Source organism: Culicoides brevitarsis, chromosome 3, assembly GCF_036172545.1.
Source record: "Culicoides brevitarsis isolate CSIRO-B50_1 chromosome 3, AGI_CSIRO_Cbre_v1, whole genome shotgun sequence".
Classification (NCBI taxonomy): Eukaryota; Metazoa; Arthropoda; class Insecta; order Diptera; family Ceratopogonidae; genus Culicoides; species Culicoides brevitarsis.
The window spans coordinates 26,387,282-26,648,357 of NC_087087.1; the positions used below are offsets into that span (position 1 = coordinate 26,387,282).

The window sequence follows — 261,076 nt, forward strand, 5'->3', positions numbered from 1 at the left end:
AAATTTCCATACAAATTTTGTAACGCAATAACTCAAATTTTGCTTTACGGATCTCTTTGAGGCTTTTTGCAATGTATCCATGATAGCTCCGAGAAGGTTTTTAAGCAAGAAAAAAGGCAAAAATATTGAAATCTTCGTGAAAAATTAAGAAAGTTTTGTGTAAGGTTCATTGCATACCCAAAGGAGGCAAAAAATAATTTTTTATTGAAAGTTGTATTTTTTTAATTAAAAATTTATTCAAGACAATCCAAAATTAACCTTTTTATGTCAAAGTCCACAATTTTATTATAAATATATTAATTTTAGTCTCAATAATTTTGCAAAAATATTCAAAAATCATGAAAATTGTTAAAATTAGTAGTTTCGGAGTCATAAAAAGTTAAACAAAATCGATCAAAATCTATTTAATTTTTTTTAAATTTTATTTTAATAAAAGAAATCTTTAATTAAATTAAACTTAATTTCTAATTAATTTTTTTTAATTAAAAAAATAACAATTATTAAAAAATAAAAAAAAACATAAAATTATTAAATAAATTTAAAATTAAATTAAAATAAAAATTTTATAAAAATAATAAATTTTTTTTTTTAATTAAAATTTTAATATTTGATCTCATAAAATTTATTGTTAAGCTTAAATATTAAAAAAATACTTAAAAATTCAAATTTAAAAATCTTATATTGTTGAAATAAAAAAATCTCTCCTATTGGAATTGAAGAAATCAGGTCTCCCTAATAAACAAATGAAGAATAAAGCCAAAAAGTAACAAAAAATAATAAACACATTAAGACATTTTCATTTCCTCCGTTGTTCAAATTTATTCAAATAATTTCAAATGCGGAAGATTTGTCAATAAAAGAATTAATTCGGCAAGAAACACAAAATTGTGATGAATATTGATTGATTATATTTCAATGCAGTAAATTGCTACTTTCCCTTAATTTCAAATTCCTCATTTCCTTTCTTTATTTTCCCATTAACGCCTAAAAATGTTTATTCAAACTAAGTAAGTTATTCATTTCATCATCAACACACGAAATTTGTCTTGCGGGACTTTTGTTCGAAGGACGAGGAATATTGCCATTTAATGACGTTCAAGTTCAGGAAATTCCCAAAAGAAGCGAAATTCAATATTAACTTACCACTGCAACGATGATGTGTTGAATTTAATCAGTCTGACGAAATAAAAGGATTTTCTTTTGATAAATAATTGAAATAGTTTTTAAGAACACTTTTTTTTGATACAAAAGAATTGACTTTGGACTTGTTGAAGTTTTGATGCGAAACAATGACTTTTGACTACAAAAGCTGGTTTCCTTTTTCAAAAGAACAATCTGCACTTTTTTTGTTTTTGTTTTTAGTCCAAAATATAAAAATAAACAGACGCAGTCACACAACAAAATTAATTCTATGAACTTTTTTCTCCTTTTTATCTGCACAAAAAGTATTTTTTTAGCTTAATGAGAATACTGCTTGCACCTTTATTTGTTCTAATTTTATTGTTTGTTTGTCTTTGTTTCACCTTTCAGTCATTTATTTCTCAATTTTCTTGAGTTTTTTGCCTTTTTTGCTCCGTTAGCTGTCTGTTCTCGCTGCTTTCCAACTCGACACTAGTAGTAAACTGTCAAAGAGCCGTTGTTTTATTTGTAGTTTTTCCGTATTTTACAATGTTGTATACATTTCCACAACAAATCCAACATCACACACTGTGTAAGAAAATTTGCTTTAATGAAAATTTTTGGTGATGTTATTTCGCTCTCGATATACGAAACTCGTTCACAAATACACAGAAATAGTATTTTGGGGGGTGAATTTCCCTGTTTACCGTTTTTCACACATACAGGAAGACGGGAAAATGAGCGCATGTGCGGTAACTCATGGTAACTCACGGCACTCATGGGAACTCAATGAGTGATGTCCCAGTGTGCGAAAAATATTTTCGGCCAATCCCAGGTTGTAAAAAATGATTTCGGCCTCCTGTGAAATCATACTGCGGTTCATGGTGAATTTTATGCAGAATTTTCATAAGGAATTTTATTCAAAAATTAAAAATTTAAAAAATTAATAGAAATTGTAAAATTTAAATAAATTTAGAGAAAACATTTTTTTTTTAATTAAAATTTATTAAAAATTAAAATTAATCAAAATTAAAAAAAAAAATTTAATTCAAATTTATTTAAAAAATTAATTCAAATAAAATTAAAAAATTATATTAAATTTTGAAAAAAAAAAAATAATCATTTATTTTATGAAAAATATGTAAAAATATTTTTATTAAATTTTAATCGCTTTATAGATATTCATTAATTTTTTTTTATTTTATTTTTACTTTTTTTAATTTCATTTCTTTTTAATTATTACATAATTTTAAAAAAGGCATAAAAAATTAATTTAAATAATTTTATTGAAAATACGAAAAATATGACAAAAAAGTGTGAAATTAATCTTATTAATTTTTTTTTCGTTTAATTTTTTTGAATTATTTTTTTTTTATTTTTAATTAATTTTTTTTTAAATTTTTTACGTACTATTATAAAAGAAAAAATTCTAAAAATTGATAAAATTTTAATTAAATGCCTTTCTTTGATTTATTTTTATTTTTTTTTATACTTTCTTCTAAAAATGTGTTAAAAATATTTTTAATTCTTTGAGACAACATCAATCTACATTCAATATTTTTTTGGGATTTTAACAAGATTACAAATTATTTTTACTCTCAAAAACAAGTTAAAGCATTATTTTAAAAGAATCAAACTATCATAAAAAAGCAAAAAAAAAAAAAAAAATAATAAAAATTGATAATTTTTCTGAAAAAAAGCAAACCACTGAAAAGTATGAATTCAACTTTGCCGAAAAATCATTTTTTTTGTGATAATTAATGTGGCGGACACAATTAATTTTTTCTATATTATATGTATATAATATGCATATAATTTTTATATAAATTTTTTTTATACTAAAAATTCAAAATTTTACCATTAATCGATGAAAAAATAACTTAATAAGAGTGTTTTTGTTCAATTTATGCAATTTCAACTTCAATTTAAGATCAAATTTTTGATATTTCGAATAAAAAAATTTTTATATATAAATTATATGTAAATTATATACATATGATATGCATATAATATACGAATAATATACAAATTATATACGAATTATATGCATATAATATACATATAATATAGAAAAAATTAATTGTGTCCGCAGCTTAAACAAAATATTTTTATAAAAATTTTATAAAATTAACTTAAATCCCAAAATTTGTCAAAAAAAAAAAAAAATATAAAATCATCAGAACAAAAATTAATAAATTCATTAAAAAAATTAAAAAATTTAAAAAAATTTTCAAAAAATATTTAAAAAATTAAAAATTATTAGAAAAGCTTTAAATAGCATAAAAAAGAGAAATAAACCCCTTTGGATTTGAAAAGTCAATGAAATTGCAAAGGATGTTAACCGTGCATTAACATTATGAGAAATTTTGCAGAAAAATCAGCTGTCGACTTTTTCTGCAATTTAATTACGGTTTAAAATCGTAAAATGAGTACGTGCAACAAAATAAATTGCTGCTCAGGACTTTTTTCTGTGGAAAAATGCAAAAATTATGCTCATAAAACCTTGAAAATATTCGAGCTCAAAAATTCTATAAAAGGAAGGATTCAACAAACTCGTGCCACATTCTTGTTTCAGTCGGTTTAAAGTGACGAAAAAAAATTAAAAAAAAAAAAAATCATGAAAAATCTCTCAACAAAGGAAAAAATTTCTTTTGACGCCATTTGGAAGCGCCTCAAGTTCATGGATGCCGCCGTTGGACTTTTTTTGTTCCGAGATCCGTCGGAAAAGGTCTCTCCTTGGTTGAAATTTCTTACGCGAGTTCAACTGCGACATGCAATTTTGGTGCCTTTGGTATTAATTTCGACAGTTGTCATCACAAAATTCGCTCTGATCAACATAATTTTCTGCTTTTCTCTCGTAACGTTGCTGCTGCCGCTGCATTGCACTCTGATCTCGTGCGAATCGAAGCAAAAGAATCTCCGGAGACTCTTCAAGTGGTGCGCGTCACTATATGACGTGAAAAGAAGTTTTCGCGAACAAATTCGGGAAATTGCTGCAACGCATTTAGCGTCGTTGGAGAAAAGGGCGTCGTTCGCATTGAAGTGGCTCACGATAATTTTGTACATCGACAACGCCGGATACTCGTTGGGCTTTGCAATCATCGGAATTTGCTTGCCGGATGACATTTATCCGAAATTTAAGTTGCCTGTTCCGTTTTATTTTCCCTTCAGCGTGTGGGAAAATTGGCCAGCATTTCTTCTGACAATTTTTGGTCAATTTATTATTGCTTTCGATGGAGCTTCGATCACAATTTACGCGTTTGGCCTCTATTTTTGCACCTGCTTTCACGTTTTGTGCTATTTGGACATCATTTTAGCCTCAGTTCGGCAGCTGCGGAAGGAAATGCTCGCCAATTTGGAAGGTTTCGTCATCAAGGAGGACCTAAAATTCGAAAAATGGATTAAAATTTTGACAGATATGATCGTTGATGTTCACGTCAATGCGAATATTTGCAACGATTTGTTCAAAATTACCGCTTTTTTGTTGGAAATTGCGAGTCTCGGATCGTTTTTCATTTTTGGCTTGATAATGATGGTCCTGAAAGAGCAATATTTGTTTGGGTTTGGCATTATTTTTGTCATGTTCTTGTTTTACGTCGTTTGTTTCGTGAACGAAAAAATTCGCGATAGATTTTGCGAAATCAACAAGGCTTTGTATAACCTTCCGTGGTACGGATTGTCAGTGCCGCAGAAAAAGCAACTTTTGATGATCCTGAATTGCGATAAAATTCAACAAGGAGTCAGTTCGGCAGGCATTCACTACTTAACGGTGCAACGATTCGCCTCTGTCGTTAAAGCTGGCTACACTAATTTGCTCATTTTGAAAGATTTGATCCAAAAATAAGCTTGAAATTTTTTAAAAAAATATCAAAAAATCACGAAATTGCACTTTAATTAATTTTAAAAAATAAAAAAAATCACGAAGCACGGCTAAAATTTTGTTTGAGAATTTTTGTAACTTTTCCTGAATTTTTTGTTGGTCCTTAAAAGGACCGTTTTTGTTCTTCAAGCAACGAGTTTTTGTCGAAATTTAACCTCCGAAGCCGTACAATGTGCGTCCTTGGCGTTTCAAGGCATAGACGACATCCATGGCGGTGACAGTCTTGCGCTTGGCGTGCTCCGTGTACGTGACGGCATCCCGGATGACATTTTCCAAGAAGACTTTCAAGACGCCGCGCGTTTCTTCGTAGATCAAGCCGGAAATACGCTTGACGCCTCCACGCCGAGCGAGACGACGGATGGCGGGCTTCGTGATGCCTTGGATGTTGTCACGCAGCACTTTGCGATGACGTTTGGCGCCTCCTTTGCCGAGACCTTTTCCTCCTTTGCCGCGTCCTGTCATGTTTCTTCGAGTGTTTTGATGGTGTGTCCTTGTCGAAATTCAGACGAAAACTGATGTCGACTCGTTCTGCGACACCCGTATTTATACCGAAAGTCGTTTTTGCGCCTTAACGAAAGTAGGGGAAACGAAAAAAAGCAGAAAATCTTGAATTTCTTCGTTAAAACTTTAGAAAAATTTGAGATTTTTGAATTAATTTGAAGATAATTTCAAGATTTTTCATAATTTCAAAGAAAATTCAACTTTTTCCCGGGTTTTCAAGAGATTTTTGCAAAAAATCGAAATTAGAAGAAAACATCCGTTAGATTTCCCCTCCATGAAATGGCGCGCATTATCTCTCGTATAAATAGAAGTGCATCGTCGTCGTCGTCTCCATTCTTAATTTGTGTTTCACCAAGTCGAGACTGATTAAAAAACTCTGAAAAATGGCACGTACCAAGCAAACTGCCCGCAAATCAACCGGAGGAAAGGCTCCTCGCAAGCAATTGGCGACGAAAGCTGCTCGCAAAAGCGCCCCAGCCACCGGCGGAGTCAAGAAGCCGCATCGCTATCGTCCCGGAACTGTCGCTCTTCGTGAGATCCGTCGCTACCAAAAGTCGACAGAGCTCCTGATCCGCAAATTGCCTTTCCAACGATTGGTCCGTGAAATCGCGCAAGATTTCAAGACTGACTTGCGTTTCCAAAGCTCCGCCGTTTTGGCCTTGCAAGAAGCCAGCGAAGCTTATCTCGTCGGTTTGTTCGAAGACACCAACTTGTGCGCCATCCACGCCAAACGCGTCACCATCATGCCCAAAGACATCCAATTGGCTCGTCGTATCCGCGGAGAACGTGCTTAAATTGTCTCACGACTCAAATTCAAACAAAATCGGTCCTTTTCAGGACCAACAAATTAATTGAAAAAAAGTTACGTAAAATCATTCTTCTGAATTTTGAAAATTTGATGAAATTTTGAATATTTTCTGTAAAATTTAATGAAAAATACTTCGACAAAAGCAAAATTTGATACTAAAATTGGCTTTTGTATACAAAAGTTTAATGTTTCAGATTGAATTTTAAGAAAAATTAACTTTTTTATCCTCAAAAATCGACAAATCTCATCAAAAAACAATAATTGAGTTATGACCTTGAACAAAATGTAAGAATTTTTGCTCTGTAAATAACGCTTAACCAAAATTCGAGAGACAATGGAAGAAAATTAAAATGTTTGTGTATGATTTTTTGTATCTCAACACGAAAAATGTTTAAAATTCAGATAAAAATGCATTACTTCGTCTCGTTTTGTTAACTTCAGGTACCAAATTCGACAAAGAACGCACAAAGAAAGGTCAAAGGTCAAAAATATTTCAAAATAGAAGCCAAATTTTGGAGGGAAAAGTTGCTATTGGTTAATTTTTGTTTGATTTTTTGCCGTTTAAACTTTTTTCCCCTTAAATTTTTTAAAATTTTTGCACAAAAATCTGCAAAATGTATGGAATTCGATAAAATTCAGGTAAAAAGAATTTTTAGCTACACGATACAGAATTGTTTAAAAAAAGAACCGTTTTCGTACAAATCGAGTGACGCTACTTTTTTGGAGGGAAATTTTGTTGATTTTTTTTTAACTTTTTCTTGATAATTTTGTTGGTCCTGAAAAGGACCGTTTGTTTTTGCTTATTAACGTTTAGAAGAGACGAAAAATTTACTTGGAGCTCGTGTATTTGGTGACAGCCTTGGTGCCTTCAGAGACAGCGTGCTTGGCCAATTCTCCGGGCAACAACAATCTGACGGCAGTTTGGATCTCCCGAGAGGTGATCGTCGAGCGTTTGTTGTAGTGAGCCAAGCGACTGGCTTCGGCGGCGATACGTTCGAAGATGTCGTTGACGAAGCTGTTCATGATGCTCATGGCCTTGGAGGAGACTCCGGTGTCGGGATGCACTTGCTTCAAGACTTTGTAGATGTAGATGGCGTACGACTCCTTGCGGCGTTTGCGGTGCTTCTTGTCGCCCTTCGCGATGTTCTTTTGGGCCTTTCCTGCCTTCTTGGCGGCTTTTCCACTGGTTTTTGGTGCCATTTTTTTAGTTGTTTCCTTCTCGTAAGTCAAAAACGAAATGATACCGTTTGACGTTTTTGCTCTCCCTTTTATACGGTTCTTCGTCGAACGCAAATGTTCCGTTCGAAAATGGAGGGGGAAAAGAATTTTATCGAAAAAACTCAATTTTCTCTTTGAATTTTTCAATTTTACGAAATATTTTATAAAATTCATGAAAAATTCGTCAAAATCTTTCTTTTGAACTAATTTTTTCCATTTTTCTCCAAAGATTTATCGAAATATTTCAATTTTTCGTCATTTTTATTCGAATTTCTTCCCCTCTTTGTTCGAAATTTTTGTATATAAAGGCCCGCAATCGAGAATGTATCATCAGTTATTCGTAACATCTCGTAGTATTCACATCTAACGTAAAAAAAATCTAAAATCACAAAATGTCTGGTCGTGGAAAAGGAGGAAAAGTCAAGGGAAAGTCCAAGACTCGCTCGAACCGTGCTGGATTACAATTCCCCGTCGGTCGTATTCATCGTCTCTTGCGCAAAGGCAACTATGCTGAACGTGTTGGTGCCGGAGCTCCCGTTTACATGGCTGCCGTCATGGAATATTTGGCTGCTGAAGTCTTGGAGTTGGCAGGAAACGCTGCACGTGACAACAAGAAGACCCGTATCATTCCCCGTCACTTGCAACTCGCCATCCGCAACGACGAAGAATTGAACAAATTGCTCTCGGGCGTCACAATTGCTCAAGGCGGTGTCTTGCCCAACATCCAAGCTGTCTTGTTGCCCAAGAAAACCGAAAAATCATCATCTTAAATCGCTCATCTATCGATCTCACAAAACATAACGCAAAAACGGTCCTTTTCAGGACCAACAAAGAAATCAAGAAAAAGTTAAAAAAAAAATCAACAAAATTTCCCTCCAAAAAGTAGCGTCACTCGATTTGTACGAAAGGTTCTGCGTTTTTTAAGCAATTCTGTGTCTTGTAGCCAAAAATTTCTTTCTGCCTGAATTTTATCGAATTCCATACATTTTGCAGATTTTTGTGCAAAAATTTTAAAAAATTTAAGGGGAAAAAAGTTTATACGAAAAAAATCAAACAAAAATTAACCAATAGCAACTTTTCCCTCCAAAATTTGGCTTCTATTTTGAAATATTTTTGACCTTTGACCTTTCTTTGTGCTTTTTTTGTCGAATTTGGTACCTAAAATTTGCAAAACGAGACGAAGTAATGCATTTTTTATCTGATTTTGAAACATTTTCCGTGTTGAGATACAACAATTCATACACATTTTAATTTTCTTCCATTGTCTTTCGAATTTTGGTTAAGCGTTATTTACAGAGCAAAAATTCTTACATTTTGTTCAAGGTCAATTATGCTTTTTTTTATGAGGTTTGTCCATTTTTAAGGACAAAAAAGTTAATTTTTCTTAAAATTCAATCTGAAACATTAAACTTTTGTATACAAAAGCCAATTTTAGTATCAAATTTTGCTTTTGTCGAAGTATTTTTCATTAAATTTTACAGAAAATATTCAAAATTTCATCAAATTTTCAATATTCAGAAGAATGATTTTACGTAACTTTTTTTCAATTAATTTGTTGGTCCTGAAAAGGACCGATTTTGTATGAATTTGAGTCGTGAGACAATTTAAGCACGTTCTCCGCGGATACGACGAGCCAATTGGATGTCTTTGGGCATGATGGTGACGCGTTTGGCGTGGATGGCGCACAAGTTGGTGTCTTCGAACAAACCGACGAGATAAGCTTCGCTGGCTTCTTGCAAGGCCAAAACGGCGGAGCTTTGGAAACGCAAGTCAGTCTTGAAATCTTGCGCGATTTCACGGACCAATCGTTGGAAAGGCAATTTGCGGATCAGGAGCTCTGTCGACTTTTGGTAGCGACGAATCTCACGAAGAGCGACAGTTCCGGGACGATAGCGATGAGGCTTCTTGACTCCGCCGGTGGCTGGGGCGCTTTTGCGAGCAGCTTTCGTCGCCAATTGCTTGCGAGGAGCCTTTCCTCCGGTTGATTTGCGGGCAGTTTGCTTGGTACGTGCCATTTTTCAGAGTTTTTTAATCAGTCTCGACTTGGTGAAACACAAATTAAGAATGGAGACGACGACGACGATGCACTTCTATTTATACGAGAGATAATGCGCGCCATTTAGTGGAGGGGAAATCTAACGGATGTTTTCTTAAATTCCGATTCTTTGGCAAAAATCTCTTGAAAACCCGGGAAAAAGTTGAATTTTCTTTGAAATTATGAAAAATCTTGAAATTATCTTCAAATTAATTCAAAAATTTCAAATTTTTCTAAAGTTTTAACGAAGAAATTCAAGATTTTCTGCTTTTTTTCGTTTCCCCTACTTTCGTTAAGGCGCAAAAACGACTTTCGGTATAAATACGGGTGTCGCAGAACGAGTCGACATCAGTTTTCGTCTGAATTTCGACAAGGACACACCATCAAAACACTCGAAGAAACATGACAGGACGCGGCAAAGGAGGAAAAGGTCTCGGCAAAGGAGGCGCCAAACGTCATCGCAAAGTGCTGCGTGACAACATCCAAGGCATCACGAAGCCCGCCATCCGTCGTCTCGCTCGTCGTGGCGGCGTCAAGCGTATTTCCGGCTTGATCTACGAAGAAACGCGCGGCGTCTTGAAAGTCTTCTTGGAAAATGTCATCCGGGATGCCGTCACGTACACGGAGCACGCCAAGCGCAAGACTGTCACCGCCATGGATGTCGTCTATGCCTTGAAACGCCAAGGACGCACATTGTACGGCTTCGGAGGTTAAATTTCGACAAAAACTCGTTGCTTGAAGAACAAAAACGGTCCTTTTAAGGACCAACAAAAAATTCAGGAAAAGTTAAAAATTTATCAAATATTTTTTTTTTTCGTAAAATTAATTTTAGTAGGCTCAGAAATTTTTCAGTTTTGACAGTAGTTAATCGAATTTATTGAAAAAAGGTATTTTTCGAGTGTTCTCTCCGCCATTCTGAACTAAACTGAAATAAAAAAAAAGTTTTTCGTCGGATACGGCTAAAAAAAAGAAGTTGAACCAGTCATGCGTGTAATTTCTTTTCGTTATTTTAGTTTCGCTCCGTACCGACAATAACTTTCGTGCTTGCACAGCGATCGTAGTTTTGTATTATTTAAATAAAAGGATACTATTTGCATCAATCGTATTTGCTTTTGGCTTCAGTCGAGCTTGAAGCGTTATTTGAAACGGTTCTCCAACCAAAAACTTTCAACTTTTAGTGAAAAATCCACAAAACGATTCTGAAAAAGAGAAAATTCAACCAAAATGTGTCAATAGAAAAATTTAAAAATTAAAAAAAAAAGAAATTTTTGAAAAATGGACTCCAATCGGTTATCTTTGAAGCGAAAAACTGACTTTGGAGACGAGGAAAATATGTTCTTAGATAACAATAGTGGTCTTTTGACAAACGGTGGCAACAGCCATAAACTCATAAAACGCAATCTCTACGACTCTCTCGAACCCTCGTCGTCTCCGACGAGCAACACTCATACCGTGATCGAGTTGATGCCCGTCCAAGATCCCAACAAAATTCATTCCACGGATCTTCTTCCGCATTTTAACACGACGCAAAATGTTCAGCAGCAATTTATCGAATTGGCAAATGTGGCTTTTGATCACGGGACAAGCAGTGCGAATTTCATAAATGTGGAAAATATTTTGCATCAAAGTCATTCGACGATTGATCCGCACGGCGGCGGCGGCGGCAACACGTACGCCCAAACGATTTGGAACGGCAACGATTTAATCGTCTTGCAAAACTGTCAAAGCTCCTTGGATCACGGAAAAACGTTCGCTACGGAGCAACATTATCAGATCCACGATTCGGTGACACATAATATGATAATGACGAACAATATTTTGGGAACTGTGACGGAACAGGAAGTTACAAAAGGTAGAAAATTTGTTTTTCTTTTGTTTAATTAAACGCAAATTTAACGGTTTTTAATATAATTGAGGAAAAATTTCTCATATGAACTTGGAAAAATTAAGAAAACTTGGGAAAATTCGGAAAAATCATGGAAATATCGGTAAATTTTTATGAAAAAATCGTAAAAAAGCAGAAAAATCAAAATTATTCGTGAAATTTCAGTAAATTTTATTTAAAAAAATATTCATTATCATTCTTGTGAAAAAAAGTAAAGGAAAATTCGGGGAAATTCTGAAACATCATGGAAATTTTGTAAAAAAAAATATTGAAAAACAGTAAAGAAAACTTAAAAATTCAGAAAATTCGTTAAAAAAGTTTTAAAATATAAATCTCGTGAAAAAATAAAAGAAAGTTCTAAAAAATAATGAAAAATTTTGAAAAAAAATTGAAATTTCGGAAAATGTTTATGTAAAAATATGCAAATATTTAATGATTATTTGAGTATCTTTAATAATTAAAAGATTAAAAAAATAATTAAAAAAATTTCAGAATATGAAAAAATAGGAAAAGACCTGGAAAATTTGTGAAAAATATAAATTTTTAATTAAAAATATTATTTTAAGTGACGTTAAATGCAAATCTGAGTAAAATACAAAAATATAAAAAAAAATTTGAAAAATTTAAAAAATATTACAAAAACTTAAGAAAAATAGAAAATTTATTATAAATTATTTTAATAAATTTAATTTCAAATTTTTTTTAAAATTGAAAAAAATTATAAAAATTTAAAAACTCAAAAAAATCTTTAAAAATTAAAAAAAATAAATTAATAATTAATAAATAAATTTTTTTCATGAAATAATTTTTAATTTAAAAATACTAATTTAATCAAACTTTTTTATTTAAAAATAATTTAAAGTATTAAATTTAAAATAAAAATTAAAATAATATTTTTTTTATTTTTTAAAGTTAAAACTTTTCGTGAAAGATCGAAAAAACTCTTCAAAAAATAATAAAATATCCTAAAAATTATAAAAAATTAAAATTTTACGACATATCTTACCTGATTAAATTTTTTTTCCTTCACCAGACTCATCTTTGGAACAAGAACCCGAACACGGAACATCCCAAGAAGACGCCGACGACAAAAACTTATCTTGGCTCCTGAACTTTAAACTTGACGAGTTGCCGCATTTATCTCCAGAAGCCAAGCGAAAAGCAATGACGAGCACAAACCCCGACGGAAATGGCCAAGAAAAGCCCTGCTTTGAGGAAGACGACACAAATGTCGCGGAAAACATCGTCATTGAACATAATTCAGCAAAAGCGTAAGTTGAAAAAATTTTTTTTTTGTTTTTCGCGAAAATTAATTTCAAATTTTAGTCCGAAAAAACCGCCGTTCACGTACACCGAACTAATTGAGTATGCTCTCGAGGATCAAGGAGAACTGACAGTGTCTGGCATTTATCAATGGATCTCGTAAGTGAAGAATTTTTTATTTATTTTGTTTTTCAGTCATGTGAATTTGTTGTGTAACGAATGGAGCAGCTGACTCACATATACCTCTTTAGGAAAAAGTATGCATATTATGTTGCTATAATTAGAAGGCCCTGTTTTTGCCTTGGTGAGGTCGTTTCGGCTTCAAACAATCAACAACAATTGTTGCTTGTCTGCTGCTGATTCAAGGGGTGCTAAGATACAGAAACACAAAAAAAAAGTTATTTTTCGCAAAAACTGTACAGTTAAAATTGGATGGAAACAAAAAAAAATTCTGCTCACTATAGAAACCGTTTCAATTTATTATTATTTTTTTCCGAGACTGATATGTGTTATTTTTCTACACAAGTAAACCTCTTTTATTCATGTTTATTTTTTTGTTGCTATTTTGACTCAAAATTCCAACAAATATTGCGTTGTTTGCCGGGTTTGTTTATTTATTTTATTGTTGATATTTACAGAAATTCCTTCATTTATCTTTTGGCATTCGCAAAAGACGCAACTTGAATTTTTGCAAAATGTAGAAATAAAAAAAAAAATTTTTTTCCTCTAAAAAAACTTTAAAAAAAATTTTGTATTTTATTTTTTACTAGATTTCATCTCTTTTATTTTTTTTATAGAATTTAAACAAAAAAATTCGAGACAAAAAAATTTTTTTTTCCTTTAAAAAAAAGTCTTCTTAAAAAAAATATTGAAAAAATTTATAAATTTTTTTTTACTAATTTTCATCTTATTCAAAGAATTTTTTATTTTTTTAAGGAACAAAAAAAAAATCACGAGACAAAAAAAAATTTTTTTCATGAAACATCAAAAAAAAATGAAACATGTCGGTTCGGACAAAGCTGAATGATGAACAAAGAAAGAAAAAACGCAGAAAAAAAAGAAAATGGTGGAAAATCCATCTAACTAATGTACATTCGTCGTCTCTCCGTACACGTCAAAATGAAATATGAGAAATGAAAATAATACATTTTCTTTTTGCCATTCGAACTTTTGTACGTCGTGCGCACGTAGCACGAGAAAATATCAATAAATGGTGCCAGGCACGAAATACCGCCTTTTCTGCCTTTTATTGTATCGTGCTTCGTGCTCTTCGGACTTATATTGTGATTTTTTTTTTGTTTTTTGAACAATTGGATTTTTTTTCTCTTGCGCAATTTCTGATGATGCAAATTTTTTTTTTGACAGACACGAAAAATGTCGTTGATTGAAGAGATAGAAAAAGAATGTCACATTTCCTGTCGTCGCACGTTGAAATGCTGAAAAAAAAATTTTAATTGTTTCAATTAAAACTTTAATTTATTTTTTACCTCCCCTTTCTCGAGCTCGCACACATGAGTTAAGCACCTTTTGTGTCTCGTGTGCGTGAAATGAAACTCATTCATCCTTCAACACTTGAATGTGAAATTAAGTAAACGGGGTACCGATCTGAGGTTGATCATGTGTGACGTGTCGTAATTCAAATTTTTAAATGGTCACCTGATCAGAAAAAAAATTAAATAAAAAAAAAAACATAATTTTGTGGCTTATTGGAGGAGTTTTGAATTATTTTTGGTATCAGGGATGGAATTTTTATATTTAAAATTTTCAAGTTTTATGATAAATTAAAAAAAAAATAATAATTCAAAATTAAAAGTAATTTTTTTTAAAAGTAGATTTAAAGTAAAAAATTGTTGTTGATCAAAAAAAAAAATTCTTCACTTTTGTACTTTAAAAATTTTTTTTTTAAATTTTAATTAAAAGAAAAAAAAAATTTAAATAAATTAAATATAAAAATAAATTATTTTTTTTAAACAAAAAAAAAATTAATAAAATTTTTTGAAGGAATTAAAAAAAAATTTAAAAAAATAAAATTTTGATTCTAATTTAATTAAAAATAAAAATAAAATTAAATTAATAAACTTTTAAAGTTTAACTTTTATTTTAATTTTTAATCAAATAAAATTTTATTACTAAATTATTTAAAAGAATAAAAAAAATTTATTAAAATTTAATTCAATTTAATTTAATTATAATAATTCATTTAATTAATAATTTAAACAAAAAAATAAATTTAACTAATTAAAAAAAGAAAATAATATATGAATTATTTAAATAAAAAAGTTTATTATTAGAATTATTTAAATAAAAAACTTAAAGTTTAAAAAAAAATTATTTTAAATTATTAAATAATTTTCTAACTTCTTTATATATAAATTTTTTTACATATTTTTTTAATTTTTTTTTTTTAATAATAATTTAATTTTTTCATATTTTTAATTTTTTTTTTAATTTTTAAAAAATATCTCGATAATTTGTCAACTCAAAATAAGTAAAACCCAAAAAAAGCTCATTCCGCCCCTGATTTTCGGTGAATTATGTTCCATGATGACACGATTGATTGCGATAATGATATGCAGGACCTATTTGACTAGCTAAATGCACCTTTTTCATGGATCACTGAATGCCCTTTTGAAACGGAATATTTTTTTTCCATATTATTGATTCATGAGCTCGATTCGGAATTAACATAAACATTTCAGGATATGCCATAAACTAAAATATATTTATTGAACACGTGCTTCTTGATTGCTTTGAATTACCATAAACTTCGATGCGTCGCGGAGCGAGGGGTGATTTTTCGGAGCAAGTGTTTTTCCGCGACATTTTTTTTTTGGGAACCTAAAAAAGTTCAGAGACTTTATTTTCCTTGAAAAAACTTTTAAAAAGTCATAAATACGCGAATTCCAAGTTTTTCGTAGCTTTTTAAGGAAAAAAATGTTTTTACGTGTAACACTTCATGAGTAAGTAAGGTACCTCGAGAAAGACTGTAGTCCATTAATTTTCATTGAACATGCCACGATATGCAAACTGTAGGTATTAAATTGAAATATATCTAAAAAGTTGTAGGAAGGGTCGCTTTCTGTGCCTTCAGAGCTGTCTGTCGTGTAAAAGCATGTCGGAAGAAATCCTCCCTAACGAAAAATTTAGTTGAAAACTATAAGCAGGAAATATATAATGTTAAATGACAGCAATAAAAATATAAAAAAAACCTGCTGTAAAGTACGTCAGGCAATAGTTCTCACATTTTTCATAGCCATTTCGTGTTTTTTATTCATTCAGTTGAATTTTTTACAAAAAAAAAAATTGTTCAAAATCATGTCCCGTTAAATGATTATTATTATTCCGTATTAGCTAAAGTGGGTGCAAGTACAAGGAAAAAATTTTTTTTTGATTGAAATTCAACTCGCCAATCAATATTTTTGTGTGTAATAAATAAAAATCAACTTGTCAATGAATGAACCTTGAATTAAACCATTTCTTAATTTTTTTTGCAGCGATCGATTCAAATATTACAAATCAAACGATGATCGATGGAAGAATTCCGTTCGGCATAATCTCTCAATAAATCCACATTTTCGGAAAGGTAGCAAGGCGTCGCAAGGTGCAGGACATCTGTGGACCATTTCGAGTCGAGATTCGGAAGTTAATATTCTCGCGTGGGAACATGTAAGTAGTTGATTCTCGTATTTTTCTAAAAATAATAAAAAAATAAATTTTAATGAGAAATATAATTTTTAATAGATTTTTTAAAAATTTATTTATTTTAATATTCTTTAATTAAAATTAAATTTTACTTTATTTTAAGGCTCGAAAAAAAACGAGAATGAATTGCATTCGTGTATACAGATTTCAATTTTATGAAAAAAAACGAGAATGAATTTTTTTTTAATTTTTCGCATAGTTTGATCGAAAAATTTTATTTTAATTTAATTAAAATTAAAAGCTTAATAAAAGCTTTTTAAAATTTTTGATTTTTGAAAAATAAATAAATTTTCTTTATTTGATTTTCAATTAAAAATATTTAAAAAAATAAAATTCGAATTTAAAAATTATTTATTTCTTTAATTAATTTTTAACTTAAATTTTTAAATTAAATTAATTCAAAAAAAAAATTAATTAATTTTGATTCCAAATTAAAATAAATATTTTTTTTTAATTTTTAAAAAGCAAAAAATAATAATATAAAATTAATTTTAAAAAATAATCATATTTATAATTCTAATTTAAAAATAATTCAAAATATAAAAATTTAAAATTACTCAAAATTTTTCATTTTTTCTTGATATTTTCAATAAAATTTTCAAATTAAATTGAAATTCAATAAATTAAATAATTTTTTTTTCATTAAATTCTTTTGTAGAAAAAGCAACGTCTGGAATTATTCTTCAAAATGGAAGAATCGGCAGCGAAACGAGAAGTTGATACAGCCTCAACGTACTCGAATGACGAAGCAATGATCGCTGCAGCCAATATTATGCCAAGAAATGACACAAATGAGGGACCACAACAATCACAGGGAGTTGTTTATCACACGGTAAAATTTTATTTTCTTATTTGCTTTACAAATTTTTAATTAATTATTTTTTAATATTTTTCAACAAAATTTTAAAATTTAATTTTTATTTTCAAAATATTATTTTAATTTTTTATTAATTTATTTTTTAAATTATTTTTTTTTTGATTTTTTTTAATTTTTATTTTTTAATTAATAAATTTTCTAAATTAAAAAAAAAATTATTTAATTTAATTTTTTATTTACAGAACGACTTGCAAACTTACCAAACACAGACGAATTCACAAAACATGGAATTTGAACATGGCCAAACTGATCTCCGTCGTTCGGCGGGCGAGATTCTGAACGGTGTCAAGCGAAATGTGGAAGTGCAAATTATGCATCCCTCCGACTCACAAAATACGTATCAATCTTACACAATTCTTGATTCCGGTGAGAATTATTATTAAACTAATCGCACCAAGTTTGTACAAAAAAATTGCACTTTTTCCTGAAAATTTTGATTTTTTTTTCTAAAAAAAAAATTTCTTTTAAAAATATAATTTTAGATTACTTGAATCCCATACCGAAAGACGAAGTTGTGCAAGAATGCGGCCTCCGAACGACACGACGCACCACAGATATCGGCAACGAGTATTACGTGACGACGATAGATCCCATCGAGCTGGGCATCAATATGCACTCGAACGCGAACGAGGAAATCCTGTTCGAAGACGACTTTAATTTTAATTACTTTGGCAGCAACATCATGGCATGACAGAGGACAATTTGATGTCATTCCGCGCAAAATCCACAACCATCATCATCATCATCGTCATCGCATGTCACACCGATAATTCGTACCATTTTAGAGACCAATAACCTGTCTAGCGCTAATTTTTCCGAAAATTTTCATAGTAATAATTATTGAAGTCGATTTTTTACGGGAATTTATTGATAAATTTTGTGAAATTGTGTGCCGTTTTTTTACTTTGTAAGGTCGCGGGAACGTGTGAAGACGATTTCTAGTCAAAATAAATGAAAAATTACATATTCAATGGAAGTAATCTAGTCAAATAAATCAGAAAATTTTATAAAAATATTACCAGAGCTTTTTTTTGCTCCGCCTTTTTAATGGAGGCAATTTTGTGCGTTCCGGGTGGCATCTATTGTTGAACCAAAAATACTGAAAATTCAAAAATTTCGTTATTTGTTCGAAAAATTTTAGTTTTTCACTGATTTTTTAATTTTTCTTTCAAAAATTTCACAAATAAAAATTTAAAAAATTGTTTCTCAAGTTGTTTTTAGTAAAAAATTTGATTAAAAACACGATGAATTTTATCTCAGTCAGACACTTTTTGTACACAAACCTCATTTCAATCTCCTCTTAATCTACTTTTTTATCTTTTTTTGTTATTGAAAAGTAAAACAAGATCACTTTTTATCTCATTCCAGTTAATTTTAGAGCATTTTTTCGTTCGTGTACCAGTTTCAACTGACATTCAACAGCAATAACAGCGAACAAAAACAGTTTCGTCAGCGTCACAGTGCACGTGCCATGCCGTATGATAAAACCCGGATTAAAATAATTTCTTCCTCACTTTCAGTTTGGCCAGAACAAACACGGTAAACGACAAAATTGTTCGTTTTGAACGATAACAATAGACAATATTTTGATGCGAGCGTAAAAAAGGTGACAGAAGCGCTGAAAATTTATGATGACTTCTCATATGATAAAGAGCCAAACGTGACAGATGATATACAATGCTCCAACGTCAAGTTCTCTCTTGCTAACCTTGGATGTCTTGCTTTGAATTGCTTAATTTTCAATGTTTTGGGAACAAAAACTTTAAATTTGTCATAAAAGCCGAATAAAAGCTTTCTTAAATTTTTTAAAAAAATTATTTGAAAATTTTTTTTCTTTAATGAATTTTTAAAATTTGACTCAAATAATGTATTTTTATTTTCTTTTTTATGTTTTTTTTTTATTATTTATTTAGTATTAAATTTTAAAATTATAAATTTTAATTTTAACAAATTAAATTAAAATTTAATTAAATTTAATTAATTAAAATTTACTTATTTTATTTATTTTATTTTTTTATTTATTTTATTTTTTTATTTAATTTTTTTTTTAATTTATTTTTTTAATTATTTAATTACCTGCAAACTTTATTTTTTTTAATTTTTAAATTTTAACTTTCAAATTGAAAAATGAATTATAAAAGTTCAAAAATTTAATTTATTAATTGTTGAAAATCATTTTTAATATTAAATCGTAACAGATGTAATTGGATTTTTTTTTTTGTTAAATAATATTTTTTTTTAATTCTGATTTCATTATTAAATTAAAATTTTATGAAAAAATAAGAAAAAAAAATTAATTAATTAAATAAAATTTTTAATTAATAAAAATAAATAATTATTATAAAAAAATGTTTTTAAAAAATAATAGTTTAATTTAAAATGATTGAAAATTTACTTTTTTGCATAAATTTTAATTTAAAAAAAAAACGATAAAAATAGCTTTTTCAGACTCATAAAGACAAAATTCTTAAGAACTTTTCTATTAATATCATCAAAACTCACTTTAAGTGACACTTTTGAAGTAAATTTTTGTACAATATAATTCCTTATTGTTTAAAATTATTTAAATTCTACTATCTGTAGAGAATTCGTCATACATGTTGTTTACAAACACAAGTACACCTGATAATACAAACACCAAGGTTTAAAGTTTTTTTCATTCATTTATTTTGCAAGTAGATGATGAGCAATGAAATTTAGAGTTTTCCAACATTTAAGTCAGTTGAGATCGGAACGTTGGAGTGATTGGTTGGAAAAAAATTAAAAAATATTAATTTTACACCGAAACCTCATTAATAAAGAAAATAAAAGAAATTCACTTGAAAATTTTCGTTAAAAAATAATTTTTAGAAAAATTATTTAAATTTATTTTAACGAATCTCAACGAAATGTGAACAGAAATGTATCGAAGTTGATTGAAAGAGACAAAAAAAAAATTAACCACAAAAAAACATTAAATTGGATCTAATTTAACAATTGAATTAGAGTTCAACCTTCTATTGATTCAGTGACCGAGAATCAGAGAAAAATCATCCAAAATAGGTGCAAAATCGAGTTTTAGGTAAGAATTCAAATTTATTTAATTTTGTTGCAAAGTTGAAAAATCGCTCAAGTGCCCCGAGTAACGTAAAATCGCAATTTGTGTGATGGGAAAATTATCTCGAGTAGTAGCATGTTTACATTGTTCTGGTTGTTAGCTCTCGCGCGCGCGATACAGAATGAAAATCATATCATACTCTGTGACATTACAACAAAAATAATTAAGTTAGAGAGTTACAGGTATAAAATCTGTATAATTAGCATTTCCGGCAATATGCACAACGCAATGCTTTTATGCATAATTTACGAGAAGTTGATGAGAAATAATTTCGACGAGACACGTGAATATTGTTAAAATGACACAATGGAGAGTTGATGATGGCAAATGCAGTCCAATAAGAATTTATACAGATTTTAGCAGGACAAAAAGTGTAAATGTCATGAAAATTAGTGAGATTTTATCAAATAACGATATTGAGGCAGGTGCAATAATGAAAAGTGTTTCATGTTATTTTGAAATTAATTTTTATTTTTAATTATTTTTTAATAATTTTGGAATTTTAAAAAAATTTTACAAGCTTTTTTTTATGATTTTTTAAAATTTTTTAAAATTTCTTGAATTAATAACGAAATAATTTCAATGATTTTTTTAAATTTAATTTTGTAAATTAATTTTAAAGCAAATTTTATTAGAATTAATAATTTAAAAAAAATCCAATAAAATATAAAATATTCAAAATAAAAAAAATTAGAATGCTTTTTTTTAAAGTGTATTTTGTTAAAATTTTGTTAAAGTGTATTAAAAATTTTACATACAAAAGAAAAAAATCAAAAAATAGTAAAACTTTTAATTAATTTTGAATTTTATAAAAAGTAAATATTTTTTGAATTATTTTTAAAAACTTTAGAAATTTAATTTCTGAAAAGCCCTCATACCTATATTAAATTTAAAATCAATTATTAGTTAGATTTTATTTAAAAGTATTTCTTCTGAAATTCTTTTAGAAAAAAGAAGAAAAAATCTAATTTTGTCCTTTTCGATTTTTTAAATAATTTATTTCAAGTAAAATATTAAAAATTTAATGAAAAAATTATATTAATTTTCATAATTTTTGAATAAAATTAGCAAAAAAATAATTTGACTTAATATGATTAATATTTATTCGTTTTATTTTTATTAAATTGCAAGTCAAAAAACGTAAAATTCGCAAAAAAAATTTTTTTTTAAATATTTCTTAAAAATAATATAAATAAAATAAAAATTTAAATAAAATAAAATAATTAATTATATTAATTAATTTATTAATAATATTTAAATATATTTTATTTATTTTTAAAATTATTTTTCAAGCAGATAAAAAAAATAAAAAAAAAATTAAATAAAAAATGAATAAATTTTCCGTTGTTATTCATTAAATTTGCACAAACAGAAGCCTTAATTATGACAATTTATTTTATTTGTTAATTTTTTTCATATTTATTCGCTAACTGACTGTTGATGCATCAGAGTCTTATTCGGCGGGCAAATATTTACAGATAATTTATTTTTACAATCATTTAATAACCCACAAAAAAAAATTAGCTCCCATTAATCTTTCTGTTTACCACAAACTAGATAAATCTAGTTTTTTTCCCTTAAAAAAAGATAATTGTCATATCCGTGTGTGTATTCTGTCTCGTCGAAATCAACAACCAAACCTGTATTTTTCTCCTGCATTTAAACCAAAGGAATTTCCTTTTGCGTATGGAGTGACGATAATTTAAACAAAAAAAGTTTAACGAGTTTTTTCGAAATATTTTTAACTTTTTGACTAAGTTACTAAAAGTAGAAATTCTTATCAGATAGATAAAAAAAAATCTTGCGAAATCCGGATGAAACTGACTTTTTGTTTTAGGCAGTTCATTATTTCACTTTTGTATCTTTTTCGAGTTGTTTACTTTACCTGTGTCGCTGCCTCACTTAAAATTATAAGTGTTTGGTGACAGAGGCAATGAAAACAGATCATGTGAATTTTTTTTGTGTTTTGTTACTCATCAATCCGGTTTGCATCGAAAATAATTCAAATTGTCACATTTGATAATTTTTTTTTCTAATGAAAAGAGTTCCGCATTTAAGCATCCAACGATTCATGAAAAAGTAAATTAGGTATCTCGTGCTATTTATTAGCCACGTTTTTATTTCGTTTTATGAATGAAATGAAAAATTCAGACGTGTTTTGTTCGCGGTAATTGTTTTGAAAAAAAAAATTTTTTTTTCGTAATTATCGGAACTTCTCTCAAGATCAAGGTTGTCACAAAAATTATTACAAAGTAACACGTGAGATAATTTTCGCGTACGGAATAAAACAATAAATAATGACTTTTCATGCATGCCTTTCAGATAACATCCGTTAATTTTGAGATTTATTGAAGAAGTACAACGACGATGACAATGCACGGCGGCGGTGTAGAAAACAAGGCGTACGAAGGTGACGGGCATCTCAAGAACCATCGACCATCGACGACGGCTTCCATTCAGAGAGAAAAAGTCAAGCTACGACGCAGCGAGAAATGGCGCATCTTGAAAAATATTGCGGTAGTTTCGTTTGCTTTCATGGTGCAGTTTACGGCGTTTCAGGGCACCGCGAATCTACAGTCGTCAATTAATGCCAAAGATGGACTCGGAACAATCAGTTTGAGTGTAATTTATGCGGCGCTTGTGGTGTCGTGCATTTTTGTGCCAACATACGTTATTCGACGATTGACCGTTAAATGGACCTTGTGTCTCAGTATGTTGTGTTATGCGCCGTATATTGCAGCCCAGTTTTATCCAAAGTGAGTATTTTTGATAAATTTATCTGAAAAAATTAAAAGAAAATTTTTTTTTAATGAAAAATTGGAAAATTTGAAAAAAACTTTATTAAAAACTTAAAAATATTTTTAAAAAATTCAATTTTTTTAAGTTTCGTGAGTAAAATTAAATTATAAATAAAATTTAAAAAAATTTAATAATTTATTTTAAAATTAAAATATTTATTTTTTAAATTTTTTATTTTTAATTTTTTAAAAAATTAATTTAATAATTTTAATTTTTTTATAAAAAAATAAATTTAATTTAATTGAAAAATGAATTTAAAAAAATTTGGGAAAGTCTTTTAGGTAAAATAAAATTAAAAAAATTATAAATAATTTAATTAATAAAATAATTTTAATTTTTAATTTAAAAAAAAAATAATAAAATATTAATTAATGAAATTAAATTATAAAAAAACCCGGGAAAGTGTAGTTCTTTGAGTAAAATTTTTATTTGTTTCTTAAATTTCAAGTAAAAAAAAAATTTAAAAAATTAAAAAGTAAAAAAAAACAAATTTTTAAAAATATAAAAAGACCTTCACATTTTTATTTATTTTCGTTGACAAAAATTAAAATAAAAAAATATTTAAAAAAATAATTAATGAAATAAATTTAATCTAGGATTTTTCAGAAAATTTATGAAATATTTAAAAAAATAAAAATTTAGGAAAATGTTTAAAAAAATTGAAAAAAAAAATTATTTAAAATTTCTTAAAGTCTCGTAATAATTTTAAAGAAAATTTAAAAAAAAAAAAAAAAAAAAATTAAAAAATTAAAAAAAATAAAAAAAAAATTGAAAAATAAAAAAAAATTGGAAAATTTGCGGTAAAAAATAAAAAAAATTATATAAATTAAAAAAAATAAAATAGAAAAATTTGAAAATATAAAAAAAAATTGGAAAATTTGAAAAATAAAAAAAAAAATGAAAAATTTAGAAAAATTGGAAAAATTTTAAATTTTCTTCTAACGAATATTTTTTTTCCTTCACAGATTCTACACCCTCGTCCCTGCTGGCATCTTAGTAGGTCTCGGTGCAGCTCCCATGTGGGCATCAAAAGCCACTTATCTCACACAATTGGGACAAGTTTACGCCAAATTGACAGACCAAGCTATCGAGGCAATTATCGTACGTTTCTTCGGATTCTTCTTCCTTGCCTGGCAAACTGCCGAATTATGGGGAAATCTCATCTCGAGTCTTGTGCTATCGAGTGGCGCACACGGCGGCGGACATTCGGGCGGCGATTCAGAAAATGGAACGTCATTGGAGCAATCTTTGGAGCGATGCGGAGCACATTTTTGCGTTATTGCCGGACCCGAGGGCGAAACGGAACGTCCTCCAGACTGGGAAATCTATGAAATTAGTTCGATTTATTTGTCGTGTATCGTTGCTGCGGTCATCATAATTGCACTTTTCTTGGATCCGCTGCGGAGATATGGTGAACGTCGACGTGGATCAATTACTGCGATTGAAATTGGTAAGAAATTCTGTGAAAAAAAATTAAAAAAATAAAAAATTAAATAAAATAATTAAAATAATTTTAAAATAATTAAAAATAATTTTAAATAATTTTTTTTAATAATTTAAAAAAAAAATTTAATTATTTTTTTTTAATTTAAATTTAAATTATTTTTTTTTAAATTTTAGGCGGAAGTCAATTACTGGCAGCTACATTCCGTCAACTGAAAAAGCCAAATCAGCAACTTTTGATCGCCATCACGGTATTTATTGGCATGGAACAAGCCTTTATCGGAGCCGATTTCACACAAGCTTATGTGGCTTGCGCTTTAGGAGTTCATATGATCGGATATGTGATGATTTGTTTTGGTGTCGTAAATGCAATTTGTTCCATTATTTTCGGTTCCATCATGAAATATATCGGAAGAAATTTGATTATTGCACTTGGGGCACTCGCTCATGGCGGATTAATTATTTTCTGTTTGATGTGGCGACCATCGCCGGACCATCCGTTAATCTTCTTTTTGGTTTCTGGCGTTTGGGGAGTCGGAGATGCTGTTTGGCAAACACAAATTAACGGTAAAAAATTCAAAAAAATATTTAAAAAATTATTTTTTTATAAAAAAACTTAATTTTTTAGGACTTTATGGAACACTTTTCCGAAGAAACAAGGAAGCAGCTTTCTCAAATTATCGTTTATGGGAGTCTTTAGGCTTTGTCGTGGCTTATGCTTATTCAACGACGTTATGTGCCGAGATGAAATGTTACGTTTTGTTAGCTGTTCTCGCTGTTGGCGTCATTGGTTACATCATTGTCGAAATTAGACACACGAAACAGGTAAATTTTTGTTATTTTTTTATAAAAATTTGAAAAATTATTAATTTTTTTTAATCAATTTTTAGGAACGAAGAATCACTAAAATGGAACAAGCCGCTTCCAAGGAGGAGCAAGAACAAGCGCAACGAGAAAAGGAACAAAATGACGCTCATGACGAGCTCGACGAGGATATTGTCGTTACGCATATGTAATTTTGTTAGCGGAGAAAAGATGTTATTTTATAAAAATTTTCCTTTTTGATTTAAAAAAAAATTATTTTAAATTGTCAATCAAATTGATTTGTAGTATTATTGTTAGGTTAGAAAACAGTTAAAATAATAAATGTGCACTTTAAGCTAAAAAAACGAAAAAAAAAAATTTTAACGGTCAAAAGAGGAATTTGAAATTCAAATAAATTTCAATCTCGATCTTTAGTTGAATTAGCGGGCCCGTGTTTTTTTTATCATTTTCATTCGTCTCACAGTTTTGCGGGCAAAGGCGGATTCAGAAGGAGGCTGAGATCTTGAGATCTATAGGGTTCAGATTTTCAATATCGAGAATTCGAATGGCAGAGGCAAAAAATAGACAAAACAAAGGCTTTATTAAAAAAAATTAAGGCAAGTACAATTTTTGATAATTTTTGACTTTTGTAGTCAGAAGTGTACCAAAATAGATTAAAAAATAAAGGGTATTTCTAAAATTAATTTTTTTATTCCAAATTTAGTAATTTTCTTTAGTTTTTAATTAACTTCAAGTCAAATAATTTTTTTTTTAAATTGAAAATTTTTAATTAAATTCAAAATTAAAAAGTTTAATAAAATTAAAAAGTTTAAAAAAGACTTTAGAATTGTATTAAAATTATTTTGTTAAAAAGTGATTTTAAATTAATTAATTTATTTAATTAATTCAAAAAATTAAAAAAAAAAATGAGTTTAATACCGCATTTTTTTTCTTCAAAATGCGGTAAAAATTAAAAATAGGTACGTTTAAATTTTTTTAAAAAATTATTGAAAATTTTTAATTTTTTTAAATCTTTTGGAAACAAAAATAAATTATTTACCATTAAGTTGATTTGTGTCAAAATTTTAAAAAAATTTGCATTTTTAGGCAAAATTTTCTTTATTTTTATTCTTAAAAATACTTTTTATTCTTAAATACCACAATATTTTTGAAAAAAATTGGTAAAAAAATTAATGAAAAAATGTGACATTTATAAAAATATAATTTTTTAACTCAAAACAAAGCCTTGGATCTAATTGCCCAAATTATTTTTGCTCGTCTCTGCCTCATAAAATATTTAATTTTCAACAAAGTATCAGAGATGGCGTTGAAAATTCGAAAAAAATAGGATATTGCTTAAAAACTTTCATTCAAATGAATTTTCTGTCACTCAATCTCCCAACAAAATCTCATAATCTCCAATAAAATCTGATAAAAAAAAAACTTATGAACTTCAAAAAATTGCAAGATGCACAAAAACAACGCGTGGGATGCACTCCTTGAATGAATGACGTCACACTGAAAACACACGTAGGTCGTCTATGCACAACTGACGTAATCCAAAGTTGAAGGTTATGTACAATTTAGTAGACAACTGCAAATAAAAAGGTACATATATGAGACACGTGTATGTTGAAGAACTGCATCGTTTGTGGGTTTTATTATAAATATATGGGAATTCAAACCACTCGAAAAAAAAATCACCTTTGATGTACTTGAGCGTTACATGATCTTGTTTTGTTTGTTTTCGGTCTGCCAAGAATCTTCTCAAACAAAGCAGCATTGGCAAACAAGTTCATAGCCAGATCAAAAGTCGCTATAAATGGTGCTATTTTTTCATTGTTATTGCCTGTTCAAACAATAGACGAGAGGCGAGAGAAAGGGAGAGAGTTGCCAAAAACACAAAATAGTCAAGGTAATGCAGAATTTCGACAGATTTGCATACCAGCCATCTCCATACTTTCCGTTGTTTAATTCACCTGCGATTCGTTTTAATGAAGTCACTTAATCAAGATCGAATTTTCATTCATATTTTACACGAAATAAAAAAAAAACGTTTAACGGAATAGTATTTACCACTATACGTGCTTCATGCAGCGCGAACCATACGGTTTCCATACAAAGCGCCTCGTACAAAGAGCCTCATAACGTTGCTTTGGCTGTGTACATATTTACACGCTGCTCGATGCCACGCGAGCGTACGGTGCGGTACGTTGGCTTGCTCGTGTGACTTTGAATAAATCGAGTCAGAAATAAAAGTTTCATTTGCAGTTTGAACAACGGTTGAAGAGTTCGGTGCTTAAAAACAACGAAAATAATAAAACTAAAAAAAAAGAAATTTTGTGTAATTTTCTCTCGTAACAACTATTCGAAAAAAATTAACGAAAAAAAAGTGAAATAATTGAAACGTGTCTCGAAACTGCAACAACCGCTGTCAACTGAGTTAATTGATATTAATTGACAAAACGGAATTAAAACGACAAGTGTTTATTAAAACAAAACCTAAAGAAGGTCGTGACATTTACCGTGACATTTTTGGGTGAAGAACATTGTCCATCATTACCAAAAAAAAAAAGCCAAACCACAGTTATTCGTACAGTTAGTTTCGTACAAACAAAAAAAAATCACTGCTAGAGACGAATTACAAAAAAAAAAAATAGTCATCATATTCATGTTCGTTCTTCATACGAAAACTTTAACAAACTGTGGCGATCAAGTTTAATATTTTTTTCTACTCGAACATAATACAGCTATTTAGCTGTTTTTTCTCGTTCAATTAAATCGCTGGCTGCTGAATTAAATGAGGCTATTTCATCAAAGTTGCTGGCACATTTAAACCGACGACGACGACAACGCATCATCATCTCTCTTTGCCATGTAAGCAAATTTATTTCTTGCATTCTTTTTTCATTTCACTACTAACATATTTTTTACGAAAAAAAAAACAGAACGCAGTAGATATAATTTATTAATATACATTTTAAATATAAAATTTACATAAACTTATTTATCTGTAAATAATATACCTGTTTTCTTGTAACATAACGCATATAACGATTATTATTATAATTATAATAAAAAAATTTTAAATTTATAAATAAATAATAATAAAAAGTTGTACATTTCACCGTAACATAACGCATATAACGATTATTATTATAATTATAATAAAAAAATTTTAAATTTATAAATAAATAATAATAAAAAGTTGTACATTTCACCGTTTTGTACATATATCCACAAAACATATGAATAGTATTGAAAGTTTGGAGAATCAATGGTGGTGAATGACACGTATAACTATAAAAGCTGAACGAACGAAAAAAAATCTGCTTATCAGTGTAATTAGACTGCGTTAATAAGTAATTAATTACATTTAACACACACTTTGCACACTTCTTTCGCGGAGAATGGAATTAAGGCAAATATTATTAATATTGTACATAGTTAGAAAGCGAAAAAGACCTGAAATGTGTTGAATCGTTCGAATTCCGGTAACAATCATCAAATGCTTGTATTATCAGCAGTTTTTTATGATCTAAAGTTTTATTGTTATTATTATTAGGCAAGTGCAAGTTAGAAGAGTGTTTCAAGTTATTTTTGAAAAAAATTTAGTTTTTGTTTCATTTTAAAGAAGTTGTCATTATTTACAGATAAATTTGTGTATTTGGAAGAAATTTCAAGCGTATTTGAAAAAAAAAAAAATTTTTTTTCTAAAGTTGATTGGTAATGATGGAGTTGAATATTTCGTTATAGTAATCTAAGCAAACTTTAAAAACTCTATTTAACTAAACGAAATTCAAAACTTTTAATATGATGTTAATTTAATGATGTTAAAGCTTAAGTTGAAAGATCATATTCAATGTAATTTCATAAGAGGTCGACTCTTTAAAGCTCTAATATAAGCCGATCGCTTTCGTCAACGTGTAGCTTGGTTCATTCGAAAAGACTTCAGACTTCAAAAAATCAGAACAAAACCAGCGTCTTAAAAGATCAGTTGGTTCCAATGACTTAGACTTTACTATATTTTGTGTATGACGTACATGATTTGAGGATCCTCTTTTCTTAAGTAATGATAGTGTCGCATAAAGACCATTCACATTGATCCCAATATTGACTTGGCTGTTTCAGTTTATCAAGGAAGACATTATTATAAAGTTAATATCCGTATTAACACTTTTTACCCTTCCATAGAATTTGCTTTTTGATTAATTTTTGCTTACTTTTTCAGATCAAGTTCAATAAAGTTGCTTAATTTTGACTTCCTAAAGAATTTAGATGTTAGTAGTCTTGGGTACCTCAACATAGCAAGAATTAGCAATTTTCTTTCGTCTGTTGCTCTTAGCTTGCCAAATACATCAAAAATCCTAAAACATAAAAAAATCGGAAGTAACATGAAACATTTTCAATTTTTGTACTTACCTTTTATATATTCAAAAATGTGACTCAATCAGTTGTTTAATCTTCTATGGACTTGACATGTCTGGCATACTCGTTGATAAGCAATTTCTTTCATCATCGTCACAAAGCAAGATTAAAATTATTATTAACTGATAATGAAATGTATGACCCTTCAAAGTAGTCCAAAGAACTTGCAAATTTAGCACTGTCCAACAAAAAAGTCTATTTTTTTTTTACTTAATTGCACGCACAACGTGACAAGAAATTGTAATGCATGACTTGTGTACAAATTGACGACCTTGAGACTCATTCCCGTGATTGATGCTTAGAATGACTTTCTTAGTAGTAGTAGAAGGTAATATCTGGACAGAATGACAATTAGAAACGTTTGAAAGAAAATCCATTTTATTTTTAAACTAATGATTTTCGACACCTTCTCGTTAATGTTCCACAAATAATAATTTGTGGTTTGAAAATAAAATTTTTTCGAGCAGCATTTTTTTTTTGTCGGTCGCCGTGATATTTATGCATGAGAAATCTTTTAATAATAATGAGTAAAATTGTCATATGTCATGCAAAGATGATTAGTGACGTGCATCACAACAAACGCGCTCGCGTACAAATATTAAATTAAATGAAATATGGGGAAGTAAGGTAAACATGTAAAATTAGTATGAAAAAGTAAACTAGTATAATAACCGACATTGACACAGATTTATTTAATAATTTGTGATTTTTCTTCTTCTGTCACTTGAAGAACGATCGTGTCCCAAAAAAAATTCTTGAGATACGGATAATTTTTTCAAGTAGGTGTTTCTTTGTGCGTTTCACGTAGGAGATGTTGAAAATCATGTCCGCGTTAAAAAAGTTATCCGTGTAAAACCGCACAAAATGAAACGTGCTCGTTTTACATCGTTGTAACAACTTTGTGATAATTCACGTGATATGAAAGCCATGAAATTGTTAGTGTTTGCTATTTAATATTTTTTTTCTCCATTCAAGTACATATACTAACTAACATTCATCCGTGTATGGAATGTCAAACAAAAAACTTATCTTAAGCGTCTTTTCAAGTATTTTCATATCCAAAATGTGCATTGGGACAAAAATTTTGAATATGAATTGGGTTTAAAATTAAAAAATTTGTTCATTGGAATAACATTTTGCTAAAACTTTGAGATAAGTTCTGAAGTTGTTTTAGACAATTTTAGACCCAATGTAAATTTTTGTATTTTAAACCCAAAGCACATTCTAAATTTTTGTCCCAATGCACATTTTAGAAAAAAAATCAATGACGGACGTTCTTAAAGTGTTCCAATATTTAATTTACTATGAAACGAAAGATAAATATTGTGAAGAAAAAGTTAAACAACCACACATGTATAAAATGTGACTTTGAACAAAAACGACAAAAACAACTAAAAAAAACTAGTTGTTAGTGGTTGTTAATACAAATATTTATCTCAATGTAATAAACATTGTAATGCTAATATAATAGTAAACAGCGCTATTAACTGTTAATCAAAAATTTATCATGTAGCAACAAACTCTTCGTTTCATTTTTGAAAAAAAAAATCTGATTAAAAACTTCTTTCAACATAACGAAATTTTCCAACGAATTTAAAAAAAAAGACTAGCACAAGCAATCGATTTCTATCATGACTCGTGCCAGGCGAAAACCGTTTCATTTTGACCTGGTTAGTTATATTTAACTTATGTACTTATTGTTGTATTTATTTATTTATTTTTTTTTCATTTCTTTCTACATGAGCCAACCAAAACTCACAATGATAATCGATAATTTGACAAAAAAAAATGTACTTTCAATTCACTTCTCCTTTTATTTCGTTTCATTTCATTTCAAATCAAAGTTAATAGATGCTCCAAAGCCTCTCGTACTATTTAGAAAGTTATAAACGTAATTTTTTTTTACACTTCATCTATTGAAAAATATTTCTTTTCTAATTTTTTTTATTCCATGAATACATTTATTCAATTGTTTTGTTATTTTTTTTTCGTACATTTCTTCTTCAAGATATTCAAGAAAGAAAGAAACGAAAAAAAAGAGAAATTAACGCAATCAAAAAAAAAGAAAGAAAGAAGGTGAAAAAAGTAACGCAACATCAAAAACATGCTAACGTTCAATGTAAGAAATTGATGTTTTGAAAGATTTAAAATCAGCGAGACAATTAAAAGGTAATTTTCGAATGACGTAAATTTAATAAAATTAAAAGTTTTTCTACGTTAATTTCTTGTTTTGAATTTGACTTACACGACAAATAAACAAAGTCAAGATAAATTGCCCAAAAAACAACTAACATGCTACTTAGTCGATTGTTTATTCTATGGAGCAACTTGCCATTTAAAAAAAAATCAGAAGAGCTGAAGAAGAATCGATAACCTCAAAACAGGATATTGCTGACGAGGGCAAATAAGAAAAAATGTACTACAAGCACTGAATATATCTCGGAAATAAATTGAAATAAATAATAATAACTGACTTAACATGAATGGAACCCTTGGTTGAAGCAACATTCATCCGATCCTGATGATATGGAAAACAAACAGAAGGCAGAAAATAGATGAGTAAAGTCATACAATATTGTGCAAGCTTTTGACAACATTTCGAGATAAAAATTATTTTGAAGTAATGAGAAATCTACGAATTACCCAAAAATTTAGAATATTTTAGTTTTCTGTTCTCAGTATTCGTTTTAAAAGTTAATCTCTTAAAAATTACTTTCGTGTATTAAGCCAGTATTAGGTTTTTTTAAGAAACTTAAGAATATCCTCGTAAAATTATTCATCAAATTTATTTCGGTTTTATTTTGTTGAAGAAATTTTTTCATAATTTTTGAAACATTTTACAATACAATTTTTTAAGAAGTAACCTTATTTGCTTATTTTTTTTTATATTTTTAATCAAAAGCCATACAAAAAGCTAAAAACAAGTAAAAAATATATAAAGCTTGTATCGCATTTTTTTAATCTAGCGAAACAGCAACTTTTCACAGTATTGTCTACACATACAATATTAACATATACAATTTTTTTGTTGTTTTTATTTAAATCTTCTAAGCAACATTTCACCTTTTTAAAAAGTACGGCTTATTTTTGTTGAATGTTTTTGTAACGCAGTGTGTTATGCGTGGTTTTGAGGTCGCTCCGGTCACATGTGTGTGATGTATAAACTTTTACTTTTATTATAATTTGGCACTTTTGCCTGATGTTTGTCTCGCAAAACGGATTGAATCGTATGATGTGATGTGATGTCAAGTGAATGTTTGCCACAAAACTTAATTTCTCGCATAAAGAAATCTGAGCATCTGCGATAAATATTCAGACCGTAAGTCATGCGAAAAATGCATTCTAGCCATGAACAGAAAATCAGCATTCCGTCTCTGTTGACCTACAAAGATGTGACTAGTTTTGTTTTTTTTTATTTCTTCTTCAGTGTACGTTTAAAGCTTTGTTCGAATTCCTACATGCCTCGTTGTTGTTATCGCATAAAATCAATTGAATTGTGGAATATTTATTAGTTACGTTCGGTACGACGCCAATATGCATGTCTAAATCTGTGTGTAAAACTAATTTCTAGCATGCTTTGTAGATAGCTGGATCTCTAGAGGCAGCGAAAAAAGAATGTGCAAGGTGTATGCATTCAAGTTTGCATATAAATATTATATTAAATATAGGTACGTATCGGTATCTAATATAATAATATTAGTGTAGCGCAAAAAAAAAACACAAACAAAATACAAAATAAAATTATAGTAAAATGTGGGTGAAAAAGTATGGCAAATAACAGAATGAATGATTCGTGAATGGGAAACGCATATTTTTTTTTGTATTTATTTATAATTTATATTTGTGCGCGCTAGGATGAACAAACGACCACGCTTTCTCTCACATCGTCGCGCGCGAGTTTGCCAATGTTCACTCTAATGCGCGTGGATGTACGATCGCGTATATATCGTGAAGTTGTGTGTGTTTGTGTGTGTGTAATGAATTTGTGAAGTGAGGTGAAGGAGAGGGAAATACTATTTTATGCATCGCCCGCAACATTTACACAGCTATGAAAAACTAAACTACTTAGTTCTGTTGTAAAAGTCTCTTCGTTAAGATATTTTTTTTTTCATTGTATCCAAAGTTGCCTTATCTTGTGCTTTTATAATTTAATACTGTGATCGTGGCAATGTTGCAATAATAAATAATATTTTAATTTAATTTAAGATCAAATTGTGTGCCAACGAGAAAAAAATATTGTGGTGAAGGACAAATATTGAGCATGACACATTATATTGACAAACTTAAAAAAAAAATCAATGCAATGATACTCATCACCTTTAAAAGTAGAAAAATTTTTTCATGTGACGACGATGCACTCGCGCTCTAATAAATAAAGATAAAATTAGAAATTTCTATTCGGTAACTAGTTGACTTCAGTAGACAGTTTTTTTTTAACTATTTATACTTTGTGTCTCTCAGACTCTTTTTTTTTCTATCAATCTCCTTTTCCTCAATTAATTTTTTTTCTCATTGATTACCACATCATCAAATATTTTCCTCGACAGTTATTTCTTTGTTATTGGCATGTCCTTCGTCAGTGGTGGATTTTGAGCTAAAGGGTTAAGTTAAATTAAATTGCTTGGTTTGGAATAATTCTTAAGCTTTAAAAAGCCTTTTTTTTTGAATAATTTAGAAAATGTTCGGGATCTAAAATTTTAAGTTGTAGATAAATCCGCCACTGCTCATCTCACACAAACACACAAAATGCACAATTTTCGGTTACAGTTGCAATTATATCTACGATGAAGTGTATATAATAATTGTAGCCAAAAAAATATATTTTTAAAGACGATAAAAGACTGTTTGGCTCTCTGTGCATGTACAACAATTTATTATATAGGAAGATAAAGACACACGTTGCACACATTCTCGGACTGCACATCGAGAGCAGCAAGCGGTGTTGTAAAAAAAAAAGAAAATTGCATACACATTCAATGAAAATCAAAAAATAGTGTCAGTGCATCTTGCAATCTCTTCTGAAAATGATTAAAAAAAATTATCTGAAAAAAAAATGAAAAATAAATATCAGTGTAACAAAAAAAAATGAAGTGATAACAAGTGTTAATTAAAAAAAAAAATAATTTAATTAAATAAAAAAAATAGTGAGAACGAAATAGAGACGAAGATTTTCAATCCATTTTTGAATTGACATACATCTTAATATCGCATCATATTCTCATGGATTTAAAATCGACGCTCTAATTGCAACTGGAATATAATACGAGCGAGTAGTAGTAATGCGAGAAAGAAACCACATCATCGCAGCATTTTATCAACATCATCACCTACCTTCACACGTTTTTTTTTTCGTTCGTTTGTTTCATCGAAAAAAGACGTTATATCATCACCATATCACATCATCATCATCGAAACTCTCGAACAATAGTTCTGTAGTATTGCACCTTCTACTTCCTTCTTTTCTGAAAAAAAAATAATTTTAATTTTTGTTTCGTGTCTCACCTAACAACATCCCAATTTTCTGTTGAAAATTTGTCGTCGGAATTTTTATTAAAGCGACACATATTTGGTTGTGAATGTCGTTTTAAAAAAAAAAGTGCATTCGTTCTCTCTCTCACTTATTTGATTAATTAAGCTCTCTCGGAACGCATACAAAAAAAAATTATGTAATCGATTATTTTCACCCACTTTGTGATCTTGAATCGGAGGAGACTCCCTCGAGCGCGATGCGAGAAAACGACCATGAAATCTCGGCAAACATACAATTAATTTTAATAGTTTTTCAATGCATTTGCACATTACGCCTTCTTCTCTCAATTTATTATTACCGTAAAAGATCTTTTTTTGCGAAACAGGTTCTCATTTAGCGAGAAATAAACAACTATTTTTTCCTTTCAACACACAAGTGCACAATTAAAGTAGATACGTTGCATCGAACGATTCACTACTGCCCTACTAAATGTGCGCGCGAGGCATTTGTGTGAGTGCACCGAGTGCAGTGTGCATCGATAAACAAAAGTACGATATAGAATTATATCATTATTTATAGAATGAACACTTATTGCCTTAGGTTATGCAATAATATATCTCCTAGTAGTATTGGAATCAATTATATGACGATGATGATGTCGAACGACCGAAGTCGCACAGTGGGACCATTTTGCGGAATTCCTCAAATCAAATTGTGAAATTTGATCCGATTAGTTTTTATAAGACATCACGAAAGAAAGCTGATTAGATGTAGATTAAAAGAAAAGTATGGAAAAGAGATTTGGTTTGAGCTTTAAGAAGTTTTGGACTCCCAAAAGTATGCAATGTGTACATAACTAAATATTTGTTGGGAAATGGAGTTCTTGAAAAGCAATCAAGCTGAAATTTGGTCCACATTTGCTACTAACTAAAATACATCTTTGACCAAATTTTTAGCTTTCTATCTGATTTTTCAAAAAATCAAAAACTGATGAAAATCTTTTTAAAAAAATCATCAGTTTATGATTTTCTGAAAGAGCTGAGATAAAAAGCTAAAAATTTGGTCAAAGATGTATTTTGATAAGAAAATAATTTGGACCAAATTTGAGCTTAATTGCGTTACAAGAACTCCTTTTTCCAACATTTTTTACTTTCGATGAACATTGCATAATTTTGGGAGTCTATAGCTTCTTAATAAGAAGAAAAGTTAGAAGCTGTTTTCCATAATTTTTCGTTTAATCTACATCGAATTAGCTTTCTTTTCCAGTGGGACGAAATTACCTTTTTTAAGGCCCTGGGGTCTTGAAAATAAGGCCCTCAAACTTTTACAAGGAGAAATTCCGAAATTTTTATTTTTTTGAAAAAATAAAAAAAAAGAAAAAATTTTTTTTCAAAAAAATTTAAAAAAAATCGGAATTTCTCCTTGTAAAATTTGAGGGCCTTATTTTCAAGACCACATGGCTTTTAAAAAATGTCATTTTGTCCCACTGGGATTCGAATAATCTATATTCGAATCCAATTTATGAAAAATTTTTCAAAAATAATTCTCCGATGATCCCACTGTGCATCGTCGCATCATATTCTAAATATGTTTTTAATTTTTTCATTAATTATTAGTTTACGTTGAAAATGATAATGATCATCATTCCTGACACGCATTTTATTTCTCAGCACTTTTCTCGAGAGATCTTCTCGTTTTTTTTCAACGAGTTAACGAGATATGTAATTTAATTAACTTGTTAAAGCATCAACTCCCAACATCGTCTAATATATTTTCTTTAACGGAAATGGCTTAAAAAACGGGATTAAATGTTGCTTATTTTTGTGAGAATTGTGGCGTCTCTTGCTGTTATTATTATTATGTATCGATTGAATATGCATCCCGACATCAATTATTTATACAGTTACTGCCAGTTATTTGTGTGACCCGATAATAGTCAATAACTCGTTGAAAGACGTATGGAAAGGAAACGATGTTACTTGAATGAAAATTACCTTTTATTTTTGTCGTGTCTTCGAATCCAACCAAATAACTTTTTTTTCCTTGACCCGCTTGGCTGCAATATTACAGAACTCGTTGTTGTACCAATGACAAGCTGAACTCGCATCATCGCATTATCGTCATCGAAAACAAAAGAAGGAGGAGGAGGAAAATACATTTTGGGCTGCGTGTCAGGAGTGCATTTACATTGAAATTGCAATTTTGTAAATGCACTATCTGGTACGACAATCCAAAGTGAACAGTCTTCACAAAAAAAAAAAAAATTGGAGAAAATTGTCAGTGGTTTAATAACAATATTTTACTTTTCAGGGCGCAATTACGTGATGGGTAAGAAAAAGGTGGTTTGGTATAGTTTATTGCTGCAAATAATGACCGGATGGAGATATTTTAATGTTTCCGACATTTGTTTGATGGATGGATTGAAGAAATTATTCGAAATTTTCCCAAAGTGACATGAGACAATATTTTACACGATGATAACACTTGCATCGCTGTAACGTCATGTACATATGAAAAAAATAACTAGATCATCCGTTGTTACTGTTCTTTTGTACTACACACATTGAAAGTGTTTCGATTTCTCTTTTTAAACATTTTCTGTTGTACTTTTTGCTTTAATGCACAAAAAAAAACAGTTTTACTCTCTCACAATTGTATCGCATCTATAATAACAAATTGTTCAAACAACAAAAACAACATTAAAGTGAAAAAAAAAAGAAATTTGAATAAGTTGCTCAGTGATGGTCGAAAATTTCTACCATGTTGCAAAAAAAAAATATTTTTGTAGTACTCGTTAAAGCGATCGATCGACTTTAAAATCTCATTTAACTCGTCCCTGAAACGACAAAACACACACTAAAAATGTGCCAATCAATTTTGCGCTGTGCAAAAATAAAAACACACTGAAAAAAAAAACAAATAACGAAGAATTTAGATTGATATAATTGTATTAAAGTGTGTTAACAGACACAAAGACTGACTCTGACACGATGACGGTATCACAATCGCATTCATCACACTGAAAATTAAAACAATTGCTTGCACAAATAGACAAAATAGTTTATTTTTTGTGTGTGTTTAAATGCACTCACTGTTCAAAATGAATATTTAGCAAAAGTATAGAGCGACATCAGTGGCGTAGTTTAGAAAAAGTGGCTATCAATTTGGAAAAGCTTTTGAACAAAAAAGGAATATTTTCCGATTTTTTCTGAAAAATTTTATGGATTTTACTTAAAACACAAAAATTTCAACTTGGAATATCATTCTAACAAAAATGGCAAAAGAAGTTATTGAACGACCTTAGAATTGTTTTAAAGGCATTTCTGAGGAATTCGAAAATTTACTCGTTTTCATATCCACAGCCAGAGAATTTTTTACATTTCAGGTTCAATTCATAGCTGCATTTTGGAGACATCAGAAAATTTTATTAAGAATTTCCTAGGTTTTTTAGCTGAAAACATGAATTCGCAATTTCAATTGGAATATCATTTTTAAAAAAATGCAAAAGAATTATCTGAACAACCTAAAGGGTTATAAAAATTTTTGAGGAAATCGTCTTAAATAATCCTACAGCCCAAACAAAATTATGGACAGAAAAGTCATGGCATTTTGGAGATATCAGATCATTTCACATCAGAAAATTTTATTTAGATCTTGTCTGAAGGTTTATTTGAAAAAAATTTCAATTTTTATATAAAAATTGCCATTTTTGACAATTTTTTACAAAACACTTTTACAATATCTCTGAAACTTGAAAAATAAAAATTTTCTTAATAGCGAAAAATGTTGTCCTACGGAAGCCTAACAAAAACGTATAAGCGAAAAAATTTTCCGGAAGCAACTAGGAGCCCAATTTTGAGCGTTTTGTATGAAAAAAAGCCTAAAGGCAGTTTGCAAAAAAACTATGATCGCCACTGTATTTTTGACTGAAGAACCTGCTCCAGTTTAGGGTAGGGTAGGGTTTACTAGACCTAGTCTTGTATGGCTCGTACTGCGGTCTCTAAAGAGTCCTATTGTACTTCATACTGTGAAATCGTAAGCTTTATCAGTAAACGCGTTGAGAATTTAGATTCTAGATCTAGACTGCTGACCTGCTTGTAAAATTACTTACCATCCTCCATGTCAATTTTTTTTCTCAGAAGACTTAATACAGAAATGGCTTTTACAGTTGTACACATTTTCTTTCATATTCAGAAATCCATTTATGAATTTCGATTCTTGGAAAGGAAAAATCAATGGACTTAAATTAAATTGGATTTTACATTTTGAAGTATTTGTTTCTTTAGGTAAGAAACTTAGACCCATATACCCAAAATCTTCAACGGCCCCTTGATGAAATGAAATCGGGACCAAGTGTGAATAGGAAAAATCAATGAAATAAGAAATCAAATTGGAGCCTTACAGAACTCTGACTCCTTTCAGAAAAACACAAAACTTTTTACTATTTTGACTTATTTCGCCTTTTAAAGTTAAACAAAAATATTTAATTTATTATCTTTAATTTATTTATATTCGGATCCAAGAATCAAAATTTGAACTTCTAAAACTTAAAAAATGCTTTAAAAAATAAGAAAGGCGCCCCTTTTTTCTACTTTTAGCTACGCCACTGATAGAGACTGATAAACATTTTAGATGTAGAAGGCTTTCAAATTAGAATTGATTTTATTTCTCTGTTGTGATGTGATATATTTGAACAACAATAAATAAAATTTTTCAAACAGATAAAAATAGTTTCTAATCAAATATTCGTTTGACTGAAGACACCACTGAAGAGGTATCAGCAAGAGAGAGGTATTTAAGCAAAAATTTAGGTTGATAGGTTTCGCATGAAAGAGTTGAAATACTTTTTCGTTCATGTAGATTAGTTTTATGGCTTCCTTGGTTTCAATTCAACTGCAATTGTTACATTTTACCTTGAACTTTTGTCCTACATTACAAGATAAAGTTAAAACGTCCTCTTGTACTTTTTCTCGGAACATCCTTAGGTTGTCTGCTTCATAACATCATTACCCAGTAATGACATTACAAATTGAATAAAACACTTATTTTGTAATTGGCTTTTCTAAGGATACCCGTCTGATGCAATTTACTTGACTTATTACTTGTTCAAGCGTCAAGTGCCAAGTAAATGAGAAAAAAAAAAATAAAATTATCATCGTCGTGAATTATTTATCAAAAATATGTTAATTTGCGAGATTGATCGTCGTCGTCATGTAACTTCGAAGCCGCCATAAATCAATACTGCAGATAATAAATTTTTTGTGTCTATTTAACAAATATTTCAATGTCAGATCGTCTAATCTACGGTAGTGAGCATTTCACACGTACTTGTTATTTTATTTTAATTGTTTGTCGACGCAAATCCTTTTCGTTTGAGCAAATTCCTTGACATTTCAAAATGATACTCAAATCCCCGATTGCCAGTTTTTTTTTATTTACATAACTTACCGAAAAAATAACAAACTTTTCTCTGCATGGCACGTCACAAAAAAAAATTACGAAGAAGAAGGAGCAAGAGAAGAAATGAGTAGCAAGGCCAACCGATTACATCAAGAGAAAAGTTTTGTGGCTATTGCCATCGTACGCACGAACAGTTATGACGTCATCCGTATCCTCCGTTTGCCATCAGATGTTTTTCAGAGCGCGGCAGAATGGGGATGAAGTTTTATTTTTTGGTACATAAAACAAAAGCAAGACGATGTTACGAATGGTACGAAATACATTTTTTTGTGTGTGAGAAATTTACCCCACTTTTAGTGCGCATGTCAATCCTTCTCACACAGCATAACATATGTTTTGCCTGAACGATGCACGAAATGGTAGTTGTTGTTGTTGCTGCCAAAAAAATCAGCCGAAATATATAAAGGCGAAGCTAAAAATAGAACACAATGTACGTACGGCTGAAAAATTGATTCAAGTTTCGAGTAAAAAATGGAATTAAATGAGTTTAGTGGATTTTGGGGAGTAAACAAAATTGAATTAAGGTGTGATACGATTTTATTATCGGTTAACGATGATGATGGACATAATTATATTGAAGCTCATTGAAGTTGAAACTCATTGAATTACGATGAGAAGAAAAAAAGGTAGTCAACTGCGAGAAGATAATAGAAAATTAAAGGGACAGACGTCTCCATTATTTGGTTAGAAACAGGGTTGAGAAAGTTTTTTTTGCTTTTACTTTTTTTTAAAAGTTTTTTATTATCGTTTCTTATTTTTTTAGAATGAAGCATTAAATTTGATGATTAAAATTAAATTGAACAAAATAAATTTTAAAATAAGTTAAAATTCAAAAAAATAAAAAATTAAAAAAATTAATGTAATTTAAAAAATTAAAAAATAATTTAAAATAAAATTAAAATCTCTAATAAAATGAAGCTACAATATGTATAAATTTGGTAAAAAAATAAAAAAATTCATAAACAAAAAATTATATTTTTCCTTTTGAATGAAATTAAAAAGTACTTAGTACTTAGTAACTTTTAAATGAAGACCAATATGGTTATTTTTTTTTATTTTTTTATATGGAATTTTCTATGAAATTTTCTTTAACCAAAATTATTTTATTCGAAAATTAAATTATTAATTTCTTTCAAAGAAAAACATTTTAAAAAAATTTTTTAAATTTTTCAATTTTTTTCTTCAATTTTATAAAATTTATATTAATTTTGCCCTACAAAAATTGAAACTAAGCACTTGTGGTAAAAACTATGCGTTTCCGAGCATATGTTTCATGGAGAAAAGTGATTCTTATGACTCAAGAAAGGTTAAGCGCGAAAAAAAAATTTATTTTTTTTTTTTTTTTAATTTTTTTAAAATATTTTTTTAATATTTTTTTTTAAATTTTTTTTTTCAGTTTTTTTTTAGAATTTTTTATAATTTTTTTTTATATTTTTTTTTATTTTTATTTTTTTATAATTAAAATTTAATTTATTTTTTTTTTAAATTAATAAATAAATTAAATTTCAATTTTTTCCTTTAAAAACTTTCTGAAAAAATATAAATAAAAAAAAATTTAAGCAAAAGTAAAATTTTTTTCCAACCCTGCTTTAACCGCAACAACCAAGTAGACAACCAGGCGTCTCCATTTCATGCCTTAATGAAAATTCTTATTAGAAACCCACTTTTCTACATTTTTTTTTCTGTCGTGATTTATGAACAATCTAAGCAGTATTATTTCGCGTGACTTGTTCAAATACAAATAAACATATTAATCAACGCGTGATACCTCAAAGGGAATGCAAAATCATCGAAATCGATATCATGAGGTTTAATTCGTAAATCTTCCTCATTGTACCCCATCAATTATTATGTTGCTTGGTATTTAAAACCACACGAAAACTCATTTCCGCTTCTAACGAGGATATTTATTTTCATTCCCTTGACCTTTTTACCTCGACGATAGCGACGACTCGATTCGACGAATGAACACGAATTCAGAGGGGACTCAGTGAATGGAATTTTTTTTTTACATGGCAGTAAATAAGCGCTTATTTCTGTTAAAATTGATTTAACACGAACTTGATAATAAAAAAAAAATTATTTATTTTGTCTGTTGAATGACGTTTTTTTTTTGACGTATTTATCGAGTTGGATATCAGTCAGTTTCGAATAACTCACCGGAGAAGGTGTTCAAAGTTTTCCAGTCTCATCTTTTTTTTTTATCTGTAAACGTCGTGTCGTGTCAAGTTATGTAAAAACTTGTACGAGCACTCTGAGAGTAAACTACATTTCATATATCACAAAAAAAAAAATATAATAATAGACGACGACAACGATTCTCGTGTTTTCTCTCTCTGTATGTACGAGCGTTGTACGCGCACAAGCAAATGTACACGTGAAAAACAGTTGAAAAATATCTCAGAAGTATGTGTGTCAGTTATGTAACAAACTTTGTTGTGAAAATACGTGGATCGAAATAATACTCAGAGTGTTATTTATATTTTTTTTTCATTGGTGTGTGCAACATTTTCCGTACGTCTCGAGCAGGAAGAGACACACATTCGATCGAAAAATATAAAAACAAAAAAATTTTTTAGAACCATTCTTCGACGACGAGTTGTTTGTACATTCAGCGCGCATTACAGTACCCATAAAATAATAATAATAATAGAACATTAGCAATTAAAAATAAATAAATAAATAAAATCAGTGATATTCGAACGTTTTTCGTACAGAGTGACTGACAAAAAAAAATAAAAATAGCTTCTTGCATTTTTTTTAATTTATCGATTAATTTATCACGCATCACGAACATCTTGTCAGAAAACAACAAAAACAAAATTATCACAGGTATGTACGAAAAAAATTTGAAACATTAAAAATTAAAAAAAAAAAATATGACAGGAAATTGCGCGCGCGATGAGCTTCAAGACAGCTCTTCTTTTCGATGGATTGCAATAAAATTTCATTTTCATGCGCAAAAATTATTTCCCAATTATATTTCGCGTTAATTGCTATTTTTATCTCTTAAAAAAATTGTACTAAAATTTTTCTCTGATGGATGCGACTGGTTATTTTTGTCTCTTCTAACATTTTGTGGTTTTTTTTTCGTGCTTGCTTAACAACAATCGATCGTTCTTTTTTTTTTGTTTGTCAAAAAAGAACATTTTTAACCTTGAAAATGTCTAACCATTCGTTTTTTGCAATACTTTTACGTATAAACAAATTTATTTAGCAGAACTAACGAAAAAGCAACCTTGACGATTTTTTTTTCTATTTCTTGTTATAAAAAAAAAATATTTTTCCCTTGATGGCAGGTGTAAGTGAGTAATAAATGAAATCCCAATAGGTCCATATTGAAAATTTGGAGAAAAAAATCTGAATTATATTCAATTCCCAGAATTCAGTGAAAAATTAAATGTTATTTTGCCCACGTGAAATGAGCATTAAATCATACCAAATAAATTTTGCTTTAATGAAAGGAATTTTTATTTATTTTTTTTTAGTTTTTCCGATTTTTCGTGAATTTTTAAAATTTTTCGATTTTTTTTTTAATTTTTTCTGAAACTTGATTTTAAAATTAATTAATATTTGAAAGTTATTTAATTTTCTAAATTTAACGGTTTTTTTCATGGACTTGAATTTTCCGAAGTTTTTCTGGATTTTCCCTCAATTTTCCGAATTTTCCAAAGCTTTCCATTTTCTCAAAGTTTTTCAAGTAACGAAGTTCTAAAATTAATTAAAATTTTAAATTATTTGATTTAATTACAAATTTAATTTTTAATTTAATTTTTCCGAAGTTTTCCACGATTTTCCGAGTTTGCAAAGTTTTTCAATTTTTTTTTTAAATTTTCCCGAAATTTTCCAATATTTTTTTAGAATTAAGACTTTAATCAATTAAAATTTAAAAATTTTTTGAATTTTTTTAAATTTTACGATTTAATAACGAATTTGAGTTTTCCGAAGTTTTCCACAATTTTCCGAGTTTTCCCAAGTTTTTCCGAGTTTTCCACATTTTTTTTTATTTTTTCGATTTTAACAAGTTTTTACAATTCAAACCATTCATGAAACTCGCATAAACTCAAAATTCGATTAAAAATTTTCCTAAATTTCCACAGTTTTCCCGGAATTTCCCAAATATTTTTTTCAATTGTAATTTAAAGGAAACTGTGCGAGTGTTAATAACAGGATTACAACCCACGTAAAAATAAAATAAAATCATCCCACACAATTTGTAGGATTTTGTGCCTGGATGACCGGGAACCGTTCATCATTCCATTTATAGATTTCACAAGCAAATTCTTATGAAAATGTCATGGGAACGGATAAAAATTTTCCCATTGAAAAAACGACTTTTGACATTTATTTCACGAGAAGAACACTCAAAAAAATTTCTGCAGTGCTGCAATTTTAAGCATCACACAATAATAAAGATCTCATTATCAACCTACGGTACTTTTTTTTGTGTACAACGATTGTGATATAAACGTGTCTACTAAAAGAGCTTCCTCTTTAGTATTTTTTGAAAAAAAAACGGAAGCGCATACGAGTGTACAGACGTAATCTACATGATATGATGACAATGCAGGCATTGTATATAAATAAACGCAGATTAATTGAAAAATGTGACCTTGGCCTCCTCCTATTTATAAGAGCGCATACAGAACAAAATTGTACACGAATTTTTTTTCTCGTTCGCTCTCGTGAACGACGATGATTTGCACTGGAGCGTGCATAAAAATTATTGTGAGGTAAAATGATAAAATGTGCATTGTTTGTAGTGCGGATTTTTGCTTTAACAAAACAATGAAAATTTACGAGTGACATGTGATGATGATGTCTTATAAGAAGATTTAAAAAAAAATAACTTGCGAACAGGTGTCATGTCGCCAAAATAACAAAAAAGTACTCTGTTTGTTTAATTATGATGATATTTTTATCGCAAAAATGAGACATAAAATAACCTTACATGTCAACGCCTGTTTTTTTTTTGACAAACATTAACTCGGCTCTGCGTGTTGTTTGTGTATCGTCAAAAAATATTTTTTTTTTTAGAAAAAGATCAGATTAGAAAAGTGTTTTTTTTTCAATAATGGCGAACTTATATAGTTCAAAAATTAAAAAAAAAAAATTTTTTTGACTTGTTTTAACTAAAAATTTTCAGATGCTCCAAGTTTTCCGATTTTTCCTGAGTTTTCCGATTTTTCTTAAGTTTTCCACAATTTTCCTATTTTTTAAAAAAGCTTTTTGCCATTCCAAATACTCCTAAGGTTCAAAAACTCATTAAGATTTCAAATTTTCCAAGTTTTTCCTGAATTTCCACGAATTTTCCGGATTTCCCAAAGCTTTTTTGAAAAATTTTTTCATATTTTAAAAAAATTATTTTTTTATCTTTTGTAGTTCTTTGTAAATATACAAAAACTTTAACTCTTTATATTTTTTTGGATTTTCCACAATTTTTCAAAAATTTTAAAAATTATGAAAAATTAAAAAAAAATCTTTTAATTAATTTCAGACAGACAAAATTCACTAAAAAATAGATAATTTTTTTTAAAAATAAATTTAAAATGCGTCAAAAATATTTAGTTTTCTGATGACGGAAATGCTCGTTATTAAAAAAAAACAGTTGCCAGTCAGTAACAAAATTTGTGTGTAAATTTAGTCCACAATACATTTACGCACATTCGCTCAATACGTTCAATTTGTCAAAATAAATTTATGTTAAAAAATTTCGTTTCTCGTTAATTAAAATTAATAAAAAGTAAGCTAATTATGCTATTAAAAAAAATAAAATTAAAACTCGAAAAATTAATTCGCATCTTTGAGCACGCGAATTTTATGTGCTCCAAATAAGTCGTGGAATTCATGTGCAAACATTATAATCAGTTGCAGTCATGCAAGTAAATGACACGCTTTCTAAGGCAAATTCAGTTAAAGTTGTAAAAATATCGTGAAAACAGCTTGTGCTCGAAGAACGTAATTAAGTATTCAAGAAAAGTTTTGTTTGTTCATTTGTTATCTTTTTTTTGAAACAGAGACAAGGCATCTCCATTCTCTTCTGGAATCTTGTGTAATATCCATATCACGGATCTATGGATTAATCAGTTGTTACAAAATCCACTGAGGTACTTCAAAATATTTAGTTAACAGGGTCGAAAATACTTTTACTTAATGACTTAAGAGACTTCAACATGAACTTAAGAAAAGAATGTGAAATTTTTTCAACTTAAGGCTTTTGACTTAAGCTTAAGTTCAAGAATATGTCAAATTAAAGTAAATTAAAATTTTAAAAAAATATTTAGGATTAAACACGTAACATTTTTATATGAACGTAAGCATCTTAAGTTAGCTTAAGTTATACTAAGTCAGTGAAACATTAGATTTTGTGCTGAAATTTGTTCAAAAAATACAAAAGTAGAGTAATAGAGCTCTAAATTTCGGTAATTAATGAACAAATTTCATTACAAAATCTGATGATTCATTCACTTAAGTTAACTTAAACTAACTTAAGATTCTTAAGTTCATACAAAAAATTACGTGTTTGCTCAGTAAGTTTTTGTAGTTGATTTAAACGACTTTGACTTTAAAAAAAAGTCAATGAAAATTAATTCTTTTGACTTATTCTTAAAAAGTAAAGTAAAGTAAAAGTAACTTAAGACGACTTAAGATATAAAATTTGGCAAAAATTTTACTTAGTTTTAAACTTAAGTTTAAGTAAAAAGTTTATTGTTCAAAATTTCTGGATTTTATTATCCGAAGTTAAAGATTAAGTTTTGCTAAAAATGTTTACTTATTTTTCAAAATGAGCTTAAGTCAAAAATTTTCTGAATTTTTGAATTTTTTCATTAAATTCGAGAATCGTTCTTACAAAAAAGCTTAAGTCGACTTAAGAAATGAATGTACTTAAAATTTTTGACTGATTTTTAAACTTAAGTCAAAAGCTTAAGTCAAAAATTTTTGAAATTTTTAATTTTTTCATTAAATTCGAGAATCGTTCTTACAAAAAAGCTTAAGTCGACTTAAGAAATGAATGTACTTAAAATTTTTGACTGATTTTTAAACTTAAGCTTAAGTCAAAAGCTCTTCAGTTCAAAATTTTTGAATTTTTTTGATTCTATTTCAAGGTTAAGTCTTACGAAGCAGCTTAAGTTGACTTAAGCTTATAACTTAAGTTGACTTAAGAAATAAAATTTACCAAAAATTGTGACTTAATTTTAAACTTAAGCTTAAGTCAATTTTTTTTTCAACCCTGCTATTGACACTGGGCCTTATAGAGAAAAAAAAATTATAAAAACGACTGATAAGAATTTTATCTACGTCGCAACTTTTTACTACAAAGTAAATTTCTGAACAACCGTAGCTACTGAATGACGGAATTAGCATAAAAATTGTCTCATCATCTTTGTTATTATTATTTGTTTACTTGTCTGATGAACGCAAGGCTTCCGCAGTGAAAGGATTTTTTGTTTTTGCTTGAAAGCAACACGTGCATCAAACACTTGACTTTATTTTCAACAAAAATAATTTTACTTCCGTTCTTTCAACGCGCTTCGCCATGCCTCACAAACTCCTTGATCTAATTAATTTACACATTAGCATGTTTCATACACGTATTTAATCTCGTCGTCGTCGTCATTATTCACAGCTTGCAGCGAGCACAAGGCACGTGTCTACGATAAAATGTGACGAAATTTTGCAATTTACTGTAATTTTTGAAGTGTTCGTCGTTGTCGTGTACGTTCAACGAGAATTAGATGAGTTGCCTTCAGTAACATTTAGACTTTTGTTGGGAATGGGTTATATTGTGGTGATAATTTGATTTTGAAAACGCGCATGTTTCAAATTCACTCGGTAGATGTGGATGCGGTGACCTAAAAAAAAAGTTGTGCGAAGTAAAGATTAACTAACGTACTTTTCGGGAACATGATCTGCCTTTAATAATAAATAATAATGATGGAACATTGATCCTAAATACACAAAAGAAAGAACAACAACGAGGTATGTTGCCTGTCGTTAATTACTCTTTTTTTGTGTGTGGTTTATTTTATCATCATTAGCGATAAGTAATCGCAAACTTTATTAATTGGCACGAAAAAAGAGTCTCTTGAGATCAATTTTCTCACAAAAACAAAAATATCTGAAAAAACAAGAAGAATTTTATTAAAAAGATACGAAAAGTTAACAATCGTCCCTTTTTTATTTTTTTTTGTCACTAAACAAAGAAAAAAAAACAAAAAAAAATGTATAACGCCCTTTTCAGAGACTTTTGTTTGAAATCTAATCTTTCTGCATAAATTTCGATAAAACGTCCCTCCAAGCAACAATAATTGGGTCAGTTGTAAATGTTTATTTTGGAACAAAAAGTAGCCAAAAAAAAAAAAAGGAAAAAATGGAAATGAATAATGAATTATGTTGCTCACACAGATGGTTGCACGCAGTTCGATCGATAATATAATCATCGTCAATTTTTCCCTTATTCAATTTTTTGGGAAGACAATTTTTGCAATCTTATGTAATGTATTTACACAAAAAAAATGTTTCAATTTTCGCAAAAAGAAGAAAAAAAAAGATTACGTGAGTTGCAAGTTGCTATATAATTTTATTAGGCGACAATTGTCATTCTTATTCGTCGAGCGTAACATAAATGTTGACAAAAAAAAAAGTTTGGTGCACAATTTTGTGGTGTGTGTTTTTGTTATATGTAACAGTAGTGATATAAGACAAAAACTGTTCAAAGTTTGTATAAGAGTAAAATAAAAAAAAAAAACAATAAAATAAATAACAAAGAATTGATAAAAAAATTGATTTAAAAAAAAAATTATTAATTATTTTTTTTAAATCTTAAATTTTTAATTAATTTTTTTAAGTTTTTAAATTCTATGAATAATATAAAAAATATTTATCTAATTAATAAACTATTTTTTTTTATTTATAAATTTAAGAGTAAAAAAAAAATATTTAATTTAATTTATTTTAATCATTTATTTATTTTTTTAAATATTATTTTCGAAAATAAGTTTTCTGAAAAAAAAAATACTGAATTTTTTCACAAAAATTCTCAAGATAAGGAGAAATATTAAAGAAATATTGAAAAAAAAATTAATTAATTAATTAAATTATATAAAATAAATAATTCATAAATAATATTTTAAATAAAATATTTTTTTCTATATTTTTTATTAAAATTATTAAATATTTTTTTTTAAATTTTATTATTATTTAATAATTTAAAATATTTTTTGATTAAATTTTATTGTGATTTTTTTTTTGAAGAAATTTTTTTTTTTTTATTTAGGCCGCTTCAATTTTTTTTTGAACTTTTTGTCCCGTGCCCCATTTTAAAAGTTAAAAATCCAATGGGGCAAAATAAAAAAAAAGTTGAAAATATCATCAAAATTGCCCGTTTTTTGGTCTTTTTTCATAGTTTTTCAAGAATTTTTCAAAAAATTTTTTAATATTTAAGAATTTTTCTGAAAAACGAAATAAAACATAAATTTTCTTCTCTAAAATTTTTCAAAATTTTTGACAGTTTTTTTATAAAATATATTTTTTTTTTGTTGAAATTTTTAACCTGTTTGAATTTTGTCATTTTGTATGAAAAAGTATTTTAATATTTTTTTTTTATTTTTTGCCCCCCTCCCCCACTTTGAAAAAAAGTTTTTGGGACATAAAGTTCGAAAAATATTTGGAGCGGCCTTATCTTGAGAAAAATGAAAAAAAAAATAATAAAAACATTGCAAAACCCTAAATACAATAAAATGCAAAAACAGCTGAGAAAAAAACTCTTTCTTCAAAAAAAGAAAAAATAAATTGACAATCCTTAAATTTGAACCAAAAAAAAAAAAATTCTGTAGAAAAAAAAAATTACACATAATAATCAATCTCAATTTAGTACTATAAGAAAGTAAAAAATTGCTCCTTTTTCGAACAGCAACTGTTATTATAATGAAGTAAAAAAAAAGTATAAAATTACAATCATTAAACAATTTTAGCATTATTTATCGATCTGGCTCGCGCGTGCTGAGCAATTTTCTTAAAAACGATTTTTTTCAAAGATGGAAAATTTATTGAAGCGTAATTTATTTGATTCTTTGAAGATAAATAAAATGTGTGGAAACGCCTTTTGTTCTCGTGATATCAACATTTTTGAGGAAAATAGGTCATTTTTGTTTGATATATTAACATCTCGCAGTGTCACCCAGAGAAAATTTATGACTGCCCGAGAAAATGACAGAAAAAAATAAAGTTATATAAGTGTTGGAAGAAAAGATGCAATGTAAAGTCTTACAGTAATAGGCCATCGAGTCAACGATAAAAATAATGATAAATCTGTAGAAGTCTAACAAACACATAAAACGGGTGTGAACGAATTGCATTTACTGGAAGCATAACGAGAGAAGAAGAAAAGGTCACGGCAACCTACTTTTTCCTTTTTCGTATCGTGTGCTCGTTTTATGAGGAGATTGCCTCCTCATCTGTATGCGAAATGCCCCCACTTTACACTGCTCAACCCACGTGCAATCTGAAATATATTAGGGCAAATTAGGCCAAACGACGGAAAATATCGCCATCCTTGTTGTTCTCCCTTGACGTATGGCTTCGCAAAATGGCAATACGTAACATTTATTTATAGGTCCATTCCATGAATGCTAATTTTAGGAGAGAGTCGTCCTTTTTCATCCTTCGTGCTTCATGTGAATTTGTACTTGCGCAATTGACGGTGTACGAGAGTTCAGAGTTGAGAGTGCATGCACAGCTGATTACCATTTTTTTTTTTATTTAAAAATAATTTTTAAATTTTTTTTTAAAATTAATTTCGAATTTTAAATTAAAAAAAAATTTTTTTTTTTCATTCAAAATTCGAAATTAATTAAAAAAAAAAATAATTTAATAAAAAATCCTGAAGAAATAAATTTTACCAGCTGTCACATATACACTATAGCCTCAACTAAATATAGGTCGTCGTCGTCATTTTCGTTCGTTCACAGACACGTTGTCGGGTTGTGCACCATATAAGCACTTTTCTTTCGGCATCGACATCGTCGTCCTTCATCAGTTGTATGCCACCATCATATGCGAGAGAGAAAAAGAGAGTTTAATGCCAAATACTGCCACGTGCGCGCACATACAGTGAACTTTCCAAGCATATTTTCCAAAATAAAATAACAAACAGTAAAATTCTGATCACTTGTTTCCATACTTTCAAAGTGTTAAGAAGTCGGTCAACGCAAAAATTTTTTCAGTTATGTAGTGAGAGAAAAATGTTGCTTTAAAAGGCGTTCACATAACAATAAAAAGCACAACAAACATTATGTAAAGAAGAAAAAAAAACTAAAACAAAAAAGAGAAAAAAATTAAAGGACGAAAAAATTTTGTGAAACACCCAAAAAAACAAAAAGTACTTCGTGACTTAGGTACGAAAAAAAAATAAAAAATAAACAAAAATTTAATCAATCAAACAATTGACACGACAAAATTCAATCAAAAATATATTAACTGTCACATTAAATAACTCCTCACCCACTTTTTACTTGTACGCACACTAAAATCCTGGAAAATCAATAATATCTAGGGCATAGTGTCTGTGTGATGTATATGTGACGGGAATTGTAATCATAATTTCTGTTTTTTTTTTTATTCAAATTGTTTATTGCTGTTCCAGAAAGTGCGACATAATTTATTCCGCAGAAACATCTGTGACTTGCTTTAATGAGTTCATCCTAAAATTTTATTTTTTTATTTTTATTTTTAACAAAAGTTTAAATTTTTGTTAAAAAAATATTTTTAAAAAAAAAAAAAGTAAATAAAATTAATTAAATAAAAAATAATTTATAATAATTTAAAAAAAATATATAAATTTAAAAAAATAATCCTTTTTTATAGAAATCCATACATGTATAAATAGATACATATGTTTGCAAAATTCAAGGTCACAAAGAAAATTTTATGTATACAATATGTATGTTATGTATATATATATTGTATATTATTATGTGCTAATTGTTTCATTCCAGTCTGTTAAAAATTATTTAAAATTAATTTAATTAAATATTTTAAATTATTTTTTTATTAAATTATTTTAATTTTTAAATTTAATTATTTATTTTAATTATTTAATTTTTTTTATTAAGTTATTTTTAATTTATTAATTAATTTTAATAAATATTTAAATAAATAAAAATAAATTTTTAAATATTTAATTAATTTATTAAATATTTTTAAATATTAATTAAATATTTAAAAAAAAATTATTAAATATTTAAAATTATTAAAAAAAATAATTTAATATAAAAAAAGTTAAAAAAGGCTTGTCTGAATAAATTAATTAAATTTTCTTTTATTTTTTATTTATTTTCAGATAAAAAAAAATTACTTGTGATAATACCGTTAAAATAATAAAAATAAAAAAAAATCAGAAAAAATTCCACAAAATAAAAATTAATTAAATAAATAAAAAAAAATTAATCAAAAAATAAAAATTGATACGAAAACCAAAGAAAAATGCATATTGAAATACAAGTCGCTTTAAACTTTGTGATTTCATATTTATATAACAAATTACCACGGAGACGTGTCAACTTATTCGGCGAAGAATTGGAAAAAGCATTAAAGTTGAAATTTGTTGGTCACTGGTATCCAGAGAAGCCATTCAAGGTAAGGAAAATTCAAAAATGTCAAACTTTTTTTAAGAGGATTTATTACTTTTCTGCGATGATTTTAATTAAATTTTTCTTTTTTTTTATTAACGCGAAAAACGTGAAAAGTAATGATGAAAAATTATTTAGAGACGGCGTGAAATTCGAGCTTACGTCAATAAATTGTCCATAAGAAATAAATGAGGATCGTTATCTTTTTTTTGTCTGTATAAATTTATAAAAAAAAGGTTAGGGGAAGAAGAAAAACCGCCAACATGTAAAATATACTTAAAAGTTCATCGGGCGACAACTTTTAATAATTTTTTTTTTTTTCGCAAAATGTTCTTGTCAAACATAAAAATACAATTTCCATGTGCTCCATGGCCGTTTTGTACAATAAAATTAAATTAAATGTTATTGCGCTATTTCGTTGTGAATGGTACGAAAAAAAAAATTAAAACTTTGAGTATATAAAGGGGATTATTGTGCGAACTTTTTTTTTTATAAACATTTTTTTTTTATTATTGAAGAGAAAATTTAGTTGTTTACGAGTTTAATTTTTTTCAATTAATTCGTAGGGCTCTGCATTTAGATGTCTCAAAACCGGTGATCCAATTGATGCAGTATTAGATCGTGCCGCACGCGAAAGTGGCGTCCCAATTTCCGACATTTTAGAAAATCTTCCAGCTGAGTTGTCGGTGTGGATTGATCCGAAGGAGGTTTCTTATCGCATTGGCGAAAAGGGGCCAGTTAAGGTAAATTTTTGATGATTTTTGACGTATTTTGAAGAAAAAACTTTCAAAATATGCACTGGGATAAAATTTTTGAATGTGCATTGGGGTAAATTTCATCCCAGTTTCTTTAAAAAAATCATCCCAGCTGATATTTTGAAAATTTCTTACTCAAAATTTTCAAAATGTGCATTGGGACAATAGTTTTTTTCAATCATGCAATTTTCCAAATGTAAACTGGGTACAGAATCAACAAAAAATGGTAACTGGGATGAAAATTTACAAAAAAATGTGCATAGGGGTGAATATAAAATAAGAATTTAGGATCTGTTTGACCCAATAAACATTCTTAAATTCTTGTCCCAATGCAAATTTTTGTAAATTTCAACCCCAGAACACATTTTTAAGAAATTGTACCCCAGTTTACATTTTGAAATTAAAATTTTAACAAAATAAAAACTGCCAAATTTTTATATATCACACAGATTTTGTACTCGGAGCAAAACGACTTGCACGAAGAATACAATGCCGATCGCGAAGTTACGAAAACCTTCAATCCCGAGGCGCAATGCTTTCGCCCAATCGAAATCGTTAGTAACGGCATGAATAATCTCTCGTTGAACTCAAATGCGCAACACGATGCCACGTCAAATGGCTCCAGCCCGATGTACGGCAAAAATGGCGCTGTCGAAACGAGTCCCGCGCCCGCAACAAGCTTCCTTCATCGATCTCAAGAGCAAGTTGTCTTTACCACAGCGACATTCGCACAAACGAAATTCGGAAGCACAAAGTTGAAAAACAACTCGAAACGTACAAATCGGTAAGAAAATTAAAATTAAATTAAAATTAAATTAAAATTAAATTAAAATTAAATTAAAATTAAATTAAAATTAAATTAAAATTAAATTAAAATTAAATTAAAATTAAATTAAAATTAAATTAAAATTAAATTAAAATTAAATTAAAATTAAATTAAAATTAAATTAAAATTAAATTAAAATTAAATTAAAATTAAATTAAAATTAAATTAAAATTAAATTAAAATTAAATTAAAATTAAATTAAAATTAAATTAAAATTAAATTAAAATTAAATTAAAATTAAATTAAAATTAAATTAAAATTAAATTAAAATTAAATTAAAATTAAATTAAAATTGAATTTAAATTAAAATTAAATTAAAATTTTAATGATTTTTTTAAAATTTTTTTAGTATGTCACCGACGGAGTTCAGTAACTACTTGAAACAGCGAAGTATGCAACAACAGCCAATCGGCCAAAATCCAATGAGCCAACAACAACAACAACCACCGAATCACTTTGGCCCCATTGGATCAATTTCGCCATCGCGTTCCATCTCGCCGAGCACCTTTGCATCGCAACTGCAAAACGACCCGAAATTCTTCTTGTCCAATCTCAACAGCATGAACATGTATCCGTTCGGCGGAAGTCCCCGCAATAACGCGTTCGACAACAGTGCCGCACCAAACAACTTTCAAGATCCCTTCTTCATGCCATTGGGCGGCGGCGGCGGCGGCGGAAACAAGATGCAGCAACAGCAACATCCACAAGCAAATAATTTAAATGCATCCGCATTATCTCCCATCGGACAGGGATCTGTGCAGCAGCAAAATCAACAGCAACAGCATGCACGGGATGCGAATACGAGCAATAATGCCGGCGGCGGTAATAACAACGGCATGTCCAATGATAAGTTAATTGATGGACTTAATGCGTACTATTCGAGCAATCCGGGCTCGTATCATCATCTACTCGTCGCCAATTAGATGGCGTGACTGAAATTCGATGGAGACGTCTTGTTTTTCGTTCTTCAAAGGCGACACGTCTCGAAAATCTGAAAAATTGTGAGCTGCTAACGAACCATTAACGCAAAAAAGGGGTTATGCAATTTATTTTATTACATAATTATAGTGCGAAAGACGTAGTAACATGCAAAAAAAAAACTACAAATGTTACACCTGATCAAGAAAAAAAAACATACACACAACACACATTTAGTAACAACATGAAGAACAAAACAAAACAACCAAAAAATACTAGCGCAAGCGTACAAAAAAGCAAATTGGCTGATATTCTAAAAATATATATCTTTAAAAAAAATTGTTTTGTGTAAGAAAATATGATTAATTTGTACCTGCACTATCCAACATCGTTCTTACACAAAATGTGAAAAAAAAATCGAATAAACGTTTGTGATCCTTTTTTATTTTTTTATTATTATTTTTTGTAACAACTTTTTTAATAATAAATAAATAATTAGACCTTTTTTACGATAATTGATCTTATAAGTAGTAATAAATGATAAAAAAAATGTCTTTTTCATGTGTTAACGCTTACGATAGACAATTGCATTATAAGAAAAAAAACTTTTTATACTTTTTCTATGAATCATTATTCTATAAAGAAATATTTATTACCATCTTAAATTATTATTTTTACAAATTTAGAAAAAAATAATATTTAATAAAACTTATTTTTTAATTAAAAATTAAAATTATTTTTAAAAAATTAAACTTTAATTATTTCAAAGAATTTTTAATATTTAAATTAATTTATTTTTAATTGTAAATTAATTTAATTAAATATTAAAAATTCTTTAAAATTTTTTTTAAGTATCCAAAAAAATTTTAATATTTGAATAAATTTATTTTTAATTATAAATTAATTAATTTAAATATTTAAAATGATTTAAAATAATTAAATTTAATTTTAAATAAATTTATTTTTAATTGTAAATTAATTTAATTAAATATTAAAAATTCTTTAAAATTGAATTAAAAATTAAATTTAATTATCCAAAATATTTTTAATATTTAAATAAATTAATTTTTAATTTTATTGAATATGATTTTAAATAATAAAAACTATTTTTTAAAATAAAATAATTTTAATTAAAAATTAATTTTATTAAATATTTCACATTTTTTTTCAAATTTGTAAAAATAATATTAAATTATAAAAAATGAGTTTAGACAAAAAAAAATAATTTAATGTATAGAAAAACTTAAAAAATAGAAAAAAAGTATTCTAGTTGATAACAATAATTATAATAATTATTAAATATAGTCTAATAATATTTAATATTTTTTTACCTAAAAAAACATACAACATTAAATTAAAGTAGAAATACGAAAAAAAGGCTTTATGTTGTATAGTGTTCTGATTAAATAAAATTAATAAAAAAAAATCGTTAAATTATAGAAAAAAAAAAATAAACTAGTAAAAAAATTTTTGTGTCATTTGACTGTGATTACTTTTAAAACAGATGTTTGTATTTTTTGTTTCAATTTTTCCGTTTGAATGTTTAATTTTGTCGATTTTTCTATTATCAATGTACGTCATTGTATGCGCGCCTAGATATATAATGAAAAACAACATACACAGTAGCCATTTCAGTATCTAATTAAATATTACACAAAAGAATAAATGTTAATAAAAAATAAACAAAGTCAGCCATCGTCTCACGAAAAAAATATAATGCATAGAATCACCCCACCGTCATCCAAAAATAAATAAAAAAAATAGCCAGCAGCTATAATAATACAACATCAAAAAATATTAACATGAAAGACGTTAATTTTTACCTTTTTTTATAATAATAAATAATTAATAATAAAATATATGTTTACGTTTTTTTATTAAAAAAAAATCTTTAGATAAAAATGCAATGAACTTTGATATCATTCAAAAAAAAAATTAAATCCAACTCCAATAATGAGAAAAAAAACATTGATATAGAAATACAAGCATTAGTGATTAGTTCTAAATAAATATAATAAAAAAATAATAATAAAACATTAAAAAGTATAAAAGCTGTATAAGTAAGATTCATTTTTGTATTTTTTTATAACTCGTGAGAAAAAAAATAATAATCTATATATTTGATATAAAACTATTTTATAATAAAAATGATATAAACTTCTAAAAAAAAATTAATAATATCTTAAATTCACATTTGATGAACTAAAGAAAGACAAAGAATATACAAAAAAAAAAATAAAAAGTCTAAAAAATGACCAAATACTATTTGGCACAAAAAACATATACGAAAAAAATATTTTATATACTTACATATATAATATTAACATTAATAATGAACTACATCTAATCTCTAAAAAAATAAAATTAATAAAAAAAATAATTCTAGGTAATGTTTTATAAATTTTAAAATAAAAAAAGACGAAAGTAAGGACTTTAGAGAAGAAAAGAATAATTAGGAGAAAAATTTTACACACGTGAGAAAACTTACGCTTGATAGGAAATGGAATAAATAAGAAATTTTTAGAAAAATGGTGTGCAAGGAAATGTTAACTATTTTTTTTTGAGTTATTCAAGCTAGTCAATTTTGTTTCCTACAAAAAAAAATATTATTTCAAGTAGACACACTTTTAAACTCTACAACAATTGCAAGTTACCTGTCTAGATGATAATCTTCAATTTACAATAAAAAAAAACAAAACAAAAATTAATCAACCAGTAATAATAATAAACGTTCATAAAAAATGGCATAGAGAAGAAAAAAAATCATATATATTTTATAACCGAAAAAAAAAATATTATACTAAAATAGCTTCCAATCAACTATGAACTACAAAATAATAAAACATACAAAAAATAGTAAAAAAAAATCTTTTTAATTTCCCTTATTTGATTTTTATTGATTAATAAATGCGCTTTTAATTTTAATTATAAATATACAGGATGCAGTATTCTTAAGGCATATCATTATATACTTATATAGCGACACATACACAAGAGAAAAAAAAATTAAATATACAATAAATTTTAAAAAAATTAATAAAATAAAATAATTAAAAAATAGACAGACACGAGAGAATAAATTTTGTGACCGTTTGAATTAAAAAATTTAAATGTTTATCTAATAAACAGTTAATATTACAATAAATATTAGGTCCTGAACCTTTTATCTATAAATTCTAAACACAAAACACACACACTATAAAATGAAGAAAAATTTGAATTACCAGAAATGATAAAATTTAGATTGATCGAAATTTAAATCAATCAGAATTGTACTTAACTGAAGAAGCAAACAAAAAAAATATTTATTCTACTATCCTATATTAAAATATTAAACATTTCAATAATATTCAAAAAGAGACAAAAAAAGAACAAAAAAAATGTTAAATATACGTAAAAAGTATTCAAAAAAATGGTAGAAATTTCGAGAATCAGAACCACATTTTCTCACAACTCATTTAGAAAGCTATAATACAAATTTTTATCTCTCGATATGTAGTTGAATTATGCGCCAATAATGAGTGAACTTATAACAAGATGTTAAAATAGCGGTTCAAAAAAAAAAGTTAAATAAAAAATTCAAATTATCTTGAATAATACTGCTCTAAAAAAAATTTCTATTAAAATTACTTCTCTGTTCATTGAGAAACAAAAAAGATGAAAAGAAACAACTAGTCTGTATTAGAAAAAAAATGAAAGGAGAATAAAACAAGGAGAATGTTTAATAAAATAAACTAAGATTAAGTCTTACAATTAGTCGGTATTGTATTTGTATATTTTTTTAATGAGATGTTACTGTAACAAAAATAATAAATTAAATAAAACGAATAAATAAAAATAATTTATTGGTCGATAAATTTAATGAGTTTTATTTTTATTAATTTTTTTAAAAATAATTAATTTAAATCAAATTAAATTTTAATTTAAATATAATTTTTTAAACTAAACTTTATTCAGTTATATCAATTTTTTATTTAAATTTTTAAATTAATTTTTTAAAAATTATTTTAAATTTTTAAATTGTTTTAAAAAAGCTCAAATAATTTTAAAAATTAATAAATTAAAATTAAATTAAATTTTAATTAAAATTTTAAAAAATAAAAAAAAAATTTAAAAGAGCTTAAAATATTTTTAAAAATAAATTAATTTAATTTAAATTAAATTAAGTTAATTAAATTAAATATTAATTCAAATATTTAAATCAAATTTAATTAACTTTTAAATTAATTAAAATTTTAAAAAACAGAAAATATGATGGATACGTCTGGTATTTGATTTAAAAAAATGAAACTTACGAAAATTACCACAGCTAGAAAAATGGCGCTGCAAACATTGAGACGAATCAAAATGATGAAACGATACTTGAATTAACTAAATGGCAATTTTTCTTGACATTCTTAAAGATTTCCGTTAATTTTGAGAAATTTTTATTAATTTTAATCATTTTAATTATTTTTTACTTTTCTTTATTTAATAAATAATTTTAAATAAAATAAATAATTATTTTAATTTTAATTAATTTTAAAATAATTATAATTTTATCTATTAAATACCCAAGTAATTTTTCGTTGATTTTTCCAACTAAATTCAATAAAAAAATCGAAGCTTGAATTAAAACACTTATTTTTTTTCATTTTATTATTTTTTTTATTTATTTATTCATGAATCATTTTTCATGTTTTTGCATTGCTTCACTAAAGCTAAAGTTACATTTATATAAAAGTTACTTTTAAAATTAAATCCAAATAAAAATTCACAATTTTTCCAAATAAAATATAATTTTTTTTGCATTATATTCCTTTAGGGCCTAAACACATAATTTCACAAAACAAAATATTTTTAAAAATGATTGCATAAAGTTGGTTTATTTTTCATTACATTAATATGTTTCCATTTTTTTCTTTCAATTTTTCTCTTTTAAAATTGAAAAAAATGAACAAATAAGCGTACTAAAGTTGTCTCTGTTCATTAATTAACTTTTACCAGTCTATTAATTGGATAAATGATTAAAAAAAAGTTGTGTATAAAAATTAAAAGTAAATTTTAAAGTAATAAAAATTAATTCAGTTGATACTTCTTTCCTTCTTTTCCTTTATCTTTTTTTTCTATAAATTGAATTTTTTTTTCAAGAAAAATTTCTCGTAGTAGATTTTTTTTTATTTATACAAAAAGTTATTGCACAGCACGGAGAAAAGTTCAAAAAGTTGAAGTATGTAATAATAATTAATTATAATAAAAGTTTAAAGTTTTTTTTTTGCTTTCCTATTTTCTTATGATTTGTCATTATTTTGCAGAATGCGAGTGTCAGTTCTTCTAGTTTTCTTTTCTTCTTTTTCCTAAAAAACTAACTTATAAAATAATTTTTTTTCTTATGTGCTACGATAAAAATAGAACAATATAACAATAATTAATCATTAAAACCTATAACATGACTCGACTCGTACAAAATTTTTTTTTAAGGCACACGTTCTTGGAAGACTTTAATTACTACTAAAAAATGTACAAAAAATATTCTTATTCTAATTTTTAAAATTATATTTACATGCTATTATGATTATTTTTATGTTTATTATAGGAACTAGCATCAATATTCATATTACTGTTTTTTTTTTAATTTATTTTAAAAAAAATTTTTTTTTCGTTCACTTCTGACTGATTTTTCACTTCATTCACTCATTTTTTTAAATGCATTGTGTTAATTAAAAATTAGGATTTTCATGCAATTTCTTTTTTAATTAATTTTTTTCACAAACAAATCAAAGCGTATAAAATTGCCTTCCCCCAAAATCCAAAACGAAAAAAAAAATTATTTAATTTTTTTGGAATTTAATTTAATTTAAAATTATTTAGTTTAAAAAAAAATTAATTTTAATCCAGATTTTTATTTTTTTTTTATTTTATTGCATGATTATTAATTAATTATTTTATTAATTAAGAGGGTTTAGGAATTTTTGTGTTAGGGAGTTGCCTGGTCTTTTACTAAAGACATTTTTTAATATTTTTTTTTTTTAATTATTTTTATAGGAAACAATTTTTTCAGTCATTTTGACTCATATTAATAATACAAATATCCTTACGAATAAAATTTTTACAGACAACGTTAAAATTCAACGTCTTGCACATCCGTTGGCGTAACAGAATTCCGACTTTTTTCCGATGACACCGTGTAATGCATCTTTTGACTTGACGTGTTATTGTTTTCAATTGAATCGGGTGAGGATGCCGCTGCGGCAGTTGCTGATGATTCGCAATAATACAATCGCATCTGACTCTTTTGTTCGTCGAAGACATTCTCCATTTTGATCATGCATTCGTGGATGTATTCCTGCAAAAAATAAAATAAAAGAGAAGAAAAAAAAAAGTGAGAAAATTGATTGAAGAAGATTAATATCTACGGCGCGGCGTTTGTTACAATGTAACACATAACAATGGATGATCATGATTTTGCCATTAAAATCGATATCAAAAAATTTTTTGAGGTGTGAGGAAAAAAAAATTTTTTTTTTTGCCAAATAGCGTTACAACAAACACGTAAAAAGCGTCAAAAATTACGAACAAAAGAAACCCCCCAAAAGATATATAATTAATGTGTGTTCAAGTCTCTTATCCGCTGGTTTAATCATTACCAAAAAGCAATCACTTCAAAAAATTCATTAATAACAATAATTTATATCTACGCATGATTTTGAAATCGAACATGCGTATCCGCGTCTAGCTTTGTGCCAAAGTTTATGCGTAAAGACAATCGTGTTTTTTTGTTGTGTTGTCTTGTCAAGGTTTTCAAACACATTAAATTTTGCACGTCTTAATAATAAAATCAAGCAGTTCGTCTCTTCGCGGGCATGATTTTTAATTATCAAATAAATTAATCATCATTACACGTCGAAGTAACGCGGCCATGTAACGCGCAAAAAAGCACGTGTATTTACGCGTAACTAGATTACGATCGATCGGCGCAAAAACATTTTTTCGCAAATTTGGGCGGATCGAATCCCACGGTGCGTGCGTAATTGTGTGTATTGTCTACGCAGCCTGTCAATCATCATGATCATCATGAAACTCGCAATTTTTTTTTTGTTCGTTACTGTTTTTGTTGCGAAACAGCCAAATGTCAAATGTAATGAGATGTGAGACTAATTGGAAGTCGGAAATAAAATGCTTACCTGTTCGACTCCAGTCAAGTCTGTTAGCATGTCGAGGAGATGCTGGATGCTGGTGTTGGTTCGTGTGTGCCAAAAGAGACCCACGAGCGAGGCGGCGATACTTGCAGCGGCAATTGTGCTTGCGGAGTAGATGGAAAAGTAGTGTTCTGGAATGAGAAAAATATTTTTTGGGTGAGTTTTATGTTTTTTTTTTATTTATTTTTAATTTAAAAATAATAAATTTAATTTTAATTAATTTTAATTCAAAAACCTGTATTTTTTAATAATTTTAAATATATTTTTTATTTTATTAATTTTTAATATAATTTAATTTTTTTTAAATTTTAATTTTTTTTAACTTTTATTTTTTTTATTTTAATTTTTTTAAAGTTTTTATTTTTTATTTATTTTTAATTTAAAAATAATAATTTTGATTTTAATTAATTTAAATTCAATTTTTTATAAATTTCAATTTTTTTATTTTTAATTTTAATTTAAAATTAATTCTGAAAATTTTAATTTAAAATTAATTCTGAAAATTTTAATTTTTAAATTTTAATATTAATTAGGTAGTTTTTTTTTAATTTATTAATTTTTTCTGCTTATTTTAGCTTTCTGTATTTTAATTCTTTAAATTACATATATTTTGACACAAAATGGCAAAAAAAAATATTTTAAGACATCTTTCAGCTTAAAATCTACTTCAAACTAATTCAAACTAAGCATTACAAGAACTTAAAAATTTTTGAATTGCACTTGAACTTATGAAATTTAAGCTTTTTTTTAATATTTTGACTTAAAAAATCTAAATATCATTGAAAAGTGGATTAGATTTTAACTCACTATTTTTGTTAAAAGAAGAATTAATAAATAAATAAATAAAAACAAAATTAATAAAGGTCAAGTAAAATTAAAATCTTTATTTACAAAAAATAAAAAAAAAATAATTAAATAATAAAAATAAATTAATTTTTTTACGATTTAAAAAATTAAATTTTCGAAACTGAAATTTATTTTTATTATTCATTCATTTTATTTTGAATATTTTTTTTTTGTAAATTAAATTTTTTTATTTTACTTAATCTGACTTTTTCTTATGAGTTTAATTAAGAATTAATTATTTTAAGACTTTTGAGTTAATTATTCAAAGCTTTTTAATTTATAAAATATTAATTTAAAAATTTCAACTTTATTTCCGAATAATTCTTGAAACATAAAATTTAATGAAAGCCTTGAACTTTTTTATAAATTGAATTGTTAAAAGTCCTTCAAAAACCTCAAATTTAATTTTTAACATGCCAGACAAAATTTCGCATCACGGAAATATCTCAGACATAAAACTCACAAAACATCAATTAACCAATAATTACTTCAAAAAGTACCGATTTCACAAAATTTACTCAAAATATGGTAATTATTGTCTCCTCACTTCATTACAAATTCCGCACTCATATCTCACATTTCCTCCCAAAAAAAAACATTTTTTTTTAAAAGAATGCTTGCATAACAAAGTCGCGGCATCTCCCATAAGTATCCATTACATAATAATATCAACACATGACACGAAACATCAGTTGTCTACTAGTTTATGCGCCGCCGCTACCTTAGTGTTCGATCATCATCTAAATTGGCCTGAAAACTGGAAATAAAAATCCATCACACGAAATAATAATCAAAGCATAATGTTGAATGATTAATAAAACACGCACCACCTTAGAATAAATTATTATTTATTATTTCGGAATCGTCACTCGCGGAGCTAAGCTAGATAAATAACACTCGAGAATTTGTCTTCTCTCTCATTCAAGCGAAAGACGAGAACAAGAAACACGGCGAAAGTTAATGTAAAAGAGATGAAGGGATTAATAAATTCTTAATAAAAAAAATGTATGGAGTGACGTACGAATGTAAGAAAAAAAAACACGCACATAAACACGAAGAATAATTTAAAACGAAAGTCAATTGAAAATGAAAGTCTTTTAGTCTGCTGACATACTAACATAATTTTTTTTATGTTCTATGATTTTTTCTGGATTTTAAGGAATTATCGGGACTTTGTTTGGTTTAATTGAATTATTTTTTTAAAAATTAATTTAAATAAATAATTAATATTGTTTATTTTGATTTAATGTTCAATGGCGTTCGTTGCAACAGGATACCGTCTGTCTGAACGCTGTCTACCGCGCTGCAATGCAATGCAATCAGTCAGAGTACTATTTGCAAAAGCTATTTCTCTTGTGGACCTTGCAGAAAATAAAAGAAACATCATATGTGTGGTACGTGTATCGACGACGAACACAACACAAAAAAATAAAAGAACAGTCGCACAAAATGAAAATGTGGATGATCAAAAGAGAAAAAACAAAAACTCGAACCGTGAGAAATTTTAAAGGAATTTCTGTTGGCACAAATATCTCGAGTTGTGTTCTGTACGGCCTGATCCTGAATGTCTGTTCGACAACAGAAACAACAACAACAACAACAACAGTGAATACGACGACATTATAATCATATGTAAGCGCAATAAAATAAAAGTATAACAGACAGAATATGTTCCCGAAGATATCGCGAGTTATTATTACTCGTTCGTCGTCGTCGCTCGTAGAACACGGCGCATATAACACACAGATTTATTGGCTGGAGTTGCTTTCGGCAAATATCATCATAATGTATTTATATCATTGATGGATGGAATGAAATATACGCGCAGGCCAGACCTCCACACACTACTCACATTTTTTAACGATTATGAATAAAAAAAAAAAAATAATAATAAAAAAATAAAATATTAAATTTCGCATTCATATTTCTCTCTTCATTCAGTTTTGTTGCATTGTTCCAATAATAATAATAATAATCATCATTGCATCGCACATACCTAGATTCGGTCCGTAATAAAAACATCGTAAAAGTATTTCCTTTTATTGTGCGTGAGATGCGAGGAATTTGTGTAGATATGCGCGTGCTGGCATTTTACATATTATTATTATTATTATCAGTCTACATGCGATGCTAATGGATTATAAGAGGATTTTTCGCAATTATTGTCTTCGAGAGAAGCAACTGTTTCGGCTTCTAGATGCTTACTTGTAATTTCATTTTAGTCTATCTTCTTGAAGGATGTTTATATCTTTCGCTCGATTTCAACATTTCATTTTAAAAAAATTGTGGCATGAGATTTTTTAATGGTTTTGTGTTAGTTTAAGGTCTAAAGTAGTCGAAAAAGATCTAAATTCAAAATCTTGAAATAAGCTTTACGATTTTAGACATTTTTAGTGGGTTTGGGGTTCTTCAAGTGTCTCTTTGACATACCCATTCAAGCTAAAAATGACTACAAATACTGAAGCTTATTTCAAGATCTCAAATTTAGGCCTCTTTTTGTCCTAACTAACATAAAATCATCAAAAAATCTCATGCCTAATATTTTTTTGGTGAAATGTTGAAATCGAGCGATGTGAGAAGGATATAAAGATCTCATTAAATCACAAACATAATTTAAGAAGATAGACTAAAATTAAATTACAAGATGTGATCTCTAGTTCGGGGTTTTCAGAATTCATTGAATCATTTTAAGATCTTCTAAAAGAGCTAGAAGGTCTTAAAGAGATTCAATGAATTCTAATATGTCCATGTAGTCACAGATTTGATAAAATGGATTAGAGCGAACTTCAAAATCGATCTTAGAAGCTTTAAGATATTCTCACATACTTGAAATCAATTTTCAATGATTACCTTTAAAATCATTGAGAATTGTCGAGTATGTCACATCACCCGATATCAGCATTTCATCGAAAAAAATGGCATGGAATTTTTTGATGGTTTTGTATTAATTAGGCCTAAACTAGTCCAAAAAACCTAAATTCAAAATTCTGGAACGAAACGGATTTTAGATATTTTTTAGTGCATTTGGGTATATTCAAGTACCTCTTTGACATACCCGATCTCACTAAAAATGCATAGAAACACTTTGGTTCGTTCTAGAATTTTAAATTTAGGTTTTTTGGACTATTTTAGGCCTAACTAATACAAAACCATCAAAAAATCTCATGCCATTTTTTTTTCGATGAAATGCTGATATCGGGTGATGTGATGTGAGTATTGTTGAATCTTCTAAAATCGATTCTGAAATTCGCTAAAATCCATTTTGAATATACGAAGCCACTCAACGATCTCTGAATTTGCACTTTTTGTAATTCATTTAAATCAGTTTCATTGTTCAAAATCAATATCGAGCTGCAGTAGTCAATATAGGACCCATCCATGGATTTGTAAAGTATCAGTCTTGTATCTCTATCAATCTTCCTTCTATCTCGTTCAAGGATCATAAGCTTCTTGGTAGTTTTCTTAATCATTGCCTGTCTTCCAAAAGTATGCTTCTATATGCTTTATTACACATCACTTGCATCCTCTTCAAATTGGATGCTCAATTACTTACCTGACTCCTGAGATTGCCCTTCGATTTTTCTCGCAACATCGATCCAAATTACGGCACAAAGAATGATTAAAAATGTTAATAAATAACATTCAAATGAACACAATAATAATCGCATACTGCGCGAAAAATTTTTTTTTAGCCATATCATTGTATTAAATATGAATCGAACTCGGTAACAATGTAACAACAAGACATAATTAACATTGCATCGCGCCGAACGGTTGCGCGAATCAGAGATCTTAACAAAGACTCTTTTTATCTCTTTTTGTGCTGCATTTTGCGAGCGCGCGAGATAGAGAGCTACCTTCAAGGCCGTACTAATTACTGTCTGCTTTACTCTGCCCCCTTTTGCAGTTCGTTAATATTTTTTCGCATTCATTCACTCGCTCTCGAAAATTTATTACATATGCACATTTTTTTATGGAGATCCTAAATAAATGATCTTTCGTGCATATATTGCTGCTGCAAAGTCATCATCATCATCATCATCATGACAGACCAAACGTTACAAATTAATACATTTATTTCAATAAAGAGCTCCAAGAATTCTACATGTGTTATTTGACTCATCAAGCCGCACTGCAATTCTAGGACTCCGCAAGAATTCTTGATTAAAATAATGGCAGAAGTTGAATGAAAATGAACATAATAAGCACATCGGCAATAATTTGAAATTTATGATATAGATGTTTAGCAACAATGTTTAAAAATTATTTTGCATATCATTTTAATTTTTTGCTTTTCTCAGTCAAAACACGTTATTGTAAACAGCCGATTTTTTATAATTTTTCGGTGAGCTGTTTGTCAATCGATTGACCAACATCAGTGCCAAGAGAGACGGAACAGCTTGATTATTATTTCAATTATAATTAAGAACGAGACGGGGAACGATGCAATTGGAATGTCGACGATCGATCGATCGATGTTTGTTCGTATCTCGGTGCGAATTTGATTTGTTTCGTTACTTTGTTGCTTGTCTTTCTCTCGCACTCGTGTTCCCTCGGGCATTGGTTTATTAAGAAATTTCTGGCATAAAAAAACTTGTAAGAGCTAATTTATCAAGGACATGGTTTTTTTGCCGAAACTCTGTTTTTAAAAATTATATTTTAATTTTTCAACTTAAATAATTTTTTTAAAAAAATTAAATAAATTTCAAAAAAAAATTTCCCATGAAATATATGAAAAAAAAAATAAATAAAAAAAATTAATTTAATTAAATAAAAAATTATTTAGAAAATGTATTAAAATTAATTTTCAAATAAAAATAAATTTACTTGTTTAATTAAAATTAATTTAATTTTTTAAATGATTTTTTTTCATTTTAAATAAATTTAATAATTAATTTTAAATAAAAAAAAATCATTTAAAAAATTAAATTAATTTAAATTTTTAATAAAAATTTATTTTTATTCGATTATTAATTTTAATAAATTTTCTATAATTAAAAAAAAAAATTTAATTATTTAGGAAATATATTAAAATTAATCATCATAAATAAAATTAAATTTATTTATTCATTTAATTAAAATTAACTTTAATTTTTAAATGTTTTTTTTTTTTCATTTTTAATAAATTTAATAATTAATTTTAAATAAAAAAAAATCATTTAAAAAATTAATTTAAATTTTAATAAAAATTTATTTTTATTCGATTCTTAATTTTAATAAATTTTCTAAATATTTTTTTAATTGATTAAATTAAATATTTTTATTTAATTTAATTTTTTGGAAATATTTCATGGGAACCTTGTTAAAGTTAAAGTCGAAAAATCGTTTTTAATCATTAAAGATGGACAAGAGCCACATAATGCTGATTATTCCACATTACTCATTTATTTAACATTGAGCACATTTTTTCGCCGTGCGAGAGAAAACGAGTGAAGACGACGCAAAATCTTTTTGTTATGTGTATTTTTTTTGTGTTTAACCGCTTCTTATTGCTTTAACTTATTACCATCCATATAAATAATAAATGTGCGTCTCCACTATAACAAAAGAAGCGATCATCAAGTGTAATCTGATGCATTGTTTAATAAAATAAAATGAAAAATGCATGGGTGAGGCAAGGCAACAACGACGCGAAACGCAAAAGCAAGGGAGCAATAATAATGGCAATATTTACCCAAAGTAATGTTTAAAGAAAAAATTAGAATAAAATGCAATAACGTACTTGTTACTTTGGACCATCGACGAAAAAAAAAAAAAGAAACAAAAATCCGTGCAAGAAGAAGAATAAAATGGGATTGAGAGGCGCACCATTGAGTATTATTATTATTAGTATTATTATGGTGCGCGAAGAATTTTGTTAGAAAAAGAAAATAAAAGCGCAGACAGACGTGCACACATATTTCATATATTGTTATTGTTTGTTGCTTAAATTGGTTTCACCATATCACCAGCTCGCTCGCCGTTTTGTGTGTTGCCCGAGAATGTGCATATATTTGGACATTTCGGTGTGTGTTCGTAGGTATGTGAATGGAAAAAAAGGAGAGAAGAGAATTCTGGGAATTAAGGCAACTGAATAGCGGTGGAATTTCTTTCAAAATGTTATTTTTATAATTTTTTTTATGTACTTTAAGTTTCCTTTTTCTTTATAACAATATTTATGTCTGCGTGTGCATGTGTATTTGTACATGCTTTGATTTTTCTGAACTGCGCGAAGGAACTATGGCGACAAGAAGCTGATTATTATTTAAAGTGTGTGGTTTCGTACACGTCTTGCACTCGCTCTCTCTCTCGCGCGAATAATGGTACGTGCACCTCAAATTTCATTCCATTTAATTTGGTGAATTTAACATGTAACCACACATAAGTAAGTATAAGTACATAGTGCGAAGGAAAAAATCGCATTCAATTTTCCTTTTGCTTTGTTATGGAATTTCATCAGAATTTCGTCGTCGTCGACGAATTCGCGTTTTCGGCTTGTTCTATGAAATATTTCATTTTTGGAGAGTCACGAATGTGCTTTTGTCGAACAGGACAGTTAAAACTGGTTCGGAATTTTTTTTAAAGTTCATTGGTCCATGAAGATGTTTTTGAGACAATTTTCTAATACTTTTACGTCTTGTTTCTCGACCAAAAATTCAAAAATTATGGATTTGAAAGAGATTTTTTTGATAAAAATGTAAGTTAGATTCTTTTAGAAAGTCAACTTCAAATTGACTTCTTAACAGATATGATGAACTCTTTAAGGAGAGTTAACCCCTATACTCACGAGGAGTTACCCTTTGGGCGAAAAACGGGACAGATTTATCCCTCAGGAGTCAAATAAGGGATCCCTTATGGGAATTTTTTGATCTCTTAAGGGATCAATTTGTTTCGTTAAGAGTTCAGTCTGATTTCTTAAGAGATCAACATAATCCCTTTTCAAATTGGTCATCCGCAGACCCAAAAAATCTAAATCTTCTAAAGATCCTCCTGATCCATTCAAAAATATGATTCAAAATGACCTCCTTAAGGGATCAAAATAGCCTATAGAATGGATCAAGAGGATCTCTTGAAGGTTTAAATTTTTTTAGTCTAAAGATGACCAACTCAAAAGGGATCAGATTGATTCCTTAAGAGATCAGGTTGATCCCTTAGGAGTCAAATAAGAGATCAATTTGTTCCGTTAAGGGTTCAATCTGATCCTTTAGGAGATCAACCTAGTCCCCTTACGAGTTGGTCATCTTCAGACTCAAAAAATTGAAATCTTCAAGAGATCAATATGAATCAAAATGATCTCTTGAAGGAATCAAGTTGACCTTTTGAAGGAATCAAAAGGATCTCTTGAAGGTTTCAATTTATTGAGTCTGAAGATGACCAACTCGAAAAGGAATCAGGTTGATCTCTTAAGGGATCAGATTGAACCCTTAACGGAACAAATTGATCTCTTATTTGACTCCTAAGGGATCAACCTGATCTCTTAAGGGATCAATCTGATCCGTTTTTTGCCCGTTTTTTTGTCTCGTATGACCTTGAATAACAAAACCAACAATATCAAAGAAGATGAAGGACAACTAAATCAAATCTTCGTTTAGTTGTCCTTCATCCTCTCTGATATTGATGGATTCTGCTTTGGATGATTTTCATGTCAATAGAAGGATGTTCGTTACAATTTGGGTACAAAAAAGATGACGACGATCTTCGTAAATTCAGACTAAACCAAGTCTCAGTTTGGTCTGAATTTACGAAGAAGCCACCCATCCGGCGTCGTCATCTATCTCGTGCCCATATCGCACACGAACATCCTCTTTACGCAACAAACAAAACTCAATAAGGCAGAAAATTCAGTCACTTCTTCTCCTTCTTTGCATCTTCACTATAATCCATTCCGACATAAATAATACCACCGAAAAAAATATAAAAGCGCAGAAAAAAAAAACGAAGAATAAATTCATTCAATTAATTACACAAATAATAATTTGTGATGTGTGTTCGGACTTTGTTTGTTATTTGATATGTTTTGTCGTCGTTGTCTTGATTAAGAAGACTCTCTTCTCTCTTGACTTTTTTTTTGTTCTTTAAAAAATTTTTTTGTTTTTGTGCAAAAGATGAAAATCGTTTTGACATTTTTCATAACTAAATGAACATTATCGCGTTTATTATTCCTCATAAAATATTCAGAAATAACATTGTCGTCGACAACATCGCACGCAGATCTCTTTTTTTTTGTGTTCATCATATTTCTGCTGATGATGGTAATAATTAAAATTTAAGCAAAAATATAATTTTTTGTTTAAACAAACATCATGATTCAGATGTGAGCCAATTTATTTCAATTTTTCGAAACGTATACACATCCAGCATTTCCGATTTAATGATTTATTTGGAGAGGGAGACTTTAAGACTTTTTTTTTTCGAAACATAAAACAACAAATAATAATAAATAAATAAATGTTGTCATTTGCTTATGGTATAGAGAAGATTCATATACGCCCCGTTTCGACTATGGCATGTTTTGCGCGCGCTCAGAATAGAACGATGAAGCAGAAAAAAAAACACGAAAGAATTCTTTCTCAGAATCAAATGTGGCATCATGTGTCTGATTCCTGATACGATATCGGGTTAGTGGGAAATTATCAGTTCCCTAGATATTTACAACTAGAGCTACTAGACGACGTCGACGAAAGACCTTAGCTAAGGATTTCTTCAAAACATTCCAACACGTTTTCGCTTGTCTAGATTTCCGTGTATGAATTTCAAGAGGCTGGTGCGTGTTTTATGACGAGTGTGTCTTGCTTTGGCATAAAATAAACAATGACCATATTATTAGTGTCTTATAATAATATGTCAAATCATTGTTATATGCGCGAGTGCGTGAACAAATAAGAACGTGGTGCGTTTTCGAAAATCGTTACGGAAGCAGAAATTAATTGCGAATGGTTTCGATGTCTGTCTGAAATTATAAACTTGAGTTTCAGACAGACATTGAAACCATTCGCAATTAGTTTTGGTCTCCGTATGGTATGCAATGAACCTTTCATATCATTTTTTAATTTTCTATGAAATTCTTCAAATTAAAGTAAAGTTCTTTCTTCACAGAAACCTTCTCAGAGCTAAAAGTGACACATTTCAAAAAACCCTAAAGAGATTCGTGAAGCAAATCTTGAGTTATAGCATGTCAAAGTTTGAATGGATTTTCACCTTGAATTGACCTTGAAAATCCATACGAACTTTGTAACGCTATAACTCAAGTTTTATTTGTCGAATCTCTTTGAGGTTTTTTGAAATGTGTCCTATTTAGCTCTGAGAAGGTTTCTGTGTAGTAAAAAATTAGAAAATAAAGAAGAAATTCATAGAAATTTAAAAATTGAAATGTAAGGTTCATTGCATATCCACGAGTTCTTTAATGGCGTATTCAATTAGTTATTTTTTCTTAATGTATCGCAAGGGGCATTCAACAAATTTTATTATTTCAGAGAAAATTCTATTTTCAGCGTTTAAAATGATTCAGTTCGTATCAAGGGCGGATTTAGAGGGCTTTCAGCGGACCACGAAGGGGGTGCAAATTTATATAAAATCACCTTTTTTGTTAAATTTTGTGTCATTTTTGTGATTTTTAGTGCTTTTTAAGTTTCAAAGGGGGGTGCAATTGCCCCCCACTCCTCTTGATCTGCCCTTGGCTCGTATCCAACGAAATCATCAAATTGGATTCGAATAAATCGAACAAAACGCGCTTTCGTGTCACATTTTGACACGTCTCAAAATGTTTATTTCATTATTATTAATGTATAGAAATGCGAATTAATTTATGTTTCAAGGTTATGTTCCAATAAATGCCTTGTAAATACATCTGGTTATTAATACAAGATATTCCTCATGTGGTACTGTATTTTAATTATGGACTGCTTTTTTTGTTGCTGCTGCTGCTGCCTCTTTAGTTTTTTTTTCTCTCATATTGCATTACATTATATGAAAAGTCCACATTGTAGGGAACTTTTTTTTTTAAATGGTTATCGATACCGATTGGTTAAAACTGCATTTTTACAACAATATAAACATAAATACCAATCAAAGTAAGGAATTCCAATACCATCAAGTACATGCCTAGCAATTTATGGCTTTGTTACTTATTCCTTTTGCAATTATAATTATTTTGATGTGATTGTTGTAAAATTGTCACGAATATTTATGATATTTGTTGTTAACTTTTTTTTCCCTTTTCTTAAGGCATGAAGCCTTTTCTATAAAAAAGGGAAAAAAATGTTAATTAACATAAAGCAAGAGAGAGAGAAACAACGCTCCATATAAATCGCAGCTACTCTATTTAATATTCTGTAGCAATGACATCTAACCTTGCACTTATTGATGAACAACCGAGCGCGAAACAACAACTTCAGACACGTACAACTTGATTCCTGGCAACGTATAAATCATTCCTTGAAAGCATTCGCTTAAAAAAAAATTTAACAAAAAAAAAAAAAAAACAGACGAAAAATTATGTTAACGCCTCCCTTTTAATGAAATAATACATTCGACTGCTATTTGCCAGTTTTTTGCCAGTTATCAGTATAAAAATACACTTTCACACACAGAAAGCCTCTGCGACTTTACATGCATCGCATATAATATAGTAGCGGAAGCCTTTTGTTCTTATCTTCTGTATATCTTATACTTCGATTATTTTAACTTTTTTTTTGCATGTCTCTCGTTTTACTTTTTGCCTGCCTGCTCAGCAAGCCAATTATTATTATTATTATTGCATATCGTTCCGCTGAGCGCTGAGATTCTCCGCGATCGCTCTCAATATGTATAAATGAATAATTTGCATGCGAAAAAAAGTACAGAAAAAAAACTTTAACACTTACCTCTTGCTGCTAATGAAATGAATGCCTGAGCATGTTTACGCAACTTTTCGATTTCTATGTCTGGACACTTTGCACTCTTAATTGGTAATTTGGATAAAAGTAAATGTAGAAAATCCAGGGGTGTTACTGTCGATAAATCCCATTTAAGTAAACTTAACACTAAGAGTTCCATTTGCTGAAAAAAAAAAAAAAAAAAAAATCGGTGAGAATTTTTTTTTTAGTTTATCAAAATAATCGGATGAAACTTGATACATTTTTAACCTTTTTTTTATTAATTTATTTTTCGTGTGTTAGAAAAAAATTAAGAAGAATTGAGACGCAAAATTCTAAATTGCCACCCAGTGGGACGAAAAAACTTTTTTTAAGGCCCTGAGGTTTTAAAAATAAAGCCCTCCAACTATTACATAGAAATTTTATAAAATTTTTATTTTTTTGAAAAAAAAATTTTTTTTTAATTTTTTTCAATAAAAATAAAAATTTCTAAATTTCTCTATGTAAAATTTAGAGGGCCTTATTTTCAAGACTCCAGGGTCTTATATAAGGTAATTTTTTCCCACTGGGCAACTTTTTAAGCTTCTTTTGTTTAATTTTCTTAAAAAAGGCTGAAACTTCCGCTTAATAAATTTCAAGTCCCTTTCCCAAGGTAAACTCTTATCTTCACGCTAAATAAAGTGATTCTAATCTCCCTTACTTAGTATTATTTTGTGATAATACAATCAAGGTTATTATTAATAATAATTATTCATCATATTCAATTTATAGACACATCAACGAGGCACACTTTCTTCAAACAAAAAATTAAAGCGCCATTCATTCCAGTTATCTTTATTATGATTGTCTATCATAATGCACATGAGGAAATGTCTCTACTGGCTGAAGTAGGTCTTGAAAACCAATATTTGATCAACAACAATGTAGAGAATGCACTTATTGTTGTATTTATATGGAAAAGTTATGGAACGATAAGATTATCGCTTATTTTTTAACGCGCCTTGGCAATTCTTACCTGTGCGTTAAATAACTGTTTTTAAAGGTAATAGGAAGGTTCAAATTGAGTGCACACACTTGATTAATAATATTTCTAAAAAAAAATATAGAAATGGAGCAATTCTTATCGCAAACAAACTTACGTCATACACCTACGTTTTGTCGCCTTTCATAAGAAAAACAGTCTGCTGATAATGTTTCATTTCGCAAAATCACTTTTTTTTTTAAATTTTTAATGAATGAATGAATTGACATTTCAAATCAGCTGGTTTTTTCGAGTCGCGGTCATATGTTACAAAGGAAGTTTATTCATACATTTTATATACATTGTTAATCTTTTTTTCATATATATAACATATATTATAATTTTATTGTATATATTATTCAAATATTATCTCCTTTGCTACCCATACAGCTATTTATTAATGAATTTGTTTATTATGTTAATGATTATTTCATTTTTTGTTTTATGTTCTATTCCTATAACTGACTTTCGGTGTGCAAACCAAGAACAAATGAAGAACATTATGAGAAGAATTTCTTGACCATTTAACGGGTTTTTCTTTGGGTGCTAAAGATATAAGTTATGATACGTGAAATGTGATTAACATAAATTAAAGAAGATACTTTGGTTTATTGATAATAAAACATGTTTGATAAAAAGAAATGTTAGAACAAAACCGTGATAAAGAAGAAAATTATGGAAAATATATAAAAATTTACAGTTATTAATGATTTTAGATTTTTTTAAAGTAAATAAATGCAAAATTTATATGATGTTATGTTATATAATTTTTTAAAAAATTTTATACATTTAATTTTTTTTTAAAATATATAATAAATAATATTTTTTAAATAAATAAAAAAAAAATAATTAATAAATTTATTAAATAAATATTATTTTATCATTAAAATAACTTAAAATTTTATAAAATAAATTTTTATACATTTTATTTTTTTAAAATATATAATAAATAATATTTATAAAAAAAATTAAAAAATATAATAATAAATTTATAAAATAATTATTATTTTATCATTAATAATAACTATAAAATAAAATAATATATTATAATTTTATATAAATATATATATTTATAATATAATATTTAATTTTATTTATAACATATTAAATTATATAAAGCACTTTTTAATTAAAAAATAAAAATTTAGGTTATTTATAATATAACATTAAATTATAAAATTTTGCATTTTTTACTTAAAAAATAATTAAATAATATCATGGGTTATTATAATTATTATAATTATATAATAATTATATAATTTATTTATAACATTATTATTAATTTTTATTATAATATAATAAAATATATAAAATAAACATTTATATTATAATATATAATTAATAAAATAATAATTATATAATAAATAATAATATCAATAACATTTTTAATATTATGTATTAATATAAAAACTTGAATGTTTTAGATTTTATTTTAAATAAATAAAATTAACTTATATAATTTTTATATTTTTTATTAAAAAAACATAAATAATTAATATAAGTTAATAATGTTATTATAATATAATATTATTACAACTGGTTAAATAAAATATAATAATATTAATTAAATTTTTATTAAAGTTAATAATTATTATAATATAATATTATACAACCACATATAATATATATTATTAATATTATCATTATATATGATATAATATATATAATATATTTAATTTAAATTTATTAAATTAAATACACGTTTTAATACATATATAAATTATCATTTTTAGCCAAAATCAAAGGATAAGCCTCAAGTAAAAAAAAAAAACAAGAAAAAAGCCACCTCGTTGCAATATTGGTCGTTTCGGACCGAATGGTCAGTCAAGGAACAGGCATGGAGAACACACAAATTGCTAAAAAAAAAATCAAGGTATACATATAAATCTCCATATACAACTCGCTTCGCATAACCGACTCGTTTAAAACTATATATATGTATAATAATGCCTTTGCACATAAATATCGAAAAAAGGTTTTTAAATTTTTATGAATGAATGAATGAAGAGTTAAAAAAAAATTAAAGGTTTACATAGAACGTCAGACAGACACGTAGCTACGTACGAATGTACAAAGAAAAGGAACACACATTGAGAAACTTGTTTATACAACATGTGTACATATATTCGTTATGTATATATGTGGATTTTTTGTGTCCGTGTCTTTTAAATTCTTTCTTTATGTTTTCGCATCTACGTTCCCGTGTAGCGTACGTACAAGGATATTTAAAAAAGTGCGCAATCCAAAAAGATATATATTATTTTGTGCTGTTGTTGTACTTTACCATGTTTGCACATTCTTTCGTTAGTGTCTGCTTCGGTATTTATTTTAATTTTTCTTTGCACATACACAGCAATCCTCGCAACATACATGGATGGAATTCTTACACAAAACAAAAAATCTAGATTAAATCAAACTTTTTGCAGGTAGGTTCTCTCCGTGTATGTTTCTTTTTTTTTTGGATATTGATTTCAAATTGTTTTAATTTATTTCTTACTTTGTGAAATTCCTTGGAAATTGCAATGATCGAGAAAGAGACGAAAATTGCATCCAGACAAACGGTTCTATGCTTAATTAAATCCGTTTCCTCTGTTTCCTGTCTCGCACTTCTCTCAAATTTTTCGCGTTTATTGCCATTTATTATTATGATCTACATCCGAAATTTTTATATTTTTTTTTCTGTATGCGCCACGCGGTTAAATTATGACTTTCAAATGTTGTTCGGAGATCATCAAGTGTGTGAGTGCAAAAAAAATGCATACAATAATAAACAAACTAACAACAATGGATACACGGAGAGCCGTCAAAATGTGTATTTAAGATAAAAATGAACATAGAAATGTACAAGGACCACAGTCGTCGACGACGACAACTGACGTGCACGTTTTTTTTTTGCATCAAGTCGTCGCTTGTTTATATATACTACTTCCTGTCGAGCTTAATATTTTTTTGTTTGCGAGAATTTTGCTCTAATTTAATTGCTTGAAGATGATGCGCATTCATTCATGCAACGGAATGCTTTCGAGTGAAAGTTTCGTGGTGTGAGTGAGTCTATTATATTTTATTTGCTTTTCTTGTTAGCGCCGCTTCTAATGAAACATGATAACTTTTCGAGATTTACCTAACAAACTGTGGGAGAATGTGAGGATAGATAATAAAAAAGAAAAAAAAATAATTTTTGGCATGAAAAAAAAATGTGGACCGCAATTCTAAGAATCTGTTCAAAAATTTTTATTGTACATATATGCACGTATAGATAGATACGTATGTTTAGAGGTACACTTTTTTTTATCTTTCTTTTGTTGTTATTTCTCCGATATTCTTTCTTTCTTTGCACTGCCTTTCATGAATATCTCTCTTCTCACATAAATGCACGTTTTTTAACGGACAAACATTGCTGTGTTGTTTGACTTTTAAATGCATTTTGATTCCATTTAACAAAAAAAGGGACTTTAAAAACACACACCGACACTCGAATGAATGGGCAATGTGCGTCGACCTCGTTAGTGTCCCTTTTTCCACGTAAGTCATTAGTGACGCTCATCTTTAAATTTGTATCGCTCTACGTGATTTTTATTAATTAATTAAGTTTTTTTCTTTAATTAACCAGGCGTCTCCATTTTAATTCGCGAATCAATTTGAAGACTTAATTTCTTCTGATTCTTCTTTAATTGTAATTTGAGGTAAAAAGCTTTGAAAAATTTTCAAAATGTGCATTGGGTCAAAATTCACATGAAATGAAATTATAGAATGTTCATTGGGTCAATTTAATCACTTATCGAAATTGACCCAATAAACATTTTTAATATATTGAAAGCTTCAAATTTCGACCCAATACATATTTTATTTTTTTTTTACTTAATTCACATTAATTCATCCATTTGTAAATTTTGACCCAATGCACATTGAAGTTGTTAAAAATGACCCATGCACATTTTGAAAATACAAAAATTTGAAAATTTTTAAAATGTGCATTGGGTCAAAAATTTTAAATGTGCATTGGGTCAAAATTTACATGAAATGAAATTATAAAATGTTCATTGGGTCAATTTAATCACTTAACGAAATTGACCCAATGAACATTTTTAATATATTGAAAGCTTCAAATTTCGACCCAATACACATTTTGAATTTTTTTACCTCATAAACATTTAAAATTTTTGCCCAATGCACATTTTGAATTGTTAAATATGCAAAAAAATTTTCAAAATGTGCATTGGGTCAAAAATTTTTGAATGAAAACCTTCAAGTCGTTCATCTAAACCTAAAAAGTTTCGATACCTTCGAACGAAATGAAGTTCAGTTGGAAGGTATCGGAAGCTTTTTTAGGTTTAGATAAACGATTTGAAAAACTGTTGTTTAAAAATTTCAAGTGACATCTCAGTTGTTTGTTACTATGTAATAATTATTCAAAATAGTTTGGCAATTAAAATTGTTTTTTAGTAAATTTAAATAAAATTCATCTAATCTACTTTTTCCAATCTTAAACGTCAGTCAATTAAGTTTTTGTTCTGTTTAAAAAATTTAAAAAAATACTTACAATTAAATCTTTTTTCGTAATACTATTGTCTGTGTAGAAGACGAGAAGTTTCACTGGCAATGCCCGACAACTCGGCTCTCTCAGTTTGGAAGCGAGTAACAGGCATGTCGCTGCGAGCAGCTGCAGATGCGTTTTTCTGATCGAGCGGATACTTAAAAAGCGATCCATGTAATTCAGTGTCAATATTGACACTTCCTCCTGACATTTTTGTTCATCGCAGATCTGTAAAGAAAATAAAAAAAAAAGCACAAAGTTAAAAAAAAATAAATATTTGCGAATGCGCAGATAAGAGAGGAGCATGAACGGACGTACGCATTATCAATTTGCACCAAATATGAAAAAGAAAAAATATAACAGAGTTTATATTAAAATGACACACAAAAGTATATTTTTAGTCCGGATATAAAAGGTCGAGTACCCCTTTACTCGCGACGACGACGACGACGACAACGAACGATTCTCTTTTTTTTTTTTTTTTTGACAATGTTTTTTATTGTCTCTTTTTTATGCGAAGTGGAAGTTTTCTTTATTATTTATGACGATGATCCGGATGATGATCATGATGTTAGAATTAGTCGCAAAATCATGCGAAAAAATTTTGCTCTTTTTTTGTCGGCAGAAAGGTGTTAAACAAATATTTTTGCAAATATTGAAAGAATTTTAAGACGATAAAAATTTCATCTCTTAAAAAAATTTTCAAAGCAAAAAAAAAAACTAACCTTTGAAAATCTGCTTCAAAATAACTTATCTTATCACTCTATCTAATTTTTTTTTTGGAGCATTGTCAAATTATATATTTCTCTATATCAACAAAAAAAAATTTGAGGGTATTTAAAAATTGTTTAAAGTTCCCATCATTAACTGATAAGGAAGTCAAAAAATTTTAAACTATTCAAATGTTAATGAACTTTTTTCGTAAATAATAAGAAGAGCTTTACAAAATTAGCGAAAACTTCTTTAATCGCTTTTCGAGGCGAAAATTTTTAAAATGTGCTTTGGGTCAAAAATTTTAAATGTGCATTGGGCTCAAATTTTATATGAGATGAAAATATGAAATGTTCATTGGGTCAATTAAATCACGTGACTTAATTGACCCAATGCATATTTTCATCAAATTTAAGCTTTGAACTTTAACCCAATGCACATTTTGAATTTTTGACCCAATGCACATTTCAAGTAAAATTCGTAATTTTAATAATTTTTTTTAGAAATTCTGAATAAATTATCAGTTAAATGAACTTTTTTCCATAAAAAACGTGATAAAATTTGCATAAAATTTCCTTCAAAAATTCGCGAGAAATTATCAAACGTGATAAGACTCGCGAAAAAAAAAACTTTTTATTTAAAATTCCCCCGAGCTAATCACTGTAATCACAACAAACATGTAAGTATCAACAAAAGTGCGTAACATGCGTAACGTTTAAATAGCCAAACACACAAAAAGAGAGATAACAATAGAAATTTCGAGTTGATAGCTAGAATAAACGAGAGTTTAACGACCTCATGTCGCGCAATTGTATCAATTTAAATTGGCGAGTTATTTAAATTTCTTTCGCTATATTTTTGATGATTCTATTAATAAATTAACATGTTAACAGTCTCTGTTATTGTTTTGAATATACATGGCACCAGAATTTTTTTTCAAGGGAAGTGCGTGAGTTTTGTGTTCCAAATAGTAATAAAAAAATTTGCACACGCACAAAATGTGTGTACGCAAATTTTTTTATTAAATAACTCAATCAACGAAAAAAAAATTCCCTTCAGGGTTTCGAGTAATTTAAAAATATGCGATTGGTATGGCACGCATTTTTCTTATTATTAAACTCTATTGAATATTACAGCGATTACTATGCGGGAAAGGATTGTCCAACAACGTCGCAAAACGTGATTTATATAACTTTGTGCAAAAATTGTGCGTAATTTATGATCAATTTTATGGCACAAACACACATGGGTACAATGGAATGGTTAACGAGTTCAATGTCTCTGCCGAATTTTTTTTTTATTTGTTTCGTGCGAGATGATCAAACTCTAACGCCGTAGATGGATTCGCGAATTCGCAATAATCTAAATCTATCAACAACACCCCAAAAAATGTTAATGACAAGAATTTGTGTTTATGGACAATTTGTAAAAAAAAAATAATATTTTGAGATTTAAAGATACAAATCCTCCCACATTATCGATCCATCGAGTATTGTGACAAAGTTTTTCAAGAGCACTAAAGTACATTGACTGAATAATAGCATAAACTTAATTAATAAGCATTTTGTTCATTTTTTGTTGTTTTAAAGTTCTCGACGACGACGGTCAATGGACAAAAAATTAAATTAACAAGTTTTTCGCTTCGGTAGGTTTACTCCATACAGTGATGGATCTACCACAAAAAATTCTGTAGAACAAAATTTTTTAAAATTTGCCCTAAAATACCTCTTCAAGCTTTAAATCTTATCCAATTAATTCAAACCAAGCAATTTTTATAAAAAAATATTTTTTTAAGTTAAAAAAAATTTAAATCCATCCAGTAGCGATAAAATTATTACTTTATTATAATTGTTCATGTGAAACTAGCCATTTAAATTTTAAAAAACCCAAAATAATAATATTTTTTTTTTAAACAAAGCACTTGACATCATTCATATGCGGATGATGAAATTTCATTGCTTGCCAATTTTTTACAGATCATTTTTTTTTTTGAACAAAACGCTTACTAGACAAACAAACAACACTCTCTGGGAGAGGTGCTAATTCTTAGTTGTCTAAACAGCTAAATAACTAAACATGTTTGTCGTTTCGGATCGAGTCGGGTATAAAAGGTTCGGTAAGGCCAATACAGGTTTGCGATAGTTTAACTGTCTCAATGTCGTTCGTCGTCGTTTTTCGATTGCGTACGCCGCCTCTTTTATGTAATTTTTTTTTCGGCGATTCGTGCGACGAAACATGTCAAAATATTATTGATTAATGTTAACTATGGATGATTTTTTTTTTTTTTTGGTTCAAATCGCAAATTGGTACCGAAAGGATCGCGAAACCTTTAATTAGCAGCGATCGGACAAGATTAGGCATTTTAATTAACAACCGGATTAGGTTTCCGCAACTGTTATCTAATGACTTTTTTTTTTTTTGGTTTGATGACTTTGGACCTCCCGCAACAATCTGAAGTTTATCAATTTTTGGTTTTATTAAAGTGTTTTTGAGGTCAAGAACTTTGCAACGACGATAAGACATAGGAAAAAATTCGCATGTTTATTGTTTTTGTCTCTGCTTTTTTTTCAAGGTGTTTATTGAAATTTATGAAAATTTATGTCAACTGCCTCGATAGTTCAGTGGCAGAACGTTAGTCTCATAATCTAAAGGTCCTCAGTTCGATCCTGAGTCGGGGCAGATTTTTTTTCATGAGAATTTTTCAAGTAACTCAGAAAAAGTGTTTTACAGGGTTGCCAAAAATCTAAAAAAAATATTTTTTATGATGTTTTTGATCGATTTTTTGAATGTTTTTGATGCAAAATGAAAATTTTGAGGAATAATTTTCGTTTTGCATCAAAAACAATCAAAAAATCGATCAAATAATGAAATTTGTGAATTTTGGCAACCCTGATTTTTAATATTTTTGATCGATTTTTTGATTGTTTTTGATGCAAAATGAAAATTTTCGAATAATTTTCGTTTTGCATCAAAAACAATCAAAAAATCGATCAAATAATGAAATTTGTGAATTTTGGCAACCCTGTATTAAATTTTTTTCCTCACTTGTAAGAGAAAAAATTAAACTAAAAGTGAATTTTGTCAAATTTTATTTTGAGATTCTAAGTAGAATGAAATTCAAAACTTTTGCTTTCCTACGTAGAACAAAAAGAAAAACAAAATGCGCAGACAATGACCGTCTTTCATAACATTATAATAATTGAATGTATTTTAAAAAAAAAAGGCATTTAAAACAAAAACAAAAATATCGTAAACTAATCTAATTATTCGACAAAAAAAAATAACACAAAACGTATAGAAAAAAGCAATCAAGACAAAAAAGGGCATTGATCGACCATGAAAACGTTTTTGTAGTCATGTACCTATCTAAGCTTCGGCGACGACGACAAAAAAATCAAATGGTAGCTAGAAGTTGTTCATATATAAATGTTAAATATTATTATTTTTATTTATTTATTTAAATGTACGAAAAATTTAAAGTGTTCAGAAGGTGAATGAATTTCGAACGCAAGCATGACGCTCAAATTATCACTCTTTTTAAAGCATTTAAACTCTTTTTTCCTCACAATTTTTGTAATTATGTCATCATGCGAGAACTTTAATAATAAACACGCAAGACCTATTTCCAATCATCATCATCATCGACAGCAGCTAGCGAGACATTATGTTGATACAGCTGCTCTTCAGGGTATTTAAACGACTCGACGCGCGGCGACTTGATGGCATGTCACGGCAATTGATCACGTATCAAAGAGAAAACTTGTAAGTATTTATGTTTCACAAGGAGCTTTTTCCTTATCATTTTTCGACGCATTTTATATAAAAAAAAATAAATTATTATTACAAATACGATTATCAATAAATTATAAGTGTGAGACTCATTTGTACAATAATTGTACATACAATGTGATTATCATCGCATACAATGTCCAACACACGTACGTAGAAAAATTTTAATATTAACTTCATATTATTATTATTATTATATATTTATATGATGTTTCCGGTATGATTCTTTCGACACTTTTTTTGACATTTTTCTATATAGTCAAAAAATGATTGGTTTTTCGGTAAATAGTCAAATACCGAAATACCTCGGCAATTATTATTTTATTACATTTTAAGGTGAATTTTTAATTTTCAAAAATTTAACAAAGATATTGATTGTCTCCGACGTGACGGATTATTTGACAACTTTACGTGCTATTGAGTTTCACACGTGTTAATATTTGAACAGGAGATCTCTCTTTTTTCTGCGTAAAACATTTTTTTTTATTTTTTTTCCCGTAAAAAAATTATTACAAATGATTTCTAAAAATATTTATATAATTTTATAATTTTTTTTTTTTATCAATTATTTTTGAAAATAATTTTAATTAAAAATTTTAAAATAATTTAAATTAAAAATTTTTATATAATTTTGATTAAAAATTTTAACATAAATATTTTTTTTATAAATTAAAATAATTTTAAACATGTAAATTAAAATAAAATTTAATTTAAAATTAAAAAAAAAAATAATTTGATAAATAAAAGTAATTATAAAAATGTAAATTAAAATTAAATTTAATTTAAAATTTGAAAAAAAAATCAATTAAAATTTAATTTAAATTACAAATTTGGAATTCAATTAAAATAATTATAAATTAACTATAATTAAATAATTATAAATTAAATTATTTATTTAAATTATTTTAAAAAATTAATTTATTTAATTATAAGAAATTAAATTTAAAATTAAAAAATTTAATAAAAAAAAAATTTTAAATTCATGTAATTTTTTTCTTTTAAATAGACCAAATTACATAAATTTAACTTAAAAATTAATTTAATTAAAAAAAAAGAATAATTCAAAATAAAAAGAAGTAAAACTTACCTCAATTACCCATTCAGCAACCATTTTTCTCATTTTGGGTGTAATTTCTTTTTGGACTGTATTAAAATAGGAACATCCTGAGGTATGTTTATCCTCGCGATTAAGTAAATTCTGTAAGCATCTGTCATCCAGCAAGGCTGAATCTTCAATCGCTTTATGTACATAATTATTTCCGTTACCGGTAGTTGTTGTACTAAAATCACTACTATCACTTAAATTTACAACTTCATTGCAAATAAGATCCATGTTCATTTTTAAATATTTTTTCAAAAATATTAATAATTAATTAATATTAATTATTTTTTTTTCTAGTTCAGTTTTTTCTTTAGTTTTTTTATTTATTTATTTTTAGGAATCATTTAAAAAATTTTCTTAAATTTTACAACCGGCTTTTTTCTCACTTATATTATATTATTGTGTAATACTGAACCCGAAGTTTTTTAAAAAATATATGTTTTATATATTTTTTTTGAATTCACAATTATTTATTATATTCACATGCGGCTAAAAATATTTTTTTTTATTTATAGATATAATTTTTGTGTTATCTATTTTCAATGTTTTAGTTTTTTTTTTAAATTAAAAAAAATGATGATGTTGATAATAATTTTTTGTTGTGACAGTGAACCATTGCTACTCACCGCTTCTTATAGAATGAAAAAAACTTAGACTTTAAAAAATATTGTAACTGCTAAAAAATTGTGTTAAATGCTCAGACTACAATCAATGGTGGTCACACGTACAAATGTGTCTGAAGTAAATGAAATTTTGCAACTAACCAACTTGACACTGGTTGATCAACCAAGTAAGTAACGAATTCGTCGTTATATTATTGTACACTGTATATTTTTGTGTATATTGTGATTCTCTGTGTATATGAGGTCCTTTATTATTTGTGGCAACCACTCACTCGCCGAACGATGTTGTGTTCTATGTCGGGTATTTCACACACATGCCACACATATGTTCAACACTCAGTTTTCTTTTTCTCCGTGTTGTTGTTGTTGCTTTTCGTGTGAAACTTATGAGCTTTTGAGTGCTTTCAATGCACAGAGGAGAAAAAAGTATCTACCTGTATCTATCTCCTCTTCGTCTTCCTCGCGAAGTAAATTAAAGAAAAAAATACCTGCCACTTTGAGTCACTCACTTGCTTTATCTTTTTTGCGTTTTGCCACTCAATTGAATAACGATTTAATCCGCAAAGAGGGGAAACCCTTTACGACAGGCTCGTTTCGGACAAACGGACAAACGGATCAGAGCCAGATTAGCCGATCTTTATCAAAATTTGCCTAATTCTCGATTTGGGCACTCCAGAAGCTCTTGAAGTAGCGAAAGAAATAATGAAAAAGCGACGACGACGACTACGTTACGAATAAGTAAAAAAGAGTAAATATATGCGTAAGTAACACATGTGATAGATAGACACAAAATAGTAATCAGCTGGTCGTCTCTTTACTAATACTACTCTTTAAATCTTATAGATAATGTACTTACGACGACACGACGACGTGGACTACACACTACCAAGATGCTAGAATCAGCAGTTTTTTTTAGCCCCATATGATATTGTTGTATATATAATAAAAAAAAATTTTTTTGTCACACAGGTTTACACGATGAAGAGACATTTTTCATCTACTTTTTTTTCGCCAAACTGGATTCCCGACTGATCTAGGAAGTATTTGTAACAACTTCTTCTTCTTCATGCGACGAGATCACAAACACTTAAGTATCGGCGAAAAAAAAAGAAAGATAATTTTATTTATATTTACAGAATATTTTACCTTAAAAACCTTCACTTATGTAAATCCCGGTAGGTACGCATCATATAAGAGTGGCGACGATGACAAAATTTATATTTATTTTTTTTTCGCCAAGTTCTTTTTTTGAGAATTCAAATGTGGTAACAACTACATACCTAGACACGTTTCGATTTTTGTCTCGCGGAAACTTTGAATTTAAAAGTATCTGCAATACGAAACAACAACAAAAAAGTGAGACAATTTTCGTTTAAAAACCATGTGCTTTGTACATTTAAATTTTAAATGTATATAATTTGTCCACACACCTCACGTTCATATCTACCAATATATCTCGGTAGTACGACATTCGTTGACGACACGTATGACGATATTCTAAGACTTTTAAAAACAACAACAATTAATCGAATTTGGTAGAGTGTTTAAAATAAAAGGTGTAGAAAGTTGTCGTTAGAAGGAAAAAATAGATAGATTTTGAGTTTAAATTTGAAATTTTGTTTGAATTCTTTATTTTAATGCATTTTATAAGTTGAAAATGTGCATTGGGGCGAAATTTTTGAATGTGCATTGGGTGAAAAGTTCAAAATGTGCATTGGGTCCTTTTTAATTCACATTTTGAAGTTAGCCCAATGCACATTTAGATATAGATATCCCAAGGCACAATTTCGAAAGAAAATCCCAAGGCACAATTTCAAAAGAAAATCCCAAGGCAAAATTTCAAAAGGGAATCCCAAGGCACAATTTCGAAAGAGAATCCCAAGGCACAGTTTCAAAAAAAATCCCAAAGCAAAACTTTAAAAAAATCCCAAGGCACAATTTCGAAAGAAAATCCCAAGGCACAATTTCAAAAAAAAATCCCAAGGCACAATTTCGAAAGAGAATCCCAAGGCACAATTTCAAAAGAAATCCCAAAGCACAATTTCAAAAGAAAATCCCAAGGCACAATTTCGAAAGAGAATCCCAAGGCACAATTTCAAAAGAAAATCCCAAAGCACAATTTCGAAAGAGAATCCCAAGGCACAATTTCAAAAAAAAAATCCAAAAGCAAAATTTCAAAATAAGTTTTTAAAGAAAATCCCAAGGCACAATTTTAGAAGAAAATTTCAAAAGAGAATCCCAAGGCACAATTTCAAAAAAAAATCCCAAAGCAAAATTTCAAAAGAAAATCCCAAAGCACAATTTCATAAGAGAATCCCAAGGCAAAATTTAAAAAATTTTAAAATTATTTTTTAAAACTTTTAACCCAATGCACATTTTTAAATAAAAATTTTAACCAACAGACAGACATCGATTCTTACATAATTCTGCATTTCTTTTCGTCGCAATTCGCATATCAAATATTTAATTATGATTATGTAAAATTTTTATGGCTCTTCATTATATTGTATAAGGGAATGTCGGAATATTAAAACTCGCCATGTAAGGGTGTTAATGGAGGAAAGCAAAGGTGTAAGTAAATTTGTCTCGCTCAAAATGTGCGGAACGTGGACTTTTGATTAGTTTTTAATTTTGCGATTAATTCATGCGACAGGAATGTGCAAAAGAAGTCACTTTGCTGATAAGGTTCGTCGCTATTGATAACCTCAGGGGAGCCAGTGAATTCAAATCAAAAGTAAGCAATCATTTTTTTTTCATTAAATATTTATTTATTTACTCAAACGCTCATCGCATTGATGACTTAAAACCTTTTAATTACTCACAAGCTCGTTAATATTTTCCTTAACAAGCAAACATCCGAAAAAAAAGGTAAAGAAAAAAAAATGAGATATCTCTCAAAAGTGCGAGAGCAAAATAATCGCATTCCACAGCCACGAGTTAAAACACCAAATACCAATCAAATAACAACAACAACAATACAAAACGTATTACACTGATATTTACCTTCCCCACACTCATAATCATCTCATACACTTTTTTTTACTTCTCTTCAAACATATTTATACATGCGCCAAACACAATATTAAATCTGCCAATAAATACATATTTCAATATTTCTTGTTAATTTAGTAACTTGTTATCTCTCCTCACACAGGTAAATTATATAGCGGTAATTTCCGTTTCAAGTTGGTGTTCTTCTTAGCCGTTTTTTTTTTGTTGTTGTCTGTTGCTCCTCTCTCATGGATGGAGCTGTAACGAGACGCACACGGGAAAAAAAACTAAGAAGAAATAAACGAAGATTGTGTAAATATTAAAAAGCGGAAAATAATTTAGCAAGTCAGATCATCAATGAAGACGAGTAAATGGATATGTGCACAAAGTAAAGTGAAAATTTTTCAGAATTAGTAGTTGTTAAAACAATTTAATGGAATTGTTCTCGGGTAAGTTCTAACGATGTCTTTTCAACAACTGATGGTTTGAATTTAATTTGATTTTATGTTTCTGTCAGTTTTTTTTTTTTTTTTTTTTTGCAGAATGTGACATCGACTTGTAAACAACGTGAAACACGTTGTCGAAACAACCCCTTCAACATTCCATGTGATCAAATGTTTTAGAGATTAAAATGATAATTAAGATGTGGATTAACAATCTTTGATGAACCGATCAATTTTTGGAGTTTAAATCAGTTTAATTTAAATTTTTTTTTTGTTTCAGGTTACAAAATTCACAATGAAAGTCCTAAAGTAATAATTTTAGTCAAATTCGTAAAAAAATTCTACAAACAAAATTCTAACAAAGGTAAAAATTTCCAACTGGGCTTGAGAGAGTACTATGAGATTGTTAAAGTCAACTGAACCAAATGGAGGATAACCAAAAGACAAAATTAATTTTAAATTAAAGATCAAAGATGATATTTTTGGAACTTCAAGCTTTTTAAGGTAAGATTTAACGATAAAAATGAACCCATAATGGATCAATTGAAGATATTCATAATGCAACATTTTATTCAAGAACAAGTTCAACTAGGGAAGGCAATTAATTCATCAAGTTGATATAGAGCACAAAAATCTAATTAAATCTATTACTTAAAAAATTCAAACTAAGAACATAAATTAATAGAAGCACATCAACAAAGGACAACCATCGAATTTTGAAAAGCAAAAAAAAATAACCTTAAAAGATCCATTTGGCGTCGAAATGCAAGAGATAAAGCAATATAAAATTGTAAATGGCCTGCTTAAAATCACATTCACTATTAACAGAAATAAGGACATTTACACACGATCAACTAGACAACAACATAAATATCACATTGACAACCCATTTGGTTTACTTTGCGATCTCCTGACCAAGTACAATGATTTGACAAAAGAGATCGTAAACTTTCCTATTGAAAAATTTAAGAAATTGGTCAAATTAAGATGCATCTAAGAAAGTTTTCGTGTATTTTCGCCCTATATGTATTTGAATTAATTTTTTTTTTATAACTTTTATTGACGAATTGTTTTGTGATAGGATTAGTGATTACTTAAAGCTTCACGCTGAATAACAAGAAGCAGTAATAAATGACTTATAAAAACTGCAGCGGAGGCACATCCAACCCATGAAAGGAAAAAAATTGATCAAAATTTATTCCTGATCAATTTTTCTTTATTTCAATCTATTGAATCCAATTAATTGATTTTCTTTGACTCTAAAACTTTAAAGAACAACATTTTTCATGTCATGTCTCTGCAAAAACCACGAAGAAAAGATCCTTATCTCCTTCCACGCATCATTAAACATTATAAAGTAATTTCAAAAGGGCCTTGAGTTGTTACGCATTTCATTAAATGAAATATGTCGTGCGACGTAGACACAATAGAAAAAAAGTAATTAATATGAAAAAATGATGAAAAAATTCTCCCATCCAAATATAACTTTTTTTTTCGTGTCTCGGTATTATAAAATATTAAAATATTCGCAAAACACATTGACACGTGTTTTTTTTTTGTATCTGGGTCTGGGAAAAAAATTTTCATGCGAGAGAAATTCGAAAGATGTGATGTGGTGAAATATTTTCCCTTTTTTAAATTTAGTATTTTTCTCAAATACAGAACGTTGTAATGCAAATTATAATTATGTTACAACAAAAATGTTTGCAGTTAACAAATTCCAGTATAACTTTCCCATGACCAGAATAAGAATATATGTCGTACATGAAGTTCAGCCGTATTTAAACCACTTCTTTGCAAAACTTTTCTTAATTTAATTCACACATATGTTCGAGAGGACGACATTTCATTATTATTATATATTATATGCGAGAGAGACCACATTGTTTGCATTTCTTTTCATCATTAACATTTATTTTATCGCGTAGGTTTTTGATGTAAAGTGCTCTGAAGACGACGACGAAGAAGAAGAGACGACGACGGTTTTGTTATACATATTTTTTTTTGTGTGTGCCTTAAATATGTACGTTGATGCACTTTTCATTCAAACTTGTCATAAAAATGCATGAAAAAAAAAAGTTTTTTTTTTGTATTTGTGTAAATAAACGCGGTTTGAATGAGCAATATTGTCTTCGTCGGCGAACCGCGATGCATGGGAAAGTGTCTCATTGTTTATAAAATCATTATGCACGTCAACTGGCACTTCATCCGTTCCGTGTATCCTTGAAATTGGATCATTTGTGAACAACGCATAGCGACGCATGATAAAGATAATTAAAAGATCATCATCATAAAACAATAAATTGTGTGGTCAAGTCTCAATGTTGCTGGTTGTTTGATTAATAGTGCCTATTTTGTTATCTCACTTATTCTTTGTGTATGTCTTGTTTTGTGCTATTTGCACCACACAAACATGCCACAAGCATGCGAGGAGATCATAAAACGATGGAAAAAAAAAGAAATGAATGAATTGAATAACAAGACGAAAAAAAATACCTTTCGCTTATTTATTTTACATTCATTCAAAAATGGCATACAAATATTAAAAGGAAAACGAAAAATAAACATTTACATGAATGAAATTTTCAAGGTCTGTTCAACAACAATCGACCGACATGTAACAACAACTAGCCGGCCAACCATCGCCGTTCTCTGCGCTGTTTGGCTTGTTCATGCTCATTGTTATTTTTGCTGCTGCTGCGCGTTATTCCGGCGAATATATGTTGTAAGTATGTGTGGAATAAATCTTTGCAATAACACCATTAAAATTCTTCGAAAGATTCGTTGATGTTGTACCAAACGTTAAGGTAAGTCGGCTTTCATTCATATTTTATCACAAAAATTATACTTTGATATTCGGCATAAAAAATGACTCTAATTTATATAGGAATTAAGATACCACAATGGATTTTTAGGGATTTTAACATTTTACTTGTCAGAATTAATTTGCGTCACAATTGTGAGAAATTTTATGGAAACGAGGAAGAAGAAATTCGCGGATAATGAGCTTCAATTCGTTTTTTTGTGTAAGAAGAAGAAGTTTTTTTTATGAATGATTAACGAAAAGTTCAAGTCATCTGTCTAATTAAGAGTTCCAAAAATGGGTGACATGAAGAGACCTCAATCTATGTTTTAGCTCTAATTATACCTTTTTAGGATTTATTTAATAATTTTTCAGGTAAGTAGCTCTTTTATAATTATGTTTTTGTTTGTATCTTAAATAGGTCCAGACATAAATATATAATTTATTAAATTAAGGTTAAGTAGCGTGCGATTTCATAATTTGATGGAAACGTCTGGTTTTTAGTTTTTTTTTGCTTCTGTTTTTTTTCAGGTTCGAAATGATTCTAAATTCGTTGAAAATCGAGTAAGGATTCAAACGTGTAATATTTTTTGTATGAACGTAAGGATCTTAAGTCAGTAACTTTTCATAAATCATCAAATTTTGTACTGAAATTCGTTCGAAAATAATAAATATGAGATGTTTGCATCTCGAATCAGAAGTCTATGAACGAATTTTAGTACAAAATTTGATGATTCATAAAATTTACTTGACTTAAGATTCTTACGTTTATACAAAAAATTACACGTTTGCTATAAAAGTCCTTTTCCTGAGATATCTGAAAACAATAATCTACTACTACAAGCATTCGAAATGGACTCGTATCAGAAAGGTTTTCAAGTTAAATTACTTTAGATTATGGCGTCATCCATTAATGGCGTCGGCAGTTTAGGGGGGGTGGGGTTCATCAAATTTACGACGGATTCCGACGAGGGGGGGAGGGGGGTAAACAGAAATGTACGGCGTCGTAAAAATATGCCATATTCACGATTTAAAAATTTTTCGTTTTGAATTATTTAAAATACTTCAAGTATTTTAGACTTTGTAATCTTGTTTTTTCAAATTTTCATTGAGTTTTTTTTCAAATTTTTCACGAGCTTTCATTGAAATTTGAACTGGTACTAAAAATTTCCTTTTCAGTGAGGGGGGGGGGGGGTCATGTTAAAAAACACGTCGTAAATTAGGGGGGGTTGTTAAATTTCGACGGTTTACGATTATAGGGGGGGTGGGGGTCAAAAAATGCCCTATTTTTGCCGACGCCTTTAATGGATGACGCCTTATGAAGTATACTTGTGAAAATTGAAGAGTCTTAAACAGAGTGCATTCAAGAACGCTTATCTCTTTCAACATGATTTTTGCTGTGATTTTTTCCACCGAATACGTTCAAGTTAAAACTTGAAGAACTATATCCCGGGCGAAAAGGATAAATCGCACAACTAACATTTTTAACAAACTGAGAAAAATCGATTTAAAGTTTTTTACGGTTTTTGAGCTGTAAAAATTTTTTAAAAAACTATTTCTTTATTTTCAAGCTTACAAAAGTAAATGATTGGCCCATAAAAACAATTTTTGTACAGAAAATTTTTTATTGAGAAAAAGGATAAATCGCACAATTGCACAAAATTTCATATAAAAATGAGATTTTTTAAGTCTTCCAATTTTAAGATTTTTCCAAATTTTTAAGTTCAAATTTACTTTTTATACATTAATAAGGCATAAACAACACAAAAACATAAACAAAAAATGATTACGAGAAATTTTGAAATTTGACTCAATAATAAAATTCATAGCCTAGAGAATAAAACTCATATTTTTTCAAAATTTTTGAAAATCTCTCAATGTATCTTAAAATACTCGTCTATAAGCATATTTTATCATTCTTAACTCAATTTTGTCAAAAAGTGCAGTTGTGCGATTTATCCTTTTCGCCCGGGATATGATACTTCGAAAATCATCATAAAATGCTAAAATATGCATCAAAAAGCAAAACTCAAAGAAATTAAATCAATCAACATCTACAACTTATATAAGAAGCAATTAGAACCGACATTCCAACAAAAAGACCACAAGAAGCTTCAACTGCTTTTAAGATTCATATCTATCCATTTAGAAGCGATTTCCGTTCTTCTTCCGCAATTTTTGCAAAAAAAAAAACGAACTTAAGTTCAAATTTCTTGACAAATAGAGCCCAAAACTCGCTGGCCCAATCGCTGTTGAATTTTTGTTCTTTTTGTATCTTTTTATGTTTTATGTCATGTCAACTGTAACACAAATCGCATCACCAAACTGGACCAAAAAAGCAGAACAATCAGGATGTCGAGAATTTATTGTATTTTATTTAATTACAACAAAATGAAACGAGTAGTAACACTATCGATCCACTCATAAAAGTTTTAAAATTATCTCAAACTATGTTAAAAATAATTATTCGTCACATTGAAAGTTATCTGATAAAATGAAAGAAAAGATCCATCGATTTAGTAAAAATTACCTTTTAATATTTCATTTAATTACTTTCAATTTTTTTCGGTAACAATTGAAGCCTTCATCTACTACCGATTTTTTTTAAACGCTTCTTCGCGGAATAATAATTAAAACTCCGATATACTTTATGACACATTTATGATGTTCAAACAAAAAATTTACATTTTTTTATGTTTAAATGACTTCTACCGGCTAGACAGACAAGACATGCCGAAAAAAAAATTCATATGGCCCCTTGCCAATGAAAAATTTCAATGTTATTAACCTTTTTTTCTACAACGTTGTATTTAAAAATTAAATCATATGTTAAATGTCTCTCAAAAAAAAATTTTTTCGCCACATCACATGCGAAACAATTAAATACCTTCTTATCGAGTGTACAACGTGTCCTACATATACCAAGTGAACAATAGGTACGTTTGATAAGAAAGTTTGTTAGTAAAGTATTTACTATTTATTTTATTAGAAACAACAATAAAATCAACAATTAATTTTTTTTTATTTTTGCACAATTGTCTACTATTTCTACTCTACATAAACATTCGCATTGTCTGTTGAAGTTATGTCAGTGAACTTATAATATTTTTCGTACTTTTTTAGGTATATATGAAAAAAAAAATGTATTTTTAAACCACCACCACACTTGATGTGCTAATAAGTAACACACAAGTCGTGCTCTCTTATCCAGACAACGACGAAAAAAAAAACATTTAAAAATGAAATAAAACGCAATTCATCATGTAACTATATGTTGCCTCTGCCTGTTCGACCCGCTTTTGTACACATATGACATTATGTTTATTAAATTTTTTTTTGCGTCGACATGTTTTCAGGAAACTGAACTGAAACTGAAGCACGGCTCTCGATTTAATGATCTATCTAGATCACTTTAATAACCCATGGAGTCAGCGCAAAAAAAAGTGCTCATAGCTCAAGGGACATTTAAATTCTGTAATCTAAAATACTTTTGCCAAAAAAAGTTGAATGCGTGTAGGTTTCGTAAGCAAGTAGTAATAAATTTTTGCGATGAACACATTTCGCTTTTTTTTTCGCTATGGTCTGGCAAAGTGCGAAATTTGTGTTCAAGGTTAAATTTTATATTTTAAATTTTTTTGGTTGAATTGAAATGAGTGTGTACGAATGACCGACAACATCATCATCATCAATAAATAAATACACATTCGAATATATCTAGTATTTAGAATAGAAAGATGTTTTAATGTTAATTTCATTCCATAGAACGCCAAAAAAAAAAAAGGTGAAAAAAGACGAGATTATTTATTCAATTTGTATGAAAAATTTAAGCAGAAAGTTCGTTTGCCTCTCTCTTTCTTGTGTCATCATCGTCATTTTTATTTTTATTTAGTAGAAACGTGTTAAACTAATAAAGTCAAATGAGCAAGAATTCCATGTGGGTGCGATGATCTCTTATTCTACTGCGACTTTTTTTTTATAATGTAATAATTAAAATGCTTATATGAATAATAATTAAAAAATTATTCATTTTTTTTTTGATAAATTTGCATTTCCTGCTACTAATAATTTATTTTTTTATTGCCATTGAAATTCTTGAAATCTGAAACTTTATTTAAAGGTCTCTCGCTAAATCAGCACATTTTTTCCATTTAAATTTTTTTTTCAATTTATTGGCGACAAATGAGCGAATGACGTAAATATTTAAAAAAAAATAATTATTTTAATGTTATCACTTTTTGATAAGATATACAAAAAAAAAACATTTTTTTTATTTAATTCACCAAATCACATTTTTTTTAATATAAATATTTTATTTTTATTCGTTGCAATTTTTTGTAAGGATAAAAAGTGGGGCGTTGCGACGACGAAGTGAAACGATCGTTAACGACGAAAATTAGAAAAAAAGGGGAATCACGAAAAAAAAAAATACTAACGCACAATTTTTTTTTTTTAAATATAAAACTTTTTTATTTTCAATTTTTTTTTTTTCAAAATTAGGTTACTATTAAAATAAATTCAAATTAAATTATATAATTTTTTTTTAAAAATAAAATAATATATTTCACAATGAATGAAAATATTTGCTTTTGAAGTGAAAAAAAGTGACTCAAACAGTCCTATCTCGTCGTCACTCGATACGAAACTAATACAGCCGATGGGTTTGTATAGTGCGAGAATGTGTAGTGCAAAAATATTCAGCACTATGATCATGTGTGAGACCCGAAGTTTAAGTATGCCGAACACACATTGAAATCGCGATCGGATCCGTTAATTTTGTATTTTGCCGAATTTGCATTCAAGTTTCTTGAATGGGATTTTTCATTCAAGTTTTTATCGTGTTGTCTCGTTCTTGCTTTGGATTCGTTAATGAGTTACCGTAAAGGGGAATCGCGAAAGAAATGTGAATGGATAGAGGGAGAAATATTATTTGAAGTCGTCTCCACGCTGATCGTACCGCTAACTTTGAATGAAATTTTATCGATAATTTTGCGCAACGTTCTGAAATGTTGAAAAATTAAAAAAAAATAATTATAAAACATTAAATTAAATAAATCATAAAAAAACAATTAGTTTAGTTGACAAATTTAAAAATTATTTTTAAAAATAATATGAAAATTTAATTATAAAAAATTACATTGAAAATTTAATAAATTATTTTTAAAATAAATAAAATAAAATTTGATCAAAAAAATATTTAAAAAAAGATATTAAAAATAATTTAATTAAATAATTAATTTAAAAATAAATAAATTAAAAATTTATCAAAAAAAGTTTTAAAAAATTAAATACTTTATAATTTAAACAAAAATTTATTATTGAATTAATTATTTAATAATAATTTAAAAAAAGTGGGAATTAAAAAAATAATTAAAAAAAATTCTAAATAAATAATAAAAAAAATGAAAAATAATTTAATTACGTAAATTATTAATTTTTATTAAAAAATAATTAAATAATTTGAAAAAATATTCAAAATTTATTTTGAAAAATAATATAAAAATATAATTATAAAAAATTAAATTAAATATAAAAATTTAAATTTAATTAATTTATTTTAAAAAAAATAAATAAAATAAAATCAAAAAAATCAAAAATTATTTTTAAAAAATTAAAAAAATAATTTATAAGAATTTAAAAAATATTTTTTTATTATTTAACTAATTGATAAATTATTGATATTAAAAGTGTGAAAATAAAATAAAAATAAAATAATTATTTCAAAAAATTCCTCACTAAAAAAGTAATTTAAATATAAAATTGAAAAAAATTATATTAAAATTGTAAATTTTTAATCTTTTTAAATAAAGAAAGAAAATAATTTTTAAAAAATAATTAAAATAATTGAAAAATTAAAAATAAAAAAAAAAACATTTAAATTTTATTTTAAATAATAATTTGAAAATAAATTTATATTAAATAAAATAAAATATAAAAAAAATAAATAAAAATATTTTTTTTTTTTGAATAATTAAATACTTACCTATTTATTTTTTAATTATTTCAGGAAAATTTTATTAAAAAAAAATCAAATCCATAAAGAAAATTTTTCAGCAGGGAAAAAATTGTGAAATAAATCAACACGAATAATTAATTTTTAGATTGAGGGCCATTTTCAAATTTTATTCAAATGTAGCATAATAATCGCTATTTATAAATCTACAAAGATATCATATAGGTATGACTCAATATTCATTATTTTAATAATTTTTTTTTGGCTTTAAATCTATTTATTATCGAATTCCGTCGAAATTATTATAAACTCGTGTGTGACAACACATTTAAATTAAAACAAAAATTTCATGTTTAATTCTAATTATTTGACTTGACTTCATTTTTCAGTTGTTTTTGTTTGTTTTTTTTTAGAAATAACGACAATACAACGAAACAGCATCCCTTATTGCATAGTGTTTATGTCTTCTTTAGCATCTTACTTGCCAGCAGCAATTTCCTTCATGCGATTCAAGGCGCTTCCGGCACGGAACCAGGTGATTTGCAAGTCGTTGAAGGAGTGATTCAACTTGATTTTGTCGACTTTGCCGTCGGCATGCTTGATTTCACAGTCTAATTGTTTGCCAGGAGCGAATTTGTCCAAGCCCAAGATGGAAATTTTATCGGTAGGTTGAACCTATGAAAAAAAAAATTAAATTTTTCTTGAGATTTTTATAAAATAATCCAAACCAAGCAAAAATTTACCTTATCATAATCAGCTGGATTAGCGAAGGTAAGAGGAAGCAAACCTTGTTTCTTCAAATTTGTCTCGTGAATGCGAGCGAAAGACTTTACAATGATGGCACGACCTCCCAAGTGACGGGGTTCAAGAGCTGCATGTTCGCGAGACGATCCCTCGCCGTAATTTTCGTCGCCGACAGCGACCCATCGGATGCCCTTTGCCTTGTAGTGACGAGCAACATCGGGAACAGCACCCCATGCGCCGGTATCTTGGTTCTTGATGTTGTTCATTTCGCCATTTTCGCTATTTGTGGCTCCAATGAACATGTTGTTGGAGATGTTATCTAAATGACCGCGGAATTTCAACCATGGGCCAGCAGCGGAGATGTGATCAGTGGTGCACTTTCCCTTGACTTTGATCAAAACAGTCATATCGGTCAAATCTTTGCCATCCCACTTGTCGAAGGGCGACAATAATTGCAAACGGTTCGATTTTGGATCGACATCAACTTTCACGGAGCTGCCATCCGATGGGGGAGCTTGGTAGGTATCCATGCCAGGATCGAATCCCTTAGTTGGCAATTCATCGCCATAGGGCGACTCCAATTTGAAGGGTTTGCCATCAGCTCCGGTCAAGGTATCCGTGATGGGATTGAAATCCAAACGCCCGGCAATCGACAAAGCTGTCACCATTTCGGGACTCGTGACGAAACAATGCGTTGCTGGATTGGCATCATTACGTCCGGTGAAGTTTCGGTTGTACGACGTGACAATTGTGTTCTTGTCGCCCTTTTTGACATCACGACGATCCCATTGACCGATGCAGGGACCGCAAGCATTTGCCAAAACAGTGCCTCCGAACTCTTCCAACGTCTTCGAGATGCCGTCACGCGCGATCGTGGCACGAACTTGTTCCGATCCGGGTGTCACGTTGAAGGGAATCTTCGATTTGATGCCGTGCTTCATGGCATTCTTGGCAATCGAGGCACAACGACCCATATCTTCGTACGAGGAGTTGGTGCACGAGCCAATTAAACCGACTTTGATGTCCATTGGGTAGCCGTTCTTCTTGGCATTTTCGCCAAGTTTGCTAATGGGATGCGCCAAGTCGGGCGTGAAGGGTCCGTTTACGTGAGGCTCCAAGGTATCCAAGTTGATTTCGATGACGCGATCGTATTGAGCACCCTTGTCGGCAGTCAAAAGTTTTTCCTTGTATTTTTGAGCTTCGGCGCCGATGGCATCGCGTTTCGTTGATTTGAGGTAAGCGATTTGACGATCGTTGAGGGGGAAAACTGACGTCGTTGCACCGATTTCGGCACCCATGTTGCAAATTGTTGCCATGCCTGTGCATGACATTGAGTTGACACCTTCGCCAAAGTATTCGACAATGGCTCCCGTGCCGCCCTTGACTGTCAAGATATCGGCGACCTGTGAAAAAGGAAATTAAATTTTAATAATTTTTTGAAATTTTAATTATTTCATATTTTTTGTTCTTATCTTTATGAAAAAGTCAGAAATCAAATATGGAAAAATTTAGAAAAAAGTTAAAAACTTCATTGAGATTTTTTCGTTTTTATAAAGATTTTTAAAAAAATCATTTGACTTAAAAAATTACTTTAAATTTTCTTTTCTAAAAATTTTTTCACCATATTTTTGAAAATTTATTGACTAATTATTTTAAATAATTTTTCTTATCAAATTTATACCCAACTTTTATTGAAAAAATTCAATTTGAACAAAAAAAAATTTTTTTTAAATTAATTGAAAAATGAATAAAGTTATTTATTATATTTAATTAATTTTATTTTATTTTTGATTTTTCAAATAATTTTTAAAACTATTTTTTTTTTTCAATTGAAAAATTTAAAAAAAAAAATTGAAGAGTCAAGAAATCTTATTTAAGTAAACACAAAAAAATGAATTCATTTTAAAATTTTTTCAATTTTTAGTTTTTAAATTTTATATAAATAAAACTCATAGTTAAAAAAGTTTAATATTAATTAAAAATAATAAGACTTTTAATTAATTTTTTTGCATTTTAAAAAAAAAATTATTTTGATTTTTTTTTCAATTTAAATTTTAATCAATTTCAAATCAATTTAAATTTTATAAAATTTAAAAAAAAATAAAATAAAAAAAATTGTAAGAAATTTTTTTTTTTTTTAATTTTTCATATTGAATTTTTGACTTTGCGAGTATTTTTTTACAGTTTTTATAAAAAAAATATACAAAAAAATTTTTTAAATTAAAAAAAAAATAAATTTTCAAGCAAAATTTTGTAAAAAATTACTCTTTCAATTTTTTTTTATTGAATTTTTGACTTTTCAAATGATTTAAGGAACAAAAGTTTAAAATCAATTTAAAAATTTGATTAAAAAAAATAAAACTCACCTTAAGAATGACATCCTTAGGACTTGTCCATCCACCAATCTTGCCAGTCAAATGCACACCAATGACATTGGGGCACTTCAATTCCCATGGAATATCAGCCATAACGTCAACAGCATCAGCACCGCCAACGCCAATGCACAAGCCACCAAGACCTCCGCCATTCGGAGTATGGGAATCCGTGCCAATCATCAACAATCCGGGAAAACCGTAATTCTCCAAGATAATTTGATGGATGATACCGGATCCGGGTTTCCAGAATCCAACGCCGTATTTCGCTCCGGCAGTTTGCAAGAAACGATAAACTTCCTCGTTGATGTCCTTGGCACGTGCCAAATCCTTGTCGCCGCCAACTTGGGCTTCGATCAAGTGATCACAGTGAATAGTCGAGGGCACCGCAACTCTTGGCAAGCCCGACGAGATGAATTGGAGCATCGCCATTTGAGCAGTGGCATCTTGCATGGCAACGCGATCAGGTCTCAAACGCAAATAAGATGTTCCACGTTCGATATCTTGTCCCTTGGGGTCGTCCAAATGCGAGTAAAGGACCTTTTCGGACATCGTAAGTGGACGATTCAAGCGTTTCTTGACAACTTCCAAGTTGGCGCACAACTTTTCGTACGGCAAATAGACATTTTGGTCGAATTTCGACAAAGCGACTTTCGATGCGGCGGCACATGAGGCATGGAACCAACGTTGATTGTGTTCCACGGTGTATAAAGCCGCACGTTTAGCCTTTCGAGAAAAAAATTAAAATACAAAACAACAGATTAGCAAATAACGAAATATCTTAAGTATTATTTAGTACAGACGTGTACTTTTGCCTACACTACGCGACCGAGGACAGAACGTAGAATGTCGACACAATATTTTATGTTATCTAATCACGAGCTAGTTTGTAGCACCTTTGACTAATTTGATCTTGACCGAGTATCGGGCACGAGAAATCCATTTTTATCAACGGAACTTCCCGAAATCTCTTATCTCTGACATTCAAAACGCGTTCGCGCGACTCCCGCGATTTGCCTTTAACTGGAATTAGGGCAGAGCAAAAATTTTCGGTGTCTGTTTTACGGTAATTTTTGCGTGTTTTATCGCAAAATCTCGACCAATTTCACTTACTTGCGACTGCAGGAGCTTCAAATATTTGACCATTGTGGCGTTTCCCTATTTATTGTCGGTGAAAAGTGAAGAAAAACTAATTTTTTTCCTCTCAGACTTCTTGCCTGGAAAGGTTGTATTTTTTGTTGCATAACAAGGCGAGTAACGTGGAAATCGTTCTTTGTGAGGAAAGTGACGGGATTTCTACACGAAAATTTAGGGCTCCCAAACCGAGTACTCCATAACCGGATTTTACTAACCGATTCGGTTTTTTTTTCAAATTTAAATAAATTTTTGAATTGTTCTTTGATAAAATCTGTATTCTGAGAAGGAAATGCAAATCTATAAAATTTCATTTTTGAAAACTTAAATTTTCAAGAAAAAAAAGAAACTCCTTTTTAAAGATTGTTCAAAATTGCATAACTTTCAACTGATATTCTCTGGAAAAAAAATTGGAAGCTTTTCAAAAGTTTTGGATTTTGAAAATCTAAAACAAAATAAATAAAGTAGAGCAACTCATCTTTTTATAAGCTTTTTACTCAAAATCGAACTCAACCTTCGATGGTATGTTGCCAGAGTTTTTGGACCAGCATTGGACTACGAAAACGAAAGCGATCACGTGAAGTTGTTCGATAGAAGGACCTTATGTTTCTATGACGAGAGAACTTACCAGAGAGATTTGCGACTCAACAGACACAGAGATAATCACAAATGGGTTGTAAGGAACCAGCCAACGATGGAAGACTTCAACTCGTTAAATCCGACACGAAAATACAAATGTCGTCAGCCGCTGGTTACGGAATTCGGCAATTACTGTGTTTCATCGCAGTTCGCTGCGAATTAGAAAAACGGAATAAACCAATGGCATCACATTGTCGACGCAATCTACAGAGAACGACATGGTCGGCATGTTCAGCCGCTCTTCAATAACCATCATAGCAACGACGAGTCCGCTAGCTACTTGTAATTTTTGTTGCAAAACAGCCATTTTGCAAACACCACTCCTCAATATGTTACAGAGGCAATGGGGATCGTCGACTTGGCAAATATTATGAATCAAGTTTATGATGGAAATTGATACTTACTATAATAATTTATCTTTAAATGTTCCAAAGCAAAGTACCTAATCCTTTTTTTCAGAGAAGATTAATATAAGACTAAAATAGAAAATATCTGAATTCTAATTCTTTATATCAAAATTGCTAATATACATGCAAAATTGCTATGCAAATATGCTAAATATTTTTTTAAAAAACTATGAAAAATATCAATAAAAATTTTTTTGTACAAGAATTAAAAATACCAATTTGTCATATTTGGTTGTGAGAACTGGTAAACATTTTCCGAACCGGAAAACCGGATACGGATATCATTTTTTTAAAAATTAACTAACCGATAACCAGATAGTAAAATTCGCCGGTTAATTGGGATCCTTACACGAAATTCATTGTGATTTCCATTCTTAAGAGGAAATGCATTTTTATAATGATTTTTTAATAAAATTTCAAGAAAATTTGGAAAAAAATTTAACTTTCATTGTGTTTTTATCAAAAAAATAAATAACTTTTTTTTAAATTTTTTAAATTAATTAAAAATTTTTTTACATTTTTCGAATTTAAAATATTAAATCAATTTAAACAAATTATTTGGATGCATTTTATTTTACCTGCAAAAAATTCTTATAAAATTCAGAAAAATAAATAATTTAAAAATAAAACTCACATATTTTTTTTTATCTAGGAATTGATTTATTCTTTTATTTCAATTAAAGATTATACATATATATTTATATGCCTAGAGGATAATAATTATTATTTATCTTTATTTTGTTGTTTAATTAATTAATTGAATTTTTCTTGCTGCTTTTATTTTTATGTTACACACTAAGATCCTTCATTCTCTTCTTCTTTTTTTTTGTTTAAAAGCAAAAATCATAACTTTCCATTTTTTTCTTACTTTCAATTAACTTTTTTCAACTGGTTATAAAAAGGACAAAAAATTTCCAAAAACTTCTGTTGTACGACAGACAGACAATTATATTATGAACAGAGAGGACGTTTAAAATATTTGTTTTTTTTTCTTCATTAAATATTATTTGATTGCAACTAATGTTATTTATTATTTTTTTTTTATTTATTATATTGGACTATACTACAGTTGTCTTCGTATGCATTCCTATTATTATTTTTTTTCGGTTTTCAACTTTCTTACTTTTTATAAATTTATATTGTTTGAATTTTTATTAACTTTCCTATTTTACAACCATACTTTTTTCTCTTTAAACCTTGCAAATCGAACGTCTCCATGATTTTTTTTCATATATTTTTTTAATTAATTAATTAATAATAATACACACTTAATTTAAACTTAGGACAAAATATTCGATAACTTAAGTCTAATAATCACGATATCATACAGGTAAACTGTTTGTAAAGTTTTTTTTTATTTTTTTTATCATTCTTGATATGAAAAGTAATTAATTTATATATTTTTTTTTATATAAAATTATATATGAAGAAATATTTTTTAAAAATATCTAAAATTATTTTTGATTTAAAATATAAAAACTTAATTCGACACACTTTGATTACACGTAAAAATAAAATTAAAATATAATTCGATACATAATTGGCAGTCAGTTTACTACGTGGTCGACTGTCATCAACTGAAAGGCTACAAAATCATAAATAAATGCAAAAAATAAGAATGGCACAAAATAGAGAGACATGAAATTAAATAAATATACGAAAAATCAAACACAATAAAATTAATATCTCCGACTTGTTGGAACCTCTTCACTTGTTGTTGTTGTAATTTAGACAAAATATGGTTTCCTTAATTTCTAACATTTTTTTGGTGTAATTTCGCTGTTGTTTATTTGTTTTATAGTTTGTGTTTAAGTATTTTTTTGTGATCGCAATGTACATATATTTTTTTATTATATATTTTATAAGAATAAAAGCAAATACAAAAAACCTTAAGTTTTAAACTTTAATTCAAAATCATTTTTTTTATATTATATATAAAATATTGTTTCTATGTTGTGGGTTATTATATTTTTTTTTATGATTTAAGGGGTTTTTTGTCATTGCGATCAAAATTTATTTATTTTTTAATTTGTATTGATTATATTTTTTTTTTTCTATTGAACAAAATTCTACAATTTTTTACCTATTTTCCTTGAAACTTTTTTTTTATTATTTACTGTACAAACCGTATGAAAACCCATATTTTTTTTTAACAAATTGCAAAAAATGAAAGTGGCCCCTGGCTTCTGTTAAAAACTTTTCAATCTTTTCTCAAGTGATTTTTTTTTCAAGTTTGTATGAAAAATTGTACAAAATATTCGTAAAAAAATTATTTTAAAATACTGAGAGATTTCTAGAGTTCGATTAGTTGCCAAGTCTTTTTCATTTGTAATTATTATTAATTATATATAGTATGAAATATATTAGAATAGAATATTAATTTTTACATAAAATGTTATGTTTATAATATTAATAATTAAAAAAGTTATTTTTTTTTTATAAATACAAATTTTTTTTTATACACAAGTTGGTGTTCGTGTGGAAAAAATATAAAAAATCTCAATAAATTTAATGAGATAAATAATTGGAGAGAGATGTTTGTATTATACACATTGTGTTTGTTTTTGTATATAAATATATATTTATACATATATATTTTTTTATATGTTTTTTTTTTTGATTCATCAATTTTGTAGAGCCTGTAGCGACGACAATGACCAGTAATTTTATTTTTTTTTAATATTATATGGTGTTTTCATATCCATTCTCGTTTTTCTTCTTCATCATCCTATTCCTATTTTTATATTTATTTAATTATTTATTACTTGTTTTTTTTTCTTCTTAACTATTTTCTATATAAACTTACTGGAATATTCATTTATTCAATATATATTTATTATTTAAAAAGAATTTTTCTCCTTTTTTTTTTATCATCCATCTTACATCTAAAATATTGTGTTTTTATATGATTACACGTTTTTTTCTTTCGAATCCAGCTGTTCTATGATCCTGCCATATATCATACGATTAAAATTCCGAGTATATAATTGGGGGGTATTTATGTATTTTTTTTAAATATGTTTTTTTAGTACAAATTTTATCAATCATTTTTGAGAAACTTCCTCTTTGGCTTGGGTTTGACTACATCTTTTGATCATTATTATTCGTAAAACATAAAATGTCATCTATTTATTAGTAGTTATTTTATTACAATATATTATTTACTCGTGTATATTTTTGTTTTGTTAAGAGATAGATAGAGAGAGTTTTTAGAGAGAAATATTTTTTTTTATTCGGGTCAGTTCAATATTTTTTTTTTTTTTTTTTGGTTAAAAGAAAATTTCTCCACAATTCTAATCTACTTCAGTCGGATGTAGTCATTGCATTTTTATACAAAAAATAAATAATAATAATAAGAATTTACTTTGTAAAATATTAAAAAATTCAATATTTATGTAAATTTTAAAAAAATATTTAATTTTAAAAAATTAAATTAAATTTATTGAACATTTTTAATTAAATTTTATCAAAAATTATACTTACATTTTAAATTAAATTTAAAAAAAATAAATTTTAAAAATAAATATTAATAAATAAAATATGATTAATATTCATATACGTTCATTTAAAATATTTAAAGATAATAATTAATGAACGTATTAATAATTATAAAAATATTTCATTAATTAATATTAATTTTAAAAATTTATTTTTTTCTTAAATTTAATTTAAAATGTAAGTATAATTTTTAATAAAAATTAATTAAAAATGTTCAAAGAATTTAATTTAATTTTTAAAAATTATTATATATTTAATTAAATTTTAATTAATTCAATTTTTTCTAAATTAAATTAATTAGAATAAAATTTATTTTTTTATAAAAACTTGAATTAATTAATTTTAAAAAAAATATTTAATTTTTTTTGAAAATGTATTTTTTTTAAATTGAATTTAAATTAATTAATGTTATACTTTTTTTTAAATTTTAATTTAAAATTCATTGAATTTAATTTAAATAAAAAAATTAAATAAAATTTTAATTAAATACATATTAAAATTATTATTATTATTTTTTTTTTTTTGTATAAAAATGCATTTTTTTACATGTTCGCACCTGATAATCTGCACCTGAATTCAAATTTAGCACAGAAATGTTATCTTAAGTTTTTCGTTACTAACGATAAGTTGTAGTCTTTATTAGATGAAACGTTAAATAAATAAATTGCTAAACCTTGTAACACCCTTGTCTTATTAATTCTGTGATGTGTTTGAATTTTCCTCTTATTTTTAGTAATAATTTAATAATAATAATATTTTTTTATATAAAATTGATTATTATATATCGTGTCTGTTGTGTGTGTGTGTGTGTGATGTCTGTTTGTGTGCTTAAAATCGTAAAATCTCAACATTACTTTCTTTTTGCTGTTTTTGTTGCTTCTCGGCATGTTTCATCTTGAGTTATAACTCTGTGACAGCGTAAAATTCACTTCCCTCTGTCGTATTGTTACCATTACTACCTTGTTGCTGACTTTGAGCTTGCATTTGAGCCATTTGTTGCTTGAGTTCGGAGGCCGTTGGAGGCGGCGGCAGCGACTGATCGCGTTGTTTGCTGCTCGCGTACGCCGATTCAATGTTGGCATTGCCATTGGCGGTCGCGCTATTGCTTTGTGTTGTCACGGGAGGCGGCGGCGAGGCAAATGTACTCAGATTCGTTGATGGCGTCTTGTCGAACGACCCAATTTTGGGCAACGGCACTGCTTTGCCCGTGGGGATTTTGCGATTTTGCGGCAAAACGCGACTAAAATTGAGAAAAATAGAAAAGAAGAACGAAGATAAAGGTTAATAACATCGTTAAGCAGTTACATAAGACACGCAATTCTTAGAAAAACTCGTTCTGCATTCATCCATCCGCCCACGCAAACCAAGAACATTTAAATACGCATCGATTTCCCAGAACTCGGCATAGTTATCGCGCATCATCGAAGCCACAATGTTTCGATTTTTACTCATTTTTTGCATTTCTATCGTTTTTGCCGCCGAAAATTCGCAAGTGCCGAAAGTAAAAGTGTCGATCGAGACAAATTTCGGAGATACGCTCAAAAATGCACTCGACGAAGACGGAGAAAATTGCGGAAGAATCATGGATGACTCGGTTCCGATAGGAAAATTCCCGTGGTTTGCCGAAATTTACGTTTCAAAGGTAAGTTTTTATAATTTTCAGTTAAAAATTGATCAAAAACCTTCATGAAAAGACTTTTAAACAGTTTTCTGGAATGTCCTACAAATGCGGAGGAAGCTTAATAACCGACGATTTGGTTCTGACATCAGCTGCTTGTCTCAAGGCACGCGGAAATATCAATCATCCCGAGAATTTTGTCGTATTTTTAGGGAAATCTTACTTTTTAAACTTTAAAGGACCTGTTCAAATGCGAACTGTAAGTTTTTCTTTAAAATTTTAAGCATTAAAAAATTAAAATTAATTTTTTTTTCAGATCCGTCGCTTAATTATTCATCCAAAGTTCAATTACGAAACACATTTCGCGGATTTAGCGCTTTTGCGACTCTCGGAGCCCATTGATCGGAATCGTTATGTGACCCCAGTTTGCGTTAGTAACACCGTCAAAAAGCTCCAAGGATCTGTTCCGGGTTTTGAGTTCAAGGACAATCAAAGCTACATGGGTCGCGAACTTACAAGTACCGTAATGACGATAGTTGAAAGCAAAAATTGCACATTGAAGCATCGCAGAGTGCCATCAGTGGATCCCCAGAAATCGTCTTTGTTCTGTACGAGTTACGAGTCGAAGCAGACATGCCAAGGTGATGATGGGACGGGATATTATTTCAATTCTGGCGGAAAATGGCACGTTGGAGGCGTCAATTCGATTGGGATTGCATGGCAGGATGATGCGGTTTGCGATCAATTTCACTTTTTGGGCTTCACGAATATCAGTCCGTTTTTGGAGTGGATTCAGAGTTACATGTAAAAGTTTTTTCAAATAAAAATATAAGACTTTTCGAATGTTATTTTGTCTTAAAAAGAATAAATTAACCCTGTAAGTATGCAATCAACGTAATTTTGAAGAAATTTAAATGTTTGCTCCTTTGGGTATGCAATCAAGCTTACATTTCATTTTCTTAATTTTCTACGAATTTTCTCACAATTTTTTCATTTTTTTAACACATAAACCTTCCTAAAGCTTATACCAACACATTACAAAAAAAAAAAAAAAATGTTAAAATTTTTAAAGCAGAACTCGAGTTATAGCATTTCAAAATTTGTATGGTTTTTCAATTTTCAGTTCAATTTTTTTAATACAGAGTGTTTCGAAAAAAAAGTTCAATTTTTTATATACTTTTAAATTAAATTAAATTAATTTTTTTTGAAAATTTTTCGACTCACACAAAAGTTTGAAAAATATTTTAGTAAATTTTCAACATAAATTTTTAAATTAATTTAAATTTTTTTCGAAATTGAACATTTTTCGAATTTTTATAACAAATTTAAAATTTTAATTTCTGAATTAATTTTTTTTAATATTAAAAATTTTGTAATAAATTTTAATATGCAAAAAAAAATAAATGCTATATTTTTTGATTATTTTAATGAATATATTTACTCAATTTCTTAAAAAAAAATAGCAAAAAATTTCAATATTTTTTCAAATATTTTTTTTTTAAATTTCAAAGTTATTTTAATTTTTTTTTGATAATTTTTATAATACTAATAAAAATTATAATAAATGTAAAAATTAATTTTTTTTTAAATTTGATTTTTTTTAATTTTTGCTATTTTTTAAGATTTTGAGTAAATCAAAATTTTTTTATTTTTTTTTATTTTATTTTTTATTTTTTTTTTTATTTTTTTTATTTTTTTTTTATTTATTCATTTTCTTTTTTGAAAAAAAAACTTTAAATTTAAAATTGTAAGAAATTTTTTATATGAATATTTTTCAAAACACTCTGTACATCAATAAAAACAAAAAAAATTCTCACCTTGAGCTATAAATTCCGTCATTTTTCGTCTCCTTCTTAACTTGCACGGGCTGCACTTGTGCCGTTGACTGCGACGGAGGCGGCGGATTTGCCCCAGCTGCTGTTTGCCCCGGAATTGCGGGCAACGGATAATTCTGAATCGACGGTTTGTCAAATTTGCCGCCATGCCGAAGCGTTGAGCATTTGTAGACGTTGGCGTGTTTATCGCGCTCGTAGATATTTGCGGCGGCATCCGGAGTACTCGCATCGAGGGTATCTTTAGCAAAAGTGACAGTATTTGATTGTCTTGCTAGCGTTTGCGTTTGCGACTTGTTCACGAGGATGCCAGTTGTCTCGGAATGGCGATGCTGATGGTAATGCGGCGGAGGTGGGTAAATTTGCTGCTGCGTTTGTTGTTGAAGTGCGGCAATTGGCGTCGGTTGGGGCTGCTGCTGCTGCTGATTTTGGGACATTTGGCTTTGGTAGATGGAATAGTTTTGCACTTGTTGCTGATGCTGGAGTTGCTGTTGTTGTTGCTGCTGATAATTTTGCGGGGGTTTTTGCTGGTAGATTGGCTGAGAATTCATCATTTGTTGTTGTTGTTGCTGCGGATGCTGATGATTGATCGTCATTGGTTGATGGTTTGGTGGTAATTGTTGTTCTTGAACACGTGGCGGATGATTTTGGTCGCTACAGGCAGGCGATTTTCAGTAGAAGTCATTGTCTTGAAGTGTCTTGCATTGCTTGCTAAGAGTGGCATATTTGCCGTTATTCGGTCCAACAAAGTGTCGATTGCCGTTTTTCATGTTTTTGGGCAATGTAGCTTGACCTAAGCCGCCTCCGCCGCCGCCCATCATGCCAACATTACCGCCGTGCATGTGTTGCGGGCTGTGATTATGCGACGGAAGGCGTCCCAAAGTGTGCGTACCCATGCCGATAGGACGTCCCATGGTATTATGATGATGCGGATGCACATGCGGTTGCATCATAATTTGCTTTTGTTGCCGATTCGGATGTTGTAACGTATGCGAGCCGCTAATCATCACGGGAGGTCCATTATTTTCGGGTCGTGGAAGCGTTCGCTGCATATTTTGATGATTTTGCTGCCCTTGATGCGAAATGTACGACTGTTCATCGACTTGCGCGTAATCGTTCCGCTTGCGAATGTAGATCCAAGTATGCGAATCGACCCAAACCATGATCGTCAACAGGATCGCAGCAATAAAACTCGCAATTAGCATCAAAACCAAACCAAGCAAACCGCCTTCACACAATCCCCGCGTTGCATTCAAATAATTATAATGGATCGCCTTGCAGTCAACCAATGCCGTCAATTGCGTCAAAAGTCTCTCGCTCGTATTCAAATCAGCTGTTACGGCACCAAGTTTCGGTTGTAATCCGGAATTTTTGAAAATTTGCAGGGAAATTCGCGAAACGGCGTTCATGGCGACACGCGCATTATTGATCGATTGTTGCGATTCGCGCAAACGCTGCGTGAAAGGATTCGAACGAGCACTTTCGCATTGCGTGTAGTACAGCAAAATGTCGGCAGGCAGTTCGGAGGGTGCCTGCGAGACCAGATAGTCTGCCGGATCGATGCACAAATCGCCAACAGCAACACTTGTTGAGAGATAAATGCCGGACATTAACCAGGAACCGGTGACGGCAAGTAATCCGCAAACGCTGAACAGAATTAGGGCGCAACGTGAATGACGAGCGACGCCAACGAGCAAGACGGCGCATAACACTAACAGCAATGCGAGAATTGCAACTGTTCCGGGCCATCTGATGAGCTCGTATTGATCACCGCGCTAAAAAAATTAAAAAAATAAAATTAGAAAAAGAGTTAAAAATTTTATGGGGTCGATACTGAAATTAAAAATGTTTTTGATTTAATTGAAATTAATTTTTTAAAAAATTTTAGAATGGATTTTTTTTACAATTTTTTTTAGAAAATTTTAAAATTTCAAAATTTAAAAAAAAAATATTTTTAAATTTCAAAATTGTTCTAAAATCAAATTGAAAGCCAATTTTCGTTTTTTTAATAATTTTAATTTTTCTTTTTTTTAATGCTTTTCAATGAAAATTTTTACAAATAAAAAGAGAAAATTTATTAAAAAAAAATAAAAAATTAATTAATTAAATAAAATAAAATTTATAGTTTTTCACTGAAAATTTGAAAAACTATAAGAAATATTAATTCAAATAAAATTAATGGAAATTCTGATCTTTAAGAGAACCATTTTTATCAAAAATCAACCAAAATTTAAGATTATTCAATAAAAATTAATTTTTAAAAGTAACTTTCAATTAATTTTAATCGCAGGCTCCAGCCTGTTTGATTTTTTTTTTTTTTTGTTAAAAACGTTTCAATAAAATATTTTTTTTTTACAAAAAACTGATGATAAAATTCTTATCGATTTTTTAAGCAAATATTGTCTTTAAAAAATTTAAAAAAAAATTACAAAAAAAAAAAATTAAATTAAATATTAAAAAATTTTAAATTTTTGTAACAAAAATGTTGATATTTTTATGTAATTTTTAAAAAAACCGTTCAAAAATTTGCATAAAATTATTTTTTCATATTTTCGATATTCGACATTTAAAACCTTTTCTAATACTTCTTCAATTAATCTAAAACATTTTCAACTATTACATCATCAGCTTTAAAAAAAATTAAAACTTACATTCAAAAAGCCATTCATCGAGATACCCATCAAAGGACGACGGATATCACTCGCGGCATTTGTTGCCAACGTAACATTCCCTTGCACGGTATTAAGCGAGATAAATAAGAGAGACAATGCCGTTTGATTTGACGCTGGATGATCAAAAATGTCTGCAAGTTCCACCAGTTGCGGGCGAATCTTTTGCGTCAAAGTGAATTCGAGTGTGTTGGTCTACGAGAAAAAAATGGTAAAAAATGCAATTGTAACGTTATTGATCGTGAAAGATAAAATAAAATTACCTGATTCCGTACAGCTGAAACCAGATTATCAACTTTCCGACCAGCGGTTAACACTTCCAACAGACCATTATGCAAATCGTCGTTTCCGTACAAACCTATGCGATTGAGAGGAAGAAAGAAAAATAAAATATGAAATAATTAGGAAGTGTATTTTTGAAGCGTATGTTAGCTTAGCTTAGATGGTAGTTCGTTCAATTATTGTCGTATTTGATTGGAATTTCAAATTAATATTGATGTAAAAAAAATGATAATTAACATCAAAGAGAAGTATTTGAAGTGCGCGACTCGAATGAATTCAATGAGGATGTGATTAAAATCGAATCAACTTTAATTTGCATGACTTTTATTCGTTTCTTTTACAGAGAGACGAAATAATTTATAAAATTATAAATCATGAGTCGATTGATTTTTTATTTATTTTCTTCAGATTTGTTGCTTTAAATACCAAAAATTGATAAAAAAAAATGCAAAAATTATAAAAAAATTTAAAAAAAATAATTTTTAAAGAGAAATTTTTAAACAAAAAAATACTTTTAAAATTTTTGTTAAAAATTATTTTTTTAAAATTCAAATTTTTTTTAAAAAAAATTTTGCATTTTTTGAAATATTTTTGGTAGCTGATTTTTTTTTATTTATTTTCATCAGATTTGTTGATTAAACTTAAAATAATAAAAACTTTGAAGAAATTAAAAAAAAAATTTAAAGAAAAATTTTCAATTATTTTTAATGAAAAATTTTTCTTTAAAGAATATTTTTTTTTATTTTTCATAATTTTTATCATTTTAAGTTAAAAAATTTCAGATTCTTTCTTAAGCTACCAAATATATTCAAAAAATGCAAAAAAATTTTTTAAAAAATTTATATTTTTAAAAAAATATTTTTTTAACAAAAATTTTAAAATTATATTTTGTTTAAAAATTTCTCTTGAAAAAATTTTTTTTTTAATTTTTTATAATTTTTGCACTTTTTTTATCAATTTTAGGTATTTAAAGCAACAAATCTGAAGAAAATAAATAAAAAAAATTCAGATTCTTTCTTAAGGTACCAAAAATATTCAAAAAATGCAAAATTTTGTTAAAAAATTTAAATTTATAAAAAATATTTTTTGAAAAGAATTTTTTTATTAAAAAATTGTTAAAAATTTCTCTTTAAAAAATAATTTTTAAAAATTTCTTCATTTTTTTCAAATTTTTTTTATCTATTTTTAGTAGTCTAAGCAAAAAAATCATAATTTATAATTTCATGAATTTTTTCGTCTCTCTCTAAAAGAAGCAAAAAAAAACGAATATTCAACGAAATTTGCTCAAAAAAAAATATTTTATAAATTTGACTCCAACACGCTTCAATATTTTGTTTATTTAACCAAAGACAAAATAACTTTTTAAACAAATTATTCAAAAATGAGCGACAAACGTTATAATATAAACATTAATAAACAATAATAATAACTATGCTGGATCGATTTTCACTCGAAATCGAAGGCAGTTCACTAATTCTGGATTAAAAAAAAAACTTGAAACTCGTTTGTTTACGTTTCGTTTTTGTTTTTTATTGTTTGAATGTTTTTTAAACATTTATTTAAAAAAAGGCAAAAACAGAAGATTTACCACAGAAGAAGTTTTTTTTGATCATCAGAGAAGTTTGGGATGCAATTTTTTAACGAAATTTCGGTTAAAGGCTTAAATCGACCAAAATTCATGTGTAGGTTTTTTTTAACGCCCACACAAAAAAAAAATTTGCCTTTTGTTCTCTCGATCAAGTTTAATATTTTTAGCAATAATTTACATAAATAGGTCAAAATAATTGAAAGTTTGACCTGTGAATAGTAAAATATTCATAAACAGAAAAAAATAACAACACTTTAAACTTTTTTCTATGAAAAATAGCAAACATGATGTCAGAATCTGTAACTTTTTCGTGGGTGGTTTGCTAAAAAAAAAATTATTTTGGAAAAAACCAAACCAGAGATGATCTATCTCTTCACTCCATTCTTCTCTTCTTCGATATCTTATAAAATTTTGTATTTAAAACGATTAATGTTGCTATTTATTTATAAATCTCGTAAATAACGGCTTAAAGTGCTTGAAATGCATTCAAATTGATAATTGAGTCTTTACAGATTAATGTTTTGTTTCTGTTTCCTCTTACGTATGCACGTTTTTAAAGCAAGTTTCAATAGAAATCTAAAATAAAATGAAATCGTGCAAAACTTTTCCTATTTAATCTCTTTACAACATCAAGACGACGGAATAACGGACGACGATGTGTTTCGAGTTCCGTCGTCGTAAACATAATTAACATTATAAGATTACATTGTCAATTACGTTACAGGGAAAAAAACGCAGTAATAGGTCATGGAAAGGAAATTTTTTTATAGGAGAGGCGCTCAAAAGGAGTGTTGCCTATACTGAGCAGCATTAAAAAAAAGAGTGTGAAGTGACGTTTTTTTTCTACAAAAGGTGTTGTTGTTGACTAATATCTTCTTCGTGTAATTGATATCGTCTTATCGTGTTATTCGACTATTTGCACGTAATAACAACTCATGTTAATGTTTTCTTTTTCGCTATGAAGTCAAGTCAAGGCAGGTAAAAGACGGGGAACGAAAGGGTTTCATCATTTGTAACGTTTATTTTGATACTTTAAGAAGCTTAGAAGTGATGACAAAGTCAAGTGGCGCGCTAAAAGTTGACTTTTCCAATGCTTTTTAAATAAACAATTAAATTGAGTAAACAAAGCAATGTTTCTGTCAATTTCTAAAAGCGAAGGAGTTGTTATCATGGATGTTTTTAATGGAAATTTATGTTCTGTAGTACATTAAAGGGAATTGTTTTTCTTTTTGGTTGACGTTTGATTGTGTCAAAAATACTTTTGGTCCTAGAAAAAGTGCGGAAACCTGGGAGTTTCGCTAAAATTAGGTACTTAAAAAATGTATAAAGTTGACTTAATTTAGGATTTTTTCATTAGCTTGAGGTAAATATAATTTTGGGAAATGAGATTGGTTCCCGGGAAAAAATAAACTTTTTCCATGTCTGAATACTTTTGGATGACGGTGATTCTGTTCTCTTAACATTTTTTGTTTCAAATAAGAATTTTTGAAAATTTTTAATTGAAAATTCCGAAAATTTTATGAATTTTGAACTTTTTACATTAAAATTATCACTTTAGTATCAAAACCATTTAAATGTCCACTGAATATTGTTTAAAAAATGTAAAAAATTAAATTAAGATTAAGAGAAATTTTTCTCTTTACTTCGAAAATAGCTTTCTGTTTGGTAAAAAATAATAAAATTGAGACATTTCCATTTTATACAATTTTTTAGTCCAATTCAGTTCAATTTTTAACAGAAAAAAACTGACTTTTAAAATTGATATTTTATTTGATTATTTTTTGTTTTAAAAAATTGAAAATCTAAGAAATTTTTGACTTTTCAACATATTAAAAAAAAAAAATAATAATTTGTAAAAAATTGTTGACAAAATTAAAAAATGTCTTCAATATAGGATATGTTTCCTCAGAATTCAACCAATATTTAAGATTAAGGAAATCGAAATCATTAAAAATTGTTTTGTCTAAGCTCTTGTTTTGTAAATAAGCAAATCGACATAACAAATTACGGGGGAAGATAAACACAATAAAGATGCTTTTTGGTAAAAAAGAAAATAAATTTAAGTTCTTCGCTGAAATCACTTAGTTTTACAGATAAAATATCTCGCACAAGTGAATCAAATTTCTTTCATGTGACTTCGCCTAAAATTAATTTTGAGATTTTAGACATTTTTTAGAGGCTTTCAAGTACAGTAGCGATCATAAAAGTTTTTTTTGCAAAAGGCTTTTTCATACAAAACCCTCAAAATTGGGCTCCTATGAAAAATATTAGTTACATCCGGAATTTTTTTCGTTTATACGTTTTTCTTAGGCTACCGTAGGACAACATTTTTCGCTCTTAAGATAATTTTTATCTTCACGGGTTTCATTGATATAAAGGTTTATTTGGAACAAATTTCAATTTTCATATAGAAATCGCAATTTTTGCAAATTTTTTTAGAAAAATGTTGTCCTACTGCAGCCTAACTATGATAAAAAATTTACTGAAAGCAACTAATATTTTTCAAAGTAGCCTAATTTTGAGGGTTTTGTATGAAAAAAAGCCTTTTGCAAAAAACTTATGATCGCTAATGTACCTCTTTGGCATGCCGAACCAAAGTAAAAGTGCTTAAAAACACTAAAGCTCATTCCGGAACTTTGAATTTAGGTTTTTTGGACTACTTTAGGCTTAACTAACACAAAACCATCAAAAAATCTCATGCCATATTTTTTTCGATGAAATGATGAAATCTTGTAATGTGCTATCTTAGCGGGTATTTTCTTCAATATGTTATCACAGATATTGGTCTTAATCCATTATTGCTTCTTGTTTGGTATTGAAAAAGTTGCTTCAAACAACTTTTCATAAAATTTATCATTTTATAGTTGAAGTTGAGGTTAGCCTTAAAAAGCCAATTAGTTAACATCTTCATGAATTGCTTGAAAATGAACTCAATCTTCGCCTTGTATTGCTTTTCTATTGTTTTCATCGCTCTTGATGCTTTGAAGAAATTGTCAAGTTGTTTTTTTAACAGTTCTTCAATTATTTTCTGAAAGATTCATTATTTCATTGTATCATTTTGTAATTTTTCTCCATTGGCCATCTTTGCTTGAAAATAAATCTTCCTGAAGGTTGAAGAAAAGTAATTTGACATAAAAAGCTTTTTCAAGTAAATCTCCTTAGAGAAACATTTCAAAAAAAGTAAAAAAAAATAAGTTTATTTTTTTTTGCCCATTTTTAACATCTTTAAGCACAAACCGAACGTCTGTTTTTCTCTAACTTCACACAAATAAATGTGTATCTCAATTTAGTCTAAACATTTTATTTTTTTTACGTTTTTTTTTTTTAAATGTTCATCTTGTTTCTACAGCAACAATCGTGCACGAGACAAGAACAGACATTTGATAATTACTCTACGGTCTCTTTTCGGGTTTTGAAAACTAATTTAAATACTCATTTACTTCCTTCGAACTATTTCTCTATGTAAATTACGGTAACTGATGGATTTATAAGTGTTGTCGGCAAGTTTCATGACAAAGATACAAAAAATCAAGAAAAAAACACAGTATGGGAGATAAGAGACTCGGACAAGATATATTGTCGTCCTTAATTGCCATAACATGATTTTTTCATGTATTTTTGTCATTTCCATTGTCATTCTCACTTTTTTTTTGCTACCAGAGTGTTTTAATAGAATTAGATGAACGTAAAATGTACTAGAAGCGAAAATCATGACAATTAACTGAATAATAGAGGACACCGAATTGATAAGTATTTACGCTTATTGACTGTTTCCTCTGTGTTTTTGCGTCTCTTTCACTCTCGTTGAACGTCATAAATGTACAAAAAAAAAATAATAATTCTTACCTAATCCTATAGCTGCACAACAAAGCACAGTTACCACAGACAAGACAACTTTGAGACTCGTAATCGAGTGTTGAGGTCTCGGTTTGCGATCACAGCATCGTGTCATCAAGTACAGCAGCAAGCCGAAGAGGGAAATGATGAGCAGCCCAACGGGAATCGAGCAAAAAATTCCCAAACTCTGAAAAAAATAAAATTCAAATTTCAGCTTCAATTGTTGAAAAAAAAACTACATGAGATGCGATGACACACATTCCTCTCCCTTTTGTTGTACCGACGACGACGTAGTAAAGTGCAAAGTGCACAAAGCAAAAAAATGTTGAATAGTGACGACATCAAAAAGTTTTCGTTCCAGTTCTTATTCAAAAAAAAAAAAAAAAAAAGTGAAATATTGTCATAAAAACATCGATTTTCGAGGTCTAACAACATTCTATTCGTTTTTTGTAGCACTATTATCTGCCGGAGAGAGATACGGTTCCTACGCAAATCGATAAATCTTGTTCATCTCGTATGACGGAAAAAAGTTACTACTTAAAAAAATCTGGTTTTGGAACATTTTTGGGCACTTACCTCGAGATAAATGAGATTCGTTGGCCTAAAAGTGCTGTTGGTTCGATGAAATGTGATGTTGTAATGCGGTAAAGCATGTAAAAGCTTTGCGATAAAAGGCGGCTGAAATTGAAAAAGAGACATTTTTTTTTTGTTTTAATTTTTTTTTCTATTTTTTCACGTATTTCACTTGAATTTTAGGTGATTTTAATATTTTCGCACCTTATATTGATCATCTACGATCACTCCTTCCATGAAGCCCGTCATTTTTGCCGACTTTTATTGTGTTTTTCCCCCGATTTTTCGAATTTTTTGTCTCTTGCACTTTTTTTCACGCACTTTTTTCTGAATTAAAATGTCGAATTTTCACGCTTGAGCATCGTTTAATGCTTTCGGGGGTCGTTTCTTTGCACACTGTGTGTCCTCATTTCACTTAAAATGCATCTTTTCATCCGAAAAAAACAAAAAAACTTTTCTCTCACATCTGGACAACACCCTGCTTTTCGCTTTTTTTGTATGCCGTATGTGTTCGTGTGTGTGTGTGTGTGAATAAATGGGGTCCAAATTTTTTTCTTCTTCTCTTCTTTCGCTGGGATTTAACTTTATTTAATTTCGTATTTCGGGAAACTAAATGTGGAAAAGCTCTCGTGATATCCGAGGAGCACTCGCGTATATTTGCACGACACGATGCAAATATTTGTCGTGATGCGGGTAGACAGCGGAGTGTGAAAAATAATAAAAAAAATCCGAATCTATTTTGCCTGCTCCATTAAAGCTGAAAACGAAGACTGAACTGACGAGTAACTGGATTTCAATGTTGTTCGGGAGACTTGAAGGTTGAGCACGGGGCTTGAACAAGTAACTTGAAGGTATGAAATTGGCTTGGATGGAGGACTTGAAGGTAATTTTTGAAGAAAATCGCCATTGTTAATTCAAATTTAAGCCCATGTCACAGATTTTTTATTGAAATGTGATATGGGATGAGGATGAATTAGCAAAAGGTAATTTTTGTATCATTTTTATTCGTCTCAGTGATATTAGAAAGTACCGTTATCAATGTCCTCCCCCACATTTAGCTCTTAATCCTCTAAAAATTAAAAAAAAAAAGATAGGAGACTTGACATAAAAGAAGATTTTTTATTGATTTGCCCCCCGTCTTTGTCTTATCTTAAGATTTTTATTTTTTTTGATAGGCGGCAAAACTTAATTTTTTGACTTTTTGTTCAATTTTAATGAAAAAGTTCAAGGGGGAAAAAGTAAAGAGGAAAAGAAATTTTATAAAATTTTGAAAAATTTTAGAAAAGATTTTTTTTTTAAATAATTTAAATTAAAACTCATATATTTAAAAACATTAACTTAACTAGGTACTCAAATCAAGTTTTGAAGAAAAATTAAAAAAAAAAACGAAAATCAAAATTAATTAATAATTAATTATATTAAATTTAATTAAATTAAATTAAATTTAATTAAAATTAAATTAAATTAAATAAATAATTAATAAAATTATTTTTCTACAGGTCGCGTGAATTTTTAATAAAAAAAATGTCAAAAAATTTTATTTTTTTTTATTTTTCTTCCTGATTTCATCTTTCTTTAAAATTCATAATTATTCAATTTTAACTTTAAAATCCATCAAAAATGGGTTAAAACTTGACGTGAGAAAAAAACAACGGTTTTTGCTCCTCATATTAAAAAATCGTTTTTTTTTTATTTAAAAAAAAAACAACGGTTTTTGCTCCTCACATGAAAAAATCGTTTTTTTTTTATTTTTTTCAAAAATCCACCAAATATGCATGGAAATTATCTTTAGAATGCATAATTATTCAATTTTAGCTTAAAACCATCAAAAATGGGTTAAAACTTGACGTGAGAAAAAAACAACGGTTTTTGCTCCTCATATTAAAAAATCGTTTTTTTTATTTGAAAAAAAACAACGGTTTTTGCTCCTCACATGAAAAAATCGTTTTTTTTTTATTTTATCAAAAATCGAACAGATATCCATGGAAATCATCTTTAAAATGCATAATTGTTCAATTTTAGCTTTAAAATCCATCAAAAATGGGTTGAAACTTGAAAAGAGAAAAAAACAACGATTTTTGCTCCTCACATGAAAAAATCGTTTTTTTTTTATTTTATCAAAAATCGAACAGATATCCATGGAAATCATCTTTAAAATGCATAATTGTTCAATTTTAGCTTTGAAATCCATCAAAAATGGGTTGAAAAATAATTAAATAATTAAAAATTATAATAATTAAAATTTATAATTAATTTAATTAAATTTTTAAAAAATATTTAAAAAAAATAAATAATTTTTTAAAATAATATAAAAAAAAGTAAAATTAAAAAATGTTTTTTTTTAGTTTTTAAATTATAAATAAAATTAGAAATATAAATAGTTAAAAAAAAAATAATAAAAAAAATTAAAAGTACCGAAAATATCTCTACAAATATATAGCTCATAGTTCCTATACTTACCAAAAAATCAGCTGTGTCATTATTTTTTATTTACTTTGAAGTGATTAGGTATAACTTAAATCAATGTCTGAACATTATCTAATCACCTTTTTTTATTTTTAGTTTTTTTTGGATAACACACAAAATTTCGTCAACATTGCGTCAGTTTATTTTTGATTCTCAACTCAAGATGATCTTTCAAGTGAACCTGTTGCTGTTTCTGACCTTCAGCGTGTCATTTATCGATGCCTCCCGCATTCTCTGTTACTTCCCGAATCCCAGCAAATCTCACGTTCTTTTGGCAATTCCAATTTGTGAAGAACTCGCAGCTCGAGGACATTCCGTTGTTGCCGTGACAAACGAGAAATTCAGCAGTTCTGAGAAAAATTACAAAAATATCGTCATTCCGTCGGCAGGATATGGAGCTGAGGTCGAGGAAATGATGAAATCCGGAAACGATACTTCGTTAAATTTTTTAATGAAAACCAGTGAAGCGTTCCGACGAATTAACATCGAAACCATTAAATCGGCGGAATTTCAACGAATTATGCGAGAAGAAAAATTCGATCTCGTTTTTGTGATTAATGCGTTTTTTAATAACGTTCAATTGGGAATTGCGGATCATTTTAAGGCGCCATGGGTGGGACTTTCGCCAATGGGAAATTTTTTGCCGTATCGTCAGTATTTGGGATCGCATTCGTTTGTCGCAACAGTTCCTTTTGCCATGGCGCCATTTGGCGGTTCGATGACCTTGAAAGAACGAATAATTAATTTTTTAATGAATTTCGTCGAACATTTGGCGAATTTTTACATGGATTTCGTTCAAAAGCAAGAATACGAGTCAATTTTTCCTCCATCCCAATATCGTTCGTACGAGGAAATGAAACGAAATAATTCTCTACTTTTGTTAAATACTCACTTTTCCGATTCGCAAATCATTCGTCCTCTTTTGCCGAACGAAGTTGAAATCGCCGGAAGTCAAATAAAGACAAAAGTTAAGCCGTTAACCGGTGAATTGAAGAAATTCCTTGACGAAGCCACAAATGGAGCTATTTTATGGACTTTTGGCTCAAACGTTGACATTTCCTCAACTCAACCGGAAAAAGTCGACATCATCCTAAAAGAACTCGCGAAGCTCCAGGAACGTGTTGTCATCAAATGGGAAATTGACGACAAATCCCGATTACCGAAAAACGTTTTCGCTTCAAAATGGCTTCCGCAGGACTCGATTTTGGCACATCCCAATACGAAACTATTCATCGGGCATGGGGGACTTGGCGGCGTTGGCGAGGCAAAATATTATCAAGTTCCCATCTTGGGAATGCCCTTTTTTGGCGATCAAGATGGAAATATGGCGAAAATTGTGGAAGAAGGATGGGGCAGAAGTATTAAACTTTTTGACGTGACACAAGAAAATTTCGCAGAAATATTGCGCGACATGCTCGTTAATCAAAAGTAAGGATTGTTTGGCAGTGACTTTCATTTTTTTAAATGTTTTTGTTGCAGATATCGCGATAATGTCAAAGCTCATTCCGATAAATTTAAAGATAGGATCGCATCAGCACTCGACACGGGCGTATTTTGGGTAGAATATGTCTTGAAACACCATGGAGCGCCTCATTTGCGGTATCCAGGAAAGGATTTGAACTTTTTCCAAAGACATTCGTTGGATGTATTGGCAATAATTGCAGGAGTTTTGTTCGTTGTTTGGAAATTTTTGAAGAATATTGTCAATTTTTGCTTTAGTTTGAAAGTGAAACATACAAAAGAGAAAAGAAATTAAATTATTTTATTACAAATAAACGAAAATTTTAATTTTTAATAAATTATTTTGATTTTTAGCAAGTTTTTTATTTAGCGATCTTTGGATAAAAATTTCAAAATTTATTTTTTTAAAAATTACGAACAAAAATGTACAAATTTTTGTAGAATTTTTTAAGATTTTTCATAAAAAAATATAAATATATAAAAAAAAAATAAAAAAAAAATATTTAAAATTAAAAAAAAAAATATATTTTAAAAAAAATTTTGAAAAAATATGAAAAAAGTAGAAAAAATAAAAAAAAAAGATAAATATTTAATTTTAAATTTGAAAAATTATTTTTAATTTATATTTTTTAATTTTTTTATATATTTAATAAATTTATATATTTTTTTTTTGATATATTAAATAATATTTAAACGAAAATAAAAAAAAATTGAAAAAAACTTTAATTTTTTTTTAAACTTTAAACTTTTGAAATTTTAAAACAAACAAGAGAAGAACATTTCTCTTAAAAAATAGATTATTTTTCAATTAAAATAATAAAAAATATTTAATTTTTAACTAGTTTTAATTTTAAAATAAATTAATAAGCATCAAAAAATTTGTTAAAAAATAAAAAAAATTAGACACTCCCTTAAAGAATTTTTCGAAAATACAAAAAAAAAATTAAATTAATAAAATATTATATTTTTAAAAAATTTTGTGATGATTAAATAAATTAATTTTGATAAAAAAAAAAATTTCAACCCAAAACTTAATTCTACAAAGAAAAACAAAACAAAATTTAAACATTTTCAAGATTTATTTATTTTTTTCTCATATTTTTTTTATCACTAACTAGCTAATAATAGTATATTGATGAATTGAATACATTGATATACAAGCATTATAATACAATTTTTAACACCTATCTCTTATTTTTTTTATTAATTGATCTGGATACATTGACATTGATTTTTTTAATAGTTGTAAATTACTAAAGAATTCCTTTTCAATAAATTCCTTTTTTTATTTTTTTTTTCAAGTTGTCAAGTAACACTGGGATCAAAGACTTGTAAAGATGATTTGAAGGACACTTTTTGTCTTTTATATTTTTTTTTTTTTTTTTTTTTGATAAATTTCACTTTGGGAATTTCTAAATGGAATTTTTTTCGTTAATTTTAACATTGGAATAATTTGATATTTTATTTAAATTTTTTTTATCTAAAAAATATTTTTTTAATTTGATTTTTTTTTCTTAAAGAAAAGTCTCCAGAACAGTCTATTTTTTTGTTGATATTCTCTGTTAACATTAAGTTTTACATAAATTTTTAAGTCTGCTACATTTAAGTAATTTTTTTTAACATTCACTTGCTTGTCTGTGTTGCTTATGGCGTTTCTTTGTATCTACTTTTTCATAATATTTTAAGTACAATTGCTTTTATTTTCCGTTTGTTTCTTCATTTTTTTTCTCGTCGTGTTACGTATTTCTTACATTTCCTACGTGCATTACTTAATTTTCTACCCTATAGTTATAAATTTAAGTTATGATATCAGTCCATAATATTTTTTTTTGCTTCCTCTGTTTGTTCACATGATCACACAACAGCGACGCGAACGTGTGCTGTCTTCCACAACGTCGCCCGGCGTTCCGGTAAATTTGGGAATGCGTTGCGAAATGTCGCCGCCGGGCATTCCGGATGATCGTAAGCCACCCAATTCCATGACGTCGCCATTTAGGGTTGCGGGCGTCGGCGTCGTTAAAATACTGTTCAAGTTGTTGGCGGATGCCGCCGTTACGAGCGAACCGTTTTCCGGACTTGCACTTGAGCGGGATTGCGAACGATGCTTCTTCAAGTCAGCCAGCGTGCCTGCATTTAATTCATCAAAGCCGATTTGGTTATTTTTCTTGTCTAAAGTTTTTGTAAGGTTTGTTTTGTTTTGAAGAAGAGGAAGAAGAAGTAGAAGAAGTGCAAGCAATAGTTTTTCAATTACAATTTTTTGTGTAGCGTGTGTGTTAGTTAATAGAAAGTAGAGAAAAATGTTAGTTAGATCCAAGCACCAAATTATTTTTAATATTAATTGTTGGCTTTTTCAATGATTGAAAATAATTGAAAGTGTTCAAAAATGACGAAAAACTTTAATTTTCGGTCTTAAGAAATTTTTAAAAAAATAAATAAAATTTTTTTAAAGGTCTCTTAAGAAGAAGTAACCTTGAAATGTCCTTGAATTCGATTTTATTTTAATATTTTAATTTTTTTTTAAATTATTTTTACATGAAAAAAAACTTTTTTTTTACTTAACGTTCATATTTTCATTTTAAACCCGTTTCGAGATAACTTTTAAATTAATGACCTTTTATGAAAAAAAATATTTTAATCTTTAATTTTTTTTAAATCGTAAAATCGAAATTTTTTTTTCTTTGACATATGTTTTTAAAAAAAATTTTTTTTTGAACCATATAAAATATTTTTGATCTTTAAATTTTTAAAATAAATTCTATAAAAAATTTTTTTAAATTTTTATTTATTTTAAAAATAAATTTTATTATTTTTAAAATAAAATTTTATAAAAAATATTTTTAAAATAAATTTCTTGAAAAATAATTAAAAATAAATTTTATAAAAAATATTTTTAAAATAAATTTTATAAAAAATATTTTTAAAATAAATTTCTTGAAAAATATTTAAAAATAAATTTAAGAAAAAATATTTTTAAAATAAATTTTTAAAAAATATTTTTTAAATAAATTTCTTAAAAAATATAAAAAAAAATTATAAAAATGCTTTTAAAATAAATTTTTAAAAAATATTTTTGAAATAAATTTTTATAAAGAATATTTTTAAAATAATTTCTTTTAAAAAATATTAAATAAGAGATACCTAATTATAAAAAAAAATAAAATTGATCATTTTTCTTTTTTTAAAATTTTAAAATTGCAATGAATAATTTAAAAATTTACGATTTTTTAATTTTTTTTTTATATAATTTTTTATAAATTTTGAACACTTTCAATAACTTTCAATCATTGAAAAATTAAAACCATTTTAACTCAAAATTCAATTTAAAAAAAAAAAATCAAAAAACTCACCAAACAAAACCGTAACTTGAACATTAATCTTCCCATTCTCATTGCTACTTGTGGAAAAAACTTCCGCCGGCGGAATTACCGCGCCATCCTCATTCACACCCATCTTGTTATTGTTATTTCTCGCCTCATCTTTCACCAAATCCGCGTCTTTCCCCTCGGGCGCCAACCGATTTAAGCTATTCGTGCCATCGCCGTTGTAGTAATTTCGCGACGAACCGTTATACGGATCCTGATTGTTGTTCAACAAATTATTCGTGCGCCCGTTACTCAGCACGGGTCCGTTGTTGTTGTTAGTTGTCGTCGTCGTCGGTTGAATTTGTGAACTTGTCGTGCCTGACGTTGTTGTTGTACTTTGCAGGTTGCTATTTGGAATGGACATGGGACGGAGTGTGGTTGACGAGACTGTGGCATCAGATTCCGCTTGATTCGTGGATGGAGCAGCGACTGTTGTGCCATTTGGAGCATCGGGAGTGTCATAAACCTAAAAAAAAAATGAAAAATTTATTAAAAAAATTTTTAAAAAATATTTTTTGAACAATTTAGGGGAAGAAAATCATGCTCGAGCATTATTTACAGAAAAAATCTGTGGAGAAAAGAGGGTTTCTGACCTTGGAAATCAATCTATAACGACCTAAATCTGCTTTATATCCGATTTCACCGCGATATTTGTTGCCCTTTTTATTGCCGTTGACGTTAAAAATTCGCTTTTCGGGCGCGATGCAATTTTTCAGTAAAAATCCCATAACTTTTAAAGGTCAGTAGGGAATAAGGAGCACTTGCACAAACATTAACTCACAAAAAAAATATTTTTTTTTTTATGAAACGACGACAACGCGAACACGGACAAGACTAAAACAATTTTTTAAATAATTTTTTAAAAAAATAACAATTACAAGGAATTTCATTAACGAAAAACGCAATGAGGGATGAGCTACCTAGTACTTGCTTGACTCTGTTGAATGCACAAAAACTGTGTGTCTGTCTGTTTTTTTGTATGAAACGAATTGAAAAGTGTATTTTAAGCGTTATATGCTTCAATTAATCATTTTTTTTTTCATTTAATTATTTATTATAATGCAACGCATCAATGATTTTGCTGTAGTTACAAGTGATATCGCACACAAAATCGCTAAATTAGTATTTTTTGTACTATGATATGTTTCGGTTTTGCAGTGGCAAAGCTGTTTGGAGCTCTACAAAATACTGCAATATTTAGAAAGTTTGTGTCGGAACGTACATTGGTTACCCTGGAAAAAGAAAAGAAGAAAAAAATCGCAAAACGAAAGAAATGTTAGAGCACTTTCGATTCTTATGAACAAAAAAACGCTCGTAATTAGCAAAAAAAAAAATCACCAACTTCAGCAATTATCGTGATGTTGAAAGGGAAATCGACCAATTTTTATTCAATGAGCGAGCATTTGTGCGAAAAGTGAATTAAATTGATTGAAAAATTGAGCGGAAATTGTTAAAAAATGTAATTTTTTTTTGGCGAAATTTAGTAACAAACACAAAACTTACCTCCTGAGCTTGAAAGCGAAATCGTGCCTCCTCGACGGCATCTTTCTTCGAAGTTAGCGTCTTGTCACGCAACGAAGTGCGACGTACCGATTGCGTTCGTGTGTTGTTGCTCTGCGAGCGTCTAACGCGTTTTCGTTGTGCCTCCGCTAAGCGTTTCGTTTCCTGTTCGCTGCGTAACTGCTCGATGCGTTCGCGGATTTCGGGGTCTTCGCAAATGTCTGCGGGACTTTCGTCGTTCTTGTTTTTGGCATTTAAATCGGCACCGGCTTGACAGAGAATTTCCAGGATTTCCAAGTGGCCCCAACATGCTGCAAAGGGAAAAAAATTGTGAGAATTTTATTTAAGAGGTTTTTAATTTTACTTTTTTAAAAAAATAATTAAAAAAAAAAATTCATTTAAAAAAATAAATTTTTTTTTTTCTAATTTTTTTTACGATTTTCTGCATAATTTTTAAATTATTTAAAAGTTTTTTCATGATTTTAAAGACTTTTTTTAATTTTTGATTTTTTTTTAATTTTCTTAATTTGACTTTTAATGTTAATGTTAATGTTTTTACGAGTTTTTCTAATTTTTATTTTTTTTTTTCTAAATTCTACAAATTTTTCAAAAATTTTTATTTTTCAATCATTTTTAGTTTTTTTGGTAATTTTAATGAATTTCTACGAGTTTTTATTTTTTTTTTATTTTCAAATTTAATTTTTATGAATTTTAGGTAATAATTTCATAATTAATTATTTTAAAATTAAAAAAATTAATTAAAAAAATTAATTTTTTTTTTATTTTTTTTTGAAGTTTCTCAAATCAATTTTTAACAATTTTTTAACAATTTTTTTTTTTATTAATTTTTTTTTACAAAATTTATGAATTTTTAAATTTTACAAAATTTATAAATATTTAAATTTTTTATGATTTTTTTAATTTTCTATAATTTTTTATAAATTTAAAATTTTTTGAAAATTAAATTAATAATTTTTTTTATATTATTTTTCTATATTTTTTATTTATTATTATTTTATTTTATTTTTACAAAATTTATGAATTTATTAAATATTTATTTTTTTTAATTTTTAGTAAATTAATAACTTTCATGAGTTTTTTTTTTGGATTTTTTATAAATTTTTAAATATTTTAAAAATTTAATTAAATAATAAACTTTTAGCAATTTTTCAAATATTTTCGAATTTTTACGATTTTTTCCTTGAATTTTTAATTTTTTTTAAAATATGTATTTTTTTTTCAATATTTTTTTAGACTTTTTAAGAAATTTTTTCGAAATTTACCTGCTGCATGTGCCGGAGTCCACAGATCATCATCAACGACATCTGTCGAAACTTGTCTTTCAAGCAAAAATTCCACGACACGAACATACCCGTTCGCCGCTGCAATATGTAATGGCGTCGCTCCATGCCGATCTGGCATCTCCAAGTCACTCCCGAGCTTCGCTTGTTCCTGCAAATCGTTCAGCATGCGCGTTTCCGTTGCCGCACGCGTCTCATCGATCAAGTTTTGCGTCACGCCACGTCGCGACATCTCACTTTCGATGTAGTCCAAGGTCTCCTCGTCATCACAAATGTCATAAGGCATGTTTCCGTCGGCATTTACCGCAAGCAAATTCGCACCGCGACTAATGAGAATCTTCACGAGATTCAGATGACCGCATGTGGCAGCGGCATGCAGCGGGGTCCAACGCTCGCTATCTTGCGCATTTACGTTCGCGCCATAATCCAAGAGTAATTTTAGCATTTCCGAGTTGTCGTCGATGCAACATTGATGCAGCGCCGTTAAGCCATCCATGTTCGTGGCGTCGGGCGTGACGCCTTTTTGCAAGAGGCGGGCAACTTCGTTGATGTCGTTGCGTGCGGCAGCTTCCAAAAGTACGACACTCTCGTCGAAGGAGACATTTCGCTTGTGTTGTTGCTGCTGCTGCGTTATGTTATTGGAATTCTTGTCGCGACGATTTTGCTGCTTTTGCCACTCCTTTTCTTTCTGCTTCGCTATCTTCAGTTGTTGAGCACGTCGCCTGTTTAACGAGGAAAGACAAATAATGAATTCGCATTTGTTTACATTATTTTTGCAAAAGCAAACAATTTTCACTTACATTCGTGCCAGATGTAATCTATCCTGAGTGGATAGATGCTCGACTTGAGCCATTTCCGAAACCAAATCCGCATGATCCATTGTTCGACTTGTTGAATGTCCTCTTTTCCTTTCCTAATTCTGCAAATCTGAAAAAAAAAAAAAAAAAAAAAATTAAAATCTATTTCAAAAATGTGATAAAAAATCAGGGCCTTAAAACTTAAGCTGACTTAAGCACTCAGATGTGACTTAAGTCAACTTAAGAATATTATTTAAAGAAAAAATTCAAAAAACTAAATGATTTTTCACAAAAAATTAGTAGAAAAGCCAAAAACTAATTGACTTAATCTCAAACTTAAGCTTAAGTCAAACGATTATTTTAATCTAGTTCAAGCTTAAGTCTGTTAAGTCATAAGTTTTTGGCTTTTCTACCTCTTTTTTTATGAAAAATATTTTTTACGTCAGGTCAAAGTGATTTTTAATTAAGCTTAAGTCAAGAAATTTGTTCCTTTTTTACTTAAGTCGTAAACTTAAGTCATTAAGTTAGTGTTTAAGTCATAAGTTTTTTACTTTTTGACTAACTTTTGGAAAAAACTATTTTTTTATGAAATTTTGCACAAATATTAAGTCCAAAAATTATTTTACTTTTATTCTTGTTTAAGCTTAAGTTTCTTAAGTTTGTGCTTAAGTCAAAAATTTTCGACTTATCGTTTTTTTTTTAAATTATTATTTTTTTTTTAACTTCTTTTAAGTAAAAAATTATTTTAATTTTAATTAAGTTAATGCTTAAGTTTTCTTTAAGTCACAAATTTTCCCTTCCCCGTATAAAAAATGAAAAGTACATATTCATTGATTTTTAATTAAAAAAAATCGTCTGTTACAAAAAATTTGTATCCGTCTGTGACTCAACTCGGTTATTTACACAACAACAATAAATGAATAAAAAACACGACATGTCTACAGAGTGAAAAGGATTAGGGTTACATATATCGAAAAGCTGTTGAATTAATCCTCTTTTACCGCAAATACTTTTGCCAAAAAAGTAGCACACAATTGTCGTGAATGGAAAAAGTTTTGTTTGTCGACCTTAATTTTTGTTTAATTAAAAACTTTTTTTTTTGCCGAGAAAATTGTGTGAGTTGGTAATTAAATCAAATGAAAAGTACTTCTGGGCAGTATAGTTCTTGTCAAGTCATCACGTACGGAAGTTGAGAAGGAAAATCATTAAAATTTCATACGAACGGAAATTCGCTTCGTCGTGAATGACCTGTTCACCGACAAAAAGATTCATATTTCACTTTGTTATGGGAAGTTTTAAAATTATTTTAATTTGATCCTTTTTGGATGGAAATCTCATTGCAAAAGTTGAAAATTTGTTTAAATACAAAAAGTTTAAATTATTTTACGAATTGAAAAAAAAATAATAATAAATAAATTTAATTTAATTTTCTTTAAATTTTTTAAAAAATAAAATAAATAAATTTTAGGTAATAAATTTAACTAAAAAAGAAACTAAATTTTTTTAAAAATTATTTTTATGAATTTTTAATTAATTTTTTTATTTAATTTTGATTTAATTTAATTTAATTACATTAATTAAAATAAAATAAAAAATTAAGAATTAAAAAATAATTAATTTTATTTTTTTAAATTATTTTTGTTTTTTTATATTAATTAATTAATTATTTTAAGAATTAATTTTTAAAAATATAAAAATTAAGAATTAAATATTAATTCGAAAATTAAAATAAAATTATAATAAATAATTAAAATTAATTTAAAAAATTAAATTTTTAAATTGACATGAAAGTATCAAAATTTTTTTTAAAAAATCCGTAAAAATTTAACAAAATTATTAATTAAATTAATTTTTTATTTGAAAAATAATTAAAAAAAAATTCAAACAATCTTAATGAGTAAAACGAGCTTAAAATATGTCATTTAATTAAATTTTATAAACATATTTTCCTGCCTCGACTAACATTCAATTATCATTTTTTTTCCTTTTTTTCTAATTATCTCTCACTTTTAAATTAATTCCCTTTCGAGGGATTCTTGTTGCTTTTCTTGTCTTAGGCGTTCATTTAATTATAACGACCTTTGGGAAATACAGAAAAAATGATGTCTTCATCCAATCTCGACTTGACTGTCGATTCACTTCACTTCACTTTCAGAAACTTTTTTTCTCCAGCACAACTTTATTTTTTCTTCATTAAGGCATCGTACGGGAGAAAAAAGGAGAAGAGATATAACACCGATAATTGGCTAAACTAATTTTTACAACAAAACACTTCGATGTTACTTAATTCACGAATGCACAGTACAAGTTTAATAAAATTCTTGTGCAATTCAATATTGACGCCACCGCAAGCGACAATTCCATCATTTTGGCTTGACGATTGCTTGCATGGGAGTATGTCACAGCTGCGCGAAGTTCATTGAAAAAGATTGCGTTGCTCACAGCTATTATTTCTTCCTACATCAGCTTATCTTGTGTATTTAATGAAATTTGTTTTTTTTTCTCTTTTGTAATTCATTTTAATTCCAAGTCTTGTAAAGTCTTCCCGCACTTTAGTAAAACAACGTCTTTGTGCAGGCAATAAAGAAAATGGGCCATAAATGTATCCTTTTTCGTTCTAAAGAAAGGCTATATAACAAAAGAAACATTTTATGTTGTGCTATTAACAAATAAATGATACTTGTGGATATCCTTTGAAAATTTCCCCTTTGGAGACGAGAGAAATCCGATAACTTTTCTGTGTTTTAATTAAACGTATTTCCGTTCGTAAGGATGTTTTGATCCATAAATTCAATGGAAAAGTTTTTTGTGATAGACCAGACGTCTCCACAATAAATCTATCGACAACTCCTACCTTTTTTATATTGCTCATAGAGAACATTGTTTTTTGTCGTAATTTATTAAATTCAGGAAAAAGCAAATTTCTTTGAATTTATTTAAGATTTTCTCATCATTATTATTTTTTTTAAATAAATAAAATTAAATATTTAAAAAAAATATTTTAAAATTAAAATAAAAAAAAAAATTCAATACCAAATAATAAAATTAAAAAAATATAAAAAAATTTAAAAAAATAAATTAAAATCAATAAATTATTTTTTTAAATTAATTTTATTTAATTTTTTATTGATTTTATAAAAAAAATTAAAATATAATTAAAATAAAATTATTTTAAATATTTTAATTTTCTATCAAGGAATTAAATACAATTTCAATTAAATTGCATTTTGGAAATAAAAAAATTTAATTTATTTTTTTTTTAAATAAAAATTTTAAAATTCTAAATAAAAAAAAATAAAAAAAATTAATTTTTAAAATAAATTGTATTTAATTCCTTGATAGAAAATTAAAACAAAATTTTTTTAATTTATTTTTTTTAATTTCTTTATAAAATCAATAAAAAATTAAATAAAATTCATATAATTTATTTTTTTTAATTTTTTTATATTTTTTTTTATTTTATTATTTGGTATTGAATTAATTTTAATTTAATTTTTTTATTTTTCTGTAAATTTCATATTTATATAATTTTTTTAAATTTTTCTAAATTTTAATTTTTTAAATATTGTTTTTTTCTTATTAAATTTTAGTTAAAATAATTAAATTTTTTTTTTATTTTATTAATATTTTTTTATTTAATATTTAATTTTTTTAAAAAATTATTTTATTAATTATTATAAATTATTTTTATTTTATATTTTTTATTTATTTAAAAAAAAATAAATAAAAATCCATTCAATAAAATATACTACAATCGACATCGCTCGCTAATTCAAGCTACAAATTGAATTAATCTCTCATGAATGATAATTGGAAAACACCAACGCAATTTTATCACAAATTTAAATCAATAAAAATCACCTGTAACAAAATAATTCACACTTAAATAAACTTAATTCGATTTGACATTAAACATTTTCGTGCAAATTTCTCTCTTAAGGTCCCAATTTGTAATTACGCTTTAAAATTATTATGAAATTTGCACAACTTTTAATCAAAGACGCGACTCTGAATGTTTATGCTGATTGATTTTTTAATAATTTATAAGTGTATTGAACAACAAAAACTGAAAAAAAATATATCGTCGATGATAACAACGCGATTCGATAAGATTGAGCGCGAGACGTGTGTCGTTGATTAGAAAACGCGCTGCGATGCGATGTTTATATTTATTATTATTATTCTAACAATAAATTGACAATCACATGCTTTAACAATTACGATCGCGTGTTTCTGTTCTGCCGAGCGAAAAACAAAAAAAAAAACAAGGAATTTTTTCGCAAACAAAAGGATTAGCAGCTGTTCGTTGCAAACAAGTGTGAGATAATGAAAATAGATTTTTTTTCTGTGTCGATCAACAATTACGACCTTTAAATCACTTTTCAATCACAATCGTCGTGTATTTTTAAAATAATAGTGTGCCAATCATGATTTGTTTTTTCGTTTGATACGACGTCGTTACGACAATCGTAAATTATTTAAGATATGAAGCTACTGTTGTCAGCGTTATCGGAGCCAACATGTAAAGATATGAGAAAAGCGATGTCTGTGGCTTTTGAACAGAAGTTTATCTTGAAAAAATTCTTTAGAGACGATTTTTTTCGTTTCTTAAATTGAACTGAATGACAAATTCATTCACGAAGAATTAATAAAAAAATTCCAAAATTGGGCAGTTAATTAATTAGTCGCTCAGAATAAATTTTTAAAGACGTGAAAAGCATTTTTGATTATTTTTTAAGTCGTTCATAGCAGTTTTTTAGGTGAAAAAAATTTAATAAATATTTTTTTTATTTAAATTTAATTAAAAATAAGAAGAAATAATTTTAATAAAAATTTTTATCTAATTTTTTTTTTCTTCAGTAAATTTGCTTAGCAAATTTCTTAAGTTCTAATAATAAAAAAAATTTAATTAACAAATAAAAAATTATTTAAATTAAAATTAGTTTTAAAATAACTTAGTAAAAATTGATATTTTAGACAAATAAAATAATAAAATTGATCAAAAATATTTTCGATTTTATAATGTCAAAATTTTTTGCTTTTTATTATTTTTTATTATTTTTTCAAAACTTTTTATCAATATAATTTTTAAAAAATATTTTTTTATTTATTTTTAAATTTAATTTATTTTTTTATTTTTATGATGTAATTTTTTCAAATTTAACATCTTTTACTGAAAATAATATTTTAGATTAAATTTTAATACATATTTTTTTTTTAATTTTAAAATTATTTATTTAAATTTTTCATCACCATATACCTAATTTTTTTTTTATTTTATATTTTTATATTAATTGAGAATAAAAATTTAAAATAAACAATTAAATAATATGAAATAAGGTATCAATAAAAAACATAAAAAAATTATTTTAATTTATTTTAATATAATTTAATATAAATATTTATTTTATTTATTTTAATAAAAAAATTATTTTAATTTTTTTTAATAAAAATTTTGATTTCACAAAAAAAATAAATAAGAAAGTAAATTAAATTAAATTTTAAAAAATAAAAAAAAATCAATGGAAACATATTAAAATTTCATCTTAAATATTATTTTCAGTAAAAAAATATTCAATTAAAAAAAAATAATAAAAATAAATTTGAAAAATAAATAAAAATTTTAAAATGAAAAATTAATTAAATTAAAATATTCAATTAAAAAAAATATTTAAAAATTAAATTTAAATTGAATAAAAAATTAACGTAAAAATTAAAAAAAATATTTAAATTTTATCTAAAATATTATTTTTATTAACAAATTAAGTTTATTAAATTAAATTAATTAATTTAAAAAAATTATGAAAATAAATTAATTTTAATTTCAAATATTTAAATAAAAATTTTATAAAGAAAATGAAAAAAAAAAATTTGATAAAAATTTAAGTTAATTTATTTTTTTTTGTGCCACGTAATTTTCGCAAAAAAAAAATAAAAATATATTTAAATCAAATTTTTTTGTGAACTATTGTGCATTTAAAGAAAAAAATTCGATTGTCTTACAATAAAACAATAAAAACTTTCATTCATCATTAGTTTAATCGCAAAAAAAAAATCGGAACAGCACGGAAAAAAATCAACATTTAAATGTTCATTATTTGCCATTAATTCATCGGTATTATCAGACTGTGTGAAAATTTCTCTTTAATTACACCTGCTGCTCTTACAATTGCATGCACTCTACTCCGTTTCAGGTAAGTTAGTAAGACTGCTGCCTCTCAAAATGTTTTGATTGAATTTCCATTTGTTTGCCTTTGTTCTTTCCTCTGCAGGCAGCGCAAAATTGATGACAGCATGCCAGTGGCAGAAGAGATATGTTTATAATAATAGAAAAAAGGGTCGAAAACTCTATTTTTGGGCTCACGTTGGCATCTCTATGACGATGAAGGCAAATGAAACAAAACGTTTTTCGGAGAAATAAAAGTTAAATGGAAAAAAAATATTAATTGGGAGTGGGTTACACGGTTGTTGGTTGGATGAAGCACGATAAAAGCGTTGTATACCGGTCTTGATTTTTATTCAACGTAACTTCCATATCACAAGCATGCATTGTGGGGAAAAAAAGTAGTCTGTGTAAAAATTTTTCACCATATTCGGTCTAACGTCTATGAATGAACTTAAAATAGGTCAGTACACACGTACAGCTATCACGTTTGTTCTTTTGTAAAATCAACTCAGTTTGATTTAATGAATGAGCGAATGCCCAACAAAGAATGTGGTGACCCGTAAAATTAAACATGAACGTTTTCGGAAGTTGCAGGAAGTGCCGATTTGCACCAAAAAATGCCGCGATGTCTAAAAAAGGTAAAAATTATTACCGAAGAACTTGCCAAGAACAGAACAAATAAAAAAAATTCAAGTTGTCGTGAAAGATCAGACACTAGAACAGGTTTTGGATGCTGATTGCAGCTGTGTAGTGTACACGAGGTTCGTTCTCCTCGCTCGCATATGTTCTCGTCGTTTAGCATAAGCTACAGAACAACACAAAGAAACCGTAACGCTCACAGAATACTTGCGATGCGGCAGTCAATATACCCATAAATGGCCGTCAAATTCTCTATTTTTTTTTTTTTTTTTTTTTGATTTATTTATATAAACATTTAAAAAGTTGATAATAAGCTCGTTAGACAAAAGTTTCTCGTACACAGGTGAGATATCTGCCAACTTTCAATGTCAAAACCTGTGATAACGTCATGCCGAAATCAATCAAGGTTTTGTTGAAAGAAGCTGAACGGAATTGTTCGGAAAATTAAATTGTGAAAAAAAAATTTTTTTTCAAAATTTTATTTTTTTTTGTTAGGCTAAGAAAAATTAAAATTTTTCAGAATTTTTGTTTCATTTAATTATTTATTTTATTTTATATTATATTTATTTTATTTATTTATTTATTTTATTTTTTTTTTAATAAAACTTGTCAAAATACGAAAAATATTCAATTTTATGGATATTTTTAATGAAATAATTTTTTAAATTAAAAAATTTATCTTTCAAAAAAAAATTGCTCAAAAATTTTTTTTTAATATAACTAAATAATAAGTCAGATAATGTCAGATAATTTTTATGCAAAATAAGAACTTTTATCACGAAATCAAAGATTTTTGTTTTCATATGAAAAAAATTTTTCCTAATTAATTTTTTTGTTGTTATAAATAAATTTTATTAAAAAACATTTGAGCTTCATGAGCTTTCAAATGACAAAAAATTAAAAATTTAAATAAAAATTAATAAATTTCTGCTTAAAATATTAATTTTAAATAATTACATTTTAAAATTGAGTCAAAAAAAATATTTTCTTTTTAATTTTTTTGTTCAAAAAATGGTTAAATTATTTTTTTTTTTTTATAAATTATTTATTTTTAATTTTTTCTTGGTTTTTTAAATTATAAAAAAAATAACATTTTTACTAAAAATTTTCAAAAAAAATTAAATTAAAACAAAATAATTTTTAAAAATGTTTAATTTTTTTGATATTTATTTTAAATTTTATTTTATTTTATTTTTATTTTTTTTTTATTTCTTGTTAAGAATTATAAGAAATATTTTTTTATATTTTTAAAATTATTAATTTTTTTTTTAATTATTTAAGAATTTCAAATATTTTGCAAAACACAAATTTTTCACAATTCAAAAATTTCATAATTTCTGATAAAACTCGTGCGCTTTGTTTATCGACTACGCTGAAAGATTGACGCAAGATTGACCGGTTGACTGAAACTTTACATTTGGCAGAACTTAAAGCAAGTTCGTTTAATTTTCTGCACTATTTTTTCAATATTTTTACTCATTGAATGTCGCTATTTCCAAGAAAAATTCAAGTGTCTGCAATCGACTATTATTATTATTTGCACAAAATATTCTGCTAAACTCAGCAAATATTGAGCGACGACTTGTCGACGACGAATCGCAATGTCAATGTTATAATTTTATTTTTTTTTTATGAAAAAAATAACAGATGATACTCACTTGCAATAAAATTTTTCATGAATCAGATTTTTGTCATCAATGAAAGTTTTTTTGTTCAATTTTCTCGGAATTTTCCAACTTTCATCAATTGAATTGTAATTTTTTGCTACAAATGATAGCAACAGGAACAATAAATTTCAATCCTCAAACGCATTTCAACTTTTCCAAGCAAAATTTATTGTTATTAAATATAAAATTGCTTTGCATTTGTTCTTGTTGTTGTTGTTGCGTTGCTGTTTGAAAGCATGAGATAAAGTTTGCTTGTCTGTATGCAAGTTGGAATGCTTGGTTTTAAATAATAGTATTAGCCAGGTAGCACAGGTACGCGCCTCTATCGATGCAACGTGTGTGTCTGTGTGCGAAGAAGTGAATGAATTTACATGGAAGGAACGTACAGTTAACGACAAAACGGGATTAGGTCACAGTGTATTCTTGTTAATGTTGTTTTCATGTCATTTTTCACGTAGATTAGCACAATTTCACACAAATTTTCTGGGTTTTCCGCACTTTTTCACTGAAATTCACCGAAACGGGGCAATTCCTTGTCGTTTCTTTCTGATAAATCAAAGTAAAAGTACGAGAGTCTGATAAAGTTACGTGTTTCTCGTGCGACGATTTGCTATGTACTGCTAACAATCACATAGCTTTACAGAGGTGTTTATACCGCCAGCTGTCAATTTTGAACAAGTTGGGTTGCCAGACATGTTTTTTTTCCTAAAAGAATAAAAAAATCATTAATATTTTAAAATGGATTTAAATTAAATTTTATTTAAAAAAAATTGAATTAAATTTTATTAAAAAAAAAATAAAATTAATTTAATTTCTCAAAATCTAAAATAATAAATTAAAGGATTTTTTTAAAAATATTTATTAACTTAATTTAAATTTAAAAAAAATATAAAATTAAATAAAAAAATTAAATTGAATTAAATTAAAAAAAATAAGTTCAAAAAATATATTAAATTATTTTAAATATACCTAATTAAATTAAATAAAAAATAAATAAATAAAATTAAATTTTTTAAATAAAAAATATTAAATTGAAATAAATTTCTTAAAATAAAAAATATTCTTTTCAGGTTCCTAATGCAAACTTAAAGCCATCCACACTTTGTCTTTGCGAGAACACACCCGATGTACTACTTTTATAATCCAACAGACACAAGAAACAAAGTGTACGAAAATTTTCTCAGCCAATACCAAGACCTCCATCGAGAAACAGCATTTACCTAAGATGGTTGGTACTTACTTAGAGAAATGATGAGGAAATTGTGTTTGGAAGACTCGATAACTAATATCACAACTGATAAGCTGTTCCACAAAAACCAGCATGAGACAGTACAAAAAGAACATGGTTTTTTTGCTAAATGAAGAAATATGTATTAAAAATTTAAAACATTTAATTTTATTTAAAAAAAAATAGATTTTAGAAAATTTTCGAAAATTCAATTGAAATCTCATGAAAGTTTAGGAATTATTATTTCATAAAATTTTTAAGTTTTTATTTTCAAAAATTCTTTATAAGTTCGAAAAAATTTTAATTTTTAAAAAAGATAAAAAGTATTTGAGCAAATTTTTTTTTTTTCATTTTTAAAGTTCTTCTGATAAAAAAAATTTAAATACTGAAACTGCAATAATAATAATTTTAAAATTGATTAAAATATTTAAAAGTTTGTAAATTTAATTTAAATTTGACAAAAAATTTTCATAATTTCTTATGAAAAAAATTTAAAAATGTCAAATTTTATAAAATTACTAAATATTTTAATTTTTGAAATGAAAAAATGAATTGAAGATTTTCAAAAAAAAGTAAATTTGATAAAATATTTTGCATTAAATTTCATAAAAAATTATAATTAAAATTAAATTAAATTTAAAAAAATTAACTTTCAAAATAATTTTTTTGATATGTTTTTATCAAATCTTATTTATTTTTTTGAAAAATTAAAATTTTAACTTAACTTAATTAATTTTCAAATTTTTTATTTTAAAATTTTGTTTGTAAAATAATTTTTAATTATTTTTTATATTTTTGTGATATTTTTTTTTTATTTGAAATCTTTGAAGTTTTAAATTTATGATTCTTTATTTTTTATTAAAAAAAAAATTTTTTTCAATTTACAATAAATGGGCAACTTTAAACGAATGTAAGTAAATACGTACCGAAATACAAATAAAAAGGTTCCGTACCGTAAATTTCTTCAGTTTGTTATTGTTTTGAAGCTGATCATCACCTGAAACTCTTGCGTAAAATGGAAGAAAGAAAGTTCACAGTGTTATATGGCAGCGAGACAGGCACCGCCCAGGACTTGTCAGAGCACATCTGGAGAGAGTCCAAAAAATACGGCTTCAAAGGTCGGTCAACTTTCTTATCTTTTTATTTGCCAAACAAGATTTAATCTCTTTAAATTACTTTCAGGCAAAGTTCTTCCAATGGACGATTACAATCCACTCGATCTGATTACCGAACAATGCGTTCTTTTTGTCTGTGCCACTGCTGGGCAAGGCGAAGAGCCCGAAAACATGAAAAAGTTTTGGAAATTTCTCCTCAGAAGAAGTTTGGCTGCCGATTCGTTGTCGCACGTTCATGTTGCGGTTCTTTGTTTGGGCGACTCGAGTTTCCCCAAGTTCAATTGGGTCGGCAAACGACTCAGCAAGAGACTTTTGCAACTTGGCGCTCGTGAAATTATCCCAATTGGACTTTGTGATGACCAACATGACATGGGAATTGCTGCTGTTTACGTTCCCTTCGTGCGAGACATGTTCCAAAAGATGCTTTTGCTGTACCCGATGCCTGCGGGACAAACTGCGGAAACAAAACCGAGACAATTCAAGTGGAATGTGCGAGTGATGGAGAACGTTTCTGCTGAAACGGACAAAATTTGGGAACATTTACCGATGATACGGAGTTGTAAAGTCTTGGAAAACACGAGAACGACGCATGAAAGTCATTTTCAGGACGTGCGATTTATTCGATTGGAGAAACAAGACTTGAATTGGTTGCCGGGAGATGTGGCTTGTATTCGTCCTCAGAACTCAAAAGAAAGTTTAAAGAAGCTTTTTGATTTGTTTGATGAGAATAACTTGGGATTGCGGCGTGATACGGTGATTTCTGTTACAGAAGTCGATTCAGGTAAATTTATTTTTTTTTTTTTTTTTTTTTAGTTTATGTCTTGTCTCGTGTCTGAAGATTCGAAATTGTCCTCATTTTGAGCAAAAATGATACCCGAATTTTGATTTGTTAATTTTTTAAGCCTTTCAAATCTAAAAAGTTTTTCAGATTTTTTCGAATTTCTTAGATTTTCTTCTATTTATGATTTTTTTAAAACAATCCTCAGTATGGAATATCTAAAAATTAAAAAATAATTTAATTTTTCTTACAATTTTACAAAAAATAATTTAAAAATGTAAAAAAGTTAATTTAAATCTGTCTAAAATTCAATAATTTTTATTAAATTTTAAGTTTTTGTGAAAAATATTTAATTAATAAAGAAAAAAAAATTAACTTTTAAAATTTAATTGCAAAAAATTCAAAATTTTAAAAAAATCTTTGAAAAGTTATGTCGATATTAAATATTTTTTTTTATTCCCTTAAATATTTTTCAAAAAAATAAAAAATAAAATAGAATTAAATTTTTTTCTGTTCTTTAATTTTTAAATAAATTTTTTTTTAAAAAATTTTCTAAAATATTTGAAAAATATTAAATTGATTTAAAAAATTTTTGTCAAAAATGTTCTCAAAATTATTTTTTTAATATTTTTTGACATTAAATTTTTTACATTTTTCCTCAATATTTTTAAAAATCTATCACAAATTCTAAGAAATTATTAAAATATTCACAAAAAGCGATAATAATTTTATTAAAAAAAAAATTTGAAAATTCAGAGACTTTTTTAAAAGCTTAAATTTCAATTTTATGACATTTGACTAAAATCAACTTTTCATCTTGAAAAATTTTCCTGTGTAAAATTTATGAAAATTTCGAAATTTTTCACTTGAATCGAAAATTTAAGAGAAATTTGTGTAATTTTTACTTCAGATTTAGTCTTCTTGTAATTTTTGGTTGAAATTTTTACAAATTTTCTTCAAAAAATCCATTTTTAACGTTTTAATATTTTTTTGTATTTATTGTAAAAAAAATCGTTTTACATCACATCATCTTCTTGCGCCCATCCATCGTCATCCGACAAAAACCGTCGTTTCTTGCTCGTTGTCATGTAAGGTCGATAAACCCATTCCGTGTCAGCTGCCTCAATCTGATCCAACGTCCCAAGTTTAATTTCGTACAATTTCAGCGTAAACCGTGGCCCAACTTCATTCATTTCGATGTCATTTTCGACCTTTTTAAACGTGTGATGCCTAAAACAAATGTAATCATCGTGATTCGCGAATGTCATAACTCGCTTTGAATCCTCCTTCGGCACTGGGAACAAATATTTCAGTATCGACATCGTTCTTTCGCCCAAGGGCGTCTTGAAATTATGGAAAATCAAGTGCGGTTTCTGCTCACTCATCGGACCCACATCCGGAATATCGTGTCGCATGATGACTCCGGACAAATTAAAGTACGCCGTTGGTCCGTACGGCAAATGACAAATCACCAAATTATCCGGAACGCCTCGATGCTCGTGCACAATGATAAAATCCGTGACTTCGTTAGCGCGACACGCGTGAATTAATTGCTTTAATTCGTAGTTACCGCGATTCATTCGTTGGGCATTCGGAAAAATTAGGCGCAGCTCCTTTACGAACATCTTGAGACGTGCCGAGGGTTCACGAGAAGTCGTTATCATGATTTTCGGGTCTTCGCATCCGGCATAACGATATTCGTCGTCTTGCGAATTGGCGGTAACTGCACCGCCTGAGAAGCCTCCGATCGTTGCTGCCTTTTCGGGACCTTCGTCAGTCCATTTTAGCTTGTCTCGGAGCTTTAGGGCATCTGCTTTCAAGTCTCCATGAAGCGGTGTGTGTTCCTCGAGACTTTTTTTGAGCTTTTCCTTGCGTTCCTGTTGTGCCTTGTGTCTACTTTCGACTTGTTTGCGGTACAAATACTCCCGACGAAGACGTCCTTGACGACGAAGCATCTTAATTTTCGGTAATTTCAGTGATTTTTAAAGAAAATTTGTCGAAATTACGAGTTTTGTTTACTTTTTTGAGTCTCACGTGTGAAATTTCTGACATTTATCACTTTAATTCGTCTCAAAAAAGATTCCAATTTACGGTTTTTTTCAATTCTCGATATTTTCAGAGCTTCCCGTGCCGAGCTACTTGGCCAAATCGATGACTTTGGAGACAATTGCCACAAAATATTGGGATCTGAACACAATTCCTCGTCCGAGATTCTTCGAGTTGCTCGCACTGAACTGCGAAAATGAGCTTGAACTGGAAAAATTGAAGGAATTCGCGTCGCCCGAAGGTCTTGATGATCTTTATTCGTATGCGAATCGACCAAAAAGGACCGTTTTGGAGACTCTAGTGGATTTTCCGCATGCATGTTCCAAATTGAACATCGAGGTGCTGTTTGAGATGTTTCAACCCATCAAGGCAAGGTCATTTTCGATATCTTCGTGCGTTGAAAGCGGATCGTTGGCACTTTTGGTAGCTGTCGTTGAGTATCGCACAATGTTAAAGGCACCGCGGAAGGGTTTCTGCTCAAATTGGCTGAAGGATGTCGAGGTAAATGATGAAGTGCCTGTCTGGATTAAACGGGGAACGTTTCGATTGCCGGAAAATCGGGTGAGAATTGGATTTTTTTTTAATTTTTCGGGCTAAAAAAATTTTTTTTTAATTAAATTTTTATTTTTTCAGAATTTTTTTAGAAGAATTTAAAATTTTTTAATAGTTTTTTTTTTAATTTTAATTTTTGAAGAAAATTTTAATTTTTTTAAAACAAATCTTTTAGAATTTTTGAAAAAAAAATTATTTAAAAAATTTTTTTTAAAAATAATTTTTTTTTAATTTTTGAAAAAATTTTTTTAATATTTTTAAAACTGATTTTTTTTAGTTTCCAACTTTAAGAAAATTTAAAAAAAATAGAAAATTTTAAAAAATTTGGAAAATTAAAAAAAAAATAAATTAATGGTTTTTTTAAAAAATTATTTTATTTTTTTTTTAATTTTTGGAAAAATTACTTTCAAATATTTTAACTATTTTTTTTATTTTCCAAATTTTTGAAAAGTTAAAAAAAAAATTAAAATAAAAAATTAATTAATTAAAATTAAATTAATTAAAATTAAATTAATTAAAATTAATTAATTAAAAAACATTTTGGAAATCAAAGATAAAAAAAATTGAAATTTTCGAAAAAATATAGAAAAAAAAAATTAAAAAAATATTTATTTTTTAATGAATTTTAAATTTTAGTCAAAAATTTAATATTTTCCATAAAAATTATTTTTTTAAATTTTTTTTCCAACTGATTTTTATATATTTCAAAATAAAAAAAAAAGAAAATTTATTTTTTTTTAAAAAATCATAACAATTAATATTTTTATGAAATTTCGTTTCAGAACACACCATTAGTGATGGTTGGTCCAGGTACGGGACTCGCCCCCTTCTTAAGCATATTATGTGATCGTAAAATAAACGGAGATTCAGGTCCATTACTTCTCTTCTTCGGTTGTAGAAATGAGTCCATGGACTTTCATTGTCGCGATCGCCTTCAAGAGTTACAAAAAAGTGGAATGTTGCAACTAATTTGTGCCTTTTCTCGTGATCAAGAGGATAAAATGTAAGAAATTCATCAAAAATTAAAAAAATTCTTTAAAAAAAATCAAAAAAATTTCAGGTACGTTCAAAATCGCATCCGTGAAAATGGAGATTTGCTCCGAAAGTTTCTGCAAAAAGACCAGGGATACTTTTTTGTCTCTGGCAGCATGAAACAAATGCCGCAATGTGTAAAAGAAGCACTTGAAGAAGTCCTCACGCCGGATTATGTCAAAGCAATGATCGATTCGGGACGTTACCAAGAAGAATGTTGGTAGATTTTAACAAAGAAATTTTATTTTGTACCAAAAATCGTGAAAAATAGAAGAATTTTATGACGAATCAGTCCATCCCCATACTTTTAAGTTGCCCGCATCGCGTCTTCTGTCACTCCCGTCTTTATCGTCGCACGCAAACGCGAGTAAATACTGCTTCGGATGCCATGCCACGGTAAAAGTTGCTGCATCAACTGGAATATCGGCGATTTTTTCGCCCGTTTCTGTGTGTCCAATGTCAATAATCAAGTCTTCACTTGCAGAAGCGAGTAATTTTCCGTCGTGCGAGAAGCTGATTGTTCTCACGGGCCAATCAAGTCGCGAAAAAACTCGCAAACAAGCAAGTTCCTCGGCATCCCAGAGCGAAACCAAAGCATCAGCACTCCCGGTTGCGAAATATTTTCCCGTCGGATCGAATTCGATGCAGATACACGTGCCAGGATGAGCCCTCAAAACGTGCTGAAGTTCGAGATTCGGATAACTCAAGATATGAATGGCACCTTGTCCGTTTGTGAGGAAGAATAAATCGCTCGTATTGTTCCAAGCGATTTCGTTGACTTCGAAATTAAATTGCTCCTCGGCACGAATTTTGCAGGTTCGCGTATCAATAAACGTCACTAAATCCTCTTTGTTGCCCACAGCGATGCAATTTCCATCGGGGGACCAAGTAATGTTGATATTTTCGCCCTTTGTGGGGATTGTGTGAGAACATTTTTCCGCTCGAATGTCCCAAATGCGAACAGTTCGGTCGCCAGAAGCAGTTGAAAGTAAATCTGGTTGAGTCGCATGCCAACAAAGTTGATCGACGGAGCCGGCATGACCGCGATAAGTGCTTTCTTTGTTCTGAAAATGATGAAATTAATGAAAAATTATGAGATTTTAAGGTAATTTAAAGGAAAAAATGTCTTCGATTTCATAAATTTTCAAAAAATTCAAAATTTTCATAAAATTTTAAAGATTTTTTAAATTTTTTGTACATTAAGTGAGATTTTTCATTCGAAATTTTGAAAAAGTACGATAATTTAGGATTCTTAACTAAATTTTACATAATTTTTTAATTTATTTGAAGAAAGTTTGATCTAAAAATTATTTTAAAAAAATGTTTTTTTGTGAGAATTTTGATTTATAGAAAACTTCTTTTGCAAAATTATTAAAAATTTTGAAATTTTTTATAGAATTTTAAAAATTTTTGATATATTTTGTACGACAATATTCCTTTTTAGTTGAGCTATTTTTTTTTTGACGAATATAAGATTTTTGAAAAACTTTTATGAAAATTGTTTTTTAAAATATTTTTTAATAAATATGTTTTTTTAATATATTTTTTTCAAATATATTTTTTTAATATATTTTTTTTTTAATTTTTTTTTTTTAAATAAAGTATGGTCGAATTTTTAATAATTTCCACAAAAAAATTGAAAAATATTAGCTATTTTTAAATAATTTTCGATTTTTAGAAAATTTCTAAGGTCCAATTGTCGAAAAATTTTGATTTTTTTTAACAAATAATAATTTAATATTTAAAAAATATTATTTTTGCTCCAAAAAATTTAAAAATTAAGTAAATATTGACTTTAGAACTAATTTTAATGGAAACTTTGACCTCCTTAAAGCTCCTTTAACGTAATTTGTCAAAAAAATGATCAATTTTCATAAAAACTTCAAAGAAAATTAAAAAAATATAAAATTTTTGACCAAATAATGACCTTTTTGAGAACCAATTTGGCCAAAAATGCACCAAAAAAGCATAATTTTATAAAATTTTCTAAAAATCTCATGAAGGATGAAATTGAAAGCATTTTTGATTGTTGTTTCATTCAAATTAATTACCAATCGATCCTTTTCCAGATTGAAAATCGTCACTGTCTTATCAAAGGATCCCGAAGCAAGGCGTCTTCCATCGCAATTCCATCCAACGGAGTGGACCTACAAGGAAAAACCATAAAAAAACTCCAAAATTTAGCAAGCAAACCATCGCCGGCGAATCTTACCTTTGACGAATGTGCCTTCTGCTCCCGAATTTTGTTGTGAGTCTTGAAATATTCCTGCAACTCTACCACTGACTTCTTCGCCATCACCATTTTTCCTGCTTTTTATGCGATTTTTCACTGAATTTACCTCGATTTTTCGTTTCAGCGACGTGAACGCGACTGGATCCAAGAGTAAACAATCGGAATGCCAATCGGAATGGTACAATATCAATTTCATTCGTCTCATCCACAACAGCTGATCGGCACCAGCATGCAAAAAAAAATTCCTGCCCATGTGCTCTGGGGCGGGCAGGAATTTTTTTTTGCATGCTGGTGCAGATCAGCTGTTGTGGATGAGACGAATGAAATTGATATTAATTGAATTAGTATCAAATTAATTGAATTAGCGAAACCGATTTTTATCATTTTCATTCGTCTCACACATAATATTGAGACGAATGAAAGTGATAAACCCGTACGCGTCGTACAGACTGTGAAAACAAAAAGACTTCGCTTCGGCCTTCTAAATTTAAATCAGTTTTTCGTCAGATCTCGTGCACTTCGGAACGGTAATGTGCGGCAATTGTGCATTCTGAGAGGGAAACACGTTTTCACACGCAAGAAATTTTCCGGAAAAAGCAAGTTTTCTCTGACAAAATCCGTAAAAAAGACGCTCCCTTGTATCGGCATTCAATGCAACGACAACAGATGGACCGTGAAACAAATCAAAATTCGGTTTCTTATCAATTTTAGAGGCCCGAAAAATTCAGTGATTATAGCACGATAACCAACAAAATTGTGCAAAGGTTAATTTTTGGTCTCTTAATTCAGTCGCAGGCAACAACGACACATTATCGATTATCTTCATCGTGTCGTTCCTCCACACAACAAGAACGCCAGAATTTATAGAACTACAACAAAAAAAAAGTACAAAAGAATATTAAAAGCGTAGAATTTAGAGGTGCAGCTGTTTTATTAATTTCAAAAAAAATAAAAAAATTAAAATGCCGCGACAACAGGAAGAGTCGCTGCTACTCAACAATCGCAATGGAGGAGTTTCTATCGTTTCTAGTAAGTTTTTTATCATTTTCATAGTTAATCGACTCCTTTCATCGACAGAGACGATTTTTTTTATCGAACGCAACAAATCCAAATGTGAAAGAAACCACATGCAAAGATAAATAATGGGTCTTTTTATGTTATGTTTCGACGGAAAACGAGACATGTGATCGTGACGCATGAGAATTTACATGCAAATGACACATTAGCATCGGTATCATATTGCACTTTTATGCAAGATTTGATAGATTTGCAGTTTTTATGGAATTTTAAGCCTGAAAAAAAAATTTTTTTTTTGCTTGGTTTGGATAAAAAATAATTTTTTTAGGGCGAAATTTTAAAAAATTTTGTTCTTTTTTTAATTTTAGAATTTTTTTTAAATTTTTAAAAATTAATTTTTTTTAATTTTCAAATTTTAAAGAATTTTGTTCTTTTTAAAATTTTAAAAATAAAAAAAAAATATATTTTGCTTAACATTTTTTTTTAATTTTCGAATTTTAAAGAATTTTGTTCTTTTTAAAATTTTAAAAATAAAAAAAAAATATTTTGCTTCATTTTTTTTTTAATTTTCGAATTTTAAAGAATTTTGTTCTTTTTAAAATTTTAAAAATAAATAAAAAATTATTTTGCTTAAAAAATATCATTTTTAAGCTTTTTTGGCCTTTATTTGATAGAAATTTTGTTTTAAAGAAGAAAAATTTAACGTAATAGTTCAAAAAACGACAAATTTTTGCAAACTAGATTTTTTATGTTCTTGAAAAATTCCACAAAAAGTCATTAAAAGACTCGTTTTCTATAAATTCGTTTCGTTTAGATTCTAAAAATTTATTTTTCTGTGATAATCGATAATAATTTACGACTATACCGTCCTTCCTACACACGAGCTATCATTAAAAATATCATTTTAATCAATTTTATTGCTTGTTCTGCCGAGCTCCTATCTCATCTCATTCGTCGAGATTAACGTCATTCATCCCTTTTTTTGTATTCCATATGTTTGCTCCCATTGTTTATTTTTCATATCAATCAACTGACAGCATTTGAAGAACGCTCAAAGTCGTAAAAGGAAGTCAATTCATGGCAACTGTTCTTCGCATGAACCGTTAAAAAAATTCTCTAATGCAGGTTCTAAACGCCATTCGTTGAAAATAAAAATGAAATAAAAACTTGCATTGTTAAACATGAATATGAATGAATCAATTACCATTCCATTCATATTATTTTTTATGTTCATTCAAATAACTTGTTATACATACCAAAGACCAACAAAAAACTTGTTTTTCTCTCTAACGATGAAAAAAAGTCGTCTCCGTTAATGTTTGTCGAGACACGTTTTAAGTGAGAACAATTGGCTGAGAAATTTTTCGGGACACCAATTAAGGCCGGCAAATAACAAAGAAATAATGCAATAAATGAAATAAATCATTTTTGGTTATCAGTGAAAGAATAAACAAAAAATTACGTAAAGGACGTTTATGAGTGGATTTTTTATTTATATTTTTCTTATCAGTTTAGCATAAATGCGTATTTTGTTCTTTTCAATTTTTATTTTATTTTTTTTAGAAATCACCCCATTTTTCAATATTTAAAATTTAATTTAATTTTAAAATATTAAAAAAAAAAATTATTAATTTGATTTTAAAAAATTTAAAAAAAATAATTAATTTAATTTAATTAAATGAAAAATTTAAAAAATTAATTATTATAATTTAATTTTAAAAACTTTGCGAAATTTAAAAAACATAAATTCTCATGCCAAAAAAAATTATAAGAAAAATTTAAAAAAATAATTCACTGTAATTAATAAATTTATTTTTAATTTTTTTTTTATTTTTTATTATCCGATTTAATTTTTTTATTGTTAAATAATTTTTTGTCGTAACAATTTAAGCATCAAATAATTATTTTGCAATTTTATTATAGAAAAAAATTAAATCGAATTAATTAAAAAAATTAAAAATAAATTATTATTAAAATTTTAAAATGAATTATTATTTTTTTTAATTTTTTATTATTATTTTTTTTTGGCACGAGAATGTATGTTTTTTTTTAATTTTGCGAAATTTTTAAAATTTAATTAAATTAATTAATTTTTAAAATTTTTATTTCAATTAAATTAAATCAATTATCATTTTTTAAATTAAATTAATTTTTTAATATTAAGGAGATTTTTTAAAAAATATTAAATAATTTAAAAAGAACAAGAACAAACTAATAAGAAAAGTGTAAATAAAAATTCCACTCGTCTTTTTTTAAATAATTTTGGGCGCAAGATAAAAAATTATTAAAAAAATTAACACGACCCTATAAATAAAAACAAATAAGAAAAAAAAATGTAAACATGACCCATCGAAAAAAAAAATATTTAGGTAGAGATTGCCATTTATTATGATAATGAAATAAAATTGTCAAATTAATGTTTTTGTTATTAATTATAAAAACATCGTACGATGAACTTACAAGTATTAGTAATCATCAAATTAAAATAAAATAAATTTAAAAAAAAATGATAATGACCAAAATATTTTACTTTAAATTGACTGTTTACACAATAACTGTCATCATCATCATCACTGACAAAATATTGACGAGAATCACGAATTAAATGTAACACGCGAGATTTGTAAAAAAAAAAGTTAATTTTAAATGAGAATTTCTGGCAAATCATAATTTACGAAAAAAAGATAAAATATAGTGAAGAAAATCTCCAAGGGAAAAAATTATCAAAAAAGTAATAAATTCATACCCGAAAGCCCTTAATTTGTGAAAAAAATGTAACGTCTGGTCTTTATCAAAAAAAATTGCCAAAAGTGTTAAATTATGAGGTCAGAACGTTCTGTTTCTTCTTACAAATTTTACACAAAAAAAAGAGGCGGCAATTAATGTAACTTCTAATGATGGACATTATTATCAAAAAATTAAATTTTAATCAAGTTAACTCAATTTATGAGGGCACTCGATGGTGCTTTGATGTAAGACAGACCAAAAGTTGAAAAGTGTAAGCGCGTTACAAATGCGATAAATTAATCATTCCAAATTACTTCTAATTGCCTTAGATAATGGAATAAATCAAATATTGGAGAAAAGATCCAGAAATTTAATTTTTTAAAAAATTTAACGAAAAAAAAAAAAATTCAATTGAAATAAACGGTCCAATTAAAATAACAAAATGATCAATCAGCGAAAATTTTATTGTTTAATTAAAAATGCAACGAGTTGCTCAATTGTTCACCAAATTCACTTTTTGTCATGTCACTGACTTTCTTCAAGTGTTTTTACTTTTTTTTCAAAAGCTGACAATTTTTTTTTTTTGGCGAACGACAATGCGACGTTATAAAACTCTTTTGGACACTTGCCAATTTGCTTATCAATTGCTCGCTGTTTCTCACGTTTTCTCAGTGAATTAAATTTGCCGGCAAGTTGTTGTCTCGCATATTGCATTTTTGTTAACTCTAATTTTATCTCGCTTTAGAACACGGGAACATTGTTCAAACATAGTTTTGCTCTGAATAATGATAAAACATGCACATAAAAATTTTTGCAGAAATTTTCTCAAAATTTCTTAAATCTAGGTCAAATAATCTCAGACACACGCTTTACTGTTGATATACTTGATACTGAACTTCAAAATGATATCTTATCGCGCAATCATTTTGATAAGAAAAAAATTACTCAATTAAGGAAATAACAATTTTTTGAATGGCGCTTTACGAAGTTCATTGGATTTCACACATTCTTAAGTTGTTTAAAAACTTCTTATGTCCATTAGGAAGCCCATTCAAAGCCGCTTTAAATGTTTATTTTTATGATTATGACTACAGCTAACATTACCATTTGAATGTTAATTGAAAGTTGGTTGATTTTTGTAAATCGATATTTTGTTTGTTTATTTTTTTTCTTGTCATATAAGAAAACTAATCGTCGAATTTCGTTCCACCGTGTTCGGCTTATTAATAAAACAAACAAACAATTTATTTTTATATATTTTATTTGAATTTCAAATCTTAATGATGAGATGATATGCCTACAAATGCTAAGACACACCGCTTTGTATGATAAATATAACGAATATAAAATTTTTATTCATTCTTTCTTTCGGTTGTTCGCTACTGACTATAAGTTAGGCAAGTGCGATAAAGAAAAATGTTTCACTTTACATTTTATCAAATTATTTTTTTAAATGCAATTTAGGACTAATCTAATGAAAGTTATGAAAATCTGGAAATGGCGCGAATACGACTTAATTATTATGTTAAAAAGCACAAAATTTCGATCAGAGAACTCTTGTTCAATTCCATAGTTATGTCGATAACTTTTTTCCTGATATTTTCACGTTTCTACGTGTTCTGAGGAATTTAAGCTGAATAAGTTATTTTCACTGATCTGTATAGATTGAGATTTTTCTGCCTCTCTGTACTTGTACCAATTTAGTACAAAATAATCTTTTTAAGAAAATTTGAAACTAGTATAGTGGTGAATCAGTTCAGTGCCTTTTCCGCCGAATAGATGAATTTTGTCTTAGAAATGTTCATAGAAAGTCAGTTCTTCGCGTAGTAGGTCGAAAGCAATTTGAGGTCATGTTTCATGTCGCTGGTATTATCTAAGAAGGTTTTGGATGCGTAACCGATTGCTGTATCATCAGCGTACATGAATAGTTTTCTTTTCAAACCTTCTAAGCGGAGAATACGCTTCCTTGCGGTAAACCATAAAAAATTGGCAATAAATGACTTGAAACTCCGTTCAGTTCAACAAATTGAATGCGATTTGTAAAGTAGCTCTTGAATAATTCCAAACAAATACGCCTTATTCCAGCATCCTGAAGATTCTGCAGTAAAATGTCATGGTCTATTACATCAAATGCCTTACGTAGGTCATGAAAAAGTACAGTATATCAAAATATAGGTTGTATGACCATCGTTGAAGTATGAAAATCTTCAAACCGATCAAAGTTCTCATAAAACCAACTTGACCATTCCCCATTTCAAGAGCAACACAACTACGACACAAGAAGAAGATCTGGAGTCTCAATCCCGCAATTTCGAACAAACTACTCCCGGCATAGTATTTTCCATGAGGAGTTGGACTTCTTTAACGAAATTCTTGTGAACATCCAACGAACTGAGAATGTTGTCCATTTCAAAGCTAAACTGAAGGAAATCTTGACAAACGACTACTGATTTGTGGATTATCTTTATCTTTTAAGTATTAATTCAAGTCAACACTTCAAATTCTACTTCAAAAAATCTGAAGTGGTACTTTTCGCAATGAAAAAACAAACAATGATATTGCAAAGCGATAATTGCACTCTAATACATTGCTTTTATCTGAATTTGTTAAGCTACTTGACAGACGATTTCCGTAAATATTGATAACACGTTTTATCACTCTGACATAGACCTTCACCGCTAAGTTGATTGATTATATGCACGATATCTGATTTGAGATGTGATTCCCAAATTTAAAATTTATCTCTTCCAGTTTGAAACAAATGTCCAATAGATAAATACTAAAAAAAAGTTATTAGTATTTTCTTCAAAAATTAAAATTTTTTTCTTACCTTTGACTCTAAGGGTCCAAATAAAAGTGAGCCATTTTTCTTAATTGTACTTACCTCTAAATTAAGGAAATTTAATAAACTCGACAGACACTACTCTATTTCGCTGAAATTTATATAGACATCAAAGATGCAAAAATTTTACACAAAGTGCAAATGATTTATGGGACTTGCAGTATATAAATTTTATACACTTAACGATGATTTTTCAAATGATAAATAAACAAAAAATGTATTTTTAGTATCTCTCGAATAATAATAAACAAATCACATATGGGCTGTTTTAATTAAATGTTCGTTCTTATCAGTTAAATCCTATTTTAATATGACCTAAAATGCATTGTTTTGAAAATTCTAAGCTAGTTTGTGATAATAAATGAACATTGTTGTAAACTCGTTTCGCTAACTAGTAGAAGATACATTTTTTGCATATTTTGTTAAAAATTCTTTTTAAAGGAATCCATTTAACAAACTGAATGCACCTGGTTTGCTTTTGGAATAATTTAACACGAGACAATCGCATTATTCAAAATGCACAAAACTTGAAATATCACGTTCTTTTTGCATTCTATGCTCCTTTTTCCTGTTTACCCTTGTTTCGAATTCCATTCTGTGGAACAATTTGAAATATGATGCGGCTCAACATTCCACTGCTTTGTTTTCACGCGCGTATTCTTTTGGAACAAGAAGCAGTCAGACTAATGCTATATTTCACGCATGTCTTAATAATTTTTGATTACAACTCCGACAATGGACATTTATTTTTTGCAACGAAAAATATAAATAATCGCGCGAGATGAACTCTGCGTGAGTGCAAAGAGAACCAACGTTATTTATAACGTCTGACGAGATTCTTTTGTGTTACGTTTTTGCATTCTTTATTGAGTTTTCTCTTGCCCATGTACTGCACAACCTGATAATTATTCGCTTTCTTGAGTTTCCAGTTCGGTAAAAAAATATCAAATGCACTGCTATCAGTATTTGTCGAATGCTCTGATTGAACGGACGTTATTTTTTTTTTCAAATCAATTGAACTCTCAATTCAGGTCGAACGTAATTAATGTAATTATCAAAAATCGTTTCTCAGTAACTTGCATCATCCGTACATGTCGACAGCACAAATTCTTATATAATGACGTTTTATTAGCACTGTGTTATACTAATGTTTAAGCTTATGCTACTTTTCTTGCAGACGGGCACACGAGTCAAACGGGAGGCAGCGAAACGACAGAAAAGGCTCCGTTTTTGGTTGAACCGGTAAGATTGACTCCAGCGTGGGAAGAAAGTAACTTACCGAATGATGAACTAAACTTCAAAGGTATGTAATGTTTTTCTTTAAGGTCTCAGCTCTTGTTTAAACTTCTCAGCTTCTGAGCCTCTTAGATTTTGATTTAAACTTCTCAGCTTTTGTTTAAGCTTCTTAGTTCTTCATCTGAGCCTCTTAGATTTTAATTTAAATTTCTCAGCTCTTGTTTAAGCTTCTTAGTTCTTCATCTGAGCCTCTTAGATTTTGATTTAAACTTCTCAGCTCTTGTTTAAGCTTCTCAGCTCTTCATCTGAGCCTCTTAGATTTTGATTTAAACTTCTCAGCTCTTGTTTAAGCTTCTCAGCTCTTCATCTGAGCCTCTTAGATTTTGATTTAAACTTCTCAGCTCTTGTTTAAGCTTCTTAGCTCTTCATCTGAGCCTCTTAGATTTTGATTTAAACTTCTCAGCTCTTGTTTAAGCTTCTCAGCTCTTCATCTGAGCCTCTTAGATTTTGATTTAAACTTCTCAGCTCTAGTTTAAGCTTTTCAGCTCTTCATCTGAGCCTCTTAGATTTTGATTTAAACTTCTCAGCTCTAGTTTAAGCTTCTCAGCTCTTCATCTGAGCCTCTTAGATTTTGATTTAAACCTCTCAGCTCTTCATCTGAGCCTCTTAGATTTTGATTTAAACTTCTTAGCTTTTATATAAAGTTCTTAGCTCTTCATCTAAGCCTCTTAGATTTTGATTTAAACTTCTCAGCTCTTGTTTAAAGTTCTTAGCTCTTCATCTGAGCCTCTTAGATTTTGATTTAAACTTCTTAGCTTTTATTTTAAGTTCTTAGCTCTTCATCTGAGCCTCTTAGATTTTGATTTAAACTTCTTAGCTCTTCATTTAAACTTCTCAGATTTTCATCTGAGCCTCTTAGATTTTGACTTAAACCTCTCAGCTCTTCGTCTGAGTCTCTTAGATTTTAATTTAAACTTCTTAGCTCTTCATTTAAACTTCTCAGATTTTAAGTCAATTTTTACAAATTTATCATACTAATTAACAAAAAAATATCTTATCAACTAAATGTCAACATATTTTATTGATACTAACATGAATAAATCATTCATTTTCTCGACAGGCATGACAATGGAAAGAGCCAAGATGGAAATTGATCCGCCAAAGGATCGTCTAAATATTGTCTTTTTGACGTTAGTACTTCACGGAATCGGAACTTTAACGCCGTGGAACATGTTCATAACCGCCAAAGCTGTAAGTAAAATCTATAAAAAATCAAGATTTTCAATAAAAAAAATTTTTTCACAGTATTTTGTAGATTATAAGCTGTCCGAATCGTACACTGGAGAAAAATCTGATTATAATGCCAACTTTTTAGCTTATTTGGGATTTGCCTCACAAATTCCCAATCTCTTGTTCAACTGGTTGAACATTTTCGTTCAAATGGGGTGAGTTTTTTCAACAATTTTAAGTGAAAATTTAAAAAATTATTCGAAAATTTAATTTTTTAGAGGAAATTTAACAACTCGCATAGTATGGAGTTTACTATTTGAGGTCTTACTTTTCGTTGTAACTGTTGGCTTAGCAATGAGTGACACCTCAAGCATGCCAGGAGTCTTTTTCTGGGTTACAATGATGACCGTTGTCTTGTTGAATAGTAAGTTTTTTGCAATATTTTAATAAATTTCCTTTACTTACGACGATTTTTTCACAGTGGCTGGAGGAATTTACCAAAATTCCGTTTACGGCATGGCAGCAAAATTGCCAATTAAGTATACGGGAGCTGTTGTCTTGGGATCGAACATCAGTGGAACATTTGCTGCCATCATGTCCTTGATAAGTAACACGTTTGCGGAATCCGTTCGAACTGCGGCGATTTATTATTTCATAACGGCGATGTTTGTTTTGTTGATTTGCTTCGACACGTATTTCGCATTGCCTTTGAACGTAAGAATTTTTAATTTTTTTTGAAAAAAAAAAATAATTTTTTTGATTTTTTAGAAATTTTACAAATATCACGAGATGTTGGCGGAAAAGGAACAACAAAGAATCAAACGTGCCGGTTTCAATACTGATCGTCCGCCATATTGGAAAATTTTCAAGGATGCATTTCCCCAACTTTTCAACGTATTTTTGATCTTTTTCGTTACGTTGACCGTTTTTCCAGCTGTTCATTCGGATATCAAGCGAACCGACGAGAATTTTATCATCCCAGGAGATATGTTTACGACTGTTACTTGCTTCTTGACTTTCAATTTCTGCGCCATGTTGGGAAGTTTGTTGACATCATGGGTTAAATTTGTAAGATCTTACCTAAAAAAATCGATTTTTTTCAATTTTTATACGAATTTTTTCAATTTTTAGCCAAGTCCACGATTTTTGGTATGGCCCGTTGTTGCCCGTCTCGCCTTCATCCCTCTCTTCCTCGTCTGCAACTATTTACCGAAAGACGTGGATCGCGTTCTGCCGATTTACATAACCAATGACTACGTTTATTGGGCGATTGCGATCGTCATGAGTGTCAGTTCGGGCTATTTGAGTTCCTTGGGCATGATGTACACGCCGTCGTACGTCGAATCGCGATATGCACCGATTGCGGGTATGTATGCAGCTGCAAGTCTTATTACGGGCATCTTCACGGGTATTTTGTGCTCGATGGGACTCCCATGGCTCGTCGGGCATTTGGGTTGGTGAGACCAACTTACGGAAGAATACAACAAAATAAGAGCGATTTATCGACTTTTATTCTACAAATAAAAATTTTTTGGTAAGATTTGGTTCCTGTAAATATAAAAAATATATAATTATATTTAAAACAACAACAACAACAAAAAATTAAAAAAAAAAATAATAGCAAAGTCGTACTAAGAGCAAGAAATAATTTTTAATGTTCGAAAAATGACTGATTTTTATCAAATTTAATTAGATTAAAACTTTCACACTTTTTTTCTGTCAAATCTTTGAAAATACATGAGTTATACGAGAAAAAAGAAATCATCTGATCTTCATTGAATACCAAAAAAAAAAAAAAATTATTAAGAATTTAGGTCCAAATTTTCTTCCTACTATATTGTTAGTATTTAAGTTTTATGTTAGTGGTTTGAATTTTTTACTAAAAATTGTAATTTTATGTTCAATAGAAATATTAAGCAATATTTTAATGTTTAACTTTGTTAAAAATTTTATACAAAAATTACTTTTTTTGCTACAAAACCGAGATAAACACGTAAAAAGATAAAATTAAAATAACCTGAATTGCCTTTTTATGAAAAAAATTGTTGTTTTTAATATGAATGTAATAAAAATATTAATATTTAATAAAAAAAAAAATTATTGAAAAAATAAAAAAATCCTTGACCATGAGTAATAATACTAAATAAGTTAATAATACATACATACTATTTATATAAAAAAGTAGAAATTAAGAAAAATAAAATTAAAAATATTTGAAAAAAAATATAAGAAAGATATTTGTTCAGCATGAAACTACTAACATGAATGACTGTACTTAACATTAACAATAATAAATAATAATAATTAAAAAAGCAAAAAAATAATAAAAATTTAGAAATTGAGGAACAGAATGACTGAAATAATTAAAAACAAAGGTTTTTTGATGCACAAGTAGCTCAACTCAAACTTTTTCCTACATTTTTTTTGCAAGTCGTTCCATAAAGAGCCAAATTTCAAACACCAAAATATATACAAATTCTAAATCATATCACATCATATACATTTTTGATATTTAAAAATAAAATAAAATACCTACAAAAATATTAAAAACTAGCATGGACCTATAAAAATGCCTCTTTTTCACTTTTCTAATCACCAAACTTAAAATAAAATAACTTATAAATATAAAAAAAATATAATAACAAGCTTTAAAACTCGCTTTTTGCAATTTCACTTTTCCACTTTTTTACATAAAATAATTTAAAAAATAAATAAATGAACAATATGAGAAGTAAACAGAACCTTATGCATCAAAAATGGACAATAATCTTGAAATAAAAAAAGTGAATGAATAGTTGAACCATATAAAATATATTAAAAAAAACAAAAAAAATGTTACAAATTATTCTCGAAATTATTATTAATATAATAATTAATTGAAAAAGTTTTCGACATCATAAATAATTTTAACTAAATAATTTTTTTTCTTGAGAATTTTTTGAAAAAACTTTCAATATCCTTTCATTTTTGTAAATTTTTTAAAATATTTTAAAAAATATTAAAAAAAATAATTTATCAAAATTTCGTTAAAAATAAATATTTTTAAGCTTTGAAAATTTTTATATTAATTTTTAACGAATATCATTTATTTTTTAAATTATTTTATTTTTTTTAATTCAAATTTTAATTAAAAATTTGTATAATTTTATTTTTTTTTTCTTTCAGCAATAATTAAAAAAAAATTCAGTAATTTTTCTAAATTATTTTTCATTTTAATTTTTTTAAATTTTAATTCAAATCAATTATATTAATTTAATTTTTTCAATTAAAAAAAATTTATTTTTTTATTTTTTTATAAAAATCAGTTCGAAAAAATTTTTTAAAATATTTTTAAATATTTTTAAAAATCGTTTAAAATTATTATTTTTTCTTTAAAAATATTTTTTACAAAAAATTTAAATTATTTTTCAAAAATTATTCAAAAAATGTCTCAAAATCGAAAACATTTTCAACATCGTCCTTATTTATTTTTTTTTCTCGAAAATATGTAAAACTGTGCTCGAAACCCACAATTTCAGTTATTTAAAAAATAAAATTAACATCTTCCTTATTTATTTTTTTTTTCTCGAAAATATGAAAAAATGTGCTCGAAACCCACAATTTCAGTTGTTTAAAAAATAAAATTAACATCGTCTTATTTTATTTTTTTTTCTCGAAAATATGAAAAATGTGCTCGAAACCCATAAAATTTCAGTTATTTACAAAATAAAATTTATTATTTAAAATATTTATAGACTTAAGATTAAAATTGATTAATATTAAAAAAATAATAATTAATAAAAAAAACTTGTTTAATGTTAAAGCTTAAATTACTTTTTTCATCTTAAAAATTGATCGCAAATGTCCTTTGAACGATTTTCGTTTTTTATACGACTTGACCAACGCTTGCAAGGCTTCATTCGACAAATATTTAAAAATTGTCAATTTCGACGAAATATCCAAAGAAACCTTGTTTTCCTTGTTTTTTCCGGCACTCAAATTAAGTTGCTCCAATTGTTGCAGCAATTCCTGTCGTTGAAGAGCCTTCGCCACAGCTTCTTTGATGGCATCTTGATAAATCGGGAAAATGCGATTTCTGTTCGTTTGTTTGGGATTATCAGCAATGCACGACAACAAAAGTTGCAATTCCGTATTTGATTGGTTGATGCATGGAAAATTGTCGGTACATCGCAAAAGATCGAGTAACGAGCATTTTTTGCCAATTTTGATGGTTTTCATGCGTTGCAACTCGATCTCACATTTGACGAAATATTGCTTGAGATAATCGTAGTTCTTGAAGATGTACGGGTAATTGTAGTTTTCCAAGCCAATCATGTCGGTGTAGTCCTCCTCGAAGTATTTCAACATGACGAATTTGATGACAGTTTTTGCTCCTTCGAAGTTGTTGATGCAATAATTCATGGGCGTTTCGGAAATGCTGCCGTCATCGCGACAACATGCCCCATTTTCGATCAAAAGTTTGATTTTTTCGTGATTTCCGACGACTACGGCTCGTTCGAGTGGCGATATGTACAAATTGTTGCGGGCGCCAACGAAAGCTCCGCGCTGGATGAGTTCTTGAACGGCATCCAAGCTCCACGAATTTAAAATCGCATGTCCCAAAATGCCTTCGCCTGAGACGTCGCGTGCATTTATATCAGCTCCGAGGTCCAAAACTTTGCGAATTGTGGAGACATCTTTCGCTGCGAAGAGTAGAGGCTCTCCGTATTTGTTCGTGCAATAATTGATGTCAGCTCCCTTGGAAATTAGCTCTTTTGCCTTTTTCCACTTTTTACAATGAACAGCTTTGGCAAGTTTTTGTTGCAAAATCATGATATTTTCCTCCGATTTTGACGTTGATGACTTTTTGAGACATTTGAGTGCCAATTTGAAAATATTTTCGAGAGGCAAACAGAAGAAATTCATTTTAATTTTGATTTTTTCTTAAAAAAGTTCTTTTCTCAGGTAATAATCGAGTACGAATGATGCCAAAATTACTCAATAACACTCCTTATAACGCAATAAATTCCTACTTAAAATGGGTTTTTTGACATTTTTGGTCCTTTTCGTGACTCATCATGCTGCACTTGCTCCAGAATGGCTGAAAAAATATCAAAACTGGTTTTGGAAAAATTTGAAAAAATCACGTAAGCAAAAAATTATTTTTTTTAAAGATTTTTAATTTATTTTGATCAATAAAATATGTTCTTACTAATCTAATTTTGTTCCAAAAGAGACAAAAAAAAATTTTACAGCAAGATTTCACTCTTTTGAAATTTCTTAAAGACTAAAAATTATTTTTATAATTTTTAAAAAAATGACTTTGGATTAAATTTGATATAAAAAGCTACATAATTGAACAAATCACACTAAAAAAAAGCAGTATTCATATAGCTTGAGGTTTGAAGGCGGAAATTCAATTCAAAGTAAATTTAGAAAATAAAAAAGAGAAAAAATTCATGGCATCCATTGAGAATGATATTATTGCAGAAATTGCTTTTCTGACATATTTTGTACTCTTTACGCGGTACGATAACTACATGATAAAGACCTTTTCGATTTTCGGATGACAGAAGGTCTGATTGGTCCGGGGACACACAACGATTCCATTTTCTTTGGTCATGCTCGGAAGTGCCAATTGTCCATATACCTGACCATTGGGAAGCATCATCGGAAGGTTGTGTTCGTTCAATGGCTTTCCAGTGACTCTGTGAAAAAAAATATTAAAAAATTTTAATTTAATTTTGATAATTTAAATAATTTTTAATGATTTTAGTAAAAAAATATTAAAATATTAAGAAAATAAATTATTAAAATTTAAAAAAAATTAAATTATTTAAATTTAATTTAAAAATTATTATTTAAAAAAATCCTATTAAAATTCAATTTAAATAAAATAATTTTAAATTATTTTTTAAAAAACGAAAATTTTCTTTGAAAGTTTCTTAGATGACTTTTAAGCTTGTTGAAATTGAACAAAAGTTATGAAAAATGCCTTTAAATATCTTTTCAATGGTTGTCAAGCTTGAAAATTGAAAAATATAAAAAAACGTACAAAATAAAAAAAAATAATTAAAAAAACAATTAGGTCAGTAATTTTTTTTTCTTGGAATATTATTTTTTTTTGGGGAATTTTATAAAAATTTTAAAAAATTTTATTTTTTTTTATTAATATTCAACTTTTTTAAAATTTCGAAAAAAAATATTAAAATTTTTAATTTTTAAACTAAAAAATAAATAAAAATAAATAAATAATAATTAAATTACTAAAATATAATTGAAAAAAAATAAAATGAATGAAATTACTATTTTAACTTATTAAAAAAAAAATAAATAAATTTAACTAAAGTTTAATTTAAAATAATTTTAGTAATTTTTAAATTATTTTTTTTAATGCGGGAAAAAAACTGAAAATTTCTTTGGAAGGCTTTTTGATGATTCTTAAGGTTGAAATTCATCAAAAAATTTTTTAAAGTCTTTTTCTTGGCTCTAAAGCTTGAAAATTAAAAAATAAAAAAATCGTAATAAATATTAAAATTTATTAATTTTTTTTCATGGAAATTTTTAAGATTTATAAAAATTATCAAAAAAAATAAAAGAATTTATGAAAATTTTCGAAGGTAATTTTAAAAGGAATTTTATCAATTTTTTTTTTAATAAAATAATTAATTCAATTTTTTTGAAACTTTCGAAATAAAATATAAAAAATTTCTCTAATTAAAATTTAAAAAAAAAATAAATAAAAACAATTACCTGCAAATAAGTCTACTTTGAGCGCAATGTGAAAAGGGAAGCGGCTCCGCAACATCATTGATATTCGGTTGACACACGGGACAATTCGAGTTTTTCGACGACTGGGAGTAGCATTGGGGCGTTTTGAGGGCCGACAATCCCGCCTGAACCGTAACTCCCAACACCGATTGCGTTGGCAACTGGAAAATCCGGTAATTCTCGAGACGAAACTTGAGCACGAGCTCATCCCATCGCGCCGGATTAAATAATTTTTGATATTTTGAGATTTCCGTCGTTACGGGAAACGCCAACAATGCCATGCATTCGCGAATTTCCTTCAATTGGTCCTGCTCGAAGGCGGGGAAATATTTCTGAGCATGTCGCACCGCCTCCAAACGTCGATCTTCCCGAATGAGTTCAACGAATTCCTGCACACGCACCTGAAACTCGATCGTCGAATTGATTTTTTTCAATTTTGACTTGTTATCGTTGCACCATGCGATGCATTTGGCCGTATTGTGTGCTGCCAAGTCTTTTTCTACCTCTCTCGATGTCGCGAAAATGTCGATATTTGTCAGGTCACGAATTCCGCTGCGATTTGCGAGCATTTCTGCCGTTTCATAGTAGCCCAAGCAGAGAAAGTGCTCGACCAACATCCGATCGATGCGGATTTTCTTGAATTGATTTGTGGCAGCGAGTCGAATACTCGGATCTGCGTCGTTTTCGGCATCTGTCTCCATTTCCATCGGTTGAACGCTTTGTTTGAGGTGCTCCAAGCGACGTTTGCACACAAAACCAGCAGCAAGTTCATCCGAAATACATTCCTCGGCTTTGCGTTTCATCACTTGAAGTCGTTCGACGACATTTCCGAGGAGTTTTGTGATCGTTCCTGCGGTCGGAGGCGTCCCTTGGTTCAGTTCATTCTCCAATTCAGCAGCTGTATTCTGAAACTGACTGTATTCCCGATCCAAGGTCTTCTGGGCAATCCGAAATTTTTTGTTTAGTATCTCGTATGGAACCTAAAATGTGTGACGTAGTTACAAAAAATTATCAAATTTTAAGGGAAAATTGAGAAATTTCAGATTGTTTCACGGAAAAAAGGAAAATTTAAAAGGAAAATCAATGAAAATTGCATTGTTTATGTTTTCCAAGGCCTTTTTTCGTGCAAGTCAGCTCTTTGTCTACTTTGCCAACACTGAACTTTTCCTACCTTCAACGTCGAATGTTCCAATGCCTTCAATTCCGACATCATTTTCAGTCTTTTCTGTGACTCTGTGACACTCCAGGGCTTCTGGCAAGCTCTCAGGGCTCAATTTATTGCAATTTACGGTCCAAAAGTCCTTGAACAAAATTCAAAATAGTCCAAAATCATGCGTCGGAAATCACGATGAAATCCAGATGACCACTGTTTTCCACAAAACCACGAAAGCGGGAGTTTTGATCAAAGGAAGACAGTACCCATATGATTTTGAGACGAATGAAAATGATAACCATTTAATGATTTCAGCGCCATCTGCGACACGAAGTCGGGAGGCTCGTGACTGAATTGCGCGCTGAAATCCTCGTGACGGAGTGAGTCGGCTGAAAGTGAACTGTTATACTTATAACTGCCCTATGGGCGAAAACGGGTCAGATTGATCCCTTAAGGGAATTTTTTGATCCCTTAAGAGATCAATTCAATCTAATCTCTTAAGGGATCAATATGAACCCTTAAGAGGTCAATTTGATCCCATCAAATGATTACCGTAATGTAGATAGTTCTAATGGAAAAAAATCCGTTACAAATTCAAAAATAGAGTAAGTAGTCGTCTAAAGAACGACATACTATACCGCATTTCGATGATATATATCTACGCTTTTTTGTACTCCTCATTTTACAATTTCGTACTCCTCAAGTCACATTTTCGTACTCCTCATGACCCTTTTGCAATTTCATACACTTTCAAAACAAAACCATGTCACAGGAAACAATTTTTTTCAGTTTCAATTTTTTGGCAGTTTTGAGATATAAAATGATTAAAAATGATAAATTAGAGCCCACTGACAAATTTTTATTTATTTGGAGCAAGATTTGAAAAAAAATGGCTTTGACACAGTTTTTGACACAGTTTTTGATTTAGTTTTGCTCTTGATTTAGTTTTCAAAACAAAACTACGTCACAGGAAAAAAATTTTTTCAGTTTTGAAAAAATGATTTGATATTTTTAAGAGACAAATCAAATCATGATTTGATTATCAAAATTTATTCATATTCAAAAATCTTTTTTTTTTGATTTGATTTGAGGCATCAAAAAATATCAAATCAAGATTTAAATCATACAAGCCTGAATGCTAATAATTAATGGAACATCAATTTTGAAGTTAATAGAACAATATTTTTCCATTAATTTTGAATTTTTTTAAGAAATTTTTTAGACAAATTTTGTTATTTTTCATAAAATCAATAAATTAATTAATAAAAATCCATTAAAATAATTCATTCTCAGAAATTTTGTTCAAAATATTCAAAAATTTTGAAATGTCTTAATTTTAAAAATTTTACGTAAAAATGTTAATAGAACGAATTTTAAAACCTGTTTTCGTTACTAGAACGGATTATGTTTTTCCATTAAAATTATCTAAATTACGGTAATTTAACCCCTCTAGGAGATCAGTTTGATCTCTTAAGGGATCATATTGACCTCTTAAGGGATTAAAATAACCTCTGTAATGATTAAATTTTTTGGGTCTGCGGTTGACCAACTCGAAAGGGGGTCGGGTTGATCTCTTAAGGGATCAGATTGAACCCTTAACGGTACAAATTTATCCCTTAAAGAATCAAAAAATTCCCTTAAGGGATCAAATCGACTCCTGAGGGGTCAACCTGGTCCCTTAAGGGATCAATCTGACCCTTTTTTCGCCCATAGGGTGTTATAACTGTTATACATATAACACAGTATCACTTTCGATCGTCTCACTCAGTCACGAGGATTTCCTCATGAAATCCAGTCACGAAGAGATTGCATTTTTTTGCCATGGGTGCCAACACTACACTGAGGTACGGCGTTCTATACATCCCAGAGACGAAAAATTCGTGTCATCACACAAAATGTGTGCCCTTCACTACGCACATGCATACAGAAACGCAGCCCAGGAACAATTCGACGATGTAGTGAATTTCCTAGCGTCACTTTGGAACGTTTTTTCATTTAGCCGAAATAAATTGTGAATTGTTGCTGGAAAAGGCGTCAAAAAATTAGCGAAAATAGGAAAAAAGTGAAAACTTGTCGAGGTACTGTCGTGTGGAAGTCGAAAACTTGCCGTTTGCAACATAAAACGCGAGAAATCCGTGGAAATAATTCGCAGCAGATTTTTTTTTTTGAAGCAGCGAGTGTGTGTTCAAATACATATAATACAAAATATACACATAAAAGTAATAAATTCACTGCTACAGCTCTCCTATATTACATGTATAATATATAAAATATATTAAAATATAGAAAAAAAAAGTCGAGAAAAGGAAAAAATTCAAAAAATTCATCAACCAGGACATTTTACGCACTTTTTTTTGGATTAGTCGCAGACAGTTTCACCTCAATTTGGTAAGTACCGAAAACCTTTCTTGGACATCCATCGGCAAAATGATGCTTTGGCGACAAAATTGTGCCTCGAATACATCTGTTTAATAAATTATGTGTGCGAAGACGTTGTCCGCGTCGTCGTCGTCGACAAACAAGCAAAAAAAAAAAAAGAGAAAAAAAGTGAAACACTAAAATAAAACAAAATTCAAGGTTATGTGATTGGATTGACCGTCAAATCGATTAATTCTTGTCTTGTCTGCGTTTTTTTTTTCTTTTTCGTCCGTGTCGTGCCGCGTACAGATATTGCAGATGTGTCATGTGCTTTTAACGTGCACCCAAGCAAAATAGTACATTCTCCATAAAGTCAGAGATTATCATATTTTTTTTCGCAAAAAAGCACCGAATAATGCATCTATTGTTTTTTCTCGTGTGTGACACAATCATCATATTTTATTTTTTTTTGTCGTATTTAAATATGTAGTAACAAAATGGTTCCCCCCGTACGTCGTACAACCATTCGTTGAGGTGGGAGTAAAATATATTCATGATAACTTTTTTTTATTACTTGTTTAAATGTTTTATAATATATATTTTGTATTAAAATAATACGAATGCAAAACGCATCATTTTTCTCGTTCGCCGTACCTACGTTTCGTGCGTTCACAAAAATCAACGGACAAATGCAGTGTTGTGCATATGTATATGTGGAAAAAAACCGGTTTTAATGCACATTCTCACGCTCTCATCATCATCGTCGTCCTCCTCCTGCAATGCAAAGGCCAAACATTGTTTGTGTGTGCATCGCATAGAAACAAATAAATTGATGATGATGATGAAAAATGATGAATTTTATTGAAGAATTTCTATTTTTATTTGAATTTACCTGAATTTTGTCCTTAATATTTCACAATTTTAGGAAATTCTTAATGTTTATTTTATTTTAATGATTTTTAATAATTATATTTGTTTTTATTTCTTTTTAAATAAATTGAAAAATTATGTTTTTAAATTTTAATCAATTTTTCAAAATAAATTCATATTAAAAAATATTTTTTGTGGGTTTTTGTCTCATTTGTAAATTTTTAGAATATCTTAAGACATTTAATTTATTATTTTTTTATTTACGACAAATAAATTGAAAAATTATTTTTTAAATTTTTAATTAATTTTTTAAAATAAATTTACATAAAAATATTTTTTGTTGAGTTTTTGTCTCATTTTCAGAATATTTTTTTTTATAAAAAATCATTTTAAGGCATTTAATTTATTTTTAATTCATCAAAAAAATAATTTTATAAATCAAAAAATAAGAACATTTAAAATAATAAAAAAATTTAAATTTGTGTCAAAAAATAAGAATTCAAAATTAAAGATAAAATTTAATTTAAAATTAAAAAAACTCAAGAAAATTTAAATTAATTTAATTTAATTATTTTTTTTATTAAAATAAAATTTATTTAATATAAATAATATAATTTAAAACAATTTATAAAATTTGTTTTTTTTTTATTTAAAAAATTTAAACTAATTTTTTTAATAATCATTTTTTTTATAAATAATCTAAATTAATTAAAAATTTAAATGTAAAAAAAATTGTAAAAAAAAATTATTAAAAATTTATTTTTTTTTTGCAAAAAACATAATTTAATAAAAAATATATAAAAATTATTTATTTAGAAACTAGTATTGATTACGACCAGGAATAGTTGCGAAGATTATCCGATGATGTTCACTGACTCGAACTGAACTTTGAATATTTTATTTAAAAAAAAAAAAATATGGACGAATAAAAATGGACTGTTTAAAAAAAACCTTAGTTAGGAATGTTCTGAAAAAACGATTAAATTAAATTTAATATTAAATAAAAAATTAAGAGATATTTAAAAAATATCAGTTGGCTTTCAATTAAAAGAGAAAAAACTTTTATATCAATATTTGTACAAAAATTTTGTTTGAACATATTTATTGAGTGACTGGCCAGTTGACGCTGACTGAAAAAAATGAGAAGAAGAAGTGTGAAAATTATTATTATTAAATTAATGTATACGAGAGATAAAGGCCTTGAGGTGCTATGGTTGCGTGTATCCGATTTTTTTTTCTGCTTCAAAAACACTTAAACTTAAGTAGGTACAGTGCCAATAAAATGTTGTTTCCTTATCATCATCAAGTTTGTCGTTTTCTCGTCATCGCAATATAATTTTATACAAAAAAACGAATGTTCCAGATTTTAATGGATTACGTGTTAAACTTTTTTTTCCTTACAATTTTTATTGTAAAAAAATTACGCAATTTACAGTGATATGTTGCGATATGTTATGGCTCGAACATTATTAATGAGTATCGTTGTCGGTCTATCGGTTGTACCTCGTTATTTATTAATACTTGTCGGTAATAATAATCATAAATAGTTGCCACAAATAATAATAATAATCAAATCGGAAAAACGATTCGATCATGTTTTGAGCACGATTCGTGACTTATATTTATTATTTATGTACCGGAGTACTTTTAATGGTTGTTGCTATTATTATTTTTATTATTGTGAAGTAGTAGTATTTATTTCGAGAATATTGAGTCGTTTTAATCCAGACACAATTTTTTACTTTTGCATCCGCACCTTTTTTAAAACGAAAATCAAACAAATCACTTGTCAAGTCTATTAAAGTCAATTTTGTTAGAAAGTTGTCGTAAATCCAATGATTTAAGAGCATTTTAAGTTTTGACCCAGTGCATATTTGAAAATGTCTACCTCCTACATATTTAGAAATTTTTGCCCAATATGCATTCTAAATTATGAGTATTGATCAATTTTATCTTTAACCCATTGTACATTTTGAAATATAAATATAGTTAAATTTAACCCTTTGCTATATTTTAAAATTTTGATCCCAGAGCACTTTAAATATTTATCCCAATGCAAATTTTAAAATTTCACCCCAATCCACATTAAAAATTATCGCCCCAATGCACATTTTAAAAGATTTTTTTGACCAAAAGACGCCAATCCTTTCAAAATAACTTAATTTTTTCTTGAAATGCGGTAAAAATTTCTTATCAGCTAACCACAAAACAACAAATATTATATATTTATTATTGTTGATAGTAAATTTTTGCGCGATAGAGTCCATTATCACATCACATCACACAAACCTTTCGCACATCGTACAATGCAAAACATTAAAATTAATACAAAAAATGCTTTGTTAGTTAGTTAGTTTTATTTTAGTTCGTGTACGTTCGTTATCTGAGTCAGCAGGTTACGACGAAACGATCGAACGTACGGAAAAAGTAAAATAAAACAGACATAAAATTGAACTGGCCAAAGCTGCCATTTCATGGATGGCGTATAATGATCTTTTATTTTGTAATCACATTCGTCAGCTTTTTTTTTTCTTCATTCGGCAGTTGTTGTTATTGTTATTTTTTTCGTGTGTGCTAAATGACGACGACGACGACAACAACGTCGATTGTCTTTGCAAGCCATCAGCAGAAAAAAAACCACACCACGTAATTTAATCATACATGTTCTTTTAGTGTTACTGTTGCGGTATGTTTTTTTTTACTAGCAACCTTGTACGATGGCCACACAATATTTTATACGCTGTGATTGAATTCGAGGTGAACTGCTTGCAATTTTTGTGCAGAATAAGCATTAATTTTATTTTACTTTTGCACATCATCATCATCGTTGTCGTTGTTGTGCATGTCGACACTCTTCCACACACACACACACGCATTTAATCTTTGGTCAGTATATATTTTGCTGTCGCTTGCATATTTCTTTCTTTTTTTTGCGCTCGAAGAAGAAACCAGTTTTATGTCGGACAATTTGATGAATGTGCTTTGTGTACAATAATTGGGTGGATACTGTTTTATTTTAATGTCCATTTAGTCTGTGTGTGTTTTTTTTTGTTTTTTTTGGCTTGTTCAAACAGACAACGACGCACGCAACGCACACCGGCGATAGGAAGAACCAAACTTGAATGAAAACAAATTAAAAAGGCAACAGAATATGTTGTATGTAGGCGTTTTCTTGTTAACTAATGTGAGTCATGATTGTCATGTACGATTTTTTTCTTGTTCCTGCAGCGTCTTTAGAACTTTTAAAAGTTATAATTACAATTTTTAATGACTTCTGTAATGAAGGTAAAACGACAAGGGATGAATTAAAATTTAATTTTTCATCAGCATTTCATATTTGAACTCAAAGGAGGATTTTTTTGAAAAATTTCATTCAATTTTAAGTCTTGAAATTTTTTTAAAATAAATTTAAAAATTAATTAATTAATATTAAAATTAATTTTAAAATTTAAAATAAAAATTTTAAAACATTTAAAAAAAAATTAAAGCAATTTAATTTTTTGATGAATCAAAAAAAAAAAAAAAATAAAAATAAAATTATTAAAATTATTTATAAATAATTTACAAATTATTTTTAATTTTATTCATCAAAAAAAAAAATTTTTAAATAAAAAAAAAAATAAATAAATAAAATTATTAAAATTTGTGTACTTCAATCTCTTTAATGTTCTCTTGTATTGATATTATTGTTTTTTAATCATATGTAAACACATGTAATTGGGCACTGCCTGTTTGTGTTACTATTTGCTGGCTCTGCCAGCCATAAAATAAAAATATAATAAAAAATATTTATAACTACTGTAAAATTAAGTAATTAATTAACAAAAATTGGTATATAAATATTTAAATGTTAAATTTATCATATGAAATATAAATTAATTTTATAAATTGTCGAATTAAAATAATTAAATTTTATTTAACATTTGAACTAAAAATTCGTGGTATCAATTGTTAAAATTATTTAAAAAAAATTAAAATATTTATATGAATTTATATAAATGAATTATATTTTTAATTTTATTTTATTTAAAAATTTTATTGAAAATTTACTTTTTAAAATTTATTTAATTTAATTTAACGTTTTTTTTTATTATTAATATTTTTAACAGAAAAAAAAATAAATAAAAAAAGCTGTTAAAAGTAATTTATTTTAAATTTGTTAAATTAATTTAATTAAATTTTTTTTTTTGGGTTGATATTTTTTTTAAATTTAATTAAATAAAAATAAATTAAATTTAATTAAAAATTAATTAATTAATTAAATCAATTTAATTTTATTGGAAAATAACTCAAATAATTTCCAATAAAAAAAATATAAAAATTTATATTAATTACTTGAATTCTTTTGAATCGACAAAAAATCAAACGAATTTAAGAAATTAGGGTAAATTTTTATATTTTTTTATTGGAAATTATTTGAGTTATTTTCCAATAAAAAAATTGATTTGATAAATTAATTTTTTATTAATCCACAATAGGACTCTTTTGAGACCAAACGAAATCAAAACGAAAAAAATAAATTTAATTCGCCCTAAAAATCATAAAACATTTAATCCAAAAAGATGTCAATCGCAATTTTGTGCGCCACCAGTAATTCTATCTATTATTATTTTAATTCAATATTTTCTCGGGCATCGCATCATGTTCATCATTCATCGAGAGAGAGAGAGATAAACGCGATAGGTACGATAATTGTTTGAGTCATATGTGTTGTATACTTTTATTTGATGACACAGTAGACATGTTATAAAATTCCATCTGTACATGCAAAAACGAGATAGAGTACGCGCGACATATACCTATCGAAGTGTAGCCATATAATTATAATATTATCGCCATATTTGTCGACTGACTTTGAAATTTTTTTTCATTGTACGATTTATTTATTTTTTGTTCGCGGTGTCTGACACACACCACGATATCTCTCTAGTAAACCTTTTTTTGCGGATTTCAGGGGCAAAGGTCAATACACTTTGCCTTTGAGACTAAAAAATAGTTAACGGGAAAGAAATATAAGTCACTAATTGGTTCACATTCACATAATTTCACACAAGTTTTTTTGAAATAAATGCCGCAATGTATCAATGTTGTGTGCAAAAAAAAAGCACACGCGCACAATTTGCCCTCAAATACATATGATGATGATACAATCGAATTGAACGCTCAAACCAAAAATGAAATAAATGAATGTACAACGACGACGACGACACAACAACAACAACAGTCATTTCATTTAATGTATATGTTGGAGACGCACAGTAATAGACACATTCATTACAGCGATGATGACGAGGCGACGGCGGCGGGCGTGCGGGAACTTTTATCATATACATGCGATTTTTTTTTGTTTGTTCTATTCCTCACACAGACATTTTTATTTAACTTTTTTTTTTGCGAACACACGTTTTATCCCCGAAAAAAAATCGTTTGCATTGTATTCCGCTTATTCATTCACATCATAAAAATGGATCGAGTCACCCATAAAACAACTGGTTAGATTACGTACGTTCCAGCTAGTAATCGAAAGTTTATGAAATTCTCTTCTCCATCAAATAAATTATGAATATTTCTTCGCGTGTGTGTTGTGTTTCTGCTTCGATTTGCCCGACTGGTTTCGTTATTATTTATGAGTGTAGTGTCTGTGGAGATATTTGCCTTGTTTATCTGCTGCTGCTGCCTGCTTGACTACTTTACGTACATTCAATTTCATCTCGTTTCGTAGCGTTCTACGGTGTGTCGTCATATATTTGGAGCGCTGGCATGTGATGAAAAATAGTACATTGGAATGTTTTTGACGCTAAATGTTGTAAATTTTGGGCCAAAAATAGTAGGATGACAATTGTGCTTGGTTTGGATTAATTTATAACGATTTTTTATATGCTTGGTTTGGATTAAATGGTATTTTAAGGATCAAACGAAAAAATGTTTAATTTTCTTCATTTGATTTTTTTTAGAAACCTGAAATAGAAAAAAAAAATTATTTAAAATTTATATATTTTTATGCAATTTAATTTAATTTTTTAAATGGTTTAATAATTAAAAAAATTAAACAAATAAAATTAAATTAAATAAAAAGCAATTTTGAATAAAATAATTTTTAAATAGGAAAAAAAAATTAAAATTATTTTTTTTTAGTTTGAAAATTTTTTAAAGTTTTTAAAAATTTATTTTTTAAAATTATTTTTTTTTTAATTTTAGAATTTCTTTAAATTAAATTATTTTTTTTTTAATTAAAAATTTTTTTAAATTTTACATTTTTTTTAAATTAGGTAAATAATTAGGTAAAATTATTTTTTTTTTAATTTTTTTTAAATAAATAATTTTTTAAATTTTACATTTTTTTTTTTAAATAAAATTATTTTTAAATTTTTGAAATTTTTAAAAATTTACCGTACTTCCCTTCAATTTTTCGTCACACAAACGTAAAATGTTTCCAACAAAAATTGATAAATCAGCAAAAATTTATGACAAAGTCTGTTTATGTCATCATAAATTTGTTTGTTAACATCTCTCGACCAAAGTTAACTTTTTTGATGAATTGACAGTTACATACTAGTTGTTCGTCACCTCAATGCCTCGTGTTGTTCTAGAAATTCTCAGTTTCAATAATAATTATTAATATAACGACAACGACGCTTCACATGTTCAAGTTCATTTACCTAAAAGTCGCGTTAGTGCATTTTTTCTTCTCCTTCCTTCATTCTTCTGTGTTTCGTGTGCGTTGTTTATACATTTTATTCTAAAAGATGCAAAAAAAAAACCACACAACTTTTGTTTCTTTCACATTTTTTTTTTGTATTTTAATATTTTTTTTCATGCAATGTTCAATTGATGATGTTTCGCTGTACGCGCGACGTACTAATGCAATATAATCTCTTGACATAAAAAGTTCAAGCGCGCAAAAAAAACCTGCATAAAATAAACATTGAAAGAAAAATGCGAAATGCGCGCGAGAGAGACGGAGAGAGAAGAAATAGCAAAAAAAAAAGAAGCAAAAACCGCACTTATATCCATAAATCGTGCTACAATTGTAATAATAATGGCTGGCATGTACATTTTTTCGATCGAATATCAATTCTATGAGAGAGGGGCCTCCTCATGTTATTATTTCACATGTTTATCATTGTCTTCTTCGTATTATTTTGTGTAAAAGTGGGTAAAAAGAGAGAAACGGACATTAAAAGAATAAAAGACGAAGAAGAAAAAAAAACAAGAAATTCATTCTTCTGCGTCTGTCTGATATATTCTTCTACTCTACACGAAGATTGGCATGGACAACAAGAGTAAAGAAAAAAAAATTACATTGGCTAGTAGAACGACGACGACGACGGACAACGAGTAGGTGGGTGTTTTGAAGTGAATCAAATATGGTAGTTTTATGATTGTTGTATGATTTCTTTTAACACACAAAAATATTTTTTTTATGTACATTTTATCGTGTCTTTAATTTTTTCTGCTCTCGGCAGACAACTTGCCAGATATAAACGTATATCAGAGGGCAATCATACAACATTAGTTTTATTAGTAACGTAATAAAAATCTGTGTCTGCTCTTTGGCATTTTTTTATTTTATTTTTTTGTAATGTACATCATAAAAGAGAGCGATGTCAGGTTCTTTCAGGGGTGAAATTTTGCTTTATCTAAATACGCACAGTGGAATTTTTCGCTTTTTTGTCCAGATTTTTTGTATGAAACTAGTTTACATACGTCTATTTACTGTACAACAGGCAAAAACTTTTGTTAAGTCTTATAATAAAAAGACATAAATTAAAATTTTGGGATTAAAAAAGTCATCGATATAAAATTCGGGAAAAAACCCATAGATGGGAAGATCTTTAGAAAAAAGGCCCTTCCTTTTGGCCCAGATTGGTGATGTTTTACATTTCAGAAGTCACAAGAGAAAACATTTGAAAAGTCATAGGAAAAGAACAAAAATTCACCAGCGGTTGGGCTAGCCAAATTAATTTGTTTTCCCTTGGCTCAAAAGAAGTCCGTCATCAATCCAATCATATGACTTCGTCAATTCCAAGGCAATTTGTTGATTGTGAAAGCAAATTCTGATCCGTGAAACTTTAAAAGAAAAATATCCAGGCATTTCATTTAAAACTGTCAGGGGAAAATGGTTAAGTAGTTCATTCAGGAGCCGACACATCCACGTCATAGGTTCATATTGTCCAAAGGGGAGGACAAAAATTTCCGAGCTTCATCTTCTTCTGTGTTTATTCTCCGCTGAAACAAATCATGATGAATCCCGAAACTAATTGTCCAATTAATAGTTTTTAATAGAGGTTAAATTCAGATTTTTATTTTGATGGACTATGACTTTATTCTTAGGCAAGTTTTTTAGCAGTTGAAGCAGTTTGCTGGATACTGCGTATTAATTGCCTTTCCTAAATAAACGGCGTTCAAATAGTCTATTAAAGGCATATTATTAAAGATTTGGCACGAAGCGAAGAAATTTTGTGGAGCCCAGTCACTTATTAAAATTAAAAATTTAATTTTATTTTTAAAACTTTTATTAAAATTGCCTTCAGAGCTTGCATCATATGTTATCTACCTCAGTTGTCATCATTGACGAAATCATTTCGACGGGAGGAAAAATGACGTTATTTATGTGAGTGACAATATTGCAGTTAAGAATTCTGCTGTTGTTGTGGAATCTCGTTTTTTAGTTCAAAAATTGGTTTAAACTAGTTAATCATTTTTAATAATTAAAAAAGTGAATTTTTAAACGAGAATTTTTAATTTCAAATTTCTTAAAAATTTTTTCTATTAAATTTAATATTAAAAAAAATTTTTTTGGTCGCAAAAATGCAATTTTGTCCCACTGTGCCTTGAAAAACATTTTTTTTATTTCTGTTTTTGACATTACAAAACACAAACGACTGAAGGGGTTGTCCACCTCTATAAATAAAACATAAATTTTATGATATTTTTTTTTCACTTCCTTACCCATATTTTAGGCGTCCCTCGTTCTGTTCTTCTTCAAGTGTTTATTTCCTGCATGGAATCATATCTCTTTTGATGGCAACTGATGAAATATTTTTGTGTTGTTAATATGTTAAGAAGGGGGAAAATTAATAACTTAATTTCTCGGGACATCTGCCTATTTTGTGCAGTGACACCTTTCGTGTCCTTGAAACTCTCTAAAAAGTTTTTCGTTCGAAAAATAAGAGCAAATCAACTGTTGCTCGATTGATTTTTTTTTGTTTGCTTCTCGTAAAGACACTTTATCTTCTTTCGACGCACAATTTCTTGATGTTATTAAGTCCCTAAAGGACCGTATATTCCTATGAAATACCTAAAAAACATCCGATCATTGTTATTTTCTGTGCTGCCTGTTAATGCGTCTCTTCTGTACCTATACGAATACACTCGAATGTTAAATGAAAAAAAAGGTATACAACAACATCAAAAAAGGAAACGAAGAGCAGAAAAAAATGTAATAAGATTAAAAATAAAATGACAAGCGATGAATACAAAAAACATTTCACAACAACAACAACTACGAGTCGTCGTCGCATGCTTATAGAATTGACAGAAGTAGCTCTAGCTAGCAACGCTTTTAACATTTTGATGCTAATCGATCGATTATAAAATGGATGATTTGCCATTCATTCTCATGTCTATGCTTCTGGAATGTGAGTGTGTGTGTGTTTGTGTGATATTTATTTGTTTTTCAATGATGATGTGATGCACGGAGAGCAATATTAAATATTTGAACATTGGAGGAAGTGTGGTTGTTTGGGAAAGAGTGCAGGTCATAACATGTAACGTACGAAATTAATGAGCTACGATACGAAATCACATATCGGTGAATATTTAATGGCACGCGATTTTCAAGCAATTAATTATTGTAGAAAAAAATGCAGTAATGATTAATTATTTGGAAGAGAATGATTGACACGACATAAATGTTTAATTTCAACGAAAGACATTTGATAACTGACATAAACGATTTTTATATAAAAATTCACGTTAAATTACTAAAATATGGCTTTAAATCAGTTCAGTTTAATTGCATTTCAAAGAAAATGTAAAGTATATTAAACCACGTGGTTGACTAAATTGTTCCTAATACAAATTTGAGAATTCTAATCTTTTTAAATTTTTGACCCAAAGCACATTTTGAGTTTCTAACATTTAAAAATTTTGACCCAAAGTACATTTTATGAGTTTCTAACTTAAAAAAATAAACCACGTGGTTACATCATTTGTTCCCAATGCACATTTTGTCTCTCTAATATAGTTTACATTTTAAATTTTTGACCCGAATCACATTTTGAGTCTCTGACCCAGTACAAATTGTAAAATCTTTATCCAGGACACATTTTGAATTATAGTCCCAATGCAAATTTCTAACTTTTTTACTAACTTGGACGATCTTTATTTCAAGAGTTAAAAATTTGCATTGGGATTAAAATTTGAAATGTGTCTTGGGTGCTAACAATAAATTATGTACTGGGCCAGAAACTCAAAATGTGTTTTGGGTCAAAAATTTAAAATATAAAGAGGGTTAGAATTTTAAAATTTGTATTGGATCTAACCACGTGGTTTAACTTTTCCCGCCAAATTTTAAAAATCTCATGATTTACGAATTTTTTTTTTTAAAATTCTCCATAAATGCAACAAATTTTTTCATACTCACTTGAGCACTTCAGTAACACTGTATAAAAAACACTGAAAAGAAATTAAAGAAATTACGTCATAAAAATTTGCTTTAAAGTAAAATGACTTAAAAAAAAAGAATGAAACGCAACCATTCAAAAAATGTTAAAACCATAATTGCATTTCTTTCTCTGCATTTTATGCTTATCCATACCTTATCTCGTTATCGCATACGAGGAGTGTTCACTTTTCACTTATATGTTCAAGAAAAAAAAACATGTTTCTACGTAAATCACTCTTTAACTCTGCTCAAAACGAGGAGTGACTTTAATAAAAGACGTGCAAGTCTCCTTCATAATTGTAATCATGCTCGTATAATCTCTTATTCTTCTGTTTTTGCGCATACACGTCGTCGTTGGTCGTCCATCGTTGTTGTCTCGTAACATGTACGAAGAGCAAAAAAAAACCGGGTATACACACCGGGTCGGCGTCCATATTCATAATGCTTAATAAGACGAGTGTATTTATAGAAACGCTCGAACGAAATATGTGTGCCATGATGTTGTTACTTTTTGCTTTATAATTCCTTCTGTAGCGCAAAAAAAAATGTTTTTATGCTATATCTGTACACGAGGAACGTTTTATTTTATTTTTAGAGTGTATTCGCAATTTTTTTTTATTTTTGCGCTTAACATAATCCGTCGATGATGAACGATTGGGATAGATGGTGGATCAAATTTGATACATGATGTCAATTATAATTTGTTTTTTTTTTTCGGACATTCCGAAATCGATTCGAATTAATTTTGTTTATCTTATCATAAGAATAGCCTCGAGATATTTTTTTTTCGAGATGATGATGAAATGATGAAGAAACAAACAAAAATTCTCTCACCCCAACGAATAAATTGCTCATCGCGCTCTATTGTTTTGTCATTAGGTCCGCATTTCTTCATACCTTTTTTTTGCTTTTTGTTTTGTGCATATAAAAGGAAACTCGTTTACTCGAAGAAGAACAAAACATCATCATCACGATCATAATAAAAATATAAATAAATACAATACAAGACAACAGAAATAACGTTAAAAAGATGGCTTTCACAGACTCAATACTGCATACGGCGAAAAATGCCCCCGGTTTTTGTACACCCGGTTCGTCCACTGCTTTTGTCAATTCCAACGAAGAGACGAAGAAACAGAAGAAGGTAACTTTAATACAAAAAAGAAAAAATCCCCAGCCAAACACAAAAACTCTCTTTCTCTTCAATATCAGATCAGTCTATCTTTAATAATAATGTGTTTGTCTTTTCATTTTTTTTTTGTACGTCATACATAAATATCTAGACTTGACTCTGCACATTTTTATGTGTAAAATAAAAGGTAAAAAAAAAAAAAAATTAAACGTATACTTACAATGTATTGTACAGCTGCCCCCCTGAAGGTGACCATGCGCGCTTGCGTTTTCAATGAGACTCATTCCTTTTTTTATTTTTTTTTCATTATTTCTATAAAGATATGTATTCATTTGTTGTTGCTTCATCACCTTTAAAGAGACTTTGAAAAGAAACGACAGGAAATTTAGACGAACATACATGATGAAATGGCTTGCAAATGACAATTGAATGCGGTTATTATTATAAATATGAATGTGAAAGATCATTCCGAAATAATTAACAAACCTTTAATTTTCATAAAAGCATGCAACTACGAAATTATTGTTGGAAACAAACAAAAAACGGAATAATGCATATTACAGAAATTACCTTCTTATTCGTATTTTTTGATGCATTTTAATTTTTTAAAACGTTTTTTTTTCGTTACGAAATGAAAAATGAGCATTTGTTTTGCCTTTTAATTGTGAAAAGTTTCGTACTCCTCAAAAAAAGTTATTTTTACTAAGTTGATTTTTTTTAACTTTTTTGTACTCCTCAAAATTTGAGAATTTTTTCATGTTTAATTTTTTTTATTAGTTTTAAATAAATCTTATTGACTAAATAAAATTTTAAAATAACGAACTCATTTATTTCATGAGTTTTACTTTAAAATATTAAAATTAGATTTTTTTTCTCACAATTTCGTACTCCTCGAAAATTAATGTATGTGTTATTGAGCAAAATTGAAGTTTTAAATTAAATTTTTTGTCAAAATATTTTAGAAAATGCACATTTTTGTACTCCTCATCATATAATTTTTTCTTTTTCTTACTTTAATAATTATATTTTTGTGAACCGTATCATAAAATTTCATACTCCTCATGACGATTTTAAAAATTTTAACACCAAAAATTAAAATTTTACTTTTTTATACTCCTCAAATTGCAATTATGTACTCCTCAACAATCAAATAATGTTCTAAACTAAATTTTTTCTAAATTTTTCCATTAACACATTTTAAAATTTTACATTTTTGTACTCCTTATTTTACAAGATCGAGTTATAGAGGTGTAAGAATTTTCAATGAAATGTCAAAGCAATATAAAACAGACTGTGATAGTGTTGAAGAATTTAAAAGAATCGATCATCACCTAATTCATCGAAATTTGGACCAAATATCAACAACAACTACAATATTATACTCCTCATGACTTGAAGACATTTTTATTGCAGAATTTGTCAATAATTTGGATTTTTTGAATTTTTAATTAAATTAATTTTTATTTTAATTTAATTATCTTACCAAATTTAATTGAAGTTTTACCAAAATATCAAAATTCATTAAAATTTCACATTTCAGTACTCCTCATTGACCTTTCACATCTAATTATTATTTTTTTTTCAAATTAAGAAAATATAAAAAAAAAGTACGCAAAATACGCTCAAGATTTCCATTTCACTTCAACTTTTCAACAAATTACCCACGTTGTTGTTTTTGCCATTTTATGACGAAATGACATTTTTTACATTCAACTCCAAAGTTGTTATGTATATTTTTTTTTCACAAACAAAAAAAAATTGAAACATGTAAAATAATGATATACATTAACAATGCACGTGAGTTTTATAAATTCACCGTAATCATAAGTGCACTTTACCATATTTCGTAGCGTGGAATAACGAAGCATATAATATTAGTGCTTTTGTGACTTTTTTACTCTGAGTGTGCAAGGATTTTTGTTTCACTACACAACAAATAGGAGAAAAAAAAATGCGACATAAGTTGATGCATTTTTTAATTTTTTTTTTCAGACAAAAAAAGTTTTTAGAGTGTTAAAATTGTAGGTACATAATAATTATTTGACGGGTTTTTTTTTGTTGCTTGAGTTTATTTTCTCCCAAAGAGCATACAATATAATAATGTTACTACATTAAAATAGCTCAACAAACACAATGCACACTTGTTACGAAACAAAGTTGCATCACACACACACAACTTTAATAGTTCAGACAAACTTTTTTTTTATTTTGCTCTATAATGTGATGGTTAACAAAATCCAGAGTATACATCAACTTTTTGTTATTGTATGGCAGCAGCACCACGGTACGAAAATTGAAAGAAAAAGTTTTTTGTTGTTGTTTCGAACGACGACGACGACTATGCAATGTGTGTGGGGGAGAAAAGTCGGCAACTTTTACGTTGAAAATAAAACTTTTACTTTAAACTGGAATGCCATCCACTTTTCATTCATTCACGGACAGCACACAGTGCAAAACTAAATCAAAAAGAAAACTTTTTTCTGTGTGTGTGATGAGTTATGGATGTTCCTGCTGCCACTTGCACTGTCGTCTCTATGTTCTCATTATTATCATCATCGTCATCACACCGGACTAAATCTCTCATCTAAATTTATAGTTTCCAAAATCGGTGATAATTTTTCGTCGTTTCAGATTTAGAAGTTTTACAAACGATGGGAGAGGCGAACAGTGCCGGATTTGTTTTTAGAGACTTTGGAGTTTCATAAAAAAATTGCTTGGTTTGGATTAATTGAAATTAGTGTTACCCGTAGGCTTCGTTCTACCTGTCGATATTCGACAAAAATCTCGAAACTATGCAATCAATTTTACTTTAATAAACAGTTCACATCACCTGATTTCTTCGAAAAATAAATGGCATGAGATTTTTCGATGGTTTTGTGTTAGTTAAGCCTAAAGTAGTCCAAAAAACCTAAATTTAGAATTCTAAAACGAGCTTCAGTGGTTTTACCCAATTTTGGTTTGGTTCAAAGAGGTATTGAAAACCCTCAAATCCACTTAAAAATGTCTAAAATCTCAAAAAATCGTTCCAGAATTTTAAATTTAGGTTTTTTCGATTAGTTTAGGCCTAAATAAGACAAAACTATCGAAAAATTTCATGCTATTTATTTTTCGATGAAATTCTGATATCGGGTGATGTGAACTCAGAGTCACTCATAAGTCACTCACTGGTCACTCAGTGGAGTTTTTCTTAATTTTCCACAAATTTTTCCATTATTTTGTCAATTTTTTTTTTGCTCTAAAACCTGTTTTGAGCCTATCCTGATGCACTTAAAAAAAATCCGGAAAGATTCTTAAATCAGAATTTTAGTTTTAATTTTAAATAATTTTAAAATTATTTTTTTTAAAGAATTTTTTTTTCTTTCGAATTTTGTGAGTCATGAAATATAAACTAATCCACCACTGGTGACGATACAAAAACTCAAATAGATAAGACAAGTAATTTTTTGGCCTTTATAACATTTTAAAGTTTTATGTATCTATTCGAGCAAACTTTCGTATACGTTGCGATCTACGTCAAAAGATTGTTTAACGTTGAAAAAGTTTTATTATATTTAAAAGTTTGATTACTGAAGTTTCTGGGACTTCTTCTCTCTCTTTCTAAATAATTTGAATTTTTTATTTTTATTATTTTTTTTTTTATTTAAAAACAAAGTTTGTGAGATGATTTTTCTCTCGTTCTCATCTCCTCGACAACTCCTTGTACATTTCAACCTTAATTAAATGTTTTAATTTTTCGTAATCAAGTCGATACTTTCCTGCTGTTGAAACTTTTTAATGAAATCGTATTTAATTCGAGTCCAACTTCTACGAAAAAAAAATTCTCTTGAGCGCCTTTCACGAAAGTTCAGACGTGGGCGAGCCCAAGCAATCGCAATGAAATTTAATCTCTCTATTAAAATTCAATCAATAAAATATCACTTTTTTCATCATTCATACAATACATGTTATTATTACAAGCTCGTGTTTAACTGTAACGCGTTTTATTATTTATTACGCTTTTCTTTCTCCGTTTCGAGACACACACACACATATGTGTTCAAGTCGAAATTATTGTCTTGTCATGCTTTAAATTAATGTAACTCCAAGTTGAAAATTATGTTTTTAACAACGTAACACTTTGGATTTTAGCATATCTGTCAGAGGTGGACTAACAGGTTGATTTTGTGGCTTAAATGGAGCTAATTTTGTCGTATTTTGAAGAAAATACGGTTTTATATTCAAAATGTGCATTGGGGTGAAAATTTTAAATGTGAGCTGGGGTAAATTTTTTAAATGTAAACTGGGATAAAATTTCTAATCGGGGTTTGCATTGAAATAAAATGCAAACTGGGCCTAAAAGAAAATTTAATTTTATAAAGCAAAAAATAGAATGTGCTTTGGGGCTGAAATTGGTACAAAAATGAATGTAAACTGGGATAACAAATTTCAAATTTTTAAAAGCTTATAAAAATTATCTTTATTCAAGTCGAAAAACAAAAAAAAATTAAAACGTGCATTAGGAACAATATTGAACAAGATAAATACAAAATGTGGACTGGGTCAAAAATTAAATTGTCACCTGGGGCAAAAATTTAAAATGTCAACTGGGTCAAAAATTACAAAGTTAACCTACAAATATTTACTAAAAATTCAAAATATTCGAAATGAACAAAAATATAATTCACAGTGGGTCAAAAATTCAAAATGTGCATTGGGTCAAGTCATGTTTTTGAATTTTTAGTCCAAAATTAATAAAAAATTTATAAAATAAATCAATTTTGGGCCCACTTTCTCTTTCGCAATCCATCTCTGTGCGTACTTCATGTAACATAAAAAAAATATGAAATAAAAGTAAAGTGAGCATTATTGTAAAGTAAAGCGAAAGAGAGAAAAGTAACCGTTCATTTCTGGTTATTTACAAAAGAAAAGTTTCAAGTGACAAAATACTTTTTAGAGCATAAAAATTCAACTGTGTAACATTTTGTGGCCAATTATTGTCAAAAAAAAAAAAAATACTCAAAAGGGAGTACTCGTCCACTTTCCATAAATAAATAATATTTGCACATATACGCACGAGAAATAATACATTTCACGAATGGTTTAAAATAAATATCATATTATGATAAATGTTTTGCCACACACATGATGCATTTTAAATGTTTTTTCTGTCCGTGTCGCGTATACTTGAGTACGGTACTTACCTACACCCACCAATTACAATTTCATTAGTTGAAATCCGTGTATGTGTGCCAAAATTTTCGTTTCGTTTTGTCGACATCATCGTTCGTTGTCGTTGTCGTCGTCGTCGGAAATTCATTGCTCGTATCATTAATCGCTTGCGCATTGCAATATAATTTCCCGTGTTTTGTACGTTACATTCCGAAAAATATTTTTTTTGTGTATTTTAATTGTTACACAGTGGACTCCAATGAAGAGAAATTAACTTTTGTCAAAAAAAAAAAAAAAAAAAAATTAAATCATCATAATTTAATTTTTATCGTTTGAAAAAAAAAGTAATTGTGTCAAAATAATTTTTTATTTTATTTTTTTTTTGTTTAAAAAAATACCGGCAACTTTCACGACAAAAAAAAATTAATCGAAATTCCAACTAACCAATAATTACAACTTTGTCTATTAATCTCGTTTCAATAATTGAACAAAAACATTCACGCCTAATCGTGTAGCGTGCGTCGTATAGCCGCATACCGAGAGACGCAGGCAAGCCGTCCACAGACGTAATAATAATGAAACTTGTTCTGCAACAGTCAGTCGTTTATTTGATTTCATACCGTAACAACATACAATAATATTGCTGCGTCGCATCGTCGTATCGTCGTCGTCGTTGTACGAGGTGTTTTTTTCGGTCGCTGTGAAAAAACCTGTGTGCTCTTTGAAATACGATTCACGAAACGCCAAAAAAAAAATAAATACAAAAAAAAAATAAAATAAAAAGGTTTTGTCTCTTTTTCTGCACTAGAGACGCGAAAACAACAAATATTTCCAAAGTTACATGTGCTCCGCGTATTGCTACACAAGCGACATACACAAAATCGCGCGCTAAAATAAAAACAAGTCAAGAGCAAGAATATATACGGTGAAAAAAAAAACAACATTGTATGCGGCATAGACATACAAAAAAAAAATTATCGATATACATATTATATTGTTTTATTTTTGAAACAACAAAACAAGACGACGACGAAGAAAAGTTTACTTTACAAGAGAAAAAAAAATATTCTATGGAATTGTAATGAAATGTGTTAATTTTTTGGGACGTTCTATTCGACGTCGTCAAAAGGTGTCAAAAATCTCATCACCATCATTTCAATAAAATTTATATTTTTTGAGATTTCCGGTTTTTACACGTTTGACCTCACCCTCAAAAAATAATAAAATAAAAAGATTCCGAGAAATCGATCACTATTACTCGTCGTCGAATGGAACGTCCCAAACACCGCATAAAAATAGTGTAAATAAATGAAAATATAATATTTATTTGTCTATCCACCGTGTAGCGCTATTTATTCGTATTTGATTCGCCGTTCATGTTCAGTTCACGGTGATATACTAATAAATTTTTATTTCATTTTTTTTTGCTGTTTCAATTTTTTTTTTATTTTTTTTTTGTTCAAATAATTTTTTTTAAATTAAATTTAAAGTTAATTTAAATGAATTTTAATTAAAATTTAATAATGAAAAACAATTTTTTTTTTATTTAAAAAATTATTTAATATTAAATTAAATAATTTATTTAAAAATTATTAAAATTATTATTAAATTATTTAAAAAATTATTAATATTTTTTTTTTTTTAATTTAAAAAATTTTTAAAATAAAGTATTTAAAATTTTTTTAATTTTAATATTATTTTAAAAAATATTTAATTAATTATTTAATAAAAATTAATAAATAAAATAAAAATATTAAAATATAAAATTAATTAATTTTAATTTAAAAAATTATTTAATTTAATTATTCAAGTTAATTATTAAATTTTTATCAAATTTGAAGTAAAAAAATAAAATTAATTAATTTTTTTTATTAAATTATTTATTTTTAATAAAAAAAATAATTTAAATTGAATTTTTAATTATTTTCTTTTTTAATAAAATTTAAAATTAATTATTTTTATTTTTTAAATAATAATAATTTAAAATTCAATTAAAAACAAATTTTATGTACATAAAAATTAATTTAAAATAAATTATTTTTAAAATAATTTCTTTTAAATTTAAATTTATGAAAAAAACTCAAATACGTATGACAAAAAAAAAAATTATAAAAAAATTGAAGCAGCTTTAATATTTATTATTTGATTGTTCAAGTGTGACAACAACTGTTTTTCAGCTCACCACAAAATATCAATAACAAAAAAAACAACAATGTTAATCGAAAAAGATTAACAAATTGAATTTCTTCGAAACGCTGAAATAAAATTTTAATAGAACAAAAGATTAACATAAATAAATTTAAATCTCGCAAAAAAAAAGATGAGTTAAATAACTAAAATAAAGCAGACGTGTGTGTGTCGACTGTCAGTCGGTCGTTACTCAAACTTGTAAAGTGAATAATAATAAAAAAAATATATAAAAATAAAAATATGATGAATTTCAAATCATATAAATAAATAAATTTATATTTAGCAAATTGATGTTTTTTAATACACGTACAAGCTGTACATCGTTGAATTGCAGCAGTGAAAAAATATTTATAAATATTCATTAGTACGATTACCATTACTTACCGCTGATACTTGAAAAATATTTTTTTTTCTGTTTAAATGCAACAACAACAACGTAAGTTTATATTTATTTTGTGTACATTTCTATAACGTATGTAAAAATAGTTAGTAACGTGTTTATGAATTTATAAAAAAAAAAATTGCGAGGAGATGCCTTCCTTTGATACTATTTTGCCTGACTTTTTACTATAGTAATATATACAAAAGTTAATGGATGTAATTCTGTGCGTTCCTCGATTGACTCACGATGAAATAAAAAAAAAATAAATTGACGCGCATCACATTGGATTAATAACGAAACATCACAATTTTGCAGTTGCTGCATTTATTCATACAAAAGTGCACCGTTCATGTGAAATAATGATGATGATGTTAATTGATCAACTATGAAATAATCGCGTTATTTATACGAACAGTTTTTTTTTTCATTTCTGTAGACACAAAAATAATTGTCGCATCGAATGAGTAATACGAGTCGTGTTTGTATAAAACTGTAGCGGCTAAAAGTTGAAAAATATGTTATTGTATCGTATACAACACAAATTAATTTGATGATATTTGAATTCTTGATTAATTACTCAACTATGATGATAATTTTACTGTGAAATTCGGCTAATTAGATAGGTGTGTTTATTCAATTTGACTCCCTGCAATTTCTAGAGGTATTTTGTTGTTACTCGCTATTTATGCGAAATGCATTTCATTGTCCTTATGGCGTTCGAGGCATTGAAAATTTTAGTATTTTTGATTCGTTTGAATTGAAATAATGTTTTAAAAATAAAGGATTTACTGTGAAAATGTTCTGAATATTTTTAAAAATTATTTTTTGTTTTATACTTTTTAGTTCGAATTTTTGGCGCCAATTTTTTTTAAAGATGAATTAAATTTTTTAAAAAATTCATTATAATTTAAAAATTTTTAAATAATGGCTAATTAAGATATATTTTAGGCAATTATGAAAAAAAAATCAAGCGCCATCTATTGATTATTTTGAGATATTGATTTCTAAAGAGCTTTTTCAAGAAATTTAAATATGATTTACAAAGTTTTTTTTTAATAAAATCTATTTTTCATTATTTTTTATTTGTTTTTGATTTCACTAAAAAGAAATTTTGAGTAGACTTATTTGTAAAAAAAAAATGTCAGCGCCATCTATTGAATATTTAAAAAAAATTTTTTGAAGAGCGATTTAGACAAGTTCTTTAAGATAAAAATTTTTTATAAATTTTTGTAACTTATTTAACTTAATTTTGAAAAAAAAATCCAATGAAAAATTAAAGCGCCATCTATTGAAGATATTTGATATCTTGAGTTCCAAAAAAGTTTAAATAAGCATCGAAAAGAGTTTTTTAAGAAAAACAATTTTGATACTTTTTTTTTGTTTTGAATTTTGCTAAAAAGGTATTTTGAGAAGACTAGTATTAAAAAATCTCAGCGCCATCTATTGCATATTTTTTAAAAAGTAACTTTTAAAGAGCAATCAAGACAAATTATCGAAGAAAATAAAATTTTTATTAGTTTTTCAGCTAAGGAATTTATTTTTAAAAAAATCTAATGAAAAACCCTCAGCGCCATCTATTGACTAATTTTATACCGTAATTTTGAAGAAGCTATTAAGTCAAATTTTTATAGAAAAAATATAATTTTATATAAATTTTCATAACTTTTTTAATTCAAAAAATATTTTAAGAAAATCTAAAAAAAAATGTCAACGCCATCTATTGACTAATTTAAAATAATGACACCTAATGAGACTTTAAACCAATTTCAAATGAAAAGCAATTATAAAACCGATTGCGAATTGTGACAGATGTTGAATTTAATGTGACATGATAATATTTTTGCCTTGTTATCAATAAAATGCAGCAAGAGACGAGAGAACAAACGACATACACAATAAATGTTCAAAATCAATCAACGTACACACATAACTTTATTGAATCACTAATTAACAAATATGCCTACAAATGCCTGAAATGAAATGAAATGACGAAACCAATATATCAATACTGTTTAAATTAATGAAATAAATAAAGCTTGTAGAGAAATTTTGTGGTTGTCGATGTTTAATGCCGTTACCTTTAGTAGTATTATTGCAGAAAAATTTGACAAGCGCACAATTTGCAGTTAAGTGCATTTAAATGTTCAACCGTATTAAATATCAATGTGCAATGACCACATATGGGCTTTTTCGTTGCATAATACGCAAGTGTGCGAGAAGAGAGCCTATTTTATTATTATTAATAATATTAAAAGGTGTTAAGTTACAATTGCTGCAAGCATGGAAAAAGTCCGATGATGCTTTGAACCACCAGCAATGCATCGTTGCTATCGACACACCCAAGTAACGCGCTCTTTTCTAAATATAATTTTGTAATTATAGCAAAATCATTTACAAGTAATATTAATTTATTTGCACACACACAACACACATTTTTCGCCATGAGGGATTTATTTGAATAAATTATTGATTTGTGTTTACTGGTTTGTTTAAAATAATCTGAATGTGCTGCGTTGATGATTAAAAACGTTGTTGTCTGCGACGCGGCTATTTATTTATTTGTGTCGTGGATTATGCGCTTTTTTACTGTGATTTCGGTGAATAAATGCAAGTGAACCGTAAATTTGATTTTCATTTGCATTTTACACAAATTTAAATAAATAATGAGAGAACAATATTTTATAAATTTCTACAGTCAACCATCCTACAGGATTTCCATAATTTTATAATTAAAAATGAAAATTTTTTATCTCCCGTTGGCGCTTGTAGTATCGAAGGGAAGTGAAAGTACAAAGACATTTAATTTTAACACTTACATAAAAATTTATCTTATTTATCAACGTACAACGCACCAAACACGGAAATTGCTCAATTTCATTAAAAAGAGTAAAAATTGTTATATATATTTATTTAGTATATTAATGTAATAACCGACATTAAACATGCCATTGACATAAATGCCAGTTTTTTTTCTTGTGCTTTTTCTTCGATTATTATTACGACATAGGCTTTCATTTGGTTAATTGAATCAAAAATGGAGCAAAAACACGACGAAGTAAACAATATGTTGCCCAAATAGAAATTTTCGGGGTGAAAATTGTTTGAAAATAAAAATCATTAATTTTTAATTAAACACTTTTGGTAATTTTTAAAATTAAATAAATAAATTTATTTTATTAAAAATTAATTTTAAATTAAAAAAAATATTAAAAAAATTATAAATTAATATTAATTTAATCAATTTATTTTTATAAAAAAATTTCCTTAATTTTTTTTTGGTATTTAAACTTTTTATGGCGAAATTTTCTTTCAACGATTTTTAAAACCCAAATTTTTTCGTGATTTTTTAAATTATTTCCTCAAATTAAACATTCAATTTGCGAAAATAAAATATTTAATTTAAAAAAAATAATCTTTCAAATTTTTAAAACTTTTAAAATTAAAATAAAATAAATTAATTTAAAAAAAAAATAGAATTTAGTAAAATAAAAAAATCAATAAATTTAAATAATTTTCTTTAAAAATTTAAGTTTTAAATAAATTTAAAATTAAATTAAATAAAAATTAATTTTAGATAAAATAAATTAAAAAAAATCAATAAAAATTTTTATAAATTAACAAAAATATTTTAACAAAATTTTTATACTATTTTTCCTAATTTTTTTTTTTTTGTTTTTTTTTTAAATCATTTAATAAATAAATTAAAAAAAAAACAAATAAAATAAAATTTGATAAATTATTTAATTAATTAATTAAAATAAATAAATAAAAAAAATAAAAATAAAAATTAATAATTTCAAAATAAATTTCTTTAAAAATTTTAATTTAAAAAAAAAATAAATTAAAATTAATTTTTAAAACTTAAATTTAATGAATTTAATTTTTTTCTAAAAAAAATATTTTACCTCAAAATTTCTAAACGAGTAAAAAAACAAACAAGTAATAAAATAATGTCACGTTTATCTCTGAGGCATACCCACATTTTAACTCAGACAACTTTCTCTTTCACTACCAAAGTTAGCGAAAACCCTTCGCCGTTCCGATTTCCGATAAAATCAGCATAAATATTCCGATAAAAAAAAATCCACCTGACTCGTCGAGTATTTATTCTGCATTTGCTGACACCGACATACTTTAATCGAATTACTACTAAAACACCTCAAATTTCATCAATTCCGAATTTTATTCGTTTTTCGCTTGTACGAGTTTTTCGATTACATTCCTATTTATTTTTTATTTTTATTTTGCTGCAACAAGCAATAATTAATCGCTGGTAATTTGTGCGATGTCAGAAATGTCGTAGTATTGGCTTGTGCTTTAAAATAACTATCATGTCAATGCAGGTCATTCAGTTTTTATTTTATTTTTTTTTTTTTTTTGCTTATGCAAGTAAAAACGGCCCATTTGATTAAAATCTGTCTGTTTGCATTTTTTTTTTCAAAGTTCTTCAAAAATTTAAATAACAAATGTAACCTGTGTCATGTCATGCCATTCAGTTCAATTTTTTCCGCTGAACATGACATACAAAGTCTTAAATGACAATAAAAAAAAATAATAAAAAAAATCGTATCATCATCATATATTTGTTATGTACTTTTTGAAATGAGCATCGGAATGGGGTACAAAAATCTACATTATTCTGCAATTCTTTATTATTCCTCTTTTTTTTGCGTTGTGAATGTTTGAGTCGATCGACAACAATGTGTGTAGATGAAGAAAAAACGGCAGATGTCAGCAAATATTCACTAACTTGAGACAATAATAAAACAAGTCCGGATTTCATTTGATGTCGGGGTGGACAGTTAAACGAACGAATTTTGCCTCAAGACAATAAACTGTAAAGAGAGAAGGTGGACAACTTTGTTTCAACAAAGGAAGCGAATTCAGCGAAATTTGATTTGAAGACAAGAAATTGAAAGATGTCCAATTTCGCAGACAAAATGACAAAAAAAAAAATTAAAAATCTTTGAAGTGAATTTTTTCTAACAAAAAAAAAATAATTTTGAGCCTTTTTACCTTTAAAACCTTTTTTAAGCAAAATAAAATTCAATTCAATTCAATTCAATTCAATAAAATTAAAATAAAATAAATTTGGAGCTGAATATTAAATAATTTTTTTTTTAAATTTCTGGATAAAAAAAATATTTTGATTTATACAAGACAAAAATGTAATTTAAAAAAATAATCAAGAAACGAAAATTTGATTAAAACTTTAAACATGGAGAAAAAAATTATAAAAGGTAGACAAAAATCATTTTTTTTTAAATAATATTTTTTTTTGTCTACTTTGTCTACCTACAACTAACAAATAATAAAAAAAACAAATAAAAAATTCAAAAATTTCGAAATTCATGTTTAAGAATTTTAAAATTGTAACGTAAAAAAATTAAATTTATTTATTTTTTAATCAATTAAAAAAATTATTAAAATAATTTTTTAAAAATTCAAGTGCTTAGAATTGATTTAAAATTAAATTAAAATCAAATGAAATCAAAAAATGGAAATTTAAAATTTTTATTTTTTTATTAAATAAATTAATTTAAATTAACTAAAAAAATATTTTTGACATATTAAAAAAAAAATAAAAATCTAAATTTTTTGATAAAAAATATTTAAAAAAAATTAATTAATTAAAAATTTAATTTAAAAATTAAATTAATTAAATTAAAATTTTTAAATCAAATTAAAAAATTAATTTAAATTTAAAATACTTAAAAACTCAAATTTTCTTCAAAAAAATAAATAAATTAAAATCTCGAGCCTGAACTTGATTTTCAGACTTACAAAGCCCTTGGAAATGGTAATTTTTGCATTTTTATATAACACACACGTACCACTTGCACTTCACGTAAATCTTAAAAACTGCTATTGTTTAAAAAAAAATCCGGCTAAAATATACGATTATTACATTCAACAGCAATTTATTATGGATGGTGCATTTCTATTGTGCTTAACTTTAGCGAAACTCTTGTGTGAGAATTAAAAAATAATTGGTTTTAGAACGACTCGTACATTTGAAAAAATTGTTAAGCATTGCAGTGAGAAATAAATTAGCGGATGTTACACGGAAATGTTGCGTTATTGTCGTCCTGTGTTAATTTTAAATTTTTTTAAAGTGACTTTTAAAGCTTTAAACTAATTTTTTATTTTTTTTTTCTCTCTTTTCAGATTCAATCCCGATGAAAATCACCACAAAATTAGGAATAGCTGTTTAATTTTAAAGCAATTATAAATGGTGAGTGCCAAATGCATTTCAAGAAACACTTTCGCTCGTTGTTGTTGTTGTTGTTCCTTGCCAGTAGGAAAGTCTCGTGTGTGCGGATAAATAATAAAATGAAAAACTTTTCGTACAGACTTTGATTTCACGCAAATATAATAAACTTCTACTTTTGCTTCTTCTTCTTCTTCTTGTGGAAGGCACATCGAACTACAACTTTGTTCGGTATGGCGCGTTAAAATTAACCTTTGCGTACACGTTATATGCAAAGCCTCAAAGGAAACAAGTTTAGAACTTATCTCATTAATTTATTTATTTATAATGTAAAAGTTCGTCATATCTTTCAACGTGCGATAAAATTTTGTTGATTTTTTATTTTTTTTATTTTGAAAATATGTTTGCCAAAAGTTTCTCCTGTGTGCATGTGAAAAGTGATGAGAAAATTTTAACTTGTACTAAATTATTGGTTTTTGTCTTGTTTTTGTCAGATTTTCTTGAAATGATTTATTTTGACAAGGCGTTGAACACCCAAAAAAAAAAGATAAGATTTTTCAATTGCACGCGTTCGTTTTTTTTTCGCAGGAGAAAAAAATGCAGCAACTCTCGACCTAACGATAAATTTTATCGATTCGTGTTTTTTTTTTACATCCGTTCGCCAATAACAAGCACATCCCGTGAACAAGGAACATCCTTATATCATCTTAAATGCCTAATAAATAACTGCATTTTTGCTATCTTTACACATTTTTAACACACATAGCGAACATGACTTGTTAAATTGTTTTTCTCGGAAACTTTTTTTTTTTTGAGGTAAATCCAAGTTCTGAAAAAAAAATCAGATTTTTTAGAAAATATTTAAATTTTCTATTTTTTATTATTTTTAATTTTTTTTTATATTTAGGTAGTTTAAAATTATTTTTTTTAATTTTTTATGTTTTTTCAAAATTTTTAACATAAAAAATTTAAAAAAAAAATAGAAATTGATCAATTTTACAAAATAATTTTAGAAAATATTTTTTTTTTATTATTAATTATTTTTTATTTAAATTAATTAATTTATTTTATTTGATATAATTTTTTTAATTTCAAAAATTTTTATTTTTTATTAAAATTTCAGCAAAAAAAAAATTTTAATTAACTTTTTTTTTTTTTGAACATAAAAATTAAAAAAAAAAAAATAAAAAAAATTAGCCCAATGCACATTTTAATTTAATTAAAATTTAATTTGAAAAAAAAAATAATAATTTTTTATCAAGTGTATCCTCAAAAGTCTAAAAAATTTTTTTATTAATTTTTTAAATTAATTGTTAAAAAAATTAAGTGGCATGAAAAGTAAAACATTTTAAAATGTTGTAATTTCCTTTAAAAAAAACGATGAAAATCTTTAAACGAACAAATTTTGATTTTCCAAGAAACTCTATTAAACAAGTATTTTTGTGCTACAGAAGAAGTAACAAAAAAGTTTGGCTAAATTACCAAAGTTTTTTCCTATCATAAATTGTTTGTTCGTTCACAGAAAAAAAAACTTGCGAAAAGAGGAAAAATCTATATGGAGACAATGTCGCTCTATTAATTCATCCGCTATGTTATAATTATTGAAACTTTTTTTTTTATTTCTTTCTCCCGACAGGTGTTTTTTTTATTTCTATGTGAGAGTCAACTTTTTTCCAACTCAATTTTTTTTCAACTAAAACTTTTTTTTCTGAATGAAATAAAATGTTTTGACAGATTAATAAATATCTCAGCGAAAAAAAAAATTAATTAGAAAACGTTTTTAACCCCTTTTTTGTCTTTTTTAATGAACATTCATTCTTTGTGAATGTTGAAAAGTTTATCCCATAGCAAACTTTTTTTTAGCTATTTAGACGCGTCCTTCGCCTTTCAAACTTTTTTATAGCTGATTTTCATGTTCACTCCTCTCTTTTACATGACATCAAAAAATAAAAAATGAGATTTCCATAAAAAAAAAGTTTAAAGCTAAAAAATTCTTTCAACTATTTTTTTTCTCTTCCATTTAAATTTTTATCATATGACATACATAGAAAACATTTTTTGCATGAGATGACACTTGTATACCTTAGCTACGGAGAAAAGAGTTGAGAGAGACAACAAAAAAAAAAGTTGGAAAAGAAAAAATAACGAGAAAAACTTTTTTTTTGTATGAAACTTCCAAAATTATGACATCAAGCGTGAATTTTTTTTCTATCCCTTTCCGTGTTATGTTCACAAAAATTTTTTTTTTGTAAAATTTAACTAAATTTTTGATAATATTAAGTCAATATAAATTGAAAATTTTCAGAATAAGTCAAATGAAAAAAAAAATTACTTTTTTTCAAAGCTTTAAGTCAAATTTTATAAGAAAAATTAACAATTTTTTCACATTTTTTAAAACAAAAAAAATCTGAAATTATGATTAAAAAAATATTTTTTTTAACTTATTCATCAACTTAAACCTTAATTAAAATATTCTTTTTAATAAAATTTAATATTAATTTTTTTTTATTAAAATTAATGAATTATTCAAAAAAAAAAAAGTTTTAAGAAAAAATAAATAAAAATCTTTCATTTTAACAACAAAAAATATTTTTAATATTGACTTTAACTTTTCTTCAAATCGAAAAAAAAGTTTAAATTTAAAAAAAAATTAAAATAATAATTTAAAAATAATTTTATTTTAAATTTTAAAAAAAAAATAAATAATTTATTAAATCAATAATTAATTAAAAAAAAATAAATAATTTATTAAAAAAATTAAAATAATAATTTTATTTTTATTTATTTTTTCTTAAAACTTTTTTTTTTTTGAATAATTCATTAATTTTAATAAAAAAAATAATATTTAATTAATTAAATTAATTTAAAAAATTTAGAATATTTTAATTAAAGTTTTAAGTTGTTGAATAATTCTTTAATTTTAATTAAAAAAAAAAATAATTAAAATTAAATAAAAAAATATTCGACATGGAAAGGGATTCACAATTTGCCATTTTTCACAAATAAATAACCAGACGTTTCCATTAAAGCATTTTTTCAAGTCGAATTTTTATCAGTTGTTTACTTTTTCGTTTGTAATTAAACAAACTAGCAGTAGTTTGCTCGAAGCCATAATAAAACAACAACTTACTAATATATAATAATTATCTGTAGAAATAAAGTTCGTATTATGATTCAAATTTACAAACAAAAAAGTTGTTACAAACTTACGGTACGATGGCAAAACTTTTCACAACTTCTGTGTACGTTTTATTTTAAAATACGAAGCAGCAGAGAACGAGAGAAAAAAAAAGAGTAAAATACAAAATTTAAAGTTATATCAAAGTTGAAAAGTATTTTTGTTTGATACAATGTGTTTTTTATGTGAACCTTTCTTTTATCACCCGAAAAAGGGACATTTACACAGAACGACGAAGACGGAGAAAGGCAATGAAAAAGTTCAACTTTTAATAACACCACCACACCATTGTATCGCTTTTTGTGATTATTATTTGTGTTTGGGTGAGCATCGAGTCGAGGCACAACCGAGTTTAAAAGACATACTTTGTCATATAATAATCAAGGATGAATTTTAAATGGTGTTACTGTTGCTGTTGCACACGCGTCGCTTGTCTATAGACAGAAACTTTTTATTTTTACGAACGTCGCCTCTACTCTCGAGTTTATAAAGAAAAATTAATTAAATTGGGAAAATTATTCAAAAGTTTTCCATTTTACGTTTTTTTTTTCTTCTTCTTCTTCTTACACTCTGTTAGTTAGCTAGACTTTTCTTTGTCTTTTATTTCATTCTATTATATTTTATGTAACTTATAACTTTTTTACTTCGATGGGATGGTTCGAACGGATCGGGTGACATTTGAATAGTTTGTCACCGAAATTGGATTAAAACAGATTTGGGGAGACGTTTCCACCCCCGAAAAGGTCAATCAATAGTGGTTCATTAGGAATTTATTGCCATACCTGAAGAGAAAAAAACACGCAAACGGAGCAAAAACAATAACAAGAAGAAGAAGACAAAGAGTCTAGAGGTTAAACTTGAAAATAACATATTTGAATTGAAATAAAAAGAAAAGTTTGTCGAATAAGGAAAAAACTTTGCCAAACAAAAAAAAAATATTATATGTGTGTCTATAAAAAAAAACAAGCATAAAAAAAACTTTTTCCGTTATAAAAAGGAAATACAACAAAAAAAAAAAAGTTGAAAAGTTTCTGTTTATTTCGTCGAGTCGCTCACGCTCATGCAAAAAAAAAAACTTTTCATGAAATAATTTAACAAAAAAAAAAAGTACGAGGCATACCGCAAAAAGTAAGGAGAATGAAAAAAATGTGCTAGAAACATTCAACACTTGCCAGCATGACACGTTGTCTGCGCGTCTGCATTTATTTCTTTCATGTGTCTCGTAAAAAGGTCATTTATTGATTTCATATCAACCGAAAGAAGAAATTCCATTCGAGTCAAAGATTATCGCACGAAAATACCATGACAACAATGATAAAAATGACATAATACGATCCTCCCTATCTTTATTTCTTTTCTCATTCTCTCTCTCTCTCGCTAATTTCGGAACAATTTAAAATATATTCAAAAGAATGTTTTTCTCGCATGTAAAGAACCTTGCATTACAGCGAAACTTTTCCTACTAATTAACGAAACATTAATAAATATATCATAACTCTCACTTAAATTCCTTCTCCTCGTTTTACACATTTTATAAAAGAGGCAAAGAGGGAACGTCGCGGTTGAAACGAAAAACTTTTTTGTTACGTGTGACAAACAAAAGCATCATCTGCCGCCTTTTGTGAATTTTCACTTTTCATACATTACATTAGAAGGTTGTGTCATCACATCTCCCAATCAAATATATTAACACATTTTATGAGGTCTCTTTTAAAAGTTTTTTCGCCCCCTGGTAGATGATGACAATATTTATGTAGCTATTTGTTCAGTGTGGTTTTTAGAAGGTCGTGAATTTTTTTTTAATTGTTGGTTTTTCCGGAGATGGGAAATTTTATTTTTTTATAAGATCTAAATCTTGCAAAATTTAGATCTAAATTAACTTAGAGAGCAATATAAAATTCTGCTTTGTCTCTTAATAAAAAATTAAAACCTTCAATAAAAGACATTCAAAAAAGGTGTACTTCCTTAAGGTATGCAATGAAGCTTACACTTCATTTTCTTAATTTCTTATGAGTTTCATCATAATTTTTAAATTTTCTTTTATTCAAAAACCTTCTCAGACCTCAAACTAACACATTGCAAAAACCCCTACAGAGATTCGTAGACCAAAACTTGAGATATTGCGTTACAAAATTATTAGTATGGATTTTCATGTATAAATTTGAAAAGCTATACAAATTTTGTAACGTTATAGCTCAAGTTTTGGTCCACGAATCTCTTTAAGGTTTTTTGTAACGTGTTAGTTTAAAGTCTGAGAAGGTTTTTGAATAAACAAAATTGAAAAAATATGATGAAATTTATGAGAAATAAAGAAAATCAAAATGTAAGCTTCATTGCATACCCAAAGGAGCACAAAACTATTTTTTCTTTAAAAATAACTTTAATTGCATAATTTTTGATCAAAATTTCTTTTTTTACAACAAAATGTAAAAATTTTCTATAGTAGGACGAAATCTACAGGTCCATTACTCAGTAAAAAATCACCTTTCATGAACTTTAAAAACATTTCAAATTTCCCGAGAGCCTTGTTAACATGCTTTTCCAGCACTGATCTTCAAAAAAAAAGAAACATACGTAAAACTTTTCATATTTCGTAATTTTAAGTTTATAATTAATATCTTGAAACTACATCACATACAAGCCCATGAAATTTTCGCCATAAATTACACGTATTTAAAATTCACAGGATTGCGGATTATATTTGAATTGTGGTAAACATACACTGCCTTCTGTTGGCAGAAATTATTATTGTTATTAAAGTATTTCGCCAAACACTGAAAAATAAAAGCCGGCTGCTCTCTGTCGTGTACCACGAGGAAAAAGGTCGTGTACGTGTTTTCTTCTTCATCGTCATCATTGTTGTTGTTGTTGTTGTTATTTCTACAAAGTTTTGCCATGATAACTTTTTTTTTTGCTCCATGTGAGTGAGTGAATTGGCGGCGGCAGCGGAATTAAAGTAGGACACACATCCCCCCTTTATTTCGTGTGTATGTGACATATTATAAGCAACTCAGACATTAAGATGATGTTCGAGAGTAAGAGAAAAGTTAAAAGACACGCATTGTACCGTGAACAATTTAGAATTTGTATTGAAGCCAAAAAGTAGATTGAAAGTACGTGGAAAATATAATAATAAAGTTTGTTTGCTGCTTCGTTGTCTGTTTCTGCTTTCTTCTTCTTCTTTTAAAACTTTGTATCCAATTTTGTTTTACAGATGAAGTGATACAAAAGTTTTGTGTCATCCCCCTTTTAATTTTGAGACATGCTCACGTTAAAAAACCCAAAACGATACGAAATATTTTAAACTAAATAAAGTTTCCTTTTTTTGTCAAATTTTATTAAAAGCAAGTGTATAATCTCACATGTGAAAGAAGAAGAGAAAAATTTTATTGTTGTTATTTATTTCGTTTCAACCCCTTGAGAGATCTGTGAAAGTATTTCGTCGTCGTCGTCGTCATACGTGGAAACGTAGAGGAATCAATATTTAATTAATAAACAACAATTTAAAGTTTGGCAAACAATTTCAACAAACTTTGAAACTCTCGATAAAAACACACACACAGACACATCATCAATACACAACACCGGAGCTATTAAAATGCTTGTTTGATAGATTTAGACATAAACCCGGCAAAAACTTGTTGTGTTTGTGTAGCCGGCATCCATGCGTGTCTGTGTGTGGGAAGTGTAGAGAAAACTTTATAAACTAGACTAAACACATGACATCCATGCACCGAACGACGACCATCGATTGAGTCGAACAACAATTACAAAAACAAGAAAACTTCATGAGAGAGATAAACTTTTATTTCGCAGAAATTTGATTTTAAGGATGATATTTTTTTTTGCAAACGTTTCAAGGGTCGAGGTTAATTTCGTATGCAACTCAAACAATCATTTCACGAGAAAATTAATTAATTTACAATTCAAACAACAACAGTTTAGGTATCATCGGAGTAAACAGAGAGATACAAAACATGCAAAGGGCGGAAGTGGTACACGCACCAAAATAACAACACGAAATGATGTTATAAATTTTGGCGTGTCGTGTACTTTAATAAATATAAATATGTATATTCAGTTACGCGATCGATACGGATTAGACAGATGAAGTTTTGAGGGATTATGACAGGGGCTGTTATTGATTTCTTGGACTTGAAGTTTTAAGTCGAGTAGTTTGCTTGGTTTGAATTAATTGGAATAAATTGATGCTTTTGAAGATGCTTAAGTTCATCTTCACCTCAACCCATTTGAATTTGAGGTCTTCTTTAATGAAGGGTTAAAGATATCAATAAACTTGTATTGAGTCGACCGTAAAACAGCATACCTTCTACCACAAGAAACAAAACTGGCTGTCTACTACGCACATGTGCACTCTCTTATATGGCATCCATATGGGGAGCATCTAGTCACGTGAACCTTGAAGTTCTTCAACGCCTCCAAACAAGGCGATGAGGTTCGTCTTTTTCCACGAATACAGTCACCGCTTACTATCCACAACAGAACTTTTCAAGAAATACCGAGTCCTCAAAATTCTTGAGCTGCTTAAATATGAGCGAACCATGACTATTTTCAAGATGATCAAAGGCTTGACAAAAACGAACTTGACTATCCTCCTAATTAGTGAACGACACAGCTATGACACCCGACGAAGATTTAAACTACAAATCCCGCTATCCAAGACAAACTACTCGCGGAACAGCATCTTTTACGAGGGCTTGAACTTTTACAACGAACTCCATGTGAATGTCCGTCGAACTGAAAACGTTGTGTACTTTAAAACTGAACTAAAAAAATCTTGACCAACGTGTACTGATCTGTCCCTATGTCCCTTAAGTTAAGATAGCTTTATGTATTAGAATTAGTTATCCTAATTAATGTTCCCTACTACCGAAAACAGCAAATGCTGAAGAGGTAGTTTAAAAAAAAAGAATAAATAATAATAATAATAATATTCAAGAAGCTCAGTAGGGTTAAACTTTTAATCCGGCAAAAAGAATGTTCTATCGTTGAAGCAAATTCTGCAGGTGTCATCAAACCTCAGGAGGTTCATGCTTCATTGAGAAACAGAACCTTAAGGGACCAAACGTGTAACATTTTTGTGTGATAAAAACGTAAGGATCTTAAGTCAAGTTCCTTCATGAATTATCAAATTTTGTACTGAAATTCGTTCGAAAGTATTAAAAATGAGATGGTTACATCTCGAATTAGAAATCTATGAACGAACTCCAGTACAAAAGATGTTCATGAAAGCTTCCTTGACTTAAGATCCACGTTTTTTGAGAAACAGTACACGTTTGACCCTAAAGTCCAAATTCAGTCTCACGTGTAACAGCATTTCATTTTGCATGAGATTTTTTGACGGTTTTGTAGTATTTACAAAAACGTCCCAAAAAAAGGATTTGAAACAAATTAAGTCAAAAGTAGGTTTCTTCATTGAGAAACAGAACCTTTTTTATGATGAGAACGGGTATGTCAAATCAGGTACTTCATTATCAAATTTTGTACTGAAATTCGTTCGAAAGTATTAAAAATGAGATGGTTACATCTCGAATTGGAAATTTATGAACGAATTCCAGTACAAAATTTGATGATTCATGAAAGAAGTTTCTTGACTTAAGATCCTTACGTTTTTCTCATACAAAAAAAAGTTACACGTTTGACCCTTAAGTCCAAGGTTCAGTCTCATCCCTTTTTGTAATTCATTTAAATCAGTTTCATTGTTCAAAATCAATATCGAGCTGCAGTAACCAATGTATGGCCCATCCTTGAATCTGTCAATCTTCATTGTCTTCAGTTGATGTTAAGCTAAACTTTTTCATCTCTGGATCATGATAATAAATTGATAGTTGATGTACTTTAATGTTCAATTCTTACCCAAAAATAAAATCACGCCGACAATCATTATTATGATTATAACTTTATAAATTAACATTTATTGCAACGACGATTCGATTTTCCGTTTTCCAAGTTGATACAAAGTTGTTGGGCAAAAAAGTACGACAAACTGTTTTAAAACTAGAAAACTTTTTTTTTTTTGTTTTATTTCTCATTTTCTAGTTTTTTTTTTCTGTCTTTTGTATTGTGAAAAGTTGTTCGTTTTGTTGTTTCAACTACTTTGGTACTTTTCAAGTCCTCCAGCTACGGTTGCCTGGTGTGATAAAATTATTATTGAAACTTTACAAACTTGTGCATTTTTGATGGATGCAAAATTTGACAAGAGAATAAATTTTATGAGAATTTTTTGGAATTTTTGACCTTTTCAAATTTTTGAGATTCCTCTGTCGTCGACGAATTCATTAAACTGAAAAATAAAAGAACAAAAAAAAGTCAAGTAAAAAAAAGTTTATTCAACAATAAAATGAAGAAAAAAAAAGTTTTTGAAGAGTAAAGAAAAGAAAGTTTTTACTTTATTTTTTCCCGCCTTAACTTTTCTTGTTTGTCTGCGTAGTGTAGGCATGTACTACCGACAACTTTGAACATATCAATAAATAAAGTAAAAGGAACTGCAGGAACAATCTCGTTTTCTCTGTGTAGACACAAGAAAAAAAAAGTAGAAGAAAAAAGTTGCTTTTGGAAGTTTTGGAAACTATTTAAACTTTGTCTGCAAACACAAAGACAGAAAAAAAATACTTAAATGAAAGTAGACACACAAGAAAAAAAAAGGTAAAATATTAATTCTTCGTACTTTTTTTTCTTCTTTCTACACGAAAACCCCCTTTACATCCCTTTGAACATTTTTTTGTGCCATCGCGCCATAAAAATTGCATGAATTATTGCTGTTCTTCCGTTATTCTCGTGTTTTTTTTTCGCTACCAATCTTTATCTCCCATTTTTAATATTATAAATCGCATAATTTTTCCTCAACAAATTTTTTTTTCTACTTTATATTAAAAGTTTTTTGATCACTTATTTAAAAAGTTTTCAAAACATTTGCCAAGTATCTCTGACTGCAAGCCGTTTGACCGTATCTGCGCTGTATGGCAGTGAAATTTCTTTTTAATTTTGTTTTTTTCTTCCCGCACACTTTGTTTTCTTTTTATTTCACTTCGTTGTTTGTATTTAGCCACACACACTACAGTCACAAAAGGGAAAAAGGAAGAAGTAGAAATGAAAAGTTTTATTAATTATACCCCCGTTTTCGTCCTTTAGTAGAGATAATTTATTCTTGTTTCGCTTTAAATGATTGTGGGCACAATCAACAAAGTTTGTAGTAAAAAAAAAAATTTTTTTTCGCCAGAAGAATGACTAATGAAGGTGTCGTATTTCGATTTTTTACTTTAGTTTTGTTAGAAATATTTTTATTTAAATATAAAATGTGCATTGGGACAAAAATCTGAAATTTGCACTGGAAAAAAATCAGAATGTGAACTGGGCAATAATTTAAAATGTTCTAAATTTACTCTGGAGTAAGACTTACAAATATGCAATGGGCTACAAACCGAAAATGTTCGCTGGGTCAACATTTCTAAATGTGCATTAGGTAAAAATTCAAAATTTCTCGGGCTGAGAAATTCAAAATATACACTGGGTCAAAATTTCCGAATAAGCATCAAAATAAAATTTTAAATTTCTCACTGGGACGAGAAATTCAAAATGTGCACTGGGACATAAAAATAATGGTATAAAACCACATTTTTTTCTCGAAATGCGGTAAAAAGTTTGTTTGTCTCTCTTGTTATTTTATCTTAAAACTTATTTTAAGTAACTTTCTTACTCGATGCAGACAAATCAAAGTTATCGAGTCACATGATAAAATTCGTTAATAAGCTCAAAAAACATCAAAACAGAGATTTACTTACCGAAAAAAAAACAAACTTTACCCAAAAAATGCACCAAAAAGAACAAAAAAGTTTGTTCATGATGTTTCCTAGATTATGATTATTATTTTTGTTACAACATAAACTTTGTACCGCTTAACAAAATCTACGAAAAAAAAATTGCATGCGAATAAACTCATAATAATGTAGAGAAGAGCGGCATCAACACACTCATGCAAGTGTATTAACATTCCCCCAAAGTTTGTTTTGCAGATACATCGTTGCTTTTCGTGCATGTCTGGAGGTGGCTTCCACTCATCCTATTTAACTTTGTGTGCCATTTCGTGTGCAAAGGATACTATATGCAGATGTCTGAAAAAATATGAGAGGAAAAAGAAACATTATGAAAAATAAATAAAGTTTTGTACATTGCATCCTTCTGCAAAACGCAAAAAAGCAAAAAGTAAAATAAACGTAGAAGAGAATTCACACAAACTCAATTGAAAAGTTTCATTATGTAATAATAGTTTGAACTTTTTTTATGCTTGTTTGTTCGTTCACATGTCATGTAAATGTAAGAGAGAAATTCTCTTGAAATATGGGTGAAATTGAATATAAATTCAATTTTTAAAGTGTTTGTTTTGACTACGAATTTGACAAAACACAGATTTTGCTTATAAAAATGACAAATAATTTTCGATCCAATTTTTTTTTTATTTTTATCTAAGGTTCATTAAAAATCTGATTGAGAAGATTAATTTCTATGTTCAAAATAATAATTTAAAGTTTTTAAATTAAATTTTAGAATTTTTTATTTTCATTTTGAATTTCATTAGAAAGAATGCTTAACTAAAATTTCAAAAAAAAAAAAAAATAATTTTTGTTTCGTGACTTTATTATTTTTTTTTTCATCTAAAATTTAATAGAAAATTTGTTTGCTGGATATTTTCATTTCAATTTTTCGTAAAATTAATTCAATAAAATAAAAAAATTCTTTTAAAAAATATTTTTGCTTTTCCCGCTAAATTATTTGACAAATTCGGAAAATAAAAAAAAATATTAAAAGTAAAAAAAAATTGCGAATTTAATTTAAGTCAAAAGCTTTAAAAATTAAAAATCATTAAACACAAATTAAACATAATTTTCTAAATATTTTATTTTTCTACTTTTTTCTAATTTAAAATTTAATTTAATTCATTTTTTTAATATTTAAATATTTTTCAAGAAATTTTAAATCTTCCACTTTTTTATAAGATTTTATTTTTTTTTAATTTGAAAAAAATTAATTTAAATAAAAAAAATAATTAAATTAAAAAAATTTAAATAAAAAAATAATTAAATTAAAAATTTATTTAAATAAAAAAAATAATCAAATTAAAAATTAATTTATTTATTTAATTTTTCGTAAAATTAATTTTAATGAAATTAAATTCTAAAAAGAATTTTTATTAAATTTAATTTTTTCAGTTATTAAAATTTTTCAATAAAATTCAAGCCTTAATTTACGAGATATTTAATTTTTCAAATGGATCAAAAGATTAAAATTAAAAAAAAAAAATTAAATCCTTTAATATTTAATAAATATTTAAGAGGAAGAGTTTTGAAAGCTATCAAACGCACAAAGGACATTTTCCATCCAGTCATAATGGCGACTTACTTTACATGACATTCAATTGATTGTCTCTGATGCTGGAGGACATTTTGCTTCGAGCCAGTTTGCGAGTGTGAGTCTCTTCAGCAGAGCAAATATGAATTGATTCGAATTAATGTCCCACTTCAAACGAGCACTTGAATAGAGTTCGTCCATTTCCATCATGCTTTCATCCGTAAACAAGACTTTTTTTTTGCTACATTGTTTCATTCAAGTTGGATTGAGACAAACACACACACTCACTTGACTCCAGATTGGATACAATTTCTCATTTATTTGTAACAAAGTTATTGTTGGCTTTATCCTCCCTCGTCCCCATTTCATACTTTTGTGTCAAATACAGTAATTTCATACGAAAATATTTGAATATTTCAACTTGGATGTCCTTGTTTGCTCTTCTTTCTGCAATTTTATAAATAAATAAATGAAAAATTGTATTTTATTTTCCCTTATGATGTTTATTAGTTTGCCTCTATTTGCCCCGAAACGGAATGAAAAGAGACAATTTCGCTTTGTTCTTCGGCAAAAAATTGTAACCTTGCCAACTTTTTATCCCATTTCCAGTAAAAATGTCTGTGATATATTGCATTGACTGCAAATTTCAAGCCAAAAACAAGCAAAAAAAAAAAAATGCGAAACAAAGTTTTGTAATATTTCTGAACAGAAGCAATAAGCAAACAAGACAAGACAATTTATACACAAAAGGCGTCGAAATGATAAATTTTATGAAATTTATGATGAAAAAATTTGTTTAAAGCATTTTCATTGTGCCGAAAGAGGATATCTTATCGATATTGATAACAACTTTTCGTATAGTTTACTTCCGAAAATCTGCAAAATTGTGCAATCAGTGAAATAAATATGAAATGAGGTATTTATTAAAGCATTCATGGTAGAATATTATTAAAATATTTGAAACACTTGAGGATTTTCGGGTACATCTGTTGAGTACAGGGAGTCCTATTTTGATTTTGAAAGTGTAGTTTTGTTATTTTTAGAGCATTTTTTTAATTTTTCTGTTTTCTAATAATTTTTAATTAATTTCAATTTAATTATAAAAATAAAATTATTTAAATAAATAATAATTTAAATCAGAAAATTAAATTTTAAAGTAAAAATAATAAAAAATTATTAATGAAAATTTAAAATTACAAAAATAAAAAAAAAAATTAAATAAAAAAAAACTTAAAATTAAATTTTTATTTTTTAATGCAATAAATTAATTTTTTATGAAATTTATTTTTTTAATTTATTGAAATTTATCAAAAAAATTTTTTTAATTTTATTTAATATATTTAATTATTTTTTAAATAATTTAAATTTAATTTTTTAATTAAATAAATTATTTTTTTTTACATTTTTTGATCTTTTAATTTAAAAACTTACTTAATTTTTTTTTCATTTTAATTTTTTTTATTTAATTTAAATTTATTTAATTTTATTTAATTTATGTAAAAATTATTAAAAACAAGACAAATTATTTATTTATTTTTTTCAATTTTAATTTTTTTTACAATTTTATCGAATTATCGAGACGACTATATAAAATTTTTTAAATAAAAATTCAAAATTCTTGTCAAGAAAATATCAAAAATTGATCAGAAAAGTTCTTAGATTTAAAAAAAAAATTAAAATTAAAATTATTTTTTATAAAAAAAATCTTAAAATTGTATCGTTGACTAAAATACGACGCCCTGTGCGTATTTAAACCGAATGAATGAATCGAAATACAAACAAGAGACGGATGGATTGGAAGATATTTGAGTCCGCATACATTCCTTGCAGTATGCATGGCAGACGATAAAACTTCCCTAACCACCTCAAAAGTCGTAATTCATTCTATTCTGATACATTTTTGCCATAAATATGGGCATCATGTCGTGAATGCATATTTTAAAGTGTGATATATATACGAGTCGTATTCCATGTCATGCCATTTCGGATCTGCTGTTCTCCGTCGTGCTATCTTGTCATTTTTAGCATTAAAGACGAACGAGCGAGAGAGAAAACATTTGATATGCAAGACAAGATATATCCTAAAGTGTATGCAGTGTAATGTCCATAAATTTAAATCATTTTTCGTACGAGTCACACTAAATATGGTCTGTCGAGGGAATATCGTCTCTACATATATGTAACGGAGGACGGAGGATGGGAAGTTGAACAACAAAACAGGAAAGGGCATAACTTAATATAATTCCATTTTGCAACGTTTTTGTCATACAGAATCGCTCAAATACACGCATGAATTGAAATTTTCATGTAAATTTGATGGTATTTTGAGTTAAAATGGCTTTAAAGGGCACGATATTATATATAATGCGTCGCAGGGGGCTTCGAAAGGCGACAATATGACCCAATTAGATCCAATTACTAATCAAACCCTTCCTTTTTCTCTCGTTTCAGGCACGCATGCAACACAGAAGTCATCACAATGAAGAGTACGGTACGCCAAAAGTCCTAATATAAGTAAAAATAGTGTTAAAAATCAAAGAAACTCATTGAAAAGTGACATTAAAAAACCTGTGAACGATCCTTAATACAAAAAAATACACAAAAAATTGATCAAAAGCGCACTTCCAAGCAGTGGCTGAAAAAAAAAGTTGAAAAAAAGTGATAGTAGACGTAATCGATAGACGTTACTTTTATATTATTCTTAGTTTTTAAAGTTAATTTTTTACAAAAAAAACACCCGCAAAACAAAATGATGACAAAAAGACCGAGATTGGGTGACGTTCGCGCTCCCATTTCCAACGGACCATTGCAGCCAAGACCCTTAGTGGCACTCCTCGATGGCCGAGACTGTTCAATAGAAATGCCAATACTGAAAGATGTTGCCACAGTTGCATTTTGCGACGCCCAAAGTACATCGGAAATACATGAAAAGGTAAAAAAAATATTTTATTTAAAAATATGTTAAAAAAATTAATTTAGTTTTTTAAAAAAATTAATAAAAATAATTTTTTATTAAAAAATAATTCTTAAAAAATTATTTTTATTTATTTAAAAAATTCATAAAAATTATTTTATAAAAAAAAATATTATTTTTTATTAAAAAATAATTCTTAAAAAATTATCTTTATTTATTTAAAAAATTCATAAAAAATTATTTTATTAAAAAAAAATATTATTTTTTTTATTAAAAAATAATTCTAAAAAAATTATTTTTATTTATTTAAAAAAATTCATAAAAAGTTATTTTATTAAAAAAAAATATTTTTTATTTTATAAAAAATAATTCTTAAAAAATTATTTTTTAAATAAAAAATTCATAAAAATTATTTTATTAAAAAAAAATATTATTTTTTATTAAAAAATAATTCTTAAAAAATTATTTTTAAATTTAAAAAAATAAAAAATCATAAATTATTTTATTAAAAAAAAATTATTTTTTATTAAAAAATAATTCTTAAAAAATTATTTTATTAAAAAAATATTTTTTTTATTTTAAATATTTTGTTAAAATATTTTTTTTTATATTTTAGGTTCTCAACGAAGCCGTTGGCGCTCTAATGTGGCACACAATCATTCTAACGAAAGAGGATTTGGAGAAATTCAAGGCTCTGAGGATAATTGTGCGTATCGGGAGCGGCGTCGATAACATCGATGTGAAAGCTGCCGGCGAACTGGGTATTGCCGTTTGTAATGTTCCGGGCTATGGTGTAGAAGAGGTAGCTGACACAACGCTGTGTTTAATCTTGAATTTATACCGACGCACATACTGGCTGGCAAACATGGTTCGAGAGGGCAAAAAGTTTACGGGACCCGAACAAGTGCGAGATGCGGCACAGGTACGATTTTTGGCGCCAAAATAATTTAAAGCGGTTTTAAATATTTTTTTTTTGCTTTTTAGGGTTGCGCTAGAATAAGAGGAGATACATTGGGCATCGTTGGTTTGGGAAGAATCGGATCAGCCGTTGCCCTGAGAGCTAAAGCATTTGGATTCAATGTCAGCTTCTACGATCCCTATCTTCCTGATGGCATTGAAAAGTCATTAGGCCTAAATAGAGTGTACACACTGCAAGAACTCCTATTTCACTCTGATTGTGTCTCGCTACATTGTACATTAAATGAACATAATCATCACTTAATCAATGAATTTACAATTAAACAAGTGAGTTTCATACTTTTTTTCAAATCGATATGTCCAAAAAAGTTAATTTAAAAAATCGAGAGTAACACAAAATAATTTTTTTTCTTCGAAATGCGGTAAAAAATTCTAAAAATATTTTTAAAAAATTAAAAATATTTTCAAAAAAATTTAATTTTATTAAAAATTAATTTTTTGAATCAATTGGATTTTTTAAAAATTATTTTAAATAAAAAAATATTTTTAATTTGAATTTTTAAAAAAAAAAAAAAAATTAAATTTAAAATAAACTTTATAATTTAAATTTAATTTTTTTATTCTATTTTTAAATTTTTAACGATTTTAAATGAAATAATCATCGAATAATTCTCGAATAATTTTTTTTAATATTAAAATACGAAATTTAAAAATTTATTTCAATCTAAAAAAATTAAATTAAAAATATCAACAAAAAAAATTTAAAATAGTTATAATTTGTAAATTTTTTAAATTTTTAAAAATGTTTTGTCTCTAGTTTTTTTAAAAACATTTTTGGACAAAATTTCTCGTTTTTTCATGATTTTATGAATTTTTAACTAATTTTTAATTTTTTTTCGCAGATGAGACCTGGAGCATTTCTAGTAAACACAGCCCGAGGCGGATTAGTGGATGACGACGCACTGGCAGCTGCCCTCAAGCATGGAAGGATACGCGCTGCAGCCCTCGATGTCCACGAAAACGAACCATTTAATGTATTCCAAGTAAGCTTTTGGTGAAAAACAACGCCTTTTTTCATACAGCTCCGTCTTTTGCCTTTTAGGGTGCATTGAAGGACGCCCCCAACTTGCTATGTACTCCGCATGCGGCATTTTACAGCGAAGCGGCCACCACAGAGCTCCGCGAGATGGCAGCGAGCGAGATAAGGCGAGCCATTGTCGGCAACATACCCGATTGTCTGCGAAATTGCGTGAACAAGGAATACTTTTTGCGATCCTCGTCGGGAGGTATGATCAATCCCCTTAACACCAACATTACCGCATCCATTTTTAACAGTAGAGATAGTAGTAACAGTAACATTTTGGGCCCAAACACAGCGAGCACGGCAAATTTGCCCAATGCTGCTGCTGTAGCGGCCGCCCAACTCATGGAAGGTAAAGTTACAGACATTTCTTCTTCTACTTCTTAACATGTTGTCATCGTCTTGACCAAAAAAAAATGTTTGTGTTGTTCTTTTGTGTAACTTTACCTCTCACGTTACTGTTTTTTTTTTGTGATCCTTATTATTTTTAAGTCAAATCTATGTATTGGGGTTATATTATTTGGCAATCCTTTATTTTTATTTTTTTTGTAAAAATGTCCTTTATGTTAACGTCAAATGGGTTTTTATTTGTGGGATTTTCCAAAATTACCAATTTTTATGAAGAACGTACAAATCATAACCCCAAACATTCTAACATAGCAGGAATAAACGGTGGCTATTATTCAGGCGGATTACAGCAGGCACATAGTACAACACCATTGGAAGCTCCTCACAGCGCAGGCTCTCACGTCCCACCAAGTGTGTCAACTCCACAAGCTGTGCCCCCAAGTTCGGCCGTGTCAGCTCCTCCACCACTTCAACATCCTCTGCTCAACAAATCGGTAAGAAATTTCTCTTTAGGCTGCTTCAAAAAATTTTTCCAATTTAAAATCATTTAAAAAAAAATTCTAAAATTATGTTTTTATTTAATTTTAATTTTTTTTTTACAATTTTTCAAATTTTAATTAAAATCAAATTGATTAAAGTTAATATAATTTTAGAAAAAATATTTCAATTATTTAATTTTTTTTCTGATGTTTAAATAGACAAAAATTAAAATTATCATTTTTTTGCAATTTTTATTAAATTATTTTATAATTTTTATTTTTTTTTTTAATTTATTTTATTTATTCATTTTTAATTAAATTTATTTTTAATTTAAATTATTTTAAAATTTTATTTAATTAAAAATTAATTTAAAAGTTCATTTTTTTTTTTAATTTTTTTTTAATTTATTTTAAATTATTTTATTTATTAATTTTTATTCAAATTTTTTTTTATTTAAATTATATTGAAATTTTATTTAATAAAAATTAATTAAAAATATTTTTTTCAATTTTTTTTTAAACAATTTTTCTTTAAATTTATAAAAAAATAATTTCTATTTTTTTTTATTTTAATTATTATAATTTTTAAATTTTATTTAATTTTTTTTTATAATTATTTTTAAACTATAAAATTTATTTTTATTTAAAAAAAATTCTAATTTATTTTTTTTTTATTTTAAATTTCAGCCTCTTAGTGCCCCAGATCCAAGTAACCATCATGCTACGAAGCCAGAGCCAAGTGATGTTCACTAAAATAATCTACTTCAACTCCAGACCATCACCAGAGAAAGGAAAAGGGTATAAACGAACCTCAGGCACAACTTAGACAAGAAACAACAAATCAACTGACACAATTCGACTTTAGTAATAAACAGAAAACAAAAAAAAACTAGAAGGAACGCATGTAAAAAAATCCATTAAAATAAGAAAAACAAAATAAATTCAGGAAACAGATTAAATTAAATAAATCTTCTATTTAACAAAAAAAGTTTAAATTTTTTCCATCCATCTGTGGACTCGGCTTGTGATTCCCAATTTATAGAATTTTATTGATTCCTGTACGATCCATATTTTTCCCCGAAAAAAAAATCGAGCAAACGAAGTTACAATAAAAAAAAAGAAAAAAATCAGTAAACTTGCATTAGATTTATACAAGAAATGAAGAAAGAAAAAAAATAATTATTGATTAAAATTAATGATAAAATAATAATAATAATTTTAAATCTGCTGTAATAATGTAATGATGTAATATTAATTAGGGTTTTAATATACTTAGCGATAAGATAAGATGTTTAAGGAAACAAAAAATATTAATATTGATAAAATTTTGTTGATTCAGGAGAAAATTATTATTATTATTATATATATATATATTATTATTATGATGTATGGAAGAAAAAAGAACAACAACATAAACTACTGTTAAGACTTAGCGATACACAAGAGAGAAAACAACAAAAATACAAATAATGTATGTGCTGCATGGTTAATTATGAGTGGTGTTATTTTTTCCAAATGTCTCTCCCCTTGAAAAAAAAATTTTAGATTGAGCGGAGATCAATTTTCAACATATATTTCATAAAAAAAACAATCATTTTTCAATCAAGCTCAAAAATAAATCTTACTTAGACCTACTTCCAACTTAACTTTTAAAATCCTAACGACCTCACGCGAAATTATCTTTTTTTTTACCAATTATTTTTTAATTAATTTTATCGAACGTTACAACTTTTGTGCCATTTCTTATTTTTAGCATGAAAAAAATCACCATTTAATGAAAAAAAGAATAAAAATAAAATATCCGAAGGTACAAATTTATGTAAGATTTTCACACGTGTATTAAGAAATAATAAAAAAAAACTTATAAATAAAATAGAGAAAAATTTTCATCGAAAAGATAGTTTTAAGTTGAGGATCGTTTTCCCTTTTTATCCATTTTCCTCACTTTTTCCAAAAAAAAAATCTTTGCTCTAAAATTAAATTTAAAAAAAAAAATAGTAGCAGTAGAAACGCCGCAGGTAAATAAGCAGAAAAAACTTACATAGACAAGTAATTTAGTAACTAAAAAATGATAATAAGTACACAATTTACTACTACTTACAATAAGTGTATTAAAGTTTAAGTATGGAAATATAAATGAAAATTGAAAACATTTTTTTGTGGAGAAAATGCAGTTAAAATATCTCGAGCGCATGAAAAAGAAGATATATTATAAAAAAAAAATTAAAATATAAATTAATTCTTATTATTAATTGAAGAAAAAAAAGGAGAAATAAAAAATTAAAAAGTAATTCTGAATGATAATATTGTATAATGATAAATAAATAATTAAGTCGTAAGGAAATACATAATTTTAATGAAAAAAAAACTTTTTTTGCTATTTTTCTGTATCCATAATATTATAAATAAAAAAAAATAATATTTAATTGGTATGAAAATCTATATATTAAAAAATAATGATGATGATGATGAATATAAATAATAAAAAAATAAGAAAAAAAAATCGAAATTGTTGTTTTGACTGAAAATTTAAAAAAAAAATAAATGTGACAAGACCACCCATTGAAATGTTTCGTGAGTTTACTCACTCTTGTTTACTACCTCGTTCCTTGAATGAATTGCTTCCCTCCATTTTTCACTACTTAGTTACACTTACTTAGGCCGGTACAATAAGCCAAAATATTTTCGACTTCAAATTTTTTTCTGAAATTTAAATTTCGTTTTAATTTTTAATAAAATTTTAATAATTTTTTTTGCTCATGAATTTCGAAAGTTTAGATGAGAATTTTTCAATTTATTTAAATTTAATAATTAATTTATTTTAAATAATTAATTTAAAAATTTAATTTATTTTTGTGAAAATTAATAATTAAATATTTATTTAAAATAAATGAATTATTAAATTAATTTTTTATTTAATATTTTAATATTTAAAAAAAAAATTAATAATAAAAATTTAAATTAATTTTTTGAATATTTTGACCATTTTTTTAAAATTATAAAAAAAAAATCAAAATCTTAAAATTTATCTAAATTTTTTAACTACCCATTTAAAAAAAATATTTAATTTTAAATTATTTTATTTAAGTAAAATTTTTCAAAATTAAAAAAAGTAAAAATACTTAACTAAAACTATTTAAAATTTTTACTCAAATTCCATGAAAAATTTTACAAGATAAAAAAAAATAATTTAATTTTTATTAATTTTTTTTCTATTTTTAATTTTATTTCAATTTTAAAAATAATCAAAAATAACTTAAAATGTATTTTTTTTTTAAATATTTTTTAATTTCAAATTTTAAAAAGATAAATTTTTTAAAATTAATTAAAATTAATCTTTTAATTACCTTAAGTTTTTTTAATAATTATTTTAAGCAATTGAAACATTTTATTAAATCTTAACTTTAAAAAAAATGTGAAAATTTTCAAAAAATTAAAAATTTCTTATTTTTTGCATTTTTTCTTAATTTTCTAAATTTAAAAATTTAAAATTTTTATAATTTAAAATTAAAAAAAGAAAAAAATTTAAATATTTTTAATTATTGTATCGGCTTCACTTACTCAGAGAAGGAGAAACTCAGTAAACGTTAAATATTGATCGCACAAAAGGAAATTACAAACCTTCCTTTTGTCTCTCATGTACACATGTTCTCATGTCTTTGTCGTTGTTAACTCAACTGCTACAAGTATCGAATTTCATCTGAGAAGTTGATGATCTCCTTTTTTAATATTGTTTATAGAATAATTTTTTTTAAAAAAATAAAATATTCACATGATTGCCCAATGTGCCAACGAAACACCTTTCATCGAATCGAGTGTTTTATCGGTCATGAAGTCGAGAGAAGGACAGGAAAGGATATTGATACATTTTTGAAAGTCAACGACATACGGTACCTTTGCCTCGATATTTGGACGGAAACAGAAGTAACTCGAATGTTTAGTGAGCTGGAAGTAGAAACGAATTCTCATAGATTTTCAATGAACTGAAAATTCTGAAAAGTAAAACTTTGAGACAATGTTGAAAGGAAATAGAAATGACGATTGCGTAGCGCATCGAATGACAGTCGAAAGGCTTCTATTATCAATAGTGAGTAAGAACAACATGAAAGTTATGTATGACAAAGTGGCACTTGGATGACTTCCTTTTGCTTTGCTCATGAGTTTTATTTTATTTTATTTATTTTTTTTTTCTCAATGGTTCGCTAGGAATATTTAATTACTCTTTTTTCTATTTTCTGTGAAAAAAAAAGAATTTATTTATTTTTTTTTTAGTTCATTCATGGCTTTAATTTCATGACAAAGTATTTTTTCTTATTGATGGATTTTTTTCAGACTTTTAATTTAAAAAGAATTTTTTATAAGAAAATATCTTTTTTAACTATTTTTTAATTGAATATTTTTGAGCCAACAATATAACGCAATAAAATATGTATATTTTTTTTATAAAACTCAAATATTGAATGAGGCGAATAAATTTAATATTTCCATTTTTTAACATTTTTTAGACGTTAAACGTTGATTTTTAAAATTTATTTAATTTTACTTTAAATTATTTCCAAATTTGAACTCAAAAGTGAAGAAAAATCAAACAAAATCTCACAAAATAAAAATTTTTGAAAAAAATTAATTTAAAAACGTCTGATTAAAGCCAATTTCTTTTGTTTATTGTATGATTTTTCAATTGCAGTAATTTTTCAATTAAAAAATTCCAAAAAATGTCAAAAATATTTAAATTTTTAATTTAATTTTTATTTATGATATTTTTCGGCAAAATCGGAGGGAGGGGGCGTCAAAAAATGAATATATTAAATTTATTTGCCAAATTCTAAAAAATATTTTTCTTGTTTAAAAAGTTAAAAAAAAAAGTTCAATAATTTAATAAAAATCTAAACAGTTTTAAAAATTTACTTAATTTTTTCTATATAATTTTTTGAAAAATTGTTAATTAAATGTCTCAATTTAAAAATAAATTAATGAAATAAATTAAATCAATTTTAAAATATCAAAAATAGTTTTAAACAATTTTAAAGCAATTATAAAAATTTTCAAAATATATTTTTTAATTTTTTTATTCATTTTTAATATTTTCTGATTAATTTCAAAAATTTTCTAAATAATATTAAAACATTTAAAAAAAAAAAATTAAAAGTTTCCAAATAACTTTCCAAGTAATTCTAAAATTTTTCATATGAATTAAAATTTAAAAAATTTCTAATTAATTGTCTGAATAATTTTAATAAATGTAAAAATAATTTTAAATAATTTCTCAGCAGAAAATAATTATTAAAAATAATTTTAAAATTTTCTAAAATGTTTTTTAAATTTTCTTATTAATTGTTAATAACTTTAAAAATTTTCTTAATAATATTAAAATATTTCAAAATAATTGAAAAATAAATCCTAAAAATAAAAAAAAATCGTGAATATTTTTTTTTAAATCTTGATAAAAATCGCCAAAAATTAATTTATTTACCTTTCTCATGAGTATGAATTTCACTTCACCAAAATTAATCCCAAAAGAACATCTTTCATCAAATACTTCAGAGTTTTCCCTTTCATCCCTAATTACGATCTGATTAGCACTCATCGTCGTGCGCCAGTATCTATTTACATTCCCATGGACCAACAATCGCCGCAATATCGCACGCCAAATCATCAAAAAAAAAAGTCTCAATTACATTCGTAATATCTCGGTTTTCAATCAAAAATCCGTAGAATGACTGGTTAACCAGCAAATATATTAATTTCGTTAAAATATTTAATCAAAGGAAACTATGTTAGACACTTTAACGCAAATTACAGAGATAGAAGCACGTGTCAGCACCGGGATGAAAAGTGAATTGCGTGAATAGAAAATTTTTTGTTTACTTAACAGTTTTTTTGTTGTTGCAAATTACCTAATAGTGCAGTTAATGTTAGTATTTATGCGGAAATGTAACAAAAAAAAATATGTTCGGTGGGTTTTTAATCTCTTTTTTGATGTTTATCATCATTGTCTAGGCCAATAATTGAAAATTTAATCATCCGCATGATTTTTATCTCGACTCATCCCCTTTTAATCACAAAAACAAACAAATTTCTCACCGAATGAACAAAAAGTTAACAGTAGCTTGACAGACACTTTAATTTTTATTTTTTTTTATTCTATTATTCCAATAAAAAAATCGACTTGTAAAATATTAAGTTACCTTTTTTTATCGTATTTTCAGATGAACGCCACAGGAGAACATCGAAAATGCATGCAAAATCATAAAAAGAGTAAATATTTGTAAATCAATCGGAATCGCAGGTGCCTAATGCGGAATGACAGGATGCCTCGTCAAGTGTGCGGCCTTAATTTGTTGGGCAAATATTTGAGGATTTTTCGCTGTTTTGAGCTGCAAATCAATAATTGTCGTCGGAACGATGACGAAAAAAGCACTTGACGACAGGCGATTGGTAAATTTTACGTCGTATGGAGCACCAACACTATTTTATTATAATATGAAGTAAAAAAAAAATAAAAATAACATTGGAAGAGGGTAAATTGATACGTTTTAGGATAGTCAGTATTGAACGGGTTTCTCCAACTTTTGATATTTTTTGAAAAAAAAAAATTATTTAATTTTTTGAATTTTTTAATTCAAATTTTTTAATAATTTTTAAATGGAATTATTAAAATTAATTAAAAAAAATATAAAAAAATTAAATAAATACGAAATTTATTTTTTTTTATTTGTTTAAAAATTTGTATTAATAAAAATTATTAAAGTAAAAATAAAGGATTTTTTAAAAATTATTTTAGGACGTTTTAACAATTAAATTCGATTTTCTTCATTAATTTAATTAAAATAAAAATTTAAATAAATAATTGTTATTTTTAAATATCTTGAACTTTTCATATTTTTACATTTTTTTCAATTCAATTTTTTTAATATTTAGAATTTTTTAAATACTCATCTTTTATAAATTATTTAGAATTTTATTTTAATTTATTTGGAAAATTTTAAAAATTTTTAAAATTTTTTTTAATTTTATTTTAAAAAATTTTAAATTTTTATTATTAAAAAGAAAAATAATTTTAAAAAATAAACTTAAATCTTAATCATTAATTTTTTTTTTAAAAAAACCTTTTTCATAAAATTACTGACATGTTTTTAAATAAATCAAAAAAGGATCTTTTTTATTTTTTAAAATTGAATGTTTTTTTTCAAATATTTTTATTTAATGACGAGAAAGGACAGGAAAGGATTTTAAAAAATTATTTTAATTATTTTAAAAAAACAAACGAAAAAATAATTTAATTTAAGTTATTTTTAATTTAATTAAGAACAAAAGTTATGTATACTTGGATGACTTCCTTTTGCTTTGCTTTGAGTTTTATTTTATTTTATTTATTTTTTTTAAATTTTAGGAATATTTAATTACTCTTTTTTCTATTTTCTGTGAAAAAAAAAAAGAATTTTTTTAGTTCATTCATGGCTTTAATTTCATGACAAAGTATTTTTTCTTATTGATGGATTTTTTTCAGATTTTTAATTTAAAAAGAATTTTTTATAAGAAAATAACTTTTTCTAACTATTTTTTAATTGAATATTTTTGAGCCAACAATATAACAATATATTGAATTATAATAAGGCGAATAAATTAAATATTTCCATTTTTTGTCCCATGAGGATTTTCATGAGGAAATAAAAAATAAATATTTTTGAATTTTTTATTTTAACTTTTTAACATTTTTAGACGTTAAACGTTGATTTTTAAAATTTATTTAATTTTATTATAAATTATTTCCAAATTTGAACTCAAAAATGAAGAAAAATCAAACAAAATCTCACAAAATTAAAATTTTCGAAAAAAATTATTTAGGTCACGTGACTTAAAAAATTTTTTTTTTTACATTTCAAATGGAACGTCTGATTAAAGCCAACTTCTTTTGTTTTTAAAAAATTCCAAAAATATTTAAATTTTTTATTTAATTTTTGTTTTTCTCCCTGATATTTTTCGACAAAAAATGGATATATTAAATTTATTTGCCAAATTATAAAAAATATTTTTCTTGTTTAAAAAATATAAAAAAAAGGTTCAATAATTTAATAAAAATCTAAACAGTTTTAAAAATTTACTCAATTTTTTAAAAAAATTGTTAATTAATTGTCTCAATTTAAAAAAAAATTAATGAAATAAATAAAATCAATTTCAAAATATTAAAAATAGTTTTAAACAATTTTAAAGCAATTATAAAAATTTTCAAAATAATTTTTTATTAATTTTTAATATTTTCTAAAATTTTCTAAATAATATTAAAACATTTTCAAAAAAAATTTTTTTTTAAATTTTTTAATAATTTTCCAAGTAATTTTAAAAATTTTCAAATGAATTAAAATTTAAACAATTTAATTTTTTTAATTTTCTAAATAATTTTTAAAAATTTTAAATATTTTCAAAACAATTTTAAAAATTAAAAAAAAAATTAATCGTGAATATTAAAATTTTTTAAATCTTGATAAAATTCGACAAAAATTATTTTATTTACCTTTCTCATGAGTATGAATTTCACTTCACCAAAATAATCCCAAAAGAACATCTTTCATCAAATACTTCAGATTTTTCCCTTTCATCCCTAATTACTATCTGATTAGTGCTCATCGTCGTGCGCCAGTATCTATTTACATTCCCATGGACCAACAATCGCCGCAATATCGCACGCCAAATCATCAAAAAAAAAGTCTCAATTACATTCGTAATATCTCGGTTTTCAATCAAAAATCCGTAGAATGACTGGTTAACCAGCAAATATATTAATTTCGTTAAAATATTTAATCAAAGGAAACTATGTTAGACACTTTAACGCAAATTACAGAGATAGAAGCACGTGTCAGCACCGGGATGAAAAGTGAATTGCGTGAATAGAAAACGCCCCTTTGTTTACTTAACAGTTTTTTTGTTGTTGCAAATTACCTAATAGTGCAGTTAATGTTAGTATTTATGCGGAAATGTAACAAAAAAATATGTTCGGTGGGTTTTTAATCTCTTTTTTGATGTTTATCATCATTGTCTAGGCCAATAATTGAAAATTTAATCATCCGCATGATTTTTATCTCGACTCATCCCCTTTTAATCACAAAAACAAACAAATTTCTCACCGAATGAACAAAAAGTTAACAGTAGCTTGACAGACACTTTAATTTTTATTTTTTTTATTCTATTATTCCAATAAAAAAATCGACTTGTAAAATATTAAGTTACCTTTTTTTATCGTATTTTCAGATGAACGCCACAGGAGAACATCGAAAATGCATGCAAAATCATAAAAAGAGTAAATATTTGTAAATCAATCGGAATCGCAGGTGCCTAATGCGGAATGACAGGATGCTTCGTCAAGTGTGCGGCCTTAATTTGTTGGGCAAATATTTGAGGATTTTTCGCTGTTTTGAGCTGCAAATCAATAATTGTCGTCGGAACGATGACGAAAAAAAAGCACTTGACGACAGGCGATTGGTAAATTTTACGTCGTATGGAGCACCAACACTATTTTATTATAATATGAAGTAAAAAAAAAAATAAAAATAACATTGGAAGAGGGTAAATTGATACGTTTTAGGATAGTCAGTATTGAACGGGTTTCTTCAACTTTTGATATTTTCTGAAAAAAAATAATTATTTAAAATTTTTAGGAATTTTTAAAAAATTGTAAAAAAACTGGATGTTATACATACCTAACAAAATAAAAAAAAAATAAATTAAATAAAATTAAAAATTAAATAAATAATAAATTTAATTTTTTTTTATTTGTTTAAAAATTTGTATTAATAAAATTTATTAAAGTAAAAATAAAGGATTTTTTAAAAATTATTTTATTTTTGTTAAAACAATTTAATTCAATTTTCTTAATTAATTTAAATAAAATTAGAACTTTAATAAATTAAATAATTGTTGTTTTTAAATTTCTTTTCATATTTTTACCATATTTTTAATTTTAATTTTTTTATATTCAGAATTTTTTAATGTTTTTTATTTTTTTTAAATTATTGAGAATTTTTTTTAAATTTTAATTTAATTTATTTTAATTATTTATTTTTTTTTTAACCCTATTTTAAATTTATTTATTTTTAATAAGTCTTTTAATTTTTTTTTATTTTTAAATAAAATTTTTTTTTATAGATAATTTAGAATTATTTTTAAATAGACTTTTATTTTTAAATATTTTTATTTTATTTTTAATTTTAAAATAATTTTTAATAATTTCTTTTGTTCTAATATTTTTTTAATTTTTATATTTTTTTTAATATTTTTTATTTTTTAATAAAATATTATTTTAAAATTAAATTTAAAATTTATTTTTTAAATTTTTTTATTTTTAATTTTTTAAAATTAATTTTTTATTTAAATGTTCAGTATTTTGATTTTTTTAATTTATCCAGAATTTTCTTAAAATTAATTAAAGTTGAATATCCCTTGATTGCTAGACTCCTCCATTGAAAATACATTCATGTGGTTACATGCAGTATAAGAAGTTTTTTCCATTTCATTATGCTAAATATTGTGGTAAGCTTATTATAATGAAAAAAAAAATGTCTACATACTTACCAACTTACACACATACACACACTGCGTTCAGAGTTCACACATGAGTTTGTAACAAACAAAAAATTTTTAACTGGACGACAACTAATAATCACTCAGTTATCGAATTGGAGTCGAAGTGACAAGATCTAGAATAATAATATTTTAGAAAATATTTATTTTAAATTAATTTAATTAGAAAAAAATAAATAATATTTTTTCAACGCCCGCACATTCTTCAAAAAAAAACCCTTTCATCCCGAAAAAAAGTGTTAAAATTATTTTTTTTTGCCAAAAACAAAACTAATGAGCTAAACTAGTGATCACACAAAAATTACTCAAATTACAAAGCACACAACAAAAATTAATTAAAGTTGAAAAGTCACCCCAAATTTCAAAAATTTAACAAAATAAAACCACAAAAGTGACAAATGAATAAATATTTAATAATATAAATATAATATAATTTGCCGCCCGGTTTATTGTTACAACAACAACAACAACAAATCTTTAAATTACATTTTTAATGAAAAAAATTAAATTATGTTAATATTCACCACAAGTAGTAACGATAAATTGAAGCTCAAACAACAACAAAACGAAGATTTCTGTTCCTAACACAATGGATGAACATTTCAGCAGATAGCATTCTCCACTTGTCTTCACACTGGGTAAGTTAAAAATTATTTAAAGAGCTTTAAAAAAATATTTTTCAATTAAATTTTTTATTTTTGATTATTTTTATTTTTTTAAAAATAGAAATATTAGCAAAAAATTAGATTTTTAATATATTTAAGAAATTAATTTAATGGGAATTTTTCTTAAAAAAATATTTTCTTAAGTAAATTATAAAAAAAAAAATATTATTACTGATTTTGTTCAAAATTATTGACCATTTCTTGCTATTCTTGTTGAATTTTACATATTTGTGTAACAGGTCTAATAATTTTTTTTTCAATTTTTCATTTATCTCACCTGAATAAAAAAATAATAATATTTTTTTTATTTCCAAATTTTTTTTACAAACGTGAAAATCGATTTATGCAATTAAATTTGAAATTTTCACTTAACATTGAGTAAAAAAACTAAATTTATTACCCTTGCAAATTTAAATTTTCAGAATTTTTTTTTGACTTTAAAAAATATTTAAAATTTTTTTTTATTTATTAATTTTATTTTTTTTATCAATTGTCACAAATAGAATAAAAATCATTCAAAAAATAAATATAAATATATTTTTTTTAAATTTCTACCAAATAAAAAAATTAAATTAATTAATGAATAAATAAACAAACAAAAGTATAATTTTATAATTAAAAAAATAATTTTATCTAGGTATTATTTTTTATAAATTTTTAAATAAAAAAAACATTAACTTTTAACTTAAAAATTAACTAAAAGAACTTTTAATTTATTTATTTATTTTTTTTTTTTTATTAAATATTTATTAATTTAAAAAAAATATAAGAATTAAAAAATTATCTTTTAGTTTTTCAAATTTAGTTTTTTTTGCGTTATAAAATTTATTTAATTTTTTTATTTGCTATAAATTAAAAAAACATTTTTTTTAATGATTTTTATCCTATTTGCGACAATTGATAAAAAATTTAATTTTATAAATTAAAAAAAAAAATTTAAAGGTGAAATTGAAATTAACATTGATTAATTTGAACTTTTAATTTTATTTAAAGTTGAAAATAAATAAAAAAACATTAAAAGCAATCGAATGTAAGGCATTGAAGCAGTTGCACACTTTTATAGAATTCTTACAAAATCTAGAAAAAAAAACTTTTTTAATTATTTTCAAATTCTACAAAATAAAGAAATATTTCCGTGCCAAACACAAACCGCGCAAACTCTGCATTCTAAGCACTTTGATTGGTTGTTCTTCCGTTCGCTTCACTGCACGTGATTCGACAATTGTATAAAATGGCTGCAACACTGCCGCATAGATAGAACAAAAAAAGGGGAAATATTTCGAAACAATGCAAGAAGTCCTCGAATGCACCGAAAAAGGATACATTGAACGGGAGATGAATCAATTTTATTTATTATTTCACTTGCACGGAAGACGACGTTTGGCTTCCTCTTCAAATTTTCCACACAAAACAAATTTTTTTATAAGATTTCCTTTTGTTCATGAAAAATTAATTTTACCTTTTCATGTCCTGACGCAGATCCCATTGAGAAGGCAACAGAAGACATAGAAGGTGGAGTCAATATGTACATTACGTGCGGGGATCATGAAACAGGAGCAGCTTCTGTGGAGCCTGTGGAGACTGGATATGTACCAAACAATCCGCTGTTTTCGCTGTCGCTCGATAGTCCACAGGTGAGTTTTGGCGTGTTCGGAAGAAAATTTAAAAAAAAATCAAGTGAAACAAGGATATTTAATATTTTATCTGAAAAAAAGGATCAAATTATTAGAAAAAGTTAATCAAGCAATTAATAAAAGGACTTTTAAAGAAAAAAAATTAAATAATTGTGAAAAGAATCGAATTTCAGTGAAATAAATATTAAATATCGATCAAGTGACTTATTGAATAATTTTTAAAGAAGAAAAAAAAATAATTGAAACAAACAAAAAAAAATCTTCTCAGGAGTGTCCTTCGTCAATTTGTGACGGCAGTTGCAACTTTAGCGATCACCCATCTTTACCATTGCCTGGCATTCACGATTGCGGAAGCTGTCTTGACCACAACGGTGTACTCAGGTAAGTCCATCTACTACATTTTTATGAATGCAAATATCTCAAAAGACTTGAAGAGGTTCGGGTTGAATAACCAACAACACAACATTTTGTAATTTAATCCGTTCTTTTTGCATTTTGTCTGCATGCGAAAGCGAAGCAGAATGAAAAGTTATCCAAGAACCAGTCAGGTGTCGATTGAATAAAAAATAATGAGAGATCTTTTGACAACCTTTACCTAACGCATCGTTTCTCATCACTTGCGAACGTTTGCGATGTAATTGAAGAATTTGTTAGTTTATCAACGGATTAACTTGTTTTTAGCGGCAAAATGTGCGTTAAAGGCAAAGAAAGATTAAAGTTGACTTAAATTACTTATGAGACTTTTAAATTAAAAAATAGAAGAATTTAAATTTTTTTTACAGCTTTTCAATTTTTTTCATAAATTTAACCAATTTTTATTAAAAAAAAATATTTTTTTTAAGAAAATTAACTTTTTTTTCTTTTAGACGAAGTTTTTTAAGTTGACTTAAAGTTTTTTTTAATTTTTAATTCAATTTTAATTAAATTTAATTTAAAAAAATTATTTTTAATCAGAACCTTTGAATAATTAAAAAGATAAAATTTTTCAGGTTCAACATATTTGAAGTCTATAGAAAACTTAATAATTCTTTTAAAATTGAAATTTCTTTATAAAAAGTATTTTTTTTTTGCCAAAAATTAAAATTTAAAATTAAAAAAAATATGTTTTTATAAGATTAAGTTATTTATGTTGACTTAAATCTTGACTTAAGAAAAATTAAATAAGCTTTAAAAAATTTTTAATTTTGACTCGAAATTTTAGTTGATTTTGATTTATTCTCAAGCAAGTTATGTTTCAATAAGTTCCTTTTCACTAAAATTATTATCAATCCTAAATTTTTCAATTAAAAGGAAATTTTTTATTTCCTTTCAAAAAATATTTTTTGACCTTAAGTCATTCACATTTAGGCCGCTCCAAACGAAAATCAAAAATAAAGTCCGTAATTTAAGGTAATTAAAAATTTTAATTTTTTCAATTATTAAAAAACAACAAAAATGTTGCTTTTGAACCAAAAATTTTATTTGATTTTTTTGTATTGTAAGCAAGTATTTCAAAGTTCCTTTTGACTTGAATTATTCTCGACCCTATATTTTTCAATTAAAAGGAAATTTTTTATTTCCCTTCAAAAATTGTTTTTAGACCTTAAGTCATTCACATTTATTTAAAAAAAAAAAATATTTTGTCGAAATTTCCTAATTATTTTTCGATTTTTTGATAATTATTTAGAAAATTAAATTTTTAAATCAACTTAACTGAGTTTTTAATAAAAAAAAGTCAATTAAGGGACCAAAAGTGTATTTTTTGAAAGAACGTAAGGATCTTAAGTCATTTCTTTTAAGAAATTTAAAAACTTAAAAATCGTGATATTTATGAACAATCAGAAATTTTTACTAAAATTTGAGAAAAAGTCTCATAATGAGATCGAAAAACTCGAAAAGTTGAACAAATTTCTGAAAAATATCTGATAATTCATAAAAAAAATTACTTGACTTAAGATCTTACGTTCAAACGACTTAAGATTTTTTTCTCTTGAATTATTTTTCTAAGTAAAAGTTAATTTTCGTCTAAATTTTTAATTTTTTTCCTCCACAGCTCTCAATCCACTTTGGGGTCAAGCTATTGGAATGAAGATATGTCTACATTTTCGAATTTGCCGCCTTTAGACATTGAGCCGTTACCTAGTTTGTTTCCTTTTTCGCCCTGCGGAACGTCATTCAAGTGAGTTTTAGTCTAATCTGCAATGAAAAAAGTTTTTAAAAAGTCAAAATTTCAGATCTGAACGCCCAAGTCACGACGTCGCTGACGTTTTATTGTCTCTCAAGCACTCGGGCGTAATAAAACCTCCACAAGAACCGTCAAATCAATACACAAACAATCAAAATAACGCGTCCTACCAAACGCCACAAGCATCTCTCTCGTACACAGTTCATCCCCAAATGCTCGTTTCGCCCTCGCACACCCATCAGTCGTCGCAGGGACAAAATGTCCCGTTTTCCACGGCGAATTATTACGAGCCCGGTGCTTGTAGCATGCAACATCCTCCCCTCTACCCGAGCATGAGTGTCAACGTTAGCATGAACATGACGATGCACGGCTATCCAAACGGGCCCGAAGTTCCTATGCAGTGCTCGCAAATGCAATGGCCTCCCCAGAACACGAGTTCGAGCGTAAATGTGCTTTATCCGCCGCTACTTAGTCCGGGTGCTTATCCAAATGGTGCAACTTATTCGTTTACGGCAGATTTTCGACCGCAACCAACAACAAACACATCTTCTTCGTCTAGTTTGACGTCGTTGACTTCCTCCACGAACGCCAATCAAAATTTGTCCATTGACACGTCGTCGCCGCATAAAATCCCGTCGGCATCGAATATTCCGCCTCTCTCGCCGAAACAATATTACCAAGCGTATCCGATGCCGTCTCAAAGCCCGATTTGCGGAATTGCGCAACAAACGAGTGTTCGCGTCAAAAGTCCCAAGGAGCTCAAGTACGAGGACGAGGAAGACAGTCAAGATGGCGTTTATATGCCCCAAAATGCGGGCGACTTGAAACCAAATATGTGTGGATTGTGCAAGAAAACGTACGCCAGGCCGAGCACACTTAAGACGCACCTCAGAACGCATTCAGGTGAACGGCCATACAGGTGAGAAATGCTTAAAATTTAATTTTTCGTGAAAGTTTTTGATAAAATTTGGATTTTACAGATGTCCTGACTGTTCAAAATCTTTTTCACAAGCAGCTAATTTAACGGCGCATGTTCGCACACACACAGGTGAGAAATTTTTGATATTTTTTTTAACTAAGTCAAAAAATTTTGAAAAATAATTTTTTTGAAAAAATTTTTAAAGAAGAAAATTATGTTAAAATACTATTTTCAATATGTAGATTCTTTAAAATTGAAATTTTTTTAAAAATTTTAGACTTATTATTTGAAAAAATATGAAAAATGACCAAAAACGGTCAATTTTGATGAAATTTTCAACTTTTTTTTATTTTGTCCCATTATTGTATTTTCATCTTTTGAAATGAGGCATGGGACAAAAAGTTCAAAAAAACTTGGAGGGGCCTAATTTCGAGTTTTAAAAACCAGATTTTTTATATGAAAATTGCTTAAATGTTCAGTTTGAGATTGACAAAGTTGATTTTTGACCTGAAACTGAATTTTCGAAAAGTTGCAACTTTATTTCGAGATCGAAAAATTTATTTCGAGAACATAAAAGTGAATTCTTAGAGTAAAATCATCATTTCAAGATCGAAAATTTAATTTCATGATTTTAAAATTTCATTTCAAGATCTAAAATTTTATTTTCAATAAAAAGTTGATTTTTGAAAATTAAATTTAAAAAAATTTCGATATCGAAAAAAATAATTTTTGAACTAAAAGTTTTTTTTCGAGATCGAAAAATTTACTTCGAAAACAGAAAAGTGAATTTTAAGAGTAGAATCACCATTTCGAGATCAAAAATTTCTTTTAGAGACCTTAAAAATTAATTTATGATCAAAAAATTTGGTTTCGAGAACAAAAATTTTTTTTTCGAGTTCGAAAAAAATCGTTTTGAAGGTTTAGATTTATTTTGAGAACGAAAAGTTTATTTTAAGAACTTGAAATAAATTTTCGAAAAGTTCCAACTACATTTCGAGATCAAAAAGTTCACTTTTAAGAGCTAAAATTTTTTTTCGAGATCTAGAAATTTCATTTCGAGTTCTAAAAATTTTATTTACGAATTATAAAAAGCTTATTTTCGAGAAAAAGTTTGATTCCAGAATAAAAAAAATTTACTCAAGACATAGAAGGAAAATTTTCGAGAAGTAAAAATTAGTTTCGAAATCGAAAAATTTCATTTCTAGATAGAAAAGTTGATTTCGAAATTTGAAAGTTCATTTCAAAGCATTTCAAAGCGTCGAAAATAAACCTTTTTTAATTTTTAAATGAAATAAAAAATTCAAATTTTCCAAAATATTAAATAAAAAAAAATATTTTCAACTCTTTTAAATGAATTTCAACTAATTTTTTTATCTTTTCAGGCCAAAAACCATTTAGTTGTCCAGTTTGTAACAGAAAATTTTCACAAAGCTCGAGTGTGACAACGCACATGAGGTAATTTTTTACTTTAAAAAATAATTTTTCCCCATTTTTCACAGAAAATCCTTTTCAGAACCCATTCCGGCGAACGTCCATACCGATGTAAATTTTGTCGCAAGGCTTTCTCCGACTCATCGACACTGACAAAACATTTAAGAATTCACAGGTACATCACCAACTTTTTATTGACGTAATTAAAATTCACCGGAATTTTTCTTTTTTCCTCCTTTTTTTCAGTGGAGAGAAGCCCTATCAATGCAAATTATGTCTACTTAGGTAATAATTTTTTTTTCATTTAATTTTTTTTTTCTGTGTACGAAAGTTTTTCCTCCCTTTTTAGATTTTCCCAGTCTGGCAATTTGAATCGACACATGCGTGTTCACGGCACGAATGGTACATTGTTGGCTTGACAACGACAATTCCAGTCGGCAACCACTTACAATTACTCGACAACGAGTGGCGGTGGCAGCATCTCGAACAGCAACGGTGCAAATAATCATCATCATCATCACATCAAGACTTTTCATCATCATTCGGCGGCGGCAGCGACATTTGCGCCAATGGGAGTCTCTCAATACACGTCGGGCATGAATAACGGACATTGGATGACGGATGACTTCCAAAAATTCAAATTTGACGAATATGCGTTTAGTCGCATGAGTGCCGTAGCGGGACATTCACGATAATTTTTTTTTTAGCAATTCTTAATTAAATTTGACAAAATTTGTACAAAAATGTCAAACGTCTCAAAAATTGTAAATATTTCTTTCAAATTGCGTATCATTCATAAAAAAAACAAGCGCTGGAAGGTGCAATAATTTTTAGCTTGAGCAAGTTCGTGTTCTATTAAATTTCTTCATACAAAAAAAAAATCAATCAACGCACTTGTCCATTCCTTTCCTCTCACAAAGTAGCTCTTAGATGTCATTTTTAAGTGTAAATTTAAATAAAAATGAAAAAAAGGTAAAATGTGAATACAGATGCCAAGGAATAAATTTAGAATTTAATTAGGATTTAAAAATTTTAGTTCTAAGTTGTTTTGAATAAAAAAATGGCTTTCGTTAAGAATTAAGCTGAATCTCATTCCCAAAATATTTTTTAGACTTTAAGACAACACATTGTACAAGACGTGAACATTAATCACAAATAAAGTAATATATCTAGTCAACGTAAAAAATATTTTTTTTTTATTTAGGCCGCTCCAATTTTTTTTGAACTTTTTGTCCCATGTCCCATTTCAAAAGTATAAAATCCAAAAGGGCAAAATAAAAAAAAAATTGAAAATTTCATTGTTGTTTTTTTTCAAATTTTTTCAAGGAATTCCCCAAAATTTAAAAAAAAAATCAATTTTATAGAATTTTTGTATTGACAACCGCATTTTCTTCTTTAAAATTTTTCAAAAAAATTGTTTTTAAAAATTTTTTGACAGTTATTTTTATGAACTTTATTTTTTGTTTAAAATTTTTAATTGAAATACCCTGTGATGAATTTTAAAATATCAAATGTACCTCAAAATAATGATTAATGACAAAAAACTGTTAAAATTTTGTCATTTTGTTTAAATTTTTTTAATCCCCCCACATTTTGAAAAAAAAGGTTTGGGGACAAAAAGTTCAAAAAAAATTTGGAGCGGCCTTATTTTTTTTTAGCAAATAACTTTTTGACTAGTTTTAAGCCTAAAATTGATTAAATATTCATTCTAAAGTTGATTTCTGTTCATATTGGGTCTATTTTTGACGAAACAAAAAAATCAGCGTTTGGAAGTAAAAACGCTGATTTTTTTACATGTCATTTTTTGACCAGTTTTAAGCCTAAAATTGAATAAATATTCATTCTAAAGTTGATTTTTGTTCATATTGGGTCTATATTTGACGAAACAAAAAAATCAGCGTTTGGAAGTAAAAACGCTGATTTTTTTACATGTCATTTTTTGACCAGTTTTAAGCCTAAAATTGAATAAATATTCATTCTAAAGTTGATTTTTGTTCATATTGGGTCGATATTTGACGAAACAAAAAAATCAGCGGTTTGGGTCAAACGCTGATTTTTTTACAAGTCATTTTTTGACCAGTTTTAAGCCTAAAATTGAATAAATATTCATTCTAAAGATGATTTTTGTTCATATTGGGTCGATATTTGACGAAACAAAAAAATCAGCGTTTGGAAGTAAAAACGCTGATTTTTTTACATGTCATTTTTTGACCAGTTTTAAGCCTAAAATTGAATAAATATTCATTCTAAAGTTGATTTTTGTTCATATTGGGTCGATATTTGACGAAACAAAAAAATCAGCGTTTGGAAGTAAAAACGCTGATTTTTTTACAAGTCATTTTTTGACCAGTTTTAAGCCTAAAATTGAATAAATATTCATTCTAAAGATGATATTCATTCATTTTGGGTCAATTTTTGACGAAACAAAAAAATCAGAGTTTGGAAGCTCAAACGCTGATAACTCTGATTTTTTTACAAGTCATTTTTTGAACAGTTTTAAGCCTAAAATTGAATAAATATTCATTCTAAAGATGATTTTCATTCATTTTAGGTCAATTTTTGACGAAACAAAAAAATCAGCGTTTGGAAGCTCAAACGCTGATAAATTTAACAAGTCATTTTTTGACCAGTTTTAAGCCTAAAATTGAATAAATATTCATTCTAAAGATGATTTTCATTCATTTTGGGTCAATTTTTGACGAAACAAAAAAATCAGCGTTTGGAAGTAGAAACGCTGATTTTTTTACATGTCATTTTTTGACCAGTTTTAAGCCTAAAATTGAATAAATATTGGGTCGATATTTGACGAAACAAAAAAATCAGCGTTTGGAGGTTCAAACTCTGATTTTTTTTGCAAGTCATTTTTTGACCAGTTTTAAGCCTAAAATTGAATAAATATTCATTCTAAAGTTGATTTTCATTCATTTTGGGTCAATTTTTGACGAAACAAAAAATCAGCGTTTGGAAGTTCAAACGCTGATAAATTTAACAAGTCATTTTTTGACCTGTTTTAAGCCTAAAATTGAATAAATATTCATCCTAAAGATGATTTTCATTCATTTTGGGTCAATTTTTGACGAAACAAAAAATCAGCGTTTGGGCTCAAACGCTGTAAAAACGCTGATTTTTTAACAAGTCATTTTTTGACCAGTTTTAAGCCTAAAATTGAATAAATATTCATTCTAAAGTTGATTTTCATTCATTTTAGGTCAATTTTTGACGAAACAAAAAAAATCAGCGATTTGAAGTAAAAACGCTGATTTTTTACAAGTCATTTTTTGATCACTTTTAAGCCTAAAATTGAATAAATATTCATTCTAAAGTTGATTTTTTTCATTCATCAGTTTTAAGCCTAAAATTGAATAAATATTCATTCTAAATATGATTTTTGTTCATATTGGGTCGATATTTGAAGAAACAAAAAAATCAGCGTTTGGTAGTAAAAACGCTGATTTTTTCACAAGTCATTTTTTGACCAGTTTTAAGCCTAAAATTGAATAAATATTCATTCTAAAGTTGATTTCTGTTCATATTGGGTCGATATTTGACGAAACAAAAAAATCAGCGTTTGGAAGTAAAAACGCTGATTTTTTTTGCAAGTCATTTTTTGACCAGTTTTAAGCCTAAAATTGAATAAATATTCATTCTAAAGTTGATTTTCATTCATTTTGGGTCAATTTTTGACGAAACAAAAAATCAGCGTTTGGAAGCTCAAACGCTGATAAATTTAACAAGTCATTTTTTGACCATTTTTAAGCCTAAAATTGAATAAATATTCATTCTAAAGATGATTTTCATTCATTTTGGGTCAATTTTTGACGAAACAAAAAAATCAGCGTTTGGAAGTTCAAACGCTGATAAATTTAACAAGTCATTTTTTGACCAGTTTTAAGCCTAAAATTGAATAAATATTCATTCTAAAGTTGATTTTTGTTCATATTGGGTCGATATTTGACGAAACAAAAAAATCAGCGTTTGGAAGTAAAAACGCTGATTTTTTTACAAGTCATTTTTTGACCAGTTTTAAGCCTAAAATTGAATAAATATTCATTCTAAAGTTGATTTTCATTCATTTTAGGTCAATTTTTGACGAAACAAAAAATCAGCGTTTGGAAGCTCAAACGCTGATAAATTTAACAAGTAATTTTTTGACCAGTTTTAAGCCTAAAATTGAATAAATATTCATTCTAAAGATGATTTTTGTTCATATTGGGTCGATAATTGACGAAACAAAAAAATCAGCATTTGGAAGCTCAAACGCTGATTTTTTTAACAAGTCATTTTTTGACCAGTTTTAAGCCTAAAATTGAATAAATATTCATTCTAAAGTTGATTTTTGTTCATATTGGGTCGATATTTGACGAAACAAAAAAATCAGCGTTTGGAAGTAAAAACGCTGATTTTTTTACAAGTCATTTTTTGACCAGTTTTAAGCCTAAAATTGATTAAATATTCATTCTAAAGATGATTTTCATTCATTTTGGGTCAATTTTTGACGAAACAAAAAATCAGCGTTTGGAAGTTCAAACGCTGATAAATTTAACAAGTCATTTTTTGACCATTTTCTGTTTTAAGCCTAAAATTGAATAAATATTCATTCTAAAGTTGATTTTTGTTCATATTGGGTCGATATTTGACGAAACAAAAAAAATCAGCGTTTGGAAGTAAAAACGCTGATTTTTTTACAAGTCATTTTTTGACCAGTTTTAAGCCTAAAATTGAATAAATATTCATTCTAAAGTTGATTTTTGTTCATATTGGGTCGATATTTGACGAAACAAAAAAATCAGCGTTTGGAGGTTCAAACTCTGATTTTTTTTGCAAGTCATTTTTTGACCAGTTTTAAGCCTAAAATTGAATAAATATTCATTCTAAAGTTGATTTTTGTTCATATTGGGTCAATATTTGACGAAACAAAAAAATCAGCGTTTGGAAGTTCAAACGCTGATTTTTTTAACAAGTCATTTTTTGACCATTTTTAAGCCTAAAATTGAATAAATATTCATTCTAAAGATGATTTTCATTCATTTTGGGTCAATTTTTGACGAAACAAAAAATCAGCGTTTGGAAGTTCAAACGCTGATAAATTTAACAAGTCATTTTTTGACCATTTTTAAGCCTAAAATTGAATAAATATTCATTCTAAAGTTGATTTTTGTTCATATTGGGTCGATATTTGACGAAACAAAAAAATCAGCGTTTGGAAGTTCAAACTCTGATTTTTTTTACAAGTCATTTTTTGACCAGTTTTAAGCCTAAAATTGAATAAATATTCATTCTAAAGTTGATTTTTGTTCATATTGGGTCGATATTTGACGAAACAAAAAAATCAGAGTTTGGAGGTTCAAACTCTGATAATTTATCAGAGTTTTTAGGGTCAAACTCTGATTTTTTTACAAGTCATTTTTTGACCAGTTTTAAGCCTAAAATTGAATAAATATTCATTCTAAAGATGATTTTCATTCATTTTGGGTCAATTTTTGACGAAACAAAAAAAAATTGTTTTTTTTTAATAAATTTGAATCTTTTCTGAAATTAAAAAAAATATTTTTTTACATGAAAACGAATTACGAGCATGCGAATAAAAACAAGATTTCCATTTCCTTGTACATATATATTTGATATATAACATAAAAGTACGCAAAATATGTAATAATGCAATGTAATAATCCATACATATAAAAAAATGAACTTTCTTTTTTTCGTTAAAATACGTTAAAAATTAATCATGTTCGCTGCTAAATGCGTGTAGCGCTGATGCGAAACAAACTTCCCTCTTCCTTACAAATTAATTGTGATTTTTCTTAAGAACCGATACAAATTTCAACAATGTCCAAAGCAGTCCGTTTCCACCCTTTTGGCGTCACTCGACATATTTCCGGTACAAAATTGTCGCCACAACGCCCATCATGAAGATGAACAAATGCGTGAAATACTTCGTAGGCACTGGACAAGTTCGTTTTCGCATCATGAATGCCGTAAACCACGTTTTGTTCTCGCTATACGGCGGATATCTGCCCGATCCGAGAACTTCGCTGAGGCAATTGAAGCCCTTCACTAAACACGCTTTTTTGTGCACGAAGGTATCGAATGAATATTTTCCGTGGTAACGTCCCATGCCGCTCATGCCGACACCACCAAAGGGCAACGAATCGACGGCGTATTGCATGACGGTGTCATTGATGCACATCGCGCCCGACGACGTTTGCGAGATGAACAAATCTTGGATGGGCGCTTCTGTGGTAAAAACGTACATAACCAGGGCTTTTGGTCGCTGCTTGATGAATTCGATGGCATCGTAGGCGTTGTTGACGTTCACGATGGGCAGAAGAGGTCCGAAAATTTCTTCTTGCATCACGGGATCGGAAGCTTGAACGTTCGTGAGAATTGTTGGTTCGATAAAAAGTTCGTTGGCATCGGTTTTGCCACCGATTGCCACATTGCCGGACTTGAGGAATGATTGAAGGCGATTAAAGTTGTTTTGATTTACGATACGACACAAATCGGGACTGGATTTTCTGTCTTCTCCGTACCATTCGTCGAGAATTTTCTTGGCAGCTGAAAAGAAAAAAAAAATTTTAGGCACGAAAGTTAAATTTTTTTGAATGATCAATGAATGAAAATCGGTTAAAGTAGAATTTTTGAGTAAATTATAATTTTTAATATTTTTTTTAGTTAATTAAAAATTTTTAAAGTTTAAAATTTTATTTAAAATTTAATTTTAATTTAATTAATTTTTTTTAAATATAAAAAAAATTTTAATTCTAATTTAATTTAAAATTAAACTAAAATTAAAATTAAATAAATTAATTCATTTTTTTTTATTTTAATTTAATTTATTTATTAATTATTTAATTGAAAATTTTCTTAAATTTGAAATTGAAAATTTTCTTTAATTTTTAATTTGCATCAATCTTAATAAAAAATTGTTAAAAAAAATATTTATAATTTTTTACGTAAAAAATTATAAAATTATATTATAGAATTGTAGAAAAATGTTGAATTCAAAAAAAAAATATTTAGAAAATATTAAAAAAAATTATTTAATTAATTAATTAAATTAAGTCCAACTGATGAAAAATTCAAATTTTTAAAGAAAAGAGTTTTCACTTTTCACCTTTTTTAATCGGAAAATATGAAAATATTTTTAAAAATGATTAAAATGATTTTTTTTATGAAACTCGAAAATAAAAAAATCTCCAAATAAAAATTATTTAAATAATTTTAGTCAACAAATTTTAAATAATTTACAAAAAAATATATTTTCCTTAATTTTAAGGCGATTTTATCCTCAAAAATTACAAAAGTTAAAACAAAAATTAAAATTTGATTTTTTAAAATTTAATTTAATTTATTTTAAAATTTAATTTAAATTTTTTATGTAAAAATGTCTCAAAAAATTATTTAGGCATTTTAGAGTTAGACTCTAAATTTTGAAAAAAAAAATGAAAAAAAAATATATTACCTTCCAAAAACTTCTCCTCCACTTCCTTTGTACACAAAATATAATCCGGCGCAATACACGTTTGTCCCACATTAATAAACTTTCCCCACAAAATCCTCTTCGTCGATACCTCAATGTCTGCCGTCGAGTCAATATAACACGGGCTCTTTCCTCCCAGCTCCAACGTGACCGGCGTCAGATGCTTATTCGCTGCCTGATGAATAATCTGCCCAACTCGCGTCGATCCCGTATAAAAAATGTAATCAAATTTGTGTTTTAGCAGTTCTGTCGTTTCCGGAATTCCGCCACACACAACCTGATAACATTCGTTATCCAAATACTGCGGCAGATAGTCAGCCATAAATTTGGCGGAATGTGTTGCCATCTCACTCGGTTTAATGATGACGCAATTTCCAGCAGCAATCGCTGCAGCTACCGGCACCATCGTCAATTGCAACGGGTAATTCCATGCCCCGAGGACTAAAACAACGCCATACGGGTCGTTGAAGATGTAAACGTCGTCCAGCATGTTCACTAAGGCTTTGTCGGGCTTTTCGGGCTCTGCCCATTCTTTCAAGTGGAAAAGGAGACCTTTCAACTCGTTTTTCATTATTTCGATTTCGCATAACATCGCTTCTTGCTTGCTTTTTCGTAAATCTTTTTCCAACGCTTGCAACATTTCCGTCTCCTTTTCCTCGTACATCCGTTGCAAAGCCAAAAGTTGTTGCTCGCGAAACTTCAAACTGCGAGTTTTGCCACTCATGAAGGCGGCATTCGCTCTTTGCATGAGATCATCGTAATTCACCATGATTTTAATTCTGTTGAAATTATTATCTGTAACGCAATAAGAGAAAAAATTAATTGAAACTCGCACAAGAACTCGCAACGACTATCCACCGTAGACTAAATAACACTTCCTACTCTTCATAAAAGACTTGTTTGCTATTCAACTATTCAATTCATTCATGAAGCAAAAAAAAAACAAAACTCGTATGTGTTTCGCAAAGACGAGTATCGAGCAATAATAAACCTGTATAAATGTTTACTATACCAATAAACAGCTCGGCTGATCTAATGTCTTTGAAGTGGTCAAAAATGTAATTAGTAAAAAAAATGACATCGCAAGTTCAAGAGATGCTCAAATACTCCAGTACGAGTAAAAAAAAAGCAATTGTTGACTTTGCTCAGATGAAATGCCCTTGACTTCGGTTTTATTTATGCATAAAGTTTCGTGTCACCAAACAAAGAGTTGAACTGGAGTTTTGTTTTCTTTTTGTTTTTCGGTCTTTTCAGATACTTAGCAAGTCCCGAATTAGTTTAAATCCTTAAAAAATTATTAATTTCACGGTAATTACCTTTTAAAAGGCAGCAAGAGATTTGTTTTTGTCCTTTGAACTCGATTTCGGTGCACGGAGGACTGCTGGAATACGGTTCTAATTCAGGTTTTTGATCCGGATGAAAATCGTACAAATGAGACGAATGAAAGTGATAATCGGAATATGACGAGGGAATACAGTAGTTGGGGTGTTGTATTCGGAGGAAGACAGAATGTGCGACATTTACAGATTTTTGGCGGTAAGACAATTTTTTACTAAAAAATCAAAGATTTTCTTTCTTTTTCAGTTGAATTGCAGTCAAATTTGTTCAAATGTTCATTTGTTCAGTTTGTTCAAATTTCTTTAAAAGTTTATAAAATTTTGTATGTAATTTAATTCGAACTCAAGTATAGTCAATTCATGTAAATTTTTCGTTGGAATTGGAATTACTTGGTGGCAACAAGGGGCCCAAAAAAATGGGATTTGCTGTTTTTAGTGATAAGAAATGGCAAATAACGATTAAAAATGATAAAACTAAGCATAGAAGGCTCAGCTTTTTGAAATTTTGGGGAAAAGGAACCCTTGCCTTGTTTTGGACCACTTTTTCGATCTGATGATCGGAAATCATCATGATAAAACGTAAATCAACGTTAAAATTTAAAAGTTTTTTTGTTGGCATATAAATAATTGTTGTTCGATTAAAGTAAACTGTGATAGTTTACTTGTTGAGACAATGTATAGTTTTAGTCATTCTCTAATAAAACTTAGTTTCAATAGGTCATGGGCCCATGTATGAAAAAACGAAATATGTATTATGTAATGAAATATGTATATAGAAAAAAAAAATATTTAGATCAAAAATCTACAATCCGATAAACTTTCTGAATCAAACTCTAAATTTTACAAAAAGATTCATTTTTTTACGATTTAAAGCACATATTTCAAAATAAACATTTATTCACATCTTTAATTAAATAACATTTAAATCAAGGGTTTTTAGCACAATTTTTTTAAACATTCTTAAAATTAACGAAAAATATACATTTAATACTCGGGTGATTCTTAAAACATTTAAACTTAAGTCTGATTCAATCTCACTGACGTATATCGCCTCGTTCGATTTCTATAAGAGATAGCAAAGATCACCGTAAACACAATCGCTGCCAGGAATCCAAGCCCATTTAATATCAACAAAACTGAAAAACATAAAAAAATTAACTGAAAGATCTTCAAAAAACGAGAAAAATTCTCACCTAAAATAACATAATACCAAATTCCAGCAACTTCATGACAACTCAAGTCCCGATAATGTATCTCAAAGCCGGCACTTGTTTCGTTAAACGAGACATTTCGTATTTCTCCGTTACTTCCGTTGTTGTTCGAGATCATTGTGTTAAAGTCCTGCGTCATGTTCCGTCGATCCCCGAAGAGACAAATGCAACTGGAGCTTGCGATCAAAAGATTTTCCGGAAGGCATTCTTTTTCGTTGGAATTTAGCGTTGTAAAGTGAATTGCACCGTAGATGAAAGCAAGGGACGAACAGAAAATGGTGATGATCAAAAGGACGGCGCAGTTGATTTTGAGGAAGGTAAAGTAGTTTTCTTTGATGCAATTTGCTTGGGTTTGGGCTTTGAACTCCGTGACCCCCATCACGACAATGCCACAAATGAAAAGCTATAAAAAATTATTTTTAAAAGGAATTTAAACAATTAAGAGAAAAGACAACAAACTTACAACAATGCCGCTCCAAAAACAATTATCCTTAGCTGTAATGAGGGAAAAAGTGAGAAAAAAAAGAGACAAAAATACAATAAAACTCTTACCTGAAGTATTAGGTGCCCATAAAAGAATGCCAAGACAAATTGTGCCAATAAGTAGTCCCGACACCAACAATGCCGTATAGCATATTCTTGCAAGTAGTCGGCAATCAATATCCAATGCATAAATATTTCGATTACTACCTGCAAGCACGAACAAGTGTTTATTAGTTTATTTGTTTTTTTCGGGTAAATACTTGAGGCAAATGACAAAACATTGGAAAAGGTAAGGAGGTAATAAATAATTGAACGATGAAATTACCTTCCATGTTCTTGAGCACTAACATTCGACTGTGACGCAAACTACTTCGTGTTGGCTTATGACGACCACCGATATTTGTCTTGCTGATATTTTGAGGTACTGTAGTGCTCATGTAAACTGCCTAAAATATGAAATTTTCGTTAAAGAATTATTTTTAGATCAGATTTCACAGAAAGTTGCTGGGCAAAGCAACTTTTTGAGTTAAAATCGTCAAAAATGTTATCTTTCTACCATTTTTAACACCATATCACATCACCTGCGTTTCATCGAAAAAATAAATGGCATGAGATTTTTTGATGGTTTTGTGTTATTTAAGCCTAAAGTAGTCCAAAAAATCTAAATTAAATTAATTAAAGTTAATTAATTAAAATTCTAGTACGAACCAAAGTGTTTCTATGCCTTTTCAAGGAGATCGGGTATGTCAAAGAGGTACTTAAAAATACCAAGATCCACTAAAAAATTTCAAAAATCTCAAAAGCTCGTTCCAGAATTTTGACATTAGGTTTTTTGGACTACTTTATGCCTAACTAACACAAAACCATCAAAAATCTTATGCCATTAGGTTAAGTTCGAGGATGCATCACCGCGGTTCAAAGACCTATTCTTCATAAAAATCTTATGCTATTTATTTTTCGATTAAATGCTGATATTGGGTGATGTTTAAAAAAACAACCCTCAAAATTTGGCTTCTGTGAAAAATATTAGTTGCTTTAAGTAAATTTTTTCGCATAAACATTTCGTATACGTTTTTAGGCTACAGTAGGACAACATTTTTCGCTTTTACGAAAAATTTTATCTTTAAATAACGGATTTCATAGATATTTGATGTTTTCTAAAAAATGATTTTTGTATGAAAATTGAAATTTGTTTCATATAGACCTTCGTATCTATGAAACCCGTGAAGATAAAAATTTTCTTAAGAGCGAAAAATGTTGTCCTACGGTAGCCTAACAAAAACTTATATGCGAAAAAAATTACCGAAAGCAACTAATATTTTTCAAAGAAGCATGTTTTGAGAAAAAAAAGCATTTTAAAAAAACTTATGATCGCTACTGTAAATTTGGTGAGCTATGAAAGAATTTTCTTGAAGCAAAGCTTAATAATTTTAAGAAACATGTATTATTAGAATTAAGAAATAGCCATTAAGAGGAAATCAAAAGATGGGTTTTTATGCCGGCGGTCATCTATTAATGGCTTTTTCACCCCAAATAGTATAAGACTGATACCACTTGAATTGTCGAAATAAATAAACTAAACTAAACAATCTTTGAAGTTAAAAAATTACATACCTGTGATGGCGAGCTACTTTCATTCAAATAACTCTGACTGAGACTCGTGTCATTTGTATCATCAACCAACAACGTTATCTGCTTCTTACTACTCCCATTATTACTACTATTACTTCCATTCAGACTAGACACCGGAGTTTCCTTCTTCGCATCTTGTTGCAGTTTACTTGCCACAGGCGTTGTTACTTTCGGCGTTTGACTTTCCTGCTCGCCCATTAACGGCAGATTTTCGTCCTTTGGTGCGCCATTGCTGTTTGGCTTGTGCAAACCGAAAAATATCGATTTGGCATCGCTAATAACGGATTTATTGAATGACGTGGGCGCCTCACTTTTCGCCGGATTTATATCGTCAAACTGGAATTTGATGTCCTTGAACATGAGTTCGTCCTGCGTGCGATTACTTTCGTTACTTGCGGTCGAAGTGGCGACGACTGGTGGATTTGTGCCTATCACTGATACGGATGCCAAGTTATCGTACTGCGACAAAGGTCGTTTATCGTTTGACGATTTGTCTGTCATTTTCATGCAAATTTGAGTGATGCTATTCACAAAGCTCGTTTTTTTTAGATCACGCACATGCCTTTGTTAAAGCTTATTGTGCAAGAGAGAGTCTTTTGTTCAGGTAATTATAGTTTTTTTTTTTGAGTTAAACACAATGTTACAAGTTACACTTTGTAAATTTAATTTTTTATCATTTTAACATGGTTTCATGTTCACAATTTTCCTCATTTACTATTAATTACTTTTCATGTCCACTAGAATAGATGTTAATAATCGGTGTGACTGATGACAACGATGAGATGAGCTCTGAAATGGATTAAAAATACAGGTAAATGTCGGATTTTAATAGAATTTTAAATGAAGTTTTTTATTTTAGCCCGAATTACTATGCAAATATTTGTTCAAGAATTTTCAAGTAACATGATGCATACATTATCATAAAAAAGTAGAACACAAACAAAGAAAAAAGTGTGTCAGGAAATTTTCAGGGCTCTTCTGTTTCTCATTAAAATCGTCAAAAGACTCTCTTTTTCTAAATTCGAACAAAATTCAACGTAACGCATGATCGATTCAATGTTTATAAGATGAGCACCGTCTACTAATGCATCGATCGGATGTTCTAAATATCGTCTGTTTATACGTTCATTGATCGTTAGGTCATTTAATTACAATTCGTGTTTCATGCCAACGACGTTTATTTTTACAAAGTTCGTTATTATTGCCTCGAATTATGTTCAAAGCTGTTGGGAAAACAAACAAAAACTGTATTCGGAAACGAGAAATTCCCCTTTAGCTTTAAATATTTCCATGCACATGACAATTTTCTCATGTACGTTCATTAAATTTTCATTCGGGTATATATTTTAATGACACAGCAGCGTTTCAATGTATATGGATGAAAAACAATAAAACAATATTAATATGTCACTCGAGACAAGTTAATGCAGTGAGGAAAAATATATTAAGAAGAAGAATATCTTGTCAAATGCAGATTGGATCACGTTGCGTCATCAAACAAGACATGAGGAGCGTAAAAAAGCATCTTGCAACACACAAATAAAGTTATTACTTGGGAAATTATTCTGTTATTGTCTCAAGTCGGAGTGGAGGAGTAACTCAATCACGTAACATTCCAAACCAACAATCAACTGAAGAATTGTTCAAGGTCAGTATACATGAGAATTATTTGTTGCATGCACTTTATGATTATAATATTACTCAAGCAAATATTCATTTCTGCTACTGTTTCGTATGTGGGTAAGTAATTTGAATATTTTCATATTAAACGAGACCGAAATTTCAACAAGTAGCAGAACATTAATATTTTTTTTATATTTTTGCAGCATTTGTCAGGAAATGATACAACGGAAGGATTTTTTGCATACTCTTCAGGGAAATTATTCACATTCCAGAATGAGTTTCGCCTTAAAATTCACATAAAAATTACGAATCAGTCATGCTCGAAGTTCTCTTGGTAAGTCAGATTATTGAAATGAATCAGACAAAAATATGTGAATTCTTATTTTTTTCTTTTTTGTACATTAATTAAGGTTGGTCATTGTTTTAAAAGTTCTTTTTTTAGGCACACGTTTCCAAATAATTTATTCGAATAAAAACTTCACATGACAAATATCGGTCAAGCCACACAGAAGACGAGAAAAAAAATTAATTGATATTCGATACTGATGACTGTCTGATCAAAAAGTCACCCGTTTATACATAAATAATCTCGAATTAGTTGAGTGAGTCAATGGATGGAGTAAAAAAGGCATTAAAATATGTTGAAAATTGAATCAGCTTTAAAATATTCACAACTTCCGACAAGGGGCTCGTCTTTCGAAATGAATGACGTAAACTTCTTTTGTCAATCTGTGAGTTGTTTATGAGTTCGAAATTTAACACGTATTTATGCGTTTTTTATCTAAGTAGATTATTTTTTATGAATATGGAAAAATATCAATTTAAATTTAATTTGATTTGATTGTTGGACTATTGTTTTAAAAAATACATGCATTTTGCTCATCAGAGGCGTACCTAGATTAAAACGGATTGAACGGGACAAAGCAAAAATTAAGATTATATAATGAAATCTAAGCGTTTGGGATTCTAAGATTTATCAATTAAAAGAAATCAAATGGATTTTCAAGCTTTGGGACTCGTAAGTATTAATTTCTTTATGTCTAAGTTTCAGGTTTGCAAGGATCTAAAATTTTAAATTCACTTACTAGATGTCTGAAAAATCAAATGCTTCAGGTACAAAGACGCGGATAATTCACTTAGAACTACTTTTCAAGAAGCTTAATTAAGCCTGGTCAAAGTATCACTGATGAACGTTATCAGAGTGTAATTATTCTTGCTACTTACAAGAGGAAATAAGAAAAAAAGTTCAATATCTATCTACTATAGAACAATTAGCCCTGATGTTTCTTTTGTACATGTTTCCGGTGGCCGTCGCAAGAAGGAAGGACCTTTACTTGAGAAGGATGACGAAAACTATGAATAAAGTTTTGAAAAGATTTTTCAATGCTTCAATCTTTTTTTGCCCCAAAATGAAAATTAGTTTTGTAGCCAACGGTTTTAAACCTGTTGTTGCGCCTTAACAATAAATTACTATAGAACAATTATGTTTCCAGGCAACAAATATCAGCATAGAACGATATTTTTAAAATGTATAAATTTCTTTGCACTTTCAAATTCTAAGCAAAAATTATTAAGTACGCCTCTGAATCATGTAGCCAATATACATACAGATGTCGTATATGAAAAAATATTTTGCTTTTCACATTACCCCTTTAGGCCATCAAAAAGTTTCGACAGCCCTGTTTAAATATTCACGAGTATAAATATTTAATAAGGAATTTCAGACAAATTGGATTTTGTCAGAATTTTAAAAAAAATCTGTACATTCACTCAATTCCATAAAATTTTGTCTCATTTTTCATTTAGTGAATGTTAGGAGGTTTTTTATGAGGAAACTCCAAATTTTTTTGAAACAAAACGTAATAAATTTTATTTATCCACTCACACCCACAACCTATCACCGAACCACGAACATTAACATAACATATTCCGCTTTCGTGTCAATTGTTCATTTTATTTTATTTTATATTGTTTGTTGCTTTTTTGATAGTAATAATAGTATTTAAATTGTAGTTTTAACTGTGTATTTGTTGTTCATTGTCGTAGGTTTGTGACGCTGCTTCAAAACAAGGCACTTGTGCCATCAATTATTGCCGAAGAACGAAGTTGAAACGGAAATTTACTTTGCTACAACAACCGTTTTGAATACTAAATCAGTGTTTTTTTTGTGAATGGCAGGAATTCAAAAGACCAGTTTAGAACGGAATTGACGAAAGTGGTCGAAACCAAATGAAATTAGACACAAAAAAAATATTTGGAAAGAAAGTTAAGGTGATGCCTTCCGTTTTCCGATGGTCATTTGAATAATAATGATTAGGGATGGTTAAAGTACAGCCTTTTACGTTACATTGATTGACATTAATAGAAATTGCTGTGAATAATTAATTAAGGAAATTTCCTTTTACTGCATTGAACCCCATGGTTTCTTGGAATTTCGTAATGATAAGAGCTAGAACTGCACCTCATTACGCGAAAACCTTCATTTTGTCACAAATAACTGCATTTTTTGCGTCAATTTATTCGTTCAACTGTTTACCATTTACGTGCATTTTCGAACATATAAGGTCAATACAGTCCAACGCAAATCTGGTATTACATCACCTTCGTCATCGTATCTTGTGTTTTAGAAACAAGTGAATTGAATTTCGTTAAGAAAACAAACAAACAAAAGGTTTTCATCTCCTACAGGCATTTTGTATTAGCTTAGCTGGGTTTTTAAAGTAAAGATATTAAAGATAAAGGAAAGGCACGAGTTACCTTGAGAACGTTGTGTTAAATCACCATATCGCCATTTTAAGGCATAAAATGGCAAAAAAATTAAAATTTCACAGCTGATGCGCACAGAATTTGCTGCAATTCCAAGTAAATAACAATAATCAGCAAGCAGCTGGTGGAATGTTAATTTTATTCATTTTCGTGAGCAAGTGTGTTAATTTGCATCTTCAACAAAACAAACTAATAATAATTGAAAAATCTCGTAGATTTTTTGAATTTTTTTTTTTGTTATTCAGGCCGATACAATAGTTGAAGATGTTTTGAATTTCTTGCATCAGCATCTTTAATTCAACCTGTGATATGAGTGACATTGAATTACCAAAAATTAGCTTTAAGAAGAATTTGAAGCTACTCTTTGCACCTTACAGTTTCATCCTGTGATCACTCTAACCAAATAAAACACTCCAACTAGGCTTGAGGGAGGACTGTGATATATTCAATGGCAACGGATCAAATGGCGCACGACTAACAAAATTGAAATGTGAAAGAAAAGATGAGGTTTTTAAAGCTTAATTATGCTTTATGATCCTCTTAAACTGAACTATTAGATCTTGAAAACGTATTTTCAGATCTTGAAAACAAGCTTATAGATCTTGAAAATAAATTCTTAGATCTCGAAATTAAATTTTTAGATCCCGACATAGAATTTTTAAATCTAAAAATCAACTTTTTGTTTTTCTAAACGAATTTTTAAATCCATAACATGAAATTTTTAGTTCCTAAAATGAGATTTTGAAAAGAAGTTGCAAAAAATTTTATTTTTTTTAATAAGTATAAGTTCTGATAGTTCTGTAAATTTATTATTGTATCAACCTGATAGATCAACATACCATATTTAGCATTTATTCAACTTAACTTTTTTGCGAAGGAGTTACTCATTAGCATTTTAGTGAAAATTTTAATCAACTAACTTTTCCGTCATAGTTGCGAACTACGTTATTAATGTATTTTTAATTCAAATTATTATTTTTACGGTTCAAACCACCACTTGGCTTTTTGTGTAAGAAAAAATTCACATTTTTGTCGTAACCACATCATGATACATCATATTTGTGAAACATCATAAATTATTAGCCATTTTTTGTTGTTAGTCACAAACACTTGCTTTGGATTACACAACAAATTGCTGTTTTTTTGTGTCTGAGAAACAATAATAGCAAATCATAAAAATTTATTTGACAAGATAGTTTATTAACTTTTTTATTTATTTTTAGATAAATAAATAAAAAAAAGTGATTTAACGTTAATCCTGGATTAAACATTGAAGCTTTCCAAACATTCAATCAATCAATCTTTTGATGAATCATTTCCATTCCATCCACGCATGTAACGGCTTAATTTACCACCAAAGAATTTTACTTTTTAAATCGACCGCAACTCATTAACTTTTGTTTTTTTTTTAGATTTCTATTGTAGCAGGAACGAATCGGAGAGTTGACCTTCAAAAACACATTATTACACGAGCTTATCGAACTTATCGTGTATCATCGTAACAAATCGAACAAAAATTACATAGAACAACTTTTTTGTTTTTCGAGTTACGATGAAAAAAAAATAACGATTATCTTCATTCACTATTATTATTACACGCGTAATGTACCTTCACTAATAACAGAAAAATTACGACAAAAGAGAAACCGGTCGTAATTCACTTTTTTTTTTGTTTATGTTGATTCACTGTAAGTAACACACTTTTGCCAGGAGTTTCATAAATTAACATCTTTCACGTAAATAATTTTTTTTAGTCATGAAATGCGTAAGTAGGCTAAATTTCTTTCCAATGATGATGGTTTACTTAACAATAAAAATCTAATCAGTTTGAACATGTGTCTCAAACTACGCTATATTGTTTGTAAGAAATCAAAACATAAAAGTCATAAAGATAAAAGAACTTTGTGATCGGTTTTTTTTTTGTGTTTCAACACTTTTTTTCAATTATTCTTGGATGCACTTCGTTCGTTTGTTAATAAAACTTTAATCACAATTAAAAGTTCAATTTGATTCCAAAACAAATCGATCGATGCATGAATGAAAAATTAAATATTTATTTACTACTCATTGCATCAATTTCGTTGTAACCAAGAGATTTAACTGGTTTTATTATTATTACCTTCTTTCTTTCTTTTTATTTAATTTTTTTTCTTTATTTTTCAGATTTCCGACCGTTCCGAACGACATTCAATTCAACACTGATTCGAATAAGTTTTAACGAACGATACGTGCGTGTTTCGTTAAAATAAAAAATACAAAATCGTTTCTCTCTTCGTAGGTATGTAGCACATACTATTTCATTCAGTTACCGGCATTTGTTTTGTACAAATGTTGTGGAATGTTTCTCTGGTCGTTCTACCTGCATGTCGTTTCTGCAGGTACGTTGATAGTAAATTGAATGATGATAAAAGAAGAAGAGAGAGGATTGAATTGGATTATATGCAAAAATAAATACAAAATATGAAGTTTATTTGCATTTGGAACAATAGAGGAGCTATTCGTGCATGATGCTCGTCAATAAGGTAAACAACGACAATAAAAGACAAACAAAAACGCATGAAATTTATTTTGCGCGCTGTTTTTTTTTGCTCTGATGATGACAATGAATGACGTAGGTATGCGATTCCCCTTTAATTTTTGTTTTATTTTTTTAGTGAGCATAGTTTTTGTTGAATGAGAACAATTGAAAATCGTGAAGACGCGGGAACAATGAAAAAGTGTTTAACGGGCTTTGAAAGAAAAAAGTTAACAATGGTCATGAATCACGACTTCCCCGGACAACTTAAAACCTACCCGAACAAGTTTTTTTTTTAAAACAAGAAATGAAGTCTCGAATGAAGTATACAAAAACGTAACGTATGTAAGTATTTGAAATTGTTTGAAATGTCGAATCATTCGACGTTTTTGTCGTTTTCGATGTTTCAAAAGTTTCCGTTAAAATTTCTTACCTGATTTTTATTTTATAGGTTAAGGATGTGAAAACTTTGCACCCGATGTTGTCCCGTTGAATCAGTACAGAAACAATTTCTGCTATTTGCTCTAAGAAATTTTTTTATCTTTAGAAAACTTCTAAATATGGATACACTTGAAAAAAGAAGAACGGACTTCGACTTCAAGTTCGCTTTTGACTTGATAAGAAAAAGAATCAACTACCAACAACTGCCAAAGTATTCGTCAAGATTTTTTACTTACGTTAAGATCTCCAGCGTGCACTTCATCAGTCGTCCATAACTCCGTCATCTATAAAGGTGTATTGTTGTACAATATAATGTCTGACGAAATTGTGATCGATCACCAAAATGTGAAAAACTTTAAGAACGCACTGAAAGACTAACATCACACTAAATCACGAAATATCGTACAATTTAAGACAACGTCGATTTTTATATGTCCCATTACATGACTGCCAGTTTACTTTCAATGAGCCTATCAACAGAATATCAAGAACATTTAATCATTTCGCTCATTATTTTATAGGATGATGAATCAAGCAGGGAGGTTTTTGAAGACGAAGATGAGAAACATAAACTGACTTTTATAAATTTTTTTTATGTATCATTAAAAAAAATGATGCTACCAGAACTCGGCATTGGATAAGTTGATCAGACTCTTTGTCGAGAAAATTTCTTTGTCTGAAGCTATCTTCTAAGACACAAACAAAAACAAGTACCCAAAAAAATATTTAATCCGCCTCTACAAGTTTTTCCCATTTTCAAAGGTACGATGATTTACATATTCCCATAACACCCAAACTTTTTCCATTATTCCATATTTAGGCCGCCACACAATGTCACATAGATGAATTTATCTATCTCTCTCTCTGTTTAACGAGGGCAATGATAACCTCTTAAATGACAATATCACCCCCATAAAACACAGAAAAACAATTTATGAAGGTGAACAGATGCTTTACTCTCTACACCTGAGTTCACCGTACTTTAAGGAAAAATCAGACAAATTGCATCATTTATTCAGAAGAAACTTTGTCTTGGTTGCTACATGACACGAATTTATGTGTCTTTGCAACTATGGAGTTAAATAGTGTGTGACAAGAACATTTATCGAAAAGCACTTTGACCGAAAAGGGTCGAGTTAAGTCTTAATGTAAGCGATCGGCGGCGATGATAGACGAATTTATCCACCCTTTAAGCAGTCACGTGATGTTTGCCTATTGCGATTTCCGTTAAAAATCAATTTCGAATAAATTACCATGCACGTCCCCCGCGTCATCTGTGCGTTATAACCCACTTCTTGGCTACCCCTAATTTATTCAATCCATTCATTATCAACAATAGTTATTTATTACTATTTTTTCCGACTCCCAAAAATAAACACTCCGGTATCTCAATTATTCATCGCGTATCAGAGAATAATAATCAAGTACAAGAGAACCAACAAACATAACAATGCAAGTATTTTGGTAAACACACAAGGGAAACATTCCAGCCGATTTGTGTGCGTACAGAACATACCCGGAAAATCGATAGACGTGCGTATGGGGTACCTACTATGCATTTTCCGCACTTTTGTATTCAATAATCAACAACAACATATGATAAACATATTTTTTTGTACATAATCGACGTCGTATATGTTATAATAATATTAGGGGTTGACGGAGGATGATTTCAGTGTTGTTCGGAATGTCTCGCATGCGCATTCCGCCATTCATTTTGTGTGTGTGCAACAGAGAACGATTTGTATTAAAAGTGTTTTATTGAGTTTTTTGTTGAATTGAACACACACACAGGTGAAATTTTAAAATTTGTTGACGAGAAAATTAACTTAAATTAGCTGGAGTCCACTACAAATCCATTGGATAACAGAAAATTGAAGGTAATTGTCGCAAGAAGTTGAATTGCAACCTGAAAATCGCGAAACAAAAGTGAATAACGGGAAATCACACAAAAAAAGTGGAAATTCTGTACAAAGTTTTGTCATGTTCACTGAACCGTGATGTTATTTGATAAATGTATTAATAAATGGTTGTCAGGACGTCGTTTGAAGACATCAACATTTCTCATACTTAACATTGACCATGAACGAAAAGGAAGTTTCCACAAGCACCGATAACTGTAAAAAACTTTAAAACGGGAATTTCGGTTCCAACAGGATGATTTTCCAATATGGCCGCCCCACTGAAAATCATTTCGTATGCAAACTTAATTAGTGTTTCTGTGTGCCATTTGGAGTTTCTCCAATTTTTCTCTTGCGTCGGTCGAGATTATTTTGCTTGGTTTGAATTAATTGCAATTGGATTGAGACACTGTCAAAGTGTTCAAAAGGATATTTACCGTTATTTTTTTGTTTTGCAGAACACATCCGAATGTCTTGCATTGATTGCATCGACAGTATGGAGCCTCCCCCTGATATGATAGAATCTATGCCACCGCCACCTTTGCCGTCATTCTTGCTTCCAAAGAAATCCGTCGGAGTCAGCGAATCGTCGCATCAGCTGTGTAGTAATAGCCATGGGCCCCTAATGTGTGAGAAATGGTCAAAGCGGGATTTTACGGGGCGGGAATTTATCGAGTTAACACAAAAAGGTGAGATTTTCAAAACTTACCGGGGTTTAAGTGTGGATTTTAATGCAGATTTATTTTTTTTTTAGATGATACGTGGCTGTATATTTCAGTGTTTACGGTTGTGGGAATTGTGGTGTTGTGTTCCATTGTAGCTTTTATTGTAATGAAATGTAGAAAGTAAGTCTTTAAATCTCTTCTAAAGGCATTCTATAGGCGAAAAATGGATCAAATTGATCTCTTAAAGGATCAGATTGACTTCTCGGGAGTCAAATTGAGTCGATTTGTTCCCTCAAGAGAGAATTTTGATCCTTTAAGAGATCAAATTGACCCGTTTTTTAGCATATAGGGCAGATTTTTAATGATTTTTGATTATTTTTAGGCATTATCACAGTCACGACCCGAAAAATAAACGACCGCCGCCCCTCGATGGCACGATACGAGGGCGCGACAACAAAACGGACACCTCGATGTCTGGCACAATGCTTTATCCCTTCGTTCCCAGTGCACATTACCAAAGTCACGGGCATGCCGCGGACAATCGAATGCTATGGGCCACCATAACGCCGCATGGCACACGACACTTTGTCTCGGAAACGTTTGTGCCGCAAGACGATCACTACGAAATTGTCGACTACCATCATCGGCATCAGCATCATGCACACGGAACGCCCTCAACGTCCTCCGAAAAACAGCCCGAATTACGTAAGAACAATCTCAAAACTTCATTTGAAAATTCAGGATTTGTTGATTTTGATTATGAAGATCCCACGCCACTCATGGAGTCATATAACACAGACGACATGGACTCGGGATACCAGGAGCCAAATAGCATCTATGAAGGAAGTGTTCGTGGGCAGTATGTCTCGTCGCCTACCTTCATTGAAAATCCGAATTTGGCGCCGCTGAATATGCACGTTCCACAATCGCCGCAACATCTCGACTCGGCATCGAGTCGAAGTAGTCTCGAAATTGGGACGCTGACCAATAATACAAGTAGGAAGGGGACAATCTCGCGACGAATTAGTGATTTACCAATTAGGAATGCAAGAGTATAGAACTCGCGACACTCACACACACAAAAAAAAAACACAAAAGACTTGAAACACAGAAGCAATGAGCAAGTAGAGGCTTGAGATTTTTGCTCAAAAGATTTTAACAAATTTTTTTGTACATTTTAGTCTAAAAATGAAAAAAAACTATGTCTGTACGTTTGGTAGAAATTCCCTCCTTCTCCCCTCCTCGTCCTCTCTTGGCAATATATATACAACACACGTAAGAATATTTGATGTCCGTGATATTATTTACTCTGTAATCTAAGATATTTAAAAGAAAGCTATAAAATATCATTTTTCGCTTCAAAATTTACGAATTTCGTTAGGCCGGTACAATAATCAAAAATGTTTTCGATTTCAGAAAACTCACTAACTGACCCGTAAACTTCGTTCTACTAAAGAAAGTTTTTTTTGAAAGTTACGAAGAAACTAACAATTTTAGATATTTTTTGTCAAAAAGTATTAAAATTCCTTTAAAATGAATTAAGAACTGTTGATTTTTCAAATTTTCATTATGAAAAGAAATTTTAAAGAAAACTGAAACTTTTGAAGTTAACTTTTTATTTTTTAAAAAATTTCTTGAATATTTACGAAAAATGTGACAAAATTAGTAAAATTCGTGAAAAATTAAGAAAATTTTGAAATTATAAAAAGTAGATTTCATTGCATACCACATGAGATGAATTTTCAGTTTTCATTTAAAATAAAATTATTTTCATATTAAAAATTTGATAAATTAAAATTATATCAGGGTTGCCAAATATTTGCAAATTATTTTTCTTTTCCTTATATTTTTTGAAATTTTTGATTATTTTTGATGCAATACGAACATTTTAAGGGATTATTTTCTTTAAATTCTCGTTTTGCACCAAAACCAATCAAAAAATCAATGAAATAAAGGAGACTATTGAAATTTTTTTTTGAGAACTTTGGCAACCCTGATATATAAAAAATCTGTTATTTTAATTTAAGTAATTTTTTATACTTTTTTGACAAAAAATTGAATATTTCGGAATTTTTAATATAGTTGAAAACATTTTAAAAATATTGTAAAATATGAAATCGGAAACATTTTCAATTATTGCAACGGCCTTAGTTGTTATGTTACGTTATTTTTGCCTTGTTTTCCATTAAATATTATTTATCTCCAAGGAAATTGGGATAAATATTACGTTACAAAAATAAAAGTAATACTCTGCTTGTACAATATAAATTAAAAAATGAACTTAATTTACAAAAAAAAGCGATAGTTACTCAGGTTAAGTTCCTTCGCGTATACCAAGCATTGAAGCTCTTTAAACGATATATATAAAAAAAATCTTAGAAATATTTACTAAATAATTAAGATAAGGCGATATTTTTTTAATTTGCAAGGAAGCTAAAAGAAAAATCCTTATTTTAATACAAGAAATTAGGAAGAAAAATTATATGACAAAAAAAAAAGAGTTACAATAATACGAAACTTATACAAGAGCTTTTTTATGAATCTTTTTATGAATCTTATTGTATATCGGTATAAAGATTCGATGTTTTTGATGAGTAATTATTATATTACAAGAATCTAGCGAGATATATAGAATCTAAGGCAATCCAATTGAATCAACAATTAGCTTGTAATGATAAGAATAAGACTATTGAAGAAAAAAAACGTTTAAATATACAGTAAATATGGCAACACTATTATAAAGAAAAAAAAATAAAAAGTAACATTTTAATGAATCAAAGTTGTATTTTTTTTTAATTATTTACATTTTTTTTATTCATATTTCAAAATTTTTATTTTATTAAATTAAAAAGTACATCCAAACGAGACGAGTAATTTTTCGTGTAAAAATGCAAAAATATGACACAATTTTCATAGATTTTACGTTTTAGGGCGTTATTTCTTACTTTTACAGGGGATAAAGAAGAGAATGAGAGTAGAATACTGCATTTTATTGTGAAATTGGATGAAGGCACATCGTCTTAAGTCTCATCGTTTCGCGCCACTTAATGGCATCCGCAACTTTTTACTACCATATTTTTGTATTTCTTCAAGTTTACGTTGGCGTCGTCCAAGTAGTAGAGCACGGAAATGGCGGAGAGTCGGGTTGGAGCGCAACATGGCTTCGGAACCTTAAAAAGAAAAATATAATAAAAATTTAATTAAAATTTTAAAATGTTTCCACATATACAGAAAATTTTTCAAAATTTAAAAAAATATATGATTTTCTCATATTGAAAAATATTCTAAAAATTTTTAAAATTTTCTGAAATTATTAAAAATTTTTAAGTTCTTCAAATGTTTGGAATTCCCTTAAACTTTTAATTTTTTTTTTTCGAAAGCTTTAAATTTCTCACAATTTTTATTTTTTTTTTAGTTTTTCAGTTTTCTCAAATTGTTAATTTTTCTAAAATTAAAATTTTTAAAAATTTATGATTTTTTTTAATTTCCCCATATTTTTAGAATTTATTCAAATAAATTAACTATTTTTAAATTAAGTATTTTTAAAATTTTCTCAAATTTAGAAATTTTCTTAATATTTATGATTTTAGTTTTTTTACATTTAAGATTCTCTAAAATTTCTTATAAAAATATCAATTTTATTCTAATTTCTAGAATTTCTTCAAGCTCTCGATATTTTGTGAATTTTTTGAAATTATTTAAAGTTTTTTAATTATTTTTTAAATTTTTAAGAATTGCTTCATTTTTTTTAAATTTTCCAAAAAATTTTAAATTTCCTTGAATTATGAAATAATTTTAATTTTTTTTTTCAAATTTTGTGGATTTCAAAATTTTTTAAACCTTCTTTTAGTTGTAGAGTTCATTTAAACAAATAAATTTTTCTGAAACTTAAAAATTTCTTTAATCTTTTAAGCTTCCTGAAACCATGAAATTGTATCAAATTTCCTCAAATTTTTAACTTCTCAATATTTTATTTTTTTCTAAATATTTTTTTAATTAAAAATTTTAAGAAATTTGAACAAATTGAGAAATTTTATTTGAAAATATTTTAAAAATTTATAAAAATTCAAAAAAAAATTTGAAAAATTTAAAAAAAATTTTGAAGAGATTCACGAAATATTAAAATTAAAAAAATTTTTTTTTTTTACTAAAATAAAGCATAGTAAAAAATTTTTTTTTAATTTTAATATTTCGTGAATCTCTTCAAAATTTTTTTTAAATTTTTCAAATTTTTTTTTGAATTTTTATAAATTTTTAAAATATTTTCAAATAAAATTTCTCAATTTGTTCGAATTTCTTAAAATTTTAAATCAAAAAAATTATTCTTACCCTTCCTGGATTCATCAAATGCACCAAAGTTTGAACAATTGCGTGATTTGTCGCATTCATGTGCGCATTTAGCGGGAAATTACATTCACCGCTGCAATAAAACGCTCCATAGCCATCAGGTGCAACTATCCAATCTTGCCATTTAAGATCCTTAAAGCTCACGTAAAGTGTCTGAATTTGGCAGCTTCGATGATTTTCGCCATGCATCAAGGGATTTCGCATCTCGGACCTTCCCTGCTTGTGACTATTTTTCCTTTTTGCGTTTCTTTTGACGCGCGTATGTTGCCGCTTGTGCGTCTGAATCATTTGTTGTCCCTTGAAAAATGCCACCATGAAGGGTTGATGCTCTTCGTCGCCACGCGATGAAATTAAACCAATTTCATCGAAACGAACATCGTGATCGGGATTATCTAAATTGCTGACACTGATGTACAAACCGCGATTTTTGTCTTTGTGCAAAATCCATTTGTCCAAAGTGCTTGTGACATTTACTTCGATCCATCCGTGATAGTCACTCGTGGTGTTGATGCTCGTTTGGAGGACGAGATCTTCTTCGCTGTTAATGAAAAATGTTTTTTTTAGAAAAAATTTAGAAAATTTAAAGAAAAAAATTTTTTACCCGCCAAATTCTGACACCGAAAACACGGAAATTTGATATTTTTGCGTTTGATTGCTCTTTTTGACCTTTGGGAGGTTTTTGTACATTCGCAATTCAGCCATCATGAGATGCGTATCGAGACTTATTTCGGAAATATCGAACCATAAACGACGTCCTCGTTCGTGACGAACTTCAGGAACGTGATGATCTACAAGAAAAAAATAATTTTCAGGTAAATTTCTTTAAAAATTTTCAAAAATTTCTTACTTTTTGTCAAAAATGTCATAATAATGTCACTTTGATCGATCGCTTTTTCATCCTCTTCCGTCAGAAAATTATCTTCAACACTTCGTGATCGTCTGGCATGAAGATTATTCTCGTCCTCGAGTTTCTGATAGATGTCCATCAAGAAGCGAGGAGCTGATTTTCTGCAAAAAAAATATTTTTTTTATCCAAACCAAGCAAATTATTTCAAAAAAAGCGTCGAATTCAGTCGTTCGTGCTCATTTCGTGAAACAAAACAGTTGCACTTCGACGAAAAAAGATCTGTTGAATAAACAATTTCATCTGAGATCTTCTCCAGAATCAATCTCGCTACTCTCGAGTATGTAAACAAAGAGTTGTTCGCATACATTAGCTAGCTTGACCATTTCAAGGTCGATTTTTACCTCAGTGACGGATGAATGTGTTTCCTCTTTGGTCTGTCTGGCAATCCGAGCAAGTCTAAAATCTCGTGTTCGACTTCCATCTGGTCCTCCAGCGAGAGTTCCTGGTGCAACACCGTCTTATCGAGCCCGTTGTCGATGTAAAAGCCAGACATCGAGGCGAATGCTCCTCCATTGAGACAACGATGATGTAGTAAATTGATTAAAAATACAAATAAAACGAGTATTTTGTTCATTTTTCGCACGTCGATTCGAAATTTCTTTTCAAAAAAAAAACGTCAATTTGAGGGAATTTTACGTTTTGTCTAAATCATAACAAAGTTAATTCGCACGCATAATTGTTTTATTATATGCTTGCTTTTTATATCGACTTGATCTCTTTCCTTCCCGTTTTTGTACTAATTTTTTCCTCCTCACAGATTTTTAAGTGGTTTAGCTTAACGCGCAGTCTACGACACACTAAATGGTCAGACTGAACTGAGAAATTTACTCTATGCACACAAACACAAATACACAGACAACATCTTGTTTTCGTCTTTTTCGTGTTCATTAAATAATTATTATTGAAAGCAAGGTATGGAGTGGGCATGGAACGAAACGTTTAATCGCATTTTACATCGATTTTTGTAAAGAATTTTAAAAATTTTCTGCACATTAAAATTTTTTGTGAATACAAATTTTGAATTTTTGACCCAGTAAACATTTAAAAATGTCTCCGCACTATATTTTTCAAAATGTTCACCCAGTATACATTCTCAATTTTGATCCAATGATCATTCTGAATTTTTGACCCAGTGTACATTCGAAAATGTCTACCCAGTGCATATTTTGAAACAAATACCCAGTACACATTTTTAATGTTGATCTTATCAAGATTCTGAACTTTTGTCCCAATGCACATTTTGAATAATTTGATTTTATCACAGTATTAATTTTTAATGTTATGCCATCACTCAAAGTTTTTATCCCAGTCCACATTTGATTCGGTCCCAAAACAAATTCTACTTTTTGACTCTTTAAATTTATTTAGAATTTTTCTAAGTTCTTTTCTCACCCGATTATATTTTAAATTTTAAAAATGAACATTTTAGAGATTTTATCCTAATGCACATACAGAATTTTCGACCCAGTGCACATTTGATGTTTAATTATTTTTTTTTTATTTCACGAATTTAATTTAATTTTATATTAATGAAGAATTAGTATGTTTTTTATATTTAAAAAATACATTTTGTTTTTATCCCATAAAACATTTTTCCTTTTATCCCATTGCACAATTTGAATTTTTCTAGGTTTATATTAAAAAGTTTCACCCCAAGGCACATTTTAAATTTATCTAATTTTCTATTTGGAATTTTATTTAATAAAAATTAAGAATTTTTGACCCAATGCACATTTTTAATGTTCATCCCATTGCAAATTCTTAATTTTGCAACCTAATGCACAATTTAAATTTACCATTGAGTGCACATGAACTTTTCGTCCCTGTGCCTATTATAAAATTTAATCCCAGTGAACATTTTAAAATTGCCCCAATGCATATTTTGAAAAATTTAAGAACATTTTTATATTTAAATGTTTTACGGAAGGACATGAAAACTTCTAAAAACCATAAAAATTCATTAAAATCCGTTAAAAAATCGCTGTGGTCTCTGTTTTGTGTACACTTGAGTGCATTTCGAAAAGCCAGGAACTCGTATCTCCTCCATGCTCAAATTTTAACATTTTTTGGTCTCAACCATGGCTCTATCTAATCCCAAGTTATCGGTAGGTGGCACTACAGGGTGGTTCAATTTCGTTCTCGAGCACTCTTAAGACAATAGAATTCTTCGTTTCTAAAACAAAAGCCATGACTCAGGTATTTTTTCGGTAAATTTACAGGTAAAGTCACCCTGTTTTCTCATATCGTTGTAAAATGAAACAAAAACCGGTCTAGCAGGTTGTTACAGAGATACAGTCGAGCATCGATATCGATCTGGAATGATGTCGATGGGATTTTAGCGAGTCCCGACTGTAACTCGCACACAAACTTAAGATTTGTTAAATATTAGTTTTTTTTTTTGAAAGATCATTAGTGCGTGTGTATTTTATGAAAATAAACAGTCCTCTTGTAAATCAACGCGGGGCGGTTCATTCGACTCTCTCGCGCGTCTCGAGGTAGTTGTGAGCGATTCATTCATAGAAAAGAACGAAAAAAGAATGAACAATGCACTTTTTTTCACCGTAAAAAGTCGACACGCTGCATGGCGCACAAAAGGAAAGGAAACGCCGGCGCTAAGTAACGAACAATGCAACTTCCCTCATGCATGTTTATTACCTTTTTTATTGTTTTAAATGTGTTTGTTTTGTCTCGCTGAGCACTGAAGGTAGGTAGAAAATTAATTTTTTTAGGGTTCTACACAGAAATAAATCATCTCTCGATTAAGACATTTAGAAATTCTGGGAAAAGGAGTTGAATCATCGATGGCCGATGAACGAAAATAGTGGTCGGAACATAATGATCGCTACACGATTATGTTGTTATCTGGTGCATTCTTTTCACATTATTGTTCCTTTTTTGTACCTTCATCTTCACGTTTTTTCATAAGTTAAAAGACCACACACGATCGCGAAAAGAGCTTCTTGATTATTTTTTTCCTTTTTTGTTTGTTTTTTGAAATTTTTTAAATTTTTAGAGCTAAAATTTACTGTTTTGAGATGAAAATGGGCCAATTTTTCTTTAAATTTCACAGAAATATTTTTTTAGCTGCCAGCTTTTAAAAGACTAGAATATTTTTGAATAAAAATAAAGATTTTTTGGATAAAATAATTTTACGGATGTATAAAAATTAGTAATTTTAATTAATTAATAAATAATAATAATTTAATTAATTAATTAAATAATTATAATTAAAAAATTAAATTAATTATTAAATTATTATTAATAATTATAATTCAACAATTATTAAAAAAAATCAATTTTTTTTATTGATTAAAAAAAATTATTTTATAATTATTTATTATGATTTTGAAAAAAAAATAAAAATTATAAAAAAATAAATAAAAAAAAATTAATTATTTTTATTTTTAAAAATATTATTTAACACCAATTTGAAAAAAATTAATAACCTGAATTTAAAAAAAAAAAAGTTTACTTGTTCAAATTTACAAAAAAAAATTGTTTAATTTTCAAAATTAATAAAAAAATAATATGAAAAAATTAAATTTAAAAAAATATTATCGATTTCTGAGAAAATAAAAAAAATAATATTTTGGTATATACATTAAATTGTTATTTTAATATTTTTTTTAATGAAAAAATAATTCGAAAAATTTAAAAAAAATTAATTAATAAAAAAATTTATTTATTTTTTTTAATGAAATTTTACACTAATTTATTGAAAAATTGTTTAGATTTTTCTCATTTCCCAAGTTTAGGTTTTTAATTTTTTTTCTAAAAATTACTTTTTTGACTATCAAACATTAAATTAAATTATAATTTTAATTTAAAAAAAATAGTCAAATTATTTTTTTAATTTTATTTATTTTTTATCAAGTCTCACCTATTTTTTCCTTAAAAAT

General features: G+C 27.8%; 23 protein-coding genes and 1 non-coding gene across 34 annotated transcripts; 11 read left to right on the forward strand and 13 right to left on the reverse strand.

Moving 5' to 3' along the window:
* Positions 1-3,736: 3,736 nt before the first annotated feature.
* Positions 3,737-4,963, forward strand: LOC134835433 (uncharacterized). Its single transcript, XM_063850311.1, has one exon. It carries the CDS (start codon positions 3,737-3,739, stop codon positions 4,961-4,963), a length of 1,227 nt encoding a protein of 408 aa, XP_063706381.1.
* A 128-nt stretch (positions 4,964-5,091) lies between these two features.
* On the reverse strand, positions 5,092-5,501 carry LOC134835753 (histone H4). Its single transcript, XM_063850698.1, has one exon. The coding sequence runs from the start codon at positions 5,459-5,461 to the stop codon at positions 5,150-5,152; it is 312 nt and encodes a 103-aa protein (XP_063706768.1). The 5' UTR covers positions 5,462-5,501; the 3' UTR covers positions 5,092-5,149.
* A 1,584-nt stretch (positions 5,502-7,085) lies between these two features.
* Positions 7,086-7,535, reverse strand: LOC134835752 (histone H2B). Its single transcript, XM_063850697.1, has one exon. The coding sequence runs from the start codon at positions 7,506-7,508 to the stop codon at positions 7,137-7,139; it is 372 nt and encodes a 123-aa protein (XP_063706767.1). The 5' UTR covers positions 7,509-7,535; the 3' UTR covers positions 7,086-7,136.
* Positions 7,536-7,872: 337 nt separating this feature from the next.
* Positions 7,873-8,344, forward strand: LOC134835751 (histone H2A). Its single transcript, XM_063850696.1, has one exon. It carries the CDS (start codon positions 7,919-7,921, stop codon positions 8,294-8,296), a length of 378 nt encoding a protein of 125 aa, XP_063706766.1. The 5' UTR covers positions 7,873-7,918; the 3' UTR covers positions 8,297-8,344.
* A 756-nt stretch (positions 8,345-9,100) lies between these two features.
* LOC134835750 (histone H3) lies at positions 9,101-9,578 on the reverse strand. Its single transcript, XM_063850695.1, has one exon. It carries the CDS (start codon positions 9,539-9,541, stop codon positions 9,131-9,133), a length of 411 nt encoding a protein of 136 aa, XP_063706765.1. The 5' UTR covers positions 9,542-9,578; the 3' UTR covers positions 9,101-9,130.
* A 10,443-nt stretch (positions 9,579-20,021) lies between these two features.
* Positions 20,022-25,841, forward strand: LOC134834180 (UNC93-like protein). Its single transcript, XM_063848755.1, has 6 exons — positions 20,022-20,349; positions 22,708-23,141; positions 24,150-24,634; positions 24,805-25,194; positions 25,256-25,452; positions 25,518-25,841. The coding sequence occupies exons 2-6, from the start codon at positions 22,753-22,755 to the stop codon at positions 25,641-25,643; spliced, it is 1,587 nt and encodes a 528-aa protein (XP_063704825.1). The 5' UTR covers positions 20,022-20,349; positions 22,708-22,752; the 3' UTR covers positions 25,644-25,841.
* Positions 25,842-48,533: 22,692 nt separating this feature from the next.
* LOC134834352 (protein Tob1) lies at positions 48,534-56,408 on the forward strand. 2 transcript variants are annotated; one of them, XM_063848984.1, is made up of 5 exons: positions 48,534-48,769; positions 53,130-53,425; positions 53,985-54,161; positions 54,623-54,957; positions 55,349-56,408. In XM_063848984.1, exons 2-5 carry the CDS (start codon positions 53,273-53,275, stop codon positions 55,920-55,922), a joined length of 1,239 nt encoding a protein of 412 aa, XP_063705054.1. In that variant the 5' UTR covers positions 48,534-48,769; positions 53,130-53,272; the 3' UTR covers positions 55,923-56,408. The 2 variants fall into 2 exon arrangements, with proteins under 2 accessions (XP_063705054.1, XP_063705055.1); XM_063848985.1 differs by lacking the exon at positions 48,534-48,769 and adding an exon at positions 51,987-52,185.
* A 5,577-nt stretch (positions 56,409-61,985) lies between these two features.
* On the reverse strand, positions 61,986-86,161 carry LOC134835434 (G1/S-specific cyclin-D1-like). The gene is made up of 5 exons (XM_063850312.1): positions 85,916-86,161; positions 80,335-80,556; positions 74,783-74,957; positions 63,081-63,226; positions 61,986-62,242 (listed from the first exon to the last, which is right to left on the reverse strand). The coding sequence occupies exons 1-5, from the start codon at positions 86,159-86,161 to the stop codon at positions 62,018-62,020; spliced, it is 1,014 nt and encodes a 337-aa protein (XP_063706382.1). The 3' UTR covers positions 61,986-62,017.
* Positions 83,647-83,718, forward strand: Trnam-cau (transfer RNA methionine (anticodon CAU)). Its single transcript has one exon. It is a non-coding gene; the product is annotated as a tRNA-Met (tRNA).
* Positions 86,162-98,889: 12,728 nt separating the features above from the next.
* LOC134835894 (probable aconitate hydratase, mitochondrial) lies at positions 98,890-103,115 on the reverse strand. The gene is made up of 4 exons (XM_063850896.1): positions 102,970-103,115; positions 101,851-102,582; positions 99,484-100,887; positions 98,890-99,415 (listed from the first exon to the last, which is right to left on the reverse strand). Exons 1-4 carry the CDS (start codon positions 103,000-103,002, stop codon positions 99,218-99,220), a joined length of 2,367 nt encoding a protein of 788 aa, XP_063706966.1. The 5' UTR covers positions 103,003-103,115; the 3' UTR covers positions 98,890-99,217.
* Positions 103,116-108,065: 4,950 nt separating this feature from the next.
* Positions 108,066-120,685, reverse strand: LOC134835435 (protein tweety). Its single transcript, XM_063850314.1, is given in 7 exon segments — positions 108,066-108,774; positions 110,970-112,759; positions 113,636-113,848; positions 113,917-114,011; positions 119,370-119,547; positions 119,937-120,038; positions 120,138-120,685. Coding segments are annotated over 7 exon segments (2,763 nt in total). The 5' UTR covers positions 120,183-120,685; the 3' UTR covers positions 108,066-108,434.
* Positions 120,686-120,786: 101 nt separating this feature from the next.
* LOC134835436 (UDP-glycosyltransferase UGT4-like) lies at positions 120,787-124,212 on the forward strand. The gene is made up of 3 exons (XM_063850315.1): positions 120,787-120,816; positions 122,563-123,827; positions 123,879-124,212. The coding sequence occupies exons 1-3, from the start codon at positions 120,787-120,789 to the stop codon at positions 124,153-124,155; spliced, it is 1,572 nt and encodes a 523-aa protein (XP_063706385.1). The 3' UTR covers positions 124,156-124,212.
* A 1,144-nt stretch (positions 124,213-125,356) lies between these two features.
* LOC134833926 (protein phosphatase 1 regulatory subunit 16A) lies at positions 125,357-139,900 on the reverse strand. 3 transcript variants are annotated; one of them, XM_063848433.1, is made up of 6 exons: positions 139,284-139,900; positions 130,824-130,950; positions 130,006-130,745; positions 128,726-129,033; positions 127,208-127,688; positions 125,357-125,987 (listed from the first exon to the last, which is right to left on the reverse strand). In XM_063848433.1, the coding sequence occupies exons 2-6, from the start codon at positions 130,901-130,903 to the stop codon at positions 125,707-125,709; spliced, it is 1,890 nt and encodes a 629-aa protein (XP_063704503.1). In that variant the 5' UTR covers positions 130,904-130,950; positions 139,284-139,900; the 3' UTR covers positions 125,357-125,706. The 3 variants fall into 3 exon arrangements, with proteins under 3 accessions (XP_063704503.1, XP_063704501.1, XP_063704502.1); XM_063848431.1 differs by having other exon boundaries at positions 125,357-126,029; XM_063848432.1 differs by having other exon boundaries at positions 125,357-126,029; positions 139,791-139,876.
* Positions 139,901-141,481: 1,581 nt separating this feature from the next.
* On the forward strand, positions 141,482-146,271 carry LOC134836093 (NADPH-dependent diflavin oxidoreductase 1). Its single transcript, XM_063851286.1, has 5 exons — positions 141,482-141,638; positions 141,703-142,416; positions 144,533-145,020; positions 145,794-146,014; positions 146,072-146,271. Exons 1-5 carry the CDS (start codon positions 141,536-141,538, stop codon positions 146,265-146,267), a joined length of 1,722 nt encoding a protein of 573 aa, XP_063707356.1. The 5' UTR covers positions 141,482-141,535; the 3' UTR covers positions 146,268-146,271.
* LOC134836095 (U3 small nucleolar ribonucleoprotein protein IMP4) lies at positions 143,375-144,444 on the reverse strand. Its single transcript, XM_063851288.1, has one exon. It carries the CDS (start codon positions 144,366-144,368, stop codon positions 143,430-143,432), a length of 939 nt encoding a protein of 312 aa, XP_063707358.1. The 5' UTR covers positions 144,369-144,444; the 3' UTR covers positions 143,375-143,429.
* Positions 146,265-148,421, reverse strand: LOC134836094 (THO complex subunit 3). Its single transcript, XM_063851287.1, has 3 exons — positions 148,256-148,421; positions 148,095-148,190; positions 146,265-147,107 (listed from the first exon to the last, which is right to left on the reverse strand). The coding sequence occupies exons 1-3, from the start codon at positions 148,343-148,345 to the stop codon at positions 146,322-146,324; spliced, it is 972 nt and encodes a 323-aa protein (XP_063707357.1). The 5' UTR covers positions 148,346-148,421; the 3' UTR covers positions 146,265-146,321.
* Positions 148,422-148,762: 341 nt separating this feature from the next.
* LOC134833793 (equilibrative nucleoside transporter 3) lies at positions 148,763-159,339 on the forward strand. 4 transcript variants are annotated; one of them, XM_063848244.1, is made up of 8 exons: positions 148,763-149,305; positions 156,019-156,165; positions 157,219-157,349; positions 157,404-157,543; positions 157,607-157,752; positions 157,810-158,042; positions 158,097-158,396; positions 158,460-159,339. In XM_063848244.1, exons 1-8 carry the CDS (start codon positions 149,239-149,241, stop codon positions 158,787-158,789), a joined length of 1,494 nt encoding a protein of 497 aa, XP_063704314.1. In that variant the 5' UTR covers positions 148,763-149,238; the 3' UTR covers positions 158,790-159,339. The 4 variants fall into 4 exon arrangements, with proteins under 4 accessions (XP_063704314.1, XP_063704315.1, XP_063704317.1 ...); XM_063848245.1 differs by having other exon boundaries at positions 156,040-156,165; XM_063848247.1 differs by lacking the exon at positions 148,763-149,305 and adding an exon at positions 154,858-154,876 and having other exon boundaries at positions 156,040-156,165.
* Positions 159,340-162,499: 3,160 nt separating this feature from the next.
* LOC134833286 (E3 ubiquitin-protein transferase MAEA) lies at positions 162,500-165,436 on the reverse strand. The gene is made up of 3 exons (XM_063847559.1): positions 165,250-165,436; positions 164,061-165,058; positions 162,500-163,015 (listed from the first exon to the last, which is right to left on the reverse strand). Exons 1-3 carry the CDS (start codon positions 165,289-165,291, stop codon positions 162,844-162,846), a joined length of 1,212 nt encoding a protein of 403 aa, XP_063703629.1. The 5' UTR covers positions 165,292-165,436; the 3' UTR covers positions 162,500-162,843.
* Positions 165,437-167,220: 1,784 nt separating this feature from the next.
* LOC134833088 (C-terminal-binding protein) lies at positions 167,221-213,564 on the forward strand. Of its 5 annotated transcripts, none has more exons than XM_063847275.1 (9): positions 167,221-167,619; positions 194,149-194,215; positions 209,187-209,667; positions 210,266-210,571; positions 210,634-210,894; positions 211,470-211,601; positions 211,670-211,853; positions 212,309-212,490; positions 213,163-213,564. In XM_063847275.1, the coding sequence occupies exons 3-9, from the start codon at positions 209,485-209,487 to the stop codon at positions 213,226-213,228; spliced, it is 1,314 nt and encodes a 437-aa protein (XP_063703345.1). In that variant the 5' UTR covers positions 167,221-167,619; positions 194,149-194,215; positions 209,187-209,484; the 3' UTR covers positions 213,229-213,564. The 5 variants fall into 5 exon arrangements, with proteins under 5 accessions (XP_063703345.1, XP_063703343.1, XP_063703344.1 ...); XM_063847273.1 differs by having other exon boundaries at positions 211,470-211,610; positions 213,163-213,563; XM_063847274.1 differs by having other exon boundaries at positions 211,470-211,610; positions 212,312-212,490; positions 213,163-213,563.
* A 10,015-nt stretch (positions 213,565-223,579) lies between these two features.
* Positions 223,580-230,839, forward strand: LOC134834535 (protein glass). Its single transcript, XM_063849252.1, has 10 exons — positions 223,580-223,691; positions 225,198-225,352; positions 225,621-225,733; positions 227,385-227,510; positions 227,566-228,435; positions 228,497-228,564; positions 229,818-229,890; positions 229,949-230,041; positions 230,113-230,151; positions 230,216-230,839. The coding sequence occupies exons 2-10, from the start codon at positions 225,242-225,244 to the stop codon at positions 230,283-230,285; spliced, it is 1,563 nt and encodes a 520-aa protein (XP_063705322.1). The 5' UTR covers positions 223,580-223,691; positions 225,198-225,241; the 3' UTR covers positions 230,286-230,839.
* A 4,629-nt stretch (positions 230,840-235,468) lies between these two features.
* LOC134834016 (aldehyde dehydrogenase, dimeric NADP-preferring) lies at positions 235,469-238,742 on the reverse strand. Its single transcript, XM_063848531.1, has 3 exons — positions 238,666-238,742; positions 237,332-238,144; positions 235,469-236,424 (listed from the first exon to the last, which is right to left on the reverse strand). The coding sequence occupies exons 2-3, from the start codon at positions 238,116-238,118 to the stop codon at positions 235,730-235,732; spliced, it is 1,482 nt and encodes a 493-aa protein (XP_063704601.1). The 5' UTR covers positions 238,119-238,144; positions 238,666-238,742; the 3' UTR covers positions 235,469-235,729.
* An 850-nt stretch (positions 238,743-239,592) lies between these two features.
* LOC134834984 (uncharacterized) lies at positions 239,593-248,586 on the reverse strand. The gene is made up of 7 exons (XM_063849822.1): positions 248,521-248,586; positions 241,995-242,801; positions 240,706-240,826; positions 240,450-240,587; positions 240,361-240,392; positions 239,880-240,300; positions 239,593-239,822 (listed from the first exon to the last, which is right to left on the reverse strand). The coding sequence occupies exons 2-7, from the start codon at positions 242,517-242,519 to the stop codon at positions 239,704-239,706; spliced, it is 1,356 nt and encodes a 451-aa protein (XP_063705892.1). The 5' UTR covers positions 242,520-242,801; positions 248,521-248,586; the 3' UTR covers positions 239,593-239,703.
* A 2,548-nt stretch (positions 248,587-251,134) lies between these two features.
* LOC134835012 (uncharacterized) lies at positions 251,135-253,301 on the forward strand. The gene is made up of 4 exons (XM_063849858.1): positions 251,135-251,237; positions 251,717-251,947; positions 252,013-252,103; positions 252,306-253,301. Exons 2-4 carry the CDS (start codon positions 251,728-251,730, stop codon positions 252,979-252,981), a joined length of 987 nt encoding a protein of 328 aa, XP_063705928.1. The 5' UTR covers positions 251,135-251,237; positions 251,717-251,727; the 3' UTR covers positions 252,982-253,301.
* Positions 253,302-254,755: 1,454 nt separating this feature from the next.
* LOC134833676 (protein 60A) lies at positions 254,756-257,960 on the reverse strand. Its single transcript, XM_063848083.1, has 5 exons — positions 257,519-257,960; positions 257,118-257,278; positions 256,872-257,058; positions 256,253-256,808; positions 254,756-255,093 (listed from the first exon to the last, which is right to left on the reverse strand). The coding sequence occupies exons 1-5, from the start codon at positions 257,749-257,751 to the stop codon at positions 254,968-254,970; spliced, it is 1,263 nt and encodes a 420-aa protein (XP_063704153.1). The 5' UTR covers positions 257,752-257,960; the 3' UTR covers positions 254,756-254,967.
* Between the last annotated feature and the right edge of the window lie 3,116 nt (positions 257,961-261,076).

Excerpts from the sequence above, each read along its gene's own strand:
- LOC134833676 (XM_063848083.1), bottom strand. The coding sequence starts at position 257,751 with ATGAACAAAATACTCGTTTTATTTGTATTTTTAATCAATTTACTACAT. Across the intron at positions 257,059-257,117 it reads TATGACATTTTTGACAAAAA|ATCATCACGTTCCTGAAGTT; the intron begins GTAAGAAATTTT and ends TTTTTCTTGTAG. Across the intron at positions 256,809-256,871 it reads TCGGTGTCAGAATTTGGCGG|CGAAGAAGATCTCGTCCTCC; the intron begins GTAAAAAATTTT and ends TTTCATTAACAG.
- LOC134835434 (XM_063850312.1), bottom strand. The coding sequence starts at position 86,161 with ATGGATCTTATTTGCAATGAAGTTGTAAATTTAAGTGATAGTAGTGAT. Across the intron at positions 80,557-85,915 it reads TTGCTGAATGGGTAATTGAG|ATCTGCGATGAACAAAAATG; the intron begins GTAAGTTTTACT and ends TTTTCTTTACAG. Across the intron at positions 74,958-80,334 it reads TTACGAAAAAAGATTTAATT|CAAATGGAACTCTTAGTGTT; the intron begins GTAAGTATTTTT and ends TTTTTTTTTCAG.
- LOC134833926 (XM_063848431.1), bottom strand. The coding sequence starts at position 130,903 with ATGGATCATGCGGATTTGGTTTCGGAAATGGCTCAAGTCGAGCATCTA. Across the intron at positions 130,746-130,823 it reads AGATTACATCTGGCACGAAT|GCGACGTGCTCAACAACTGA; the intron begins GTAAGTGAAAAT and ends CTCGTTAAACAG. Across the intron at positions 127,689-128,725 it reads TTCGCTTTCAAGCTCAGGAG|GTTTATGACACTCCCGATGC; the intron begins GTAAGTTTTGTG and ends TTTTTTTTTTAG.
- LOC134834984 (XM_063849822.1), bottom strand. The coding sequence starts at position 242,519 with ATGAAAATGACAGACAAATCGTCAAACGATAAACGACCTTTGTCGCAG. Across the intron at positions 240,827-241,994 it reads AAAGTAGCTCGCCATCACAG|GCAGTTTACATGAGCACTAC; the intron begins GTATGTAATTTT and ends TTCATATTTTAG. Across the intron at positions 240,588-240,705 it reads AGTGCTCAAGAACATGGAAG|GTAGTAATCGAAATATTTAT; the intron begins GTAATTTCATCG and ends TCGTGCTTGCAG.
- LOC134834352 (XM_063848984.1), top strand. The coding sequence starts at position 53,273 with ATGCATATTGAAATACAAGTCGCTTTAAACTTTGTGATTTCATATTTA. Across the intron at positions 53,426-53,984 it reads ATCCAGAGAAGCCATTCAAG|GGCTCTGCATTTAGATGTCT; the intron begins GTAAGGAAAATT and ends ATTAATTCGTAG. Across the intron at positions 54,958-55,348 it reads AACTCGAAACGTACAAATCG|TATGTCACCGACGGAGTTCA; the intron begins GTAAGAAAATTA and ends AAATTTTTTTAG.
- LOC134835752 (XM_063850697.1), bottom strand. The coding sequence starts at position 7,508 with ATGGCACCAAAAACCAGTGGAAAAGCCGCCAAGAAGGCAGGAAAGGCC.
- LOC134834535 (XM_063849252.1), top strand. The coding sequence starts at position 225,242 with ATGTACATTACGTGCGGGGATCATGAAACAGGAGCAGCTTCTGTGGAG. Across the intron at positions 225,353-225,620 it reads TGTCGCTCGATAGTCCACAG|GAGTGTCCTTCGTCAATTTG; the intron begins GTGAGTTTTGGC and ends AAATCTTCTCAG. Across the intron at positions 229,891-229,948 it reads AGTGTGACAACGCACATGAG|AACCCATTCCGGCGAACGTC; the intron begins GTAATTTTTTAC and ends AATCCTTTTCAG.
- LOC134835433 (XM_063850311.1), top strand. The coding sequence starts at position 3,737 with ATGAAAAATCTCTCAACAAAGGAAAAAATTTCTTTTGACGCCATTTGG.
- LOC134836095 (XM_063851288.1), bottom strand. The coding sequence starts at position 144,368 with ATGCTTCGTCGTCAAGGACGTCTTCGTCGGGAGTATTTGTACCGCAAA.
- LOC134835750 (XM_063850695.1), bottom strand. The coding sequence starts at position 9,541 with ATGGCACGTACCAAGCAAACTGCCCGCAAATCAACCGGAGGAAAGGCT.
- LOC134835751 (XM_063850696.1), top strand. The coding sequence starts at position 7,919 with ATGTCTGGTCGTGGAAAAGGAGGAAAAGTCAAGGGAAAGTCCAAGACT.
- LOC134836094 (XM_063851287.1), bottom strand. The coding sequence starts at position 148,345 with ATGGTGATGGCGAAGAAGTCAGTGGTAGAGTTGCAGGAATATTTCAAG. Across the intron at positions 148,191-148,255 it reads AGAAGGCACATTCGTCAAAG|GTCCACTCCGTTGGATGGAA; the intron begins GTAAGATTCGCC and ends TTTTCCTTGTAG. Across the intron at positions 147,108-148,094 it reads ATCTGGAAAAGGATCGATTG|AACAAAGAAAGCACTTATCG; the intron begins GTAATTAATTTG and ends CATCATTTTCAG.
- LOC134834016 (XM_063848531.1), bottom strand. The coding sequence starts at position 238,118 with ATGGTGAATTACGATGATCTCATGCAAAGAGCGAATGCCGCCTTCATG. Across the intron at positions 236,425-237,331 it reads GGAGGAGAAGTTTTTGGAAG|CTGCCAAGAAAATTCTCGAC; the intron begins GTAATATATTTT and ends TTTTCTTTTCAG.
- LOC134835436 (XM_063850315.1), top strand. The coding sequence starts at position 120,787 with ATGAAATTGGCTTGGATGGAGGACTTGAAG. Across the intron at positions 120,817-122,562 it reads CTTGGATGGAGGACTTGAAG|ATGATCTTTCAAGTGAACCT; the intron begins GTAATTTTTGAA and ends TCTCAACTCAAG. Across the intron at positions 123,828-123,878 it reads GACATGCTCGTTAATCAAAA|ATATCGCGATAATGTCAAAG; the intron begins GTAAGGATTGTT and ends TTTTTGTTGCAG.
- LOC134833286 (XM_063847559.1), bottom strand. The coding sequence starts at position 165,291 with ATGATGTCGGAATTGAAGGCATTGGAACATTCGACGTTGAAG. Across the intron at positions 165,059-165,249 it reads TGGAACATTCGACGTTGAAG|GTTCCATACGAGATACTAAA; the intron begins GTAGGAAAAGTT and ends CACACATTTTAG. Across the intron at positions 163,016-164,060 it reads CAAAGTAGACTTATTTGCAG|AGTCACTGGAAAGCCATTGA; the intron begins GTAATTGTTTTT and ends TTTTTTTCACAG.
- LOC134834180 (XM_063848755.1), top strand. The coding sequence starts at position 22,753 with ATGACAATGCACGGCGGCGGTGTAGAAAACAAGGCGTACGAAGGTGAC. Across the intron at positions 23,142-24,149 it reads GCAGCCCAGTTTTATCCAAA|ATTCTACACCCTCGTCCCTG; the intron begins GTGAGTATTTTT and ends TTTCCTTCACAG. Across the intron at positions 25,453-25,517 it reads AAATTAGACACACGAAACAG|GAACGAAGAATCACTAAAAT; the intron begins GTAAATTTTTGT and ends ATCAATTTTTAG.
- LOC134835012 (XM_063849858.1), top strand. The coding sequence starts at position 251,728 with ATGTCTTGCATTGATTGCATCGACAGTATGGAGCCTCCCCCTGATATG. Across the intron at positions 251,948-252,012 it reads TATCGAGTTAACACAAAAAG|ATGATACGTGGCTGTATATT; the intron begins GTGAGATTTTCA and ends TTTTTTTTTTAG. Across the intron at positions 252,104-252,305 it reads ATTGTAATGAAATGTAGAAA|GCATTATCACAGTCACGACC; the intron begins GTAAGTCTTTAA and ends GATTATTTTTAG.
- LOC134835753 (XM_063850698.1), bottom strand. The coding sequence starts at position 5,461 with ATGACAGGACGCGGCAAAGGAGGAAAAGGTCTCGGCAAAGGAGGCGCC.
- LOC134833088 (XM_063847273.1), top strand. The coding sequence starts at position 209,485 with ATGATGACAAAAAGACCGAGATTGGGTGACGTTCGCGCTCCCATTTCC. Across the intron at positions 211,611-211,669 it reads AACCATTTAATGTATTCCAA|GGTGCATTGAAGGACGCCCC; the intron begins GTAAGCTTTTGG and ends TTTGCCTTTTAG. Across the intron at positions 211,854-212,308 it reads TTTGCGATCCTCGTCGGGAG|CAGGAATAAACGGTGGCTAT; the intron begins GTATGATCAATC and ends ATTCTAACATAG.
- LOC134836093 (XM_063851286.1), top strand. The coding sequence starts at position 141,536 with ATGGAAGAAAGAAAGTTCACAGTGTTATATGGCAGCGAGACAGGCACC. Across the intron at positions 141,639-141,702 it reads CAAAAAATACGGCTTCAAAG|GCAAAGTTCTTCCAATGGAC; the intron begins GTCGGTCAACTT and ends AATTACTTTCAG. Across the intron at positions 142,417-144,532 it reads TGTTACAGAAGTCGATTCAG|AGCTTCCCGTGCCGAGCTAC; the intron begins GTAAATTTATTT and ends CGATATTTTCAG.
- LOC134833793 (XM_063848244.1), top strand. The coding sequence starts at position 149,239 with ATGCCGCGACAACAGGAAGAGTCGCTGCTACTCAACAATCGCAATGGA. Across the intron at positions 149,306-156,018 it reads AGGAGTTTCTATCGTTTCTA|CTTATGCTACTTTTCTTGCA; the intron begins GTAAGTTTTTTA and ends CTAATGTTTAAG. Across the intron at positions 158,043-158,096 it reads ATTTCGCATTGCCTTTGAAC|AAATTTTACAAATATCACGA; the intron begins GTAAGAATTTTT and ends TTGATTTTTTAG.
- LOC134835894 (XM_063850896.1), bottom strand. The coding sequence starts at position 103,002 with ATGGTCAAATATTTGAAGCTCCTGCAGTCGCAA. Across the intron at positions 102,583-102,969 it reads TGAAGCTCCTGCAGTCGCAA|GCTAAACGTGCGGCTTTATA; the intron begins GTAAGTGAAATT and ends TTTTCTCGAAAG. Across the intron at positions 99,416-99,483 it reads ATCCAGCTGATTATGATAAG|GTTCAACCTACCGATAAAAT; the intron begins GTAAATTTTTGC and ends TTTTTTTCATAG.